The 288,358-nt window shown below is 40.7% G+C and overlaps 7 protein-coding genes and 1 long non-coding RNA gene across 24 annotated transcripts in view; 5 read left to right on the forward strand and 3 right to left on the reverse strand.

Moving 5' to 3' along the window:
* Positions 1–8,158: 8,158 nt before the first annotated feature.
* LOC131469912 (glutamine synthetase) lies at positions 8,159–11,817 on the reverse strand. Its single transcript, XM_058645338.1, has 7 exons — positions 11,671–11,817; positions 10,653–10,840; positions 10,371–10,532; positions 9,888–10,034; positions 9,675–9,802; positions 9,389–9,588; positions 8,159–9,259 (listed from the first exon to the last, which is right to left on the reverse strand). Exons 2-7 carry the CDS (start codon positions 10,816–10,818, stop codon positions 8,947–8,949), a joined length of 1,116 nt encoding a protein of 371 aa, XP_058501321.1. The 5' UTR covers positions 10,819–10,840; positions 11,671–11,817; the 3' UTR covers positions 8,159–8,946.
* Positions 11,818–36,247: 24,430 nt separating this feature from the next.
* LOC131463417 (uncharacterized) lies at positions 36,248–39,818 on the forward strand. Its single transcript, XM_058635111.1, has 9 exons — positions 36,248–36,835; positions 37,728–37,830; positions 37,909–38,137; positions 38,224–38,494; positions 38,586–38,764; positions 38,881–38,957; positions 39,047–39,142; positions 39,225–39,373; positions 39,584–39,818. Exons 1-7 carry the CDS (start codon positions 36,551–36,553, stop codon positions 39,052–39,054), a joined length of 1,152 nt encoding a protein of 383 aa, XP_058491094.1. The 5' UTR covers positions 36,248–36,550; the 3' UTR covers positions 39,055–39,142; positions 39,225–39,373; positions 39,584–39,818.
* A 271-nt stretch (positions 39,819–40,089) lies between these two features.
* Positions 40,090–41,602, reverse strand: LOC131465994 (uncharacterized). The gene is made up of 3 exons (XR_009241367.1): positions 40,898–41,602; positions 40,496–40,565; positions 40,090–40,206 (listed from the first exon to the last, which is right to left on the reverse strand). It is a non-coding gene; the product is annotated as an uncharacterized LOC131465994 (long non-coding RNA).
* A 7,047-nt stretch (positions 41,603–48,649) lies between these two features.
* pbx1a (pre-B-cell leukemia homeobox 1a) lies at positions 48,650–98,695 on the forward strand. 2 transcript variants are annotated; one of them, XM_058638900.1, is made up of 9 exons: positions 48,650–49,389; positions 50,650–50,723; positions 87,416–87,660; positions 89,784–89,974; positions 90,109–90,244; positions 91,226–91,385; positions 92,343–92,455; positions 94,032–94,121; positions 96,804–98,695. In XM_058638900.1, exons 1-9 carry the CDS (start codon positions 49,205–49,207, stop codon positions 96,894–96,896), a joined length of 1,287 nt encoding a protein of 428 aa, XP_058494883.1. In that variant the 5' UTR covers positions 48,650–49,204; the 3' UTR covers positions 96,897–98,695. The 2 variants fall into 2 exon arrangements, with proteins under 2 accessions (XP_058494883.1, XP_058494894.1); XM_058638911.1 differs by lacking the exon at positions 92,343–92,455 and having other exon boundaries at positions 48,651–49,389.
* A 2,595-nt stretch (positions 98,696–101,290) lies between these two features.
* On the forward strand, positions 101,291–110,745 carry prtfdc1b (phosphoribosyl transferase domain containing 1b). Its single transcript, XM_058643950.1, has 9 exons — positions 101,291–101,498; positions 101,726–101,832; positions 103,564–103,747; positions 104,648–104,713; positions 107,464–107,481; positions 108,669–108,751; positions 108,926–108,972; positions 109,117–109,193; positions 110,159–110,745. Exons 1-9 carry the CDS (start codon positions 101,451–101,453, stop codon positions 110,204–110,206), a joined length of 678 nt encoding a protein of 225 aa, XP_058499933.1. The 5' UTR covers positions 101,291–101,450; the 3' UTR covers positions 110,207–110,745.
* A 2,095-nt stretch (positions 110,746–112,840) lies between these two features.
* arhgap21b (Rho GTPase activating protein 21b) lies at positions 112,841–146,045 on the forward strand. 4 transcript variants are annotated; one of them, XM_058643680.1, is made up of 24 exons: positions 112,841–113,086; positions 114,679–114,874; positions 121,166–121,348; positions 121,486–121,504; positions 126,857–126,949; positions 127,152–127,230; positions 127,320–127,374; positions 130,596–132,165; positions 134,376–134,522; positions 134,733–134,835; positions 134,942–134,987; positions 135,276–135,401; positions 135,481–135,780; positions 136,876–136,937; positions 137,034–137,179; positions 137,262–137,404; positions 137,681–137,839; positions 137,961–138,039; positions 138,130–138,203; positions 138,307–138,396; positions 138,525–138,692; positions 139,522–139,627; positions 142,801–142,832; positions 142,948–146,045. In XM_058643680.1, the coding sequence occupies exons 2-24, from the start codon at positions 114,806–114,808 to the stop codon at positions 144,520–144,522; spliced, it is 5,424 nt and encodes a 1,807-aa protein (XP_058499663.1). In that variant the 5' UTR covers positions 112,841–113,086; positions 114,679–114,805; the 3' UTR covers positions 144,523–146,045. The 4 variants fall into 4 exon arrangements, with proteins under 4 accessions (XP_058499663.1, XP_058499653.1, XP_058499673.1 ...); XM_058643670.1 differs by having other exon boundaries at positions 112,842–113,086; positions 142,945–146,045; XM_058643690.1 differs by lacking the exon at positions 114,679–114,874 and having other exon boundaries at positions 112,842–113,086; positions 142,945–146,045.
* A 74-nt stretch (positions 146,046–146,119) lies between these two features.
* On the reverse strand, positions 146,120–236,637 carry LOC131468963 (dipeptidyl aminopeptidase-like protein 6). 5 transcript variants are annotated; one of them, XM_058643718.1, is made up of 28 exons: positions 236,376–236,637; positions 234,269–234,451; positions 233,949–234,027; positions 176,492–176,606; positions 174,412–174,510; positions 170,625–170,719; positions 170,444–170,518; positions 170,296–170,348; positions 169,821–169,902; positions 166,377–166,497; positions 156,822–156,976; positions 155,409–155,506; positions 155,158–155,284; positions 154,031–154,069; positions 153,833–153,940; positions 152,731–152,822; positions 152,610–152,657; positions 152,408–152,520; positions 151,669–151,716; positions 150,500–150,598; positions 150,335–150,404; positions 149,532–149,726; positions 149,406–149,460; positions 149,221–149,323; positions 149,068–149,123; positions 148,224–148,296; positions 148,049–148,122; positions 146,120–147,521 (listed from the first exon to the last, which is right to left on the reverse strand). In XM_058643718.1, the coding sequence occupies exons 3-28, from the start codon at positions 234,003–234,005 to the stop codon at positions 147,375–147,377; spliced, it is 2,397 nt and encodes a 798-aa protein (XP_058499701.1). In that variant the 5' UTR covers positions 234,006–234,027; positions 234,269–234,451; positions 236,376–236,637; the 3' UTR covers positions 146,120–147,374. The 5 variants fall into 5 exon arrangements, with proteins under 5 accessions (XP_058499701.1, XP_058499715.1, XP_058499698.1 ...); XM_058643732.1 differs by lacking the exons at positions 233,949–234,027; positions 234,269–234,451; positions 236,376–236,637 and adding an exon at positions 224,930–225,007; XM_058643715.1 differs by lacking the exons at positions 233,949–234,027; positions 234,269–234,451; positions 236,376–236,637 and adding an exon at positions 217,481–218,379.
* Positions 236,638–253,939: 17,302 nt separating this feature from the next.
* The window catches only part of kmt2cb (lysine (K)-specific methyltransferase 2Cb), a 63,942-nt gene continuing 29,523 nt past the window's right edge, over positions 253,940–288,358 (forward strand). For 6 of the 9 annotated variants that reach the window (XM_058637477.1, XM_058637495.1, XM_058637528.1 and 3 more), the window contains exons 1-19: positions 253,941–254,696; positions 260,607–260,795; positions 266,108–266,196; positions 268,226–268,373; positions 269,367–269,573; positions 271,116–271,231; positions 271,349–271,458; positions 272,606–272,768; positions 273,030–273,201; positions 274,421–274,535; positions 276,390–276,565; positions 277,266–277,618; positions 281,529–281,606; positions 282,032–282,759; positions 284,058–284,180; positions 286,888–287,007; positions 287,312–287,416; positions 288,129–288,233; positions 288,343–288,358. The exon at positions 288,343–288,358 is cut by the window's right edge and continues 166 nt beyond it. In XM_058637477.1, coding sequence (XP_058493460.1) covers positions 260,608–260,795; positions 266,108–266,196; positions 268,226–268,373; positions 269,367–269,573; positions 271,116–271,231; positions 271,349–271,458; positions 272,606–272,768; positions 273,030–273,201; positions 274,421–274,535; positions 276,390–276,565; positions 277,266–277,618; positions 281,529–281,606; positions 282,032–282,759; positions 284,058–284,180; positions 286,888–287,007; positions 287,312–287,416; positions 288,129–288,233; positions 288,343–288,358 — 3,112 coding nt within the window. In that variant the 5' untranslated portion in view covers positions 253,941–254,696; position 260,607. Of the gene's footprint in view, positions 254,697–260,606; positions 260,796–266,107; positions 266,197–268,225; positions 268,374–269,366; positions 269,574–271,115; positions 271,232–271,348; positions 271,459–272,605; positions 272,769–273,029; positions 273,202–274,420; positions 274,536–276,389; positions 276,566–277,265; positions 277,619–281,528; positions 281,607–282,031; positions 282,760–284,057; positions 284,181–286,887; positions 287,008–287,311; positions 287,417–288,128; positions 288,234–288,342 lie in introns of all 9 variants that reach the window. The other 3 variants (XM_058637487.1, XM_058637510.1, XM_058637535.1) reach the window with 2 other exon arrangements.

Below are 288,358 nucleotides of genomic sequence, written 5' to 3' on the forward strand. Positions count from 1 at the left end.
AAACTCCAAAAGCCAAAGACGTATTATGTGCTGCTGTTGCAATGTAAATGTTATGTAATCCTCGTGATCTTTCTCTGTTGTCTAAATCAACCTCACACAGAGTGGTTTACATGCCCAATCATGTGTGTACAGCATCTCTCTCTCAGATTACATAATCCCATTGTAGAGCACATCACTCATGGGGGGGAGGGCGGGGCAATAAATAAAAGCAGGCAATGTATCAGTTTATATCTGTAATCATTAATCTAACATCGCTGCTTTCATCTTATCACCTGTTTATATCACGGGCCATTGCAGGTTAAGGACTCTAAAATGTTACTCACTATGGGATGTCCTCAAACCACCTTTGTCTGTTCAGCCTTGCTGAGCTGGTTCCAATGACGCCAGACAGACTTGTGTATTTTGCAGAAATGTCCAGCCCAGCATGACTAAACGCAACGAAACCAAGGGCTTCTCTGTAACTCTCTCTGTTATGTTTATCAAAACATGCCTGACATGACAGCATGACAAAACGGAGGAGATTTCAGTGACACACTGGGTGTGTGTGTGTGTGTGTGTGTGTGTGTGTTACCCACAATTCCCTGACCAGGGTGTGTCACTGAATATGGAACACGAGTACATTCACACTCAAGTACCTTAAGTACCTGTATTTGACAGTGTCTTTGTGAGGAACTTTTCATACACAAATCATTTGTTTGAAAGACAACTGACGCCCCCCGTTCACCCTGGCATTAACATGTGTGATCACAATGGTCGTGTGGAAAATAAAGTGGTAGAAGATGAATGAATGAATCAATTTGCTCCCATTTTCTGGGAAATGAATCAAATGGTGATTATAGCAGAAACTGACCGGTTCTCTGTTCCTCATTTCATGCCCTAAGATGTTTTTATTTCGATAAACTGCACATTAAAGAGTGGTCTTTTATTGTGACTAGTCCAAAGCATATACCTGCGCTCTTCATGCAGCATCTTAATATGTCTCACTTGTATTTTATCAAGATTTTTGTCAAATTTGTCAAACAAATGCGCCTTTTGTTTGCATGTTAGAAATGTTAAGTTAAGAGTACACCTCTTTGGTGGAAATTTTAATAAACATTACACTTGTATTTCAATGAAATTTCCCTAGAAATCTCCAAAGCGTGCCCCATCTCTTCACCTCATGTTCACACTTTGTCATATCGCTGGATCTGCGTTAACAGCAGAATAAAATTGAATAGAGATTAAATTACTGTCATTGATAATCATTCTTGTTTTATAACTCCTACGTGCCTTATCAAGACATAAAGGAGAATGCTTATTGTTGTCTCCGTGATGAAGAAACAGACTGACATTGTAGTTTGAGCCCTGAAGCTGACGTTTATGCTTATGCGTGCAATTAAAGGGAGGTGGAAAAAAAAAGAAAGAAAAAGGGTCAACATGAATCCTGGAGGAATAAGCATTGTGTTTGTTCTGTTTAAAAAAAACAATAGTGAGAGGGGGTTCAATAGGGGAACAGACAGACGGGCCTCTCCTGTCTTAACTGGTCGGCACCAGAAACATGTGGATTTGTGAACAAAGAAAGACAAAGCATTGGTGCTTTTTACTCTCTGGACAATCATTGTCATTCTCTGGACATTAGGAGGTCATCCCCGTAAAGCAACAACGGACTTTACCCAGGGTGTTTGTCTTATGCTGAGCTCAGGTCTGTCTTACAGCTGTTTGTGTCGTGCGCTGTGATTGGATGGAGTTCAGCTGTGCGGAAGAGCGATGATCGTGCATCCAGTTCATGTGCAGGTTAATGAGATTTTTCAGAACTGTAAATGATTGGAGTAAATTCTCAAGAAGGAAAGAAAGAAAGAAAAAGCTCACAGTATCAATTGCGGAAAAAGCTTTTGTTTCTTGTGATAGTTTTCAGTAGAATCACGATAGACGTTACGAGGAAGCCGCCCAGAGATTATTCAAGTATGAGCTTAGAGCAAAACATCCAGATATCAGGATGTATTATTATGATTATTATTATGATTGTGATTATTATTATTATTATTATTACTATTATTATTATTATTATTATTATTACTATTATTATTATTATTATTGTTGTTATAATAGCTTGGCTGATACAACTGAACAGAGATACAGGACAATTATGTGCGGACTAGAAAACCCTTTAATTGATCTCAAACACCAAAGCTCAGTGTGACACCAATGTCCTTATGTCTGAGGTTTTAAGTATTTTGGCTTGTTTTTGGCATTTTAGCATTTACTTGACTGTGAAATGCAGAGAGGCCAGTAGGAGTTCAGTGTCGCTGCTGCGTTCGTTCACCACAAAGTGAATGAAAGGAATTGATGAACAGCAGACATTGCCTCAAAAAGTCAGGTATTCTTGTGTCTAATGCCGAAAATGTGGCTTATTATATCATTTGTTGTTCCACTATCACACAAAAAAGAATTGGCTTTTGCATTGATAAAATCTTTTTGCATATTATGTACGTCATCTGTTATATGTGTACATCATCCTGGTGTTCCTCACATACACAAGTTTCACATTCAAACAAAAACAATAAGGGAAGAAAAAATGCATTTACATTTAACTACAACATTTCGACATGCTTTAATTGTTAGTTTTTAATCACTGATGTCACAACCAATCAGAGAATGGAATAAGAGGGTGGAAATCTTTGCAGAGGCTGCTCAGTTTCTGTATCATCACCAAAATCTAATAGTTTCTTCTATTTGGGCCAAAAACGTCTTCCCCAGAGAACGTCATCAACATCCACCGGCAAACACATAAATGAGCAAAAACATAACGGTGTTAGCAGAGGCAATAAGACTATTAAAGCACCATGTGGCATGTTTGTGCCATATGCTGTTCCGTTCAGTGTGTGTAGTGATCCACATACAAACTTTGCCAAAGGACACAGCATGGATTTCTTCCTGTAGTTGAACTTGAAAATGAGCCGCAAATACGCTTATGCATTACACTCAACGCGATTATTTAACTTCTCAGGTTTGCTCTCATAACACAACTTCTCTTTACAACAGTGATTTACACTTGAATTACACGTACACACCTGCAGGGGGACCCAGAGCGTGGTTGAGAGCAATGATTGTGCATGGAAAACAAAAACAAACTGCATTGACCCAAACTCTCTCCAAGCTTTGGCTTAAAAAGAAATTATGACCCGTGTCAAAGAACTTTGCTTTGGAACAAAAAAGTAAACATGTTAATAACAACGCCAGAGACAGTAAATTGATTGTTATAAGTGTCGTTTCCGTTTGAGGAGCTTGTGTATCAGACTGTGTGTAATCATGAAGAGAGGAAGTGAAGCTGAGCAGGTACATGATTGGTCATTATTCCATAAAATATGAAAATAAGTCTGTATTCGATTCATAATTATAGGCAATCCCTCAGGGGGAGGTCATCAGTTTTAAGGCATATATTTCCTTTTTCATTTTAACATGCTCCCTACTTTGTCACTTGCTCTGATTATTTGCTCAGTATCACATTTAGTGACAGACAGCGTTAGCACAGCAGCAAAGCAAATATTCTGTGGTAAAATCTAAGTTGCTCCTTGAGAATTTTAATTAGATTAATGTCACATTTGATTAGATGGTGAACTGTAAACGAGTCAGAATGGGACACAGGTCACTTTTGGAGCCAAATGCGGCCGATTATTTCCTCTGCAAGAGCAGCATTTCTACATTTCCCTCCATGCAAACAATACATCTCATTATTATAGTCGTGCACTGTACTAGTTATTACGTACTAGGCTTTTCTCGTGACGGGAAAATAAGTGCATTTACTCAAGCATTTACTTTTATTTAGGTCAAGCACTTAAGCAAATATTGTTCTTGGGCTGCAAACGCTTTGCTGAGTCACCATAAGCGTGTCGTTGTTGTTGTTGCTTATCAAGTATCTACTTGGCACAAGTCTTCATTCACTGGCTAAAATGACCTGAAACACTAACGTGTTTGCGGGTCAGTGTTTGGCACGCACGATGACCGCCACGTGAGAGGCAGAGGCAGCGTCGCAGCAATAACACGACTGCTTTCGTTAAAATGTACTTTTTAATGACATGAATTCATGTCTGCCTGCACACGGTGTCCTATGAACCAGTGCGATTTTACATTGTTATGAGTCTAACTGGACAAAACATCACAAAGTTTCAGTTGGAACACAGCTTCTCTCCCCCCGCCCCCGCCCCCCCCCGCCCCCGCCCGCACCCCCCCCATCCTGGTGTTGCATCACATCATGGAAAACTACACAGAAAGTGGAAGTCTGGGGTTTGGGGGGGGGGGGCCTATGGGTCAGCTTTTGTTTTGTGTTCAAAAAAAGGGGACAACCCCCCGCAGATAAATCAGCAAGAGGCGAGGGGAGGGGGGGGTGCGTCTTGAGTGTTTGGTTGTGGAAGAGTACTGGCATCTGTCCAACGATTTAAGTCAATTGAAGTGTCTGAACAACAGGGAAACTGAGCAGGACTGTTGGTGACCGGAACAGGTTGTGAACTAAAGCTGTAAAAGCCACATTTGGTCAGTTATGATCCCATCGCTCAAGTAGTAGGCTAAAGTTTTAGGAAACAATTTGGGGGGGGCGGAGAATTTTAAAGCATCAGTGCAAGAGAAGTGTTTACTCAAGCGGCAAAATGATTTAAATTCAGATTCTGTGCTGCAGCCCACCTGTCCCACCTTTTATTTTTACTTGTACGATTATAACCTCAGCTCTCTTGCCTTTGCAGTAAGATGACCCAGGTTCGCGACCTGGTCGGAACAAGGGCCTTTCTGCATGCAGTTTGCATGTTCTCTCCGTATGTGCGTGGGTTTTCTCCAGGTTCTCCGGTTTCCTCCCACAGTCCAAAGACATGTTTTACTTATGGTTAGAAACCGATATGAAGAAGAGGAGGAAAGAGAAGAAAGATTGATAGCACAACAATAACCAAAAAATATAAAAACAGAGCTGCAGAATCATATTTTACGGAGTGCTCAGCAGTAAAGCTGTCAACAATCTGCTGTGTCTTCTTGTCCTGCAGACTGACTGTCGCTGTGCTGCAGAACTACAGGCAAAAATGTGTCACTGTGTCATACGGTACATAAAGGCATGACCAATCGGAATGCAGGTGAGGCTGAAGTGGCTGAATCAGCTCTAGCAACGGGCCAATCACACCACAGCACTCAGCCAGTCAGGATGCCTTCAGTCAGAGTCCTGCATCTGCCCGCATGTGTGTGTGTGTGGACATGCATCAGCTTGTTGTTCTCTGCCTCTGCACACAGAGCTGAGCGAGAACATGTGTTTCCCAGAATTCCTGTGACCATGTGTGATTATTTTGTCTCTTGTGCGGGAGGCTGAGTGGTGAGAGTGCGTGTGAGAGAAGGACCTGCTTTTCTCCGAAATTTTTTGAATTAGCTTCACGTAAACAACTCTATTTTGGTCACTGTGATCTCAAAGAAAAGCACACACACTAGTATTATTAGTAGTATCTCTTATTGCAAAGAAAATTAAGTCACGAGACAATATGTAGACCCCGTGTTATGAAGTAATTCTGCGCTGTTTTGCAAATGTCATCGTTCTCTCTCCATACCAAGTCATTAGTATGGAAAGGGGTAGTTTCCCTTCTTCTTCTTTCGCTCCAGAGCTTACACTGGCTTGAACTAGTATGATGTGTTACACAACAACACAGCACGAGGAAGGACATTTACGCAGTCCACTGACAGCAAAGCCCATCTATACGTCCATTGTCTGCCACTTTATCCTCCACACAAGCGTCGCAGTGGCTGCTGGTGCCAATCCCAGCTGACATAGGGTGAAAAAGGGCAGGGCACACGCTGGACAGGAGGCCAGTGCATCACAGGGCCAACACTAAAGAGAAAAAACAACCATTCACACTCACACCTATGGTCAATTAACCTCTGCATGTTTTGGGATAATATTTCTTTATTTATTTAGAAACATACACAGTTGTTGTGTATTTGCTCTCCCTGGTTCTATGGTGTGAGTGCTCGTGAACTGACAGCATCTTAAAGCTGAGTTTGGCCGGGGGAGGGGGCTTTGGTGCAGCCCCCATTTATGAGACCCCATTTTCATGCTTACATAAGATGGATATGTTTTTTTTTCTTTTTTTCCCACTCTCTCACTCCAGACGAAAGCCACCACGATCCAGCCTGAACGTTCTGGTGGTTGTCATAGCAACAAGCCAGCATCTCTCATCTCCCCCTCTTATTTTCTGTCCAGCACACCCCCCACCTATCGTTTGAGCTCGCCAGGCAGGAGGGAGTCTGGATTCCTCTCCACAAACTGATGTTTGTAATTAAGCCTTAAAGCGGTCAAGTGGAAGATGGTGACTGGATGTCAGCAAGTGGCTGTCACAGGTTACACTCCACACATCCTAAGGTGGCATCGCACGCATTAAATGTTAAAAAAAAAGCATCCCGATCCATAAGGTTTCTGACATATGTACATATATATATATATATATATATATATATACATACATGTATATGTTCTGCTTTTTTTATGTGTCTACGGGGGCGTAACAAATACTGGCAGGTGGGGTGGGTGGATGGGCTGGGGAAGAAGAACATAATGTCCCTGGCTGTGCCTGGGAATGTTGACTGGGAAAACCAGGAACTCACTTCCACTCAGTAATTTTCCATGAACGGTTAAGTCGAGTTGCAGTAGTATACTTGCCCCAGTATACAAGCACTATAGCAGGGAGTTGATTCATTGGCTAAAGTGTGGCCGTCTCCACTATGCTAGGTGGCGAAATTTGATTTATTATAGTTGCAGCTGATCTAATATGTTTACATGTATACAATCAATGTTATTTTTTTTATCTTTTATCTTTTTATTTCACTCTTTTTTATAGTGATTTTGTGTGACTTATTATTGTGTTTGTCATCTCTATGCTGTCAGGAAGACGCTACTGTTTTAAAACTGCATAACAAATCTACTCATGAGTACAAATAAGAGACAGTTACAATATATACAATATAAAGGCAGAGACGGAACTGATTTTCTGCTTAAAAAACAAACTGTGCACTCAGTGACTCTCACCAGCCTGAAAATGCATGCTCAGTGCAAAGTTTGAAGAGCAGCGAGATTCCAGATTTGGCGAAAAACAAACACCAAAACAACGTTTGAGCACACGTGCTGGCTGCAAGCCGAGCGACATCCTTTGTTATAGAACTGAACTTGCCCTCAGCGTTATGATTGGCTAACTTGTTCCCCACACAGCCACTCAGGGAGCTGACTAATGTTCTGTTGTGAGGGCAGCTGGGATGTAGGGGAAAGGTCTCAAAGCAAACTTTGTCGCCCTTCCCCCGAAGTAGGGAGTCCACACCAAAAGTAAATGTTTATGACCCATAAAAAGGAGAAGTGTTTCCTGCAAGTCATGTAGTGTGTAGGGAGTGAAATTAATTCTTCATAGTGTTTCTATCTGTAAAATTCCACCAATCTCGTGTGCTGCGACTTAAGACACGCACACACTAAATTCATAAAATGGAGAGAAAGACCTTGAAATCACACTGCATGAAGGTTGTTTTGTTCAAGTTTTTGTTCAAGACAAAAAAAGACAGGGTCACGGGGAGGCAAGTCCTCAGACACAATAATCTTTGTAGCTGTTTATGACACAGCACTTCTGGGTTGTCCGGCCTCGGGCTGTTGCAGTGGAGGAGTCTAATAAGTGTCTCGTGAGTACACCAGTTTCCAGTTACTTCCCACAAAATGCAGGCCTGAACAAAGCTGCTGTTGAGCTCCTGCCAGACTGGAACATCAGAACACTTATGAAAATAAAGTGCAGCCAGAGAAGCATAACCAGAATTCCCTTTCATGTTCACTTGTTTTGAATCTTCCTGATCGCTGCATCATGAGATGTTTAAAACAGCTTTTATTTTGGGCCCTGTTGACGTAGTGGCCACAAGATGACCAAGTGCAAAGAAATAAGCTGTATCATTATCACTTGAGCTTTGACCCCTACATGTGGAGCTTTATGAATGATCCAGTCTGCACTGGAAAAAGAAAACCAATAACAGACCTGATACCTTCTTAAAAGTCTATATTATTATAATAATAATATTCAAGGCTACAGATAATAGCAGGTTAGCTTCATGTAAAGTATAGACAGTACCAGACTCACTGTTTCCTCATCTAACTCAATTGCAAATAAAAGGAATATATCTCCCAAAATATTGACCTCATATTTTAATCTTTTTTTTTTTTATAAGTCATGAGTCAAGACAGTCATGTTGTGATAAAAATAAAAGTTTTAAATGCATCAATAAAAAACACCAGGTTCAGTAAACGTGACATTTTACCAAATCGGGTGCATTACAATATCGCAGTTAACAAAAGGATAAAACTCCTTGAGGAAATCTACAAATGGCATCATGGACAGATTTACCACATTTTAAACAACATACGTCTGGGTATAGACATCTACAGAGTGTACCACGAGTTCATCAAAATCAACAGTGTGTGCCAAGAAATCTGACGACAAACGTTGCCATTTAAAAATAGACACTTCATAAAAATCAATTAGTAACATCAAAGACTGGATAGTTGAGAAGGCAGGTCAACATATATTAACAACACATGTACTAGTCAAATTTATTACGTTTGACACGGTGTCCAGCCTTAGCAGCTCTACTTTTCAGTGTCCATGTGCTTTAGTTTTCTTTATCTCCAGTTACAGACAAAAGGAAATATGACATGTGGTTATAAAACAGTGTTACAAAAGCCAATCCCTTCAAAAGTAGAGGGGAAAGATATACCCTGCTATTAACCAGCTTATAACTACCAAGCATCTCAGTTACCTTATCATGTTTTAAGTTGACCAGCCAACTTTAAGCCATTAAATGCAGGTTAAACCCTCTCAAGTGGGAGAAGGGGGGGGGGGGGGGGGGGAGATACAGTACTAGTATAAAAGAAAAGATAAAGTGAGGAGGGCAGTGAGAGTCAGTCCATGAGTTGAGGATTTAGTAATCCGTAGGTTCGTCTCCCTCCTCGTTCAGCAAACAGGTACGGATGAGGGCCTCGGTCACTCCGTACGGGTCGCAGTTGGCCGACGGGCGCCGGTCCTCAAAGTAGCCTTTCTTGTCCTGGCCGACGTTGCGAGGAATGCGGATGCTGGCGCCGCGGTTGGCCACGCCTGCGGAGAATTCGTCGATATTTGAGGTTTCGTGGCGGCCAGTGAGGCGACGGGCATTGTCGAGCCCCCCCTTGGGATCATAGGCACGAATGTGATAGCGGTGCCTCTTCCCAAGCCTCTCAATGGACTCTTCAATGGCTCTGGAAGCAAAAAATAAATAAATAAATAAATAGTAAATTTGATACGACTCCTGCAACAATAGCAAAAGAGTCACTTTAGCAGTTAGCCTGCAACTAAAACAAAAAAAAAAAATGGGTTTTGACACTCACTTCAAGCCACCATCTTCCCTCATTTCTTTTGTGCTGAAGTTTGTATGGCAGCCTGCACCATTCCAGTTCCCAGGGATTGGCTTGGGGTCAAACGAGGCAACGACACCGAAATCTTCACAGACGCGGTGCAGGATGAAACGTGCTGCCCAGAGATGATCACCCATGTCGATCCCTTCACACGGTCCAACCTGGAACTCCCACTAAACACACACCACATTCTTTTTAAGTTACTCATTTCTAAGCCACTGTTTAAACCATCAAAAACAAACACTTTTACAGTCATTACCTGAGCAGGCATCACTTCCGCGTTAGTGCCGCAGATCTTGACCCCAGCATACAGACAAGCTCTGTAATGGGCCTCCACTACATCTCTGCCATAGGCTTTGTCAGCTCCCACGCCACAGTAGTACGGACCTGCAGATGTGTTCAAACAATCAGTCAGTGAGATTCATGTTCATACGGAGAATACACACAGAGACGATTCGACCAAGCTTCTTACCTTGTGGTCCGGGGAAACCATTGGATGGCCATCCAAATGGGTGCCCGTCTGTGCCCAGAATAGTGTACTCCTGCTCCATGCCGAACCATGGATGCTGGTCCTTCACCATGTCCATCACCTTATTACATCTAATTCTGAGGTTGGTTTCTGCAGAGAGGGGAAAAACTCTTCCCATTAGAAAATCACCAATGTGTCCAAATCACATTAAACTACCCAATAACTTTCATGGACTCATGTCTCAGATCAGATTGAGAAAGTCGATTGTACCAGAGCCAAAGTGCTGTGCTTTTATTTTTCTCCTCTTCCCATTAGAATCTATTTCAGTCCACTCATTTGCATTTATCTTGTGTCTATGCACCTAATGTTCCACCTACTTCGGGTCAAATTCTGTGGAAACCCACCTTTTGTTTCATGTCAAGATTATTCTTTTTACTCATATTGTTCATGTGGGCGGGAGAGAGAGAGAGCGAGAGAGTTGCTTACCTGCAGGATTGCGGTTGTACTTCATCACTTCACACAGGACAAGCTTGTTGGGATCTTTGCGGAATGGATCACGGAACATGGCAGCAGGAACCAGATACATGTCGCTGTTCGAGCCCTCAGCCTGGTAGGTACTGGAGCCATCGAAGTTCCACTCTGGGAGATCTATAAGAGGAAGGGGATGATGATGATGATGATGATGATGATGGTGATGGTGGTTAGCAGCAGCTGGAGCCATTAGACTTTATCCTTATCAGCTACAGGAGGATTGAAAGAGCTGCTTACCTTCGATGCTCTTGGGTTCTGAATCCAGAGTCCTGGTTTTGCACCTCAGCCCCTCTCCGGTGCCATCGACCCAGACATACATGGCTTGGACGTTGTCTCCTTGAGGAAGCTCCATGTACTGCTGCTTAACAGCTTTACTCAAGCTGGAGCTTTCAGACGTGGCCATCTTATTTCCTACTATAACACACCTGAGGAGAAGAAGAAGAAGAGAGCAGGCATGAGACTGCGCCAAATGTTGCGCCAAATGTTGCGTAACCGCGTTTGGGTGCGCAAAAACACCTCCTTTGTCTCTTATTCTAGAAACGAGGAGGGTAAAAAACACCCGCCGAGGAAGTGCGATGTGGCACATTTCCAGGTTTTTCCTCCACTCCATTTTCATCTCCAGCGCGTGACTACTGTGACTCAATTAACAAAAGACAGAGGTCCCCACACAGACGATGGCCCATGGAAAACCACCAAGCACATGTTCATTATCATTACAAATAAAAAAACAGCATCGAAGACAAGCGAGTATACACTGCGCGTCTCCGCTGTACATCCTGTTGCCTACACGCTCGTTGTCACGGTTACTACAGCACCGTAGTTTAACACAGACAAAGTGAGGCAACGTTACATCATGGAGCTTCCTCGTGGCAAATCATCACCCACTTTCCTATGTGGTATGTTAGTACCCGACCAGAAACACAACCAGGACCCGTAGGACGGACTCACAAGCTGCCGTCACTGCAGTGAAATGAATGCTTACCAAGAGAACAACTGCATAAACAAAGACTCAGCAAGGAGGCACTCGCTGCGTCAAACAGCACCAAGGACAATAGCTTTCCCACATCATCACAAAATCATCTTGCTGGAATAATAATCTAGATTCCCAGAAAAAACTTCACCAAAACTGTGTTCTACTTCTTGAGTCTATGCTGCTCACAATCAGACAGATAACCCACACACACACACACACACACACACACACACACACACACACACGGTACTTGTGGTGGATGCAAATAAGGCGCATATTTACCTGGAGAAACGAGGAAATTGAAATAAAAACTAAAGGACAGACAGGTCCAGTGTCTCGTCGTGTGATATTTTGCTTCTGTCTCTCTCATTCTACGGTACCGACTCTCTCGGTGCGGCGGCCGGCTTTATATGAGCAGAACTGGGACGGCGAGTCTCTGATTGGTCGCCAGTGCGTTTCTGCCAGGCTGAGTGAAGGCGCACGGAGGACGCTCATTGGACGCGGTGGAAACTGAGCTGGAACGCCTTCTAGCAGGAGCTCAACCGCGTGTGCGACACCCCCCGGGTCCCCCCCCCCCCCCCCCCACACACACACACAGTCGGTGTCCGCGTGCGTCCTCATCATCCTCACATGCATCTATGATGAAGAAGAATTAAAGAGTGAAAACATTCCAAACTGCAAACCGAGCGCATTTAAGAGGTGGGAAAAAACCCGACTTCTTTGTTGGAGATGGATCAAACTTATTGTTCACCATCACATTTTCCCCCGCACACACAAAGCCAACCCGATTACTCCTTTTGTCCAAGACGCCACCGTGTGGTGAAAGTTCGTTACTGCAACTGTATACAGGTTTCCATTCGAGGGATTATGTAATCCCACCAAATAGAACCCCTCTGGTTCATTCTGGTTTTGCACAGGATTGCACACGTGAGAATATTATGGGTACAATGCAACCGCGATAATGACTGATATTTTCTGTAAACATGTTGGTCTTGTAGTCAAGTTTCTGCATATTATCTCCTGTTTTACAGTGCATTTTCTTATTTAGGTGGAGGCTTTAAATTATTATTGTAAATCCAATGGACATTTTATTTCCAACTGCTTCCAGCTCCACGGTGAAACATGTTTGAGTTCAATGAGCAATTTACAAGTAAAACTATTATCTTTTGTGTGGGTGATCTCAAGAAAAGTAATATCCCTATGACTCTGTAAGTGCAAGATTTCTTAATTTATTTTAGCAAGTTTTGTGTCAGGGATTTGGAATTTGTAAAAATTACATTATATTTCTGTTTTAATCTTGTTTTTTTTCTGTCTCAAATGCTATTCATAATTTCTACATTTGAGAAGTTTTTGCAAATGTCCAGGTTTGACTTTTGCCATTTGATTTAATGGTTTAATTTTGCAACGGTGGTGATGTAAGAGATACTCACATTCTTAACTTGCAGCAAGAAACCCTTTTAAAATGGAGGTCAGCCCCCCCCCCCACAAAGGGTCATGGGTTCCATCTGAGAGGTCAGAAGATAAGTCATGAAGTAGGAACTAAGAAAATGTAGAGAAAGAACTCAACGTGCTACTTCTCTATCCTTTGACTCTTCTTCACCTTTTCTTTTGGTGCTTCCCATCTTGCTTTTATTACTTCATTTTTATTCCTTTATTTGCTCCAGTGTGACATTATCTATCCTCTTGGTTTTATTTCTCTTTCACTCTTATTTTCTCATTTATATTCAGTGTCTTGAATTGTGCGGCTTTGCCTTAGTGTGCATCTCGTTTCTGTTCCTGAGCGTCCCATTTCGGTAGTGGCCATCTAAGAAATATGTCAACCTATTGTAGAAGAGATATATAGAAGAATGATTACAGTAACATATATCCATATGGGGGACAATTACCTGTTTTCAAAGCAATACCGATAGGTTCATTGTTTTTTGTTTCTTTAGTAATCTATTAATTTCTTTGTTGGGCCAAAAATCTCATCACAATCTAATCTTACAACAATCCATGAGACAAGGTAACACAACTATTTAAATTCCAATCTTTGCATTTATGAAATATCATTGAGTTTTATATTTTGAAGATATGCTTAAAGTTTGGCTTGAGGTCTCTATAAAGTTTATATCCAGGCTGGCAAGGGATCTTAATAGTTCTTGAGAGTTACACCCTCCCTTATCTCTCCACAAAGGAAGTCCAACAAATCCGAAAACTAAAGGTAGGGAAAGTCTGCCGAGTCTGTTTTGTCCAACTTGTAGGTTCAAGGTTGTTGTTTTTTTCTGACACATGCAAATACAAAAACAGGTTGAGGTCAGTGAAGTGGTCTTTAATAAAAAAAAAACTGGCTTACTGGCAGGTTGGATGACAAGCAGGCAGGAACGCAGGGACACAATTCAGCGACAGGTACAAGGGATAACAGAGTGGACAAAAGTAAGAACATGGAAAAAGTCCAGGATCAGATCGGCTGAAGGAAAGCATCCACAGCCAAACTGACAAGGACTGTTGGGGCCATGGTATGTGCATGTGGCGACTGAGAACAGGTGAAACACATCAGGGCAGACAATCACAGGGGGAGGGGAAACATAAAGACAGGAAGTGAAAGAGACACCAGGTGGTGATTTCAAAGTAAAACAGAAAAATACCAAGAGTCCAAACAATCACTCAGGCAGGTGAATGCTGAAAACTGGCATTTAGATGAATTTAATGAAGATGCTACAAGAAAATGTCAAAGGTAAGACATGATTGACGTACCTCATTGTGTGATGTGCACGTTGTTGTTGCCATTCTGTGGCTGCTTGTTCAGTTAGTGTTGGAAAAGAAATCCACCGCTGTCGTCTGTGAACGCTGTGCTTTCATAAGAGGTGACTTTGCCAAATAAGTTTGAAGTTTTCTGACTGAGTGATGTGACACAGAAGTGTTTAAGTGGCAGTCATAATAAGAGCTGTTTAAAATCTCTAAAAATGCTAAATGCTAAGGAGTTAGCTTCACTGGAATAAATGTAAACATGGGGCCTTGTGTTGTTACCCTACAGACTTTGTAGTGGCATCACAGTGACCGATTGTCATTAGCTTCCACTGTTGCATGATTTCATTCTAGTGCAGTGGAATATTGTTAAAACTGTGGTTGTCAGTGTAGGTTCTCATTCATTCATTCATTCATTCATTCATTTATGTCACTGGGCTTCAATCTACAAGTTCAGTTGCTACAGATTCAATGGCTTTTGGAACACAATGCGTGTCTTTTCCTATTGATCCTTTATAAATTGTGACATTTTCCACTGAGGTCAAGAAAAAGTGGTCAGGAAAGGACTCCAGACATAGATTATTTGATTTTAGGAGTCAACTATGTTGTTGTCTTGTTGGCATGAAGATAAATTCTCCCTGGTGTGTGTGTGTGTGTGTGTGTGTGCGCACATGGTGAGACTTTGCAGAAAGGATGTAATTTTTCTTTGTATGCGTGGACACTGTGGCTGGTTTTATCCATTTGGGCTACTGTAGAAACATGGGAGTTCAAGACTGTAAAGTACCACTGTAAAGTAAGGCTATTGCCTTAAGTACAGTATAAATAGCTTTGCCTAAGTCCACAAAAAAGCAAACTGCCAAAAAGAAAACCTCTAAATTTTACACGCTGGACCTTTTTTAAAGGTTGATGAGAACCTGATATCAGCATGTGCGTGAAAACACGCTGCTCTTACAGAGCTGCTGAATGTCAACCTTACTGCACACTTCTACATCTGTTTTTTTTTTCCCACTTTCCCCCCTCAAACCTGATTTTGTTCAAGTACACTTTGAACATCTTTTCGAGCAGTAATCTGGTCACAATGGCTACAGGTGCTTATTAAGACTTATGGTCTCAGGGCATAAATACCAAACTGCACCACCTGGTTCCGTGGTGGCAGCTGCTGGACACTTCTTTAAACCTGTTTCCAATGACAGGGGGATCTCTTCAGCAAAGCTCCACAGCAGATTGTTGACACTAATGTCGTTGCAGTGTGTATCTTCCTACCACAGAACCTTATCAGCCTGTGGTTCTGTGGTAATGAGAGATCAGGAATTCAAGCCGGTGCACACAATGTGACACAATTTGGAAACAAAGCTGGTTCTCAATGTAACAGGTTCTTCTATCTTTGAGTAGATGTTGACATCCACATTTGTACAATATTACTTCAAGTGGTATTAGGAATTTATGGGATGAATTTATTCATCCATAATCCTCTTCTATTCAGTTTTGTGGATCAGTGAGCACACAGCACCCCCTGATGGACACAGTGAAACAGTGAGTATCCTATAATCTAGGTAACCTGTTTGTTTGTTTGTTTGTTTGTTTTTTACCTATGGGGAACAGTGAGGTTGGCAAGTTCACTCACTCACTCACTCATTAATTAGACCAAAATATGTGACATTGTTTTTAAATAGTCTTTGTTAGACATCTTTTAATTGCACTGTATGACGTAGAGGACGTAGAAGGAGTCCACGCATGTCAGATGACACCCTGCTGATTTCCCCCGGTGGTGTTGTGGGATGATCCTCGTACATCCTGTTCGTCTGTTAATCACTATCTCTATACTTATACTTTGATACCAGAATACATCAGTGCAGCACGTAGAAGACGAGTATGTCTTACTGTGACCTACAGTAGGTGACTTGAAGGTTTCCTGCTTTCACCACTTCTATCCTCATCTCACCATATCACACTGATTACATCGATACAGATAAACAGAGGGAATCTCTCTCTAAAGGCAAAGAACGCTGAGGCCTAATCATTAAGGCCAGTGATGATGCAACAGAACTGTTTTTAAATTGACCAAGAAAACAACCCCCAGCCTGAACTGTTGATACAAGACAGGATGAATCCAGTTGGACGGAGCAGTTGTGAGGTGAAGAGTAGATAGACACAACTGATTAGTGGCAGTAGTTGTTTTGTTTGTTTTTAATAGTAGATATGTTCAACTGTATGACTGAAGTCTATGATAAAACTCCACGTGTGACGATGCGTGCGTTCAGAGTGAAATTGAATGTGTCAAGGAAGAGGCTTGTGTCGTCTCATTTGCATTCATGTTGCATATCATATCACAGACACTGATGTATTCCACCGGCGTTTCTTTCTTCTCCTCACAGCTTCATATCATTATTTGATAAAGCTTACAAATAGCAATGAATACATTGACTGTATACTGAGAATGTCGACTGGTGTAAAAAAAATAAATAACACACCAACAAAACAAACAAACGCCGAGGTAGTGTTTTATTATTCCAGCAGAGGGCAGCAGAGACTAATACAGGACCTCCATGGTTTCTGTTTTGGCATATTTTTGTGTTCCAACAGTAACTCAATCACTTTAATATAAAAATACAAAACAAATGTTATATTGACAATGGTTGTCATTTGTAATATATAAATGACAACTAATAATAATATTAACGTGATCAGGGCATGGATGTGCACAGATTGACCCCAGGTGGTGCTCAAGCACCCGCTATTTGACCCTCTGACCCTTTATTCATTTGTTTACAATTTAAATCTTAATAAAAAAATTGTTTTTCATGTAGAGTTTGTTCTCAATTTAAAGGGTGTAGTAATGCAATGTCCAAATATTACATTACTGCAGACATTTCTTATTAAACAGCTGCAGGAGTGTATGGTCATTAAAATAGATAAACATATAAGCACGTACAAGTTTAATTTTCATTTAAAAATAACTACATAGGAGCCCCTGTCCTCTGGAATGGAATTGACAAAAGGAAAAGAAAAGAAAAAAAAGACAGCAGGGAACTGTATGTTGGAGAAATGGAAATGTTTAGTACAGGTATTTGTTTTCAGAGCTATTTTAAGTAAAGTGCACCAAAAAAAAAACCCCTTTCCTCTGCAGATTTAAAACTCACTCACCTCCCGGTCCGCGGGATCGTCAATCAGCGCAGAGGTTGATGAATAACCCTCCACACAACTTTCACACCTTCACCCCATTCAACCTTTTTAACAATTAGGCACTCGCCGCTCTCTCTGCAGTCCCTTGGACGTCATATATCATGATGTCCTCTACAAACCACAGGACAACACGCTGCCTTAAAAATTAATAAGGCTGACAACATACTTGTCACTATTTCAATGCCCAGCATGTCCTGTGTGACTCATCAGTTCAGCTGTAAATCAGGCCAGCAGGAGCCTCGAGGGACTGTGTTCCTCTAAAGCTCCTCCAAAACACTTTATATGGAACATAACCAAACACTTTGCAATAACACTTATTGGCACAGGAGCATGGAATAGTATTGATTGTTCAAATGGAAATCAGCAGGAGCACTAGCAGGGGCTGAGATTGTTGCATTTGCGTGTTTTGTTTTTTTTGTGTTTTTTTTTTTTTTTGGTCCATATTCTTTCCCCGAGCACCAGAGAGGATGAAGGCAGAGCAGCATGAGGCATCATGGGTTATATTTAATCCAGCCATGCTCTTCTTTGGGATAATAACTTTTTTGCTTCATTCCAGGACTTGTCTGTCATCTTGACATGGCAATATCTCCCAACTCCACTGTTTCATAGTCAGTTTCATTTATTTCCAAATACCATTTCACACCCTGCTGGCTTTAACTAGGTATTATACAGCTTGTGGGGAGTGTGCTGCAGATTGAATCGTGACAGAGACAACAACGTTTCTGGTGAAAAATAAGTGAATATTGTAAGTGGCAGACTATATAAAATGATTTCTTTTTGCTCCATCTTCCCTGCATGAGTCTATGTGTTTGTCATTCTAGTCGCTCAAGTTTGGTGTGGGATTTCAGCCGACAAAATGTGGCTATTCTCTTCTATTTTACACTTTTTAAATCTTAACCCTTATACCCTAAAGTGTGAACACATTTATGCTCCTATGAACCACATTAAATTAAAATGATTATGCTTAATTGAAAATGGTGTTATTGTAGTTTTTACCTGTTGACAATGAGTGACAGATTTTTGCAATCTTATTTCCACAAATATGTTTTTTTTTTTTTTAAAGAGTCAGTTTTGACATTGACATCCATCTTCAGCTTGTTTTTTTTTTTTTTTTATAAGTTGCCTAAAACTGAAGTCAGAAGAAAGGTTAAGTTGGATAGACACGTGTTTTGGCTTCAGCTTCATATTTTTTGTCAAAAAAACAACACATTACTTGTTTCATATGCAGAAAATCTGAAGGGCATATGTCAAATTGTAGTTTTGGCTGGTAGCAGTACTACGACTTCTAATTACTTCAATTCAACCTAACATTTCCACGTTGACCTTCAGTGAGAGAGTAAACAAGTTTTTTTTTAGTAAATTCTGAATTATTCTCTTAACTGTCACTGCATGTTTGGACATAACATGTCAGACCAGTCTCCCAGAAATATCATTGAACTGCAACACAAAATGAATGATGTAGGAAACTTAATGGCTGGATTTTACTGAGATATACATATTGTTTGCATGCACAATAGCCGCCGATGGTTGGAAAGTGTAGAAATGCCACACCAGAGACGGGGTTAGGACTCAGATCGGTAATGATAAACTTAGCACAAAAAGTAAAGAAATGTTGTTTTTGGTCGATTATTCTTTTGTTGTAAAAATGGAAAACCCTTTATTTCTCTGCATGACCACAGTGAGGAGGAGGTGACAAGCTGTAGTGACTGTGTGTGGACACTGTTTGTTAAATGAATAAATATTTAAATTGCCAGTACGTCTTGTTTCTTCAGACTTCAATCATCCAATCTAATAAACGACACCAAACGAAGCTGTTTGTCATTGGCAGATTTGGAAAGTTCTTCATGGGCACAACCCACATACTGAACTCTGCTCTTCATTTATAAGGGAAATAAACAGGCTTTCCAACAGACCACACACAAATAATGTCCTCACTTTTTGTGCTAAGTTTATTTGGAATACCCGCGTTACCAAATTATTAGGCATTGCAATCGCTGCAGTAAACATGTTATTCACAACTTTGCTCTTTTCAGTTAGTGAATTCTAATAAAGAGATTGAGAAAGAATTATTTTTTGTTTCTGAAACCTTAAGAAAAAGGTCATGCACTATATCATATTTTGACCGAATAATTGTTCTGAGTTTGATTAAATGGAATTGTTTGCAGAATGGAAGGAATAAATACTTTACACTAATTTTGGAACTTTGGAGAATCATTTTTTTTACATGTCAGAACCTTTTTTGATTACGTGCCATTACATGAAAACACATGTAATGGCCTAAGACTTTTGTATATTGTGTAACAAAATCAGATGGTTTTTAGTTAAATGCATTTAATTATCACATGCAAATGAATTGAGAATATTCTTGAGTATTAAGCTGGTTTGCCTCGACCCTCTTGCATAACAACAACAACAATTAAAAGACAGACGTGTCATTTATTTATTCCTCTCCAGTAATAACCCCTCTAACGCCCACAGGAGCCTCCCTGTGGAGACATTGTCCACAGGGAGTGTGTGCTGTGATGCCAGCAGGTGGTCCTGCCCATGGCTTGGTGGGTGAGCGTGGTGTAGTCTCTGCTGCCACTGCCACTGACATATCAGAGCTGTTTATTAAGAGGATGACAACTCTATCAAGCCCCATAAGCGGGCCCTCGTGCACAGGAGTTCTTTTGTTACTTTCAGGGAGAGTGTCATCAATCTTGCTGCCATGCTACTCTCTTGAGCTGTTGATGGCAAACACGATTCCTCCCTTTCTGCCTGGCCTCTCCCGCCTCGCAGTCTGGAATCAGGCGTGGTGAGGGGGATCGGGGAGATAGGAGGACTTTCCCCGAGAGTGCCTTTTCTTGACAGGCGACAGAGCGGACCATTTGGACACCAGGGGTGGATATATGGGACCATGTAATGAAAAGATGTTGACAAGACCTGCTCGCTCTGTAATGAAGGTCCTCTGGAGCTGTGAATGGATACACACATCTTTCATGCTTTTGTCTCCCTGCCTTTCCCACAGAATCTACCTCGTCCATTTTAACCAAAAAAGAAGAGGGGGGGGGGGAAGGTGTAAAAGAAGCATCACTGACAGTGTTAAACATTTACATGCACCGACGTGGTGTGAATTTTTAATGAAACAGCAACGAAGTTGATTTACACCCACGACTTGTGGCTGAATCCCTCCTGCATCGGGCTGTGAAGGTGCAGCTGAACATTCAGCCCTATTCCACTCTCTGTCAATGCTGCTCAAGACTCAGTGCGGCTCACAGAGATGGACTATGATGTATGTACTCCACTTTAGCATTGGCTGAGGTCACAGACTCCATAAATGTCTTAGACAAGTCTGATATTTTAATCTCTTTTTAGTGAGGGAATGTTGGGCCTTTGCCCAATCAATACACAGGGCAGCAGCCCTGCCAAGATATCTCGTGGTAGCTTTCCATTGTTCTGTGTGGAAGCTGAAATGCCAACCGCAATAGCACTGATCAAACTGAAGAAGAAATACTACGGTCTGAAGTTAAAGACATACGTCTGTGTGGCCCAGAAGAGTTGGTTGTGTGAGGAAGAGGAGGCAGCAGCAGCGTAACACCTGTAATTTCTTTCCCTTTTTTATTCGCTAATCCGGTCCAATCTGTTTAACGGGGGGCTTTGCTGCATGCCTTTGTGCGCACACGCAGCCAAAAATACCAAGACTCTCTCACATTATCGCTGCTAATTTGTTTGCCAATGGTTTCCAAGGTGCTGAATAATTGGCTGTGAGATATTGTTTGTTCAGGTGTTCCACATAATTGAATTCTGTATTGAAAATACCGTGGCTGAATGTTGGAAGAATACTGAAAAGAGTCATGTACTCCGTGTTCCATTCCTTTGCAATGGTGTAGATTAATTCCCATCCCAATAGTGACTAGTGATGATTGTGGCATTAATTATCTGGCTAATGTAAAGAGCACACATGTTCTGAATTTCAAAACACCCAAAGTCGCGTTCGCCCGTTTTCAATTAATGTCCTGTTGTTGAATCTCTTCTAAAGATGATCTGATTTTTCCTTTTGCGACGCGATGACCTTTTGAAACTCGCAGATTGATTTCATGCTCTCGTTTTTTTTGCCAAAACGCTGCTTTTGTCAGAGCCCCTCTGTGAGCTGTGTGCTGATGAGCCTGTTAATGTGTGTTGCCGTATAGCCAGGCCCAGATGCACATGTGGAAGTGATAAAGCGTCCAGCTGGACACATGTTGACAGAGCCGGGTGATGTATTTGATCATAGTTAGATGTGAGTAGGGTCTTGGTGCGGTTTGATTCAGCTGCCTGACGCTGACCTAATGCCTCCGCTCAATCAGTCACCTTGTCCTCCCCTTGACTCCTCACCCCGTGATCCTTCTCTCCCACCCCAAAGGACTCAAGAAAAACAACCCAAGTGCTCAAGACCCTCCCTTCACTCAGGCTGCTGTCTGGACAGAAATAAATTAGATACGAAGTCTGCTCGGGGTCCCTGCTTGTTTTCAAACCAGGAATTTGTGTTTAAATGAAGTTGTTAACAGTTTAACAAAAGCTGTAGTGATTAAGCATTTTAAGACAATGGGGAAATGCAATCATAAAGAAATAATACATGCATTTACTAATCCGTGACCCCTTATCAACCTTTGTCTTCCTCAGCGCTCTGAATCATCTCCCAGTTTACAGTAACATTAAACTCTCTCAATCCCCAGGCCATTTACTTCTATTGCTGCAGGAAAGCTGTTTTTTTCTTTTTGACTAATTCTGTTTAAGCCTTTGTTAACCATGGGTAGTGGGAGACACACTTTTCACCGTCACGGTAAATTTCCCATCAGATAATATCAAACTAACCTTTTTTATTACGATGACTGGAACTGTTTTTTTCTTTAGTGAGACGTCTGGTGACAGATGGTAGTTATGGTGTTACTTGCAGCATGGATTTTTAGATTTGACAAAACTGAATCTCTGTAGTTGAGAAGTCCTAGGTAAGAAAATGCTGTTCTTGTGAGAGAACACCATTGGCATTGCAATTTAACCTATAACTTGATACAACTGTTGTATATCTGCTCCTGGTCTCTTTCTTCTTCACATCCCTCTTTCACTTTCTCTCCCCCACCTCTCTCTGTGGAGTTTTTTTCTCTCATCTACTAACTACTAACGTCTAGTGTTTGCTCATTGCGTGAACTGTGTGGGTTTCTATTCTCTCTATAACGTTGTAAATGTTTCTCCCTTACGATACACAGAGCCTTGAGATAATGCATGTTGTGGTTTGGCGCTGTACAAATAAAATTGAATTGAATTAATTAGCACAAAATTGAGAATTACTTGCAGGAAGATTTTGAAGCATTCACATTAAGTATGATCGTATTATAAGAGAAACATCCTTGGAGAAACATGTGGAGTCGGTGACTAACAATAATGAGTGAGCTGGGGCTTTTACTTAAGACATTTTACTTCATAATTATCAAAATTAAAAATGGGTACAGCCGTTATTGAAGAGGAAAGGTGAACGTAACTGATTTATTTTATTTTTTTTCACAGCAGCCATTTTCAACATGAAATAGGACAAACACAGGTGTGATATTAATTAAAGTTTCACTCCAGTTAGCCAGAGCCAGGGTCCTGCTATTTGTATCATTTATTATTTCCTGTATTTTCTGCTTGTATTCTATTACAGAGATGGAGAAATAATTATATATGGTGATTATTGCGCTGCAAAAGCCACAAACTGGGTCTCACAGGACGCGTATATTGGTCATGAAAAAATGCACAACTGCAGAAAAACACAGGCTCTCTGAGGACCCAGAGGTCCAATTGTTGGATACTTATTTCCAATCTCTCACAGTGACGCTTTTGTCTCCTAAATAAATCCTATACTCATTTCCAAATCCATGTCGTCTGGATCCTTCAGCTCTTCCTCCTGCTTCTCTTCATTGCACTGACATTGTTTGTGTATGTGCGTGTGTGTGTGTGTGTGTGTGTGTGTGTGTGTGTTTGACTCTCCGGTCTGATAATCAGTGACAGAGATGTTATAGGAGTGTGACAGAGTTCTATTTGCCATAACTGACATCTTCATCCCATCACTTCTCTTGTTTTTTTTTTTTCCTGCAACTTACCAAGTGCTGGCATCTGTGGTGTTTCCAGGCGGATACACCGCAGTGGACTGGGAATTCAGAGGATTCAGACGAGGCCACAGCAGCTCAGGCAGGTGGAGAGAGAATGGAGTGCTGTTCAAATCAGCAATACAGAGAGGAGAGGAGAGGAGAGAGGAGAGGGAAAGAGGGGAAAACTGACTTGCTTCTCCGAGTCTTGTATATGAAGCATTTAGCAGACATGCTGTCAGATTCAGAGGTCAGAGGGGATGATTGTATCGACAGGTTTTATTCGCCCGGTCATAACTGAAAAAAAAAAAGACAGAATGCAGGCTCGAACAGGAAAAAGGCTTGTGATGCAGGAAAGCTACAGTATACCTACTGTAAATCACCACATGCATTATTGTGTTGAATGAAAACTGGATTAAAAAGTAATTGTGGCTGTAATTCACTGATTTGAATCAAGTGAAGCCATATCAACGTTCATGTTTGGACACTGGTGGAAAAACATGTCGACATTTCCTTGTTTGTATGAATGTACGCGCGCAGCTTCACGTCACAGATTTCCCTTTTTTCCCACTCGCCCTGCTCTCTCCACACTGGGCTAATTTGTGCCGTCACGGTTTATGTGTGAAATCACAAACACACTTGCACACTCTGAAGAGAAGTTTGTGGTCATTACAAAATGAGACCAGGTTGCAACATGAGCCGTTCGTCATTAATCAAATCATTAAACAAAAACAGCGCTTGTTGACAGATTAATGGGACAACCTGTATATTTTCAGAGTGCCAGCTTTTCCAGAAGTACAAAAAAAAAACACATTCTGTCTCAGAGGAGAATTTCCTTAACCTAGAAAAGAGAAATTCAACATATCTTTACACCTAGACCTTCATCATTTTTGAGCTTATGTGACTAACACGTCATTCATTTGCAGGTTTAAGTAATAAAGTAAAGTAAAGTAACACAAATATGAGAATATGTCTTGGTTTTCCATCATCAGCAAAGTAAGAAGATGACAAAGGCTCATACTTTACTCCATAACACTCACATATTTGTTGGGTTTCCCTCCGCCTGTTTTAATGCGCATTTTCAATTTGTGCATAAAAAAAAACCCCTCAATAGAGAGACACAATATAAATGTTTTTACTCTTTGCGGAGCTGCTTATCAATAAAAAGTTAATGTGAATAAGTGTAATGGAAACATATTCAGTAAATAAAGGATGACATTTAGAAATCACATGACTGAACCTTAACTCCAGATGCTAATTTGATGCTAATTCGGTTTGAATTTGCAATGCATTTTAATGTGAAACCTAGTTGCTGCTGAAGAATAGACTTACTTTAAAAATAGGCTTAAGTAGCAAATTAAGAGTTTTTTGTGTGCGTGTGTGTGTGTGTGTGTGGGTCTTGGTCTACATTGGACTAATTAAGATCCTGTGCATGGCGGACTTGTTCCTAATGTTATTCTCCACACATCACTGAATGGATGATTTAAGTTACAATGTTTGTGACGCAGAGTAAAAAGGGTGCAGTGTGCCTCCGGACAGTTTGTGGAGGCTTTTCAGTTGCCAGTGGCCCATGAGACCTGACCCCTCCCTTTCTTTGTCACCGCTGGCGGTGCACTGTGTTTTCTCCCATCTCCGTGGCAACCGGCGCTGCATGCTATTGTGCCGATGTTTGTCCACTGCTAAGGTGTCGCCTGTGTGTTTAATGGACCTCCCAGTCCGCTTCAGTGTCCGCTTCAGAGTCCCCCAGCAAAGCTGAGCGGCTGGGTCCTGTCACTGTTTGTCCCAGCGTGTCAGGCTGGAGATGAGATAGAGCTGATAATGGATGCTTTGTTTCTTTGCTATATGTGTCAAAGCTGTGCTCCTGTGGACCAGGAGACGCCTGGTCAAACAGAGACACACAAAGGCTCTGGAAATGACTGGTCGTGGCCCATTTTCCACAGTCTGCCGTATACTACCAGCATCTACCACCTCATGCAGCCGCAATGAATTACTACCCTCGCAACCTTTCACACATTTACTCTCTTTCACCCAGGAGTAACACTGACATTTGTCTTTTGTTGGATACAGAGAATTCTTTTACAACACCAAGTTTTCTTAGCCAATTATTTCCGAGGTCGTATGTGCCATTAGAGTCATTGTGGGTGCACTATTTTGAAGGACATTCCATTGACTCACTTGTAAAAAGCCACAGAGACATTATTTGATCCAGTCAGGCTTAAGTCGAGATTGATGCTTTAAATGTGTAAGTGGTGCATTCTGCTTTTAAGATATTTCCCTTGATTGACTGACAAAGCAGGTGCCAAGCAGCCCTTAATACCCACAATAGTCTTAGAAACGGCAGGGAAATTGCTCTCCATTGTGCTTTTAACATTTAAAGATAGGATACATGACTGCACAGAGAATAGCCCTGTGTTGTTGTTCTCGAGAGGTGGTTGTGAATTTAACTCTGAAATCCTTTGGAATGCCAGGAAATCTATAGAGCTAATGCACCACATATTCTCATCTACTGACTGCTGTTTTAACCTCTTTAGCATGGCCCCTAGAGGAAATGGGGGATATGATTAGGAATTCGTTAGCGGGCTTCTATTTTCATGCTGATGACACACTTTCTTCTCCCGGGCTCTTAATGTTGCTTGCTCTTGACTTTCTTACTGTCTTTTCTAAACTAGATCAGCTGTTTACCACCGTGTAGAAACTCGACATGAAGTTCACTGACTGAAGCAGCTGCAAGAACCGGGGGACTGAAAAGCAAGCAGGCAGTCAGAGAGAAGAAACTCATTTGAAATTCAGACACCGGCGTCTTTAAATCCATTCTTCTGGAGCACAAAAGGTGTGTGTGTGTGTGTGTGTGTGTGTGTCTGTCAGTGCGTTTCCATGAACAGTTAACCGTAGCTCAACCACACCGTTTAATTATACTACTGCCCTCATAGCGTACAAGCACTAGCTGGGAATTGATTTGATGAGTGGCGAGTGTTTGCCTCCGCTCTGCTAGTTTCAGCTTGTCAGTGACTTTAGCTGGTGGCTAGTCGTTTCCATGTCAAGCAACTTTCCGTGTCTTTCTGCTTTAAATGAACTTAAATTCTTTAAAATGAGTCCAAAGAGGCACTGCTCTGGAATTGGACATATTTCTCTTGCCGTTTGTCTTTTTCTTCTGTGAACTGGCTTCTTCTATTATTTCCAGGTCAAAGCCAGGAGTGGGACCTGTGCAGAGCATACTCCCATTTGCAATTTTGAGAAATTCATTTTGGAACAATTTCAGTTGGACTTACATGTTTGCATATATTTTTTCTAATGTCATGTAAATGTACACTTCTGTTTCCTATCCTGGAATACACAATGAACCAGGGAGACCAAAACCTTATTTCTGAGGATCTGGTTAAGTGTAGATGTTTGGTCAGGTTAAGGTTAGGTTCAGAAATTAACTGATTATGATTAAGGTTATGGCTAACACTTTTTGTTCAGGCTCTCCAATTGAATGGAAGTCCATGCAGTGTGTGTGTGTGTGTGTCATATCTCCACTTATGATTCGCCATGTTGGACCTGCTGTTGTGACACTCGCCTCAACTATTGACTGGAAAATACAAAAAAAGGGTGCAAAAACCATTAAAGGGTGCCATACAATTTTGTTGAAATGCGGCGTTTTTGTTCCTCTCATCATGTTTGGAGCAGATTACAGTGTGTCCACACATCCTCGCTCCCCGGGGTGCCTCTTCTGTAGTTCAGGTATTGTGACCACAGGCAGCCGGGCTGGTGGCCCTGGGCCCTGGGCGCGTTGGAGAAGAGAGGACAGTGGCTGCATTTGTTTCCCATTGAAAGGGATTACAGGTTCTGACGGCCGTGATTAATCACCCAGAGGAAGACATCTGAATGCGGCCAGGGAAAGGTTCAACTTTTTAATTCATCCCACACACAATCTATTCAAACCAGCTGTTGGTGCTCCTTTCCCTCATCTCCCTGCTCTTTCTTCTCAGTGACCATTGCCTTCTACTGTCTTTCTTTCCACATGTATGGCGCACATAATTATCTGGGGATGCACAGTTGTTGTAATTGTGAGGGTGCTTGGACGCCGCTCAGCGCTCTATTTTTTTATTGGCGATGGGTTCCTTTCTTCTTTGTCGGAGAATGGTTAATTGACTTTGTTAATGCATTTGGGGATCAGTGATTTCTCAACAACAAATGACCTTTATGGAGCTCGGCATCACATATTGTTTACTGTGTGTGTGTGTGTGTGGGGGGGGTGTTGCATCAGTGTGCTTGCACATGTGTGTGTGTTGATCCATTGTGACCTTTTCTTGTCTCAGGTGTGTTTGTGCAGAGACAGAGAAATATTCCTCTCCAAGCTGATTTTTTTTATTTTTTGTTTTTTCACCCAAAACACTTCAAATTCATAAACATTTTTTCCCGTGCCGCTACTACACTGACAGACAGCTGAATTCCTGTGTCTTGAATAAATTTCACATCTCACCATGTTCATATCCACTCATATGAGCAGGCCTACTCATTAAGACTCAGCAGGTTATATGATGGTATTGCTGGAATCCCTGGAGCAAAATGAACAGGGACAGCTACACTGCTTAATGCAAGGTAGCCTAGCAACAGATAGTGGGATGGCAGTGGAAACATACCCTCATATTTATGTTTACATGAGAGAATGATTTGTCTGTCAGGCTGATGGATCCTAATGTTCTCCTCTCCCCGGGGCTTTTCTTGTGCCGCACGCAGGCCTGACACTTACCCTGAAGGACAGGCACCACCTTCCCCAACATGCATGAATACTTAATACTGTTAGACTGCATTTATGCAAAGAATGGAAATGGCACTACATAAGGAGAGAGGAGGAGGAGGAGGAGGAGGTCTAAAATGCATCAAAAGCGAGGCACAGTATTCATCGGGAACATGGAGGAGGGCATAGCAAATAGCGGCAGATATAAGGAAAGATGAAGTTTGCGTGACGTTTCTTTTCCGCAGTTAATTCCCCATAATATCATGCAAATAATCCGACTGAAGTCCAAGTGAAAACCAGTAGTTTCGTGTGCATGGCGATTGTTGACAACTGTGATGCCATCAAGTAACACAAGTCACTCTCACTAAGTACAGTACATGAGCTATATGACTTGATAGAGTCTGTCTTTACTGTATGTCCAGCTCCTCCAGGGACAGACTACATCAACTCAATTAGCCTGGCACAGGCTGAGTATCAGCACCATAGATTAGATTTCACTCTGCCTTGTTTACCAGAGAGCAGCCCACAGAATAATATCTATACAATTTGTGCTTTCAGAAAAATGATGATGGTATCATAGCAGGGAGCAGCAGATATAAGCGGCTGCGTTGTGGCGCAGGGTGACTGGCTGGGAGAGATATAAAAAAGCCTTTTGTCAGGAGATAAGCATATCCCTGTTCATCGTGGGAACGTGTTGCCATAGTTACATCAATGTTGTTGAAGTGAGAAGATCAGGTATTCCAGTGAGTGATCTTTAACATGAGCTTTGCCTCTCTACTATTGATTTTTATCCCACGGTGAGAAAAAAAAAAAAATAAAAATAAATAAATAAATACACACACATAACTGCAAAGTGAGTCAGAAATATTGTGGAAGTGTGAAAGGGCAACATGTCTAGGAAATCTGCCGGACAAGAAAAGCAAAGCAAAACCTCTCTGAGAGATTTTAAGACATTGTGTCTGACTATTCTTTGAGGGCGTGTGTAGGGTAATGCTCTCAGAACTTAGGAAATAAAAAGAGAAAAAACCCAGAGCATGACAGGCTTAAAACTAATCGCTGTCTCTACCAGTCGATGATTGCTGTGTTGTTAGCCACATGCTTATGTGTTCATGTGAAATCTCCTCAACAGCGCGCTGCGTGCTGTAATGCTAATGGCTCTGAAAAGAGAGTTAATCACTGCTGTGCGGTTAGCCACATGCTCGCCTCTTGCAGCATGGCTGGTGTGTTCCAGGGGTTAGCAAAACACTGGCGTAACACATGATCGCTCTTTATGAGGCTGGGGCCTGCACGAGAGAGAGGGGGCCCACAGACGATGCTAAAAAGACGGTAATGACAGCCATTCACCGCAATCCAATTATGCAAAAGGGAGTCTAAACAATTCCATCATCCCCTAAATTAGATTGTCCTAACGAGATAAAGGCACCAATTAATCCTGAATTAATTTCTACAGCTCATTTTCCCCAGAAAACACTCTAATATGCAAATGCCAATGAGAGACAGAGAGGCATCTTTCTGCAGGGGTTTATACCATCTTAGCTGTTGGCTTCTCTCTCTCTCGCTCTCACTGAACTTATGAACTTGGACACATAGTGTGATGAGTTAATGCAGGAACAATAATAATAATGATAATAATAATAATAATAATAATAATGATAAAAGCACATGTTATAGCTCATGTGTTAATAGGTCGAGTAAAGGCTATCAGATTTAAGGTTATGAGTTCAATGAATGTCAATGTTTCATGGACGTCAGCGATTACAGAGCTTATAGAATAATGAAGCAAACGATTCAATACAGTTAAACTGGCAGCTGTTTTATTTTTAATTGTCAAATGCATTCAATTATCCAGATATACATGTCCTGAATATCTGTGTAGTAGTGATGACGGGTGTTATATTGTTTTGGTCATATCTGGTGCGCTGCATTAAAATGTCCCACTGTCCCACTTTATGGCAATTACTGATGACTCTGTATCCGATTGTGGTTGTTGTGTTTATTTAGCTCAAACTGTGGGCTAATGTCCTTAATCTATACTATGTCAATACTTAACCTTTGACCTAATCTCTTCATTGAAGAGTGATGATTTGATCAATGTTCAAATACATCAAGTCAATATCAGACATCTGAGCCACGGCTGAATTCCGTGCCAGCCCAGAGGCTGCACTCTGAAGCCCGGTAAATATCCGCGCGATTTGAAAACAAAGCAATTAAAAATTTTGTTCATCCCTATCATCATTATCATTTTCACACTCCTAATTGTCTCACTGCCAGCTGTCTCGAGCTGCTGTAATTGAGTGATCTGACACATTCTCTCAAAGGTGCCTGAGATCCAGCCTCCACCTCTGCAAAGCGAATGCCTCATGTTTACAGAACATGGCTGTTTAATTTATGAGTTTATGTAAAGCCGTCGCTCTCCTTGTTATAATTCACAAGGCATGATTGAATGAGTTTGTTTTTCTTCGCATAAATCTGAATCTTTTTCCAAATCAAAATGAATGAAAATTCCCGAAATGCTGGAAGAATGTGTTTGTGAACCCAGTACGGGGGCCTTGAAGTATTGTATTGATCAGCAGTGAGCTGCTACCACCTGTGCACCCCCCACTGATGACAGCAACAACCAGGCTGTCAGTTGCCAGGCAATATTCGCAACCACTGGCCCACATCAGCTAATTACCAGCAGAAATCACGTATTGACAGATGGGCCCATGCATATTGATCGGTCAGCACTGCCACGTTCTAAATCACCAAACGCTAATGAATCATTTCCCATTTGGGAGGGGGGGGGAAAAAAACAAAAAACATTAGTCTTCTGCTTGACATCATACCTGTACTGCACATAGCACATGGCGTGAGTACACACAAATCACAGCAAACTCTCCCAAGACCTCAGCTGCTCATTTACACGCCCCAACCTCTCTGTCTCACTCTCTCTCCTTCACGGTCTGTCTTATCTCTCTGCCGGCTTCTCTCACCGTCTTACTCACCACAGCCATCTTTCTCTTTGTGCTGTGTGGCAGTTATTTTTCATCGCCGCGATGCTGGCCGAGGCAGTAAATACGCTGCTCCTCAGACTGCGGACCCAGAGTGACCCTGCAACCTCCGTGTCTCTGATGCCTTTTCCAAGGTCTCTCATTCCAAGGCCCCTGTGATGCAGCGCTCTGGTTGCAGTGCAGACCCTGTAATTCACCGGCCTGCTAGATCGCCTGCCAGGAGCTATTGATTTTTGTTTCCCCAATCTCCAGGAGAGAGGGAAAGAAAAGATTAAAAACACTTTGTCAGTTTGGTAGGGAATAAGAATTCTGCGCGGGGGGATACCTAGAGGGGCACAGGGTCAGGGCTGAGGTACTGTACGTCTTTATGGCTTTAACTATTTCCACACCACGGACATCTCTGTCTGTGGCTCATGTCGTCACTTTGTTTTTGTGTAGAGAAAATTGAAGAGTGGAAGCAACACAAGGATTTTGCAGGTGCTGTTGCTCCACGGTGACCTTGCTGCTCACTTTGGTAAACACTAGGGCTGTCACTTTTTCCAAATAACAATTTCAAATGAATACTATGTGGCACATTGTTCCTTTGAAGATATACAGATACACACACCCGCCCCACACACACACACACACACAAACACACCAAACAGAAATGTGACAGCAGTATTTATTCTTGCTCTTATAATTAGTCGTGATGTTGAAAGTTTGTCACATTTCTTGTCTCCTCTCCTGTCTCATTTGGGTGGAGCTAAGCAGCTAAGCTAAGGGAAGAGATGCAGATTTGTTACTTTGCCATCTGTAGCTATTGTAGAATCTGGTCAAATGTATCTACGTGCCACTTTCCAGTTGCTTTGTCCATTCAGGACAGTTTAGTTTCATTGTGTCCTCCATTTTCAGTTGCGTTAAACAAGACGACATCACTGTCTTTTTTTTCTAATCAGACAAGAGGGCGTTCATAATGGATCACAGCGCCCTCTGCTTGAATACACACTAATTACTTCTGACAGTCTGAGGCGCTTCTAGGCTGTGAGTTTTGAACTCAATCGGGATTTTTGCGTTCGAGTTTGAACTTTCCTCCCAAGTTTGAATAGATATCCAAATTTCGGATAAGAAGTGACAGCCCTAGTATACATTGTGCAGAATGCCATGCATGTCAGTCACTGTTGCATGTTGCTATTGTGCTTTTTGCTCATTTATTTCCACGTTGCCAACATGTGCCAACAAACAACATCCTTTCACTTGCCAAGCGCAAGTCTCCAGTGGCAGAAAGCGTTGCCAATATTCTTGCTCTTGTTTTGCTCTTATTTCTATAATTTACTGCCTTCTTCTGAAGTTGGTATACGTACTGTATATGCTGTCCAGCTACTTTAGCCCCAGTCTGGCTGACCCGTCTCAAAACTTTACGAAAGCAAATCACTGCAGCATCCATTCTGCCCTGAAGAATTAGCACTGTGCAGAGGGAGTATTATAACCTCTTGTCTCATAAATCCAGTGATGGTGGAAGATCCTGGCAAGCAAACATCTTCTACCAGCACGGAAAACTTACATACAGCCCCTTTAAATTCTCACGGTTTAAGTCGCACAAATCGAGATTTACAAATGGATGAGCTAAAATCCTATGGCCTATAACGCATATACAACAACCATTTGTTTGATCCCATCCGATATGTCCTGTTCTGCAGAGGAGCACATTAAGCGAGCACTGTGGTACAAGATAAGCGCAGCTGTGGGTTATTCACGATTGTCATTTGTCGTTGCGGTGCCAGTTTATATTCTGTGGCACAAATCTAACCAACTCTGACCAAAGATCATCAAATTTGTCACTTCAGTTATCGACGGTAACGAGTGTCTCCAAGTTTTGGAGAAGTTGAAGTTTGTGTGTTGATTTTTCAATAAACCTTATCCTATTTTACACCTTTGATGGCATCAGAAAGCAATGATGTTTACAATGGACCTTTTGGTTTAAGGTTGTATTGCTCTCCACACAAATATTATCACTTATAATATCACTAATAGGAATCCAGGATTTTTCCAGCATACATATCACCAGCAAGCGACATTGTATTTATACATTTAGCTGAGTGTCAAATCAGATTGGCATAGTCTGAAATAAATGGAAAGACTTGGGCTTCAGGAATCGGATTACTAAGTAAAATTAGATTTTTGGGTAAATGTGTCAGATCAGCTCCGACTGTGTGTGTGTGTGTGTGTGTGTGTGTGTGTGTGTGTGTGTGTGTGTGTGTTAAACATTTTTGATTTCTGTTTCTTCTCTGCCAATGAAACAGATAATAAGATGATAAATTGAAAACCATTGTGCTAGAATTCTCCACTTCTCATTTTTGTCATTTGGGAAATCTCCCACACACACACACACACACACACACACACACACACACACACACACACACAGACAGGTTTGTACAACTATCCTTTTAAGGACTCTCATTGAATTCCATTCATATGGACAGCCTAAACAAAGCAGTATCCCATAACCTCTTAATGCCTAACCCTGACTTTAACCTAACCCACAAAGTTGGCCAGTTCCCCAGAAATGAGGTTCTGCCTCATTAGGGCCAGTTTTTGGTCTCCATTAGGAGTTCTGGTCCTGACAAGGTCAGTGTTTACGGCAGAAAAGGCCCCTAAAGAGGTAATAAATACACACACACACTCACCATCATGGAGCCAGACACAGTCATGCTAATGTGATGCCAATGCATTACCCCATCATCAGACTGTGTTACGCATGGACGGCTCTTATCATTCCACCCTAACTTTCAACTGAACGTGGAGAATGTTTTCCTCCTGACATTAGGATTTGGTAATGGTGCCTTTCAGAGCCACTCTATTTTCTGAAATGAAATATTCATTCATTGGCGAGGACAGTCTTAGAGAAAGTCTGTCTGAAATGTGAATTCACAGATCCAGCAGACATTTCTTCAATATTTGATGGGTCATCAGCGCTCTGTGTCTAATGCTGCAGAGTTATTCCAAATATTCATTCTCTCCCCCATTCTGTTTCTCTGCCTTCAGCTGGTTAGATCTACTCGTGGCAAATCAAATCGGGCTTAAAAAATATGCACGAAAAACACCTTCTAAGAGAATTTGGGTACATATTTTGAAGTGTTTTTTTCCTTTTGCTTTTTTTTTTTGACAGTGTTTTTTTCCCCCCTCTCTCTCTCTCTCTCTCTCTCTCTCTCTCTCTCTCTCTCTCTCAACAGGTTCACATTTCTTAAGTCAAATTCATTGTATGAAACCATCAGCCAGTGAAAACGGAATCAGCTTGATTGCATGCCAACAGGAAGATAAAAGGCTTGAAGGTGGGCTCAGTAATCCAAAAAGAGCGGGTGGTCTGCTTGAAGGCATATCATTTTATTCTCTCATGCATATTCACGCCTAAGCCCCTGAGTATGTAGATTAGTCTTGTCTGAACAGTGGACTCTCCAATCACATCCTACTTTTGCCTTTTCTCTTTTCTTTCTCTCCAACTGCACCCTGCTGTGCATGAGTGTGGGCACAATGAATGCAGTGTGCATGCGTGCGATTTCAAGTTTGTGTGTAGGGGGATTTCTTGCTTGTTTGCAAGTTGAGGGGCAGGCAGGTTTCAGTGTGCATGCATGAATAAGTGTGTGTGTGTGTGTGTGTGTAGGTACGTGTGTAGGTATGTGTTTGCCAGACACATGGCTTTGTCTTGTTCTGGCACCGAGCTGAGCTCACCAGATGTTCTCCTTTTTTATCTTCCTCCACTTGCACCATGTTCTTTGAGGTTTACAGAATCTGTGTTGCTCACATTCAACTTACTTTGTTGTTTTCCACTGTTTTGTGGGGGGGGGGGGGGGGGGGATGACAAGCTCTTTTTATTCTCTCTCTTTTTTTCTTTTTTCTTTTACATAACAATACATTGATTTAAAGTATCAGGTCATTCCAGTCCAGCAGCATTTGTGTTGCTGTTGTTGCTTAGTTATTTTTCTTTGTTGTGCTTTTTATAAAAGAATTGAGATGGATATAATGTCGGGTAATTGTATTTGTATTCTTCAGTCCTTATTGTTAATCATCACTTGTGTAGACTGGTACATTTTTGTTTACGTGGATAAACCCAGGTAGCCTGTTTTTGGGCATGAAATCTGCAAATGATGCTATATGCAGAACACAATATGGTTTACAAGACAAATCTAATACAAATTTACAGTATAGGTTAATTAAAGGTGCTAAATCTGGTTAGTCATGTTACGGTGTTGGGGAGGGGAGGTGCTCTGATGAGCGATGTTCTTGAAAACAGTAAGGGACGCTAAATTCTGCACCATGATTGGCTTGTGAGCAGAGAAGGTAAAGGAACATAAGGCAGCATGACTACGTTAAAATATACCCAAAAGTCTTGCTGTAGGCAAGCTGACTTGAATATCATTCAGGCAGCCATGGGTAGACAATTGAGGTCGATGAGCAGCGGGGTGACATGTGCCCTTTTAGGCTGATTAAAGACCAGACACGCCACCGTTTTCTGGATGATCTGTAGGCATTTCTCTGTGCATGATGGGAAGCTTGCCAGAAGGGCTTTGCAGTAGTCAAGGCAAGTAATAACCGTAGCCTGCACAAAGAGTTGGGCGGCATATTAAGCAAGGTCTGAGAGGGATAGCTGATCATCAAACATGAAATTCAGGTTTCTCGTGACCTTGCTCGGGGTGAGAGCTCCATGCCGAGACTGTGCAGGATCATCTGCGGCGGGAGTGACAGGGATAGGTGGGTGCCGTCTGCACAGCAGTGATATGAGAAGCTAAGTGAGCAAATCATTTGACAATTACTGCAGTGTGTACGATAAAGAAATAGTTGATTTGCACTTGACATGTCGTAGAATTGTCACATATTAGGCTTTTTTTAAGCTTTAGGAAGCTGGGGGAGTGCAGTGGTGACCTGTTGTCTAGAGGATGCAGAGGAGGACAGGAGAGCAGAGCAGGATTATTACGTGTCTGACTTGTTGGTTAGTGATTACAGACAATTAACTTGAAGAAACTGGTCGTCTCTAAATAGTGCAGAGAATCGGCTTCGGATGGTTGCCAACCTCTCAGTAAAATAGGAGACAAAGAAATCAGATGTGAGGTTATTGTTAGGTGGAGGTGCTGGAGGACTGTGATAGTGGTATTTTAAAGGCGACAAAGACCGGAAGCTCCAATTAACGCTGCGTTTGTGTGTGTATCTGCGTCATTACCTCGTTTATGAAACCCTGAAGTTTCAGAACAAACAGTTCAGCCACTGCTGAGAAAATAGTGTTGTATTGTTGTCCTGGGCTCTGCCAAGCGGATCTGCACTTCCCGAAGCTGATGATGTCATCAGAAATCCTCAACACTCCTCTCACCACCGTAGCTCCTCCTGGTGCGGGCACTACTCCGGGCACATCCGGTTGCGTAAATTCAACCGCAGAAGAAGAACTAGTCTCGTTGTAGCTGCTGAGCATATCGGTTGAGAACATGTCTTCGAAAAAAAGATCAGTTTGCTCTGTTCTGGGTTGTAGTAAACAAGGACAGACGCTCCACAAGCTCCCCACCAATGAGCAAACAAAAGCTCAGTGGATATTGTTCATTTTTGATGGGAATGTGCCTGCTACATTTCCCAAAATTCTCCATGTATGTGGCAACCACTTCACGGAGGATTGTTACACAAACTTCGCGCAATACAAAGCAGGGCACAGCACCACACTTCGCCTCAAAGAAGGAGCAGTACCTACAATACATGCTGGATTACCTGCAGCACAAGTAAGTATTTCAAACAGTAATACTGTCTTTGTGTGCTCGTTCTGCCGTTTAGCATTAGCGATAGCCGGCTACATGCTAAGCTACACGCGTTCGCTCGTGTTTCAATTGCGTGTATGGGTATGGTAAACACGGCTGTATTGTGGGTGACTAACCGGGGAGCACAGAGCTAAGCAGGCTTATCGCTGTAGAAGTTTGGGACCGTGTTCGCTCGTTTCAATTGCGTGTATGCGTCTCTCCATGCCGGTAACACGGCTGTATTGTGGGTGACTAACCGGGGAGCACAGAGCTAAGCAGGCTAATCGCTGTAGAAGTTTGGGACCGTGTTCGCTCGTTTCAGTTGCGTGTATGCGTCTCTCCATGCCGGTAAACACGGTTGTATTGTGGGTGACTAACCGGGGAGCACAGAGCTAAGCAGGCTAATCGCTGTAGAAGTTTGGGACCGTGTTCGCTCGTTTCAATTGCGTGTATGCGTCTCTCCATGCCGGTAAACACGGCTGTATTGTGGGTGACTAATCGGGGAGCACAGAGCTAAGCAGGCTAATCGCTGTAGAGGTTTGGGACCGTGTTCGCTCGTTTCAGTTGCGTGTATGCGTCTCTCCATGCCGATAAACACGGCTGTATTTTGGGTGACTATCCGGGGAGCACAGAGCTAAGCAGGCTAATCGCTGTAGAAGTTTGGGACCGTGTTCGCTCGTTTCAATTGCGTGCATGTGTCTCTCTCACTTGTAAACACAACGTTATTCAGGCGGTGTTGGAAACGTGTGTTTATGTTAAAGTAGGGAACAAGTTATAGTCGAATTGGGGCAGATTCAGGAAAGTTAATGAAGTAGAAAGCCAGTCTTTTGAGCATGATCTGTATTATTGTTTTAACCTTTACTATTTTCCATACCAGGATCGTTTTATCCACACGGGCACACAAACAGAAGCTCCAAGTGTGAGAACATGTGCCACTCAACTGTCAATTGGGACCTTGAAAGCACACGTGCACAGCCAAAGTAAGTAGAATTGAAATTTCATAAGAACCAAATTATTGGAAGAGCATGAAATGTTCACACGTTGTATCTACTCCATAGGGACCCAGACACCAGTGTTGTCACATGAGACTGCTGGCACACAAACCACACTGCCGGAGTACATGTTTTCATCCACACCTATAAAGGTGCCAGGGTTTGGACCACAAAAAAGAGCACGTGTTGAGTCAGAGGAGGAAGAGGGATTCACCTCACCAGAGTCACAAGTCGACCCAAATGACCCAACCTTTACTCCTGGCGGATCCCTAACAACACATGATTCAACAATGTTGTAAGTACTGACTTCAAGTTCACTAGGCATGTCACTTCAGATCAAAGAAGTGAGGCTAAATGCTTTTTGTCTTGTTACATTTGTAGGACAGAAAGTGCTGTATACATGGATAAAAAATACATTGTATTTGAGTCCTGCCTGAGGGAGCTTTTTGACACATGTCCAGTGTGCAAGAGAAATTGCGAAGTGCAGCAGCAACAGAAGGGCACGTATGTTGCATTTCATCAAACGTGTCCAAAATGCAACTACTCCAGGAAGTGGCAAAGTCAGCCCATGATTAAGAACACCCCAGTTGGCAATGTACAGTTATCTGCTGCTACATATTTCACTGGTGCATCCTTCATCCAGCTGGAAAAGGTATTACTATTAATGTTTTGTCGTCCAAATCATATGACACTTTCGACCAATAAACAATTACTAAACACTGTTTGTATTATTGTTATGTTAGCTATGCCGCGCCTTGCAGCTCCAGATTTCTCATTATGACACCTTCCGGAAACATGCAAGGAAATACCTGGAACCTGCAATCGTCCACAAGTGGAAGAGATACCAGCAGGTCCTTTTCTCCACATTGAAACCGGGGGGGGAAAGTTCAAGTTGCAGGAGACATGCGTGCAGATTCTCCAGGTAATGAAAAAAATCAGACCATCATCAAAATCATAAATACCACTTGTAAACATAAAAAAAATATCAATCACTAGTTTTTTTCAAGAAATGAATTCATATTGTTCTGTTTACTTCAGGGCACTCTGCAAAATTTGGGAGCTATTCCTTGATGCACATGGACAGCAACAAAATTTTGGACCTCCAGCTAGTTCAGGTGTGTAGGATTCTCGTGACATTTTACTTTGAAGAAAGATATGTTTTTAATTTGTTGCTTCTACTTTGTGTTTGCAATTCTCTCAACAGAGCAATGAAGTGGGTGGTAGCTACCACATGGAAAAGGAGGGACTACGACGAAGTCTGTACTACAGTGCAACGTCCTCAACATCGGGCCCAGAGAAGGTGGCAAAGTGGACGTCATAACCGTTGGAACTAAAAATCAAAACAAGACTGTCTCATTGATTGGAATCTTTATATTACATAGGTTGTACCTTGCATCCATGCATCACAACGAAAATTCCAGCTGTGAGCAGGCAACAACAGCTTTAGGCCAAGCTGTCTACAGAGTGTCGTATTCGAAGGCCAAGAAGGGAGAACCCACCGCAAAGCCGGTCAAAACAGACCCCACGTACAGTAAGTCACTAAAATGTTTTATTTACATTGAATAAAATGTTTTACAAATACTGACAAACTTTTTTTGGCTTTTTTTTCTTTCTTATTAACTTAAATTAACACCTAACACAACAAATAACACATTTAAATTTAAATAGCTGAAAATGTAATGACACAGTAAAGAAATTACTGTCTGAATGTAATGTCATGGTTCTCTGTTACATTTTAAAGACTATGTGGCTGAATTGATGAGGCTGGTGTTCGAGGAGGTGATGAAGGACCCAGAGTCTTTCGCTGAGGACATGAGGAAGATCGCCATCCCAGAGACCCTGTCAGCCCAGTATGACAGACCCTCAAAGGAGGAAGTCATTGCCTCACACGTGACCCGCTTCAGTCAAGGGGTGGGCGGAAGCCAACATATTGTCCAGCCAGATCAGGAAACTCCTGGCGTATCCGGCACACGACACACGACACACGACGAGATGACAACTCGTACACGTCGTCCCAAATATCCCCAGCACCAGCTGACAAAGCTGCGGTATGCTAAATGCCTGGTAGCGACTGGAAAGTGGATAGAAATGTAAAAAAAATTAAATGCTGCTCTTGCACTGTGCACATTTTGTGTAAAAAGTTTTTATTAAACATTTCTAAGACACAATTCTTTTATCACTTATGTGTGTTATGATTTAAATATGCCTCTTATTTGTATGTTACATACATACTCGTGTATTGTCTGCCCGGTAGATGTTGTTCATGTTCTGCAGTGTGTATGGGTTCAAGCAGTTAGGCTCCAGGCCTGGATGGTAGATCATGCATGTTGGTGTGTCCGGAAGTTCATTCATTCTTCGGATAACCTAAAAAGGGGCAGAGCAATACTGTTACAGTAATGGCATAGAGTAATTGGGTGAAAATAGCTGGATCACTCAAAAAAGTGATGGATTATTACTGTAAAAAGGTTGGTACAATCATAGTTACAGACAGGATTAAAGAAAATGGAGCTACATTATAGGGCACTGGCCTAATTACAGGATTGAAAATAGTTAAATTTGTACTACATTGCTTTATAAAAAAATAAATCTAAACTAACATTTACTAATCCATTATTTTACAACACTTAGTTATTGCTTATGGGCAAAATAATACCTTAAGTGTTTCTCTACAGCAGACGTTCTCCCCTTCTGTGGGCATCGTCATGCAGTTCCCACAAGTGCACCTTCCAGAGATACAGTATTGTGTATGAAAAGTACAGTAACACATTTCATAGATTCAAGAGTTCTATTCATCAGTTACTCATATTACGTACAGGGGAACAAAACTACTTTCATCACAGTCCCACCAGATATCTACACAAAATGTTAAAATGAGCGTTTCACCAAACAGCAAGTGATAAAATCTAAATAGAAAACAAAAAGACATGTACAGGTATTGCTGTAGCTTATACTTAGAAAAAATGGTGGGGGGAGGGGCGGGTTATCAAGCCTCAACCAGTGTCTCCCTACAATTAACCACATACAGTATTGGGAATATACACAGAGAAAACATTACCATTCTGAGGCGTCCTGCAGCAGTCTTTGTTGTGGAGGTGTTTCACTTGCGACAGTATCTTCTGTCTCTGGGTCAGACTCCGGGTCAAATGTGTAAGGGATTACGGCGCGGGGTCGTGACACAGCCATTTAACAATGTTTTGATAATGACGAGCAGAGCATCAATCGTGCCAGAGGGAGGGCTGCGTATCTGATTTATTTGATTTCTGGCTCTAATAACAAAAAAGCAATTAAGACTGTCAATGTTTGGTCTTCCTTTTCTTTCTCTTTTTAATAACTCATCAGCTACCCTGGCAAAGTTTTATTTCTCCTGTTTTTGCTCTGTTTGTTCACTAATGTAATATGTTTCTTTCTTCACTTTTGTAATGTAACCGTATTTCAATAAAGTTGTTTAAAAAAAAAAAAAAAAAAGAGCTGCGTATCTGAGAGCTGACGTTCTAAACACGTCACTTCCAGGTACCTGGCCAATCACAGGAAAGTGGGAAAGCTCTCGTTGGCTGGCCAATCACAACACAGTCCACGTTCTGGGGGGGTGGTTTTGGTCTGAAACAGCGCGGCTGACGAGAGCGTCAGTGAGGAGATATTTTGATCGGCTCGTTTGCAGCGATTAGAAGGTTTTGAACCATGAAAACAAGTTAATATATGTAAGTAGACCTCCATAACTAACATATATGTGTGATACAAGCATTCGATGTCGCCTTTAAAGGTGGAAGATGATTTCCAAGTGTCTTTGGTACTGCTGATTGTGTAGTGTGAAAAGCAGCCTTGGCAACGCTGATGCTGACTGAGAAGCAAGATATGAGCAACTGATAATCATTAACACTTGCACACCAGGTTCACTGGTTTTATGCAATCTTGTCTCGGCGAAGATCCTCTCACAGCTTTCAGACGGTGTCAGATATGGGTGCGGCACGTTAGTGGACGGAGAACACAAGGTATCCAGATTTTTAGCTCGGGGAGAATGCATGAGCGTTCTGCAGGGATAACAATGTTTTCGGTTTGATCTGAGTCTCTGAGAGTGCCAGAAGCCCAAGGGAGCTGGTTAGCAGAGGCAGGAAGAAATTCAGCTTTTAACTGGCAGACTGGCAGCTCCACAACCCAAAAGAGAAGGAGGCACATGCGGGGGCCATTTTGGCACAGTGATATATTTTTGCTCTTACCTTGTTGGCGGCATGATTCGGTGGACTTGTACAGTTAGACATGTGGTTTCTTTACCTGAGTCACCTGTCAGCTTTTAAGATTTTTAACTTATGCACGCATGCTTGTGTCGAGATCATCACTCGAAGGTGATTGTATAACACTGATGTGTTTACATTCTATTCCCAAAACAAAAATAAACTGTGTGTGAGATGCATATACAGAACCGTCTGCCACATAGTATAGTGATAGATTAACACGTGCATTAGATTAGATATTATATTTCTCTGCTCGGGAACTGACCCCTCTGGAATGCTTGTTGCTAGGGAGGTGAAAGGTGGTGACGACTCCAGGGAACCACAGCTGGAAAAGCACAACAAGTCTACTAGGATTAATTTACTGAGGAAGTTCGGACCTGGGGTAATATTCCATCAGGGGGCCCTTGTGACATCCCTGCCTGTCTTCTAGGAGAAGGTCAGAGTGCAGATCTGCATCGAGAGGAACCTCCTTCATGCAGTGGGTGAATGCAGCGTTTCGCTCCAGGACACTTCAGTCGAGCAGATGTGCGAGGAGGGAATTTGGATATTAATTGTGTTTAATTGCATGTTTACATCCACCTGCTATTCCAGGTGGAAAGTCGTGCTTGATTGAAAAGCCAGAACGGAGGCAACGTTTGAAAAGCACCACAATGCAGTTATGCTCGTGTCAAATTAAAGCAAGAAGTCACCTGGTCAGTGCAACCCCCCCACCAAACATACACAATCCCATCAACAGAGAAAGCTGTCAAATAAAGCGCCCCTTGTAATTATGGGAGGGGGTGAAATTCAGATTTATTTATTCAAAAATGAAGCCTGCCGATCGACGGAGGGACAGCTCTCCTCCATCTGTCATTGTTGAAGCCACACACGTCTGACACAGGGATTCATTCATCTTGTCGTCTTTGACAGTTGGATTTTCCAGGCGCACTCCCACCAGGAGTCGCACGGGATTTTTGGAGGCAGACTAAAAAAGAAAACACTCTGTGACAAGGAGTAGGCTCTTTATGAATGCAAATGAGTCTGGGAAAATTCACAGAGAAGCTAGCGGGCTCTGAGGCATCCGTCACATCTCCCCCTACCAGGCACAGCCCACGCTTCCATGAGGTCTTAGGGCTTACAGGGACCCTACAGCAAAAACACACATACTCACGGAAAAGGGCATGGAAATCCTGTGGCTGACACACATACACACACACACACACACACGCACACGCACGGCGAGTGCCACCAATATTGTTTTCATGAAAATGATAAGCTTACTGTTTTTACCTGCCATTCACAGAATCGCTGGCGGGTTTGAGGTTTGATTATAAAACATCCACCCCCCCATTCCTCGCCGTGCGGGTATGCATGTGTGAGGATGCGTCACATGTATCACTTGACATTTGGCTCCTCTTTTATCTTGTTCCAAGGATACTAAGTCAAATGCTATGTGACAGGTCAACCCCATCATATCAGTCATCCTTCACTTTGACCCAGTCTCCGCTGCACAGAGACCCATCCAGCTCCTCCACACTAAAACTGACCATGAGCTTTTGGATTTGGTTTTAGAAAAAAAAAAAAAAAAAAAAAGTACAGCCGTGAATCCTGCCACGTCAAAGGCAGGATGTTTATTCCAACCAACAAGAAAACACTGCATAAAATCTCCATCTTAAATAGGTGCTTCTTTTGCACTTCTTAAAAAAAAAAAAGCACCAAATACGGGGGCAGCACAAGTTCACCTGACATTTATATTTTGTAAAATATCAGTTTCAGTTAAAGATAAAGCAATTATTATTTCATTTTTTTTTAAATGATGACAGTTATTCCTAAAAAAGGAAAACAAGATACTGGAAAACTGAAGCTGCTCTGGGAACGAGCATTTAGTCCAAAAACTGTCACCATGTTCACTGCCAGTGCTAAATTAAAGGAGAACTAGACAAGGGCGTTGGCTGAGCCTAAATCTGTCCCGTGATCCCACCAAAAGATTTCAAAATCTCTTCCCATGCTTTTTTTTTTTTATTTCCATGTGAGGACTGGAAATTGCTTAATAATGTGAAAGTTGTTGAAGGAAGAAATGGGTTGGACTTGATTATAATCTGCATTTAAATATTCAAGCCACTCCACTTATACCAAACTGAGTTTGTGTATCAGACACAACCATAACAGCAAACTTCTTTGGCTGTTTAACAGAAGAATAAGTGTTCTGTTAGCTACACACACTCTGCAAAGAATGAATAAAACACATTCTTTTCTCTTGTGTCATGTTCTTTTACTGATGTGCGGTTACTTGGGTCTGAAAGGGATTTTCATACGGCTGTTTTTTTTAACATTATCAAAGATAAAATCCTTTCTCCCCAATTCCTATTTTTCATATTTAATAGGCTGTGTTGGCCATAAGACACCATCTTGATGTGTTACGGTTGGTTTAAAATGCTAAAACGAGACCAGATCAGGTTCCGCTTTGTTACTCGGGTTGCGGTTTTGCTCCCGTCTATGATTCTAGTCATTTGTTTCAACATAAAGTTCCAAAACGTTATGGAAATGCAATATTAAACCCACCAGAGCTGCCATATAATGAGTTGACCCATGTATAATATCTCAGTAATGACTGAGCTGCTCTTCAGGTTTTGCTTTCTACCTCTCGTTTATTTATTTAAAGCATTTTTGCCTGCAAGCGAATCTGAGGTGCAGAGAAACTGAGACTTGTGGGTATTTAATTTAGCAGGAGTTTAAGGGAGGATGGTCAACGGAGGCAGAGCAAGGACCTGGAAATGCTGACTCGGCTCCTGTCGCTTAATCTATTTGAGGCGTGATTAAAGTTTAATTTGCGCCCATCTCCTAATGCTAGCCAGTGTGTGTTCCTCAGCATCGAGTTGGTGAGTAGTTTCAAGCTGAGCCTAGGTCTTTTCTCTCTTTCTGGGCCTCACTTTATTCATGCCTGAGGGATGCCAGGAGCTGCAAACAACTGAATTTTTCATCAAGGTTACTTCCTGGAGAGATGTGCCATGCAGCTACTGCTCTCTCCCTTGGTGTGTTCCTAGCTCATACATAACTTACCCTGTTCTGACCTGCTGCTCTCTCTGGGAGGACTTGTTTGACCCTGCTCCAGATAGGAGAACATACTATAGTGTGCTGTGGAGTCAGCAAGTTATGGAAGCCTGAAATACTGAAGTTTGTTTGGCATATCTAACTCCCCAAAAACAACATGTTGGTGTTTTGACATTAAAATCCCACATTTTTTCAACCAGTGCACATTTCAGCATGCACATACATGGCCACAGTTCCCTTCATACCAATGCGTGTCCACATCAGTCTACATCAGTTTCACACACTCGATCTAACAAACCACAAAGTTGCCCCACGTCCTGGACTGAAAATATGACGCTACATGACGGCATTGGACACAAGTGGGTGGCTCATACTTTCCATGGTCCTCTTATCCACAGAGGTCCGTGTGACTTCTCCCAACTCAAAACGCCAATTAAAATCCAAGGCTGATCCCTCAAAGGTTGTCCCTATAGGCCCTGAACCATCAATAGCAGTTGTTGAAAAACACATATTTATTAATTAAAAGAAAGAAAGATATCCTTATGAGATTTGAACATGTGACAGTTAAATGACATGTGCTTATGTGAACAGTAAATACTGTGTGTGTGCATTTTGTAGTGACATTGATAATCGATTAACAGTTTAGTTTCACTAAAAACTAGTTGCAAAAATAATCTGATTCTTCAACAAACTATAATATTATAATAACTCAGATCCCATTCACAAATGCACTAATTATAATATTTAACGTTTGTGTTTCCTTGCATAATTATCAGAGCAGCCTCACTGGTAAACATGGCACAACTCAACAAATTCACCTAGTTCACGTGTCTGTTGGGAATACTGACATGTTTTGGCGTCAACATCTAAAGTCTCTGAAAAAAAACAAGGCTCGAAAATTCTGGAGGAAAACATTGACTGTTTATACAAATATATTTACACACCAAAGTTATTTTGCAATGATAATCAAATCCCACTTCGGATTATTTGTGGGATTATTAATGCCGCATTTTAGATTTTGTTTCCGTCTTTTATTTTGCTGCCTTTTTCCCCTCAGAAATACAGCAATCACAGCCACATTTATTCTATCCCGAGTTCACTTTCCAAAAACAACATGCGAGTAATAAGGTCATTTCTGCCAGTCGGTGCCAAACACTGGAATAAACGTGGATGTATAGGAAACAGAATTAACTCTTTTGGTCATGATTTCAAATCAGACTGAGGATGCTGATGGCAGAGGTCAGGATTTGGACCACAATTGGGTTTTATTTTCACTCGTGTGTAGACAAATGACAGGGTATAACAAAAAGAAAGAAAAACCCTAGCATGTCTACAGCTGAAACACCATCCTCTGCGTCGGGTCGACAACACAGAGATAATCCTCTGTCGTTATGACACGGTTAAAATGTAGAATTGAATTAAGCGGCGTGGCCGTTGAACTGCAGACTTCCATTGCGGGACTGTGCTGCGCCGTCTTGCAGCTCCTGAGTTTCAGACATTATCACCACCACTACCCTCAACCTCACCCTGCCCCTTGTGACAATTACTGCCCTACCTCCCTATTCAGCACGTAATGAGAAAACTGACTGATCGATTTCTGTCCGGCCAGTAAAAGGAGGAGGAAGCGTTTGGATACAGCGCAGAGCAGACTCGAAGGGACAGAACTGCAGCATATCCATAATGGTGTTTGAATCCTTAAGTGTTTATTGGAGATTAATTTGTGATTATTGCAATTTAGCTGCCGTGAACACTTATTTTAAACATCAATCAATGTGTGATTATTTTTTTTCGTGAATGGTATAACATTTGGTCTATAAACAAACAAACAAAAAAAAATTAAATGCACAAATGTTCTAAAGACTCATCACTTCAATGGTTCTTTATTATAATCACTCAACGTAAACCTGCAAATGTTCACAACTGGTGGAACCAGTGCAATTTTTGGCATTTGTGCAGTGGCCTCTGAAATGAAATGAAATGAAATTGTCAGACTAATTAGGATCCGTTGAAAAAGGATCAATATTGATGCAGCAGAGTGAGAGATATTGTCTTTTTTATGCCTCAAGCAGAAGGAGGGATTAGACTGCAGTGGACTGGCAAACTCTTTGTTACTCCAAAGGCCAGTTGTTTTGTTTTTTACCTTCAAATGTAACTATAACTGAATCAACTGGCACCGCATCAGGAATTTACCAGATTATACACGTTCACTATTTCTCCAATGTGTACGTAGCCATGCTTATACCGACATGTTCCACAGACTAAAATGAGTCAATAAAGATAAGGGTATAGGCACAGGCACATGAGAGCAATGCCCCACCAAATTAATTCTACTACAAAAAAAAAACGCTTTATTTTCTTTTCTTCTGTCTTTGCTGACTGAGGAGAAACAAAGATGCTCTTTAACACATGAGCTATAGCAACACATCCTTCCCCAAGTAGTGGGAGGTCCCAACCCAAACCCCCCGCCCACAAAAATGGCTACTATTATTTATACACTCACTTTATTAGGTACACCTGTTTAACTGCTTGTTAACGCAATTATCTATTCAGCCGACCACATGGCAGCAACTCAATACATTTGTAGGTGTGTAGACTGGTCAAGAAGACCAGCTGGAACTCAGAGCTAGCATCAGAATGAGGGAGAACGGTGATTTAAGTGACTTTGTGTGTGTCATGGTTGTCGGTGCCAGATCTAGTGGGATTTGTATGTTAAAAGAATGACTTGAAAAAGAGAAAATATCCAGTGAGCAGCAGTTCTGTGGGCAGAATGTCTTATTGATGCCAGAGGTCAGAGGTCAGAGGACAGTGAGCAGGCTGGTCATTGTATCATTTGTCAATAATATAAATAATCACCCATTTCCACGTGAGATATTCTGAACAGCCAGCACCAGACCACACTGTTGCCACGTGTGTACCTTATATAGTGGTCAGTGAGTGTCTTCTATATTATTAGACTCTGTGAGGGTTAGTTTTCGACACATAAACAGTGCCATATGAATCTGGCAGTTAGTGGCCAGTAAACATCTCAGCCACACGCTCTCCGACATCAAAGCAGACCCACAACCAGTCAAACCCTGCGTGTTTTGATGCCCAGGAGTGTCAGGAAGTTTAAATTCAAGGCTGGCTGTTTGTGTTACATCATCAAAGAATCTTCCTTCAAACTGCTGCATGCTCAAATAAATTCACCCTGATTTATTTATGCCTCTGACTGATTGCATGGATGTAAATATTCCGCGGGAAAATATATCGTCTCTGTGACAGAGTGTCTTTTCCAAGCACCACCATGCTGTCCTGTAGGGTTAGAGTTCCGCTGCCACTCACAATTATTTATTAGGCTACATATTCACTCTCTATCCATCACTGTATTGCCACCCGGCCCGGTCACATCTCTTTATGTTTATTATAGTGTCCCACCTTCCCGAGGAGGATGATTGACGTTTGCGGAGAGGACCGAGGTGGGACTTGCGCGCTCCTTCTTCTCCAATCGTGGCTCGAGGGGCGGAGGCTTTTTTTTCATCCATACTCTGATTATGAGTCAGTTAGCAGACATAAGCGAAACAATAACAGTTGGTGGTGACTTTGTATCCAAAAGCCTCCGCTGACAACTTAAGCCGGCGACTTAGGCGCGTTTTAGCGCACGAAGCTTTCGAGTGTATCGGAGGTTTTATATAAGAGGAGCGCAGCGGCGCGCTCCACTTTTAATCAGATTAGGAGCCTTTAATGTTCAATCCTGTTTTTTTCTTCCCTGCTGTAGCAGTGCACAGGAGTGGCCAGAGCCAAAAGCAGCGATTCAGATCAGATTTCACCTAAACCAGCTGAGAGAGAGAGACCGAGAGAGAGAGACCGAGAGAGCGAGAGCGAGAGAGAGAGCAGAGCAGAGACAGGGTTTGTCAGTCTCCCTCCTCCCAAATCCAGAAAAGCTTACCAAGGAAAAAAGGAGGAGTGCCGGGGCTGAGAGAGAGAGAGAGGCGCAGAGGAATCCACAGGAATTCCCGAGGATATTTTCTCTGCTTCGTACTCATCGTCGTGTCACAATCTAAAATCAAAGAAAAAGAAAAGAAAGAAAAAAGTTGGAGGCGAGGCAGCAGGGACCGTGGTCAAGGATGGACGAGCAGCCTCGGTTGATGCACTCCCACGGGGTAGGCATGGCCGGACACCCCGGCCTGGCGCAGCATATGCAGGATGGCACGGCGGGGACGGACGGAGAGGGAAGAAAGCAGGACATCGGAGACATATTACAGCAAATAATGACTATCACAGACCAAAGCTTAGACGAAGCACAGGCGAGGTGAGGCTGCTCACACACACACACACACACACACACGGAATAATAATAATAACAATAATAATAAAAAAAAAACACTTGTAAATCTGAGCGGAGGATTTAGAGTGGATCGATAATAATAATAATAATAATAATAATGATGATAATAATAACAACAGTGTGGTTGTGTCAAGAAATGAAAGCAGTTCACGTCCATTGAAGAGACAACAACACCGAACTTGTGTAGATTTAATTATTTTAAAACTACTACTTTCACTTACATTTGAATCAAAACTATTAATTACTGCATGGTGATTGAAGATTAGAATCTTTCCTCATGTGGAGCGGCAGTTTCTCTCTGACTCACAGAGATCAGATTGTAACCATGTATGAGAACATGTTGCAGATCCTCTCTCCTGCATAGTTGTAACCATTTGCACTATTAATAATAATAATAATAATAATAATAATAATAATAATAATAACAACCCAAATGTGATGCAAAGTACATTTGAGTCACGTTACAGTCACAAGTGTCACTGGATGGATTTTTATTGCACATTTATTCTGAGGAAACTCGGTTGTGCTCTCACATAGAGTGTTACGAGACCAGTTATCTTAAAATCAGTGGATTTGGTTCAAACACGATGAACAACTGTCTCTACTTTAGCTCAACTATAGTCACAGTTAGACCGATTAATCAGTGGAGCCAATCAATTAATGATTTATTTATTTTTTTGCCATTTTAAATAATCAACATCAGTGATGAATATTTAATGAATCGTCTCTTTATCACTTATTTATGTACATGTACACATTCCTGTTGTCTGTGGAATTTGATGGTGACCAAAACTTTGATTTTTTTTCACACATTCAAATATTTACTTTATAAATTATTTTCATGTAAAATACAAGACAGTGCAGATTGGACACACGCTATGAGTGTTGTTCAATAAATGTTGATTTAAGTTAAACCATTTCAACGTGTCATTTATGTTAAAGTGTTATTTTTATCAGATGGAGGGGAGAGAAAAAAAAAGGGAAATTGGCCAAATGTATCCAAAACATTGCCATCGGCTGCACTGATTTCTAAAGATCAGCATCTTCCACAGAATAATCGGTCGACCTCCACCTGTTTGTGACAGCAGAGAAAATAAGAGGCAGAAACAGCAGGGAAATCTGTGATGATGTTGTTGTGTGACTTCAGGATGCCCTGTACGATTATGACTGTTGCCACTTGTTAGAAGATTGATCTGGAAAGACCTGTGATGTCCTCTTTCTTAGGAAACATGCACTGAACTGCCACAGAATGAAACCTGCTCTCTTCAATGTCTTGTGTGAAATAAAGGAGAAAACAGGTGAGTTCTGTTTTTACAGTTTGTCTCTAACTGACGGGACCTTTCTTTTTTCTTTTTTCTTTTTTTTGGTCTCGCTTGTAACTGGTGTTTGATAAGAATATTTACTTATACATTGATAACTGTGCAAAGACTGAAACATGTCAGAGCAACAAAAAAACAAACAAACAAGTTTTTGTTTTGTTTATTTATAACATGTTCTTCCTGATTGTAGTCACACAGCATGCATGTGAAACGGTCTGGCTCTAGATGAAGTGCCGTCATTGGACAGGAGTGTTTTCATGCCGACGTTTGGGCCTTTCTGGGGCTGGGCTTTTCTAACCCCCTTCCCCACACTTCCCCACACACACACACACAGACTCACACAAACTCTCTGTGTCTGTTTTCTTTGGCCGAGTTCGCTGGTGTTTGCTAAGTGAGCTGTTTTACATGCAGAGGCAGGTCAGAGGGGTTTTCTGTTTATGTTTGCGACGGGGGTCAAAGTCATGAAAAGGAATGTGTGAAACTCGGTTAACAGCCGATTAAAAGGAGAGCGTCTCACATGATGAAAGGCTGCGAATATTCTCTGAGGGACGAGGGCAGAGCGCCGCTTCTCAAGGAGGAGGAAATAAAACAAAACAAAAAAATCTCCAATATAACCTTATCTGTGGGAACACAACTTTGAAGCAGGGCTTGAGATTATTGGGAGAGCCTCGTCGCTGTGTCTGGTGTTGTTGCATCGCGGCCGTGTCGACGGTTGAAAATAAACACGAGGTTCCTCGCGTTGAGGCAACACCGTTTTTACTTAATTCGACGTGAAATGTTATTCCCTGACATTTCATTCTCGTGAGTCAGAAATTGGCACCGGCTTTCACTGAAACAGAAGGAAGGAGCAGATACCTTGGGATTTTTAATCAGATTTATAAAGGTTAAAGAGTGTGGGTCTGCGAGGTGGGAGCTGTCGTAGGCTGGGGCCCTGTTTTTTAAATCGCGAGGCTCGGAAAGTGAAAAGTGAGAGAGTAATGCCTGGCTCTTTGTAAACTGTCTGGCGTCTCCCTGGGTTCAACCAGAGTTCGTTTCCAAAAAGAAGAACAAAGTGACTTGGACCTTTTCCTGGCTTTTCCCCCTGCCTCTCCTCTCTTCCCATCGTTCTTGGCAACCAGGTTTCCAGAGAGTGTCCCCCCCCCCGCCTGCCCCCTCCCACTGTCTGCAAATTCTCTTCCCCTCTGTTTAAGACCAAGTTTGGAAATGAACATATTTTATTTCATGCTATATTTCCCCCCCCCCCCCCCCTCCCTTTTTAATGTTTTGTATTTGTCACTTTAACTTAAACAGCGCACATCTCAGCACTCTATAAATAACCACATTATTTCTTCGAAGCCAGAAAAGTGTTTAAAAGTGGGGGGGGGGGGGGGGACCAAAACAACGCAATTTGTGAGAGAGGGCTTAATAGCAGTGTCCTCACTGTCTGCATGTGAAGAGCAGAGCTGCGGCTCATCTTCGCCCAGAGGAGGTTTGTGCAGACGAAAAAACTGAAAATCCTTTCACTGCAGTGACAGAGAAAATGACTCAAACCTTCACCATGGCATTTACAGCCAAATGTGCTGAGTGCAGTGTATATGCGAGTGGAGTACAGCCTGTAATTTGTCAGGTCTTTTTTTATATTCCTTATAAAGAGTCAGCTTCTCCGTGCTTCTTTTTTTTTTTTACATTGTTGCAGTCAGAGTGTCTTTGAGCAGAAGTGCAAGCAGGAGGATTGTGCGGTGCAGCAGCAGCAGCAGCAGAAGCAGCAGCAGCAGCTGCTCTCCCCTCAACCTTTTTACCGACGAGTGGAAACATCTCTTTAGATCATACATCATTTGTTGCATGTAGTTGTTCATGTGTCCTCTCCACTTGGTGTCGTATCGCTGGCGCGCGAGTGTTGACAGGGTTGACAGCAGCAATACGGGACACCGACGGTCCACTTGATAAGCAGCTGACAAACACGGCACATGCCAATGGCGGCTCGAGCAGGCCTTAACTGATGACCCCGGCCCACCCCGCTGCCTGTGTATGTGTGCTGGGGTTGGGTTTGTGTCACAGTGGGAGAGTATTTAGCAAGCTTAAACAAGCTCGGGTTCGCACGCTGGCTCATGGAAAACTCCGGGACGCAGGCTTGTGTTACCACTCGCAGACGTTCCTTTTGGCAGCCAGGGTAGTATTTCACGGTAACGTTTGCCCCGTCTCCTGGCCCCTCGCTAGCTTTTTTTAAACTATCATCACTGTTTCTACATTTCCTGAGAGCACTTGAGAATTTGTTTTCCTGTGCACTGATTCACATCCTGTGAGGGGAGTCGGACAGCGGCTTTGTTTGTGTGGAACCATTACGGCGAGGGAAGCTGGCACGTACAGGTTGACTAAGTAAGAGAAGCCAGACACCAAGTCAGAGTTTCTGGGTGTCAGATTTCAGACCCACTCTCTTCTCTCACTCTCTCTCTCTCTCTCTCTCTCTCTCTCTCTCTCTCTGGCCCTGGGACTGTTTCGTCAGGCCACTCTGTGTCAACAGCCTCACATTACCTCCATGCATGCTCGGGTCAGATGGAGAGCTCCTGCATGACTAATGTGATCAGTCGGCTAATGCATTGAACTTCATCAAAGCCGGAGACCTGCTGAATCAGTCAGGACTTAACATATTCACAGTTGTGCTCTGGTCACTTCCCGAGGTTCCTGCATGTACAGTAGTTGTCGCCAGTGGCACAAAAGCAGAAAAGGCAAGAAAGTACATGGACAAACAATTTCTATCGATGATTCGTCTGCTTGGTTTTTTTTTTCCCTTTAATTTAAGTTACCGCATTATGCAAGTGGAGCAGCAAATGTTTCTATTTGAGAACAAGTGTCCAGACATTTTTGCGTTCCATATGAAAATGCCTGAAGAGATCAAATTAAAGATGATCAAATTCGTCAGCTAAGGATTCAGTTAATATGCTGGAGCTGCAAAGGTGTGCGCCGTCAAATTACATCCGTGTTAATCGGCGCACTATTACCATTAAATGTTGATGGAGGAACGAGTTGAGTTCCCGTGAAGCAGAGCATGGACCGGTCACTATATGGCTCCCAGTGCTGCTGTTTTTCAGTATTTAATTGACATGGCTGTCCATGATGAGTTCAGGGGTTAGTGTTGCCTCTCTTTGTTACTCTCCTCTCATCTCCAGTGACAGATGGAGGCATTAGTCTCCAATGTGGCGCTGTCCTGAAACTAATGGCTATGTCCTTGGTTTCCCCGCACTAGCTGGGAGACTGTATATCTGTCCCCGGCCTGGAAGTGCAGAAGCAGCAGTTTATCCCCCCCACCGCCCCCCCCCCCCCCCCCCCCCATGTTTTTTAGTTTCCACGGAAATACGGCTGAACAGGACTCTGTCTGTTCCCTCATAAATAACTTCAAATAAATAACTTTGAAATGAGTGCAAAGTTTGAGAGAATGTTGCCAGGCTTTGATTTGCGGGCGTGTAGGAGAAGTCTACCTCCGCTGACCACAAATGTTCATCTAAGTGAAAAATAATAAACATGTAATATAGTTTTATTAGTAGTCTGGGTGGGGAAGTGCTGATTGTAAGTTTAGCTTTGCTTTTAAAGTGAGTTATGCCTTACATAAATAGACTGGATTCCCTTTTCATCCACTGACAGTTCCTCTATTCATATTTATTTTCTCTGCATTATCGGCGCACTTCTGAAGCAACAGTGAGTATTCTGTTTTTTGCTGTTCCCTGTCCGCTGATATAAACTCACTTGCAATTAGGACGGCTAATATATTATGCAAATGTTGACTGGCTTAATTGAGACATGTTAATCATGTTTTAAGAGGCTAATTACAGCCGTGTATATCTGAGGTGGGAGTAGTAATTAGCCGTGATATCATATCTGGCTGTAGAATGGTCATAGTCTGTGTGTTGTCATATGGTGAGGGTTTGTGTGTGTGTGTGTGTGTGTGTGTTGCATATGCATATATGTCTGTGTTTGTGTTTGTAGATTTTACACCCGTGCATTTCATATTTCACATTCCTGTGATATGATATGATAAGATATGACAAGATAGAGAACGACACAGAGATCAGGAGTCTGAGATCCGTCAGGCCCCCGCATTCAAATGCAGCGTAAATGCATTGTGTCTTTATCAATAGTTTCTTTTTCCTGCACGTTACAATATAGTTATCTGATGTAGCAGCACTGGCCGTTCTGCACGCCGGGCTTTTATACGAGGCTGTGTTCTTAGTTTTCTGACAGAGATCATATTCCGATCCATTAAGTTAAGAATGCCTTCCCACTTATCAAATATAAAATTGCTTTAGAGAGGAAATTTGCTCTATGGCAGAGTGGAGTTTCTTTTTTTTATCAGATGTTTGTCTCTGGAGCAGCTTTTACTGTCTACAAAACAGCTCCAGTGACATTATTGCAGTTGCGATTGCCCCAGCCATTGTTTTTCTTATTGGTGCTGTTTGGATTTGATTGGATTTTCCACGGTCTTGTGGAATTGCCTCACGCTGTAGGACCAGTGGACGCGTACATTCTCATATCGTCGGATTGAAACACCTGCAGATCTTATTACTGATATGTTCATGGGACTCCGACTGCACATGACTGCAACTACCTCGGAATATTACTGCTGTTCAGTTTATCACTTTTCACCGTGTTAAATCTCTTTGGGAGCATGCACACGTTCCATAAGAGACATCATTAATTATTTCAAATATATATCGTACACGTTTAACCGCGTTTGCGCCCTTTCATTGAGACGGCTGCCCCGACAGTTGATAGCCTTTAATTTGAGGTGTGGGATCTCATCTCTCTGGCAACCTGCCACTATGATGTAAGTGGCGTGTTGGCAGCGTGCTGGAGTTTTACAAAGGACAACCCCCCCCCCCCCCCCCACACACACACACACACACACACACCCAAACCACCACCACCACCTCTGCTCCGACTTCGATGAACAGTCAAACATAAAATGGCAAGCGCTCTTCCCCGGCTGACTTAGTAAAAATGACATAAATTAATACATGCTGCTTAAACGGGACCAAGATTAATGGTTGCCTTTCGCAGCAGCTTAGATCCACTGTCAGTCGCTGCTCGCTGCCCAGATGGAATCAACACCAATCAATGAGGCTGCTGCCTGACTCTCCATGGATATCTGCTCAGGATGTGGAGAGAGAGACGCATACACTTGCACACACGAATGTATATACTGTACACAGTCGTGTAAAAAAACAACAACAACAACAACATGAATCGCAGCCTTGTTGAAGTGGTGTTTGTGTTTTTATTTTATTCTCTCTCTCTCCTCTCCTCCGAACAAACTCATCTCCTGTTTTACTTCACATACAGTGGGGGTGTTCAATCAGGTGCCACAAAGTCAGATGGGGAAGAGCAGTGAGGCTGATGGCTCAGTCGTGATTGGATGTTTCAATTACTGATAGTAATGCCATGGTGTAGTGAGTCATGCAGTGCAGATAGCACCATTTATTTTAATCAGGACAGGGGAGAGATGGGTGTGGATGTGTCCCCCATCTCAGAGTAGTTTCACATTTAGATGCAAGGGAGTGTGCTCTCTCTCTCTCTCTCTTCCTCTCCCTTCTCTTCCCCCTCTCTTCCTCGCGCCCTTTACTCTTTCTTTATTTTGCAAGCACACACTTACACACACACACACACACACACACACACAATCAGGTAGATTTAGAGAGGAGGGGAGGTTGCTGTGGGTAACCCATAGCGACAAGGTACTCTCTTGGTGAGCTATTCTAATTTATGTTAATAAACCTTGCCGTTTGCGTGAGAGACAAAGGGGCCACAGATGAGCCTTGGTAACCTCGGCACCTTCGCTGGAAGGTAGAGACACAGACAAAGAACAATGCCGACAAAAACACACTCAAAGTGAAAGAGAGAGAAGAGATATTGAACTGCTGAGAAAGACACAAATACTGTCGCGGGGAGCGATGATAAATTTAGCCACACAAAGAGTTGTTTTTTTTGTGGCTGCAAAATCAAACAGCCTCACGCTGGCAGTCTTCAGTGCAGTGTGTGGTAGCTGCTGTGTGAGTGTGTTGGAGGGGCAGAAATAGGCAGACAGGCAGTCTCTCGGGATTGCAGCTGCTAATTCTGTGGGACCCATAGAGACGCGGGGTGCTGCAGTTTTGGATCACTTCCCAGGGCAGATGTGACACCACAGGTAGCATTTAACACAGTGGGCGAGAGCAGGAGTGTTAGCAGAGGTCAGCACTTGGCCTGGCTCTTGGCAGTGGAAAGACCATCTCAGGAAGGCTGATAAGAGCACTTAAAAATCGGCTTCTGAAGTAGTAGCTGGCTGCTCTCAGGCAGAAATGGAGTCCTCTGCACGTATGAGGCAAGGAAATATCAACAAAACGCACCCTGATGTTGATCAGAACGTGTGTTATTTGCTCCTTTTATTAAGAGGAACAATTAAGGAGTCGAACTTGCCACGGGGGTGAGATATTTTTACTTGCAAATGCAGATGACGTGTGGAGAAAAAAAAAACCAGATCGTTAAATCAAAATCACACTCAAGAACGTGTGTGCTTGCTCAATCCAAGCCGGGATACATTTGTAGTTGAATTGTACTTAAAAGCCTCATTTCTGGATTTTTTGGTTGATGGAAAAATGGCCCAATGTTGCAATTGTGACGTCAAACAAGATACAACATGTAAACACTTTTTCCTCAGTAACAGCGATGAGGATTGATAACACAGTGATGCCTCCTTGCTGGTTCACTGTACTGTAGCTATCCACATCCCATCTCAGAGAGTGAAAGCTGTGGGTTTCCTCTGTGCCTTCTGTCTGCCAGCTTGCCTTTGGTGGTGTTAGTTCTGGACAGTTAACTCCCACTGAAATTATGTTAATTGCTGTCATTTTCTTTTTTCTACTTGAGCATAATCAGCAAATTATATACTCTTCTTCATTTATTACCAAGCCACTTCTAACGAAGCTTTTACCCTTCAAAGACCAAAAGTTAGTAAATGTGTATACATGAGGGTGTATGTGCAGTATCGTTGATGTGTTGTGTTGTGTATTTCACACACAATGCAGTGTTAGTTTCTGTTGTATCGCGGCAAAATTCACTAATATCTTATAAGAAAAGGTTAACGCTCAATGATAAAGACAGAATTAAACTCATATCTCTGTGGCTTCTTAATTCGGAATGTTTTGTTTTGGAGATTACTGCAACTTCAATAATATTTTTGATTAACTGTGCAGAACTACCAAGGGTTGCACAATATGACATTAACACCTGAGACGATGCTGTTTTGCTTCACAAAAATAGAATAGTGATGATTTATTACTGGCCCAGTGTGAGATTAGGGTTTTCTTGTTTTACAAGCTGCGCCACAGAACATGATAACCCATATTTACTTCCCCTGTACATGCTTTTTCCAGTGTAGTTGCATGGCATTATGGGTCTTCTATAGAAGCTTTAGATATGAGGAACAGCTGTTACAAAAATAAAACCACATTTTCAACAAAGGTTTTATAAATGAAAAAGAAAATGCCAAAAACAAACGGAAACACGTTATTTTAAAGTCAGTTAGTCGGTGTCATTTTTTATAATTTAGTTTCTTGTAAAGCAGATGTTGTTTATGCAATTTTAATTTATGCAAGTGCAATCTCAGCATTTGGCAAATGCACCAGTTTAAACAAGACGACAATTTTCATTTTACATAAAAGGCCCCATATTGTAGAAAGGGACATTTCCATGTTTTTCTAAATTATAAACTACAAAGCTAAGTATCACAATCCACAGAGAAATCACACAGCCCATAATCAGCAGCAGTGTTTTTTGTTTTAAAAAGCCATCAGGATATCTGTCATTTCATGATGTCACAGCCATGCAGCCAGCACCACTAACATCACCACTATTATTGACTGACGATTTCTACTCCGCCACAGTTGTGGGCTACAATCCATTCACCATGTGTTTGGTGCGGCTGTGTGTCACTCAGTAGACTGTCAGTCAGACGGCCAATCTGAAGAGAGACTCGCACACACACACAAAATGTTTGCTCGAGCGTTAGAGAGAAGCTTCCTGAGGAATCCGCCAACCAATTTGTGTGTTCCGCCATCTACCGGAGCCGCCATTACCGCGATGGCAGGTCGCAGTGACTCACTGCCTGCTGCTGTCTGCTGACTGGGATTAGACAGTGGCTCCTTTTACTCATAGAGGTGCATTATACAATGCTTGTAAAGTAATTTAAGTTTTTTAGCTTAAAAAAAATAACCACATTTCATTAAATAAAGCACTTTATAATCTATTGATGTGACTGTAATTTACTAAGTTGCTATATAACCAATCGAGAGTGGAAGCTGATTTTACAACGCAGGCATATGAATTAAAAAAGGCGGAAATGTTGGTTCTGTGTTCACTTAGGGAACCTATGACAACATGTGTATTTTTACTGGCAGATGTTATTACAAAGGCGAATTTCAACACTATATCACAGCAGCAGGTTGCTCAACAAGCGGCACCACGTGACCTGATGACTGTAAAGTTCCACGCTTGCCTCCGAACAAAAGGCACCTTCACCGACGGAGTGCGCGTCGGTGCCGCGTTCAAGTTCACATTGAGCCTCGTTGTTGTTGTTGTTAAAGGAGGGCTTTGGCGCTTATTCATGCTTTCGCCGGCCGCTAACAAGATATGAATCGACGACCCCGCGACTCGGCGCGCACCTCTCACGCCTTGAGCCGAGTGTCTGTTCTTCTATTATATTTTATTTGGATTGCTGGCACCACCTTGTAGCCTGTTTTATTGGACATGTCCTTCAGCACCGTGTTTAGCAGTCTCCTCCCCTAAACACATAAAATTCCTTTATGTTCCTATTACTTGAGTTTATGAAGAGCGTCTTCTTCGCACACCACGCCCCCCCACCTCCCCCCCCCCACCCACACACACACCCCATCCACCCCCTTTCCCTGCCGATAAGATCATATTGATAGATTGATATTGGGAGAGCTGTAGTGTGATAAAGGCGCGAGGGTTAAGAGCTTCTTGGATAGTTTAACCTTGATAAAACAGTTGTTTCAGTGAGGCTGATTTTGCCCCATCCGTCTTCATCTGTCAGGGCCCCGCTGAAGTATGCAAATGAAGGCAGTAGAGGGAAGCGCCGTGTGTGGTTAAATGGGGCGTTGCGAATGTGCGGTGTACCGCGCCGACGGGGTGATACTACTTACTGTCCAAATTTAGTGTGTCTCTTCTGAACCCCCCTCTCCCCCCCTCCCCCTCAACCCCCCTTTTTCCTTTTTGTCTGCATTTCAGGAATATATACAGCCGTGAGAGGAACTGTGGCCTCTCGTAAAATTGTTACAGCCGTGGCAGCGGCAAAGCAGTTTATGCTTGTACATGTTTTATATCATTATAGATTTTAATGTTTTTTAATGTTTTAGAATGTAGTGCCTGCAGAACAGTGCGTTATCCCCTTTATTAGTGTCGTCGCGTGCTTCAGTGTCTGTATTTACATGTTGCAGCTGGTTTTATTGCATGCTCCAGCCATACATTTTGGAATATGGCTGTTTATTGCACTAATTAGTAAGTCTGGAGGTGTAAGGGTAATAATCTTTATGATAATAACTGTTTATGCTTAACACTGCTTGCCACCGTTAACGTTGCTTGGGCAGCTTCATTTGCCTGATTAGTTTTGTACCTACTCAGCAGCATTAGGGATGTTTTCTGTGTGTACTTGATTCTCTCATTTATCTCTCGCGTGTCGGCATATTGATTGATTCCCCTGCTCACTCATTATTTTGTTCTGTTCTTCACAACTCATTTTCAGAAAAGGGGGCCAGCAGTGAGGACACAAACAGATACCTTGTCTGCTCTCTGCTGTCTGACTATAGCCACCACACACATAAAGCTGTCAATCAGGAGCTTTCCTGCCTGCCCTTTGTTATGGAGCCCGAGCTCTGTGGGTGGGTCCTGTGGGTGATAGATGGCTCAGAGAGCCTATCGGACTGCGAGGAGCATCCATCTCTGTCTGAAGCCTGTTAAACAAGCTTGGGAAAGCAGCCATGTAGTCCTAACCACCACTGGCCTCCACTAAAAAAACTCATTAACATTAATGAAGGATAGCTTTAAAGGTTCTACAATAATAGGCTTGAATTGGATTTATGAGTCAGATAGTTTGCCAGGGAGAGTACGTCATGAAACGTGTCACTGGTAGATAAATGGAAATGAGCATTTGAAAGGTCCCAGGACACTGTCTCAACAAGGATTTCATCTCAACTTCAATGAGCATTTCTTTCTTTTTGCCCCTTTATCGTTTTCCCTCCAGCGCTCAAATCGAGTTGCATGTTCTAAGTAGCTGTGAAGGAAAGCAAGGTGTTTAATGTTTTAAGTGACTGCAGCGATAAAGCTGTTCCTCTCACACCTAGTGTTGCTGCTTCTGGAGAAAAAAAAAAAGTTTGTAATGCTTTAAAAAAAAAAAAGAAAAAAAAAAAGACCTTTCATCCTCGGCAGCACTGGCCATTTCAATATCTTGCAACTACCACTTTACCTGTCTGCAAGGTCCCTATAGATAGCCGATGTGAAACTGCCATTAGCCAGCCAATTCCTCAGCCACAGATTACTCTGCCCGTACGTAGTAATCACAGTGTTGAAAAAGGTCTGATTGCACTCCATCTAACCTCAAAAGTGCGGCACAAATGGGTTCTTCCAAGGTATGCCGTTGGTTGTTGGCATGTCATCATAGTGCATTAAGACTGTCAAAGGCAAAGTGGCAGTTTTTGCAACCACTTTCATTTGGTGTGAATGTTAAAAGGATGTAGAAATACACTCGGACTGCAGGCCAAACAAGGTCTTATTGAGATGGCGGGATTGTCTTTGTGTGCGTGAGCTGCACCTTGTCACACCGCTCGCCGTCTTTCGGCCCGCACTGAATTTCTATTTGAAATATTTATCATTTCATGCATCGCCCTGCTTTCATGGTTTCTTCCTCCCGTCTCTCCTCCTCGGGCTCGTCTCCTCCCATCTCTCAGCGAGTCCACTCTCTGCTAACCTCTGATGTCATTAGTGTTGGAGGGAGGTTGAGGGGAGAGAGGGTTTGCTATTCTTAATGAATTCCACTGTGTCTTTGCACTCCCCCACCTAGTTAACCCTGCCCCCCCCCCCCCCCCCCCCATGCTCAAGGTGTCAAATTAGTGCAGCTGGAAAAGAACAAGGAGATGAGCAAGGTACATCTCACCCCACCTCATTTCTTCACTCTCCTTCAAATCACCTAATACAACAAGATATTCATGAATAGTATCCATGTTAGATCTCTGCAAAAATTAGATGCACTCCACGTTTTCACTTTAATGATTAAGGGGTGGGTAGTGCAGTTAATAACATGATACTGGTGCTGTACACACCGCAGCCAAAGGTTGTATAAATGTGATTTTTAACATCAGACACCGACAGTTATTTTCCGTGTTAGGATATAGTGGAGTAATGGACTCCTGAGCAGAAAAGTCACACTTCATTTGTGTGTTTTGTTATTTGTTATGGTAGTCAGTCTGTGTTCTGCCTCCCCACATTTATAACGCGAGATGGCTGAGTCCAACGGCTGCTACACATTTCACATTACCAGGCTGAAGTGACTCATATTTAATCCGATTTTTTTTTTCTTTTCTTCCCTTGGTGTGGCTCAGATTTGATTTTTATTTTTTTTTTTTGACACAAATCCTTCATCAATTCTGATTTTTGAAATCAGACTTGTGTGACTTTGGTAGGTGGGCCTTGCACAGGTTGGTTATGTGGCCATGAGACACAAGTGAGAATGGTCATATGGAAATAGTTGTGGTAATAAACCTGCAGCACGGCAAAGAGAGAAAACACAGTGGAGGAGCGCGGACGTATATGCACTTTCACATAACAGTCGCGTTCACATGAAAGTCAAATGAAAGACTTTTAAGTGAACTGTCATATCTGATATGTACTGAATCACATGGTAATGCATCTGTAGCCCGTGATGATTACCTGCCCTGTTAAATAGCTGCTAGCCACCACACTAGCCCACTGCGATTTTTAAACAGCACACATTTACCAACATATCCCATGCAGACACATGACAGGAGCATACAACATCAACATAAAGACGAAACTTGACGTGTCCATTATTTTAAAGTCTGCGCCACAGTTGGATTGTTGGCCGTTCTGTCCACTGGGTGTCTTAATTCAGTTAACTTAATTTCTGGTTTTGTGTTTAAGGGTCACTTGCATTGGGGTTTACTGTATAAACTCCAATTCCCTTTCTACTCTCAGAAGAGCTTGTACCGTAGGAAAGGTGGTTCTAGTGCAGTGAATATTATTAGATGAAGACCAAGATATAGAAATCGTTGAATAATTGGAATCAGATGATTATTTTTATTATTTTTATTATTTTTTCGGCTTCTCCCTCTCTAAGATTTTTATACCAGATACCCTTCCTGATGCAACCCTCCCATTTATCAGGGCTTGGGACTGGCACATGGACTATACACTGGATGTGGCCCCCCCTGTGGCTGGGGTCAATTTAGAGTGTCCAATTAACAATGAGCAATGGTCAATGCTCAGGGGTACCCTTGACCTGGGGGGGATTTGAACCGTCAAGACACAAGCCAAGTTTCTGCTTGGCTACGGGCTGCCCTGGCATCAGATGATTATAAGTTGACTAAATATGATTATTATTATTATTATTGTTGTTATTATTATTATTGTTATTATTATTTTTTATTATTAATAATAATAATAATAATAATAATAATAATAATAATATTCAATAATTGATGCCAAATTTCAGTCTTTTTTTAAATTGGTTTTGATCATTGTATACATTATTACATTATGCAGTGCCCTGCAGTACAGACAAAAAATGAATTAAGTCAATGTTGTTTTATTATTTGTTAGCAAACTGTTTGATTATACAAGATTGCTGACCTCTTAATAGCTTATATGATCATCAAAGAGGGCAGTTATATACAGTATCAGTGATCTGCAGAGGTAGAAGTGGCTTCCAGATCCTTAACTTACTGCTGTACATAGGCAAAAATAGTTGATTGCAGGTTGGTAAAATACTCGTTTTCGGAACGCCACGTTCTGTCCCGAGCTCCTCTCATCAGATGAGCACAGACGAACACAAACACACATTTCATATGCGACAGTCAACCCCAAGGCAATCTCTCCTTGTGCTGAAACTCGGCTGATATTTACACATATTTTATTGTGTTTATTGTCCAACTCTATTTTAGATGCTTTCCTTAGGACGTTTTAGTCGATGCAGCAGCAGTGGAAAGGACCTGTATGCAGAGTGATTTTAGCGAGACATTCAATAGGAGCGGGCTGTTCTGTTGAATGTTCCACGAAGACCAGAGAAGGTGCAGAGGTGCAATTCCCTTTTATTCATTTAGGTTATAATGACATTATTGATCGGTAAAACCAAAACAATTCTGCCGACTGTACTTTTAAGATCATTCTGTAAAAAAAAAAAATCAAACTTTACCTTGAACTTGTTGCTTTCCTTGCATGTATTCAGGCAGATTAATAGTGAAAGTGATTGTGATAGCACACCAGACTCCTGCGTAGCTCTGCTGGAAACACTTCTGCATGAAGTCACAGCCTCTACACTTGGCTTCTGATCCACAGGAATGAGGAAAACACACCAAAAAGGCCAAATAGATGCAGAGAGACAAGCTACATAGCTGGTATCAGGTTTTTTTTTTTATAGGTTTAAGTGTTTCAGGGTGGATTTTTTTGCTGGGAGCATAGCAGAGTTGTTTTCATCTACTTCACCCTGCCGTTAACGGCTGATAGTCCTGACTCAACAGAGGGCTGGCATCCCCCTGTGGCTGTGCTTACTCACTTCTGAGCCCAGCGTTTAGTTTCCCTGGCAGAGCCAGGCCACAGCTCATTAGAGTAAGAGAATGTGCCTGCCTTAATTAATGATATGTAAATATCCTTGAATTGGCCACATTTGCATATTAAGAGAGATTTGTGGAATCTGTGCAGTAATATATTTTAATTAGGGATTAATTAAAAATAATGGGAATTTCATTTTGCCTGGCAGGTTGTGTTTGGTGTGAAGTGTGCGTTGAGGCCTGATCTCTGAATGTTGAGGCAACGGCCAACGTGTGAAGAAGGCTCCCGCTCTTCCACCCTCTATCTGTGCTGCATACAAACATGCCCTCACACACACACACACACACACACACACACACACATGCGCGTGCTCTGCCATCACATTCCTTGAGATGCCAGAGCCTTCCCAGGGGGTCTCCACAAAGCGCTGTAGCTTTGAGAAGCGGGTGAAGAGGAGGGTGGGGGGGGGGGGGGGGGGTGGGATCCAGCTTGAACACCCACAATATGTTTCTGGGGATGGTCCCAGTTTGGCTCAATTTCATCTCCTCTCATCTCTCTGTTTTTTTGGGTTGTTTTTTTTTTTACGTGTAGTGGGGGAATGGCTCTCAGACACGGAACACTAGTTATGTTGGCAATTATGTTAATGGAAAGCCATTAGGCCATGATTGTGTATGAGCGAATGGGGAGAGAGGGCATGTTTTCCAGAGACCCAAGTCAGTGTCTGTTTTGATCCACTTCTAGAGACGCTCAGCCAAAACACATTCTCCATTATTTTCACCCATAGATCTTCAGTACAGCAAACAGTTTGACCATCATGTCAGGGGTTGTTTCCTTTCAGGCTGTTTGTGCCGGGTAATGATGTGCTCTGTGTGCTTTTTTTTTTTTTCTCTCTCTGACAGCTGTGAAAATAAATCTGAATAGAGACAAAGAAGCCATCTGTCATCAGCATCACTAATAGCACTGATAGCACAGCCACTATCACAGCATCTCCTAGGTGGAAATATCCCTATTACCAAGCATCAAGGCTGCTTCCTGCTTCCTGATGCTCCCCTCTCTGCTGCCGCTGCTGCTGCTGCTGTAGCGTCACAAAGAGGCAAACTCTTCACTATTTTTCCTTGAGTAAAAGCTGATTTTTTTGATGCATTTGGTCACTTTATTGCTCATTTTCATTTGCAGTAAGTGGGTTTTGTTTTTTTTTCAAACTGGGCTCAAAGCGGAGAGCTCCTTTGGCATTTGTGATGTGTCGCCAGTGCGCTGATGTTATTGATCCAGGACCTTCCAAATTCATTAGGAGATCCAGCCCAACTGTGCCGCATCTTTATTTATGTTGCTGCCCCCTCCCTGGCCTGCCTCCATCAGCCTCACTCCCTGTCTGCCTCCCTCTTTCATCCTCCATGCATTATTCTTTTATTATTCTTTTACAGCTGCCTTATCACCCGCATTTTGGTGAGGATAAGACCTGTCATCTTTGGGTCTTGTCTGGGGAGATGATGGGAGACTTCAAGGGGGAGGAGGAGGTGGATGGGAGGGAGTGGGGTGGGTGTTAAGAATGCCTGCTGTCCCCCTCTTCTCCCATCTCAAACGGACATCCCTCTCTCTCTCTCTCTCTCTCTCTCTCTCTCTCTCTCTCTCTCTCTCTCTCTCTCACTCTCTCTCTCTGCTCCCTCTTGCCGTCTCTCTTTGTAATGAGAATCTCTCTCTAATTGAGGGAGCCGCAGCGAGCTGGCCGAGGGCGGCAGGGTTAGATTGTGATACTGGCTACGTGACCGTTATGCTGATAGAGGTGGCAGATCAATAATTTAGGCCCTGACCTTAATGGTGGTGTTAAAACGCTCATTCCTCTGGAGTCTGGAGGCCTTAAAGGTGCAGAGTTGGATAAAGCCACTGAGCTGGCTGGATGTGGAGGTGGAGTGGGGGATGGTGGGAGAAGCAGATAAGAGGAGAGGTGGAGGAAGACGGAGAGGGAGAGTGTATTTGCAGTCAGCGCCTCAGTCTGTGAAAGGCAGGATCATGAGTGATGTTTTTCCTACTTCTACATTCAGACACTCACATTGTCACCAACATTCATCCTCTTAGTATCTATATGAATGCTATAAGCTTTTTTTTTTTCTTCCCTGTGTTTGGTATCTGGTTGTAATCCTTTTTCATAAGAAATTCTCCACCCTTTGTCAGTGATGCACTGAATGCATCACCAGACAGCAGGAGTGAACATAGACTGCGGTAACGAGTGGGTTTAATCTGGTTCTGGGCTTGTCTTGTGCTCCTAGCTTAAGGCCATGCACATTGGAGATTCGGACAGCCATCGATTTGATTCTGAGGGACATTAACGTCACAGCCTCATGTGTCTCTCTGAATCTCTAAGACTGGACCCATTCCCTGCTGGCAGGATGCAACCATCTCAGCTCTCCCCTGCTCCTTCCCACCCTCCCACCCAGCCACCCTTAGGGGATGATATATTAGATATAACCAATTCAATTTTATGCAGCCAGGACAGACGCCCTGGAGACATAAACACACACATTTTTAATACACTCCTCACCAGGAAGCCCAATGCACCAGAGCCTGCGGCTGCCCTGGGTCTCCTCTCACACTCAATTATTAATGTAACGGCCATAGTGGCTTAATTAAATAATAAAGACAAGCTTGCTGCAAAGGAATGATCCAAGGACAAGTTGGTGAGAGAGGGGTAGCTTCTCTCGGTGTAAGTAATGACACGGATGAGAAAGCGCGGTAGTAAATATGCGATATTATAATAAAATTTGATGAGCAAAATGTCTTATAAACATACATTTAATATACTGTGTATTCGTAGCTTGTTGTCTCACCATTTTTTATGCCATCTGTTAAAAGAGCGTCCTTCCTTCCAGATATACTGTATGTCTTGTAAGAGAAAGCCCTTTTCTTTAAAGAAAAATGTATAAATGATGTGCGGGAAAGGTGTGGAGTCGAGATCTTCACATAAATCAATTGTCCTGAGAGTTGGGTCAAACAGGGGCTTATGATACCTCAACTACATAAAAAGACAGATTTCTTTAGATTATGGATTCCTGCCACCTCAAGGGCAAGCCAGAGGAAGCACTCTGTCTGGGATGTGATGAAATGTGGCGTTATCTTTTACTTTGTTTCATTAGATTCACTGGAGATTACACACTCTATCCTCAAAGAGTAGATTCCCCAGCTTTCTAAGATGAGAGATCTTCTGGCCTTGGGGCAAAAGATATATTTCCGAGCTCCCATCCTCAACCCATTTCTTGGGGTTCGTGTCTGCTTTAACTTGCAGTTAATTATTCAAATTCATTTTGAAACGCTGGGTTACATTTTGAGTGGCTTGTTCTATGGCAAAAGCCGCCCCCCCACCCCCACTAATGGCACGTAAGCTCCGCCATTAGATTGAAAAATAGGCCCATTGTGTGTGTTGACTTGGTGGCGTACTGCGATGAAGGATTGCGACAAACTGGAGTGTTTAAATCAGCGAATTGAAATTAATGCCCTCTCAAAGCCAAGCTTGCTGACGATACATTAAAGCTAATACTCCGGCGAGGTCGAGCAAATGTTTGTTTGTGGACGTGAAAAACACCGCGAGAGAATTAAATGATTGGATTTCACCCCAAGTAAACATGTTTATTAAAAAAAAAAAAAAAAAGGAAGAGAGAGACGCAATAAGAGAGTTTTCTATGATTATTGTTTCTTTTTCCGAGTATACTAATCTTTCCTGACGCGTCTCATTTGTGGATGTTTCTCCTCATTGTGGTTAGTACTCGCCACATCCTTTCGAGGACGTCCCTCTCTTTTCCATCAGCTGACACACGGAGACTCTTTCAAAGGTCATGCCTCAAGTCTGCCTTGTCACATCACTTATTCAGGCTGCTTTTATTTATTCATGCCACTTTTGGATTTTAATAATTGAATGCAGTGAAATGTTTCTTTCATACAGCTGTAAAGTGCTCACAAGGAGCGTCGGCGCTCGTGGAAATATGGCCGCGCGGCTTCCCTATGCGGCTCGGACAGCGCTCCACGTAGAGTGTGAGCGCTCGCTGTCAGTAGAAGCCGTAATGTGTATCGATCGAAATTATCCCTCCCATTCGCTGCAGCCAGAGGAGCCCTGAGATGCAGGGCAAAGAGGCAGAGCGCATGAGAGCCTCTTTTTGTACTTTTCTTTTTCCTTTTTAGAATTTACTGCCAGTGGCTGAGAGTGGTATTTATTTTCCTCAGACTCTCCTCCGCGATCCTGGACTTGGCAGAGTGATTTTGTAGAATAGAAACATTATAGACTGTTAGTGTCAAAGTGTTAAATGTGATGTATAGAGCTGGGGGTTTCAGAGGGAGGAGGGTGGATAGGGTTGAGGAGGAGGCGGTAAGGAGGTGAGCACTGCCAGCCATGACTGGAGCAAGGTGCTCATGGGAGAGAAGGGCCATCCACCATGTGAGGGATGGCAGGCTAATGTGGCAGGAGGTAATGGCTTTTCTCAGTCCACTGAAACAGAGGAGAGATCATTAGGGGCCACCGTGCCGCACCGCGCCGTCCCTTTACTCTGACTCTGATATGGATATGGAGACACTCATTGTGTTTGTCTGTCTGTTTCTCCTTTGGTGCGGCTGACCGAATTGCTCCAAATATGGAGGAGTGTTTGATTATTAGTTTTTTTTTTTATTGGGATGGATAGACGCTGACACTTTGGCTCACAGCTGAACTCTAATATGTCCTTAGAGAATGTTTCTCCAGTTGTGAAATCAAATCAAAGACCTGGCCTAGACCTGATAACACAAACAAACGTCTTCCCCTCTCTTTTGCTTTGGTACACAGAAGCAATTCATGGACGCGAAGGTGTTTCTTTTTATTCTTATTCACATTAATAACGTAAGATTTTTAGCGGGAATCAAAGTGACTGCCGCTGCGTGTCATCGAGGCATCGTTTGACTTTGATCGGTTAAAAAAGATCACAGTCATTGTCACGCGTTGTACGTGTAGCGAGCTACAAAGCAACACCCTTCTTTATAATTCAAAACTCAAGTGCTAATCAAAAAGCCTGCAGAACGGAGAAAATGGCCTTCAGTTTTCAAAGGGAAATAAAGACACTGCTTCATTGCCTTTGAGGTTATCAGTGTGTGGGTCTGTGTTAAAAAGAATTACATGATTTGACACCTGTGTCTTAAAGCAGCACATACAATGAAGCAAATTACAACTGCAGGCTTTTATCAAGACCAAACACTTTATTGTGACATATTTCACGCTTCAGCCACGGTATTGAGGAATCTTTTGGAATCCATGTTTTCTTTTTCTTTTCTCTTTTTTTCTATAAGAAGCCTGAGTGTCTAAACTTTAATTGTGGGGAAAGGCAAGGGTGGGCATGCTTTTTGCAACCTGGAATAAAGGTGTGCTTTGTGCATCAGAGAGGAGTCCTCAAAACCGGTTAACAGCACTTTGAGCTGTCGGTCGATTTTTGCCCCGGTGAGCCTCCAGCGCGGCGTGACAGAGAAGATTGGACGTCATTAAGCTCTACACTCTTTCCGCTGTCTGAGGGGCTGTGAAATGGGCTCTGCTGCTGCCAAAAGTGTGGACTGTTATTGTGCATCTCCATCGCTCATGTGAAGTCTCAAACAGGCATTTGCAGCACATGCAACCTGAGCTGCATATTCATCTTGTTTTCCTGCTCTGTGTTGCTTTTTCCAGATGTTTTTTTTTTCCTTCTTCTTCGTCTTCTTCTTCTTCTTCTAGTTCTTATATGCCCTTCTGTTTTAGGGGAAGGTTGGTAAAAAAAAGAAAAAAAAAAAGAAACGTTAGATCTCTAACAAGAACATTCTCCCTGTGTTGCTGTCAAGACTCATACATGTCGCGTAGGAAAAAGAGCTCGGGAGAAATATGATCGCTCCTGTAAAATGGACCAATTACTCCCCATTGACAACCTTCAAAGCCCATTTTTATTGGCCGATTCAGCCAAATAAAACTTTATGGTATGCGCGGAAAGGGACGGCATCATTTTTGCATAGCTTTCCCAAGCCCAGCGTTTATATGATCCCTGTTATTACACCTCTGTGACATTTAAACTTTATTGAACAAGACTTTAAAATCTGTACGCAGTATATAAAAGATTGAGGAATTTATTTCTTTCAGATGGGAGCTGAGTCCCCGCGACAGTTGAGACCTGGTTGGAACAGACTCGGACATTTTTAACAGTGTAAATGATATTTACGTAAAACACAGTAGCCGCAAAAAAGCTGTTATTTCGATTGGTGGAAAATTATTTCGCAATAGTCAGTTAATACCACAAACATATGGTCAGTGACCACTTATATGATAACATAATAAATAAACAACATGCATTCAAATAAAACATTATTATGTGACCAAAATGTAGAGATCCTGCAGCTTTATTATTGATCAATATGTTGGATATTTAATACGAATGAATTCCAGAAGATATTTTCCATTGAAGCCCGAACATGCATGTTCAAAATTCTGACAAATGTTGCTCTAACACTGGCAGAAAAACATTTGGCTTTCACCAAACAGTTCAATTAGCCAGCTTCATTCAACACTATTTGAATTATGAATGCGATACACGGTCACGACGGTTCGTGTCTCAGCTTTATTTGTTACTACAGATGAGCTTCTGTCCTTCTGGGGAGAGTAAATGTATTTCCTCGACAGCCAGACAGAGAGAAAACTACAGAGGAAAAGGGAAAAGCATGGGTAGAAAGGTCCTGCCCCCCTCCTCTGTGTAATTAAAAGGGGGTGTCTGTCAGGGGTGGCTGCTGCTTTGTGTGGCCCCATATGTTTGGGCGCTGATACAGAGAGGATTATTCTGTTTGGAAGCCTGATAACAGCCTGTTTATAACCTTGGCACAGACTGGAACCTAATCTGGCAGCAGCACATCTCTCACCACCACCCGCCCCCTCCTGAAATTTTCACTGAAAAACCATATTGGCTTTTTTTTTACCCCCCCCCCCCCCCAACCCACCCCTCCAACTGAGTGAGACAGTAATGACCCAGAAAGACTCAGGTATTCGACGATAACTCTCACACATTTAAATGTATGTTCCAGCTCAGCTTGGCGAATGGCTGCTATTTCACTGAGACTGTCTTAAGATTGTGAAAGTTAGACGTAAAATCATTCTACCACACCTCACCTTCTACCCGGAGAATGACTGAATCTCTGAGTTTTGTGTTACACTTCTCCGCCTTTTCTTCCCTTTTTGCGGACATTCAGTGAGTGCGCCCCCCCTTTGTCGCGAACTCCATTTTCATTTATTTTTTTTTTAATCTGCAGGCTGATTAGTTGAGTCTTTTGTTCTCGGTGTGTATTGCCACTGCACTGCCTCTCACAAAAGTGAGTGTGTCATTATTTTAATTCTGCTCCCAAACTGCTTTGTGCTTTTCAAATAACGGCTCCTTTCAAATGCTTTTCCTTCGCTAATTGCTACATGATTGATTTTCATGAAATTATTTGAACACTAGTTGTACAGGACAGATCGAGGTTCGGTCTATTCTTTGGAAAATATATAAAAAAAACTCCTGCTAGTATACGCTGTATCAGTGGTGACAGATTTCTAATGTGAGACGTTACTAAGTGCCTTTTTTCCAACAAGTATTGCACTTGTGTAATAAAATACATATACTGTACATAAAGTAATTTATTCTTCTATTCCACTTTTCAAAAAGAAATAGTGTACTTTTTATTCTATTATTTATACCATTTTATATACCATACATCTCGACCACAATGATATTTTAATTTATGTATATATAGGTGTGTGTTTTCAAATTCCCTATTTCAAACAGTGCATTTAGTCAATCGCAAAGGCTACAATTAAATTGTTCTGTTTTTTTGATTGTTCTATGTTCTATGCCACTTGGGGGAAAAAATGTAGCACATAAAATGTCACATCTTTAAGTTTCTATCCTCAGAAATCAAAAATGCTCACATATTATCACAAACGTTTGATATTTTTCCCCAAACGACTCAGCCCTGTAGATGAAAATGAATTTTTTTTGTTGCGCGAATCAGAGGGAGAAATACCGAAATACCAGCTCTCTGCTCACCACGTCATTCTCGGCGGTTCTCCCCTTAAATGTTCATGTTAATAAGATGGCTCCAGCCTCGCTGATGAGTTTCCTGCATGTTGAATAAAAGTCACTCTCTGTAATGCACTGTTCTATAGTGAGGACCCTTAACTGGCACACTGCGGGAAGAGGCAGTGCTCAGAGTGGCAGGCAAAGAGAACTGTCAACCTGTCACATTTCTCCCTCCTCTTCCCCCTGATAAATTAAAGTTACACAGTGTGCGTGTTGTAGCAGAGGAAGGCTGTGCAGAAAGCCTGGCTCCTCAGGTCTCAGGAGATAGCTGGCAACTAGGTCAGACTGATAATGTAATCCGCTGACTGGATCCTCAGCCCACTAAATCCAGAGAGAAAAGCATGACAGGAAAAAAAGCGGAAATGTGGGAGGAAAATAGGAACTTTTATGTGTTGTTGCTCTTTCTTTAGCGTTGCCTCTCCGACTCTGGTTAATCTCGTTTATAGAAAAGTAGTGTTCGTCTATTCCATTGTGAGAAAATGCAACGTGTCCAGCCGCTGAGTGTCAAGTGATTAATCAAAAAGTGTCAATGCACCTCACACTACCTTATAGAAGAAGAAGAAGAATCCCATTTGCACAGATTTCTTTCAATGCGCCACATACTGCATTACACATCTACGACTAAACAGTGCCATGCGGGTCTGTGGGGATTGAGTGACAAGAATAAGTTCCTGCATCAGCAAGGTGCATTTTCATTCCCATGCAGTATTCCGGAGAGGCTCTGTGGGTCCACTGTGACAACTCTGCCTCCCTGCAGGTGTGGAAATGAAACAGGCCCTATAAATAGCCCAGGCAGCTGGGAGTAGAGCATTGTAAAGAAGGGGGGAGGAGGGGAGGGAGGTGTGTGTGTGTGTGAGGGGGGGGATTAGAGGTCCAGCTGGGGATGCAGGTGTGTAGAGGCTGACCGCCAGAATACGACTGCTATCTCACCCAGGGGGCCTGGAGAGAGGAGAGGCTGTGTGGACTCGAGAAGTGGAGTGTGGACAGTATTATTTGCTTAAATTCAGATTCTCTTCATAGGATGCCACAGTTACAAGGAAAAGTAGCAAAAAAACACGCTTTACAACTTTATGTTCAAGGTTTCCGAAATGATATGTAGGTTACGGTTCAGTGTGAAACACAGTGTGCATGAATAAACCTCCGTCCTATGACCCAATATTAAACTGATGTGCTTTCATGTGATGAAATGACTACTAAGACTTGCGTGGAAGTAGTTTTTGGTATTTCGTCACACATATAATGAAAACTAATAGGAGCAAAAAACACGTTTTACATGACTGTTTCTACCACAGAGCAACTAAACAATATTTGCATCATGGATTCATCCATCTATTATTTCTGTTATTAATCAGTATTAGTCGATCAGTCGATCAGTTTTTCCCAAATCTCAAAATCATGATGTTCTCAAAGGTCTTATTTTTGAATTAATGACATTTAGATACTGTATGTGGGGCAAAGAAACCAGGAAATATTCACATTTAAGAAGCCGAGAGCTCAGAGAGTCTATTTTAATCATAAAAAAAAACAAGCCGATCAAATCAATTATCGAAATTGTTGACAATTAATGTAGTAACCGATTAATCTCTGCAGCCCTGTGTATATAGTAGCGGGTGTAACACAGTTGTTGATGAGAATAACTGACTCATCTATTCGCACCAATTAAAACGATATTTTTATGAGACCTTCTCTCTCAGGCACTCATATAACACCACAATAATAATAATATTATGATAACATACACAAATACAATACATTAGGCAACACATAAGACATTGTTGCATTTAATCCTTTCTCACATGATAGTGTAGACTTTCATTTTAATTGTGTAGATTAATTGAATTTAACTGAAGTGGATCCTGGAAAAAAAGAGAAAAATGTTTGATGCTGTTTCCATGGTTACCATGGCTGTCTGACTGCTGAGTGTTGAGCCGCAGACTGTGGCTTTTCTTACCCCTCCTCTAATTCCTGTCAGTGTCTCTGGGCTATTATGTACAAGTTCACCCTCTGGAATAGATATTTTAAAATTCCCGTAAAAAAAAACTCGACCGACGAGCTCATACTTTCACCAGTGTTAATTTGTTTGGTTGTTTTGTTGTCACAAGGATTATACACACAAAGGAACAGATTTGGGGCGTTTAGTGAGACATTTTCAGAATTTTATGGACCTTGTTCCTTGATTAAAAAAGACAATAAGTTTGTGCCAGATGAAAGACTTCTTCCTTTTTTCCTTTTATTCCTATTTTATAAGAGTTCGACAGACGCGTGTGATTGTTCAGCGGAGGTATGTGCTCTCCTGAGTGTCATCCCAGTTTAAAGTCTGTATTCAAATCAGCGTGCTGTGATACAGGGAACATGGGTTATTGTGACAGCACTCGCATGGGCCTGGTTATTATGACGGCGAGACAGTAACGTTAAACACAGCTCACAGCATATAGACCAGTGCATTTAAGGTGATTTCAACTGACGCTGTGGTTGGATTTTATTTGAGGGTTTGAGTCATTGATTTTTCAAAATAAAAAAACACGCTGAACTATTTTGACAGCGCTGACCGCAGCGTCAATGCAAGTGCTGCATCTCTGCGTGTTGGATCAGAAAAATGTCAACAATCTGCACAACAGCAGACAGATATACAATATAATTGTCCTAGGATTTATATATAAAAAAAAAAACGGTCAGTGCTGCTGATGGTTCAGCCGCGGTTGTTTTTCCTCCTGGTTTTCAATAATTCTCAAAATTCCTTGTTCATATATTAGATGTACTAGACTTTGTCCCTTTTCAGACTGACACCGCGTCCTTTACCGCACAGTTACACATTTCATTCATGAGGAATCGATTTGTTGAGCGAAGTGTGTCACCCTCCGCTACACTAGGTGGCGATACGCACCTGCTTTAGCTTATCGGTGGTTTCCAGTTGACCTATTATGTTACAGACAGTGACTAGTTGGTAGGGTGTTGTTTTCCTATCGTCGATGACCTTAAAAATATTGAGTTGGCAGAGCATGACCTTGGAGAAATTTGCTGGCCTGAATTTCACCCCGTTTCCTTCTATGTCTTCTTCTTCTGTGTATGGGCTTCTTCTTTTATTTCAAGGACACATCCAGGGGGTCAGGAACTGTGTAGCTTGCATAGAGCGCCCTAAGGCCCATTTATACTGTACGCAAAGACGAATCACGCATGCAAACAATGAAGAAGCAACCTACAGTTGCAGTGAAACAACAACAACAACAATGTAAAACGAGCTACCAGAGCCTGCTGGTTTATCTACAGCCAGAAAACAGAGAGTGACGGTTTCACTCACTAGTGCTGTGGTTGTATTAGAGGGGCTGTTGTCAAAAGTCGCCATGAGACCCGCTTGCGTTTCAGTCTGATTTCAGATCAAGCTCAATAAAATAACCTCTTAAATGGTCGCTATGGCTGTTGATGCCTGCAATCTGGCTCTCGGCACTGTTTGGGACGGATGTACGTGAAACGGTGGAGTATGGGTCCCGTTGAATGTATACGTGCCGTAGTAATCTGACTCCCAACCACATTATCTGAAATTTGATTCAGTAAAATTTCACTCAGACTAACATGTTTACATGTATCTTGAAAGTCTGCTTATTGTCGTCCCTAATCCAATAAGCAGATTTGTTTTTAACATCATTTAAAGCGACTGACTGACACATTAAACTCATGATGTGAACGGGTCAGCGTGTGCCATGTGCAGCATGAAGAAAAAAACAAAACTGGGTCAACGTGCATCCGGTAGATTCATGTGACACGCGCTTCTCTCATTTAAATATGATATTTGTGTGTCTGGTGTGTGCTGCTGATGCCACAGGGCGATCTGCATATTACATTGCTCCATTGCGGTGTTGTCTTTATATTTTACAATCAAACTTCTTGCTTTTAGGGCAGAAGACGTTGCTTTCATTTCCAGTGGATGACTCGATATGCTCTTCATGTAAATGAAGTCTAGCACTTGCACACTGGTGTTTGCGTTAATGCATTCATTCCTCGGCACTGTATGCTTCTTCTTCTTCTTTTTGTAGCTGGAGGCAAAAATGAAACATTCCCATCAACAAAAAAAAAACACACTCCCTCATTCACACAGTCCCACGCCACGTTTCAGCGTTGAGTGACAGCAGGAGCTCCCACTGACCCACTATTCTGCTACAGTGGGACAATTCCACAGGCTTGTGATTAATGACTAGGCTTTATACACTAGTGGCGTGCTAGTCCTGCCAGCCAGGCCACTTAGACTGCTTGGACCACTACCTCTGCTGTAAACACACAGACACACAGACACACAGACACACACACACGCACACACTCTCTCTGCCTACAGGCATTGCATCGTAATATTCATTGTTACAGCTCTAAACCTTTGTCCCAAGCTGACCTCCACAACACACGCACACACACACACACGTTGTGACTGCATCATGGTTTAAACTTTTTTATGTTGTTGTTTTTTTTTTGTTTCCTGTCTTCTTGTCCCTCTGCTTCCCATCCCAAACATTAGTCAAATAGGATTTGCATCATCGCTGCGTAGTAGTTCTGCTCGTGTCAGATGCGATATCACAAATAAAAAGAAAAGTAGTTCAATTTGTCTTTTTTTTAAAGTTTTTTACTGCTTAAATATCTGCCACTGTTCTTCAATCTGTTCCCTAGACAAACATTGATCTGGCACTGCACGCACGTTATAAGTAGACGTTAACAAAGACATGAGACGAGATATATCTCTGTATAAAACGGAGTTGCCCTCCTCTATCTTTAATGGACAGCGATCCCTCATGTTGTTTTCCTCTCCTGACAGCTCGGGGCAGACTAAGCATCACTAGTCTTTTGAACATCAGGCTTGACAAAACAGTAAATCCCACCGGGATTTCTAGTTATGACAGTGTCCAAACAAAGAGCACAAAGTGACAAAGCAAAGTCACTTGAATTATTCTGCCCTAATGGGAAGCTCCCTTGTAAATTCAGAAAGTTGCTGTAGTTTCCGTCTGGAGTAAATTCATTGAAGCACCTTAAAGTCTGTCAAATGTTTTAGTTCAAGCTTCTGTACATTAGTCATTTTATTTATAGATGGGAAATATGATGTAAAGTAAAAAATACTCAATTCTAATGCATGGTTGAGAAATGTAAGATATACAGTAGCATGAATTATTGCATTTTTATTACATTATTACATGTATTGTTTTTTTTAAGCGGCATAGAATGATAAATTTAAAAAAAAAAAACTGTGACATTGAAACTATATTGAAATTATAAAACTTTCCAATAAATCCCCCGTCCTTGTGATTTGCTAGTGTCGCTGTTGTGTCACAGTTTTTCTGCCCTAGTTTAGATAATGAATCAAGTAAAAATACTCAAATGTGCTGTATGTTATTACTTATTATTGTGTGTAAATGTGTATCTATAAACTGAACATTTCCTTTGGGTTTTTTTTATTTGTTAGTTCAACCAAATAAGCTTTTTTTTACAGATGTCGTTGGTCTGAGAAATTGTGGTGTTTTCCGAGACAACAGTAAACTTGAGATTATCTTGGATTTGTCGAAAATGAAAATCCATTTGAGTGAAGATTTGATGGATGACTTCTTCGTCGTATTTGCTGCTTTCAATTTTCTGGAGGATTTGCAGATTTTGTGTCCCATATGATATTAAACTAAATACACTTATTTAATTGTATAGCCACGGCATCAGTAGAGGGAATAGCGGTGCAGCTTGATTGACGACGGAAATGTCTCGGAGCATTTTGCAGAACTGCAGATAGTTTTCCTTTCTCCGTTTGTTGTGTCATGAGACAACAGAAGTGCCCTTTATAGTCTTGTGAGTGTGTGATATGAACTTATGCAGAGCCCGAGGCCTTTTGTTGTGCACAGACTGAGACATGCGAGAAGATTAAGAGGTTGATGGTGATGATGGTGGTGATGGTGATGGTGATGATGAATAATCAGGTCTTTCAGGATCAGCATTTATCACAGCGTACGTTTTCACACATGAATTCGATCCACGCGTTACTTTCGCGGCGTCGCGCTTCACAGATGCCGCGGAAGCGTAGATGCTCAGTTTTTGCATTTTATCTAAATATAGAGAAAAGACAATAGGATGATAGCGTGTTTAAACAGGCACTGGCACATTACTAACATTACTGACAGGCTGTTCAAAGGGACCACTTGTGCTTTATGAAGAGACGCATTGTCATCATGGAAGATATTGGTCCCAGTGGAGATGAAAGGCATCATGGGATAATCTATATACAGCGAGGACAGTGCTGACTGATCCGTGTGACAGTGTGCAGCAGTGTTTTAACCCCTTTTTATATTGTAAATTACTAACAAGAGCAAATTTGTCATTTCTGTGGAAGCTAATAATTATGTTGGTCAGGTGAACTTAGCAATGTCTAAGGTATATATGTTTGAAAAACATCCTGTTTATACACAATTCTTAAAGGTTCAATGTGTAACATTTAGCACACATTGAAAATAGAATGATGGGTTAATTGTTGTTTTTCATTAACCCCAGAATGGACCTTTAATACAAAAGTCAGGAGTCGGGCCAGCTCTTTAACAACAAGAGGACAAGCTAAACATCATCTGAGTGTTGCTGCAAACTGAAGGATCCCTCGTTTCTCCAGCTCACTTGTGGGGGAAGTGTTAAGTGGATTTTCAGCTGCAACATGCAAATTCGCCAAATGGCTGGCAAAAGAAAATGTCTTTGGCGACCCAGAAAAAATGATCTATCTCTGTGTCCCAACCCAGACTGCGGGTTGGGAATGACTGGTGTGCAGGATAATCACCATGTACGAGCACGGTGTGTTTCTGTTCTCTCAGTTTTAAATAGTGCGTGTATATTTACTCCTGCAGAGATGCAAACTACGAGCCAGCTTCACCCCGCAGTCGCAGTGTGTAAAATGCATGTTCAGATGTTGTCAAGTAAAGCTGAGCACAGCGAAGCGGAACCACAACCACTATTGTCTTATAGTGGCCATATGGTAGATATGTCCTTGCATGGCGGCTTAAGGGACTCTTTCTCCCTGAGATGAAACAATTGTGGTTTCAAAATGAATGTCCCCTCGCTCTCTGAAGTCTGCGTTCATCAGGGCCCTGCCCTATCAACCGCCTCTGAGATTGTATCACGGGTCCCAAAAGGAACCTGGCCATAACAGATAGACCTAAACAATTATGGTCACACGGTCCCTGCATCTCCCATCTTCACAAAATACCCCACCCCTACTTGTCGAGCCCTGCTCTGTGCCTCCAGATGTGGCTTAATTTACTGCGACTCTGCTAATTGCTGTAATTAAGGATTAATTACTGTTAATTACCTTCGCATAAACTCATCACCAGTCAAAGAGCGGAGCCTTATGAAATGTGCCATGCACAGGAATACACACCGTGGGGACTTAAGGAGGATTGTGTTACTGGACCTCTTGTTTCATTTCTTGTCCTGGTGCGTGGGGAGGGCTTGTAGGTTAACAGTTAGGGCAGGATGTTAACTGTCACGCACCGTCTCCTTGTGGCTCTGAAGGCTTAACACATCGTCACCTCAGCAACTGTTGCCTGGGACGGCATCGCTACACTCGCTGTTATTTGACGAGCGGCTGATATTTGGTTGTGGGGAAAGTAGAAAATTAATTTTGATACAGTAGGGAAGCAATTATTTCTGCATTTAATATTAATCATTTTGTGATGGGGCTGAGCAGTAATATAATATACAGTATATATATATATATGTACACTTATATATCACAATATAATTTTCCTCAATGTCAATATAACAAAGATTTAATAAATATCAATATAATGTGCAAAGACACTCTGGGTCTCTGTGCTGTGTCTTTCCAATGAAGAAGTTTTAAACCACAATTAACTTCAAATTTTACCCTTAGGACATTTGTGTCCTGAAAATGATCTATGTCAACTCATTTGAGGCCTTTTTATTGAGAGAATATTTTTTTCCCCAGCCTATCTTGTGAATTTTTGGACTGCAAATTGAATTCTCAACTTAAATCTTTTATTTAAGAAATGTTTGAAATGCTCTGACCTCTTGAGCAAAATGAATGGTTATGCTTCTGGTTCCTATGATGTATTGTACCATCAAACTATATTTTTATAAATGATGTATCAAGTCGGTGTAATTGTCAGACTTGTTAATTATATAAATGAACAGAAATTGCTGGGTGTGTTCTCTGAACTTTTCTTCAGGATTGGGATTCTGACCCCATGTAAATGTAACGGTTGTCTCGGGTTCAAATGACCTGTTGTGTGTCCAGTCCACTCTCAAATAAAGGTCAAATCAAAGGTAGACTTGTGAATATTAACGCAGTCCCTGATCAAAATGTGTGTGCAGATAGTGGGCTCAAAGTACAGTTTATATGACATAGTTTTTTTATGGCCTTTACGTGTTCTGTTTCTTTTTTTATATAATTATTATCGTTGTATGTCGTTTTAAGTAATGCAAAAGTTGAAACTCAACAGACGGAGATTCCTCGTTTCATGTTTAGACACAAAGCCCTGCCGGAACGCTATCCAGAAATTGGTGTTTGCTGTGATCGGTCATTTGTTTACTCTGTGTTTTCCAGTGCATGGTCCTCTCCCCACAGTGATGTCTTTGTCTCGCTGCTCGCAGGCTGACTGTGCAGCTCGCTGCTCCACAAGCTTGTGACTTCATCTTCTTCTTCTGCTCGGCTCCTTATAGTCCGCGCAGCCTGGAGCCGTCAGAAGAGCATGGACTGAGCATGAGTTTGATTCAGTCAAGAAGATATATATTTTAAGACACCTTAAGAAAGATTGACAGCCAGGGGGTAATGCATTGTCTATTTTGAATAATGAATTATTTTAATGAACACCCTTTAAATGGGAGCGCGCTGCACTGCATTGGTGGCAGGGCGGTGCTGGCAATGGTCTTCTCCTCTGGCGCTGGCTGCCTCATTATCAGGCCAAGCCCTCAGGCCTCAAACTGGCCTGCTTAAGCCTCAGATGATGACGATAATTACCGTTATTAGGAGTAGCTGCAGGGGGAACTTGTTCTGAAAAACACCAAGCTGAGTTTTTGCCTCGCTTGCCACTGCCACTGCTGCTGCTGCTGCTGCTGCAGAAGAAACTAGCGATCGCCAGTGGAGGAAGCCAGAGAGGGTGAAAGACAGGGAGAGGAGGGAGAGGGGAAAAAAAGGAGGGGATGAGGGGAGCGGCCACCAAATCCGCCTAATGTGACGCCTGTCAGCTCGTCTCCCACCAGCTGTCACCTCCCAAATGCACTGGGGTTCATTTTTTTAATTGACACCTCGCTTTCCTATTCCATTTCTATTTTTCGCCTTTCATTCTCCCTCCATCACTCTCTTCCCTCCTTTCCTGTATGATCCACATCTCCTTGTCTCTGCCTGTCCCTCCAGTGTTTCTCTAGTGTGTTTCCTTGTCCTTGGCACCCCCCCACCCCACCCCACACACACACACACACACACACACACCCCCGCCGCCTAGTGTCAGATACAACACTCCAAGCTCTGCCCCCTTTCTGCACATGATACTTAAGATGGCTGATAAAACATAAAGCTGTTTTAGAGGTACTTTATGACTATGCCCTTGTGTACTGAGGCTGTACAGCTTCCCATTATCTGGTGATGGAGGGAGCATTTTGGGCCCGAGAAAAGTTTCCCATGAGTTCATCGATAGACCACAAATCTAGCTTTCGTCTTAGCGCGCAGAGCATTTTAAGACAGTTTTAACAACGCGGCGGTGAAAATATAACGCGGCGCCGGCTCCGTCGTGAGCTCTGATTTGCACATTTTTTTGTATAATTATTGTGCTTTCTCTATTAAACCCCGGATTTAACTCAGTAGAAATTATCCTATGCCGTACACAGTAAACTGAATTTAATGAAACACAATAATCATTTGGTGTTCCCCGTAATGATAATAGTGTTGTTCTGCACTGTATTTTACTATATTATACTATATACTCTGTGGGCAGCATTAAATATGCCTGCGTTATGATAAATCCTTCATTGGTGTATATAAAGTTGGATTTTGAACCTACGGAAAAATGTACACATTCATGCTCATGTTTGAAGTGGAAATGACTCTTCAAATGCATATTATTTTACTAACAGTTGAGCAATATGATAATTATAATAAAAGAAAAAGGCAACGAGCTGATGCATAGCAATAATCCATTAAGACCACTCATTTACCTGGTTGTCAATACAATCAAAAGATGATCAGCCACCAAAATGTATTGTTATTGTTTCAACAACACACAACAGACTGATTTTTGTTTGAACTGTTGTCCGTTGATCAACTTTTGCATTGATTAATTGTCGATTTGGTTGAAGAAAAAGTCTGACAAATATATATATATATATATATATATATATATATACATATATATATATGTATATATGTATATGTGTGCTCACGCACAGTCAGAAAGAAGCGAGCTCATACCAGACATCTGTAGCTCCCTCCATATTCCTACTTAAGCTGCTAAAAGCATAATAAACCCAAACCTCTGACTGAACTATGGCGGTCAAGAAGTCATGTTTTGACTTCTCCTCTAACAGCTTCTGGTTATTTTGTTAGCACTCCACAAGTCCATGTGTAGACCACATATTTAGCTTTCAGCTACAGTTAAATATAAATACAGTAAACGCCGTTTAGGGCAGTTTTGATTAAGGCAATATTTAGACGTATGCAGTCGCTTTCATGGCACAGACTTTATTGTCATTTCACAGTGATTGCGCGTCCTTTATTGAAGCCCAGATTCAGTTCAGCAGAAATAACTAGATTATCAGTAAATGTGAAATAATGCAAACCTTGTGTTCATGTTCCCAGTATAATGATAATAGCGTTGCTGCTTAGCACTGTAGTAATGTAACACCACAGTGTGGGTCAGTGTGAAATATGGAGCAGTGCCGGCTCTTATGAAATCTGCTTTATTGGGTTTCGCATCAGATGCAGATGAGAGCAGGATGCTGAACTCCGTGCAGGGAGGAGCAGGGAGGGGAGGATTTGTATTAGTGATACTTGTCATGTCTGCTGTAAATCACGCCGCTTTCTCTTTTTTTTTTTTTCTCCGGTTTCCTGGTTGTTGTTGTTTTGTCTCAGAATGCTGTGTGGCAGGGATGAATGGTGGTGATGTTACATTATCATGTGGCTGTCGCTTTCACTCCTGCTGACTGGTCTGTGACAGGCCCACACACACACACACACACACGTGCGCACGCGCATACACAGACACACACACATACACGTATCCATGGTTGTGTCAGGAGCAGGCCTGATTTATTAACTGCTGAAACCTTAGATGACGTGTGCCCACACAATCGATAGACAGAACAGCCACTGCCTGGCTCTCTCTGGGGTCATGTGATGTGGAGGAGACACACACACACACACACACACATATATATATATATATATATATATATATATATACAGCACAGTGATGCTGCTGCTGCTGTTGTTGCTGCTGCTGCTGCTGCTGCTGCTGCTGCTGCTGTTGCTGCTGCGGAGTGTATTGCATTACTGTATTGATGGGAAATGGATCCAGTCCATTGTTGGCTGCTATAGCTGCCAGTCAGAGGCAGGCAGGGTAAACTTTCATCATGGCTGTCAGGGACATCACTGCTGCCTTGTTTGACCGTAAATCTTCCTAATTGTGACAGAATACTTCAACATCATTAATTAAACATGTTTTCATTTAAAAGCACTCACAGGGCGCCAGGCTGGGCGCTCAGGGTATCTGCCAATATGCATAGCTGTGTATTTTCCCCTTTGCGTGCTTGTGTGTGTGTGTGTGTGTGTGCGCGCCTATGTGTGAGTTTGTGCGGCATGTTTGTGTTTGTGTTTGTGTGCACCTTTATTCTCCCTGTATGAGTGGGTGGCTTAATCGTCATGTTTATTTACACTGCAGTTGTCTGCAAACAGCAGGCAGTTTGGCGATGGGCATGAGCCAGCTCTTAAGGAAGTAAAGCAGCAGAAATTAATTTTGTCAATAACCAAAACAAAGGCTTATTCTTGGAGACCCATTTATTATTCAGGAAACGGCGGGAGAATTGTTTATGATACGTATTCATTTTTTATGCCTTGCCTTTTTGGGTTTAGTGCCCCACATCTCAGCGAAGGAATTATACAAGAGAGTGCACAAAGGCAAAGGAGGAGAGGAGAGGAGAGGAGAGGAGGGGAGGGAGGGAGGGAGGAAGCATCAGAGAGGGGAATTGTGTCCCCTCATTGTTCAATTAAGTCTGTCGGTAATGATCAAGATGAGATGATGGCCATCTTCCTTTTGTAGATACTAATCTGTGACTGTCCACAGAAATAAGAAAATCCCAGCGCAGTATGGACTCCATGCCTTTGTTGCTACAATAGATTTGAAAGAGTGCATACATTTTTTTTTTTTTGCTGTTAAAGTGTTGGGAGTACGTGATGTATTGTAATAGAGGGCAATTCCCTCTGTCAGGTGATTATGTTAATGTATAGGCCACGGTTGTAGAGTTCACAACTAGCAGCCTGACTGGCATTGAGGTCTAATCGATTTCATTGCTATTACTGAACTGAAATAAATTAAGCTGATGGCCGTGGTTAGGGTAATTATGCCACAGCACAGTGAATTGTTTGATTTTCCTTATTAATTGTATTTATTTAATCCATTTCATGCTTTTAGTTGTGTACTCGGGGACTTGCAGGGAATGAATAAATCACTCTTAGGCTCATTAGATTCCCCCTCCGGTTGGGATGTGCCACTATTTTGTCAGAATCAAATTGGTGAGTGCTATAATTTCCCGCTGGTGTGATTCACATGAAAAATATCCACATATCCACTACCTGCACATGTGCGCGGACGCACACAGACACACACTCATATGCATCTGCTCCCCATCTGAACTCCTGACCTTTTCCAGCCGTCTGATGGCCATTGACATTTGCCTCTTGAGCTGAGCTTGCTCACGTGTTGGAGCTGATGGGAATGGATGATGTTATTGCTGGAGGAGAAAAAGAAAGGGACAGAAAAGCGGGGGGGGGGGGGGGGGGGAGTGGGGCGGCTGGGGAGAGTGGGTGGTTTGAAAAGAGGAGGACGACGGTAGACAAGCTCCCCAAGCTGCCCCGGGAATCCATCTGGACCCCCTGCTCGCTAGAAAGGTCACAGGGCGACTCAACCCTACATCCTCATTACAAAGGAGCCGTCGCTGTGACCGGAGTCTGTTGGGCTGCAATATGGCCTCACTGCTCTGACTGTCACGCTACCTGTCATTTACCTTCACTGTCTACAATAATCACAAAACATACCACATAGTGTATGGTGGTTGTTTCCAGAAATATTTCGTTCGATGCACGGATTGAAGTGTGTCTGGAAAATGTGGCGCCAGCTTCTTCTTTGTCCTTGAAGACAGTGGATGGAATGGAGGGCTGCACCTGGTCGGCTGTTTTCAGCACCTAGGGAGAAAAGCAGGACACTCAGCTGCTTTACAGAGGGAGCCTTCTGGTGGCAGAAAGAGGCAGGACAGCAGATGGTGTAACCTTGCCTGTTTTAGCTGAAATAATGAAATGGAAATGGAAATGGTCAGTAGTGCTAAGTTTGGAGTTAGTTGATCCTGTGTTCAGGAATCAGAACAGTGTGTGGACTTTGTGTTTTCCCAGTTGAAGAATATATAGAATATATATATTTATATATATACATATAGAATATGCTGCACACTTTAGTTTAAAACCCATAACAAACACACAAAGGTAAAAAGACTCTTTAGTCCTGTTTAATTAAACAGTACTTATATTTCACTGGGACTAAACGTGCAGCCAAAAGAAGCTGATGCAGTAGTTTGTTTATTTTTGAGACGTGAGTTTGGAGGTGTCTCTATTTATCCACCAGTGTTGATGATAACTCTTGTATTAAAAAAGTATGCACGTTAATGCAATGTCAGTAAAACACAGTGTCGTGTCAATAGTCGTGTACCTCGTGGACGTGATTTATTGGCGTCAGTGGGTGTTGTGTAGTTTTTTGAGTTTAATTCATTTTCCCAAAAAGAGACCAAAAGGAAAAAAAAAAATGGCAATAAACCAATCGTGATGACTTTGACTGATAGCTTTTTTTTATTACATCACTAAAATGAATTATTTTCGTCGTAACATTATGTCGTGAAAATCTGATGTAGTGACAGGCCTAATAAGAAATGATGAAATCCAATGAAAGTGAATGTTTAGCCTTCAAATGTTTCCTATTATTTCCTAGTTTTTAACAAAAAGCTTTTATATTTAAAATGCATCTTCGCGTAGTGTCTTTGGGTTTAGCCGAAACGCTCCAATCTCCTCGTCTGATTTATTTGAGACATGTATCCTCGCATTAATGTACAGTGTCACACTTGTGTCATTAGTTTGTTTTGCTTTGTAGGCAACATCTGACGAGATAATAAAGCCATCAGATAAACATAAAATAAAGCCAGGAACTAAACTTTGTCTGAGCATAAGGAGAGCAATGAAAGATGAACTGTGGTGGAAGGCTGTGTTAATTTTTTCCTCATGAAATGATAGTCAGAATCAATGAAATGATAGTTTTATGGCCTTCCTGAGCTGCCAGCCTCTGTGAGTCTGCAGGTTTTTATGGCACAGACTTGAACTATTAAAACGATGGCCATATTTCAGTGAGTTCACTTTGGTAGCCTGGAGCTTTAAAGAAAAAAAAAACACTACTGCATTTTAGTCACTGTAAAATTCCTCTGCCTCGTTATTATTTAGTTCCTCGTTTCACCTTAAAAGTTAATCACAAAGCGCACGGTGCAGACACTTATGTTGATGTCATCACCTTCCCGTTCCTTCCACAGTGCTCAGTATCCGAGGCGCCCAGGAGGAGGAGCCTCCGGATCCACAGCTGATGCGACTGGACAACATGCTGCTGGCGGAGGGTGTGGCTGGGCCAGAGAAAGGCGGCGGCTCAGCGGCTGCAGCAGCTGCGGCGGCGGCCACGGGCGCCATCGGTGCTGACAACTCAGCAGAACACTCAGACTACCGGGCCAAGCTGTCCCAGATCCGACAAATTTACCACACGGAGCTGGAGAAGTATGAACAGGTGGGATGATGAATATTGTAGCACTTTTTAAAGCTACACTAAACTTGAACACACAGAGTTTATTTTTGGAAACACATTACTTTACATTACAGTGTAGTAATAGCACAGTAATAAGGTGTAATATAGAGATACTGCAACTTCCACCTGGGCGATAACAATGGTATAATGTGAAGATAGTATTCCAGTAATACCATGTCATTTCCATAGTAATACCCAGGCAATAGCTTGATAATGAGAATGACTGCAGGCTCACATCAGTGTAATACCTTCACATTAAAATATCTCAGCATCAGAATTGGTAATTAGCATTGTATAATTGAAATCTATCCTCCCGTAAGTCCCACACCCTATTTTAATTGGTTTTACCAAGCTGTTAATTGGTCATTGTGAAAGGTATTACCACGATATTACACATATTAGTAATGCCACATTGTTACTGTGTTACCTTATTATCTGACCCTATTTGAAAAAATATTCCATTTCATAAGTGAAAATTAAAATGCATTCAGCCCACTGAACATTTTGTCCAGCGAGGAGATAAATCAGGTTTTTTCAAAGTGATAAAAACAGCCTTGGGTTTTTGTCAAGTTCTCCCCCTTTATGGCAATAATGTACTCCATTAAACAAGTGTAGGGCATTTTTATGCCTTTATTAAAAAAAGACACAGAAAAGAAATGACAGAAATCCATGGTAGAGAAAGACAAGGTATAGATGTGCAAACAAAGACTTTCTTTCTCTGCATCGTTGAACTTGATCCGTGTTAACTCAAAAACGTCAATCATAATCCTGCTGTTTTACATGTGCAGTAGTTAAATGGTTTCTTAAAAGTGTGTGCAATAGGTATGTACAGTGTGTTGAAATTTATTGCATGTTGCAAATGTTGCAGCGTCAGCATCAAAACTCAAAGGATGTTTTGTTTGTCCATTGTGGGCTCATGTAAGAGCATTTTGGTCTTTGTAGAGCTGACGCAGCTCCTGATATAAATATAAAAGGCTGATTCTGGCGTAATGAAAAAACAATAATTACTACTATCAGGTGATTGTACACTAATGAAGAATGAACTGCTATTATTTTACGTTCAATTTCTGCCAAATGAAAGTTTTACACACTGGACCTTTATAACATACATTATACAAATGTGCTGGATTTAGCCTTATGAGAATGAAAGGTGAAATAAATATTGAATATTCTGTGAATGTTCCACCTTTCATGTGGAGGTAACCTCCACTTGTGAACCTTACACAGGAATAAACAGGTATAAACGATGAATGAGATATTTTTAACCCGAGTCTAATCAGCTTTAACGGGCCAACTCGTGACAAGCCGAGCTTTGAGAGATGTTATCTCCAGCAGGCAAGCAGCCATTATATCAGTCACACGCCAGCTCTTTTCCAAAGACTGTAACTTCTTGTCATTCCCTTGGAAGTCAAAGCATTCTGGATTTGTCATCTTCTCCGAGGAAGGCGAGTCATCGCTAACTGTCACAGTCAATATACACCTGAGCATTTCGGTGTCACCGTGCCACGCACTCCTGCACGCACATAACAGTGAGCGGTGTCTGGCACATGTGTGCAACCGGCGCGGCGGCTCAGTGCATCACTTTGACTGACGTAACCCTGGTGTTGACAAGCAACAGACACCTTGACTCTGAATGCAGTCATATCCAGTGACTGATTCAGACAGAGAGAGAATGAGGTAGACTGAACGATGGAGTGAACAGAGAGGGAGACGGTTTAAACCTCTTCAATGTGAAAGGGACTGAAAGCCTGCTGTCATTTTAAATTTCTCTTCACTTGTCACATTTTCTCTCCCATTGAAGAGAGGGTCTTTTTAATATTCACAGTGGCGTACAGTCTGGCTGCCTCCCACTGTACGACGACACTGCCACATTTGTTTGACACCGCGACACCGCGACGCATCTGCTCTTTTAATTCAGACTGTTCTTACTGCATTCAACACTGATGCTGTTACACTGTCAGCGCTGCTTCTACAAGGTAAAGGTCCACGCGCGGAGTTGCAGCCCTCCCCGAGAATCCAATTTCATCCTTTTCGTTCTGTCTGAAGCTGTTGATCGCTCTGTGATGGTTCTTCTTTTTATGAATCCTGTCTGTCTGTGCATCCAGGCGTGCAATGAGTTCACCACCCATGTGATGAACCTGCTGAGGGAGCAGTCTCGAACACGACCCATCTCGCCCAAAGAGATCGAGCGCATGGTCAGCATCATTCACCGCAAGTTCAGCTCCATCCAGATGCAGCTGAAGCAGAGCACCTGCGAGGCTGTCATGATCCTGCGCTCACGCTTCCTCGATGCCAGGTGTGTGTGTGTGTGTGTGTCCACAGTGTGAATACCCTCTGTCTTGTAAATGGATTACTACGTATGTTTTAACAATTTTCCGTTCTTTTCTTTCCCTTTGCTGCTTTTTTTTTTTTTTTTTTCCTCCGATCCAGACGAAAGAGGAGGAACTTCAACAAACAGGCGACGGAGATCCTGAATGAGTATTTCTATTCCCATCTCAGTAACCCCTATCCCAGCGAGGAGGCCAAAGAAGAACTGGCCAAGAAATGTGCCATCACAGTGTCACAGGTAACCAGAATAAACACAGCTCAAAGGTCAAAAACTAAAAATAAATAGATAAGTCTCTGGCCTGAGGCCCAGTAGGATTTTATATTTGATTTTATCTGAAGGTTTTGCTGACAATGTCTAAACACTTGGCTGTGAAATGTTTGCATAAATAAATAAATAAACACCAAATGTATTATTATTATTATTATTATTATTATTATTATTATGAACAGTAGTAGTAGTTGTTACAGTGTTATATATTTGACTTAGGAGAACAAATAGAGCACAGTTTGCACATCTGACCAGCGTACTCTCTGCACTATCCTGTGAGAGTCAGCTGATACCCAGTATTAACAATGATCAAGTTCATAACATCACTGTGGCTCTTACATTCACTTGATCCACTTGAACTTTGTTAGTGTATTTTTGTCTCATTTAGTTAACACAGGCTGATCACTTTAAATCCTTGCTCTTTCCATTTATTATAGATTGTATCACACATATTATCCACGTTCTATACAGTATGTGGCGTTTTTATTGTCTCCACAGAAATGAATGATAATTCCAAGACACGGAGCATGTAAATCTGTACATTATCAGGAACATAATAAAACCGTTGCAGTATTGCATTTTTAGAATGTGCCTTAGCAAAAAAACTAATAATAATTATTCATGTGCACGAGGTTTGTTTGTTTGTTTTGTGCAGATTCATTTGTTTTGATTATTACTTTAGGACTGAAAGAACCATGTCAACATCTATCAGGCGCATTAATATACATCCTTACGTAGTTACCTATTTTTAGATAGTATTTAATCTCTGATTGAATTTATTTAATAGGTGACGCAATCTGAATACTGGAAAACACTGCAGATGGCATTTTGTGCGCCATGTGTTGGGTGGCGATGATATGATATATGTCGATGTGATGTGTATGACATGCACTGGCGCTTTTCATACAAATGAATTCAATCGCAAATTGTCTGTCCCCGCTAACTCGACAGGTATCAAACTGGTTTGGGAACAAGAGAATCCGATACAAGAAAAACATTGGCAAATTCCAAGAAGAGGCCAACATGTATGCAGCTCGGACCGCGGTCAACGCCACCAGTGTGTCTGCCCACGGCAGCCAGGCAAACTCCCCATCGACTCCCAATTCAGCAGGTGAGCTTTAAACCCTGCGTAATGAAACATGTGGGCAGATCTACTCAAGATGGAGGAATCAGTGGTGATGTGTTTTTTTTTATATATATACTATATACATAGCGAGCAAAATAAAATCACCGCAACTCAAGAATTCAGTCTCTGGCGCTGTTTCATTCCGACTAACAGCAACGGCCCTTCCTCTGCTTAACTCACCCTCACCCTTGCTTCTTACATTTCTTCTCTTTCTTCTCTGGCTTTTGTTGTCTGTTTCTCTCACTCATGTTCTTTCTCTCATTCTTTCCTCCCCCCCCCTCTCTCTTATTGACCTCTCGGTCTTGTGGACGTTAATTTTTTCCTGCCTCTTGTCCGGTTGACCTCGTGCATGCCATTAAGCTGCTCAAAGGGCAAGCGCAGTCTTTTGTCATATAGAGACTTCGCTACTGTATTGGATTAGGACCGGGTGTTGAAATCAAGTTACGAGATGGTCTCTTTACATCTGGGGAGCTGGGGTCCATTAAAGGACGACGACTATTCTTTGAGCCTTCCTGCAGATCAATTATTACTTCCTTAATGAAACACTAGCAGCATGGACATTTAACAACCATATAATCAATAAGACTAGCTTTAACTGGACCTAAACAGTTTTATGATGATTTTCTGTCTTATTGTTCTTGTTGCTTGTTTTTTTTTCCTTTTAAAATGATGGTTCGGTGATATGTCAGTGTGCACTGCCTTTGTACGTTTGTAGAAAGAGCCGTTTTTCATGATGCCTGCGACACTCCCAAACTAACCCACCTAATACACTTTTGCTGATGCATGATCATTTTAACTCCTTTTCTATCTCTGTTTTCTTCTCTCCTTCTCTTCTCTTCTCTTCTTTCCTTCTCTTCTCTCCTTCTCTTCTCTTCTCTTCTCTTCTCTCCTATCCTCTTCTCTCCTCCTCTCCTCCTCTCCTCTTCTCTTCTGTATTCTCAGGTTCTGCTGGCTCTTTTAACATGTCAAACTCCGGAGACTTGTTCATGAGTGTGCAGTCCCTCAATGGGGACTCATACCAAGGGGGGCAGGTTGGGGCCAACATTCAATCCCAGGTAGGCGCCTTTGTAAGTTTAGTGTCAGACAAGACGAGACTAAAAGCTCACACACCCTTGAGATCACTTGTGATGATGTTCAACCACTGACCAGTCTGCAGAGCAACTTGCCCTACACATTGAAACAGAGGTTATACTTAGCCTGAAGCCTGACATCAATGTAGAAGCTATTGTCAACCCAGAAATGACTGCAGACAGTTTTGGAAACGGTGCAACACTTGTCAGTGCTCCTGACAGGATTTCGCATAGCCACTGGTGCACTGTCGCTCCCTGACCTTGCCCCAGTGGACAGCAGTGACCAACAGTGACCAGCGCGAAGAACGCCATCCGTAGATTAAGGAATCAGCACCCGAAGTTATGTTTTCGTTTACTGTTTTGTGCTTTCAGCATCATTTCCTTCTCCTTCCATCCCACTTTTCTATTCAAATCAGCTCTCTAAAATGCTTTAGGTGGTTTATGAATATGCAAAAGAGATGACCACAACAGGGGGCGAAGTGGTCTTCTGGGTTGGCTTAAATTATTGAAACTCATGTTGCTTTAAAGGGATTATTTTTCCAATCATGTCAGAATGGCTTCTCAAGGGTGAACGATCAAAAAAATGCAAAAGAAAAAAGAAAAAGAAAAAAAAATGAAGCAGAAAGTTCAACTTTGAATAAATTGGCCTCCTGATTGGAGAAGTCTAATTTAAAATCTTAACGGTTCCCACTGAGTCTGTGAAGAACACCAACATGGCTGTGTGGCAGTTCAGCAGTTTCCACTTAAAGGGTGGAAGTTGCATGTTGTAGCTGAATATCCCTCAACTCGAGTGTGTTTGACAACCCAAGTAACTTTCAGTTAATATGAATTCTGAGCCATTTTAAAAACATGACTCCTAATATTAATACCAAAGGCTCATTCTGGGGTCATAAGACAACAACAATCCATCCAAAATCACAGTAATGCGATGTTATTTCCAAAGTAATATCCAGGTAATAGCTTGGCATTTGTGTTTTTTGAATCAAAATGAATAATTTCAGTATTATTAAGTTGCAATACACCCTTCACCTAATGCCCCACACATATTTTCCATTATTACAAAGCTATGAATTGGTGATTGCTATGGAAGTAAGATGGTTTGACCTTACCGTTTATTATGATTGCCTTATTGTAATGTAAAGTGTAGTAGTAGTAGTAGAGTTGTATTGTCATTGTTCAAGGAGCAAAGTGTTGCCAATTACATCAGTTACACCATATATTCATTTGTAGCCATGTCAGGTGCTTGAATCTAGTGTCACATTATGAGTAGTGTGCAGACACATTATGCTGAATGTCTAATTTTCACGTGTTCTTTCGCTACAATTACAAATGTTTCCGTAATTGGTCCTTGTCGCGTTTTCTTGTATTTGTGTCCCTTTGTGGTGTCTGTTATCAGACTCGTGGTAGCAGCCAAATCCTTCTGATTCACTGTTTGTAACCTTTTCTTGTTTACGGTACCCTTTTACTATCAGACTGACCTTTCCTTTGTTGCATGGCTGTCTTTGTTATCCCGAGCTTTTGTCTGACCGGGCCTTTTGTCTGTGTATCCCCACTGTTCCAGGTGGATACCCTTCGCCATGTTATCAGCCAGACCGGAGGATACAGTGACAGCCTCGCAGCCAGCCAGATGTACAGTCCACAGGGCATCAACGTAAGACCTGTAAACAGTCCCTTTCTGTCCTTCTCCACATTGTGTGCACTGTCTTACTTTGCCGTGATCTCTAGTCACAGGACGTGTGCGATATTGTGTCACCGTGTATGTCTGCACGCTGGGATGCCACTTAGCAGAGTTTTCTGGGGCTGGGCTCTTGTCCAGCCAGTTGTGCCCCCTGCTCCTGCATTGCCCTAGGTGGCAAGCAATGAGGCAGCTACCAGGCTGAGTAGCTGGACATGCTCCGAGTCTGTCAGAGGACATTAGTGTTAGCATGGCACCTGCAGTCGACAGAAGCAAGGGCACAGGTGTCATCGTCTCTCCCGGTGCTGCTCTCGTGTTGGCACCATAGGACAAGTTATACCTCTTTCCCCCTCCTCCAAAACTGGAGTTTGATCGAATAGAATAAGAATTATCGTCCTCTTGTTTCGTTTGGTTCCTCTGTGCGGTTGCAATTTACAGGGAGAGCTTTGGTGACAAAGAGTGAGGCAAATGGCAATGAGTCACTGAGAACGACAAAGAACAACACACTGGGATTACCGGACATTTCCTCCCCCCCTAAAGATATAGCAGAGACGTTTACTTGGATGACGTCATTAAAAGCAAACGAAATCAAAAGCTCTGTTCCCTGGACTTCTATGGATTTCGATGCTACGTATTACTGTATATCTCTAGCCTGTCAGCGGCTGGGTCCGGGTTTCTAAGTCTCTGTCGGGCAGGGCGTGGTGGGACAGGCCACACTGGAGGCGGCATGTTAGCATGTAGATCCACGGCGACAGGCTGTGCCAGGTTTAACAGAATCAATACGACAGTCACAGGGACAGAAAGAGCGGAGCTTTGGGCTAACAGTCCAAGCACATTGGTCAGATCATTCATCCACAGGAACAGCAGCACTGACAGCCAAGCCTGCAACACCCCCAGTGCTAAAATAAGAACGGATGTATGAAGCCAGTTACAGCATGCAACAGGCTCAACAGGAAATAAGGGTTTGATGCATTGTCCCAGTGTTTTAGAGTGGAAATATAATGAAAGTAGTAAAAAAAACAAAAACGAGACTAAACTCCAAATAAGGGGTGAGAGGGAATTTGATCTTATTAGTAAACCTAATGTATGGAATTACTATTAGTCCATTACAAACAGAATTAAGCATTTGATTTTAATACAATACACCCTGTAAAAAAAAAAAAGAAGCAAAGAACTCTTCTAACATCTGAATGTAAATGCTGTTCTGTTCCTACAAACAATAGATATATATGTATAATTCTCCTGGTTAGAAGACATAGAAGATGTAATGGTAATGAGGCTAATACATTTCCTACCAATCTGTTTCCATTAATGTGTAATTTCCCCCTAATAAATCATCAGAACTTATGTAATGAAACCAAAAATAGCAACAACAGCCAGTGGTATGAAGTGCACATACTGTACACTCCACACTGCCCGTCTAGTGTAAGCACTTTCGGTAAAAATATCAGATTTAAGCCACCGTGAAAAACTGAAACATCAGCCTTTGTCTTCCCTAATACACAGACGTGTGTTCTAAAAATACTTGGCCTCACACTTGCTGTTTTACAACAGCGTGTGACAGTTTATTCGGAAATAGATTTTAGGCCATATCATCTCGCCCTAGTAGGAACACTTAGTCATGAAGACTCACTTTTAATATAAACAATAAAAGGAGCAATAAAAACAACGGCAGAGAGTATTATTGTTGATTATACGAGGCTGTTGTGGTGCTTTTATAATAATAGCGTACTTTAAACAGGAATTGCATGGAGTTGTGAATTAAGTGTTGATGCTTGTATTCATTGAGCACAGATGATGTTTTTTTTTTTATTATTATTTATTTATTTCTGAGATCTACTGACTGAGCTATGATGGTTCACCTCTCGCTTTTTATCACCGAACAGCAATTACACCCCTTAAATTGCTAGTGGGTGTTGCCTCTCTCAGAGACTGGAAATGTTGAATAAGATGACAGACAGACAGTAAATAACAGGGTTTGGAAATAAGGGGCTGCCAAAGAACATTCCCTCTCTCTCTCCCTCTCCCCTCTCTCCCTCTCCCTCTCTCTCGCACACACACACTAATAGCGTGGAAATTGCAATTAATGTTTTTAATAGGTCTTTAGTTGAGCTTTTATCATGATTTGAGAAAGCTTCCATTTTAAAGAGCTAGTTTTTATTGTGATAATGTATTCTTTTATCAACCATCTCAGGGGTATATTCTGACGTATCCCGCGTCTCGTCTCGTCTCGTCTCGTCGCTTCTTTTCATCTCATCTTCTTTTGACATTACTCCTATTGTTTGGGGGAAGAAATGAAGGATGTAGCGCAAGCACATTTATTTAATGAACAGTCCATAGAAAAGAGTTTTGTCAGATTTTCGGTGTTGACTGTTGGGAGAGTCCATGGACATTTTGTGGGTGAAGGAGCCTGGTTAGCTTGCTTAGTTGTATTTCAATCTGGTTTTACATTTTTGTATTTATTTTGTTTTTTCACAGTGATGTTATTAGAGAGGAGAGAGGTTCTGGCTGAACATGTTAATTGCAAGCTTTTTAATAGAATGATTCCTAAAAAGAACTAAATAGGGATAATAATGGAAGATAATTTTATTAGAAATGAGTGTCTGACTGTACACGGTGTGACCATTAAGCTAATTATTTTCTGTCTTATTTTGACAGACAAATGGGGGCTGGCAAGACGCTCCGACTCCTTCGTCAGTGACATCGCCCACAGAAGGACCCGGGAGTGTTCATTCGGATACTTCCAACTGAATACATCCATCTCTACACCTCATCCACGGAAAAGTAAAGAAAAACATAGACTGACCTTGCTATTCACAGTATTAAACAAAGGAATTCACCGTTTCACAGTTTGGAGAGTTACTGTGAAATCTTAACAGAAAGAAAATAAATATAATTTCCTCTGGTTATAACGTTGGACATTTGGGATACAAATAAAAAGTTTGACAAGAAAAAAACAAAAACAATGCCGTAAATATTGGAGACCTTTGTACAGATTTCACATTATATTCGGAGGGCTGGGGTTCCGCATTCACTCGTAATGTTTTCACTCGTTATGGTGAAAACGACACGGTCAATTAATGAAAAATCAAATCGTTGATTTTATCTGAAAATACTTCATTCTACCTCTCAGCCACTAAAAAAAAGTAGAAAAAAATGTCAGTGACCATTATTTGTTTTGTAAAAATGAAACTTTTGTCTTTGCAAGCAAGGGGCACATCTTCTTACTTACATTTTGTTGTCTCTCCCCTACTCTATGGTACGCCATTTAGACTTAAATATTGCTCAGTTGTTTACAATGTGTGCTTGATAAAAGTATGTCCATCTTCCCCTCTGTCTCTGACGAGTCGAAACAAGAGTTCTGTCAGGAGATTTTACCTCTAAGGTAACCCTGTGAAGTATGCTATCTGTAAAACAATGAATAAATACGTGTCAATAAAATCGGACAAGCTTGACATCATTCATTAAGATGTAAAATCAAATCGGTTGACGCCCTGTTCGTTTTGGTCGCGCATCAAATTGGTGTGGCGAGGAAAATCGTCGATTTGCGCCATCGCCACTGCAGTGGAAGAGTTGTTAACGATGCCAAACTGCTGATGTAACCAAAACAAAACTGTCAAGAAAGTGTGTCAGCATGAAGCCAGTCCCAATACATTATTCCATCTTATACCCACAGCCTTCTTTCTTTTTTCCTGCTCATTTAAAATCACCATCTTCTGTCACTCACCTTTGGTGCTACCGTCAAGCGAACAACAACAACAGTAATGTCCCACGAAGAGAAATACGACAAAATAAGTCACTTTCTACTGAAAGCAAAGTTTGTCAAGGACACCTGTAACTGAGTTTGTTTTCAGTACCATGAACCGCAGTCCACTTCAACCCCGGGGAGTCGTTATGGTTTTCGGAGTTTTGCGTGCTTACACGGTGGATTCCTTGCTCCTGAAAGTCCAGAGATGCTTGTAGCTTGGAGCCACTGATCACCGCTGCAGAAGAAGCATCTGGATACACCCAAACTGCTGCTCAGCTGTGGACACTTTGATGTAAAGATAATGTTATGTTTCACATTCTGTTGAACTGAGTCCTATCCTGGGTGTCCATTTATACATAAATCAATATATTACTCCGCTGGTACTGCTTTAGTAACCCGAGAACTGACACCAAACAAATGTAGACTTTTCAATTAATGCTTGTCACTACTATCAACCTGATTCTTTTTTTTTTCTTTTCTTTTTTCCAGTATGAAACATTTATGAAGATTGTAAATGTTAACCATTAAGCACTAAAGAGGAGACAAGTCATTATGTCAAATAATGTGTTTTCTGAGCAGTCTAACATTGTTTATAGACACCTTTTATGTTGTGTGGCCTATTTGTTTTTTTGTCGTTTTTTTTTTTTTATTGTTATGCTAAATGTTGGCTATTATGTTTTGCTTTCCTACTCTCGTGAATTAGCTCATGAACTTTCAACATGTGTTTATGTGCACCATTGTGCTTGACTTGCTTTGTTGGAAAGGGTTTTCAACACATTAAAAACGATATGTCATACAGCGAGACCGTACATCAGTGGGGGTTTTTATTACGGAGTTTACGAGAGAGCAAAGACTCGGCCATTACACAAATGCATCAGTGGTGTGACGGTAATCACAGTCACTTAAGTGATAAGTAAAAGTCAACCAAGGTTAGTGACGGCCAGCAGACTTCCCCTCTTACAGCTGTGCATGCTCCTCTCTTCCATAGTGGCTGCTGTCCAGCAAGTTTGTGTATATGCACTCAGAAAGACACACACACACACACACACACACACAAGGACACTCTGTTAAATCCAAGCAAGAAAGAAAGAAAGCCACAGAAGCATAGAGCTATCATGGCAACTTTCATAACTGTGTAAAAACCCACAGTTAACTCCCTCATCTTACAAAGGACAATGATGGCGGGAACAAATCCCATAAAAAACACAAACAAAACAGTAAAAGTCTGCAACACTTATGACACAAGTCTGTTCTAAATAAAATATAAATCTTTTCTTTTTTTTAAATAATGAACATAAAGTTGGATTTCTTTTGTGGATAAAAACAGAAACACATGGTAGATTTTGAATCGCTTTTTGATTAATAGTGGATGTCTATAGTGCAGAAAGACAAATAAGGGAAGGAATCCTCCGCTTATTGGGGTCATTTTCACGATTTTTCTTTTTTTTGGGGGGGGGTAAATATCAAAATCTAATAAAAGATGGACGAGAAGAAGGCCATGTGTTGGGAGCTTCTTCCCGCAAACACGGCAAACACCGCCACTGACATTATCTGGTCGGACAGTTGCATGTCGGGCAGAATTACTTTCAAAACAACTGAATATTTATAATTGGGCAAACAACAGGGGTGAGGGTGTGAGGAAGCAGTTGGCAGTAAAGTCTGCGGATGGTCACAGGCCTTGACTGTTGAGTGAGTGTGAAATGCCAAAGCTGTGCTGCTCCTCTGCACCCTGAGGGCAGCGAAAGAACCAGTCTGCTCTCACCGACAGAGACGGCTTCAAAAACAATCTGACAAGACTTCATCTTCTGGCTTGTGCAACATTGTTCAGTGATTATCCCAACATCAAGTCTGCTGCACTCTCCTGTGGAGCACAAACTGCTTTTCTGGAAATACGTCGCACGGGGGGGGATTGTTGGCTGCTTTCGGGTGGCAGACAAAACAAAACATATACAGTAAACTTGAAGCACCGCCTCCTTCCTCGGAGGTGATGGCACTGTGTAGACTTATTGAAATCTAGTGTTGCTGTTGACATCTGCCTCCCCAGCTGTCTCTGCACCGCTGTTTGTAATTACAGCTGCCGTGTAAGAGCATGGGTGGGTGGCCCAGACACCTTGTCTCCCCCCCTCGATAGAGGCCAGCAGCCTGCTCTAATGTGCAGTGACATGACAGCCAAGACCCTGCTGCTGCTGCTGCTGCTGCTGCTGGACTCACTTGACCACACGAGTCCCTGGGTGGTTCATCCAGAATTCACTCATTCACACACTGTTCGACAGACAGATTATATTGTGCATGTGAAAAAAACAAAAAAAAAAAAACAGGGTGTGGTGTCTTTAGGTCTCTTAAATTACAGGCCCGTGAGTCTTTTTTATTTCTCTTGTTTTGGAAAACACGATGGGAAAATGTGTGAGAATGCATTTGGAGGGTGTACAATTTAAAAGTATGACATTACATGATGCACATAATGGTTTGGTTAGAACAAAAAGCAAAAGGCTGGTCCTACTGTTTGTCTCAATTCCACAAGGTGGCGATGTTCACACATTTTGTGAAAAGACTCCATATGCTCCACAGAAATTACACTATTATTATTATTATTTACAGCTGCATTTGATGTAATCCGGTGTGATGGCAGATGCTATAGATGAACAAGACTTGAACTGTTATTTCTGGATTGGGTGTAATCTTGGTGTGTTGCTTGCAGTTGTGATTATTCAAAGAAGGATAATGGTATGAAAACTGTTTGATAGTGTTAAAGATAATCATTTTTATAAGGATTTCTCCCTGCCACGAAAAACAACAAAAATTAAGTAGTAGGAGCATCATAAATATGGCTCAATTCAAAGGTCTCCATACATTTAAACTAAATTTAAAATGTGTTTTTAAAGAAAATACACTTTTATACAGTTTGTATATATATAATATGCAATACATTTTCCACCTCCTGCAAATGTAAAACATTGTCAAGATTCAAGATTCTCATTCAGATCTCAACACATTTCTGATATGTATGCAATAGTTCAAATGTTCTGCTTCCAGTCATATTTCTCTATTATTTATTTCACAAATTCAAACTAGGCACAGAGCCTAAAGTATTTGCTATTGAAACATCTTTCTTTCTTTCTTTCTTTCTTTCTTGCTATATATTACTTTAAACTCAAGGTCCAGCTTTGTAACATGTTGTCACAAAGTAGTGGTCATTTTTACACAATGTGGCCTCCTCCCAACATAATATTGGGTCCGCCTGAACAGTAGCATGTGTTGTGTTGCAGCGCCCCCAGTGGTAGATGGTGGTTGGTAGCATAGCACCGCCTGCCGCCTGTAGGGGGCGTGTCGTGAGCGCTACAGGCTGCAGCTTAATCTGGCTCTTCTTTTTCTCTTTCTCTTCTCACATCACATCACACGATGCCGACTCAGCCAGCGCGGGGGAAACACACTCCTCTCTGCCGCCTTTGCTCCTCCTCCTCCTCCTCCTCCTCCTGCTCCCCTCTCCTCTCCTGTGGAAACTCCTTTTCACCACTTTACTGTGAGACAAGAGCCTTTTTGTGTCGTTGGAAAACAACATGGCAGACGTTGCCGTCCTATCCAAGAGAGGAAGCGACAGGATCGTGGTAATTTAATAAAAAGACGCGCTGCACCATCGCGTGCAGCTGCACACCGAAAACTTTCCTTTCCACCGCTTGCGCAATCCTACAACTTCACTTATTAGATGTGTTGCCACGCGGCCGATTTGGTGCAGATAAAAAGTAGATTTAATGGAAAAAACTTTGTTATTGTTTTTTAACCGCATGTCGTCAACAGATTTTTTTTATTTATTTTTTTGACATTTCTTCCCCAGATCGACGATGACTGGCCGGGCTACAGTGTAGACCTCTTCAGCCATCCAGCTCACTACTCCGGAGATTTAGACAGTGTCATCGTTCCGCATGGCGTTATTATGGACAGGTACAAACACAGTAAAATAACTCAGATCTGATCTTTACTTCTGTGTGTGCGCGCACAAAACCATAAAACCACCAACCCCCATCAAAACGCCTCCCAGATGTTTCTGCTGTGCTGGGGTTTTAAGCACTGAACAGAGATCTAGGACAGATTTGTGGGGGATTGCGTAATTCCGACTCTGTGGTGTGATTACAAACCACTAACGTCTTTAAGATGATTTGTGTGAAGCTGAAACAATCTGACAATAAAACTAACAGCTCATTGACAGGCCAATATAAAGCAGTGTATGATGAGAGAGCTCTGACACACGCAGTCCCCTATGATGAGTGTCATCTTTAATACACCGTACATTTCAATGTGAATGTGAATCACTTCAGTGCATCCGTCAAATTACAATCTATGTTTACATGGTCACCAATAATCGGATTATTTACCTAATTCTATAGACATGTTTACATTCATTTCTATTTTCATGTTTACCAGTATTGTATAAAGATACTTGAATAAAAGTACAAGTATCTTACCAGAAAATGACTTTGGAAGAAGTTGAAATTACTTTTTTATAATTTTACTTAAGCAAAAGTATATGACATTTACTGTACTTAAGTGTCAAAAGCCTTATATAAAATGTAGTAAAAGTATTAAAACCATGATGTTTACGTTTTACGCAGTATAATCCAATTAATTTTCACATCTACAATATGTCCACTGCTGTGAAAACACACAAGGGTGTTATGATCTGATGATAATCTACATTACTGTGGTTTTAAAATCCTGAATCCATGTCCAAATCCACTGTCCTTGAGTTGTGCTGCACACAGCAAAACAGACACACACATTACCTCTTCATTGCTGAAATAATAATCCAGTATCCGTGTAACAGAGCAAAGTAATACTATAACCCTTATTATATCTACATTAAATCCACAACTCTGAAAATGTTATAATCTGATTACAGTGTTTTCATGTTTTACATAATGTGGTTTGGATTCTTTACGTGTCTGATTATAGCTGACACCAGTTATGACCTTACACTGTAATTAGAAAATGCTGTTAACATAGCAGTGGTTTATTCAGACTATTGTTTTAATCTGGTAATCTGGTCATGTAAACATAGTCAGTGACAGACAGTATTGTCAAATGCAGCAAGGGTTTTGGTGACAACACTGTAATAGATATGGAAATATCAATACCCTCAGTTGTAACCTGTCACTTTATTGTAAAAAAATCACTTGTAATCAACTGCTGTATTTACTTTAATTTCACAATGACTGTGTCTATTATTCTCCTGACTGAGTTTGTTGTTGTCAGAAAATGGTGGACACTGGCATGTGTAATTCCCCACACTCCAAAGTGACATTATTAAGTCAAGTTTGTCTGACAGAGATAAATATAAGATCTTAATATGTATATATATGTGTGTATATATATATATATACATACATATATATATATATATATATATATATATATATACATATCATATGTGATATGTGTGGCTTTTAGAATATGTGCTGCAAATATATAAAAAATATCAGTGACAGAGCATAATTTAGGTTATTTTGCTTGTGTTAGAAGGAGTTGCTGCTGCTTTTCTAAGCTACACTGTTACCAAAGTGACTATTCAACCTTTATTAGAACTGTGTCTGTGTTGTCCTGTCCTGAACAGACAGACCGCAGCTTTACTCTTGAGGACTACAGACATTACAGATTCACATTTTGCGTCGTTTGCAGGACAGAGCGCCTTGCTCGTAACATCATGGACGACCTGGGAGACCACGACATTGTGGTGCTGTGTGTGCTTAAAGGAGGCTACCAGTTCTGTGCTGACCTGGTGGACAAGATCAAGGCTCTCAGCCGCAACTCCAGTCGGACAATCCCCATGAGGGTCCACTTCATCCGTCTCAAGAGTTACATGGTAAGCATTTGTAGGTTGATTTGTTTGTAGGCAGTAACGTAACATAATACCACACAACACAATGTAACAATAACAGTACAATTTAAGTGCAGAATAAAAAGAGACCATGCTAAAGGAGATAATGTGGTGTGTGTTCTACACTACTCTCTCTAATATTCCACTTACCTTCTGTATAAGCCTGTGGGGGCAGTGTTATGAGCTGTGGTTGCTTTAGTCATTAGATTACAATGTTATGTGGCCAAAAAGAGGTCAGCTTTGGGCATATTCCAACATGACAAGACCAGCAATCATTGATTGGCTAAAACTGAGAAAGATTGGCTTAGGTTGCAAGAGTCATCATGTTCACACATTGATTGGCCACCACAGTCCAGACCTTAGTGCCACTGAGAATTTCCAGGAGTTTTGCAGTTGGTAGGTGGACTTGCTCGACTTAAAGTCTTGGAGATGTCTCACCTGTCATCCTAGTGGCTTCATCACTTCTGACTAACTCAAGATTTAAGTGTCTGGGTGTGCATCTGGCAGAGGAGCCGTCCTGGGGATTGAACACCTATAATACCTAGGATAACTACTCCAACCTTGTTCGGAGGAGAGCATAATCGAAGCTAAAGGTGGTCCTTGAGTGTGTGATTTGTCGGCCGGATAGTGCGTTTTATACATTATGACAGCGTGGGTGTAGTTTCAGATTACCTCGTGCTTTAAAGTACTTTGACGTGAAGTTAAATGTGAAATAAAACATTGGAATCTAATCAAATTACGGCCGACTCTGCATCAAAGTTGAAAAGACATCTCATTAAGTGAATCTTATTATGTCACTGATATTATTGTAACTTTGTCAAACACATTCAAACATTAAGTGGGAAAAAAAATCATTAAATGTTAAAATGATCATTATTCTTACAGAACGACCAATCGACAGAGGATCTACACATAGTTGGAGCGGAGGATTTGACTTTTTTAGCTGGAAAGGTAATAACCTTCTTCTTATCTGCATCATTTAAAACAGCTCTTTATACTAAGAGCATCATTATGAGCCATAAGAGGGTGATGATCAGTGGCAGCCTCAAGAGGGCAGCCTTTCCTCTATCTGTCATCTCTCTCTCTCTCTCTCCCTCTCCTTGCTGACGAAATGGTTCTGCACTTCCTCAAGGGAGATCAAATATGGCAGTGGTGATGATCAGATATCAAATGTCGCAATATGACGGCTAATCACATTTCCCACTTAATCTCGGCGGAGGGGAAAATGTAAAAAATGCATAAATGGGAGGATATACAGAGAGCTGCTATCAGATCAGAGTGGATCAGAACGGTGGTGACTGGGGTCTAGTTGTGACAGACTCATTCCTCATCTGCATGTCTTGTTATCGTACAATCAAACTCAGTGTATCACTGAAATGTGTGTATGTGCTGTTCTGTTAAAGGGACAGCCGACTTTACTGTGTTCTACTTCACTATAGTAATGTGTCACACTGACAAAGAAAACATTTGAACACACATTACTATGTGTTTTCTATCGTTAATCGATCTGTTCCTTGACTGATCTGCTGATGTATTTATAACTTTGCCAAAGAGGTTCCATTTTCCTGTGGTTAGCATCGGTTAGCAACTGGTTCGAGATGTGAACACTCTAAATTGACCGTAGACGTGAGAGTGGACGGCTGTTTGTCTCTGTGTGGCCCTGCGATAGACTGAATGAATGGAAGAATGAATGTCTGCGTGATTTTTGAGAATAATCTTTCTCGAGGAAGTAGGTTACAGTCCATCGCAGAAATGATGGAATTCTGGCAGTGATCCAGGTTCAGGTTTTTATAAAACAATTGTTAGTTCCTTGTGAGATAGGTGAGTGTAAGAGTTTGCCCTCTTCTCAGAGTGCTGTCTCTATGTGATTACATGTTCTATTAAATGTTAATTATAATATCCTAGAGCAGGCATGTCCAAAGTACGGCCTGCGGGCCACTCACGGCCCTCAGTCAGATTTTGTATGGCGTGCAGCTTCTCTTTTATAATGTATTATTTATCACTAGGAGTGACGGGAGTGGGACAGAAAATCAACCCCAGTTATGTGTCATCTCCATTAGCTCAGCTGGTTGGGAGTTAGGTCCAGGGTTTATAACCCAGCTGGGAGAGACAGATTCACCTCTGATTATGTTATTATGATATCTGACTCCAGATGTGAGTCATTTGTTCACTCCTGCGTGGCTTAGATTTGGTTACATTGCCATTTAAAATGATAATAGTATATAAAACAGTGCATTTGTATGTGGATTTTGCTGTTAAAAAAGGAACAAAGGGAACATTGGACCTGGGAATGTTATTCATCATAAATCTAGCCAACCCCCCCGTCCTAGAGATTCTAGATGAATACTTGAAATCGCTAAATAAACGTAAATGCTCAAAGGCCTGAGTTCATTTTAGTTTCCATTAGAGAAAGAAACATGCACAGAAAGCTTTCATTTATGGCATCGGAGTGGCACTACTGTTGGTAGGGACACAAATGGGACATTTGCCAGGTGTACTTTTCTGTTTCTCCACGTATCAGTTCATACCTGCTCGTACTGTTTATGTGTGTGTGTTTGGGTGTGTACGCACAGGGATGAACTACTTAGCCGCTACTACTACAGGAGTCATAAGTCGGTGAGTGAGAGTTCTGGGTATTATAAATCAGCACAACACATAGACAGACCGACACACTCACAAGTGCACACACACATGCACACACACACGCACACACACATATACGCCCTGTAGCTAGGCGTGGCATAGATGCCTGAAACATGAATAGGACATGAGGTAGTAAAGCCTGAGTCACTCTGTTGGCTGCTTTTCTCTCGGTATTTAAAGTGTACATGTGAATTCCCTGAGCTCCCTGTGATGTACAACTAAATTTAGTCGCCTGTTTGTGACTAAACTGTTAGAGTGTTCTTGCTGGAAGAGCTGAGGTCATTGTGGAAAAAAAGGAATATGTGACATAGTTCACATTATGCCTCTGCTTTCCTTCTGAGTAGAGGACGGGCAGTCACTTCCCCTTTTTTTGAAACGTACTCTGTGTGTGTGTGTGTGTGTGAGATGGGATGGGACAGACACAGCCAATTAGACTTAGATATTTCATTCTTGTATATTGTCGTATGGTTTAATCCACTGAATAAGTATGAATAATGAGGTTTAAATCAAAGCATGGCTGCGTGCTTGGATGAATCCCTGGTTTGAAAATGAGAGTAAACGTTGTACAGTTACGCAGAGGTTTGTTTAACGTGACCTATCTAAGCTTAAGCGGAGCTTAGACTGTGACTCCTCATATAAATAGTGCCCAGTTGTCTCCAGTCGATTAGACAAACATTTGCACAATTCCAGCTATTTTAGAGAGACATCCAATGCAGCACTGGCGGAAAACAGATTTCCAGGCTGGACGAGGCTGACATTTATCTGCCGTGTTCATTTCCTTGTGTAATCACTGATTTCATAAAGTGTAATAAACGCCTTACTGATGCAGCTCTTGCTTCAGTACATGTGGAGGATGTTTCAACACTCCTCCTTTTTACGTATTTTCAGTTGTTTTCATTTTCTTTTTGATCATGAAATGTGTCAAGTGTTGTTTTTTTTTTTTTTTTACTCAGCTTGAAAAGTGTGCATATTTGAAAACCCTCTAGCCTTTCTCTGTTGTTATCAAAGGGTAATTGTTTTCTTCTCTCCCTCTGTCCTCCCCGACATGCTCTCGTAAGAACGTACTGATCGTGGAGGTAAGTCGAAGTTTTCCTCCTCACCAACCTGAGTTCAATATGAAGACACGTTTGAACAGACCTATATTTGGGAAATAAAGGAGCGTTTTGTTTTTCCTTTCCTTGTATGACCATTAAATGTCCTGGTTAGCACAGTCATGTAGTGGGCAAATGACATTCACAGGAAATCAATTTGGTCATTTAATCTCTGTGCTCAGATATTAGAGGATTTTGAAACAGCCATTGCTCAACAACCATGCCATGAATCATCAATTGCCTATCGGCACAAAGTAATGGAAATTTGATCGTATTTTCAAATAAACCTTTTGAGTATTTGTTTGTTTATGACGTTGACTAAACAGTGGATGACATTTTAATGTAAAACTATTAACTATTTCATTTTTGAAAGTAGTCGGTCATATGAACCCACAGGTACGATGACTCAATATACTGTACCTGTGGCTCAAAACTCCTCACTTTATTATTGGAACACATTAAGAAAATACCGGAAATGTGTATGCAGTTTTAAAACAACACATTTTTCAGTGGGAAAAAAAACAGCCTCTACAGGTTAAAGTGTCAAATATTTAGTGTGACACTTGAACCGTAGCACAACTCTGGCTCTCGTAAACCTGGAGTGTGACCCTCATTAATGTCACTGGTAAAACCGGTGTTTGTCCTACTATTTAATGTCGACAAATATAGCTGTGAAAGTTTCCGTCACACTGTTCCAATCCAAATTCCAATGATCACATAATTTGACAGTCAAAGCTGGTGGTGGACTCTTACACAGTACTGCAAGTGTTTTTTATCACAATAAAATGACTTTGTAGATAGTAGAGCATATATCTACTGAATGAGTTTGTATAAATACTACAGTATATACAGTGTATGATGTTGACCTACATCTACATGACAAATATGTGACAAAGCCTACTTCCGCGGTTTCACTCCACCACTACATTTACCTCTTCCCAGTGCAAGAAGTCAATAGACTTACTGTAAAACATCACATGACAGTTTTTAGTTCCCATTTAGGGGTGAAGTGTATTTGGAGAATTCTCATAAATGGTTACATAATACACGTACACTGTGATCAACTTCTTCCTCCTTTTAACTCCAGCGTGCAGTGAATCTAATGTCTTCCTTTTCTGTATTAGCATTCTGCTGCTCTCTCCTTCCACTTTACTTTTGTCCTTTTTTTGCAGGCCATTGTAGGCACTGGAAAGACGATGAAAACTCTTCTGAAGCATGTTGAAGGCTTCAGGCCCAAAATGATCAAAGTAGCCGGGTAAGTTGAAGCTGACATGAGAATAAGTAAAACAAAAAAACAAAAACACTTATTTCCCCCCTGTCTAGTCTAGACAGAAATGCTATGGTTTTAAAAATAATACCACCCTTTGACATTCAGCACAACAGGTAGGAATGGTTATCATATGATAATGTCTGCTTTTATTTCCCCCAGCTTGCTTGTGAAGAGACTGCCACACAACACAGCATGCCTCCCTGACTGTATGTACCTTACCAAGCCTTTCATGTGATTATTAGTCAGTAGTTCTTTCACATTTAAAACAATTGTTGCTGCTTGGTAGACAATGAGTCAGTGGGCTGTGCAAATACTTGCAGTCACTATTCCTCTTTGTCCTTGTTTTCTAGACATCGGCTTTGAGATACCCAATCGTTTTGTGGTTGGCTATGCTTTAGACTACAATGAATATTTCAGAGACCTCAATGTAAGTCAGTGCCTGTTTTTTGATTTACGACAAGAGCTTCTCTGTTTTAAAGTAACACAATGTAGGATTTTACTCTCAGGTTCCCCCCCCCCGCAGTTGGTAAATATGTCTTCAGACCAGGTACGGGTACATCCTATTCTGTCACTCTCATCAACTCTCTTCAGGTTCTGTACTCCTTCTGCCATGACATCACCTCTAGTAGTTCCACCTCTGTAACTCTGTTGCTTCATTTGCAAGTAGAATGTAATTATTTTTGTGACACAGACCCAAAACCAGAAGGTACATATGACGCTTTTCCAGTATGAAGTTCCTGCACCACTCGGCATAGCACGGCTCAACTCTTCTCGGTTTGGTATAGTTTTCCATTACAGCATGACACTGCTGCGACGTCGTATTATATGCGTCACACCCAAACTACTGACTTGTAAAGCAGTTGTTCGGCAGTGCTGTCCCTAAATACACCAGACTCCTCTGTTAAATGTTGAGATTAACGCATGTCTTCAGGATTTTTTAAGTCTTTTTAACTGATCTACAGCTTTGATGCTTGTGTTGGACGTCGCGTCCATGACTCCTCCAGTGGAGGATCAGACTCACCAGAGTCAGGTACTAACAAAATCACCAGGTACTATCCCTTATGGAAAAGCAAAAAAAAAAAACGTGCTGAGACGTGCCGAGTCCAGTCGTGCTGGAACTGTGTAACGGAAAAGCGCCAATAGTGCCAGTACAGGCGATGCAACCTGCTCAGACTTTGACAGAGGTGCCATTCAGCCTGTTGTAAGTTGATGTAGCATAAAAATCATTTTGGAGACACTATTTTGAAGGTTGAAATCCCACATTGTGTTACTTTAAAGTCATTCAGAGCTACCTGATTGTCTCACATGCATCAAATGAAGTGTTTTTGTATTACATGTAGAATGTGTTCTGATTCTCCAATGTGATCCCCCCCCCCCCCCCCCAATTTGCAGCATATCTGCGTGATCAGCGAAAATGCGAAGATGAAATACAAGATTTAAAGGAGAGGGCTGCACACACAGAGGCAACTGTCACACAGATGTCATCTCACAGCAAGCCTGAGCATTTTCCTTCAGATGCCATGCACTCAAAGTTCAGCTGCTACTGTGATATCTGATCTTAGGCATGTTTTGTTTTTGAACCCAGTAAAACGTATCTGAAAAGTTTAACATGTAATTGATTTTAGTAAATTGAAGGTTTTACATGGTTTAAATATGCAACTTCATTTTTAAGTTTACTGACTCTCGTGTAAAATGTTTAACTCTCTCAAACTTTTACTGTGAGCCTGAGTGTGTAAAGAGCTTAATCTATAAGATACTAGGAATGTGATGGATTGTTTTAGGTCAACGTGTGATGAGGTAAAAGAGGAATCTTGGTGTTACTTTTTAAAACTAAAGGGAGCAGTTTTTTTTTTGTTTTTAAATACATCATATTGTCTTCATCTGTACATTCCTTTTTTTAATGTTTCATTAAGTGCATTAACTACCTCTTTGTTTGTTACCCAGTATTAGGTTTAACATAAAATAAAGTATTTTTAACATGTGTGTGTAACCTGATTTATTCACATATTCTCTACTGATCACAAAATTGTCTATAGAGTTATTGGAGTTTCATAGTGAAAGGTGTGTTTATGTCATTTATTTCTGTGATGATATGGTATAACAGAGAAGAATCAAAACTAATAGGACATGCAAAAGATGTGCTCCTGGTATGTTATAGTGTGTATGCACCATGTTACTGCTTTAAATGGTAAAGTATTGGGTAGTTTCATTTATAAAGCACAGCTTTTAATGATAGCTGATCATATGTTTTGTGACGTGGGAACGGTTCAAAGAAGAACAATAGTTGAGTGTACAATAGTTGAATGTACTTTTGTTTATTTCTTTTACTTTCAGTGGAAGTAGAACTGGCTGGACAGGACAGCTTTGTGAAAGTCTCCTCCCTGAAGTGACCTCTGCAACAAAAGCTGCCAATCCTAAGAACAGGTGGCCCCTTATGTTGGAGAGGAATAAAGGGGGACATTTGTCGCGGCCTTGAGAATCCCAGCATTTATTAGTCTGTGGCTTGCAATATGCTTCAGACTGCCGCTGTAGTACAGGTGTGTCGGCATTCAATTCAAATTATCTTCTTAAGGAGTATGATGGCTGCGTGATGAGAGCATAGATTATATTCCATGTGGTATGTGAGAGCTCACATTCCTCATCCAATGCCATCCACATGCCAGATCTGCTCAAACTCACTTTGAACTGGGTCATGTGACCCGTAGCCCAGCCTTGTTGTGAATGTGAACTGAGAAACTAACTTGGGTTAGGTTTGCATTATCTGGTGTGTTCATTTGTTTCTTACTGAGTATTCTAATTTAGAGTGTCCCAAACTGAAGTACAAGGTGGAATAAATATGGTTTGTCCCTTTTACCAATAATAAACATCCAAAATAATCATGATATTGATAGGTTGTGATTGGCCTCAACTGAGAAGCCATATGCTGTGTTTGCAAATATGAGAGCGCATCATTTGATTGAAATTGATAATTTTTTTGTCTTTTTATATGTATTTTAACTCACAGAATAAATAATATACTGTATGTTTTGATGAATTTGGTGAATGCAGACAGGCAGCATGAGTGGGCTTAAGGGGGATTTAAATGCTTTACCCCCTCTGTTAAAGCTTAATGCATTTGTAGAGAATGTGTGATTATAGGACCATGCTTGTTGTACCAAGCTGGCAAGGCGGTGATCTTGACAGGTGTTTTCGTGGAAGCGAATCTTAAAACATCTGGCCCTGATACATTTTCATCCCCAGTGAAGCGAAGCGATAATCAACAAGTCGCCTATAGCTAACTCCTTAAGATTGCAATGATCTGGTTGATTGAGAGCCTTCGCAAACATCAACAAAGACCAGAGAGAAGTAGATGTGAGCAGCAAACAGCTGTGTCTACATGCCTCCCCCTGCTGATTTTGACAGGGAATCATTCTTTTAGCATTTAATACTTTAGTGTTCTTTATGTGTAAATGTAGATGTGTATATGGTCCAGTGTTTAAGAATCCCTAACATAACTTATGGTAACTAACTGCAGACTGTAACAAACAGAGGACTTTCCAGGTGATTAAATTGAATCCAAGACGCTCCAGTTCAGAACCGAAGAAGCCTCTTGGTGTCGTGGGTTTTCCTTTTGTTTTGTTGAGTTTGCATTTGTTGTTCCTTTCTCGGTCACTGCAATAATGGGTTGTAAGAATAGAATATCACAGAAAGCATTTATTGTCATTGATCAAGACAACACAATTATTGGTGGATCTTCTGACAACTAGTGCAATAAAAAAATCCAACATAATGTAATGACATACCAGTAGTAATAATAGGTTACACACACAAACATAGGTTATTGCACACTGTGTTCTGTGTTGCCAGGCCTGGGGAAATGGGAGAAGTTTTATCGCGCAGGTTGAGACCCACCCGTTGGCCGCGGCCCACAATTTGGGAAACACTGCTCTAGGGACTCGTTGAACTCCGTTGGAACGGTTAAACAACGCCACCTTTTCAGAGAAGCTTCGACTTTTTGTAAGCGCGTACCCGATTGGTCGCGTCGAATGCAACTACGCTTCTGATTGGCTGAGAGGGCCCTGTTTTCCGAAGGTGGACTCCCAGAGAGTCGGGAACGCTGGAAGAAAAAAAAAAATTCCAGCCACCAAACTGCACCATGCGCCAACCCCGAGAGCGACTGGAATAATCACCGGGAAGCTGCTTGAACTCTTACTATATTGAATTACGACAACGCCCGCCCGTCCCGGAGCTCCCACCGTATGTTTTCACTTCGTCTAGTAACTTTCATGGAGAACCGTGGCCGCCGCTCCTCGCCTGTAATGACGCCTCTTAACCACACAGGTAACTTTGTTTAAACTCCACCAGTTAGCATGGATGCTAGCAGCCTGTTGCCACAGTTGCTTTGGTTGTTTCTTTGGTTCACTTTACGAGCTTCCCACGCGGCGTTCACAACATATGTGACGTTAAAAAGCCCCCGTGTTGTGTCGGAACGCCATTTCGAGTGCGGTGTTTTGTGTGAAATAACAAAAAGATAAGCCACTTTTGTTGGTCAGAGAACAACAGCTCGACAAACACGCTCTGTTCGTGCCTCCGTTGACCATCGATCTCAAACGTGAGGCATTTAAATTCACCTCAAAGTCACAAAACCTGTGGTTTTATTTTGGAAATTGATACGATACGCTTTATTTCAATGACTCGTACTTTACATTTGTAGTGTTATTTGGTCATAACAAGCACATTTCAAATGTGACTGGCATTTATTTCGCCCTGCCTCCTCTATGTAGTCCACTTGTTGCCCGGTCATTCATTAGGAGTGCAGTGTTGTCCAAGCACGACGTAGTTAAGAGCTGGTGAATTGTGGTGTAACGTACTCATTCACGTGTACTCCTAGATTAGATTGTTTTTATAACAGTTGGTATCTTTTGCCAACTTGTGCTTACATTCCACCAACTGTTGATACCTGTGTCTTAAAGACCTGACGGCAGAACAGAGTTGATATGCTGATTTTTAAATGAATATCTGTGTAGTTTTACTTAGTTATTTTACCTAATTCATTTTAGAGTAATCAATTAACAAGTTGAAACAATTAATCGATTAATCGTCAACTATTTTGATAATCGATTAATCGGTTTGTAGTTTTTTCATGATTAAAACAAGATTTCCGATTGTTTAAGCTTCTTAAATGTGAGTGTTTTCTTAATTTCTTTGCTCTGGATAACAAAGAAATCATTAAAAGTTCATCATTTTGGTTTTCGGACAAAACAAGACATTTGAGAACATCATCATTCCCAGGTTTGACGAACACAGAACCACATTTTTTACGGTTTTCTGATATTTTATGGATCAAACAATTAATCGATTATGAAAATAATCGTTAGTTGCACCTCTAATTTATTTGAATCACTCTAGATCTATTTATTTACCTTTTTGTAAGCATTCCCATGGCTCTTTTTTTGTGTGGTTTCCATTCTTAATGTATTATTCTGACCATACTATATGTGAATTAATGTGCATGTGATCTGTATTAATGTGTGTTCCTGTGTGGAGGTTGTGTTTGTGTTGTGATGTTCATTTTAAGTGTTTTAAAAGTACTATACAGATTGGTATTGTTGGATTTTGATTGATTCATATAACTCCAAAACAGCCTCTGTCACAGCATGCAGGTGTCCTGTTTTATATGTGTTTGTCACAAAAAAAAATCAGGTAGAAAAAGTATTTGATAAAGGCTTGTCACATAATATTGTTCAAGAATAAAGCCCAGACATTCTGCTGTTTTGTGTCTTAACAACTTTAGCACTAATTTATATGGTTCGGTGGACTTTTGAACAAGAGATGTCACGTAGATGTGTGGTTAATTCATAATTTGCCTGTAATTAACCCAATGTTGTAACCCAGTGACGTAAGAACATCTCTCTCTCCCCTCTTTTGAACAGATGGACTAAGAAGTCAGGCAAAAACAGAGGTGTAAATTGGACACAGGAACCCTATTGTCTTGTGTCCCACTGAAGCTGCATTTTCGATGTGGGCGTTTACGGAATACAGTGTTTTAAGCGAAGTTGAATGATGGCATCACGTTGGACTAAATCTTGTGAAGATGATGACAGATGTGCAAGATCTTCTTTCTGTGAGGTAAACACAATGATACCAAACTTCTTTTTTGTGTATTATCTGTGAAATAATATAATGTTTTTTTTCTGTAAATAGTGATCTTGAAAGAGGTTCTCAGGAATAACTCCTCTTTCAATTTGGTGTTGGGGCAGTAACATGTTTGGATATGGACACTTTGGTTCAGCAGCTTTTCACTGCCTGTGTTGAATTGTTTTGCCTTTTATCTCACCAGTGCTTCGCTATTTTGTTTGTTTTTATGATCGCCATCATTAGATTTATGACAGTTTAAGGGATTTTATTTCCTATCGGGGGCTGATAATTGCTGCTTTTAATTAGATTTAAATTTCAATTAAACTCATCACTGGTGTATGTGGTATTGACGTTCTTAGCTAGACCAAGAACTGTCTCTTGGATTTTTAACTGTGCTCACCACTCTACTACCAGACAGGACACCATCTTTTCTTCTCAAAGCTTGTGTGTCTGAGTCTACAACCACAATAATACATTCTCATTTTATAATAAAAAACTATCTGAAGCCCACAGGGTGTTTTAGCTTTGTGTTAGAAATAATCTCCATCTAACCTAACACCTCAAAACATATATCACATTACTTACACATACACTGGTCATGTTGGAGTAAACAGGAAGCAGACTGTGTTCTCTAGCATCATATGTACGTGCCCTGCCTGCCTGTCCAGAGTAAATCTCAACCTCAGAGTTATCAAAATAAAACGGTTTAGTTTGTTTCCATGTTTTAAATCATAATGTATTAGTGTTGATGTAACCACCCGAATGAAGACTATCTTGTTGAATGCAGTTCCCATTGAAATGAAAGGGCCCATTGCCATAGTATCTGTTGATTTCTTTTATTTCCAGCACCACCTTCAATGTAATATTGGTTCCCCACTTTAGTCTATATGTGCTAATTTGCAATTTGATTTTTAGATCAGCAATGCATAGGCAAGTTGAAGACCCTTTGGTAACTAACCTGTTAGTCAATCAGTTACCCTGCTTAACTCTACAAATAATATTTGTTTAGGTCTAGAAGAGAATAAAACACAACAATATTTATTTGATGCAAAGGATAGCGAAATGTAGGTATTTATTGGTTAACTTAAGGCTAACGATATGCTTCAGCCAATTCACTATTCTCACTGCTGTGACAGCTTGTGTTGCATCCCTGTATTTTTATTCTGGAATGAAATGATGTCCTTACCTTTGCCATAGCAGCCATCTGAATACACCCCCATACATGCACATTTCTAAACAAGTTTATTGACAACAACAATTGAGATTGATCCTTGATATGCAGCATGTTGACAAAAGAATTTGGCTTAAAGTGTTTGGGGGTGAGGAAAAGCCTTGGTTAAGTGCATTCAGTGGAGAGCCTTCTTTTAGCAGCTCTTATAATAATGCTACCATACAAACCAATTCATGTGCTAATTTGGTGCTGGAAACCCCCTGAAGTCTCTGGTCCTGGGTTGTGCTGGAAGTGATGACACTGTGGATTAATGACTGAATAAGTGGCTATTTCAAAATAACTTTCTAAATATGTCATATGCAAAAGAGCATGTGGTCTCAGCTGAGAGAGATCGGTCAAAAGTTGAGGATGAGGATAAATTGGTGTGACTTTTGTTTTTTTTTAGAGAATGCATGGTTCTGTTATTACTGCAAACAAGCAGTAGGGAGGATTCTAAAAAGACATAGGGTGGATTGCTGTCCCCTACAGGCACAGTGAGATCCTTTATATATTAACGTAGCTAAAATTTAAAACATGGATCTTTATAAATACATATTATTGTAAACAAACAATTTGTTGAAGAAGGGTTCACTTTATCAACTGAATAGAGTGGAGTATTTAAATGTAGCAGCTAAAACTAAATAGCTCAGTGAAGTAGCTCAGTGGTTAAGACCCGTACCCTGTGTGCGAAAGACATCATGGTCGCAAGTTCGACTCCACCCTTGGCTGATTGTACTCAATTCCACTGTAAGTCGCTTAGGATAAAAGCGTCTACTAAATGACATGTAATGTAATGTAAAAATACCAGGGACGGCTTAATTATTAATTATGTATATATTATTGTGATTCTGCATCAGCAAAACAAATGGAGAGTTGAGTAAAATGTATAATTTATGATGAAGCATGAGCCATACTTCGCACTGTAGGGGAGGTATTGACAAACAGACCCCCCTGTCCCCACAGTCTTCATTAAAGCTCAGTGTTTATCTCATTTAGGCCGCCTGCCTTTTACAGAACCCCACATGCAGGCATCATATGGCTAACTGATGGCAATCGGAAGGGAAAATTGACTTCAATTGGATAGAAGAAGCCTGTTACTTCCTGTTGCCTTATGGTTGTGTCTGCAGTGTCTCATGGAAAAACTCAAGAGATGGGCTGCAGATGTGTCCGTTTTTCTTTATTTCCCTCCAGTGCTTTGCATAAACATTCCTGTTATCCTTGATGCAGAAGCTGGTTTATATAGCTCATGTATTGGCATCAACCGAATCACTGAAGACTGTGATTTGTTTTTTTCAATCGGAGTTTATTGGTATTGATTCTTTTGTCAGAATCACAGAAAAACATTATTTCTTACAGTAAATGATATGGTAGATGTGTGTGGTTAAGGCTAAACAAAACTTAATGTATTGACAAAAGATGTGTAGGTGTACCCCTGATATTGAAATAGAGGAGATATAGGTGGACAGATTTAACATGTTGACTTCTCAGCATGATTGCTTTTTGTTTTGTAATAAATGAAACCCTCTGCCATAATTCCACAAGTATGGAGAGACAGTTCTGTTAAACTCCCCCACACACAGATGGTCAGAGAGATTTGAGTACTTTGGAGAAGATTGGACAACACTAGTGCAGAACATGACTTTATTAAGTGTCCGTTAAAATAGGTACTATCGAGGAGTGTGGCACTCACAAAATGTAGTTTTCATCGGCTGAGTATTGAATATCCTAACCATGTCCTGCACTAGGCTGAAATACCCAGAACTCACCATGTGTATCATTAAGGCTTTTCACAGTTAAGTGCTTGGTTTGAATGGGATGTGGTGTAGAATGTAGCAGCCCACAGAGAACTAGGTTTCCTCACATTTTTAAACTGTGTACTTGTCTGGTGTTTTTGGAGCTGATGTCATGCAGTGCTTGTAATGTGTCATTTAGAGATGTCAGCAGAGGTTTTTAAACACACAGACCATGCCGTGTGGTTTCATTGTAGTTGTTAAAAATGAGCAAAGTGGAAATCCCAGTTTTTATTTTTAGTTTGCAGCCAGCCTGTAAACACTAGCTGTTGTGGTGTGTAAACAGCTATGCAAGTACAGTGCTTTCCTAAAAATTTTTTGACGTTAGTGGGTGGCATTGCTTGACCAGCCCTGCAATCTCAGGGCTTGTTGAACCACTGATGTAGGTTGAATACACACTGTGTTGATCACATATGCACAGGTACCATTTTGCTAAAGCTTATGCCTAACTTCTGTTGCCCACTAAGGAATTTTGAGTAAGATGGACATTACCGGTGCCTCATGACATAATCCCAAATGTTCTCACACCACGCCCACGTTTCAGTTGATATAAATGTTTATACAGTCAAACTGCTTAAAGGAATACTTCACCGATTTGCATTTAGCTTTGTATTACTAGAATAGGGGTAGTATTTTTGAAAACTTTTGCTTCCCAACCTCAGTTTCACCTGAGTTGAGAAATATATATATAATTCTTTTCTTTGTTACGTGCCCACCAGTGACACTTGGTCCTGTTAGCGTAACTGTTAGCAAAGATGGCGGACACTGTTTACATTCTGGGAATGAGGTCCATCTAAAAAGTGCAGAATTAGCATTAACTGCACTGCAGTTTCAAGCCTCGGACCAAGGAAGGACAAGACCAAAACAACTGTGTGGTAGCTTTCAGAGTCTGCAGCTCCCTGTCATATTCTTATTTGTTGTTATAGTGACACAATAAACCATACAAAAAATATGTTTTTGTTTACCTCCATTTCCATATTATCAAGTCTTCTGTTGTGCTATTTGCAGTGCAATCTGAAGCTCTAATTGCCTCATGCTTGCTCACACTCCAGTTTACGCTTACGTAAGCTACGGCACGCACACTATTGCACGCTATCTTCCCAAGAATTTATACTGTTTACCTCAGCTGTGTGTGTACCTGTGACAATCGCAGTTCTCTCACAAGATAACTTAAATCACTCTCTAGTAAGCACATCTCAGTTTGGCTCTGTTGCTTGTTATTGTTATTTATTTGGCAAATTAAAAACTAAATTCACCTTTTTTATACCCACATTTGAGCTGGCTCACTGGGCTTCTCTGAGAAGTCACAAATTAATCAAGCATAACATTCAACCACTAAAACAGTTTTTATTCTGTTCAGGAATGCAAGTCAATAACTATAATTTGGTGTCCTAATCAAGAAATAATAATGGTCTTAACAATTTGTTCAGTTTTTTTGAAAATTTGAAAATTCATGAATAACAATAATAATTATTATATTTTATCATTAATCTGGTTAAAGAGCTCCTACATGCTGGTGTATTAACCATTACAGAAACATAAAAAAAAAGAGATTTTTGATAATGACCAATGCTGTACATTTAGGACAGTTGTGGCTTTAGGTGGTCTAATAAATTTCTTAAGCACAGTATATGGATATTTCTTTTTGTGAAAGGGGCAGATGCTAGATTCTGTATTCTTTCTGCTCCATTTCATTCAGAAAAAAGTATTCATGATTATGTTCTATTATTGTATTTTATTATGAAATTATTTATTTATGTATTTATATTTGTCTTAATTAACAGAAGTTGAAAACTGAGGGCAAATGGGGGTCTGGAATTTTACTGACCTAGAATGTCGGCAGTCTTAAGTATGCATGTGGCAATGATAAAACTCCTCGGCATGTGTCTGTCAGGGGTCCCACACCTCCTTCTGTTGTCCACATCCAAAGATCAGAGGCTTGGAAATTGCCCTGTGCACTGGCCGCTAAATCAGATCCAGTAGACTGGGATTGGCTTTCCCTGTAGACACGAAGGGAGCAATGCAGGCATGTCAAACATCTATTGTCATATCACCACAAGCTCATCTACGGGTAGAAATTGGCATGTGCATGTTTTGTAAAAGCCACTCAGGGTTCACAGACAGGGCTTAAACATGGAAATGCAGGCATTAGGGAACAACCAAAGCTTGGTTATACTCAGTAAAACCTGTTTTGCTGGTTTCATCAAAATACACACGTGTGTCAGCTGCACCTGCAGCTCCATTTCCCAGGCAATTAAAGCAGGACTATGGGTCTGTCCTTTTTTCCAGTAAATGTATACAACTTTCTGCACAGATTGGAAACACCCAACTCCCTGCAACAGCTGGATCAAGTCAGAGAGCTATTAGTGTTTATTTATTTATTTTTAGCTATAACAAATGTCAGATTTCTACCCTTACAAGTAAAAATAAAGTCTACTATAAACTTAATCACTGGTTGTTATGACATGCAGTTAATTCACTCAGATTTTCTGACATTTTCTAAACATATGTGCCCAGGCAGACCTGGTGCAAATGCCTGCTCATCACATTCCTCACATTGTGGGGGAATGTCTGTGCTACGGGGGGATGGTTGGTTGGCTTGTTTGAGACAGGGTGAGGGGGGAAAAAAGTAAATATAAGACTGTATAAAACATGTTTTCCTGAAATGAGTACTGAAACTGGGAATATGATACAGGGGGATCTGAGTTCAGGTGGGTGTTGCTGCACACATGATACCACAAAGGTGTGAGGTTATAAATAGCCAGTAAACACAGGCGTGGGTGTCCACAGCTCAGAGACCTGATGTGCTGTTCTCACCAGCTGTGAAAAGGGATACCACAACTTGATTGTAAACACTGGAAACCAGTGTGTTTGAGTTTGTGTGAAATAAAGAACACCAGAAGGTTGCTGTTAATGTGCAATGACTGCAAAAAAACAACCTAATTTGGATGTGGGTGAAACAACAGGTGATGTTTAAGTAAAATTGTTTTTGGATTCCATTGTCACTATTTTGTTTTGCTTTGTCACTTCAATTTCATTGTCCACCACTTTTTCCTGCACACGAGGTTTGCAAGGCCGCTCGAGCCAGTCCTAGCTGGCATGGGGCGAAAGGTGGGGTACCTCACAGGGCCAATTAACAAGCTAGTATAAATATCTGGCAAAGAAAATTGTTTTATAAATTGTCCTTAAATTCATGCAGGGTGGGGTAAAAAATACTGTGTGTAATAGTAAAATTAAGAAGGCTTACGTTATATCTCTTCCTCCACATGTGTTTTCTTGCAGAATGATTGCCCAGAGTGGAGAGGTGTGGCAGATTCTCCGACAATGCAAAACCCCACAGAGGAGGAGGTATTCTCATGGCCGAGACCCAAGACTGTGCTTTTACGTCGCACCTCCCAGGGCTTCGGCTTCACGCTACGGCACTTCATTGTGTACCCACCAGAGTCGACCATGCACAGCTTCCCGGTAAATTCAAAGATTTGTTTTTAATCTTCCCTGAAGTGTTTCATACACCTGAGTGTTGTTTGTCACGTAAAAGATAATGCATAATCAACAAATGGTTTGATACCTAATTCCTGTGACCATTTGTGTTCTTTTTACAGGAGGAAGTTTATGGCAGAGGTAAGCAGAAAAACTTGGTTGTTCTTCATGCCTGCACTTCAACACTGCTGAGTCAGAGCGGTGCTTTGACTTCTAATGACTTTTAATCCTTCCACTCTTTTGGCTCCATTTGCTTCCTTATGCAATGGAAACAATGTAGCGACTGTGTGTGACCAACCTTTGTGTAGGCATGAAAGGTTTGGTTAGCACCACCTGTTTCTGTCCAACACTGACCCACCTCTTCATATTGTTTCTCTTTGTTGCTATAGCTGGTTTTCACTCTCACCATAAAAAGCTGTCAGAAAAAGATGGCCTCAATTTACTTGTTGTAGTTGTATAGGTGTGACCCTGTTTCCCCTCATTTTTTTCTTCATGAATCAGACAAGATATGAACTGTATGGCACCGGTTAATGTTACTTGGTTTAATTTCAAAAATCGATAAGTAGGATTAACAATGATTTATTGTATCTTTTCTTATTCTAATCTACATATTGCAATGTCGACCAAAAGATGAACAAAGATGTTCCCCAGCATTCATGTTCTACAAACCTTGTTAGAGAGCAAACATACTTAATATGAAAGATTGATATTTTATTGAAATAACAAAATAAAAAAGCCCCATTCTTGGAGGAGCTTAAGTAAGCAAAGATCGAGAAAGATAGAAAGAAAAGATAGGATTTTATTTATTTTTATTAGTCCCACAATGGGGGAAATGTAAGTCGAGGTAAAGATAATAAGTAATTAACATGCATTTTAACAAAATTATTAAGATAATATTATATGCAGTGTAAACTGTAAATGGTGGCACGTGCAATATTGCACTCATGTAAATTGCAACGGTTATGTTGCACAATATAGGTTTAACGTCAGATGAGTTACATGTGATCTACTGAGAGCAGTGTTTGTTGTAAAGCTGTATAATAAGCTTAAGATGTTGTGCACATATTTGAAATTCCCCCATCTAGAGTATATTTCATTCATTTCCTGAAATACTTGGAATGCTCTTTCTGTGGCTGCCTGTCTCCTCTTGACATGGTCACTGTGATGTGTTTTCAGTGACAACAGCAGTTCTATTTGTTGATGTTTATATTCCTTGGGGAGGGTAGTTGCCTCTGAAAAGAGCCATTATAATTCATCTTATGTACTCTGTTGTCATTATGCACAGGGAAAGCCCATAAATAAAGTTATTTAACATTTGCCATAGCTTATCAGTTGTCACCCTGTGAAAGTGCTCTTACATCTGTATAACCTGATTTACTTTTTGGTTGCTCCTAGACACATATTCTTTTAAGTCATATATAGTATACATGACATGTAGGACCTAATAGGTTAAGACCTTCCTAAGTAATGTCTCATACACAATGCAACAGTCACACATCAGTGCAAAGCAGCTTTTAAAGGTCGCAGTTATTTTTTTTAGCTGTAATTATTCCTTCTCCTCACACCAGCCATTCATAGATGCCTTCTTTATGTTCTTCCAGTCAAAATTATCAAAAACAAAATCCAGTCATTGTTGCATTGGTTGTTTTTTTTTATGGTGAAAGTGCTTTCAAAGCTGACGAGCCCTAAAACACTGTGAAACGATCTCTTTTTTTTCAAGAAGAAATGCTCAGCTACTATTACAATAATATAATCCATGTTTACTGTGCGACCCAGCTACAGATGTGAGAAAATGAACTGTGTGGTGCATCTGATCATTCATGGAGACATGGAGACACCCTTCATTAGAAAGCAGAATACACAGTCACATGGTCATCTGCATATACTCTCCAACACATGCTTGAATTAGTTCACTGTCCTCTACTAATGGTTGCTTTCATCCAATTGAGATCTTGAATGGACTGTATGTGAGGCACTTGTACACTGATTCATTTGTATATATTTACATGCACACACTCACACAGCCGTTTGAGGATTGATAGAGCCTGCTCTAAATAGCACATGACTTAATGTATGTTTTATGCATTGTCATCCCATCACCACATTGCGTAATGTTATTGCCAAGGCTCAATCCCAGTTTTCCATTAGCATCTTTTTGTGAAACCGCATTGACACATGGAAGTACTGTAAAGCCCAGGGAGAGGTTTGTCCCTGCTAATGTTTACACTTAATATAAAAGTATAGAGTGAAAGTATAGGCGGGAGAAGCCGCGGCGAGTACATATGTCTGCTGCCCCGGGAAGTGGCGAGGCCCGGGTGGGGGTCGCTGTAAACCACCTTCGCCCCAAAGCCTTCCCAAGCCGACCTAGAGCTGGTCGCGGTTCACCACCCGCGGAGGAAATTTCAGTTTCACAACCTGTGTGACACTCTTGTATGATGAAGTAGGGCATCAATTCATGAAAAAAACAGTTGAAATATTTTGGAAAAAAAGTTATTAAAAAGAGATTAAAGGTTTCTGCCCAACAGCAATCTCCAATACTTATAGACCTAAATGAATTTGTTAAAAGACTATACTTTTTAACTAAAAGTAAACTAAAACCTTTTTGAGTTTTCTTCGACTAAAACTAGACTAAAACTATCACATATAGAAATGACTAAAATTTGACTGTAACTAATAAGCATTTTAAATCTAAAATGGCTGCGAAAAACAACACTGTTTGGAATACTATTTGACATATTAAATGCCGTTGAACATTGCCTTTTGTTTGAATTGCTAGTAAAATAATCAATGTTTTTCTTCAAACAAACAATGTTTTGCTACGAGATGTTGATGTGTAACAGAGGAGCAGTGTCTGTGTGCCGTCCTCTACTTTTACTGCTTGCGGGAGTAGGGGGTGTGCCGACAAGCTTTCATGGTGACAAAACAATGGCTGTAAGCTCAAGTACTCATGATGATAGTCCACAGCTTGTCAAAAAAGACAACACCTGAAGCAAAATATGGGACAGTCGAAACAAACCCATGCTCACTACATATCACACCTGTAATTAATGCTTGAAACCCTCTCAGACCAAAGTAGCCAACGTGTTCAACCTACCATAGAATCTTCCTGTAAAACATGTGATCCATAAATTCAATCATGCCAATGCTGTTTCATGGATATTTTGTATTATTTTCTTGACAAGACATGCTTACAAATAGTGGCATAGCATTTAATAATATATAGGTCCAACAATTACTGCTCTAAAATAGATCAAACACAAGTATCCTTTTTTCCATATCTTTATCAAAGGTCTGTGCTTTACTGAGTGTGTTTTCCAGTTTTGTACTTCATCAAATTAGATTTAATATGATTTTCAAAGTCCCATGTTCTGCCATTTATTATCCCATTGCTATTCCTGAACATTCTCTGATTTAGTGTCATCGTTGCGATGGAGATATTTAGACAGGTATCAAATCACAGACAGAAATTTAGTATCATGTCAACAATATGCTGGATACAAGAAGTTGAAGGCATGAGGTCAAAAGAAAGGAGAAGAAAAGACGACCTAGTATGACTTCAGGCTGGGATGGGTGAACCAAACAGCTTCACAATACCACACCAACAAAACGTCTGGCAGACATCCAAATATAGGAACACAGGTGCATTCTCATAATTCTGTTTTTGCCACTTAATGTCCTCTTCAGATTAAAAGTGGTGGGAACAAAATTTAGACCCTTACACTGGCCATCAATGTAAAAATAGTTTATTCTGTTGATTTCCCATCAACATATCTGATCATTCAGATGTGGTGAGGTTTTATTTTGAAGAACTATGGGCAAAACTATTATTTTTTTGAATCACTGTTGCTGGTGTGCAACTCTTGTCACACCACAGTGCCACGCCACCATCATTTTACTTTTTAAATTAGAGTCTGGTGCTTGTCAAGATAAAGCTCTTCTGTCTTAACACCGAGGTCATGTTTGGGTTCACTTGTGATAGCGCTCATCTTCTGATTTTTCCACATTTGGAAAGGCTCATTAACCCTAGTAAAAGTTGACATTTTTCTTTTGGTGCAAGTGCCCACTGTGGATATTTTCTGAGTTTAGTTTTTAGTGATGAGAAAGAATAAAAGCTAACTGTTGTTACGTGAGGCACTGTGTAGTCTTTACCTAGCCATTGTCTCTACATTTGCTAAGTGGTTTCAACACTAAATGATCATCATAATATAGTGATGTGTAAATTAAACATGGCAATGTTTTATTTTTCTGAGACAGGGTTTTCTGTGGTTTTAAAATAACACACATTTTTCTGTCGGTGTAATGAACAAAGTGTACCACTAGAGGGATTGTGTGTCATATGCTGTTTCGACTCCAGTTGCACTGTTGCATAATGTGATTTCTGTATGAGTAACCCTTAACATGAAGCAGAGAAAAACAGAGGCACACGTGTGTCCTTGTTAGGTTATTGACATTTTTGACTAATTGTCTAAAATTGTTTTGAACTTCCCTTTTTCCCCTGTGTTAATTTGCCAACACTTTACCAGAACAAAATATTTAATATAACCTTGTGATAATGTACATTGTCAAAGGTCCAGAGGTACACATTGGTGATGCTAAGAATATTTTATATTTTTCATTTAGTAAGTGGTTATTTCCACTTTGTTTAACATTTCTTGTGTGTCCTCATGCTGGCCACTGTCATTGTGAGCCCCTAGGTACTGACTTACTATTAGAATGTTAACTACAGGGCTGCTCTTTGGCTAGATCCAGAGCTATTTCTCAGTTTTTAAGGAAAGAGTGGGAGTTGTGCAGCTGAGCACACTGTCACTCTACCTTCACTTAGCCTTTTTTTCTCCCACACCCTCCCTCTTTCTTTTCTTTCCTTTTTTGCAGCCATGCAGCTGCTAGGAAACGGGAGCAGCATGAGCAAACAGGTTTTCTTCTATGGAGCTGCTTTTATCTGTTCTAAAACCACACAATTTCCCCCCACTGAGATTTTTTTTTTGTCTCTGAACCAATTAGTGACTATTCAAACTGTTGAAATGTGGGCACACATTGGTCAGAGCACAGGCGGTTGTGTTGTCATAATGTTGATTCACATGCCTCCAAATCTTGTGACAAACCTTCCAGTTTGTCCCTCATTCTCATTCACACAGTCTCTCCTCCCATATAAATGACGCGGATGTATTTTAACATTTGAAGTTCTTGTTTTTCCCTTTTTACCCTTGGTGCATATGAGAGATTACAAATGAACCTTCACTTTAGGAATGCTTGTTCTTTTACCTGCTTGTTTGCTTGTTGTTTATTTGTTTTGCTTTGTCTTTGCTATAACAAACAATGTCTAAAATGTTGCCTTAAGCTTTGACTTGGGAAATCTTTATCTGGTTGAAACCATAGAAACCAGATAAAAATGCACATTGCATAAAGCAAAATAAAACTGACCACCACTACACTGTGTGATTGTATGTGTCCATACTGATTTACTAATTTATAAACTTCTCTCTACATTATCAGGGAGACCACGAAATAGGCTTGATCCAATGGACACCATATTTGTAAAGCAGGTCAAAGAAGGTAGTCCTGCTCATGGAGCTGGGCTTTGCACAGGTAAAAAAAAAAATCATTTACTTGAAAAGACATTTACTTGAAGTGTAAGTGTTTTACAGCATTAAAACAACTGAATTGAATTGACAAAAGCAAACATTTACCCTAGGCCCATTACCTCTTGTAACCTATAGTATTATACTACTGTTGTCTATTATTGTTGTCATTCCTGTTTTTTATTTTATTTTATTTTTATTATTATTAGGTGATCGCATAGTGAAGGTGAATGGAGCAAGCATCATTGGAAAAGCCTATTGTGAAGTTATATCCTTAATTCAAGACAGGTGAGGTTTAATATACATTTGTATCATAGATTTTTGGTCAGTTTGTTTATTGTACTGATTTTTAAGACTACATTTTGTTCCCATAACAGTGGTGACTTTCTTGAACTTTGTGTGATGCCGAAAGATGAGGATATACTTCAGCTGGTAAGTTTCGTTTTACAATCGCATTTTATTAAGTGGATGAAATCAGTTCCCATCCATCTTAAAATGAAAACTGTCACTTTTTTGAATGTTTGTTTTTAGAATTGCTACTTATTTTGCCCAAAAATTGTCCATGATACAGAAATGCTTTACATGAATGCATTTTTATTAGGACAGTAGTCATAAGATGCAGGCAGACTGGCCCATCAAAGCTCTCTATCTAGGCCTCGTAATCAGGCCAGAGTAAGTTTTGCTGCTGCAAAACTGTGACTGACAGTGCTGCTGAAATGGACTGAGAGGACTGGAGGTGTAGAGGAAGAAAAAAACAAAATTCATCAAAAATACACAGTGTCATAGAGAGACTCAAATCCAGATTGGCAACTACAACTTGTGAAATGTTATTTACTTACTTGTGTGTTTTAAATTTTTTGGATGTGTAAATGAGTAAATTTCCTTATCCCAACAAGATATGTGGCTTATATCTAATCTAAATAAGCTTTGTTTATTGACTTTGGCCTGACAATAAATAAATTAAATGAATAAATTAATTACAAAGGGGAAATAATGTGAGTATTTAATTTCAGGTGTGGAAATGTGTGCTCTTCGGAGCTTGTCATTAACATTTAATGCATGCTGCCAGCGGCAAAGTGAAGTTGCACTCAACTGTTCAATTTCTATAGCAAATCACTCTTAAGTGCTTTGTCAGGATGCTGAGGAATCTTCTCCCAAGGGGGTTCCTGTTAACTGACAGCTTGTTTATGAATTATATAATGAAGAGCTGGACTGTTAGCTTTACCTGCAAATTTCCCCTGTGCATTCTTTATGGCTGCACTGAATATTCATAATCAACCTGATAGTTAATTCAATTAAACATTTGAGATGACTCCTGCAATTTCAATTCAAACATGTATTGTTAAAACAGTCACCTCTCTGTCTAAGCAGCATTCCCTTTAAAAATAAATAAATATCCAAGCATTTCTTTAATTACGAACATGGTCTTGATGCCTGTGTTAATGTTTAAATACAGCATTCTATTATGAGTCATATTTATTGAATTTATCATATTTATATATGAACCCTTACACCCTTACAACTGCTTACACCCAGTTAATTTCTCCTGTCTCCTAATCAAATAAGCCTTTCTTCCCGTGAAGGACCGCCCTCTCTCTCAGTTTTTCCCTCTGTACTAGTCCATTGCATCTTACACATGTGTTGTGATAATGCTGACACCACTGCACACTAAATGACCAGAAGCCACATCAAAATGTTTATTAATGTAGGCAGAGGGACTGGAGAGAGATGCCTATAAGAATAAGTGGGTTATCAGAGACGCAAGCAGGATGACTTATCACTGTAGGAGGCAGCACACACCAACTGCTTGGAGACAGGCAGCAGTTGCCTAGCAAAGAGATGGAGAGAGCAGAAAAGGGAGGTAACTGTGCACGAGGAAAGCAGAGGAAATATCAAGCAGAGAAAGGCTAGAGAACGGCATGAACGATGAAGTGAAACCAGTCGATGAAATCAGCTGACTGTGTTTGGAACAGGTTGATGTAGAGGGAAAAGGAGAGAGGAGGAAAGAGTAGGAGGGGGAGTTGTACCATCACAGATGAATGTATAATCAGCAGCTGCTGCTTCTGTCATGTGAGCAATAGCAGAGGGGGGGGGGAGAGAGAGAGAGAGACGTAGACTGGAGGCACCTTCTCTAGTTAGCGTAATATTCTGGCTGAAGATGGATAGAACCATGGAGATGTAACAGCAGAAAGAAAGGCAAGCTTTTGCTCTCTGCCACCTCATCCAGGACAAACTGGCACAGGCAGGTTGTAACATGGCAACTCCTATTACATCTCTGCTCCTTCATCTCTTAACTGCTACTGCAGGTCTCGTATATTTTTAGCATGTCAAGCATAGGCATTGCTATGGCTGGTAAACATTCTCTCCCCTGTGATCGTCTGTTTTTTAAGTGGCATCTTTATTTCTTCCATCCTCTCTCCCTTGGTGTCTTGACATTCTTGTTTTGACATGCTGTATCAGTAGCCTGTTTCTCTGGAAACCACAAATCCGGTAAGCAAACGGCAGATTGGACAGCCACTTCACTTTGACGTGCTGTGGTTCATGTCTCATTTTCAATGTGTCATGCATGTCAGCACCGTCATTTGTATCATTGCTGTTCAGTTGCCTCAGATGGTTGTGTAATGGTCAGCTCTGTGTTGGTGAATCAAATGTGCAGACTGTTGAAATGGCTGATGCACGGTGCCTGCAGTACCTGTTAGACTGAGCACTCGAGCTGGCATCCAGCTGGCTTCACACAAAAACCTCACCCTCTTTATCCTTGATGCCATATGTCATTATTGTGATAAAGGCCAGTGACCTCTGAACTCTCCTGTACACTCATGCTTTCAAAGGGAGGAACAGAGCATGGCACTGATTGCAGGTTCACACATAGTTTTATGTAAGATTGTAATTTGACACTAGCTTGTAGCAGGATCAAAGTCCTCATACACACCTTTGCTTGTTGCATGAAGAGTGTATTATGAGTAAAGCGGATAAATGCAGTGAACCTTACAAACTCGCATTTTTATGGATTGGAATGAGCACTTGCTTTAATTTGGTATTCATCACAAACAGTCTCATGACTACTCTACAGGGAAATGGTATGAGCTTCAGTCAGGTAGAGGCTGTCAATCTGAGGTGGGTAGATGGAGTTTTATATACCTTTGTATTTTATTAAGTTTGTTTAATACTGTCATTGTTAGCAACTTGCGTTCCTTAAGAAAAGTATGTCGTGACTGTTAAACAGTTTTTGCTAAAATGGTTACAGCACCTGTGATAGATTTTTTTACATAATTAACCATTATGGGTTTTTTCTTTTGATGAAAGATTTGTTCCTTCATATTGAAGATCACAGTTGTTGGCAGCACTATTGCTTCTTAAATCTATTGGTGTCTATTGGGTCTATTGGTTTATCTGTCATGCAGCAGTGAACATTACTGTGAGAACTCTAAATAAGGAGCAGATGAAGTCCACTGACACCCCTGAACTGCAAACGCCTCCACACACTCACACTGCAACACACCCTGCCCACACACATGTATCCAGTACTATTTGTAATATCACACTTGACTTCTCTGTAAGAATCTTGTAGCACACTGTTGAATTTTACACACACTAACGAATGGCATTTTTACTATATATATTGTAACACTGCTTTGTTTCTGTGTCTTTAGGCCTACTCACAGGATGCCTACATCCGTGGCCATAGCACCTACAGTGGAAATGCACGTCACATTCCTGAACCACCCCCAGTATGTTATCCCAGAATAGACTGTAAGCCTTCGGGCATGTCCCAGGTGACAGACCCGGCTGGGCCGGTCTGCCGAGGGCCAGCTGCACCTCTTGACCATGGATATCGCAAGGAGATCACCGTGCCGCCGCCGCCTCCTCCTCCTCAATCATTTCCAAAAAGCCAGATGGCAGTTTGCATACGTAGTGACGGTGTGAGAACTGTGGTGGTGCCTCCGGATGCAGCCCATGCAGCCCACGCAGGGCACATGGGTCCAGCTCATAGGATGGATTACATGGACCCTGTCTTTGTCAGGGGAAGGCCTGGGTCATTGGCTCAGTATCCTCACCCTCGAAAGGCTGATGTCTACCCCAATGTTCCAGGAATGATCCCATATGGAGCTCAGATGCCTCACTACCCCGGCAATCATCAAAATATTGACTGGCGCACTTACCAGACATACAGGGAGTACATTGACAACAAAGGAATTCATTCCCATGGTAGTCGGACTATCCAGGAGAGGCTTGACAGTTTGCGAGCTGCCGGTCAAATGAATGCTTCTCATCACATTCCCCGGGCAGACTGGGGTCCTAAGGGGATACGACGGAGAAGTACCTCCCATGAACGGTCATACCAGGGACCTCCACCCCACTTTCAGATTGCCCCACGCAGTGCCTCGCAGGATCGCATGAGCGGTGCAGAGAGGATAAGCAGGAACTGGCCCCCGAGAAGTGTATCCCAAGATGGCATTGTACACAAAGCCCGGGCACACTCCACAGACTATCTTGAACCTGCTGAGCTAGTTCTAGTCAGTGAGAGGAGAGGGTATGTACAAGCAGACCAAGGTACAAGGCCCAGCAGACAGTCTATACCTAGGCAAGCCATGCTTTTAAGGCCTAATGTTGGATACAGTGGTGGCATGAGGGGAGCACCCAACCCTTCTCTTTACTCTAAAGGACCAGACTCCCTTCAGACTCGCTCCTCACCCATGCTTTCAGACAGACCTTTACATTTTTCAAAAAGCACAAGTACTGATCATTCTTTTGCTGACCAAAGAGTTTCAGGCAAAGGAAACCATTCAGGCCACACAACTCGCCAACGTCAGGGCAGGATACCGGCGGACTCATTGCAGCCCATTGACACAGGCAGAGATGCCGCACTGGTGGGAAACAGGTCATCTTCATGCTCCACCCCAAAACGGGTGCCACAGAGACCTAGCATCCTCAAACCACCACACCCAAACACCCAGAGTCAGGTCAATGGGCGAAGTCCAACAGAGACAGGGGTGGTTCTAAGGGAGAAACCTTCTGCTGGAAAGAACCCCAGTCCTCTGCGTCACCCTTCCTACATCCTGGCTGTAAATGATGACGGCACAGATTCCACAGGAGAAGTGGTGGCATGCTGGCTTCCCAATGATGCACGGCGAGAAATGCACATACGTCGCCTTGTGGAACAATGTCACACCTCCTGTTCCAGCAACCTGGATGAGTCCCTGGACTCCATTCCATTCATTGGTAAGAGAATAATCAGTTGTAAGCCCTGACAGCCCATGTTGTCATGGCAACCACCACAGGCAGTAGTAACACGAGGCAGGCTGGCAGGGCCTATACTGTAGCTAATGAAAGGGCTTTTACCATAGATGCTTATAGAAGTCATTTAAAATAGGTTTAAAAGTGGCTAATAGCTTATTTGCCACTTTAATTTTATTGATAATCTAATTCATCGTATCATCTTGTGTGTGTGTGTGTGTGTGTGTGTGTGTGTGAGAGAACAGTAGCACAGGGACATTGATCAAAAATAAATCAATCTTCCTAGGTATTAATCTGTTTTTTTTTTTGCATTCAGAAAGGGTTTGTGTGATATTTGATGAGAGAAACGAGGTTTATGTTTTAGATCTACGTGTTACTTTGTGTGACCGTGTCATTTCTTCAGAGAAAAGGTCAATTCCAGACAGCATATTGTTGTGGTTCTAAATAGTAAACTTTTGGGAAGAACATAAAGAAAACATTTGTGCTTTGCAGGAAGTCCTTAAAGAGAAACTAGGTCACAAGCAGTGGCAGCACTGGAAGTTTTCAGTTTGACCCAAGGGAGAGAAGTTCTCCAGTTAAATCTGGGTCTTTTTATTAATGTTCAGTTAAGGTTGAGTGTTAAATAATTCTAACATATGTATGAAGCAAAAAAATAACTCTCTACACAACACCTCAAAGGTAGATTGCCATATGTCTGTTCATTTATATTAATTAGAACTACCTGCTTAGAGAATTAGGTAATCATTTAGCACTACCGGTGGAGCAAGCATAAAATTATTAGATGGTTTCTGTGTGTGACACAAACTTCACGTTCAGTAAATAAGACACAGGAGAACAAAACCTCAGTGGAAATCATTACAGTATAAAGGAACTCATACTATGGATATTTCAGCTGAGTTGATAAGCAGAGGATATTTTCACAATAACACACGAAAAATAGAACAAGATGTGCAGATGGCAATAGTTGGTAATATGTTCCCCCTCCTAGAGAAAATTGAACTGGACTACTTATTCATCTGTTCTCAAGCCTAAAAGACTGACTGCTTCCTGTGCATGTGCTGTGTAAAATCACCTCACATTATCTGATTGTGTGAACTGGTTTTGAAAGTCAAAGTTTATGGTCTTAAAGGTTGTAGAGGAGTACATTTATTATTAGTGAGGTCCACACACTTGTGGTTTAGCGATAGTTTATTCTGTTAGTTGGTAGTCTATCTGTAATGTTGGTTATTAATGAGGTTGTAGAGTCCAGGTGCAGAGAAAGCAGGCAGTGATGGTGACGATGCTGCAACACCACCATTCTGAGACTGGTGCCATGTCCCAGGAGAACAGTGCCCTGATTGACAAGATTGCTGGACCTCCATCAATGACCTGTTTGAAAACCCACTGTGGATTTGGGTCATTTGGTCCTATAACCCAAATCATCATTTTAGTTAGATTTTACAGACAGCGTTAATGTTTTTTTGATCTCTAACCTGGCCCTTGTTTCTAGTTGTGTTATTTTATATTGATGGTATGAAACCTCTTTTAGTAGCTGTCTGTATTTTTTGGATGAATATTAAATGTTGTACTCTTAATTCAGGTTTGATGTAGTAGCATACAGATAATTATATTGAGCTTCATTATATTGCGGAGTTAAAGTATCCAGGGCAGAATCACTTATGCTGGTGAAAGGCTTGGCACTAGAATCATCATCAAACCAAGATCTTAGGAAAATATGCATATTTTTGAATGTTGATTCTTTGGATTTGTGTGTGATTCGAAGTACAGACAACAATAAGAGAGATTGGTCATCTTGTGTTGTACAGAGATGGGAGGTCTTAAGTTTTAGAGTGTTGATGACGTCCCTTTCCCTTGCCCTGTTTCAAAGTTGGCTACAGGCAGGATCTAGGACGACTCCTTTTAAATTTAGCTCCAAAAGCCCCTCAGCTGCAGAGAGCAGCTTTGTTTTCTGAGCTGTTTCGGGCTTGAAGTGCCAGGAACGGGCAGTACTCAAGAGTAAAGAACTTCCTTCTCTCTCACAGAAAATCAAGGCTGAAGATGATCTGTTCCCACTTTCACTCAGCCCTTAGTGAGACACTGTTTATGCACAAAACGGCATATTCATAACACACCTTTCACAAATGTAATGTGGTTTAAACTTTGCCTTTTGCTGAATATCATCTCTATACACAGACTGTTTGCTTTATTGTCATTAGATGAGCCAGTCAGCCCCAGTGTCGACCGGGAGGCCACTCCTATTCCACCCTCTGCTGTGATATCTGTTGCACCATCCATAATTTCAGGCTCCTCCACCCCAGGCTCACCTTGTCCTACCATCCGACGTCAGCTGTCACATGACCAAGGTAAAAAAGGTTCTAGGTTGGCTGAGTCACACTTGATTAATAGAATTTTCTTTCCCCTATGAAATGACTTCACCATGACTGGTTTACCCTTTTTCAATCCACTTAGGATTTTACCTGGATCGTTTTAGTCTAAATATTATTTATTTTCTCAATGTTACCCAATTTTGTAATTTGAGTTTAAAATGAACATAATTTCAAATCCTTTTGCAGAGTCCCTGAGAAGTGCTTTGTTGGAATCTGAAACAGCCAGCAAAACAGAGCGATCTAAATCCTATGATGAAGGTCTAGATAACTACCAAGAGGAGGGAAGAGGGTGAGTGCATACCTGTACTTGGTTAAAAGGCTGTTGTTTTTTATTGTTTTTCATTTGTGCCTGGATTTTTCTCTGAATTAAAATCAGTTGTCTTCTTCTTCCTTAGGAGATCCGGCAGTAAACACATGCCGAGTTTTAAGGGCTTGAGAAAGGTAAGACTCTTGGATGCGCATTTGCGATAACCGCAAACACCTGAAGGATTTGAATAACATGTGACTTGTGCAACAACTTCAAACCAAACTTATCAGTTTAAATACAACATTTATAGCAAATGTTAATATTTTATCGTATTGCATTAACATTCTAAACCTTCTCAATTATTTGTGATCCCTTTTCAGTTTATCTTCACTGGCATCCTTGAGAAATGTTTTTTAACACAAATAGACAGTAGATAGTTATATTGCTTTTTGACGATGACAATCATGTATTTACACTTACAGGCCCTGGATGGACATAAATCCTCGGGAGATTCTGGTTCTCGAAGGGATTCTTCTTTAGATGTCTTTGCTGATTCCTCCAAAGAAGGGCCGCTAAACTTTAGGCAGTTTAGCACCGATAAAAATAAGGTATGCACACACGCACAGTCACACTTTCACTCAGTTGACATGCTTATCACTAATGTTGACGTGTCTCTTGTTTCTATAGCGCGTCAGTGGCGGAATGAAGTCATGGAAGCAGATGTATGCTGTTCTACAAGGTCACACACTCACTCTCTACAAAGACAGGAAGGATGCACTTTCTCATTCTTCGGCACAATCTGAGGAGGACCCTGTACGAATCTGTATCAAGGCCTGTCTGATCGACATCTCCTACAGCGAGACAAGACGAAAGAACGTGCTGCGACTCACCACCTCAGACTGCGAGTACTTGTTCCAGGCGGAAGGGAGGGATGACATGCTCACCTGGATCAGAGTCATACAGGAAAACAGTAACCCAGATGAAGAGGTAGGTTCTACTTAGACATGTGTTGCTTAACTGCATAGCTGCTTCAAGATTAAGCATGTCAGTTCTTTGTCACTTTTAGTCGGCTATTTAGTTACACAAAAACTATGTACATTTATATCCGACAAATGCAGTAGTTTTGAGAAGAAAAATGTCCTTCCCATCAAATTAACAACAATGAAAGTGTCTTTTAAATTAAAGCTTGTGTATGTGACTGCAAGGAAAAAAGTCTAACAAACCTGTAGGAGCCAGAGTTAAGTTAGTTTTAGTTCAGGGTTAGGCCGGGTGGTAGATGTGCAAGATGCAAGATTTGACACTTGTTACAATGTAATTTATTAACAGTTGAAGTAGTTAACTGTTGGCCTTAAGCCTTTGATTTAATTAAATATTCTCGCAAGGAAAGGAATGTGGCTTTATGGCCTTTCTGATTTCTGTTATTTATTTATTTATTTAGATAAAAGCTACCATGGACACTTTGATATCTTTGACGGCTATGATAGATAACGGAATTGGAAGATATGTCCTGAAAAATTATCTAGCAGTTGGATTGATGTGTCCGTTTTGGAAGCTGTACTTTAAGTTTAGGTGTAACAAGGTTTTTTGACCGTCTGGTCACTACATGACATTAGGTTGCGTTGTCTTACTGTTGGAATCTATAGATCGTCATTCACAAACTGAACATCAAGGGAATATTTCTATGTGTTGTTGACTTGAGAAGCTTGGATACATGTGGATAGAAATGTAACTTGGATGTACGGCAAGTGGAAATGAATGTGCAAACCCTGCACACAACTCTCTCTCACTTTCATGATTGATGAATTACAACAATACCTACGAGGCAAGCCAGTTGAAACCTGCTTACAGCTAACGACTTTTCAGTGGCTTTGGAATTAAGTGTACTTTCGCCACTACAAAACCCCAAAATAAGATGTTATTGTATACCAGGCATGTGAAAAGAAAATTGCTTTAGTTGATGTTGTTCTATACTGCAAGTCTGCCCTTTGCCTTCTCTACAAGAAATGTAAAATAGATCTAATGAAACACAGTTTTAATGTTTCATGTCTTTAACATTCCTAACGGCATTTTACGTAATTACAGAATGCAGCCGTTACAAACCAGGAATTGATCAGTCGGAAGATCAAAGAATACAACATGATGAGGTTTGAAGGACTCTACGTTGACCAGCTCGCTCATAATTATTTATACGCTGACCTAATGTTGACATTTGTCTGTATGTGTATCTTTTTGTGGATCAGTGCACCCAGCAGCAGGTCTGAACCTTCCCCCAAACCCTCCCGTCATTCCCTCAGCATCAAACAAGCCTTCATGGGAGGTAAAGGGGACGGCAAGATCTACAGCCCCCACTCACCTAAAACGGGAGAGGAGCGGAGGGCGCTGAAAGGTAGACACCAACTCCTTTTGGTGTGGTAAAATGTCATTTCTCAACTCACACATGGCTAAACTCGTATGTGCATTCTGTATAGATGATTCCAGCCCACCGAGGGACAGAGCAGCTTGGAAAATCGGTATTCCAGGAATCATGAGGAAACCCTTTGAGAAAAAGACACCTGCTGGAGTTACTTTCGGGGTGCGGCTTGATGACTGTCCACCTGCACTGTGCAACAGAGTGAGTCCCTGTCTCAAATTGTGTATTTTAGGGAAAATTGTCTGTAGTTGAGGATTAGTATGATGTGAGTAGCATAGGTCTCACAAACAGAAATATGTACTTCTGCCAGCTGATAACTCTTTTCGGAGTACCTCTTTTTGACTGTGGGATGCATTTATGTTAATGTCACTTAACTGCATATGTGTCACATCAGTGCTAATTCACACAATATGTAGATTTCTGTTCAGATTTGACATGGTGAATTACTTGTAATACTGTCTGCTGTGGTCTGTGTAGTTTGTCCCTCTGATCGTGGAGGTTTGCTGCAATGTGGTGGAGGAGCGAGGTCTGGAGTACACGGGGATCTACAGGGTTCCAGGGAACAACGCTGCCATCTCAAGCATGCAGGAAGAGCTCAACAGCAAAGGCATGAATGACATCGACATCCAGGAAGATGTGAGTGACTGACAGTTTTGTTGCCCAATACACTTTTCTACTCTCATGACTGACAGCAGCTTTTAAGTTAATGATTTGTACCGTAAACACTAAAGCTGTCTAAATGTCTTTACCTCTGCAGAAATGGCGAGACCTTAACGTCATCAGTAGTTTACTTAAGTCCTTTTTCAGAAAACTTCCAGAACCGCTGTTTACAAATGGTAGGATCTTATAATTTTGCAGAAAATTATAACAAACAAATTCCATTAAATCTCTGGATGTTTTATTAATATAATCTCTTTATTTGACAGAAAAGTATGCCGATTTTATTGAAGCCAACAGAACAGAAGACTCTGTGGAGAGGTTAAAGGAGCTTAAGAGGCTTGTAAGTAAAAGTCTGACACAATAAGTGTTTAGTTGGTTTAATAGCATTACTATTAGGCATGCAATTAACTCTCGGACTCTGTTCATATTTTCAATTCTTTTAGATCCATGAATTACCTGATCATCACTATGAAACTTTGAACTTCCTCTGTGCTCACCTCAAGAGGGTTTCTGATAACTGTGAAAAAAACAAGGTATGACAGTCAGCAGGACCTGGCAGAGTTATCGGGAGTTACACAACACTTTTCACTCTGCTGTAAACCCAGTGTCTTTGTGAGGATTATTTCCTAACATCTGATTTATTCTAACCTAATCTTTTTAGATGGAGCCTCGTAACCTGGCCATAGTGTTTGGCCCAACATTGGTCAGAACGTCAGAGGACAACATGGCCAACATGGTCAATCACATGCCGGACCAGTGCAAAATAGTTGAGAACCTTATCCAGCAATACGACTGGTTCTTCACTGAAGACGGCTACGAGGACCCTGTTGTATGTGTCAATCTAATGTCTTTATAATATTCAGTCTGTGCTTATTAGATGAATACATGTGTATTAAGGGCTGTCACTTTTTCCAACAATCAAATTGGGTTGAATATTAGTTTGGATATTCTCCAACCCCTGCCCCCACACATAAATGTGACAACATTATTTATTCTTACACTTCCTATCACTATGTGAGGATCGTTGTTCATTGCCTTGCTCACCTATGATGCTTCCTCCAATCTTTTACTTGTGGTGGAGCTTGGAGCTAAGAGCTAAACTTAACAGCAGATCTGCAGATTTGTTTCCTTACTTTATCGGTGGTGTAAAACCTGAAATACTTCCACATTCCACTTTCCAGATGTGTTGGTATTGTGATTGTCCACCCAGGGTAACCCTAGTTTGCTTACAGTATGTTCTCAATTTTCATGGGAAAACTTATGGCTAAGAAGTCAACCCAGTTTTGAGAACAGCATAACATCATGTTTTTTTTAAATATTTTTCTAAAGGATATAAAATAGATCTAAGACCTGTGTGAAGGGCTTCTAGTTAATGTATATCCTAATTTTGGATTAAAAAGTGACAGCCTACTATACTGTATGTATATTCTCTATTCTGGACATTTAAATTACGGAGTGTAAATTTATCTCATTGTGATTTTAGCAACAGTCGGCTTATTGTTTCAGCCACCAGACCCAAACAGCCACACATTTCTCTTTAAACAAGGTTAAATAATATGATCTTTTAGTTTCAATAACAGACAACTGATGCCCTATTTGTGGTCAGTCATTTGTCTTACTTTCGCTCTCTCTGTTTTTCCTTCCATGTGTGGCTCCAGACCACAACTGAGAAGGAAAGCACAGTGCAGTCTCAGCCTGTGCCCAATATCGACCACCTGCTGTCCAACATTGGACGGACCGCACCATCACCGGGTGAAGTCTCAGGTAACTCACTAGGTTTTTTCCCTCAGGGATCATTGCTTTACCATCACTACAGCAAATATTTTATCACACTTGTAATTCTGCATTTTATTAATATCCTTACAGAAAAAGATTTGTTGTATAGATGATTAAATGTTAGCTGTGTTTGAGTCCTTTATGTTAAGATGAGGATCATCATGCGTGTTTCCGTTAAGTTTTAATGCTTTGAGCAAAAACAAGCCTACCAAATTTACTTTTAAGGCATGCTTTTTCAGTAACATTTTCACTATTGGAAAATTGTTGCCAAAATTGTTGCCCGTTTGCCCTTTTTAAATTAATTTCCTCTTTTCTTTTGAAGAAAGCCCGTTTTGATTTAACATTGGCATTTTTTTGCCCAAAGAGAAAAATGTCCTCAAGTTTTATTTTGTTCATTTCTTTGCTTTATTTATTCTTTTCTTATGCTCATGTTATTCTTTTCTCCCTGTGCTTTATCTGTGTTGAGACGACGACTCCTTTTCTTTCAGTTCTTTTCTTCCCCTCCTCCTCGTCTCTCACATGATCCCGGCATGTTCTTTCCAAAAGAAAATCTAACAAACAAAAACAAACGATGGAAGTTTTAACCCTTCTGACCTCTGCCCTTCTGTTTGTAGTGTGTTGTTTTTCTCCCCTATCCCTGTCCAGCACTCACACATTACCCCAATCTTGACACAGGCCAAGTGAGCGGCGTCTATCACTCGATGATGTCACTGATGGACTCTGTTTTGTCAGTGATGGACAGCTGGGACTGTAGGAAGAAGGACGAGTGTTGTGCCCAGTGTAGCTGCCTAGTCTGCAGAAACCCGCAGCTCTTTTAAATTTGGGCGAAAGGAGGAAAAAAGATAAAAAAGAAAGAAAGAGAAGTCGATGTTTGTCATTTTTCCTGTGGTGTGCACGTCTCATATATACAATACCCTTAAATGAGGGGATACAGAGTGATGCTGCTGTACTTTCTCTGAAAGCCCTTCTGCTGTCTCTTGTTGTCTCTTAAGCTGATCGCACGGACAAGTAGCATGGTACGGTCAACCTCAGGTTTTCTTCCGGTCATGTGGCATAATGTGTCATGATGTCTCAGGGTGGGCTCGTAATGGTGGGACTGAGCTGGATGTTCCCCAGCACACATGCGTTTACACAACAGCAAACCCACACATGTGCAACCACATCTCAGGCCAGTGGGTTTTTAGCGACTAATGCAGATACACACATAGCAGTCGATGGCGATCCAAGCAGGCAACGGTATCAGTATTTGCAGTGACAGATTTTTTATTTATTTATCCCTGTGCCTCTTTTTTGTATCTGTTTTTGTTTTAAATTGTCGTGTGTGAGGTGTGTATTTCCGAAGCTTTGTTGTTATTCAGCACTCCAGACATCACACTGACAACTACAGACAAACACTGCCTCATCTCATGATGTTGCATAATGTACAACACCTACATCAATCACATGCACATTCCCTCACATTCTCCATTCCCAACCCATACACACCTATACAATGATGCGCACATTTTGAACCTAAAATAGGTCATCAATAGTCCATTTCCACTACAGGAACCATTTCAAGAACTTGCAACCTGCAATTTGACCCAAGAACTAAATTTAGTTTTCCTTTCACCAAGGAAGCCCTTGTTCCAAGACCAGCACTGTCTGGTGACCCTGAAACAATCTGAGTTTCCTGTGGCTACAGTGTTGGTGTGTTTCCATCAGCCTGTTTTTATGTGCATTTTTGAGACAGAAAACTCTAAAAGAAATCTTGAAATATCACGTTAAAATGTATGCTTGATGGAGCTGAAAAAGCAATTAAGTGAGTTGTTGTAGTGAGTGAAAGAGGACATTTAGAAACCACCTGACTGAAACGTTCCTCCCGTTGTATGTCAACAGCTATTGGCCGTCTTTGTTCGTGTAATCAAGTTGCTCCTTGTTATCCCTCTGTGGTGACGTGCACTTTTGTGCCACCTACTGCTTATCTAGGTGAACTAACTCCCAGTATTCACTATAGAGCAGCTGTTTATTGTCTTTGAGTAAAGCTTTGAAAATTCTGTTTAATTTGTTGAATTGTGTTCTTGGAAACCTAAGTAGTATGAGTGGTTTCTAAGGTTTCTTATCAAGTCTTAAGTTAAATCTCATCTGTTGCAGTCCCAAGTAAAACAGGGCTGATATGTTAGAATTACATTTTAATACATAAATGTCTCCATTAAACTAACTGGTCATCTACATTCAAAGCAGCCAAATTCGATTGTCTAGAGGTTTCAAGATTTTTTTTTAGTTGCTGCTGGACTCTTCATCTCATCATCATTAGTCACACGCCCCATTAAATATTAGAGCCTTGTTAAATAAATGGGAACAATGCAGAAAAGCAAACACAGGTGCTCTGAGGTTGTGTTGAGTTCCTGAATTAAGTTCCTGTGGTTCCATAAATCCATGGACCTTTGGTCTTGTTGTCAAAAAGGCAGATTAGGCTGCTTATTCTTATGCGCTGCAGTTTGCATGTTTTCTTCTGTTTTTTTTCTTTTTTGAACAGTGAGACGATAACATTCTGTGATTGCTTTGTTTTTTTTGTTGCTCAAAAGTGGTGCGCTACATTTTAAAGGGCACTGTAGGAGTTTATCTAGCATGGAAAAATGCTATATTAATAGTAGTGTGTGTGCCAGCTCTATCTACCATGACACGCGTACTGATCTATTCAGCTCAGGCCCCTCAGTCTCTCACTCACTCATCACTTCCTCCCGTCTGTGATGTTTTGAGTTGGGAAAGAATGCCCACAACTGGTTGGTGGCTACATTTGATGCCGTGTGACTGGCGTGTTTGTCCGTGATGTGCCGTCGTCTCATCGATACATGAGCATGAGCCGCTTTTTTGTGTCTTTGTGTATTGCCGGGTTTTCACCTCCTCTCCTCTCATCATTCATCTCAGGCCTCTTCTGCTACTTTGTTCACTGTCCTGTGTATTGCTAGTGTGGGTACTTGTAATCATGTCTCTGTTTCTCTCACCATCTCTGTGAGCCAAAAACGTGTCACCTGCTTTCATTAAGCTGCTCTCATCATATTCATCATGTCCGTCAGTTTCGATCCGAACGAACTTGTTACCTCTGTCTTTAGAATTGCTTTTCAGTACGTCACACAGTTGACAGACATTTATTAATACCTCTCTTTATTTTAATGCAGATTCAGCATGTAGTGACTCCTCTAAAGGAAAGGTAAGGTCCTCATTTTTATTTGGTTACATAAATTTACTCCATTCACTGTCTTTTCTGTTCTTACATTCTTGCACTGATGATTCCTTCTGAAGCTATTTGGGTTTTCTTCCAGCAGGGTCTGTGGGGGTCAGGGAAGGATCAGTGTAGCAAGGAGATGCTGCGCTCCTCCTTCTTTGCGAGCCGTAAACGCAAGAAGCCCAAGGACAAAGTTAATCCCAGCAGTTCAGATGACGACCTGGATGCTGCCTTCCCTAAGAAGGAGCTCCCAGTGGAAAATCAGCAGCAGCCTCTGTGGTCCCCAGACAGCCGCACTGAGGAGGAGGAGGAGGAGACGGATGAAACCAGTGAAAAAGAGAAGCTCAGAATCGGATCAGAGGAACAGGTGGACAAAACCGACAGGAAAGAGTCTCTCTCCAGCAGCCTCATGTCACAAACGTCTCCCTCCCTGCCTCCAGAACACACTTCGTCCAGCATTCACACCGGCTCACCCTACACCTCACCCTCACATTCCCCCAACCTCAGTTACCGCATGCCGATGGCTCACCAGTCCTCTCTGTCAGACCCACCCTCCAACTACGACGACACAGTGTCCGACCTTGGTACGATGAACAGCACCAGCTCTCAGGCTTCGGTGCCGAGGGTGAGACGTGGCAAGATGGTGGCTCTGGGCCCAGAAGCATGTCCCAGTGGACTGGGAGCAGAAGTTTGCTCCATCACCTCCGACTACTCCACCACCTCCTCCATGACGTTCCTAACTGGAGCCGAGCTCAACACCCTCAGTCCTGAAGTGCAGTCTGTGGCTGAAAGCCGGGGTGGAGACGATGCAGATGATGAGAGAAGCGAGCTCATCAGTGAGGGAAGGCCAATGGAGACAGACAGCGAGAGCGACCTGTCTGTGTTTACTGTAGGGAAAATTGATCTGAGAGAACTGCAGGAAGCCCCGCGACCTCTCGCCTCCCACAGACTAATCGAGTGTGATACACTCTCCAGAAAGAAAGCCCAGCAGAAAACCGACAGCGAGTCGTCCCTCGAGGGGTCAAGAAGCGATAAAGATTCCAACAGACTGTCTCACGTTATGGGGTCGGTTAAAGGCTGTTCGACCAGTAGCCTGAGCTCCTCGTCTCGTAATGAGCTGGATAAGACTGAGCCTGCATGGAAGCTGAAGATCACCGACAGACTGAAGGTTCGCCTGCGAACGTCTGTAGATGACATGTTTGGTGTGGGCAGCCAGAGGAGCCGGTCCCCGGAGCGCCGCAGTAAGAAGAAGAACATCAGACGCAGGCACACCATGGGCGGTCAGAGGGACTTTGCAGAGCTGTCTGTGTTGGGAGACTGGCCACAGCAGATTGGCATTGGTTCGGGCTCTCGGTCAGAGTTGTCCGCTGTGGACAGGCTAAAGCCAAAGTGTAGCTCTCAAGACTTCTCCATTGGCGACTGGATCGCCCGAGAACGCCACCGCACCAGCAATCCCGAGGTCAGCCTGGATTTCTCTGAACAACAGGGGGCGCTGTGCAGCCCCAACGCCCAAAACCTCAGATCCTCGTCCTCTTCTGAACTGCCACATCGCTCAGCTGACGTGGCAAACGGGGACGTGCCGCAGAGTAAAAATCTGAGCCTTTCTGCCACCGCTCACCCACATAAACTCACCAGTTCCCAGGTGGTTCATTCACGGTTCTATCAGTACCTGTGACGGGGCGTAAAAGTGTGACTGTGTGTGTTCTTAATCGTGTACTTAATTGGGAGTCAGTATAATGTCTGTGTGACCAATGTCAGTGAATGAGCATGTTGTGTAAACATTGTCTGTAAGTGGTAAGTGTGCTTGTGAAAAGAGAATTACTGTACACAGGGATTGTTGGCCTTGCTCATATATAAGGCATTGAACAAAATAATTTTTGTAACATTTTAATTTCTTGGTTTTTTTTGTTTTTTTTTTTTAATTAAAAAAAAACGACAAATGACTTTGGGGCGGGTAAGCAGGAGGATTCCCTCCCTCCTAATATACTTCCCTGTTATGCTGACGATTGAAAGGACCTGTTACTCATGAGAAAAATGAGCCTGAGAAATATGTGCCAGGGTGCGTGAACACTCTCTAGTCAAGTGTTTTAAAGGTTTAGTAAGTGGCTTTAAGGATGATCTGACTTCTAGGACGAGTAGGCAGTAGTGAAAAAGTACAGATTTTTAGAATTGCAGAGCAAATTATTTTTGTGTAAAGAAAGTTATGATGTTAAAAGTCAGTGAATCTCTCAGTAACCAAATGAAGAATGTATAGATATGCTTGCTGTAAAACTGACTAAAAGCTTTAGATGCTTGTGTTCACTCTGAAGTGTACATATCCCTATTTTCTGTGTACTTGAATTGTTTTTGGTACAGCCTGTGTGTAGACTGCTTACAAGCTCTCTGCTGACAAAACGGGGCCTTTTTAAAGGTACGGAGGTGACGAGGAGACACTGGAGTTATGCAAATGGTAAAGCAGGTGTCCTTCATCCCAGCTGTGTGGTTTACAGAGCAGCGAACAACATCTGTGTGATGCAAATGTTACGCTGTGTTTTAAAGTGTTTGTGGTTCACGTGTCATGTCAGTGACTGGCAGCAGGTTGCAAAGAGGAAGAAAAAGAGCACAGGATTGTGAAATAGAAAAAAAAAAAGAAATTATGTTTTTTTTTTTTCACATCAGGAAGTGCCTCACAATGAAATGTTATGGGTGCCATGATGTCTTTGTCCAGAACACAAAGATGTTACTGTTCATGACGCGTTTATTGTCAACTGTCATTCTACAGGTTATATAACAAATGCCGAGCTTCCATTCCTTAGGCATTCCACTCTGGTCTTAACATGTTTTATACTTTTTTTTTTCTTCCCCCCCCCCCCTCTCTTCTTCCCATTTTTTTTTTTTTTTTTGATTTTTAACAGAACTTGAATTTTAAATATTCCTTGTAAAAAATAAGTAACTTAAATGTACATATAAATGCCATGTTTTAGCTGCTTTACTTGACATTTCCATCAAATTTGCAGGATTAAGTACAGTATTGCGAGATGACGCTCATGAGGCTTGTGTGTGGGTAATGTGGGCAGTTACAGTAGGTACAAGAAGGAACAAGAGGTCCCTGTCGGAGGAAACACTTCATTGAGTTGGACCATTTTATACCAATGTTGTGTTTCTAACTGTGAGAGGTTGTGTCCTGAAACACTGGAAATAAATTTTGTCAATGGCAAATTCCCATGCATGTTTTTTTTTTTGCTGCCTCACTAACACAGTGTAAAATTGACAAAGCCCAAAAAAAACCCACAATCTTTCAAAATGCTTTATATACAAGTTGCACAATACAACATAAACATAAAGACTTAAACAATATAGGATTTATACACTTTGTACATTAGCTGACTGGAAACCACAGACAACACAAACAAGAACTGATATGGGAGAAAGATTCAAGCCATTGAACACACAAGAAATCAAGAGAAATCCACAAAACAATGAAGGTTCCGCATAGTTAACTCACCGTTATGCAGGTCTGGAAGGTAAATGGACAAACTGTCTCCAAATGGAATATTCTCAACGTTTGTTTCGGTATGATGCCATCGTTCAAGCAGTTATTTTGCACTCAAGTCTTTTCTATGTTCTAAGATTAAACGAGCAATACTCTTTTTTTTTCACCCAGCTATGCTTTCAGGAAAATAAAATCATGACAGAATGCACACTTCAGACAAAGCCAACCCATATTTACTATTTTCCAGTGTAACGTGGGCTGCTAACATGAACATTTCACCCACAGTAAGGCACAGTGACAAAGAGTTTCATTCAGATTTACACTATGTGAAGGGAAATGATTTCATCTTTGTATGGTCACTTTGTTAAATTGTTCTTGTTTTTTTTTGTTTTGTTTTATTTTAATATTCCCTAGTATTGTAAAGCAACTGATGCAGTCAGACATCAACTTGTAGACCGGTTACTATTTTGAAGAACACTGAACAGAGAAATTCTGACAAACAAGTAGCTGTAATCATACTCTCGTGTTGAACACAATAATCAGTAAGTCAGTTGGCAAAGGTGATCAGAAACTGGCAGCCTTTTAAAAGGTTGAATCTCAACATGATAAATTCATCTTCACTGGGGTTTTGTTTGTGTGTGTGTGTGTGTGTGTGTGCTGCAAAGCCCTCAGTTAAGGTGCCTGCTCTGGAATGGTGACATTTGCCCAATGGGCATCATGTTGGTCCTCTATTTGTCCACCAGAGGGAGCACTACTCCACTCATTCCAATGGCAGGGAGCTGATAATAAAATAACTGATCCCATCTGATATTTTTGACCGGTTTCCAGGCAGCACGGGGTGAGGTAAAGTGAGGTCCAGGTCTCCTTCTGCTCTTCAGCGTTGAGATCAAATCAGACGGGACAGCGGGTTGTCGGTTGACTGGGTTTGAAAGATCGGTTGCATATTGTGCTGTGTAGGTTAGCTGGCCGAGGAGTGAGTGAGGGGAGGGCAGGGGGACGGCAGGCGGCGGCCGGGGGGGGGGGGGGGGGGGCGGTGGTTGCTCAGAGGAGCAGGCTTAACTGTCATCCTCTTCCTCCTCCTGTTGTTCATCTTTGAGAACCTCTGGCACCCGGAAACACTCCTCAAAGAAGTTGACCAGCGACTGGCTCAGGTGCTGCTGTGTTCCATCGCTGTGCAGGAAGTGTCCTTCATCTGGGTAGATCTGAAGGTTTAAAAGCAACGACAATGCATATTAAGTTTATGTGAATATAAAAACACAACTTCAGTGCAAATGATTCTTGTGTTATTGATAAATAACTCCTTGTAAATCAAGTGACGTATACACTTATACAACCATTGATTTTGAATACACTAGTCAAGTACGTTTGTGTAAATAAAAATCACTCGGTTTCTGTAGCTTTTTAGTTCAACATCATTTCTGGTATGTGAAGGCCACCGTAGTTCAGAGTGTGTCAGGAACTGTGTCAGCCTCTCATCCGCTGAATGTGTAAACAAGCCAGTGATTGCTGCACATTTGCATTATTAATCTAAAAGGTCACTTTATTATTTATTACAACCAATCAGCTGCATGTGACTGCAAATATCTTATCAGCCAATCACATGGCAGCATATCAACAGATGGTTCTGCCCAGACGATGTGTCAAGAACAAGCTGCAAGAACTCCCAAATGAGGGCTACAGTACAAGAAGAGCATGTAGAGGCTTTTTGACTGACGTCAGAATCACTCACCTGCAGAGTGTAGTTTGCTTTCTTGTTGATTAAATGGTTGATAAATTTAGCCGTGTGCTGGAAGTGGACCTTTTCTGTTGACGGCGAGCAGAGAGATGAATTAGACACCATTAATATCTAGTTTCAAGCTTTGCACGGCCGCGAAAAAAAATTATATTGGACTCGTTTCTGTTACCGTCAGCAGTGGGGTGAATTATCAAGTACTGTTTTTCCAGCAGCTGACCCGCTCTGTGTGCTAAGTTTGCCATCTGAAGGAAAGAGGGAGTTCAAGATCAATCATGGTGTCGACATCTTAAAGGTTTTTGTTTTTTTGTTGTTGTATGAGTTGCAAAGTCTGTGTTTTCTGCAAACTGCTCTCTTCCTGCACAAAAGTCCCTGGAGAAAATCTGCAGTTTTACATCATTTAAAAAAAAAAATAAAAAATCCAACAGCTAATGTGCAGTAAGTACATAAAAGCTACCAGAAGTTTAATGATGTACATTATATATCTATTTATTTAGATGCAATCCAGGTTAAATTGTAATTTCTTTTTGCCAGCGCTTATTTTCAGATTGCCCTTAACATTTCCAACAATGATTAAATCTTCAATCATACAGGTGTCCTGTTATGATGCTGTCCTCTGGGACATCACTTCTAAAAGTTTTTATTGTTATTCAACTATAGAAACACAAACTCCAGACACTAGAAACAAACACTAGAATCTCGCGAGAACGAACGTCAATGATACTCTGTTTAGAAATACGCTAAACAGTAAATACCAAATAGTAAAATTAAGAAGTACCAGCCCACTTCAGGCACTGCTCATGTGCTAAAAGTCCTGATTTTCTCTCTGGAACTTGGTGCAGAAGAGTGAGCAGTTTACAGACTTCAGGATATTCTTAGGATATATTTTCAAGCAGGCCTCGATTTTATTGGATGAACCTTTTGTAACATGACAATGTCAGTGTCTCATCACGTCACACAACCACACTTAAATACACCTAAACCAGAACAACACTCTAATCTGAAAGGGACTTTACCGCATACACTCGAGAATCTGTCTTTAATCCGAGGTATCGCTCCGAAAACGCAGAGGCTGCAATTCAGAAGGGGGTGAGAAAAAAAAAAAACAAGTTTACAAAAGCTCAGTTGTAAAGACGTCCACTTATATGAAAGAGTCGGAAACTTTATACCGTATAGCTCGAAGTCTGTGATGGGCGAGACTGCCGCTCCACACTTAAGCTGGTTAAACTCTTCAGAGCTCAGAAGCATCGTGGATAAATATCCTCCATAGGCCTGGACAAAGGTGGAGAATAAACATCAACTGTGATTTCCATGCAATACAGTTGCTGTATAACAATCACAGGAGCCTCTTTACCTGTCCATAAACTCCCATCCGATTCTTATCAATGTAGGGCTCTTTAGATATGAACCTGAAAATAAAAGAATATGAATCAAAGTCAGGATCATTTGCCGCTCACAGGTCCGGCGAGAGAAGTCTGACCTGAGCGCCTCCTGCTGGTCCTGCTCCTCTAATTTTCCCAGCTTCCTCCTGACTTTGTGGAGGAGGTTGGTTCCCTGAAAACCGCTGCCGTGGCCGTCGAAGCGGATCACGATGGTGCTGAAGCTGCTGACCAGAACTGTGTCCCAGTCCACGTGGAACTGCTCCGTCACCATCTGCCCGCCGGGCGTACCATCACTGTGGGGAAATAGTCGGAGAAGGATGATTATGTTTAATCTGCACATTAAGCCATAGAAACAGGGCATTTCAGCTGCTTTATACAAGCGGCGATAAGAATGTGCAATATAAATATATTTTTTTCAGTATGTCCATATGGAATTGTATATTATTCCCATGTGCGGCACAGATCTGTGTCATGTGAGCGCTACGGGTTAAACTAGAAAATCCCTCTCATGATACTTTTCACACAGTCTATTTTCATGCAAATACTGATAATTGTTTGTATTCTTTAAAGTCCTGCATTTTATCCCATGTATACCATTTTAGGTTTACACAGCAGAGTAAAAAAAGAGAATAAAAAAAAGAGACAATTTCAACACGTTTTATATCCGTTGAAGAAATCAGAATGAGAAAAGGTAGAATGGACAGAGTGGACAACAGAGCACTTTTCAAATGAATGTTGTCTAAGACTAGATTATTTTCTAATATCCAATACTGACACATTCTGGTTTTTACTATATTCTGCAATAACGGTGAATAATGCACAAACTTTTTTTGAAATAACACCAGATTTAGATTTAGAGGAGACACGTGGAATCAGTGGAAGAGTGTGCAGTCATACGTACACGAGCAGCAGTAGAGGATAATGTGCGGTTTCTACAAATCCGGCCGGCTTCAGGATCTGCATCGTCAGGGCTACAACGCACAGGACAGAGGTGATTACACACGGTGACAGGCAGTAGGGTCAGTAGAACTGCCTCTGACCAGTCAACATGAAAATAAACACCCACTGTAGTCGTCTATGGTGATGGTCTTGTACTCCACTTTGGGCATTTGCATGATGTTGTACGTGTTGTTGACTCTTTCGTTTGTCTCCACGTCAAACACTTCTGCAGTCAAAGAGAGAAGACAGGCACTTTGTTATAATCTCTTAATCTCTCAATAGAAACATGTTCGCTGTGAATTCAGAGCAGGTGTTTTGTACGTGACGACGGTGACTTGACTTGTAGAAGCAGAATATACAGTAAAAGATTCGGAGGGATTATTATATGCTTGTATATAAGTGTATCATCACTTTAGAATAAGAAATAAGCTTGAACGGATAAACCAGACAGAGCATGGATTTCATGTTTAAAGGAGAAGCTCAGTATACAGACAAAGAAGAATAACATCATTTGTGGTATCTGAACGCCACTGTACTTCCCCTAGGTGCTTGGGAAGGGCTGGGATTGTACTGTATTATGTGCAATTTTATATATATATATATATATATATATATATATATATATACATATATATATATATATATGTATATATATATACATTGATATATATATATATATATACATATTTTCATTTTTTATGTTTCTGTCATGGTTAATACACCAGTAACATAGATGCTTATCAACCTAAATACATTTTTTATAGCTAAATTATAATTATTATTGTTATCCATTAATTTTAAAATGTACTGTTTTAAAAAAAAAACATATATATATATATATGTAAAAAAACAGAAAAAAAAGAAGTAAAGCACATTATTAGTTCTTGATTAAGATTAAGAAAAATTAGTTTAATTGAATTCAGTTTGTTATTTGCCAGATAAATAACAAGAACATTTTTAGTTTGAAACAAGTTTTTTTTTAAAGATTTTGAAAATATTTATGAAGGACAGGTGGTCTTATAAATGTGTTAAGCACTATATATATATGTATATATACATATATATATATATATATGTATATATATATATATATATATATGTATATATATATACATATATATATATATATACATATATGTATATATTTTTATATATATTCATATATATGTATATACATATATACGAATATATATATGTATATTTATATATATACACACACACATATACATAATTTTACATTTAAATGTGAATGTGAAACAAATAAAAATAATATTTCTGTACATGGACGTCACTCACTTATTTTGTCCTCCGTGCTGTAGAGAGCCACATGTGGGACATCTGGGCCTATAACAGCAATTTTGGGGGGGGGGGGGCGGAAACACAAACAACAATGGACTAATAGTAGTAAAAATCATCATGTAAAAAGAAAAAAAGCTCCAGCAAACCAGTGATGAAAAATAATAACGTATTCTGCGAGAGTCATCTTCGTCTTATCTCCCACAGACTTGAAAACAGGCCTCTCATTTCATCCTGCTTCTCTGTTAATTATCAACTTCTGTCCCATGAGGACGAAGCTTATCACTTCACAATGGAGCCACTCTCTATAGATCCAATTAATAAAGGAAGCCTCTGGCACTTTTCATCCCTGATGTGAGCCCCTTAAACAAGTCAGCCTCCATTATATGAATCTATTGTTGTGTCCCAGTGTTGTCGTGTCTCTGAAGAACACACAAAAAAACACATGTAGTAAACAGATGCTAATCTCTTACTCCTTTCTGTTTAAATTGTTTTTCAGGCTGACTCTGTCTGCTGCAGAGAGACTCACATGGCAGTCAAATTATTTAATCCCGTGGATAATCAGAAAAATCCAGCTCTAGGTGTGAGGTCGCTGCCACTGTCCAGTTCGATAAGTCGTCAGCGTGATGTGGAGCACTGCTAATTCAATTACACGTGTACCCCAGCAGACTTTCTCTCTCAGGAATTCTTTAATGAGGCTTGTAAAAAAAAAAAAAAAGATGGGGTGGATGACGCTCACCTTTACAGTTGAGTAGGAAGTACTGCATGCTGTGGCTGAACGAAACGTCCATGTAGCCGCACTTGAACTCACAAGACAGGCAGCGGCGGTTGAAAGGAGGGATTGTGTCGGCACTGTGGGATGAAACCCAGTGAGCAGCACGAACAATCAATATTAACTTAGCCAAACTCATTTTGTGAATGAATGAATGAATTAATCCTACCTGTACAAGTGCCGCCGTTTGGGGTCGTCCTCTGTGCTCAGAAAGTATCTGAAAAAAACAAAACAAAAACATCAGCAAATAACAAAGTCAACTCTGCAGCAGAAATATCACCGTGTCTTACATGAGGTTCCTTTCATGATTGTACGCCAAGATGTTAGTGATGTCCCAGTCTCCGGAGGTGAGCGACTGAAGGATGTCTGTGCTTGTGTTCGGCTGAGCGAGGACAAAAAAAAAGAAGAAACGTAAAAACCGTTTTAAAAGCGCTGCGAGATTATTTCTGTTATGATAAGGCCTTTAAAGCTGCAGTGTGTAACTCATTCTGCCTCTGTTTGGTCTTTGTGGTTATTTAAAAACCGGCTCTGTTATATAAAACCTTCCCATTTGACTCTCCATCTTGTGTTGTCAACTACAATTCATTGCTGTATAATCAGTAGTTCCTCTATGATGTAACTTGTTTCCATGATTGCACAATTATCATGCTTGGGAAAGTAAAAATGTGCAAAAGTGATAATCAACTTATATAAATATTAAATATTCTGAGCACTTCTCTGTGACATTCAAACTATGTTATGCTGTAACTAATCTTACAATTTTAAAACTTTGTTAAACTTGGGGTTCTGTCTGATCATTGGCGACCTTTTTCACTTAGCAGGCTCTGTCAGGCAAAACTATCACACCTGACTGAGGGAGCACTTGTATGTACACAGCAGCAGTGCAGGGGTAAAACTGCTAAATGAGCAGGTTTTGTGTTATCAGTCATACTCCAACTGGTTTGTATAAGCACCATCTTGCTGTTGCCTCTCTCTGTCTTGACACGACACAAATCACATCCTTTGTGCAGCAAAACGGAATTTGTCCATGCAACAAGTGTATCATCGCTTTAATAAATACTGCTATACTGAGACAGACAGATACACAGATGGATGCTAGTTTTTTTCCATGGACACAAATAATAAGAATAAAAGCGTGTCACGAATAAAAGTACTCTGTGTTAACACAGCAATCTGAATAATTTGGAATAATCATTCAAAAGCAACAACAGCGTTTTTACAGTGTAGGCAGACGTGAAGCTTCGCCTTCTACTTGATTTTTCATCCATTCAAACAGGGAAGTTGTCATTTTTTTAAAGTTCCATATGTACATACGTTTGTTTATATTCAAAAGTCCCACACTACAGTTTTAAATACATGAACGTTTGACTGGATAATTTGGCAAAGAACTACCATGGATGTGGACATAGAGATGTGGAAGAACTTTCCTCTCCCACCCTGAGGTATTGCCCGGGTGAAGAAGAACTTGTGTCCGTCGTGGGAAAAGAGTGGCAGTTCATTCTGCACAGACGAGAGAAGTAAAGACATTTTTTAAAAACGTAAACCAACTGCTAACAAAGCAGCGGGGGAGCAGTGTTTTTGATGACCTACCTGTCTGTGTAGCCAGCTCTCGCTCTCATCCTCAAGTTTCTGAAAAACAACAACAAGAAACTTAGCAGAGTTCAAAAGCTTTTCTGAGGCCAACAAAAAAACAACAACATCTAATTAAGCAAAGGAAATGATTAAACTGGGGGGGGAAAAAGGTAGCATTCAGTTCCTAATGTCACTCTAAGGACTAAGAGAGAAAAACAAATTATTGTTTTTAATTAATACATTCATTTTGTAAATGTCGTGGACATGACAGCACGGTAGAAAATGTAGTTAAAACTGACATTAGGGGGCAGCAGGGTATGGGGTTGGTTTGAATTAGACTTAATGAATTATCTCAGTTATCTATCTCTTCTGTGTCGTTGGTATATTGTCAAATGAAAATGAAAATCTAATTAAAAGACCTGCAACGAGCGTCTGCCCAGTTCTCACCGAAGACCTTAAAATAAAAGTTTGACATTTATAAATAGATTAGTAAATTAGAACATCTCAAGAACCTTATCATCGTCAGGTTCATTCTCGACCGAATGATATTAAAGAGAGAAGCCCAACAGGTCATTAAATAAAGACTTATCAAAAAACTTTAAACAAAAATACTATACTTTGATGAAATTGTTTTAAAGTCATTTTATAATGTCAACACTTTTTAACCCTTTATTTTTCATGTAGAAAATCAAGCTCCGTGACGGTACCACATATGTTTCCTTGCCCGTCCAAAAAGAGTAAAAATATACAAGAAAAACACAAATTAAGTGAAAGGAATATTATTTTAGAATATTAAAGAACATTTTAGAACAGCGTTTCCTGGTCCTGGTTCTCATGAGACACCTGTCCTGCACGTTTTAGATGTTTCCCTGCTCCTAAAAACACCGGAACTAAACATCAGTAGCTTTTTGAGATATCACCGTCACTGCAGGAAAAAGACCAAGCTGTATTTTTGCCATGTGGAACTGCACTGAAGTTTCTGAATTTCACAACAACGCTTTCTGTGACAAAGCTGGACTTTTGCAGGTCCTTAATATATAGCACAGATGCTTGTTGGTTCTCATTAGGTTCATTGACAGTAAGAAAACACAGGATGTCACCAGAACCATCCTTTTCCAAACATTTCACACACTGCAAAGTTTCACCTTGATGCAAACTCCAGTTGTGGCCTCACACAGTGTCAGGATGGAGTTGTTCTGGGCTCTACTGAGCCAGTTAACAGCCAGTTTGGTGTTGGTGGCCCACGTCACCATGGTGATATAATATTCCCTCCTGGAAAATCAGAAGATTGAAATCCATCACTGTTATCGTTAATCTGTTCCAACCGCCACCACAAGAAATTTGCTCCGGAGCTATTTTTGGTGCTTTAACAAGGCTCCATTGTGCTGTCACTCACCCTATACGAGGGTCATCAGGTTTCTTCATCACCACCGTGTGCAGGGGGCCGTTGAGACTCACCACGGACAAGTGCACTACAGGGTTTTCCTCGCCAGCCTGCAAACGGCCAAGAGGAAATTAGAGAGGTCGGACTGGATTTCAGTCAAAGACAATGAGAAGTTGTCTCGCTGTTGTCGTCAGGGGTAAATAAACTTTACGAAGGCTGTCAGTTTACAGCGTTCATCATTCATTCATTCATCTTCTACCACGTCATCCCCAAAGATGAATTAATGGATGTTATATCCATTTATTTACTCATTACATGTATTTATTATTGCTACTTCTTGTTTGCTTGTTTATTACTTTACGCTTTTAATTATTGCCAATCAATGTTTTTCACGTACATACTTATTTTCTAGAAAATAATTCCTGTTTATTGCATTATACGTGACTACCTGCCAAATAAAATAACTTGGACAGCACTTGTGCTTACGTGTACTAAATGTAACTAATATTTTAAACCATATATATATATATATGTATATATATATATATATATACCAAACCATATATAATATAAATTGAATTAAGTATAGTCTTTATATATATATATATATATAATAATTATTATTAAAATAATAATAATAATAATATAACATCAGACAGGAGGATATGTCAGTTGCATAAATTGCTGCATTTGCATTTTCCCAGGCTCCGACTACACAAAATAAAAAAATAAAAGTTTTTCTAAGATCTTCATTTGTTGAGGGTTAATATCCAGATTTCAACATACAGTACAGTCCATTATAACATAAAAAGAAACCATTTATGACCTCAAACATTGATGGAACCATTTTGCATAATGACTTTTGATAAGTTAAGTGCATTAATGTCTGTAAAAATATCGAAGTTTCAGTTTTTGTTAGTAGGTTTGCTCCTTTCATAAGAAAAATCTCACTACTGCCACCACTATTCAGTCAATCAGTCAATCGATCGATCTTCATTTGTATAGCACAAAGTGCTTCATATAAAACCCACATTAAAAATAGTAGCAATAATTACATTTAATATAGTTCATAAACTGGCCTTTCTGCCTGGAGTTTGCATGTTCTCCCCCGTGTGTGTGTGTGTGGGTTTTTCTCCCACAGAATGCAGAAACATGCAGAAATCTAAATTGACCGTACGTGTGAGTGTGAGAGTGAATGCTTGTTTGTCTCTATATGTGTCCCTGTGATGGACAGGTGACCCTGTGATGGACAGGTGACCCGTCCAGGGTGTACCGCGCCTTTCGCCATATGATCAGCTGGGATTGGTACCAGCACTCCCCGCCACCCTCATGGATGGATGGATGGATAATCGATAAACCAAATTACTGAGTCTAATTACTTTCACACTTTCCACCACTTTCTTATTTTTGATTTTAAAAACTCGCCTTCGGGTAGTGGTACTCTAGATTGGCAGGGTACGGCATTCCGGTGAAAAATGGGATTTCCATCTTCGGCACCAGGGAGTCGTTGATGGTCATGTAGGCCAACCGCAGCCCGTCTGGAGACCACCAATGGGTAACGTGGGTCTGCAGGATCTCCTCTGAAATAACAATAATAATAATAATAATGATAACAAAAAAATAATAATAATACGCAGACTTCTACCAAGGTCTCACAGTAACTAACACTAGCTGTAATCACAATGCAGTGCTTCACATAAAGAGTCTGCTCTGTCTGCTGTGTTTAAATTAGCTGGTGTTTCTGTGACACTGATAAAGATATTTACAATATGTCGGCATTCGCACAAAAAGACTTCAAAGTTTAATATTTACAGCCGCGGTGATTTATGACGCCCGATCACAAGCGGCGAATAAATCAATTACTCATTTGCAAATGTTTGACGGACATAGAATTCAAATACATGAAACCAGAGGCTGTTTGGTTTGTTTATTTATTTAAATAAACCGTGCTGATGAAGATGTAATGCTTGTGAAATGAATAATAACAATTAAGGCTCATAAATTATGGTTAGGGTGGATTTTTCTGGCACCATTAATCACAAACAGTCAAAGAACAATTCTCTGTTCATGTTCAGGTAACTAGAGTGTTTTCTTTCCTCCTAATCTCATTGTGTGTGTTTTTATTCACTGTGTATAAATAAAAGGTCACAGAAAAAGTCGAGCCTTATTTTGTTTGTGACAATAAAAATAAAGCCAGGACATATTCTCTGTAAGATTTGAAATTTTGTGAACAAACCAAGACAAAGAGACAAAGACGGCATAATAATTATTATTAAAAACTGGACTTATTTGCACCTGGTGAGCCACTTTACTCCAGAAGGGGGCAGAACAACGTAATGAAAAGCATCTCCTGTGTACAGTTACAGTAAATGCACAAATATTTATGTGGAGATCCAGATGAGACGGCTCAGCCGTGATAGCGTCACGCAATAATTATGTTTCCACTCTGCAGAGCACTCATAAAGTGAAGTTTGTTATCACAGGGTCGGAGAAGGCAGAGGAGACTATTCAGCGCTGGATTGTGAACAGACGTCCTCTCTTGAACTCGTTTGCCGCAGTTTCAAGGCCTTTGCAAATGAAACACCCCCACAGTTTCCTTGATAACTATTTTTCTTTTCTGCTCAACATTAAAAACATTTCATCCTTCATTTTTGTTAAGGTCGGGGGGATTTAATAAAATTCTTGGTGTGTTCTGCTTCATAACTCCAGGGTACGCTGAATCTAGAGCCACTCGTCCAAAACAGAGAGACTCGTTCATGTCCATAATACTGCACTGAAAACTTTGCCTATGCAGCAAAAAGACTCAGTATCTCACCACAAAAAAACTGTAAATAATGTCTTATGCTATATGATCTTTGTTTTGTATGCGACAGCCTGATATCTGCTGATAAGGGCGTGAAACAAAGTGGGAAAATATGACAAGGCCAATCTTTGTTTAGCCTTGAAAATGGATTACGTCTTTCATAATGTCGTGAGTCTACAACAAAGGAATAATCCTATGAAAAAGGAAACGCTGTTAAAACCAACCCTGAAGCGGTTCTTCTCTAATCATATCTTTTTTTTTGCAGTTACACCGTTTTCACAATTATTCCGCAATCATTATCCCAAACCATCCTCTGAATTAACCAAGCAGAAATACACAGAAACAGGTGTTTTCTCCTAATGGAGGAATGGAAATAACATACATCCATAAACCAAGCAAAATTCAAGTGGTACGTAATTGGAGCGTCTGTGTCAGGTATGCCGTGTTCAGAAAACGCCTCATATTTCATTACAAGCACATTGACTTTTGAACATCTGCTACGAGAGATTACACAACAGACAAGAACTAATTAAAATAGTCTGCACACAAAGATGGAATGCCTAGTGAAGGAGAGACGCTGAAAAAAGCCAGATGTGATCTTCTAAAATGAATAGCACACACTGACAATCATCGAAACTCTCTGGGAGGAGAATGCGGTCATTAACTTCTGGCTTGGTTTCATATTAAAGCTGCTTTAATCGATAATTTGATTCAATAGTGGCTCACGTGACCACTTTGAGGTGAAATCTACCGTTCTTTGTGGAGCACTGACTTAACATTCTTTCATTTCATTTTCACTTTGCTGTGAAAGCAAATGCTCACACCTAATTGATGAACCTAATGAGGCCATGTGCATTTTCTTGGTGTGCAAGTAGAGAGCAACATACTGTACTAAAAATAACTGGGTTTAATGAGACAATTAGGTTTAATGTTCAGTGTTTGTCATATTTAAATATGTGCGACAATGCATTCACCACATGAATGTAACAGTGACATTAACCCTCTGCAGCCATTTTTAAAATCAATATTAATACTGCACTGAATATTTAAATTATACTGTTTGGCGAAGACCCTTTGAACGCCTGTGTGAAAAGACCAAAGGTCAACTGGTTTTCCCAGTTTGGTGCGTGGGTCGAAACCTCATTCAACACCTTTGGGATTAATTAAAATACAGACTGTGTGCTTGTTGTCCAAGGGGGGAATCGGGAGAGGGAGGGGCTTGTAAGTGACCTGACATTTTTGTCAAATTTTGGACAACATACTAAACTATTATTTTTTTTCAAATTTTGGACGACATACTATACTATGACATTTTTGTCACATTTTGGACGACATACTATACTATGACATTTTTGTCACATTTTGGACGACATACTAAACTATGACTTTTTCGAGTGATTTTGGTCGACATACTTTACTGTGACTTTTTTGACTCATTTTGGACGACATACTGTACTATGACATTTTTGAGGGATTTTGGATGACATACTATACAAAGACTTTTTTGTAGTGATTTTGGACGACATACTATACTATGACTTTTTTGTCTCATTTTGGATGACATACTATACTATGACTTTTTTGACTCATTTTGGACGACATACTATATACTATGACTTTTTTGTCTCATTTTGGATGACATACTATACTATGACTTTTTTGACTCATTTTGGACGACATACTATACTATGACTTTTTTGAGTGATTTTGGACGAAATACTATACTATGACTTTTTTGTCTCATTTTGGACGACATACTGTACTATGACTATTTTGAGTGATTTTGGACGACATACTATACTATGACTTTTTTGTCTCATTTTGGAAGAAATACTATACTATGACTTTTTAGAGTGATTTTGGACGACATACTATACTATGACTTTTTTTGACTCATTTTGTATGACATACTATACTATGACTTTTTTGACTCATTTTGGACGACATACTATACTATGACCTTTTTGAGTGATTTTGGACGACATACTATACTATGACTTTTTTGACTCATTTTGGACAACATGCTATGCTATGACTTTTTTGAGTGATTTTGGACGACATACTATACTATGACTTTTTTGTCTCATTTTGGACGACATACTATACTATGACCTTTTTGAGTGATTTTGGACGACATACTATACTATGACTTTTTTGAGTGATTTTGGACGACATACTATACTATGACTTTTTTGTCTCATTTTGGACGACATACTATACTATGACCTTTTTGAGTGATTTTGGACGACATACTATACTATGACTTTTTTGAGTGATTTTGGATGACATACTATACTATGACATTTTTGTCTCATTTTGGACGACATACTATACTATGATCTTTTTGAGTGATTTTGGACGACATACTATACTATGACTTTTTTGACTCATTTTGGACGACATACTATATACTATGACTTTTTTGAGTGATTTTGGACGACATACTATACTATGACTTTTTTGAGTGATTTTGGACGACATACTATACTATGACTTTTTTGAGTGATTTTGGACGACATATTATACTATGACGTTTTTTTACTAATTTTGTCTCATGACTAATGTTGACTCATCAGCATGCAACATTAGTCTGTACTCTAAGTTTGGCTGAGTGGTCTAAAGCACCTCCTCTTGAACCTTGTCCCTTTGAGAGAGCCAGTTCAAATCTTACTCGCAACAGAATCTAAGAACATTTTGAGTTATTTTGGAAGACATGCTATACGACAACATCGTAAGCTTTGAATTTTTTGTCACATTTTGGACGACATACTATACTATGACTTTTTTGTCTCATTTTGGACAACATACTATGCTATGACTTTTTTGAGTGATTTTGGATGACATACTATACTATGACTTTTTTGTCACATTTTGGACGACATACTAAACTATGACTTTTTTTCTCTCATTTTGGAAGAAATACTATACTATGACTTTTTGACTCATCTTGTACGACATACTATACTATGACTTTTTTGACTCATTTTGGACGACATACTATACTAAGACTTTTTTGAGTGATTTTAGACGACATACTATACTATGACTTTTTCGACTCATTTTGGACGACATACTATACTATGACTTTTTTTGACTCATTTTGTATGACATACTATACTATGACTTTTTCGACTCATTTTGGACGACATACTATACTATGACTTTTTTTCTCTCATTTTGGATGACATACTATACTATGACTTTTTTGACTTATTTTGGACGACATACTATACTAATTTCTTTGTCTCATTTTGGATGACATACTATACTATGACCTTTTTGAGTGATTTTGGACGACATACTATACTATGACTTTTTTGAGTGATTTTGGACGACATACTATACTATGACTTTTTTGTCTCATTTTGGACGACATACTATACTATGACCTTTTTGAGTGATTTTGGACGACATACTATACTATGACGGGCCACACGGTGGTGTAGTGGTTAGCACTCTCGCCTTGCAGCGAGAAGACCCGGGTTCGAGCCCCAGTTGGAACAAGGGCCTTTCTGCATGGAGTTTGCATGTTCTCCCCGTGTGTGCGTGGGTTCTCTCCGGGTACTCCGGCTTCCTCCCACAGTCCAAAAACATGCAATGTGGGGATAGGTAAATTGGACACTCCAAATTGACCATAGGAGTGAGTGTGAGAGTGAATGGTTGTTTGTCTCTATCTGTGTGTGGCCCTGCGATGGACTGGCGAACTGTCCAGGGTGTACCCCGCCTATCGCCCGATGTAGCTGAGATTGGCACAGCACCCCCCGCGACCCTCTGGCAGAGGATAAAGCGGTAGATGATGACTGACTGACTGACTATACTATGACTTTTTTGAGTGATTTTGGACGACATAGTATACTATGACTTTTTAGAGTGATTTTGGACGACAAACTATACTATGACTTTTTTGACTCATTTTGGACAACATACTATACTATGACCTTTTTGAGTGATTTTGGACGACATACTATACTATGACTTTTTTGAGTGATTTTGGACGACATACTATATACTATGACTTTTTTGACTCATTTTGGACGACATATTATACTACGACTTTTTTTTACTAATTTTGTCTCATGACTAATGTTGACTCATCAGCATGCAACGTTAGTCTGTCCTCTAAGTTTGGCTGAGTGGTCTAAAGCACCTCCTCTTAAACCAGTGTCCCTTAGAGAGAGCCAGTTCAAATCTTACTCGCAACAGAATCTAAGAACATTTTGGGTTATTTTGGAAGACATGCTATACGACAACATCGTAAGCTTTGAATTTTTTGTCACATTTTGGACGACATACTATACTATGACTTTTTTGTCTCATTTTGGACGACATACTATACTATGACTTTTTAGAGTGATTTTGGACGACATAGTATACTATGACTTTTTAGAGTGATTTTGGACGACAAACTATACTATGACTTTTTTGACTCATTTTGGACAACATACTATACTATGACCTTTTTGAGTGATTTTGGACGACATACTATACTATGACTTTTTAGAGTGATTTTGGACGACATACTATACTATGACTTTTTTGAGTGATTTTGGACAACATACTATACTATGACTTTTTTGACTCATTTTGGACGACATTATACTATGACGTTTTTTTTTACTAATTTTGTCTCATGACTAATGTTGACTCATCAGCATGCAACTTTAGTCTGTATTCTAAGTTTGGCTGAGTGGTCTAAAGCACCTCCTCTTGAACCAGTGTCTCTTACAGGGAGCTAGTTCAAATCCTACTCGCAACAGAATCTAAGAACATTTTGGAAGACATGCTATACGACAACATCGTAAGCTTTGACTTTTTTGTCACATTTTGGACGACATACTATACTATGACTTTTTTGAGTGATTTTGGACCACATACTATACTATGACTTTTTTGACTCATTTTGGACAACTTACTATGCTATGACTTTTTTGAGTGATTTTGGACGACATACTTTACTATGACTTTTTTGTCACATTTTGGACGACATACTAAACTATGACTTTTTTCTCTCATTTTGGAAGAAATACTATACTATGACTTTTTGACTCATCTTGTACGACATACTATACTATGACTTTTTTGACTCATCTTGTACGACATACTATACTATGACTTTTTTGAGTGCTTTGGACGACATACTATACTAAGACTTTTTTGAGTGATTTTGGACGACATACTATACTGTGACTTTTTTGTCTAATTTTGGAAGAAATACTATACTATGACTTTTTAGAGTGATTTTGGACGACATACTATACTATGACTTTTTCGACTCATTTTGGACGACATACTATACTATGACTTTTTTCTCTCATTTTGGATGACATACTATACTATGACTTTTTTTGACTCATTTTGTATGACATACTATACTATGACTTTTTCGACTCATTTTGGACGACATACTATACTATGACTTTTTTTCTCTCATTTTGGATGACATACTATACTATGACTTTTTTGACTTATTTCGGACAACATACTATGCTATGACTTTTTTGAGTGATTTTGGACGACATACTATACTATGACTTTTTTGTCAAATTTTGGACGACATACTAAACTATGACTTTTTTTCTCTCATTTTGGACAACATACTGTACTATGACATTTTTGAGTGATTTTGGACGACATACTATACTAAGACTTTTTTGAGTGATTTTGGACGACATACTATACTGTGACTTTTTTGTCTCATTTTGGAAGAAATACTATACTATGACTTTTTAGAGTGATTTTGGACGACATACTATACTATGACTTTTTCGACTCATTTTGGACGACATACTATACTATGACTTTTTTCTCTCATTTTGGATGACATACTATACTATGACTTTTTCGACTCATTTTGGACGACATACTATACTATGACTTTTTTTCTCTCATTTTGGATGACATACTATACTATGACTTTTTTGACTTATTTTGGACGACATACTATACTAATTTCTTTGTCTCATTTTGGACGACATACTATACTATGACCTTTTTGAGTGATTTTGGACGACATACTATACTATGACTTTTTTGACTCATTTTGGACAACATACCATGCTATGACTTTTTTGAGTGATTTTGGACGACATACTATACGATGACTTTTTTGTCTCATTTTGGAGGAAATACTATACTATGACTTTTTAGAGTGATTTTGGACGACATACTATACTATGACCTTTTTGAGTGATTTTGGACGACATACTATACTATGACTTTTTTGACTCATTTTGGACAACATGCTATGCTATGACTTTTTTGAGTGATTTTGGACGACATACTATACTATGACTTTTTTGTCTCATTTTGGACGACATACTATACTATGACCTTTTTGAGTGATTTTGGACGACATACTATACTATGACTTTTTTGAGTGATTTTGGACGACATACTATACTATGACCTTTTTGAGTGATTTTGGACGACATACTATACTATGACTTTTTTGAGTGATTTTGGACGACATACTATACTATGACTTTTTTGTCTCATTTTGGACGACATACTATACTATGACCTTTTTGAGTGATTTTGGACGACATACTATACTATGACCTTTTTGAGTGATTTTGGACAACATACTATACTATGACTTTTTTGAGTGATTTTGGACGACATAGTATACTATGACTTTTTAGAGTGATTTTGGACGACAAACTATACTATGACTTTTTTGACTCATTTTGGACAACATACTATACTATGACCTTTTTGAGTGATTTTGGACGACATACTATACTGTGACTTTTTTGAGTGATTTTGGATGACATACTATACTGTGACTTTTTCGAGTCATTTTGGATGACATACTATAGTATACCTTTTTTTAGTGATTTTGGACAACATATTATACTATGACTTTTTTAGTGATTTTGGACGACATACTATACTATGACTTTTTGGAGTGAGTTTGGATGACATACTATACTAGGACTTTTTTGTCTCAATTTGGGCGACATACTATACTATGACATTTTTGCGTGATTTTGGACAACATACTATACTATGACTTTTTTGAGGGATTTTGGACGACACACTATACAATGACTTTTTTGTGTGATTTTGGACGACATACTATACTATGACTTTTTTGGACTCATTTTGGACGACATACTATACTATGACTTTACGAGTGATTTTGGACGATATACTTTACTATGACTTTTTTGAGTGATTTTGGAGAACATTCTATACTATGACTTTTTTGACTCATTTTGGACAACATATTATACTATGACTTTTTTTTACTAATTTTGTCTCATGACTAATGTTGACTCATCATCATCTAAGTTTGGCTGAGTGGTCTAAAGCACCTCCTCTTGAACCAGTGTCCCTTAGAGAGAGCCAGTTCAAATCTTACTTGCAACAGAATCTAAGAACATTTTGGGTTATTTTGGAAGACATGCTATACGACAACATCGTAAGCTTTAACTTTTTTGTCACATTTTGGACGACATACTATACTATGACTTTTTTGAGTGATTTTGGACGACATACAATACTATGACTTTTTTGTCTCATTTTGGACGACATACTATACTATGACTTTTTTTTCTCTCATTATGGATGACATACTATACTATGACTTTTTTTAGTGATTTTGGACAACATATTATACTATGACTTTTTTTGTGATTTTGGACGACATACTGTACTATGACTTTTTTGTCCCATTTTGGACATTTTGGACATGTCATAGTTAAGTATATAGTTTAAAATTTGACAAAATGTCATAGTTTAGTATGTGGTCCAAAATGTGACAAAAATGTCATAGTTTAGTATATGGTCCAAAATTTGACAAAAATGTCATAGTTTAGTATATGGTCCAAAATTGGACAAAAATGTCATAGTTCCGTATGTCGTCCAAAATTTGACAAAAATGTCATAGTTCAGTATGTCGTCCAAAATTTGACAAAAATGTCATAGTTCAGTATGTCGTCCAAAATTTGACAAAAAAGTCATAGTACAGTATGTCATCCAAAATGTGGCAAAAATGTATTAATTAAATACTGTTTAATTAAACAGTTCATTTGTATGTAAAAGTTACTGTTAAAAAAAGGGGTGTCCATTGGCCCCCAAACATCTTCACATTAAAGGGTCAATCCACCCAAAATCGGCAGCAAGAAGCAGGCGCGATCAGAATTTTGCCACAGAATTTTCTAGTCTATACTTACCCTCATACAGCCAGTCAGCAAGGCCATTGAAGATGACTCCCTCTTGTCCAGTGGAAACCAGGCGGATTGCTCGGCTCTCTATTGTTGTTTTGTAGTAGATGTTGTTCTCAAATATGAAGATCTGGACAGGGAAAGGCAGAGCAGATTTCAATCATTATTCTCTTCTATCAATGCAATTCTAATTTCCTGCAGTGGCAAGCATTGCGAGTTTTGTTTCAGCCTCTGCATCTCACATTTTGTTTATCTGTGCCTTAAGCCGTTTGAAGTTGAAAGAACCAGACAAAAAAAGTCCTCACAAAGATAGGTTTGAATCACAATTTGCCCTCACAGCCTCCTACAGACGTGTGCACACACAAACACACATTACTGGAGGCAAACATGTTTTATTCTCCAGGTTTTATTGAGACGTTATGCTGTGTCCCCTGGGTGGACGACGATTTAAGCCCCCGGCATCAACATCGTGAATGGTAATGCATGCCGGAATTAAGACGAAACGCTGGCAGATGAGTGTGAGGATTTTAAAGTCCCAGTGTGTAACATAAGTGTATAATCCCTGTTTGTTTTAGCCTTAGAATAAGGCTTTTACATGAACTTTTTGGCCCTGCTTTACAGGGGCCACCATGACGTTTACGAGTGGAGGAGTCCTGTGTTTGTTACAATCTACAGTCTCACTATCAGATGTCACTTATTCTCACACACTGGACCTTGAAATCCCGTTGTCAGTCCACTGTCACTTTCACTGCTTCATCTGGTGCATTGTATGGGAGATGAATGTGGAATTGACTGGCATCAGAAGCCCTCTCTGTGACAGCACTGTCAGCTAAAAAAAAAACTTCAGTTAAATCGAAGCCTCAATTCACAGACGAATGAAAAAGAAAAGAAAGACGTTTGGCTAACCCTTTTACTCAGATCTGTGGCTGCTGTTAAGAAATAAAAAGGTTTTATATTTTGGGATCAACGTCTAAGAAACACAGATCAATAAAGGGCGGAGAAAAGCAGAGGAACTGGTGGGTGGTAAATGTTGTAGAAGTGCCATGGCAGCTTTCAAAGAGTAAAACTGAAAAATGTAATGTTATTTTTTACAAAAACATTCTATTTAGTATTTTTATTTGCCAACACGAGAATCCTTAAAATTCAACCTAAGAAAGCTTGATTCACCAGCACAATATTAACTCCAAATGAATGATGATGTCTCCAGTCTCAAACATTCATCATAGGCAGAAAACCTATTATAGCATATATTTAGTCACAGCCGATCCTGAACGGCCTCTGAAAACTAGAATAATCTGTCAAGAAGTTGGTAATCTCTTGACTTTTAAATCTTTTCAATTTAGAAAAGGGAGAATAAGCGAGAGAAAGCTGAAAAGGAAGGAGGAGAGGAGCTATTTTAAGTGTAGAGCGATGAGAGAAGCAGTAACGTCAAAGAAGTGCTACCTGTGGATCTCAAAAAGCAGGATTTGTCATTCATGTTCGCAAGTGCATGCATTTTATATGAATATAACCTCTTTCTCAGGTGCGTGTTTGTGTGCGTGCATCTGTCGACACAGTCTCACTGATTGCTCTGTCATAGCAGAGTAATTGCCTGCAATTTAGTGAGGGGAGTGCGGTACAATTCATCTCCATGCTCCTCTCACTATACATCTGATGCCTTACCGCACCCACACACCTTTCATTTTTACATGCTGATGAAACAGTGTTGTATAAGGTTCATATTTCCTCACGGCAATGTATCTCTAATTGACATAATAAATTCATAAAAGCAATCATGGAGGAGGGGGATGCTTTTAAGTAATAGCTCTTGAAATGTCTGTCGTGTAAAAAACTAATTCAGCCAAGTCAACAAGGAGAAAAATGAAAGAAACTGGATTGTTTAGATGAGAGAAGAAACCACAAGATTATCAGGTGCTTGAATCAAAAATTTCAAAAGTTCATTAAGGGGTAAGGGATTATTTGATACTTTTCTTACTGTCAACAAATCCTAATCCTAATCCAAATAGTACTATTTGTATCCAAATGGTTCACAAATATATGGCTCTGTAATGTCCTTAAAACAACAGGACACAGCTGTTCCTTAGGCAAACAACAGTGAAAAAGTACTTGTGTGGTGATGGTTGGATAGACAGACACAAAACAAACTGAAGTGCCCATGTTAACGGACACAGAGCAACTCTCGCTGATGTGCTTTCACAACAGTTCTTTCTGAGCTCTCTCTGCTGGCACAGAGTGAATAAATGAGGACTCGACCTCCTGTTCCACTTTGTTTCCTGCCAGCCTTGCCTCGTCAGTGGAAACCCGGCGAGTGTTTTATTCCTTTTCGTCAAAAACAACCTGTTTGGAGTGCTAGTTTGGAACGTGGGACATATTCTAATGTAATAATCCACACACCTTGTGGAGGGAGAAAAGCCATTTGTTTTACTTGTGTTGAATCCAAGGACGTCAGTTAACCCACAGATCTGTGCCACAGCTGCACCCATCGTAATTTGCCGTGGGAATAATACACAACTCCTTATATGGACATCCTGGAGGTGTGTATGTTTATAAGTCACATATTCAGGCTTTAAAACAGCTGCAGGTTTTTTCGTCTTCTTATGTGTTGTTGAGTCAAAGTTATGATTCATTTTATATCGCATTTTTAGTAGTGATATAAAGTAGCAATAATTGTGCAGAAGTCACAAAAAAAGAGCGTTTTTTTTATTCTTTTCTTTTTGTTAAACTTTAAACTGTGACGTTTTTCCCATTTTTTGTGTGCTGTGATGTTAAAATCACTGATTTTCTCTATGGACTTTGGTGTGGGAGAGTGAGAAGTTTTACAAACTTCAGTTTCCTGTTGGAAAAGTCTGTCTAACAGTGAGATAAAGACGTGAACATGTTCGTAAAGATATCGTAGACCAAGTTTTTCGCCAGTTTGACACCTCTGGTCAAAACATTATCTTTAACCTAACCCCAATTCAAATCCTGGCCCTAAACTTAACCAGTTCCTCAGAAATGAGGTTCCACCTAAGGAACATGTGTTGGTCTCCATGAGGACTACTGGTCCTGACAAGGTCAGTATTTATGCCAGAAAAGGTCCTAAAGACACATACAGTGCAAGTACACACACACACACACACACAGAGAAACACACACACGCACCCTTGAGGACACCCCAGAATGTCCAGACCAGGGGTTTTGCCACTAAGACGCCATCTGCCACTGTGGCTCTCACTAGCTCATGTGTTGTTGTGAAATTAAAAACTATTTTGGTCAAGGGCAAAGCAAAGAAAGCTCACCTCAGGTACTTTAAAGCAGTCATGACATTATTCAGAAACCTCCTGTCTGTTCCACTGTGACAAACCCATAAATCCCAAGTGAGTCTCATCTGCCATGACAAGCTGCTTCTGAGAGATACCCAGTATTTGATGTGCGCCGGTTTAATGTGTAACATCAAGGGTGTGGCCTTCTTACCAGCTGCTGGCCACGAGGTCCCCATCCGGCAAACTTCAGGGCAGCTTCATGCACCTCAGGGGGATTCAGAGGCCAAGTTTCCCTGTAGAGACGACACATTCCAGAATGAATTTACTAGTCGCCCGTACGTACACCGCATGCACAATGCGTGCCGTGTAACAGGAATACAGATGCAAAGTAAGAGCTTACTCCCTCACTTTGGGCCTCATCAATCATACACAAACTTTTTTTAGCACAACCTGACTTTGCTTGGTGTGCTGTAAATACAGAAGAGTGGGGGAAATAAGCAGACATAGATGGATGAAAGGGCGAAAAAAACAGGCCAGGCTTAATGTGATGCAGCAATTGAACTTAAACACGCTCCCACAGAGTGGCCCTGAAAGCAGGGTAAGAGTGGCTGACATGAGGTCAGAGATCTGGACACACAAGGGGCAAAACAACAACAATAACAGAAGACATATGAGGGGATTCTTACTGTGTCACAAGGCTGTAAATAATGTACTTGGCCTCATAGGAGTGTTGGTAGATCTGTGGAACCAAAGAGTCACAGTTTTATTGATAAAAAAAAATCAAAAAGTCTTAAAAAGTTCTACGCTGTGAGGTCATACACTGAGTTTTCTCACCGGTTTTACGTCAAAGGCAAATAACACATGTTTCATGTCTGGAGATACTTGGTACTTGGCGGCTCTGGATCTCTCCTGAATGTGATAGAAAACACACACACACACTCATAGTAGTAACACACTCTTAACATAAACAACAGTATATATATATTTACTGCGTTGGAAGTAAGATGATACTCACAAACAACTGGTTGGGCACGATAACTGTTCTCTCCTCCATGTCCACGTTAAACCTGACAACATCCCCGTCCCTTGCGCGATACAGAAGCTCATAATCTGTAAATGGCAAATAAAAAAATAATCATCGAGAGAGTGTGGGGAGGAAGAAGAAGAAGCTGCACCGGCTACTCACAGTTCACATTTTATAGCATCTCTATACTGTCTTTTTCTCCTCCTTGACCTCCTCCTCCTTGAGCATTTTTAATAAGCCAGGATGCTATTCTGCTTGCTCAAGCTCCTTTTGGGGGCAATAGAATCAAGCTATACACACATAACACAACCTTATCATTGTGTGTGGATTTGGAGTTGTTAGTAGGACAGAAGGGGGAAATAAAAAGTGCAAATCTTCTGCCAGATATAAATAAACATTACCTACTGTGCATTGTATTGCAAGGATGAGAACTTAAAGATATGAATTGTTTTCACCATGTATGGGTTCTTTTTTTATTTGCAAGATTTAACGATAACACGAACTAAATTGCAGCCTTAGCAACTCGCTGGTTGCATTATTTCAAATTGTGGTTTAGGTTTGAAAACGATAAATTGTTAAGCCCTCGGTATTAGCGAACATTTGTAGTGACGTCCATCCATCCATTGTTAAATATCTGACTCTGAAAAACTGTGAGATGTTCCAGTCAGATACTTGGACTGTCTGCAGGTAACATAGATTGTGTTTCTCGTCACCTTATCTAAACCACCTCATCGTTTAAATGTGTTTGAAAATGAAGGTGCATTTTTCTCCCCTCTAATTCAAAGCCTGTCTCGGGAGGTTTTAAACTAAACTTTGGGGAACGGAAAATTGGGTCTCAAAGAGTGGAATGGCAAATTACTCAGGTGAAGATATATGTTAGCCCGACCACGGAGGTCTGGGGATAGAAAGTGAATTTAAGCCAAATACACTTAATACGTAGATCTGAGCTGAGATAATAAATGGGGGGGGGATTATAAATTCAGCCGACACAGTTGGAAGAGCATTTTGGCTGCATTTCTTCCATTACTATGTTTAAACATACAGTATATACAGAGGCTATAAGAATGTGCAATATAGAGTTTCTCATGCCCTTTTTTTCAGCACAACCTATAGGCAATATGACGAAACATTTATTTCATTTGCACCAACTACTGTATATAAACACACCTGAGCAAAAAGTCCTCGAAATGCTTAAAATCCATTGAATTGGTGACATTTGGAAAAATGTCACAGTTCAAAGTTCACGCGGCTCGTTTACATGAACAAAAAGAAAAGAAAAAAGTTTTGTGACTTCTGCACAATTATTGCTACTTTATAGCACGACTAAAAATCATAACCTTGACTCAGGATTTTTTAAAGCCTGAATATGTGACCTATAAACACACACACACCTCCAGGATGCCCATATAAGGAGTTGTGTATTATTCCCACGGCAAATTACCATGGGTGCACCTACGGCACAGATCCGTGCCACATGAGTCTGCAGGCCAACCCCTTTGTCTTTGGACCTGTTTCTGTAACTAACTGAGCGAGAGGTGAGTCCAGCGACTGCAGAGGCCAACGGTGATCAAAGAGCAACAGGGATCAATTACACTCTGCTGGGAATATTGATGAGCACTACTGAACTGTGAAGTTGTTCCATTGGGCATCTTATCAGATGGTCATTAGCACCAAATGGAGAGCTGATTGTATGTAAGTTAACTGACAAGACACAAGGCCACACACCACACCACCGACTGCCAAGGGATCTGTCAGGTGCTGTGGACGTTTTCATCCAGGGCAACCTAATCAACTGTCGATGAATAAGCAGATTTTAAGTGAGTCATAATGTGTTTCTGTATACATATATATATATATACATATATATATATATATGTATGTATATATACATATATGTATATATATACGGGTTACACCTGATCACATTGTGTATGATCTGACTTGAGTTTTTATTATCATGCACAAAAAAGTGCCTGACCCTCATTGGGTTTATTGGGTTCTTTTACATTACATAGCTCTTCTTAAAAAATTGTAAATAAAAGGATCTAATAAAGGAATATCTTATCTTATCTTATCTTATCTTATCTTAAGATACAAGCTCTTATATTTCTGGATCTGATTCAGTTGAAAGTGCAAATAATATTCAAATCAAGAAACAACTTGTTTTGAAATAAAATAAAGACGTTGTTTTCAGAGAGACAGTAGGGATATAGTGTAAGAGGGAAACTAAATTTAAAAATGCAGTGTGCCAGGAGGAGCAAATAATAGCAGAGTAAAAAGATAAATCAGGTTAAAAGAACATACAAGATCTAGTATTTTGTTTTGACAAATCCTTTTAAATATCCATCTTTTAAATAAATATAAGGATGACGAACGGCAGTTTAATCCAGGACGGTGATGAAATGGTCGTGTTTAAAGCCAGACTTTGTGTTCATTAAGAACAATGTATAAAATGGTGTAAATATGGAAATATTTGCACAATATATGATAATGCATTAGATGTGTTTGAAACTATACTTGAACATGTTTTTGTTATTTTGTTATCACAATAAATCCTCCCTCTTTTTCCACTCTTTTCTAACAACACTTGGTCTTTCTTCCTCTTGCAGAAGCTGGAGACGACGCTGAGTACTTTTGCAGTGGAACAGCAGAGGGCACTGAGTGACCTGCTCTAACATTTGAGCTTCCTGCTGGAGACATGTCAAGGTTACAGAGGCCATCCATCCATCCATCCATTTATCCATTTATCTCTGTCTATCTATCTATTCAGCTCACACCATCTTACCCTTCGCGTGTGCACACCATGCTGAATTAGTAGTACCGATTAATAAAGTGTAGGCAGAAGGAAATCATGTTTCATCCCAGCAGAATGTGCATCTTGAAGAAAGACGATCATAGTCACTTCCAGAAATAATCTCCACAGAGTAACATCTTTAACATCTTTGTGTACACGGTTCATACATCCAACACCATCATTAGCTTGCTGCTACGTGATTCAAAATAAGGTGAACCCAAAGCGACTTTCACATGCAAATGTGTGGTGCTAACCCAACGACTATGTGAAAAAAACAAGAAAATACTCAGATTTTAACATTGTAGTTACAACATTTGAGTGCATCCCTCGTTTATTGCTCATGCAGCAGCTTTTGCACCACATTTGCAGTTTGGTTCCATGTAAACCTTGGACAGCTGAACAGTAGATCACCTTGACTGCATTAGCAGAAACTTGTTACAGCTCCTCTGCAGTCACAAAGGTTTTTTTTTTTCCACGTCAATTTCATCTGCCCAGCAGACATAGGAGTTTCGTCTGAAAGGTTTCTTGGTCTTTATTTTTTTTCGTCTAATTTCAGATTGCACAGTGGACAATTTCAACCTGGAAGCTACTCTACGTCTTCTGCTTTGTAGCCATTAATTACCTTCACTTCAGATCCTCAGCCATTTGCTTGGTGGAGCCCATGAGGTTTACTATGAGGTTTACTATGAGGTTTACTATGAGGTTTACCGAATTTATCATTAGAAAATGTGCTTTACACTTTCCCAATGAGTCAATTAAAGAGTTGCCAAATTTAAAGTTCTATATAATTAGACAGATGTCTCTCTTTTTCAAATGCCGCGATTTCCAAATGTTTATAACAACAACTTCAGGGCTTATATTTACTTCCTTTCACCAAATAAATCAACAAAATAAGGATTTTCTTTTTTTTATGGACACACTCAATCCCCACATTTTTGGCATAAGAGACATATGAAACATTTAAAAGACAAAGTGGTCACTCACCACTGAGCCATTTTGCTTCGGGGTCATGGATGTGAAGGTCTGGACCAAAAACATCCTCGATAGTCACTTTCTTTTTGAGGGCAAGGCTGTCGTCTTCACCTGTCCAGTGCGACACCAAAGGAAACATGAACATGTGTTTAATGAACGTGATTACATCCGCTCACATTCAGTACAGCAGAGTTTCCTAAATATTTTATTTAGGGACCCACCTTTTTAAAAATGAGTATCACAACACAGTGGACAAAATAAATAGTGAAAAGAGCAAATGTGTGCATACAATCACGTTTCTGGCTCTTTCAGAAGTATTTCTGTAACACCTAATGTTTTGAATCGGTTGAATATATATGTTCAACTTCGTTCTTGTGTAATTTGATAGATGATGCATAAAAGCAAAAGACAATCCAGAACATTTCTCACATTTTGACTTTTGGCTGTGCTTCAAACGCATGTCAGGCTTGAATTTCATTTTATTTCAATACTCTGAAACAAGAAAAATAACCAATTTTTTTTTTTAACTTTTTTTGGCAGTAAATTTGCATTGCTCAGGGGATCCAGCCTCATACCACACACTGTCAATGTTTCTCTATGACAGACGTACTTAGAATGGCTGGATATAACACCTATTTCCCACTATAGGTGCAAAGATTTGGAGCAGGCCCAATCATTAGAGGGACCAGCACTATTGATCTATTGCTGAAAGAGCATAAAGTCCCAACTGCCTCCTTTATTATGCAGCAGCAGTCGAGCGACTCCTTCCATACTTAAAACCAAGAACGAAATCTTAATCTGCCAACTGAACTGCAGTCACGAGGCGAAACACAAATGAGTTAGTCAATGTGATTTACCACACTAACTGTGTTTGCCACGGCGGTACTCAGGAAAGTCGAGTTGTCACGATGTCTGACAGCTCGACCGTACTGTGCAACACAGTGAGCAGACTCACACTGTGACTGAGTGGAGAAATCCGAGTGACTAAATACCTTGTCAGACATTATGAAGCGTTTTCTGACTTAAGAAATCTGTCTGCTGCAATGTACAGGCGGAAACATTGTTTACCCCCCTGTTCCACCGTGACAAACAGCCGTTCGCGCATAATCATAAAACACATCTGATAACCAGACATTAAAAAAAAAAATAAAAAATGACTCAGCCATACAACAAAGCAAAGACTTGACACGTGGTAAAAAAGGTGCAGCATAAAGACGAGTGACTACATCTATAATCTGACTGTTAACCTTATTCAAATACATTTTCCTCTTGTGGGACTAATTAAGTGATGCCTTATTCTAAGACATCACTTGAACACGATATTTGAGTTGAATATTTATATTCCTGTTTACACGTTACCAGAGGTGGAAAGATTCCTGAAATATTATGCTCAAGTCAAAGTACCACTATTTTGAAGTACAAGGAAAAGTACTGGTCTAAAAATGTACTCAAGTTTGTAAAAAAAGTACCTTGTTTAAAATGTACTTGTAATGTTTCATGAATTCATTGTTTTTTAATTAAATGCAAACCTTTACAAATTTACTATAAGTGCTGACAAAATGAAGAATACTCCACATGTCCCATTTTGATTATATGCTAATTTTGTGTTAATATTGTAAAATTGGTAAACATAGTGTGAGAGGCAGGGCCAAAGGGGGCGGGATCACTGAAACAAAAGTCAGTGGCACCAAGCTAAAACGGGAACTATTGCTACCAAAGTAAGTGAAAGGTTTTGACCAATGATGCACAGTGAGACATGACAGAAAATCTCTATTTTGAGTGTCATTTCACCTAAATAGTGACAATGCCTCAAGAAATCATGTCACCTGTCAAACTGGGCCCCACTGAAACAAATGAAGTAGCTTCTTCCTGTACACATTATTAATACAGGGACACTGCACATCTAAAAAGCTGCACGTTGAAATTGAAATAGTGTATGTGCAGCTGTTTTTGGTGCGTTTGCCCCTGTCGGCCACTGTACATATGGCCATTTAACCATTTAAACACCTGGGACATGTTGAGGGAAAGATAATCAAACACAATGGCTCATGTCTAGCGTAGCTGTTAATGAGTGTGTGTTTCGTGAACTTACGCGGTGTCAGCAGGATGACGGAGGTGACGATCAGGGAACAGATGATGAGGATGACCAGCAGGGCAATGGCTATTCCCTTCCAGTTCCTCTGAGGCGGAGCACTGCCCACAAGGTCCTGAGAAGCATACACATAACATACATCACACCGAATGCAAACACAAAAACATCATCATTGTACGTTGGCGGAATCCTGCATATGCAGTGTCGTTGGCTCTTGTCCCGTTATAGATATGATAGATGCATTTTGTTCTGCCACAGTTGGAGGCTGGAGCACAGTTCACTCTCTGTCAGACAGATGCTGTAGAGTCAGCTACTTATGTGTAGAAACACTCCATCCTCCCGTGAACTCCTGCTGCTCGTATGTGGGAAAAGTCCCTGAAGCTTTGTCTGATAACTGGAGAGGAGCTGTGGCTTCCATGCAGATGCGAGAGGGAGAATAACGAGCGGAACAGCAGATGGTAGATGGTCCTATTTGAGTCAAGTCAACTTTATTTGTAGAGCACATTTGACAACAACCAAGGTATCACCTTTACAGCATTAAAGGCATAGCATCATAAAAGGTATAAAACATAAAATCAACTGAAAACCTATCCTGAAGTGAAGGCCAAAGAGAAAACACATGAACAAAAACACAGGACATTAAAACACATGTGTAGGTGTAGGAGGCAGCAGTCAGGTGCTGATCTTGTTTTTTTTACTTTTATTGTGTGAATTCTCTGACTTTAAAGACAGAGAATTCATTCAAACATGCAGAGGTTAATTGGACACTCTAACTTGCCTGTAGGTGTGAGTGTGAGATTGGACGGTTGTTTGTCTCTATATCGCCCCTTCACCACCTATGGTCTCAGTTTAGGTTGGTTTTCCATTACAAAATAGTACCAATAAAACTGCCATAACTTTTAACTGATCTACAGTTAAAAAGACAAGACAAGGCATTGTTTAGCTTGATTCTTGTGTCAAACGTCTGAAGGCACTCTGATGACCAATAGTGCCCGGCAGTCTGGTGACGTCAGGCCTCAGCTCACCAGAGCAGGTACTAAGGTACTATCACTAATGGAAACACAAAATAACCATGCCGTACCATGCCAGCCCTGCGACCCTCATGTGGAGGATAAAGCGGTAGACATGGATGGATATTGGATCCGTTCAACATCAAATTTGACACAATACTTTTACCTCAGCCCTCGATTCACATTTTTCAAACTTCAATCCAACCTTTCATTTTCTAAACCTTTCACAAATTCCCCTTCAAAGTCTCAAATGTATCCATTATTTCAATTCCACCACCGCCACTACAGCGAGCTATCACAGCTTGACCTGATGCTGAGTTTCCTCATAGACAGTGAGTGTGAGTGACTAAATATTAGTACGTTGAAAATGATAACTTATTCAACATTTATCTGTTGTTTTCCCAGAATGTCTGCAGTGAGATTAATTAGGTCCAATAAATAATGAATAGTTGTCAGTGAGAATTCTGAAGATTTCTCTCCTCTCCAAGAATGCATGACAAGGTTTTTCATTAGACAATGGCACAACGTTATTTTATTGTCTATAACAATAGTGTGTGCCAACCATTATTATAATGCAAATGTATGTTCTTGCAGAGGCACGGTAGACATGCCGATTGCTGTATGTACTGGATGTACTTTGACTACAAGCAATTTGCTTTGGTGGCTTAATCAGTGTGTGGATTTTGGAAATGTGTTTCTCTTAAATGAGTTGGATATGGTGCAAATGTTTCCACATCCTGACATTACATATTAAAAGAAAACACAACCACGCCAGTAGTTATAAATCTTGCATCATTGGCTTCACTAAATCCATTTATGTGATTGCTGCCCCAGCAAGCGAGACCAAGTGAAGACGGCGGGTGTTTATGTCAGAAACTGAGTCAGGATGTTGGTCTAAATGTCTGAAAATACATTTGTCACAGAGGGCCACACAGTTGGTGTAGTGGTTAGCAAATTGCATCGCATATGGTGTGAAAGCATCATAAGAATGAAGCACTGACAGTGGAGCGACAGAGCTGCCTCCCCCAGCCTCCATGTGACGTTTTTTAAAAAGGTGCTACTGTGTTATTTTAACCATAAAGCATCTTTGGAAATATTTTAAATTGATTTACAAATATGCACGTTATCATTATTATTATTTATTTTTTTATTATAATATCAGATGTCATTCTGTCTAACTAATCCTCTCAGGCAGACACACACACGCACACACACTTATCTCTCTGGTCACAGTCAGTGAGGAAACTGAGCAGATCCAGCCACCCGTATCGCTCCAGCTGTTGATATCCTTGTAACCAATTAGACCTGGTCTACACAGTATGCAGCAGCTCACTGAACCATCTACAAGCTAATGAGGTTGTGTGTGTGTGTGTGTGTGTGTCTGCATGTGCATGTCCATGTGAGAGTGAAACAGACGTCACACTTGGGCTGATGCAGGCCTTTTATATCCTTGAAGACTCTTAATTGCTACATCGCGAGTTACTTTCCGTTTAAATTTTTAAAATGTACCTGTGTGTGTGTGTGTGTGTGTGTGTGTGTGCATTTATGTTACCTGGGCACTTAGTGTCTCGGCATAGTTTGTCTCACAACAAAGCTAATCAATACTGTGGGCAGTGAGTACACATAGAAAAACAACAGGCACATCAATACGCTGATTTATGGCTGCAGAGGTAAGGATTTTCACCATAAGGTGCCCAGACTTGTGTCCTGGATTCATAAGATATTAATCTCTCAGCGGTATCACACTCTAATCGGAAAGGCGTGCTGCTGAAGGCGCCGTTGATATCAGCAATCGCTCCCGGACCTCTGACCGAGGGAAAAATAAAATAATCAGATGCTTAGACAGGCATAGAGATAACACACTCATTTCTGCATCTGCCTGCTTGTTTTCCTGTGTATATCCTGGGTGCAAATGGCAAACGATGAGGTGTTGGGAGGTGATTTAAATCATCCCAGTCCTGCAGCCTGCAGCTCAGTTCAGCCAGTACCTGCGAGGTACAGATCTGTAAATGTGACAGCTGGACTTGTGCCACGTAACGGGGGGAGAAGTATCTCTCAGCCAGAGAGGCGATGAAAATAAAATGTAGACATTTTTCCACTAATGAGAAATCCAACATAAGGCAAAAGGTGAAATTATATCAGACAGCTTTCTTCTTGGAGTTTATTCTGTGGAAATGCTGGATATAGACAGATGTGACTGGTAGCTTCCCTTCTGCACTTTCGGCATTTCTGTAAACAGACACCCACTTATTCAAACTGAGGTTTTTCACATTTCAGATCAATAGACAGTCAAATACTGTGTCAGATGTTTGCCTTTCCACTCTGCAAAAACCTCAATAGAAGAGCATTTAGCTGAAAAAGGATACGACTATTAACCTTCACTGTCAATACGCAACAATAACCAAACACTAAGTTGAGAGAGAGGTGGTCGATGCTTATCATACTTCCTGTGGTCAATGCGGGCATCAAGACGCGTTGTCAAATGAGTTCAAACAATGCTGATTAAAGCCTATCAGCGCCACAGGAGTCCCCCTGGTTTTGTCAGTATAGCAGTGTTTAGAACTTGTAGTGATGTGTTTCAGGCAACAACAACATTGCGCTATAGTGAAAGCAAGGAAGGTGCGAGCACTCTGGACTATGACTGAAAACACAAAGAAGTGTCCCCCAAAAAAAAGTCTCAGTATTGAATTCTACTCCTCAATAAACCCCGCCCCGGCGCCGCTGCTGTATACACACAAATGCTCCCTCAGTCAGATCAGATAGTAGTCCATGCCAGAGCCTGTTTTTAAACAAAGGACGCAGCATATACAGATCATATTACACCATTTCGGTTCACAAAGACAAACAAAGGCAGAATAATAACATCAACAACAGCAAAAATCACCAAAATTATGCACTGAAGCTTGATATATATGACTTTTTTGTATTATTTTGGAAAATGACACACTGTTACGCACTGTTGCCTCACAGCAAGAAGGTTGCTGGTTTGTGTCGGGACCTTTTCTGTGTGCAGTTTGCATGCTCTCTCTGTGCGCGTGGGTTTTCTCCTTGTAGTTTCCTCCCACATATCCAAAAACATGCCAAGGTTAACTGAGTGTGTGTGTGTGTGTGTGTGTGTGTGTGTGAATGATTGTTTGTCTCTATGTGGCCCTGTGATGGACCTGTGCCTTTTGCAGCTGGGATTGTCACCAGGAGCCTTGCGGCCCTCATGTGGAGGACAAAGCGCTAGAAGATGAATGAATGGATGGATGTTTGCCTACATTTCATCTTTAGTGTTTTACACGCACATGTTAATGTTATGTCTTGATTTCTCTCCGTGTCTCTGACAAGCAAGCCTGAACTGTGATAATCCTTTTAATTTATATTTTAATGAATGAGATTAAAAACAACTCTTATGGTATTTATTGCCCTTGTGTAAAAGAGACCGAGAGAATATTGTATAGGTCTGTGTTTTACGAAATATAATATAATTTCTATCTATCTATCAATCCAAATGGAGTCACAGTTAAAACTGTAGGAAGAAAATTGTTGTGCGATATTTTCTGGGGGTCAGAAGAAGTGTAGGGAAAAAAAATGATTGATCTAAAATAAAATAGAATTGTAAAGACTGGAAATTGTTTAGTTTTTTTAACAATACACTGTCAGTGGCAGTAATGAGATCTGCCTTTGAATTGATGTGTGTTTGTTCAGATCTGTGTGAGCTGGAGTTTGCACAAGCCAAGACAACAAAATACTTTTATTTAGTGAAACTGCCTTCTGATTGGAATGGTACTGTAATTTTGCGACTCAGAGATGGTTGAGAATAAAATGCTGAATCGCCAGGTGAGTTCAAATTTCCATGTTCTTGAAGAAAGAATTTCCCTTTCGCTGCTGAATGTGACAGTGGTTGTATAGAACATCCAATTTAAGAGCGGGCAGTGTGGAGATTTGGAAAAGTTTGTGTTTTGAAAAATAATCCAAAATCATACACCGAAGACTGAAAATACTGTCAGTTTCTTTTCAATATATACTACATTTATAAGTATATAGATAATGACTTGTTTAAAAAACCCACTATTCTCTCTTACAGTCCACTGTTGTGCGGGTGAGGGTTAGTGCCTCAGCTCTGACTGCTTTCTCTCTACAGACTACTGTTTTTTCTTGTGTGAAATGTTTGAAACAAATGAAACAGAGAGATTCACACTCAGGATGGGGTCGCTTTCATGAAGAGTATAAAAACCATCAGTTTCCAGCTATCAAAAACCCTAAAGAGACATATTGCACACAAATAAACAGCTGCTTTGATTTCCCTGATGTTCAGACTGTGTAAGAGTTTAACAAACCCCGTCGTAAACACGAGCACTCTCGAGATGACCTTTCTGAACAGCTCTGAAAAAGTGCAAGAGGAAATCTTGACCTCCAGCGATGTTTTCAGACATCTGCGAGAGACTGAGGCGACCTCCTTTTAGTCTCTGTGAGGAGCGGGCGTGCATATCTCACAGCCGATAACAATAAAAGCAGCATCAGTAAATGAGAGCTGCGGCTATTTCCACCGTCTATACAGATGCCACATCTAAACAAAACCCTGTGCATTCTGGTCTTGACAACTACAAGGGTAGAAAATCCTCAGAGAGGAAGCAACAGCATTGCATTTGATACCATTTTCTCTCTATTTTGAGTGCAGGGAGCAATGAGAATGAAGCATCTTTTAAGATCAAGCTTCCCTGACACCCACGACCCCCCAACACCCCTCTCTCCTTCTCTAATCCTCCCTCGCTCTTACTTTCTTTTTGTCTAACCATCTCTTAGTCGCTCTGCTCGCAGCTCAAGTGTGAAATGGATCTTTCCTGATCTCTGAGCACCTGGTTTCCAAGGGAACCAAGAGAGCTATTTGAGTTAAATTTGCAGTGAAAATGGTGCTGGCTGGTGCACAGAACAGTGGGGACTAATATTACTGCTGCCTGTCATGTGGGAAATGCATCCTGGGAGTCCAAAGATACCAAGCCAGGAAGGAAGGGGACGGGACATACTGTATAGACATTTGAAACAAAAGCAAACGTCACCCGTCTGCAGACATCCGACACTTGACATGTGATATATCACTCAGCTGAAATGCAGTCAAACTACAGAGAGAAGCAGTAGACTTGGACATGGGGGTAAACTTTTTTCCTCTGGAAGAGCATCAATAAATCATGAGCATTCATGAGTGAGATTAAGAATTCATGCCAACTGGCTTTAGGTTTATAGATAACAGGACACAAGCATGTTTCTGTCCACTTCAGATTAAAAACCGACGATGCTCTTTAGATGAGACTGAGTTCTTTGTTGGTGAACTCTGATATGGAGAGGGAATCTAATCCATGTGACATTGGGGAAAAGTGCTGGAACACAATCATGAAACTGTAGGATCTATTTTCTCTCAAATATACCTCAAAGCCTTCTCGCCTGGGGAAGTTGGGGGGGAAAAAAGAAGTAAATAAGAGAGAGAAAACAGTCAGTAATTCCTACATAAGATGTATGTTGAGAATAAATAAAGTTAAATGAAAGCTTTAATTCGCCCTCCAAGGTATTCTGCAGTCAAGAGGTCATTCCATGTTCTCATTACCCATTACAATCACACGCTCATGAATTGCTCGTACCATGCTCTACCGTGATAATGACTAAATCTGCAATTACCTTTCAAGATCTGATTATCTAGAGCAGGGTTCCTTAATCCTTGTCCTTGGGATGAGCTTGAATGGTCAACAAGCTCTGCACATTTGAATCAGGTGTGTAAGAGCAGGGAAACATCTAAAAAGAAATGTATGGCAGTGGAATTCTCTGAATTCTTGAGATGAATTATCTCAAAATCATGATTCTTTGGGTACTGAACTCATCAACTGAATAATGTTGGTACAACTGAGCCCCGAGGTGCATTAAATCAATCTGTGCCGCGTTTTGAGAGACATTCATTCTGAGCGAGACGGAGCGAAGCAGCTGCGCCGCAGAGTTCCATCGCTCTGCCTCCGACTTTGAGCTGGAGCGGAACTCGGGTCCAAGCGAGTAGAAACAGAGCCCGACCTGAAACTGACAGCCTTTCTGTCTTTAGAATCCGACTCAAGCTCAATTAAGTCAATTTAAGCTTCACGACCCTGTCTCGTCCAGTGACGTTGAGAGGTTTTGTCTTATTTATCACAACTTAAACTACATGTTGCTATTACAGTGTAAAAGTACAAAGTAAATTACTGAAAAAAGTGGCGGTGCTGGGATTGATTCATATGTGAGCGGCTGCATTTGACCCACACTTAATGTTACGTTGGGAAATTTAAAATCAGGCTAAAGAGGTGACATTAAGGAGGCAAATTGATTGATTTCCAATTATTCCTTAGAAATGTATACCTTTTACCTTCAGTCGTCTCTATGACATAGTGCTCTTGTTGAGAATCTACTTATGAACTTAATATTTCTTTCTCTCACACATTCACTAGCTAACAGCTTTATCTTTGATAAAATCATAGGTTCATTAGCCAAAAAAAGCAACTGGAATTGGGTTCAAATGTAAACAAAATGAATCAAGTTATGGCCATAAAACAACAACAACCAAAAGACTTAAAATGTTGTTGTTATTTTTGGGCAAAACCTTTTGTATTGCACATATTCACTTGACTTTGGCTTCTCTAAAACTACTAAGTGTTTATAGGTGTTATAGCGGTGACCGTGCTGGCAACTTTGGTGGTTTCACTACTAATGTCACGTTTCATGTATTCCTGAAGTAAGTGAGTGGAAGACAAGTGCATTGCGTTGTTCTTTCATAACGAGTCAAAATAAAAGTAAATGATTTAAACCACTGCCTTTCATGCCGCTATCCCATTTCACCTGCGAATAAATTATTAAACGTGTGATCAGAAGCTTCTTTTCTCTTCCATGGCTCAGAGCCCGACGTTCTTCCAGTCAACTTTTGTATTGTCAATATTGACAAATTTAGCTTAAATTACACACAGTTGGTGGATATTCATTTTAAAAATAGCCCAGCAGCCACTGTCTTAGTCATATATTCAGTATGGATACATTACTGGCTCCTCTCTGTGAGTGTAACGAGGTGCTTAGATTGTAAAAATATGAAAATAAGAACACACTAGAAACAAAATACAACATTCACACAGTGTGGAAGCCACTAACTTACAGCAAAAGTGAACGTATTGTTCAGTTTGCTGTTTTCTGAAATAGAAAACAGCAAAGTGAACAATAAAGAGTGATAATAATAAAAACAAATAGTCCCCTTTAAGCCTCGCTTTCATGACTGTGCTCTCTTTGGCATCGGGATGGGTTTTCAAGAAAATGAACTTCATGTCACAAAGGAACTATTCCATGTCCAAACACAAGGACACAACACCAGCTTCTTTATCGTCATCTTGCCACTGCTACGTTTTTACATTATTGACCAAACAGGAAATAAACATTTAAAAAAAAGCTCTCAGAAACATTACTTATCTTTTTGTTTTTTAATCCAGCACTGACCGATTTTATTGGATGTTTATCAAACAGGAAATAGTCATTTGAGAGCTTGCAGCTCTGTGTGGCTATACTTGCTAATGTGGGCCTGCTAACATGCTAACATGCTAACATGCTCAGGTTCAGCAGGATATTGTGTTTGCATATCTATTCCACTCTTACGCAACTCCAGCAAAATTCCACATTGCTGTTCTCTTCCGGACACACAGACACACACTATTCATCGCCTAAATCCCTCTCCATCTGTTATTCCCAATGTGCTAAAGAGTAACTAGCGTAACTTAGCAGGGTGTTGTGATTGAAAGTGTGTAGATTTCCTCTGTGACCCTTCCTGAAGTTAATTGTTTGGAAAAAATTCCACAAAGCAGATGGGGAGGCAATCCAACTCAATCTCTGCAAACAAATATTTGCACATCTGCCTCAGAGAGGTGAGGAGATGTAGGAAGGGAGATGTTTAAAGGTCGGAAACGTGAGTGATTGAGACATAAATAGGCAAAACCATAGGATATCTGAGTTGCTATTCTGCGGCGGTTCATTCATCTTTGTGAGAAGAAGATGTACAATGTGAAACAACGTTAAAACAGAATGTGCCCCTGTTGACTCTTTTCTTCAGAGGATATGGATTACCACCTGCCTTTGGACAAAAATGGCACAGTATCGGCTGAAATAGTAATCTATTCCAAGGAACGATAAGAGACATATTATTATCCTTATGACTAATTATGTGGCAACCAATCAGATGAAAGTGAAAATAAACCCCTTCAACGTTGAAACACAATTTATTTCGTTGAAATTTATTTCTGCGAATCTGGTATTCGCTTTAATAACAGGTCTTTTTATAAATGCATTAGTGACCCTTGTTCCATCCAGGCTGGATGTTTAAAAAAAAACACACAGTACTTCTCCCCTGCTGTGGAAGATGAGCTATTCTAGTGAGGACAGTGACGGTGAGGGCACAATTATATTATACCACCAACTGGGAGCGAATCTCTACATCTCTACTGTATATGTGTCCTTACAGAATCCTGAGTGATCAGCAGCCATGAGCGCGCTGTTTGCAGACAAGCAGTTCCTGAGCCTGTAATGGCTCTCTGTGCTGGAGTTACATCTCAAACTGATATTTACCAGTGAACAAGGTCATTGTTGACGCTATTATGTCAGTGATGGGGGAGTATATATTTTCCATGCTCCTCGTCCAACAGGAAATGGTATTCTTTGTACAATCTGTGCCAAATGGAAAAAAAAAAGGGGAAAGGAAGTCGAGCCTCGGTCATGAATGAAAAATCTTAACGCATACGTATAACTTTGTTCAGTAATGGAGACGAAATGAGGGGTTGAAGTTCATATTGAAGGAAATTAATTATGCTGTACCTATTCTGTGTTTGACATCTGATTTTCTCTCTATTCTCTCCCCATATTTGTTCGATGTGAACGTAGTTCAAGATCAACCGCACTGTTCTCTATGCGCTGCACTTAAGATATTCAAAGGTTCTAGCTGCACACAAGACATGGGAAGTAGATATAGTAGTTCCTCCTCCTAATTGGGCAAATATCAATTTACCTCAAATATTGTAGCATTTTGCCTTGATATTTCTTCAGTTCAGCCGTGGTGCTGTTGTGCCGGTGTCCGTGAGGACATGCAGCAGACTCCATAATCATTCAATTAATTTGTCTGATAATCATTACAGATTATTAATTCTTCCTGTTTGCATCTTAATTTGCATCTTTTGGTGATTAAGACGTCCTAAGAGGGATCCAATCATGGGAAGATAGCACTGAATACAGGTCTGAATGCTCCGAGTCCGTCCTCAGATCTGATCACATTTGTAGGTGGTTTGAAGATCAATGCGTCCACATTCTTGAGATGTATGAAAACCATCCAAGCACAGGATGAATGAATGAATCAGGGACCGCCTCCTGAGCTGATGTTGTCTGATCTCATTATTGTATTTGCAGCCACCACCGTGGTATGCACAATGACCACCACACAATCTCTTTTATAGCACACACATCTGTACACTCAGACCTAAGAATAAAACACAACAAGTGACAGGAAACGCATCCAGAAGACATTTTAACAGTCCTACTTAAGGTCTTCCACATAATCTGATCACTGAAAACAAATATTAATACCAAGTCTGAATGGGGCCCTTGATACCGATGATGAAGTGAACTTTTAGCAGCGTTGCTACATGATCTAGCAGTTAGGATGTACAGCTGCTTGATGAATGAATGAATGTAAAGGAAAAACCTTTCTGGATTTTCACATTTTCAACAAAGTCTTTAGCCCTCTTATGACCATCATGATATTTGGGATTTATTTTGATTTTATGGCTGTAGAGCAGTCAACAAATGTTCAACGAGTGAGTGTTTTTTCTGCCCCCCCCCCCCAAGATAACTTTCACTTTCGATATCTGGCAGTTATTCAACTGTTTAGGAATCTAAATCGAAGAAGCTGACGTCACAAACGTGCGTCACGCTGGTGAATCGCGTCCTTGTTATTGAACGGTCGTTCCGCGGATGTCCCGATCAGTAATCTCTGCTTTCCGGTTGTTTTTGAATTTTCTAGATATCACAATCGGTCTAGGGGTTATGGTAATGAGAAGCATGCGTGCCAAATCCTGCCATAAAAGACTCTGCTAGAACCAAATGCTCGACAATCAACAGCTGTTATGCAACATGTATTTTCAAGTACTTTTTATAACAACAACAGTTTACTCTAGTAAAGGAGGACCTTTCAACATGAATTGTAATGTCAGTGCCAGGAGCTGAGTTACGTAAACCCAGGAGTGGAGAGTGTGTCTACTGTATATGTTGTTACATGTTGTTACCTACAGAACACAATTTAAGTCACTTGACAGAAAAGTGCAGAGCAAGTAACGGCCACTCCTTCCGTACACATGCGTCCTTCTAGTTCACCCTGGCAAACACAAACACACCGATGCTTTTTGGCTCTGTTAACCTTTGTCTTTGGCGCACAAACAAAGTGAAGTTGTTGATGAAAACAAGACACCACACACACGCACACGGGCTGTTGTGGTAAAGGCAACACGTGTGAGGTTACAATGGGATTCATTCAATATTTAGGTAGAAGAGTAGAAGTTGTGTCGTGTTGTTGCACATGATGAATATAAATGGTTGTTGTTTTGTTTTAGCTTTTTTTTTTTTAAAAAGGAAGAAACATTTGGTTTTATTTCCTCCTATTGGTTATTTGTTTGGGTGTGTTTGTGTGTGTCGGTCTCCTTCCTTGAAGCTAACAAATGTTAAACAATTAACAGCGAAATGAGTGAAACAAAGAGGATCAAATGTGGATCCATTGCCACTCAGGCAGACAAACCAATCACAGTGTTTGCTGTCTGCAAATCCACAACTTCTATATCTCTATGGAGGTGAGCACCAGGCTGAGCCATAACAGCCATATATACTGTGCAGTACGTTTCAGTGCAGAAAAAGGCTATAATTGTCCCAGCAGTGACAACAGCAGCTCTCATCTTCTCCCGGCCTCTCTGCCTGTGCCTGCTGCCAGCCATAAATGAAAGCATTACAACCACAAATAGTGTTAAAATGAAACCTTCGCAGTTTCACTTTAGCAATGGAGACGGTGACATACTCTCTTCTCGGGGTTTACCACAGCTTTATGCACGTATTCGGCTGAAAGCAGACGCTGCGAGAAATGAATAAATAAAACCCGAGCCAAAGTTTTCAACACATCTATACACACACCGAGCTGCAGACAGTGACAGAGCTGACGACACACGAGTGGAGTATGTATCACGTACCAGACTCAGACACGTGACTGTGGATTTTAGATAGCAACGGCCCTTTTTTTCTGGACTTAATGCTTCAGTTAAATTATAAAACTTTCAGTGCATGTTAATGTAACCCTGATTTCTGGATAGGTAGCATTATATGTGGGTTACAGCTTCTCTAATTCACCTCGCCCCTGCAAATACTGGCAGATAAGAACCAACGGAGTCCTAATAAGAACCAACACACACAGTAACATTAATAATTGTTTTTGATTTTGATTCTATCTTTATTTTACCTTGCTACTAGGCTACACTAATATATGTTTAAACAAGGTGGCAACAGCTCTGTCTATTTGGGCTGCCATAGAAATGTTATAATTGCAAATGCAACAAATTAAGTAAAAGGTCAACTGTGTAAGACTGAGCAGGGCTTCAAGGCAAAATGTGAATACACTTGTTTATCGCTTAAATCCCTTTAAAAATAGTTTTTTTTGTAGCCTTACAATATGCACTTCAGGCAAGGACCTTACTCTGCGTTTAATTTTGTTTTAAGCTTAATCGTACTGTACAAACACAGAAGAATGACATCCACTCAAGCCACCTCAGCTCCCTGATGTACTTGGGAATAGGAGGAGTCGTCTGTTATATGCAGTCTGCAGTCTCACCTATAGATGGCACTAATTCTTACAGACTGGACCTTTAGAATGATAGAGTCATCTTTAACGCTTTCCCACGCAAAAAAAACTGTCAGGTGGAAACCAAAAAGCACACAATTAATAATGCTCTATAGAGACGGGAGTAAGTCACAAGCAAGTCCAAAGTCAACTTGAGACCCTGCTTTAAATCAAGGACATTACAATTTAAGTAAATATAGAAGATGAGGCTGATTTCCCAGATATTCCACATTTAAAAATGTAAAAAAAAAGAAAAAAGAAGGCAGTCATCTTGTCATAGAAACACTGTTTTACTCATACAATATAAGGACTGCTTCATGGCCCCATACAACTCAAAACAATAAATAAAGCTATATAGCCTGAAATGTAAATTGTAAATTACATTAAACCATGGCAATGTATTTTAAATATTGGGCTAAAACAATGGCATCTTTCGAGCACTTATGACCAACTTATGACCCACCAAGATGTTAATGTTTAATAGCACCCGAATGACTCCCTTTGTGGGATTTGTGGGAAGTGTCGAATGAAATGTCACATAAACGCGTTGGTGTCGCTCGGTTGCCAGGTTCGTACGCACGAAAGCCACAAAAGCAGGAGGAGCCAAGTGTTTTCCTGTGTTTCAGAAACAATTCTTAACGTAAAACAAGAAGTCATTTTACTCAAGTCTGAGTCGAGTCTGAGTCGCGAAGTCTTTAACCAGCGTTAAAAATTTGTGACTTAAGTCAGACCCCACCTCTGGTACTCTGTGTTTATAATAAAGTAAAGTAAAATAATAACGATAATATACATATTTACACACACACATACATACCATATTTAACCATGTCTTTAACATACATATTCAACTTACAGAATTTAAAACTATATATACTTTAACTAATAACTAACTAATAATCATTGTTATTCATATATATAAATACAATTTTAACAGTGGTATACATATACAGTAAATATTGTTGCTGTAAAAACATAAAAGCAAATGCAGCATACACAAATAAAAGTGTCATACAGCTTTGTGCAGCCTGTTGATTTAGACATGGCACATCATAATCTCTGACGAACTGGCCCGAAATGTGAAACACGCGTCACTCAAAACACGTGGAGATCTCCATCCGGTAGTGAGGGAAACACTCAAGGGTGGAAGGTATTCGGAAACATCAATAAGTCTTACCGTATCCTGCTGCTGAGACGCTTTCGCCGGCCCGTTCGCGTCTTTAACAGAAGTCATGGTAAAGGTAAATCAAGAGGAGGAGAGGAGGAGAGGAGAGGAGAGGAGAGAAGAGCGCGCGCACCAGCGTCCGCTGCTGACAGGTGCAGACTCTGAGTATAATGAAGCGAGGAGAGGGAGAGACAGAGGTACAGAGAGAGAGAGACAGAGAGAGAGAGAGAGAGAGAGAGAGAGAGGGGGAGAGAGAGAGAGAGAGAGAGGCGTAGTTCCAGAGTATCTGGTGATTTGGAAAGAATAAGGCAGAGGCAGCGCGCGCGGTGTTCAGAGGCTGATGTGCACCGAACTGTGGACCAACGTGGGAGGTCCAGATCACCTTTCACAGTGACGGTGTCATCATCATCATCATCATCATCATCATCACCACCTGCTCCCACACGTAATCGCACACCTGGATTTTATCTGATGTCTGTCGTTCAGCAGTTGAAATGGTTTTGTTCTATTTGCGTCATGCACTTGGAGATTATTTCTTCTCCTGCAGGAGGACAAGCGAATGCCAGATAAATGCCAGACTGCAATCACTTTCTTTCCAGCAAAGTGAAATGTCTAGAAAACTCACAACAGAATGAAACAGGAAATCGATACTGGTAGATTATGTCACATCACATGAACAGAAAACAAGAGCAGTTTAGATCACACAGTGACTTTCTTACTTTGCTGGTCTCACTTTACTCACAATTAAACACACAATTAAACACAATTAATTGTAGAGGAAAAACAATCAAAATTGTGAATAGAATTATAAGTGCGGGAGAAGAAACTGGGTTTAATAACCTCATTTTAAAAAAAAAAGAGAGAGGAAAAGTGCAAATGTGTGTCAGCCACAATGCCTTCTTGCTTAATTGGCCAAAAAGAAAGGAAAAGCTGAAAATAAAAAAGATAATAACACCAGAACTGTGAGTAACTGCAAAGACGGCTTTATTGCTGAATTTATACAGTTTTCCAATCACCCATCACTATATATACGGCATCTAAATTGTTCTTTCACCTGAGTCTATATTTAAGCTGGCTTCACTGCTCAGCACTGCGCTCACAGCAGCTGATAATATGGAGACCTGTCAGTTGGGATCATATCATTTGAGAGCGCTCATTACTGGCAAATCCATTACACAGGAAATGGAACCGGAACAGGAATCAATGTAAGAAGAACAAAAATACTTTCAGTTCTTTTCAGATGTGATTGTTTTCACCTCGTTGGAGCTCGACTATACATTCACGACTGACGGTGTGTTCTGAGCACTGCAGGTCAGGCAGGAGGAGAGAAAACATTTGCATAGTGTGTCTATACCCATAAAAATCACATTCACTCCACTGTACTGTATCCCAGTGCTGCCGTATTGTCTGCCAATAAAATAAAAAGGGTTTGCGCTGGCCTGGCTCGAGAGCAGCAGTGCTTCCGTCCTCCCACATAGAGCAGAAATAGTTCCAGTTCCCAACAAAAACATTGTTTGTGCTGGAGCTTTTCAACTGCTGTGTGTCACATCTCTGTGCACACAGAATCCACATTCTTGTTAACACAGCTTGTCTGCCTATTTTGTGTCTCACACACACACACACTCTCTCTCTCTCTCGCTCTCACACACACACGCGTGCGCACACTTTCATCAGGAACCATGCTCAGTTTCTGCCCTTTTGAACCAATCATCATCTGTTGGAGGCAAAGGAACAGAGCAATCTCAGAGAAGAGCCAAAGACAAAAAGCGTGAGTCACAGAGCGAGAGAGGAAGATATGTTTGGCGCCTGTGATGAAAGATGATCTTGTTGCAATACAGTAATATCTTCACTGCCTATCATCATCCACAGGAGTTTTATATTCTCTCCGCAAGTGGATCTACAAATCCAGAAAAATGCATGGAGCAAACTCTAGAAGCAATTTATCCTGGAACCATAGAATTGCTATGCAATTATAATATAATAATATAGAGTGACTCATGAAATGTGTTGAATGCACCAGGAAATTAAAAAGGTGCAATCTGGCTTAATCTCAGATGCCATCTTTGTTCTTAACGCGCTGATATGAAATTAAATGCTGCAAGATCATTCGATTAGGAGAAGAAAGGAAATGCTGTCAACTGAGATCGTACTTGCGGGTGATGTTTTCTGAATGTGAGACTAAAAAGGGGTTCATTTGTTCGACTGTGTCTGTGCTCTCTCATGTTCTGATCAACATCATCACCGTTGTCATGTTGGCACCACGAATGTGACAACAATGTGGCCCTGCATCAATCACAGTCTCTCTTAAATCTGAACTCCCATTTTTAAAGCCACCTGTGACGATACCAGCTCTCAATTATATCGGTTTATCATCCGTCCGTCCATTTATCCATTTTCTACCACTTTATCCTCCACATGAGGGTCGCGGGGGGCGCTGTGCCAATCTCAGTTCACGTAGGGTGACAGACGGGGTTCACCGTGGACAGGTTGCTAGTCCTATTTTCCTCTAAAACCATTTAGAAAATTGACATCACGTTCTGTTGAAGAATATCTAAATCTAGAAATTCAGACCATTAACTCCTAAGGAAAAAGTTTATAAACGTATAAACATTTTCTTACTTCCTAGTTAGCTTTAACTGGCAAACAGGACATGGTCCATGGTCTAAAGCCGGGGTCTCGAACTTGTGCCTGTGGGCCATTTGCGGCCCCAAAAATCTATTTCACGCAGCCCGCCACTTCAAACCAAGTTTGTATTATTTACAGATTCTTTTAGCACAATCAATTAGTTTTTTTTATTGTGAACTATATATTATTCCACTTTTATTTTGAAACTCTGTAATGGAAAATGTATGGAAAATGTCACAAGTGACCCCCAGTCAGTTCAGGTCTCTTTAGACCCCCTATTTAATGGCAGATACACTTATCCAGTCAATATTGGCACTGACATTTTATAGCAATGACATTGATGTTAATGATCTACATTAATTTCATTTCCTCACCCATTAAAACACAACATAAATTCCCTGTCCTCACGTTAACATGACATTTTACATAAAACCTCACCCTATGTCACTGTGCACAGAGTGCTGCTATTGTAAAAGCCCAGAATAAAAAGTCTACACATTCAATCACCACTCCAGCAAACAACAACTCTTATTACAAGGGACGTACACCTGAAAAGGGGAGAAATAATGAAAGATGCATTGACACAATCTTTCCTCAGGTCATGGGTGTAATGACTGAGGGGAGGAAAGCCGAGTGCAGTGGCAGGCAGCTCGACAGCTATACGCTCCTCCAGATGGAGCCCTCCAGCAGTTACAACTAGTGTTACCACGTCTGGTGATATGATGTCTTAAATGTAAAAGCATAAAAACATACAAAAAATACTGTACTGGAACTGCTGTAACAGACAGTGGACATTTAACTCTCATACAAAATGTGATTATACAGATTACATCCGTCATTTGGAAACCATAACTATAGAAATGAGTCAGACCAAAGTAATGAAGGACCAGTCCTCCCATTCTCTCCATTTCCTTCTTCTTCTTTGTTGGTTTATATATCAGCGGAGGCGTTCTTCTTTGTTTGCGCCGTAAGCTCCCGCTTCAATATTCGTACAGGCTGCTGGAGAGACATGACAACACAAGATGACCGCCTCCAATAAGCGATGCCCTTTTCGACAAACATATAAAAACGGAACAATTTGAAAGTGGTAGTGCACCTATACGCATTATACTTAGCGTGTTTTGCCAAGAATATTTGAATGAATGGATGAATGAATGAATGAATAAATGAATCAGTTATTCCCCAAGAGTCAGGACCCACAGATGAGTCACAAATACATTTGCTTTTGGTTTTTTCCCCCCCAGCCTTAAACTGAATGAAGATTTACATCTGCAGAAGGCTACGTCTCTAAAGGATAACTGCTTTATCAAAGTAATATTATTTCAGAAATGGCATACATATCAGTCACAGACGTTAAATTATGCACATATTTGCTCTTGATTCATGACTCATGGGTTACATTGTGAATTGGGTCACAGTTTGGGACACACACACACACACACACACACACACATTCTGGTGGAAGTGTAATTGAGGCAGTCACTTCAGTCAACTTAAAAAGGTCATGCATCATACCAAACACAACATTTGGCAGTGCTGTCACTGTGCAGCTTCACACATGGCCTGAGGGAACTGTACGGACCAGCTCAGTGCAAAGACAGATTTCAGCACCTCGTCTGTGGACAGCTCCAGTGAGACAAGCCTAAAGAGGCTGGTTTCCCCCTTGTTAACTTTTAACCAACACACATTCACATCATCCAATTCAAGTACAACATCTTGTCTCGTCGTGTCTGTTTTGCACAGACAATCCTCAAATGTGTGACATCCTCAGTTACTCAGTGAAAGATTCAATTCATCTTGCTGTCTCCACACAAGCTTCTGACAATGAGCGGACAATGAAAGCCAAACAGGACAGTATTTACAAAACAAGCGCTGCATTTAATCCAAAGCAAACATAGGGAGTGCTTTAGTGACCTGCGGCCAAGTCTAATATCCACGACAAGGGACTCAAACACAGCGAGGGGCACAAAGACTGATTATCACTGGAAAATACTCGTATAGGTTCTGGCAACAATATGAATTACCATCCAAGGGAACAAAAGACCATTAGGTTTAATGTGGAGAAGCAAAATAAAATGAAGCCAGATGAGGTCGGAGTGTGCCATCAGCCGGTGCCTATGGTTTTTTTTAACAGAACACACTCTCCTTTAAGTAAAATTTTATCAGCTAATTAAAATCCTTGTAAATTCATTTATATGCTGCCTCAGACAGCATCTCCGTGTGGCATCTGTCAGATTAATTCTGTCTTCCAAAGCTTCTATACAAGTGGTTTGCATGGACGTGGAGTGTTGGGAGCAACAATTGCTCATTTATCTAACTGTCAGTGAAAAAAACTTGGACTGCATGCTAGCTCCCTCCAGTGATCACTGTGTTGTCTGACATCTGGATGCTGGTGAAAGCTTAATAAATATATGATTTTTTTTCTCTCTCTCACAAGACAGCTCCTGTTTTTAGAGGTTTTTTTTCCCCTTGACTTTTTATTATTTCATTTTCAATAATACAGGCATAAATCGGGTTTTAATATGCAGGTCAGCAGGGTCATAGAGTTATTACATATGCACATAATTTCTCTTGATGAATGGGAGACAAGGTGTTCTGAGGGAGACTGTGAACGGTGGATGTAAAAGTCTAAAAACCCTGAGCCTTCAATCAAGGCCATTAGTGTGCCATTTTAACCCAGAGACAGAGGGAGAGAGAGAGAAGAATACCTTTTACTTAAAAACCAAATAATTATCAGCTGTGCTCTCTCCAAACACCGAACAGCGCACACAGCCACAGTCACTACAAACGAACAATGCCAGGTAGGGAGCCATTATATGCCGTGGTTCTCTGTAGCACAAATGCACAGCTGGTCATTCTGACAGCACAGTACTACTACAGTGATGACTATGGCAGGAATATTATAGTGTACTATTACCGTCAATACCCTAGCTTTGTATTAAATTGTACATTTGCAAACCCGGTCATATTCACATTAAGTAAAAACAGTGTCACAGAACTGCCAAGGCTAATTTTGCTCATGTTAATGTGTCATTCATTGTTAATGAACAAGTCATGTTCTAGGACTTTACCCACGGGCACTAAATATGTTAATACGTGATGTTTTATTATGTGCAGCATTTTATACCTTGAGAGTTTTAGCTGTTTACGGAGGGGAGGGGAATTCTTGTTGTTTCCCTCCCTTTCTTCAAGAAAACTAGATCCAGATTCAGGCAAAAGATGGTACAAAAATGCGTCTGACAGTCCTCACAACAATAGCAGCTGGAGAGTTCACCAAAAAACGGAGAAGGTTCCTGTATTCTGGAGTAAAAATTCGGATTTTAGGATAGAAAGTTACATTTCTTCAAACCCATCGAGGGCAGTGGTTTCAGCCACCCAGGGCTCTCTGTTGGTCTGAGGGATTGGATTTAAACAATGAGCAATAGATGGTTGTGTAGAGGGAGTGTGATTCTTTAGGGAGGGTGATTCAGCCAATGAGATTATGTGGGGGAGATTTGGATGGAACAATGGATGTATATTTCAGTAGTGCCTGTCTGGGGGAGGTTTGGGGTGTGAATCAGATGACGTGAAAGGAAAGAGGTAGTGGTGGCTTTGGAAATGTTAATCTGAAGGGGTAGCATGTTAATGTGTGATTGCGATTGTGCTGCAAACCTAATTGCCCCACAGGGATAATAAAGTTATCGACTGCTACTATATAAACAATATTAAAGGAGCCTGAATATGCAATGGTATTACCAAGATCTCAAAAGTAGTTCACTAAAAATTCACAGAGTCATTGCAAAGATGCAAGAATGAGGATGAAGTGATTTGAGCTGAGGAACAAGAAAAAAAGCAAAAAAAAAAAAAGCAGACGACTTTCTCTGGAGCGACTCCACTTTTTGCTTCTACTCTACTGTTTTTGAAAGTGACGCCAATGAAAATGAAGCCCTGGCATGCGTTCAGTGAGGAACTACTACTCTGTTGCATGTGTGGATCATAGTCTAAGGCACAAACAGTACTTCCAGCTTTCATCTCCCCTTCTTCATGTACACTCATGTCACTCATGTCAGCTGGTCACTTCTGCACATGAGCCTAATCATCGTGTTGCTGTGCATTAGTTATCTTACTCCACCTCACAATTTTTACTAACTCTTCACAGTGTCATGTGACCAATCATTCTTTATCCTTCATCACCATCATCAAATGGTAAATAGTCTATATTTATATAGAGCCTCTCTAGTCTTGATGACTAGATCACACGCTGCCAGCACAGCCATCTGGAGCAACGTGTGTCTTGCCCAAGGACACAACGACATGTCGACTAGCGCAGCTGGGAATTGAACCCACGACCTTTGAGTTGAAAGATGACTCGCTCTATCACTGAGCTACCATCACCACCAGTGTCTGGACTTCATGGGTTTTTCAAGTCACTGCTCAAAGGCGAATTTCCTTGGCTCCCTACTGCAGACAATTTGTATAAACTTTAAATTTTCTTTTTATTATTATTTCACCAGGTTAATCTTACTGAGAACAAGAATTTATTTCACAAGTGTGACCCGGCCATAAAGCAGCGGCACAGATACATTGAAAGTCAGAACACATAAATTAAAAACATTAAAATTAGCTCACATAAAACCACAAACAAGCTGGACTCCAAACTCTTCACCAAAATCGTAAACTCCCTCTGGGCTTTGAAGCTGGAGATCAGACCGTAGATTATTCCACGTGTCAGGCTTCTGCTTTCTTTCCCAAATCACTTCAAACCTTAGGAACAACAAACTGCAGGCTGTCCAAAGAACAAGGACGGTGGCTTCCATGTTTCCATAAAAAGGTAAGAAGGACTTACTAAGAAGTGAATGAGGCAACAAATACACAGTGACGACCGCTTCACTTCAGGGGAAAATATAACAAACAAGCAAATACATGAAACAAGCAAACAACAAAAACTGAACCAGTGTGGCAGTAATCCAATCAATCAACAGTAGCAGTTGATTTAGGAACAAGCTGTTTCCATTCAGCCACGCTGCCTGCTGTCAGCCCAGGCCAAGTCAATCATCACTCATGTCCCCTTCACCCTGTGGCCTGCTGCGACTCTTTCAGCTATCCAACTGGCATCGCACCTGCCTGAACCTGAGTGTAAATACTCCTGCTTGTAACTCCACTCCCCTCTGCTGAGCTGCAGCTGCAACTCACAGGTTTAAGATAAAAGCCTCCTCCACTTTGTAGTTTATCACCGATCATTACTTAAAGGTCGTCAATTTGCCCCAGAGGGAAGACAAAAGAAAGTTTTCAGACTGCAGCGAGAGGCAGTTCTTCACGGCTTGGACATTAACAGATTACACAGAGGTAATTAACAAACTTACACAAGACTTTAATCAGACTCATTATTGGTCTTTTACCAAGAGAGGACTTTCCAGGGGAAACAATTAATCTACCATTGTCTCATCGGGACTGTTTGTGCACACACACACACACACACGCACGGGTTTGTGCCGCAATTTTTTTCAGGACACTGCACTGACTTCCTTCTATTTGGACAACATAAACAGAGCATTATCCCCAACATGAACTATCACCAGTTCATGCCGAACTGTAACATTAACTGAACGACAATTCAAGGCTTAGACCTAAACTTAACCAGTCCCTCAGAAATTATCTTCTGCCTAATCAGGACCAGGTTTTGACTACTGACACACACATGTTTGTACAGCATATGTAGTGAGGACATTCATAAACATAATGCCCTAACCTTAGCCATCACAACTAAACACCTATAGCCCTTAACCTAAACCCCATTCTAGCCTTAACACTAAAGCCGTCTTAACACTCAAATAGTAATTTTGAGCAGTGACAGAACGTGAGGAGCAGCCAAAACCTCTTCACTAGGCTTATACATACGTTTTGGTCCTCACAAAGATACCCATACAAGAACACACACACACACACACACACAACTATAAAAAAAGAATCACTTTAACCTTTTATCATTCCTTTTCCTCTGGGTCTTTATTTGACCCTCATCAATTCTTAACAGCTGCCCCATTGGTCACCTGACTTGTTAAGATATAACAACAGTAACAGTCCCATTACTCACTGTCACTGAACCTGTGGGTTTGTGTTATATAATAGTAATAGTAGATTGTACTAGGAGTAAAAATTAAGTCCACGATCAACCGATTGATAATGTTATTTTAATCAGTTGATGCACAGTAGTTTGAAACAAAACTGGATTTCTGGCATAACGTGTACTGTTAAGTGTATTATTGTATTCTCGTCCTTAGGCTGATGAGTCTTTTCCCCCTATGATTACTGACATATACACACAATCCAATATAGTGTGACTGAAGCAATGACATCCTCACACCTTTTCAGTTTAATTACGAGGACCTGTCAGTGGATGCTTTTAAATTCTCTATTTAGCACAACGTTCAGTCACTGCTTTAAACACTAATTGGACTGCATTTTATACCGCACAGTATGTCAGTTTGCCTTATTAAACAATGCTCACATCTGACAGAAGTTTCTTTTGTGTTTCACACTCTACTATGTCGCTCCTTAAAAATAATCCTAATCCTATGCAGAAACCCAACCTCACTCCTGGGAACCGGAAACACGCTCAAGCAGCACAACCTGCGCAGCACAAGGGAACTTTCAGCACAAGACTTTCATCTCGTCTGCACAACAGACCGCAGAGTTTTTCAGTAAATGCTAGAAAAAAGAAAAAAATAAGATCCACACAGCTCGGAGTCTGACAAAAGCATTGGCCCCCGGAGATCGGAAAGGTACGCTGCCAAAGGAAAACTGCACCCTTGGAGAGGGTGAGTGAGAGGGAAACAAACAGTATTACAGTACGAAGGTTGTCAATAATGGAGGCTCACACTGTCTTCTCAATTTGGCCTCCATGGTAGATCTCAGCAGACCAGGACACCCAGACACTCAAGGGTTCATTTACTGCCAGGGTTAGACTTTCATCTGATGGCTGCTGCTCCGTCCTTAATTTACCAGACACTTTTAAAAAGCGTGGCCTCAATATCTCCAGGGTTCGGGAGTCTGCTCTGAAAAATCAAACTTAAAAGAAGGAATCTCAGAGCACTCAGGGCCACTGCAGACCTGAGCAGAAACTCCAGTATTTGTATTTGAGAAAAATCTTCATTTTACTACAAAAAAAAAAGGTTTAATGCACCAGCTCACTAGTGCTGAATATCCATCCATCCATTATCCACATGAGGGTCACGGGGGGCCGCTGTGCCAATCTCTGCTGACATAGGGCGATAGGCGGGGTCACACCCTGGACAGTTCACCAGTGCATCGCAGGGACACATATAGAGACAAACAACCATTCACTTTCACACATATGGTCAATTCAGAGTGTCTAATTTACCTAAACCCCAATTTTTTTTCCCCCGATGTCTTAAGGATGAAGATGTAAAAACATGATTTTATGTTTTTACATTTATGCATAAAAGATAGAACAATCAAAATAATGGAAACAAAAAAAAATAAAAATCAATTCAATGAAAATAAATGACAGCTTTTTTAATACACCAACTATGTCAATTTGATTTGATTTAGAGTTAATTTTGATTTGAATACGATTAATTGTTCAGCCCTGAAGCTCACACATTATTCCTTCTTTATATTAATTATCATTAATTAGTTTAATTTACATGAATGTTAGAGGAGTTTTTGACAAGAAAGTTCAGTTACCTCACTAAAGATTCTTAAAATGTTATGACATAAAAAAAAAAGACTTCGATATGAATGTGCAAATACTTTTCTTTTACAATGTTAAACTACTAAAGGAAATGTTGTCTGTTCAGAGGAGTCCATTTACAGCGTTTATTAGCCTTTGACTGGCTTCCAAACTTTGATGTCACAAAATCCTGGATTTGGAGGCGAGAGGGATGTTTTCACATCAGTGTGAAAAGTACAAAGACGCTTCTTTGTTGCTCATTTTAAACCAAACACACACACGGGATGAAGATTTCGTGACATCAAAGTTTACAGTCTTTGTCGACCACAAATGACTTCAAACTTCACGAGACACTTTGATGACATGAACTGATGAAAAACACCTAACGTTTTTGGTTTTTTTTCTCAGCGCTGCTGCAACTTCACAAACACATCCAGAGGCACCTTTATGGAACTGAGCAAACAGATTATCCAGGTATATGTGAATCTGATTGTAAAACACAACAGCGGGGAAATTCTGTCAACAAGGAAACAGTAAAGCATAGTTCATTAAGTTTAACGTGTGGGCAGCTGGTGTATAGACAGAAAGACATGAACAGGAGGAGTCAGCATGCATTTGCAGGGCATTAACCCATCTGCTGATCCCGTCCTTGTAAAACAGACTTACTAGCCTCATGAACTTTCATGGGCTCATCAAGGACTTACAAGAGGGTTGTAAAATGAAAAGAGAAGGAAAAAGTTAACTCTGCATTTTGGCAAGTGCAGTACTTATGTAAATGTGTCAGACATAAAGTGCGGTCATAAGAGCAATAAAGGAGGAATTAACAGCAACTCATGCTGTACATTCACATTACGGGAGTAGCAAATCAATCGAATAAACAAGAGTCACGGTTGTAAAAAATAAAGTCAGGTATTTAAAGGGACACTGCATGTGTTCTGACTGTCGTTGTACGAGGTATTGACATATAATCAATTGTGTCTCTATCGGCCTCGCACATGCGACCATTTTCATGAACCCTCCTGGAAGATGGACACTCTTTCTTACTGATAACATGGTTTCCATCATGTACAAAAGGAAAAGGAAAGTTTTTAGAATCGTAGCAAAATCTACGATATCCACTTTCTTTGATTGTTAAATGGTGTTTCATGCTAGAAATGGAAGTTTGCTGGTCTAATGCTGCCCTGTTTGGTAAGTTTGTGCCACTCATGTTGCCTCTGTCGCACGGTCATGTCGCTTTGCGCTAATATAAGAAAAATCAGGCCGTACCTAACCCAACAGGCTGCCCAGCTCCTATAGTACAGGCTTTGGTCATCTCACGCCTCGACTACTGCAGCGCCCTGCTAACAGCACGTCTGGTCTTCAATCAGCCTAAAAGGGCACATGTCACCCCTCTGTTCATTGAGCTCCCCTGGTGGAATGAGCTACCAGGCGCTACCAGAACAGGGGCGTCCTTGTCTATCTTCAAGAAGCTCTTGAAGACCCAGCTCCTCCAAGAGCATCTTCTGTCCTAGCACTTACCTTACCCCCCTCTCCTTCTGCACTTGGATCCACCTCTGTACTCTCACCTTCTTTCAGTACACTGCTACTATCCAGTTAATTTCTTTTCAGGACTACTTCTATTTTGCTTATTCCTCTTTTGGATAAAAGCGTCTGCTAGATGTTTAAATGTGAATGTAAATCCCAAATGAGGGATTACATCAGTTGCGAGATATCATGTTTGAAGTCACTGATGAAGCAGTGGATTAAAAACTCCTATGCGCCCGGATGTAAAATTGCTGACTGTCTCGGTGGACTTTGGCACAGAGAAGTGAGTGGTTAACAAAATGTAGGCCGTGTAATGGCAGGCTATAGTGACAAATTAGTTCCTAAGATATCACAGACTTGAGTAGGTATGGGTTTTATTCGTAATTTGTCTTGACAGCAGCAATGTTATTAGTGAGAGTCCGTGTTCCCATTTGTCATCACCTCATACGACCACACTTCTAAAAGGCTGAACTATCCCTCTGAAAGAGCACAGTTGCTCTTCTATTCTTCTTCAGAATGCAGATGGAGATGCATAGAGGAGCGGATAAATACAAATTAGAAACATCTGAATGAATAGCACATCATTCATTGTACATCAAGGTTTTCATCATCAGGCTAAAGCACATCTCACTCAAGGACTCACTGCCAACTAACTGACAATTTCCCATTTAGTTTATGTTTAATTATTCTCTTTATCTCTTCCTTTTAGCGTTTCAGGCGTAAATGAGGCATTTCGCACACAAACACAAAAACAGAGATGAAGATTTAATAAATGTCCCCCCAGATAAAAGCCAACTATACAACTGTGCTTAAAGCCACTTTTCTCTGTCACCAATAGTGAAGGGTAAAATAATCTTACATACCTTTTTTTGGATTTTCACAAAAAGCCGATTTTCAAATTTACTTTCATTGCCAAATGGCAGATAGACAATTAAACGGACCTTTGTGGCTCTGTCAGAGAGACACATTTGATCATCACAGAATGTAATGAAAAGATACAGCCTTAACACTTAGGGTTAGGGTTACCTAAGCCTCAAAAAGTCTGTCTGGAGTTTTGTGCTTATTTTAACCATAAAAGGAGCAAAAAAAGGTCCTTTTTCCCAGAATAACTTTCAATAGCTGGCAGTTATTGGCCAAGGACAGACTAAGGAGTGGAGGGAGAACTCCTTAAGACCCTCTATGACTCAGTAGTGGTATCTTTTTTGGAATGGTTGGTGCTGGGGCAGACCACTATCACAGCTGCGGACAGGAAGAGGCTGGACTGACTGATTAAAAAAGCCAGCTCTGTCCTTGGATGTCCCTTTGACCCAGTGGAGGTGGTGGGAGAGAAGAGAATGACTTCCAAGCTATCATCTCTGATGGACAATCTCTCCCACCCCCTGAAGGACACCATCTCAGCACTGGGCAGCTCCTTCAGTAACAGACTGCAACATCCTAAATGTCTGAAGGAGCGCTATCGCAAGTCGTTCCTCCCTGCAGCTGTTAGACCGTACAACAAGCACTGCTCTCAGTAGACCATAACCAATCCTCACTCCTCCCTACCATGCCCAATATACTGTAAATTTAAAGTACAATATACTAATAATATAATTTCCCATGTTCAATCTTTGTTTATAATGGAAATATCAAGCCCATACTGTGTATATTCTGCAAACAGTCTATGATGTACATTCTACATTCTTTTTTATATAGTCTTAGTGTTAATATCTTTATATATTGTACTTTTTTTTGGTAATGCATATTTATTATTTATTATCTTTATCTTTACTGTCTTTGCTGATGTAACAATGTAAATTTCCCCACTGCGGGACAAATGACGGACTATCTTCTATTGAGGTTTTATTGAGAAAAAACACTGTAGTTGTACATTTTTTTACAGGTCTTACTTGTTAATTTGAAATTTGAACAATATAAAACATATTTAAATGAACATTTGCTTGAGTCTCAAAATAATGGAAACTATGTACAGGCGTTTTTTCCAACTCTCTCCTCTCTGGTGAAAAAGACGCTGTTTCTCTGGCTTTCTGCAACAGCGCGAGTGAAATGACCATAATAACCACCGTTGGATTTTTTTTTCCGATAGCACAAACCGTTGCGTAATTACACTTTGCATGGTGCTCGGTATTAAAGGCTTAATATTGGCTGTTGTTTTGAAAAATAATGTTAACGTCAAAACGGCAAGACTTGTTAAATTGTTGAAATACTGATGTCAACTTGTACTGTGTTCCCTGTGTTGACCATTTCAGTTCGGTGTGATCATTAGCACTAAACATAATGTAGCTTATTTTCAGTGTGCGGTTAGCTCATCCCATCAACTGTTACCAGCTCACTGTTTGTGCTGCGGAGGTCCAGCTTTGTCTAATGGGGTGCATATTAAATATGTAGCCAAGTAAAAAAGCTGATAATGCACGATAAGAATGAGGAAGCACTCTATGCATTACACTGCAATCTTTGCTTAACCACAGTTAATGCCTGGAAGTCGAATGCATTAAAGTATTTCGGTGCTGGATCCTGCTTGTCTGGTTTACTTGTCAGCACAGTCGAGAAAAAAAGATTCAGGAGAAAATGTTAGAAGAAAAGAAAAATACATGTTATATTTTATTTATATACAGGTTAAGGTGCAGCTGGAGTAAAAAAAAAAAAAAAAAAAAGAAGTATGAGTGATACCACACTGGATTTTACTCCATAAAACTCTGTTGTGGTGGTACTTAATATGTATTTACAACAACAAATTGCCCTTCAGCACGTCCCTGGAGTCTGGTGATGAAGTTTACCAGCTGTCAAGTTCATATATATGTAATGACCACAATTTTCGCAGCAAAATAACAACAGCTTACTGCATTGGCTGTCAACTACAAGTGCTCATTATATCATCACACAGCTTGAAAGCTAAATTAATAAATAAAGTGCTCTCACTGACACTTGCTCAAGCCTGACAACAACAGCAGCGTGTAATTTCTTTGGAGAATCTACTTCAAATGCTTAGCAACGCATTGATGAAAAGCACAATTAGAGAGAGAGAGAGAGAAAGAGAGAAGTGGACAGCAACGATCCTCACACACGGCAAATAAGTGAACAAATGCAAACACGCGTTAACACATGTCCCTGTTCAGGTTGCCAACGCACTCACCTTCCAGAGTCTCTCCACCCGGGACAACTTGCGTGTTTTCATTGTGATGGAGCAGCTGCATGTGAGTGTCAGTGCGAGGAAGAGAGTGAGGAGTGATGTGGACGCAGGGAGAGACAGAGAATAATGACCCGTTCATAAACGAGACACACCTCAACTCTCAGCACAAATAATCCCGACGTCAGCATCTCAGCACTAAGTTCCACACTTGAAGCATGAGGTCTGTGGTGTGTGTGTGTGTGTGTGTGTGTGTGTGCGTGGGCGCGTGTGTGTGTGTGCTGGCAGAGACACTTTTCAATCCGAAACGCTGCCCCTGCTTCCTCGGGTGAAAACAACATCGTCATAAAGAGCCCAGAATTATCCAACGGGAACGGGTCGCACTGGGGGAAGGTCACGTTAATGTCACTGAGGAAGAATTGGACAGAACAGTGTCTCTCCTCCGTTGACCACCCACAGGAACCTCTGACACACAACTCTGGTGGAGGAGATGGAGGCGATTGGCCCCCTTCACAACAATCAGCACCGAACCACTTACCTGGGCCATTAGCTGCATCTTGCCGTTCAGCTCAGATCAGCATTACACACCACACACAGAGCCACTTTATGGTGCTTTTTAACCAGGGTTGTTTATCCTGCCTCTCTGCTTCTGTTCTCCCTGGAGCCATTTACCCACAACACTGTCTTTCTGGACTGATAACAGAGCTTCTTTCACAGCTACAGGCCGATGCAGGTTAGAATTTCTTTGAAGTCTTAGCTCAGAAGAACCTAAGAGTCCGTGACCCCCGTGACCCTTAAGGTGTCAGCAAGTGCACATACTATCTGTGCCCTAAGGAATACTAAATGAAGTGTCAGATGTGACAGTGACTGTGCTCTCTGTGCGTGAAGCCTCTTTAACTTGTAAATGATTTAAAACCACTCAGAAAACACAGACTTACAGAAGTTAGGCTTATACTTCAAGCCGCGCCTATCAATATTTTGCACAACATGAAAGAAAGTAGATTATCGCTCAACTCAGGCCTAAGGAAGTACTTCCTTCAAATGATTGTTTTTTTCTAGCCACACTAGCACCAAGTCAGAGATTAAGTTTGTGGGTAGAAGGTGAACATAGAGGAGCATTCAGAGGCAAAAGAGTCACACGTTTGTTTTAAATGTTGGTTGACCACTTACATTTACCAGGTGAGCAGAAACATGTGTAAATATTCTGTTCTACTGCCCCCCAAATGGCAAAAAACAACAACTAAGTGTAGACAACTTTTACTTCACCCGAAAAACATACAACATAACCTAAAAGACATTTTCTGATTCAGAATCAGATGCCAACCCACATTTCTACAGGTAGAAACTTAAAGTGCATATTTTTGGCTCAATCCACTATGAGGCCTTCCTATACATTCGCCTATAAAGTGTATTCCCGTGATGCGTCAGCCAACTGGGGAGTAACAACAATCATCACATTTTGACTTTCCGTTCTTTGGCAAAGTACAATTTGACAGGCTGCCAGCTTCAGAATAGCAAATCACTCAGTAGTTCTCCAGCTCTCTGCACCTCCACCACACAAAAAACAATCGTTATCTCCCCTATTTCTGTTCTGCTCCACGGGCGCCGCGCGGAACAATCATCACAAACGTCTGCGCTTGACTCCCAGCTTGGGGAAAAGCAACCTGACTACCAGCTTAGAGGACGAGGAGGGGGATATTGGCTGACGATGATGAAATACATACGCAGCTGTGCGGTAGCGACAGAAAAAAGCCCTCCACACACTGACAATTACCAACAAGTGCCTGTAAAGAAGTGAGCAAGTATACATACTCATTGTCACAACACACACTACTACTTTAGAGCCAGGATGCAGCAAACAAATACTTGCTCTGATGTCGAATCTGACTAATGATGAGCGTCCTAAGAAATAGAAAATAAAAAAGGCACCAGCCTTCAAACCCACCTTCATGGCTGGAGCGACAAAACTTTTCTCTCCCCTCACTCACGGCCAAACCAGAAAGCACACAGGAGGTCTGACGAAGGACGCAACATGAAAACCTCCCTCATGTGTTATTCATCAGAAGACTACACCAGAGCCTGGAGGCAGGAGAGGCCCTGCTTAGTCGTGGCATCATTTTGTGAGAGCACCAATAACAGCCGAAGCTTGTTGCAGGCCCTCACACGGGTTGAGCTCACGGCTTTCATCATGGCTGTCTTTCTTTGTTTAAAAATCCCTGCTAACACCTCTGCTTTTCATGCTGCAACAAGTGTCTGATGTGGAAAAGGTCTATCAACATGCAGCATCTGCATGCTCCACCACAAAATGTACACTATTTGTTAGAAAGCCCACACTATTACAGTGTGTCCAGCTTCTTGGGTGTTTTGGCCCCATCGAGATTCAGACCTGGTATTTAGATCCATCCTCAAGGATCAAGTCACACGTAGATAGCGTTAAGTACGACTGTTCACACCTGGATCCGTCTCCTGTGACCAAATGGGATCAGAGCTATCTAGCCTCACCTGCCCTGTATTCAAATAGGTCCTGACGTAATCGGCGCTTTAAACAAGTCTGACTGAACAGATGTGTCTGATGTCAATGTGTGTGTCTGTGTCAGACAGAGAGCGAGGGGAAAGAGTCTGAAGGAGCGATTTAAACCCTACTTATGCTGCTGTAACATGAAATACACAAATAAATACAAATACGGAGTAAATAAACGTTCAGTTCACACTGAAACAGACTATATTCCTGCTGCTCAGTAATGCGTCCACATCAGTCCCCAAACCACCTCTAAATGTGGTTTTTGGGAGGATCACATTTTGGTGATGCTCTAATAAGACAATGTTGACTATGCAGCATTGACTATCCTTTCATGTGTGCATGAGAGTGCGTCCCCCAGGGGTGCGTCGGTGCTGTATCATGGCCGGGTCGATAAAAGAACCCGCCTGTGTGACACAACATATTACTGCAGCCTGGTCTCAGCCCAGAAAACATCTGTGAGAGAAGCCAGAAGAAATGGTAGCAACGCTGCTGCTCTAATTCCCGCCAGCAGACATGGTGTAAAAGAGAATTTCCTTCACTCGCTTTAGGGTCGCCGTCATTATCGCAGTCACAGAGGATGAGAGTCTCAGTTTTAGCATAAAGAAAAGCAGGGGAGATGATCTGGTGTGCATCCTCTGGTTTCTCCTGCATAACCCCCACGCATCTGTTATGATCTTTACCCCCGCTTCAATTACACGTTCCAATTAAGCAAATGGCTTTGATGATTCTTTGTCTTCCTCAGTCAGAAAAAAGGTCTCTGTCTGTGTCTCCAGGTCAGACCAATCCCTCAGCCCGGCTGATGTTGCCAGGGCGACCATGCAACCTTCCCAAATGAAATGCAGAGGTGACATCATGTGTCTCTTACATTTTGGTTAAAACCAATGTAAGCTGTCAGCTTTTTAGTTTCAAAATTGAATTTCCATTTCTTTGTTGATGTTTTATTTATTTATTCATCTACCTACTGAAGGATTTTTGACCTAATTTTCACAGATGGCATCCTACATTAAGATAGCAGCGGTGAGTAATGTGCCTGAGGCAATGTTTCACAGGAACCAAGCCTGAGCTCACCTGCAGCTGTACTGTATGTCCAAAAATATAGGACAGTGTTTCGTTGGCACAATGGTTGGACCACAACAGTCTCTAGTGGCGGAACAGACAAAGTGCACGGAAAATCCATGAAAATGTCCCAGTGCTTGTTGTTTTAGATAATGAAATGAGACTGCGTTGTCGACGAAACAGAACTAATATTAACCCTTGGAACACAGAGCATTTCGGCTGCTCTGTGTGCAACATACAGTGTCTTATTTTCCAGCACAACCTAGGCAATCTGATTTTTCTCATTTTCACCAACTACATAAAGATAAAGTACTAAAAATGTTTGATTTTGATGATTGAATTCGTGAAATTTGGAAATACGTCACACTTCAAAGTTCACTAGATAAAAAGGATATAAAAGGATTCATAACTTTGACTCAACAACAAAAACATTTTTAAAGCCTGAATATGTGACCTATAAACATCCCCCCCCCAGGATGTCCATATAAGGAGTTGTGTATTATTATTCCCACGGCAATTTACCATGGGTGCGCCAGCGGCACAGATCCGCGCCGCGTGAGCACTAAGGGTTAACAAACAGCAGACAGTGAAGTAAATGAACGGTTCAACTAACAAAGACGTTCCCTCATCATCTCTTAAGACGTGCTGCACTGCTGTTATCCAACCAGTCACAGAGAAAATAATCCTGGACTTGTCGGAAGTTAAAAAAAAAAGACAATCAAATGGGAGAATACATTTATATTAAGAAATGATGGATGAAATTCTTAAAAGCAGCGGAAATCTGAATGATACGCAGTTACATCACATCAGTAGAATGAGCTTTTGATTTACTGGAGATGTGACTGACACCAACAATGAAGGCGTTTTGTTTGTTTTGTTTGTTTGTTTGTTTGCTTGCATGTACGTTTAATGGGCTATATTTTGCCCAGAAAGATTACAGTTATAAATGTGTCAGCGAGACGTGAAAAGGAATAAAAGTTTGACACCTGATGGTGATGCGTTTCTTTCTTCACATCATCTCCGCGAGCAAAAAGTTCTGACGCTCAACAACAGCCGCCTGACAGGATCCTGGTCTCATCATGGATTATTATGGACTGTCTGCATTTAAACCCTGACTGATAGCACTGTCAGCTTGTGTAATAATACAGTAAATTATCGAGAGGAAGAGGAGCCATGTCTCAGAGCCCGGTGCTGTTGACAGTTCTGCTGGGGTGGGTGGGGAGACGGTGAGAGGGATGATGAGTGTTGACGTGCCGTGCGGGGGATGAATGACCTGTTGAGATGCCCATTGGGGGAAAAAAAAGAGTTAAAGAATAAAAAAAAATGGTCAATAGTGAATAAGTCACTCAGCAGCAGCCTACACAGCGAAACAGTGAAACAGGAGTAGAGGCTCAGGCCGAAAGAGGCCGACTATTTTCAGATTGAAGAGGAGAAAAAAATGTCATAGTTACAGTGGACAGTGTGTTGCGTGACAGAAGCAAAGGACACTCAGAGTGTGCAACGTGGGACCTGAGTCATCTCCAGATGGCAGTCAAAGCCACCAAGAAGCAGCAGAATGTCTGTGTGTGTGCGCGCGCGCATGTGTGTTCCTCGAGCTCGCAGCCTCACCCTCTCCACCTTTGCAACCATGGCAACGCTGAGCAAGAGGTCCTGCTGAGGATGCTTTGTTGTCCTTAGGGGAGAAGCAGCACTGGGTGACAGCACATTGGCTTTGTGTGCCTTTTGCTGCGCACTGGCTCATACGGTCAATCACAAAATTGTATTTTCTTACGCCGTGTGACCCGACGTCCTGCGTTTTAATGCCAGTTCCTTACATTTTGAGATCAGCTTTAACATCCAGGGTTCAGCATGTTTTATAACAGTGGATCAGGTGACCATGCACAGGGAAGGAACTGCTCAGTGAGTTATCCCTCTGCAGTCCCCTGTGGCACAGTGAAGCAATTCACCATCTTTCAGCTGATTGTTTTGGATTTATGGCCTGCAGCTGCACTGTTTTGGTTCACTCTCATAGCTCTCATCATCCTTTGCAGGTGGCTCTACAGATGGGTTAGAAAATAAAGCCAGATCAGTGAAGACCAAAACAGACAGTTCAAGAGAATGAATAGGCCTTGGACTTGAATGCAGCATATGGACACAAATATTACTCAAAATAAATTACAAATACACCAACAGACAGACACAGATCTATAATAACTGGCAGAGGTGCTATTGCTATCATGCTATTGATACTATTATTTGCATCCTTCATCTGAAAACAGGCTCTGTCAGTAAATACTGATCAGATCTGACTGAAGAATTCACTTCTGAAACTTCTCGTGGCCACTTCTTTGTGATTTCACTCATCCTCCAACCCGCCTGCAGCCGTCTCGCTTTACTAGCACAATGTTGCCTTTGCCTTCATTTCCCACTTCCTGTGTGCAGGGTGGCGTGTTTATATTTAAAAGTTAACTCACACACACACACAACTGATTGACAGCGGAACAAAAAGCGTGTCCTCAAATAAAGTCCTTTTCTGTGGCAAGTGCTCCACATGCCTCTACCACTTTTTGTACTTTGTATTCAGCCGGCTTTACACCTTCAAAAGGAAAAAGGTATTGTGCCTCCATCGATACTCATATATTTAACTCATTACTCATTACAGTTATAAGTAAAAACTCAATAATGTAAAGCAATGGGGCAGAGGGTGGCCAGGTCTGTGAGGCACTAACCTTTGATTTTTACACTGGGTTTAAAGCAAACCAAATACCCTTTTTTTTCTTTACACATCATTCCTCATCTCTCTCCTCTGTCGCCTTATTTCTGTGTAATATCTCAACTGGTAAGTCTAAAAAAGAGACAGATAAGTGGACTGAACACAGCACACAGACACACAACCACACACACACACACACACACACACAGGGAAAATGAAAATGTGGCTTTTTGCACCACCTATGCAAATGTAAAAGGATTTTCTGGGGATTCACCATCATTTTGGAGGATTGCAGCGGGTCATAAAAGCAGCAGCAGTCTTCACAGAGAGAGCGAAGACAGCGCTGCTCTCCTTCTTATCTTGTTGTGCTCCATCTGCCTGATTTATCAGAGCTCCAGGCCTCAATGGCAGCGCAGCGCTAAACTAAGACTTGGGACGCGGGCCAAAGTGTCTAACTCACATCTGGAGTATGTCTCAGTTGAAGGCACAAATAAGTGCATATAGGAGGACAGACAGCATCATATGTGTCCTGCTGACGATATACAGTTTTATCAACGACTCCACTTCTTGCAAAAAAAAGAACTCACCTCGGGGGCACCTCAAGTTCTCGACCTGTGCCAGAATTTGAACGGGCAACCTTCCAGTTACAAGCCCAGTTCCCTTCCTCTTCCTAATTCAATTTATACAGATTTTCTTTATTGTCATTGAACATTCTGTTGAGGATGGAAGGCTTTCGATTATTATTTCATTATCGGGTCTTCTTCCGTAGCACAGAATGTAGAGAAGCGGATGATAAAGCACATTTGAGTGGACGCCATTGTGATTGACAGCTCTTATCATCCAATAAGTGCCTGGACGCAGGTGACGGCTGCCAATTTCTGGTTTCATAAACTGACATGGCCACTGAAAAAAAAATAATCTCAAGCCTTTGTGTTGTGGAAAAATTTGCGTATCACTGCTTATCTTGCTTATCTTGTGCAGAGCACAGGCACACGTTGTTTTGTGGGGGGGGGGGGGCAGAGACGAGACCTGTGGCCCTGAAAGGTCAAGGTACCAGACAAAGAGTAAATCAATGGCGCCCAGAGAATTCCAGGTCACCAACGGAAAGTAAGTCAGGATCATGAGAAGGAGTTAGTGGAGCAGTGTTAGAATAAATGTTATTTCTCCATTACACTATATGTTGTGAGAGTTCGTCATGTCTACTGATTGAACTTAGTTTTTTGGTTCTACTTTTTTACAGCTGGAAGTCACACGCCAAAACTGGTTAATAAGTTAAAGAAAACTTCCTTTTGTCTAAAAAAACAAACCAAAAAAATTCCAATGCCCTTTGTTTTGCATCCAGAGGCCAAAGTCCAGTCTATGGTTGGATGGTTGGAGCTCTCTTATGCCATAACACTGAAGCTCCCAAACTACCTCACTAATCTCACTTTAATCTACAAGGTACTGTTTAAATGGAAAGAACTGTCCTTGAACATCTCCAATGGAGAATCTCAGGCGTTATAATCTGATGTGTGTTATGATTCTTGTAAGTGTCTGTTCTTGTATTGTCCTTAAATGTGTTTCATAATTGTTCCTGTCTTTAAAAGGAGATCATGACCGCACTGAGGCTGCCCGACTAAATAAAGCTTAAATAAAAACTCCTCCTTCACCACCAGCAGCTCCACTTTCTCGACATTACGGAGGCTTTGTTTTGCAAATTTAAGGAGCATCTGATCAAAAGTCAAATTAGAATAATTTTCCATTACATTTTCATAAATCTGCAGCCACTGAGGCAAACTAATGACCATGCATTAGAGCACAGCATGCATGTTTCTGCGGAATATGAGTTTATCGCTGACGACTGGAGCTTTATGAACACGGATTCAAAGCTCGTATCACACACATCATAATTACAAAGCAGCGTGTTTCAGCTATTTCGAGTTAAACTGATGTTGGCTTACAATGTACAAATGTTGGTGGTGATTAACAGGATAAATTGATATTATAACTAATTCAGCTACTGACATAAGCCCACAGTAGTACAGAGCATGATAAAAGCTTTTAGATGTGGCTCAGCGGCATGAATCTGGGATTTGTCTTAATTACATCACCATAAATAGTTTTTTTTTTTAAATTATATGAAATGATATTACAGCCGCACTCAGCAGAGGCTTTTTACATCAGAACTCAATAAAGGACAATGAGGAATCTCTCTTTGAGACAGTAATGGCGCATTTCCACTGGCTCTACTCACCACGCCACGCCACGATTTAAGTAGCGTTTCCACTAGCCTAGTACCTGGTACCAGGTACTAAAAAACATGGGTTAATCTCCAACAACTACAGACGTCTGGTGTAAAGTCACTCGTGTGTGTGTGTGTGTGTGTCGTGTATAAAACAAAGTCACCGCAGTTTCACTCAGCCGTGCAGTGATGACTCCGCCCACGTTAAGTAGGTACTTTTTTGGAGATGCAACCTAATCGCGCCGTGTCGTGCCGAGGCAAGTAGAGCCGGTGGAAATACGCCATGAATGTTTTCTTGTCACAGTGTTTCTTAGCTAAAGAGAATTTAGATAATAGATAATAATTAACTGTTGAAGTTCTTATTTTCATGGAAATCTCCATGAAGTTAAATGAAAAGTTAAACATTTTTCACTCAAATAAAGAAATGCTAACGAAGCTAATGTTCCCAATTATGTTATTGTAAATTTGTCGTGGCATTTTGTTGGACTTTAACCCTTTAACGCCGAGCGTATCACCGACGACACGTTTGTGCAATTTGCATTACCATAATTACGCAACAATTTGTGAAGTTTGTGCTGAAAGCTGAGAAGTGACACGTCAAAGTCAATGTGTGGTTATTACGGTAAAATTCACTCGCACTGATGCAGGAAGCCACTGAATCAGCTTCTTTGTTGCCAGAGAAGAGAGAGTTGGAAAAAAAACGCCTATGCATAGTTCTTTTTTGTTTGTTTTGGCCTGTTTTTGCATATTCTTCGACATTTTCTCCGACTTTATTAACTCCTGAGAGAAATTTCTTTCTTTCTCTGCATTTAACCCATCCTCTACTAGGAATTAGGAGCTGAGCAGCGCCCGGGGAGCAATGGGGGTTGGGTACCTTGCTCAGGGGTACCTCAGCCCTTTGACCTGGTGGGGACTCAAATCTGCAACTGTCCAGTTACAAGCCAAGTTCTGTTTCCACCTGGCCATGGCAGCCCCAAACCAAGACTCAAATGTTTTTTTTTGTAAATGTGTTGTAAATTGAAAACACAAAACCTGTACAACTCTAGTGTTTTGGGGTTTTTTTCATTTTAAATTGTTGATACGCTATTTTAACATGCAGTAAATTGTAAATAACTGCCAGATAGTGAAAGAAAAAATGGGCAAAAGCACTTACATTTTCTGGCCATTTTTATGGTTTAAATAAGCAAAAGAAATAAAAATGTAAGGCTTAGGTGTTCAAGGGTTAAATTGCGATGCATATGTGTATTGGTCTTACTGCATTCATTTAAGCTTCTGTTATACAGCTGGCTTTGCTGTGTGCTTTTCCACAATTTTATTGTATAGTGTTTTCTTGTGTTGGAAAAGGCAGGTAAAACCTCACGAGGAAGCATTCAACTGCCTCGTGTTTGTATTGTTTTGCATCCGACATCCACAACAGTTTGCTGAATGTCTTTGTTATCGTTCAGCATCACACTGTGAAACACAAACAAAGACAGAATGGTCACGTTTCCTAACGTAATTGCCCCATAAAGAAAAAAAAGTATATTATTATATAGAAATATTTCACCTTCACATTAGGAAACAATCAATCAAAAGAACACGCAGGTTTCTGTTTGCAGTAAACAGTGGCGAGGAGGAGAAACAACTGCTCCTGTTATTTCCCTGTCGGTGACTCAAAACCACAAAACACTCGTGTTTGCACACAGAGCACAGCAACAATTAATCAATTCAATAAAAATGCTACAAAGACACGGGGTTTGTGTTGTGAAAGCTCAGGAGCTCGAAACACCCCAGTGAACAAATTACCAAATTATTCACTTGTGTTTTTTTGACAGTTTTGAGCAAACAGCAAAGCGTGTGTCTGGCTCTGCAAGATTTGAGAAGCGGGCTGAACAGCCGTAAATATCTGGACAAATGAAAATAAACTACGCCATTTCAGAGTCCATTTTTACCCTTTACCTTATGAAAAATAAACGGAAACAACATGAGCTAATCCAAACTTTTACACTAGAAGGCAGGGTTGGAAATAACACTCTTTGAAATCCTCCGCTCTTCTCCCGAGGCAAGAGGCAATTTCATGCTTCAGCACAACTCAGGGGGAACATCAGTACTAGAGGTGACTTCAAGGTTAACAGTGCAAACCTTATACATATGCTAAAAAATCCACTAATAGCTCCTGACCACACTTCTAGAACCATTAGGAAAAAAGAAAAATCATTATTTTGAATCTTCCTCTTAAAAGTGCCCATCGGGAGCATAAAATGAACACGGGGGGGGATTTTGAATGAAACATGAGAATGTGGCGATCAGTGAGAAGTTGCAGTTTACCCTCCTGACAGCAGATGCGTCGTCAGCACTGAGCCTGTTGCCACCATTATCTCTTGACTCTCGGTGTGACAGACATCAATAATTCAGAGGAACATCCAAGTGTTGGCAGCAGCCAGTTAACAATGAAAGGCCAGTGAAGCACATTTGTGTTTGAGCTGTGTCCTGTGTCCAACAAGCCACACATTGTATACTAACAAATGCACATGACACGGGTCCAGGCCATTAAATCTGGCACTGACGTCTTTGTTTAGAGAGAACCTGAGAACAAAGTGGAGAGACATGATTTCATACTGATAAACCTTTATAAATATATGTATTATTTAATACGTGGCAAACTCATACAAATCTGAACTCCTGTACTGAAAAGCTGTCAATCACACGGGGGTCTCGCTCGTCTATCTTCCTGTAAACAGTAACGTAATCATGTGCTATTAAAGAAGACCTGAAACTAGCAGCGTTCTCCACATATAAGTCAAAAGAAAATCTCCAGTGATAATTACAGTCGTAACAACTATCTCTCAAAAAACCACAGAACCAAAACTAAGCCAACTCTTCTCATTGTACTGAGTAGAAAATCAACTCGGTTACTTTCAGTTCTTCCCCCCAAAAAACAACTGCTTTCAGAGTTGCAGTTTGTTGTGGAACACACGCCTCTGCCTCCATTTTCCAATCAAAATAATGTTGATTTCCCAGCTCCACATGACAAATACCACTCTATAGGGGACTGTGAGTGATGTGGCTGAAGCCACGTCTATGGTTTTTTTTTCCAAAGCGTGTGGCAATTTCAGCACCACAGACAGCGACAAAGGAAAAGCACTGTGTCTGTGTCTCTTTGCGTCAACAACTGCACAAAACCATGTGGCATTTGCACATGTCGAATCCAAATATGTCCAAATGCACACATGTGTCAGGCCCCCTGTAAGTGTGTGCACACATGAATCATTCAAAAACATGATGACAAAGGGGAAGAAAAAAAAACACGCTCATGTGTGGAGGCCATTGCATAAAAATCCTTATTTTAAAACTTTTGAAACAGCCTGTAAACATTAAGCCAATGACAGAGCATCTAAGCGTGTGTGTGTGGTATAGTGTAGTAGTATAGTTGTGAATCATCTATCTGCAAACCTTGCGTATGGATTGAGAGCTACAGTGTGTCGACAAGTGAAGCATAATGTGTCTTACATGCTCATCCTCCCGCAAGCATTTTTTGCGGTACGGCACGTGCGGTCTGCCATCGCTGAGCTGCTGCGGGCTCTTCACTGCGTTTTCTTCGTCTGCCACCTGTCCGCCCAGGAGACGGCTGGCCTCAGGTGGGTGCGGGAACGAATTGGCCGTGTTGATCTTCCCGGTGAATCTTTGATACAGCGAAGACATCATTTAAAGGTCCAGTCCAAAGCAAATAAGTCACAGCATGTCAGAGCCACAGATGGATCTTGACCGGGTTTCTGTGCGCTTCGAGGAGACCCAATAAGGCGGTCAATTTTCACGGAGCAATAATAAAAGAAAGAAGGGGGAAAAAAAGATAAGCTGAGGGTATTTAACGAGATTCTGTGGACAGTGGATGACTCACAGTTCAAAGTGGCAGAGCGATGAAGCTGAAACCTTGGCGGTGATGACCTTTTTTCTTTATCCAGGCGCACAGCAGACTGCTGGGTTGTAGGTGTCAATAGTTACTCTCTTCTGTATTCACAACACGTTGTCTCCCCCTCTTCAATATCCCAATGTCTCCATCCATCGGCGAGATAGCAGACGGATGCGCCGAGTTCCCGACCAGATTTTGGATCCCGTCCAGACTCGACAAAAACAAAAGCGCAAAAGATAATGTCTCCACACTTTGGGCTGTGTGGTTTCTTCTTCTTCTTCTTCTTCTTCTTTTTTTTGGCGGACAGCCTTGGAGTAGTGTCAGAGACGCAGGGAGCACCGGCGGTGTTTACTCTCCTCCGCGGACGCGCTCTGCATGAGAAGTGACCAAGACTGAGAGCAGCTCCACCGTTACACCAACTGTCATAAACGAGCTACTGCGCACAACATGTGCCATAAATGCACTCGTGGCACCTCAGTTCACCCTCATGTACATCCTTTGACAATGAAGTCTCACCTGAATATGATTTCTTGAATTAAGAGTTTAACAAAAGCCCATAAATGGCTGCACATGGTACCAGGACAGAGCGCGAGTGCCTCCCTGTGGCGCAGTGCGTTACAGCAGGCTGAACCTCCCCCCCCCCCCCCCCCCCCCCCCAACACGTATAATGTGTAACATAAATCTTGTTTAATGAGAATAAAGTTATAATAACCTCAGATGCAACACATATGTCATCCGTGCAACAGAGTAAAAATAAAACGAATATGTTATGACAGATATGTGTCGTAATGACATAAATGTGAGGAGTCATCCCCAATACAACCGCTGTGGTAATCGTTTATTTACTTAGTAAGTATTAAGAGTTGTTATACTGGCACAAATGAGTTCTTAAATTGACTAGATTTTGCAGTATGACTAACAGTAAGAGCTCAATATTGTTTTTTTAAGTAGTTAAAGACAGACTTGAAGTTAAAGCTGCAGTGCGTCGTTTTGGTGATTTTTGGTACAGTCGCTGATTAATATTCTCCCTCTGTGCGTGCTGCACCCTTCGTCTGTCTAACAAAACAATCACACCTGACTGAGGGGGAGCATTTGTGTATGTATGTGTTATTATTATTTATTTACCTGTCAAACTGCCGAACGGTCAGGCTTTTCTGAGCAGAATAATTATCTGTGAAACCTTTTGGAGGGCACTTCTTTGTGCTTTCTATACTCCAGCTGTCTCACTTTACTCGCGTTACATTGCTGTTGTCTCCGTCTTAAGCTGGGGACACACTGCAAGACTTTTGAGTCACAGTTGGGCAGATGGCAGTTCGGTACGGCTGGTTCGGCACAGAAATCTGTTAGTGTGTGAGAGGTACAGACTCGAATTGGCTCCGTGTGTGAGGGTAACAGACCAGACCCAACGTCAGTCGCAATCAATCAAACAAGTTGGAATATGTTTTGAGGTCGTCTGGAGTAGTGTGTGATTACTGATCCAACTGCAAACACATGTTGCGACAGGAACAGGAAGGAATATAACAACTGTCGCTCCCGTAAGAGTTTGATGCGTTCAGTTGGCTTCACAAAGTGGTGTGGTCTGTGATCCCTCACCAGACACAGCCGTTAAATGTGTGATCCCGTCTTTCAGTCGTCATAAAAAAACTCATTTGATAATGGTTTGAACGCAACAGACATTTGTTGATGCCTTACAACATGAACTAATATGTTTTTCTTTAAATCCCAAGACTCCGAAAACATCAGTGTTTGTTCGCACCCTTAATTTGCACAGTTGCCCTCCCTCTAAAGTCAGTTTACTCACACGTGCTATTCAGCTTACATTGCAGGCAGATTTCAAGGTTGAAGGGCTCACAGACAGCTTCACAGCAAATGCTAAATATTGGCTTATTGCGTGATATAGAGGAGGTAAAGGTCTCGAGTCAAACTGTTGCCATCGCTGTCATAAATGCCTCAGACGAACAACGCCTCAGCCTCCCACCGTGTCAGCTCCAACGATCACTCCACCGGGCCGAGCCGTATTTCAGAGAAATAGGTCATCTTAACAGGAGTACGGCTTCAAAGCAGCCCTCAAGCTCAGCTCAGCTCAAAACAGCCCCTCGATATTCTGTGCCACCGCTCTGCATCTTCCATTCACTGAAGCCAAGTTAATTCTGTAATTGTATCATGGTGCAACAAAGACGACAGCAAAAGAAGAAAACATTCCTATTCAGTTCTGAATGAAAGTATTAATTATTCTTTTCCAAATGGTGACTCATCTCTGCTGGAGACTCAAAGAACGATGGCTTGCATTATGATAGAATATGCATCTGGAATAAAAGATATGGATTTCAAAGGTTTGGTCATTCATTCAAAAACAAGGACATTACTGCCTCTGACTAATTAAAGCGATTCTCTGTTCCTTCCTTCCTCTCCATTTTAAAATCAATTTCCCTTTGATTGTTAATGTTGTTCATGAAGTAATTGAAGCACAACTTTTTGATGTTTGATGTTTATGAATGCAGCAGGTTCCCCCTCTTCCACAGTGGCTTCCAATTCGGTTCCGGTCATCATTTGTTTCTGTTGGTTCATAAATGCCTTTGCTGGGTGTGCACACCCCTGGGAGATAGGTCTTAAGTCACTTGTCGTCCATCCCAGCTGCACTGATAGATGTCTTCCAGTCACCTTCACCATGTTGGAGAGCCATTGTGCCTGGCTGCTTTAACACTCCCCTCAGGACCATGGCAGACAGCCTGGGCTCAGCTCGCTCCCCCATATCGCCGCCTCACAGATACAGCAGGTGACTGGAGCGATGCCTTTCCCCAGTCTCTGTCACATCGCTGCAGTCAAGCTCTGCGGTACGGGCGGTAAAAGACAACTGTAATGATGACGTTAGTTGAGGCCTACAGGTAACACCTTTGGGGGTGGTTGATGAAGCCGGTGGAGAGAATATAAGTTAGAGCTGCAGTGCGTAACGTTTTGTGCTATTTGTTGTTAATGACATTATCATTCTGCCTCTCTTTAGTCTTCTTGAACAGGAACGACTGTATGCTGTGTCCTCCATTTGTGAAGTAATACTATCAGAGCGGACTAAGGGAGTGTTTGTGTGTATACAGCAGCAGTGCAGGGGCAGGAGGGGCAAGAGGCATTAACCCTTTAACATCTAAATGTCAATCTGGACTTTCTGCTTATTTTAAAGAATATGTCAGTATGCTTTTGTCCATTTTTCCATGTATTACTATTAATATCTAATTTAATGCATGTTAAAATAGTGTATTAACAATTTTAATTGAAGAAAAACAAAAAGTTTTATTTAAAAAAAAAAAAAAAACACTGTAGTTGAACACCAGATTTTGCGTGTTAAATTTTTAACATATTTAACGTAACATTTGCGCTTTTTTCTCAATGTCCAAAAACAGTTTTTCCAACTCTCTCCTCTCTGGTGACAAAGACGCTCATTCTCCGGTTTCCTGCAACAGTGCGAGTGAAATTACCACAATAACCACATGTTGGCTTTGACTTGCTTTCAGAAACCGTTGGATTTTTTTCCTATAGCACAAACCATTATGTAATTACAGTAATGCATGTCTGCGATACGCTCGGTGTTAAAGGGTTTATCCCCTTAAATGACTTGGTTTATGTGAGCAGATTATTTCATTACTGAATCTTTCCAACAGCCACCTCGTTTTACTCGTGCAATGTTGCTGTTGCCGTCATCTGTCTTGGTATAACATGTATCACATCCTGTGTGCAGCGCGGGAACGTCACTGGACAACACGAGATCTAAACGCCACAATACTGAGAAACGCACGGAGAGTTGTGTGGCATGTTTTGATTTCAAAGATGCACACTACAGTTTTTTTTTTTTTTCAGAAATCCCATATGCAGTTTTTTGTTTTTTTTTTAAATACGTCTCAGCCTGATTACTTCTACTTTTTTGTGAAACAGACATGAATGTGATGAATAGCTTGAGGTGCAGTGTCACGCTACATTCATATATGATTCATGGACCCATGTGTAGGGCAATGCACGTTAAAATCTACAAAATAATGCATTGGCAGTAGCTGAAACACGGCAACTTGTTCACTTCGGCGCACACAACATGACACACAAATTAATTGGATGGAAGAGCAAACAGATCAATCATTGTAGCACTGTGAGATCCAATTTCCTCCAAACACTACTCGGCAAAGACTTTCCACATGTATGTATCTGAATGGGCTTAGTCACAGCCCACTGTAATCACATTTCTGCACAATTTTCCATTTGGTATTAGCCAGACACTAATGATTTCCCTTGATGCTTTGCTTTGCCAATCCAACCAAGGCAACAGGTTACTTCATCACTGCGCTGCATTACATGCTCAGCTTTGCTGGACACATGCATTCTATCTCAAAGTCGCCCTCAAGTTACTTTAACACTGTGATGTGTGTTAAGTGGTTTGCTCTCATATTTAAAACAAATTATCATAATCCACTTAAAACTAGCGGTGTACATTAAATCCAAAAACTAGTCTTCAAGCGGAAATTACACAATTAAGCGGTTCAGAGCAGAGGTTTTCATCCAGAGGGAAAGAGTTCACATGAGGACATGGAGGGAGAGTGATAATAAGGCGTAAAGATGCAGCATGAGGTGAAAGTACACTCACACTCAGAGTGACTGGTGTGACTGACATTTTTGGGTAATACGTCATTTTTTTTTTTTTTTTTTTAAGATGACAAACAAATATGACCTAATTCACAATATGAATCATGACAAGAGCTGATGTGTGCATAATACAATACAAGGACTATGTGATACATGATTATTTTGACCAGAGAAACCAGATATTTCCAGATGTACAATTGGTAAATGAATCAAAACATAATTGAAAACACATGAATTTTAAGTGAAAGACTGCGCAAACAAAATCTGCAAAATCTTTAGCAACTCAAAAGTAATCTGTCATAATGATCCAAACACTGTATATACAGTATATGCACTCACTGGCCACTTTATTAGGTACCCCTGCTTCAACACAAATATCTCATCATCATTGCCCAGTTTTGCCATTCACCCATTCACACCCACTCATACAACGCATCTATGTGCAGCACATTTTCTATCACTCATCTTTCATACCCATTCACACGCTGCCGGCACAGCAGTCAGGAGCAACAGGGGGTTAAGTGTCTGGTCCAAGGACACATCAGCACAGAGCCAGGAATTGAACCCTCTTCGAGTTGAAAGACGACCCGTTCTACCACTGAGCTACCGTCGCCCACAGTTCCAATAAGTATATGCAGAAGACCAGCTCTCAACACACAACACATCAAACCTCAAAGCAGATGGACTACAGACGTAAATCTCATCAGGTCCCACTGCTGCCACCTTATTGGGAGTCATGTGTACCTAATAAAGTGGCCAGAATAAGTACATATACACACACACACTAGATGGAAAGAAACAAATATAGACAGAATGTCAGGGTGAAAAAGTGTGTGTATTACTAACCCCTTTCCATTGGGTTCACGGTGGTGTATTGAACGCATTGAGATTTACCTCCCACCGCTCTCAGGGTGGAAATATGTTCCTCTGTCAGTGTTTATCAAAATTTAATTATGCGTCACTGTTGGCCAAAGTCAATAGGACTGTGGAAAAAAAAATATATATATATTTATCACTCACATATACCTTATAACTCTGCATTACAACACTTAGTTCACTCTGAGCCATGTAACAAAGGTAAATTCAATTACTGTGTGCTGCTAGTCACAGCACTTTATTACAATTGTGGTCTGCTGCACAAATCACCAAGGCAGATGCATTCAGTTCAGTCTGTATTAAGCTGATCATATGTTAACACAGGCAGCATAAACACAAACTGAGCCTTGTGTAACTTTACACATTTAATGCACTGGGGTTTTTTTAATAAAGAAAATCTAAATAAATGATAATATTCCATTACGCTCTCATCTTTAACTTGCTTGTAAAATTCAATTGTGTTAACAGCTCTCCGTGACAGAAGTTCGCCGAGTGTGTTGCCTCTTCTGTGGAGAATAAATACGGAATCCTCTAAGACATTACAGATGAAGGGTAGTTATGTGGTGAGCTGAAATTGAAATGGCAGCCGATAAGTCACTGAGGAAATGGAGTTTAATGCCGGCTGATGTGACAGAAAAGACTGAGACTGTGTTTGAGGGGAGCAGCAGACTCTAAATGTGGCTGCAGCAGATGAGGAGGAGAAGGAGGAATGATGGAGGGAGACACTGTTCAGTGCGTGTCACTTGAAATGTTGCGCTGCATGCGTGTTTGTGTTTGTGGCAGAACAAGGTGTGAACAGGGGTCGTAATGAAATCAAAATCTCACGAGCTCACGAGAGGCAATCAAAACATGCGTCTCTGCCTCGTCAAAAAGTAGATCATTTACAACCATATACTACATTATTCACATGCACTCTTAAGATTTCAACTGCAGCACTGAAATGTCAGATAATTAAAAGTATGACAATAGATGTAGCCGTTCTAGTTTGTCTAAATAAGAAACCTTCGGATGTGACTTAAAACCAAACCCCAAGCTCCCCCTCGACAATCTCCCTCACACCACATTTGCATGCAAGCGTGCAAACAATGTAAATTCAGCCTTTTAGACAAAGCTGAGCAATTAGCCGTCACGTCAACAAGTAAACACAATTCACAACACGCAGGCAAAGAATGTAAAACAGTCATTTATTTAAAAAAAACTCAAATACTCTCTCATGAAAACACACACAGACTTCAAGCCAACTTTACTCCTCACACTGACTAGTTCTCTGTAACAGACAACAGACGGCAACGCATCAAAGAGAATTAACAATTAGGGCGCAGAGAGTTCTCCACCACAGCATGTTACCAACCACACATTAGATGAAAATGAAACAGGAAACATTTGTCCATTAAGTTCCTCAGAAGGGACACCGGGAACTGCCGCTCCCTTCCTGCCAGTCCAGCTGCTATCAGAAAGAGCCAGCAGCCTTTTCTGTCAGAAGCAGGAGACTCACCCATAAACACAGACATTCCCCACAACGTGCCATGCATGCTAACAAGGGCCCTTACCCTTCTGGAGGAAGTGCTGGTGTCTATCCTTAGCTGGGTGGCTATGAGGACAGACATGATGCAAAGTGCCACTTGCTTTTCCACCCACTGCTCTGCTCACACCTTTGTGCTGTGAAGTTGGGGCTGCTCGAGGTGTCCGAGAAGTTCTCTCCCCCGCCCCCCCACCACCCCCTCTTTTCTCTCCTCTTCTCCCTCCCTCCCTCCCTATCCTCCAACGAAGGGAGAGGATGACCCAGGGCTCCAGGAGCCCAACCAGAACACCTCCCTCTCTCCTGGCAGGGTGAATCAATCACACACACAGACACTGGCTTTGCCTCCACGGGGGAGACGTGGTGGGACGAGAGGGAGGGGGTGTCGCCTCTGCTCGAGCTGCTCCAAAAGCTCCGGTTCTCCCTCCATCCCTGATTCGCTTCTTTGCTTACTCCCTCTCTCTCACACACACACACACACACACACACACACACACACACACTCTCTCAAGATGACTCTAACAAGAGTTGAGTACATCAGAGACACACACACACACGTTCCGTAACCCTTACCCTATAACCTTAACAACTAAATGCCTAACCCTAACCCTGAACCAGGTCTAAAGCCCGAAAAAGCCCTTTTATAGAACGTGAGGACCAGCCAAAAATGTCCTTTAATTTCCAAAATGTCCTACAAACACACACAGTTGTGCAACCGTCTTAGTGGGGACGAAGAAGAAGATAATGTGGACACTCACAGTCCCTAGCCCCTTAAATGCCTAACCCTGCCCTCAAAAAGCCCTTTAAAGTTGCGAGGATCAGCCAAAATGTCCTCACAAGGTCAAAATGTCCTGAATACTACTACTACTACTACACACACACACACACACACAAATTGCTCCTGAGCAAAATCAGTTCCAATACTGCCTGTTAGGCATTTTTCCCTCCCAGTGTGTGTGTCTATGTGTAAGTAGGTGTGTGTTTACCCAACCTGCACATATTATAGAGAAATTGATCACTTCAAGTCTGCTTTGCAGCTGGGTTGTGATTAAGCACAAGGAATATTTATGCTGCCTGTCACCCACATCATAAAATACAACACCTCAGCCACTCTCTTTCATGCACACACACGCCCATCAAACCATATGCTAATAAGACAGAAACCTGGCACAGGCACTACTTTATTAACTTTATTTATGTACAGTTTGCGACGTGTGTATCGAATCCCACAGCTGAGACTGTGCAGCAAACATGGGTGTCATGGGAGAGCGCGAATGCAAGGGCTTCCTGCAAAACTATACGACAAATCATATTTATCTTGGCTTATCTACTGAGCGTGACAAAAAGGCAGAGGAAGGGAGCGTCATATCTTGAGAAGAGCGGCACAGGCAGCACAAATAGCAAAGGATTCATAAGTCGCTCTATAAAAATGGCGCAAAAAAAGAATCGCAACAACTTAATCCCCAATCAGAGTCAGGAGTTAAATCACGGCTGGTGTTAATGCCACTTGTGTGTGGAATTAAATACAGATGTGGTGTGAGTTACACACATTATATCATATCATATTGCAAAAGAGTGCCGCAAGTTTTAAACCTTACAGCTCTGGAGGCTGAGATTTAATTTAACATTCATGAAAAAAAAAAAAAAAAAGTGCACTATTTCAATTTGACCTTGGCAATTATTCATGGGGAAATAAATTAAAATGAAGTTGAGATGCCCACACTCTTATTTCATGGACCATGGCATGTTTTATACCCTGTGGTAGGAACTGATTTGAAGTTTCACAGAGCTTCATAAATACTTACATTTAAAGTCGGATGAATTTCTTTTCAACCATGACTCATGGACCCATTTAAAGTGAGAGTTCCCCCCCCCCCTGCGGCTGCAGCAGTTTATCACCAGCGGCTTCCAGGCTTCGGTGCATATTTTACATGTTTGATTTGCAACAAACACTCAGTGACAGCAACAGTTGATGAAAAGCCACAAATGTGGGCACACAACACAAGAACAAAAAAAGAAGGAACAACTGCAAGTTTCTTTTTTTTTGCAGTCCAACATTTAAAGGCGACATAGAATGCTTGTATCACACATATATGTTAGTTATGGAGGTCTACTTACATATATTAACTTGTTTTCATGATTAAAAACCTCCTAATCGCTGCAAACGAGCCGATCAAAATATCTCCTCACTGACGCTCTCGTCAGCCGCGCTGTTTCAGACCAAACAGTTGCTGTGATTGGCCAGCCAACGAGAGCTTTCCTACTGTCCTGTGATTGGCCAGGTACCTGGAAGTGACGTAATAGATAGGTCAGCTCTCAGATACACAGCTCCCCCTCTGGCACGGTGGATGCTCTGCATCTCAGCAGCTACAACGAGACTAGTTCTTCTTCTTCTTCTGCGGTTGAATGTACGCAACCGGATGTGCCCGGACTAGTGCCCGCACCGGGAGGCGCTACGGTGGTGAGGATTTCTGATGACGACATCAAATTAAGGAAGTGTCGATCTGCTTCGCAGAGCCCAGTAAACAATACAACACTATTTTCTCAGCAGTGGCTGAACTGTTTGTTCTGAAACTTTAGGGTTTCATAAACGAGGTAATGACGCAGATACACACACAAACGCAGCGTTAATTGGAGCTTCCGGTCTATGTCACCTTTAAAGCTTAACTCTGAGACGAGGAGCAAGATGAACTCAAAGTTCATATTTGCATGTACACCACAGGAGATAAGGTTTCATCTGACAGAATAATCGCGCCAGTGCCTGTACCAGGGAATAATAAAGTCATTTGAGCCAATGCAAGACGTGCTGGTTGTCATTATGGCCACTGCTGTTAACAAGCTGATTTTGTGCCATGACAGTTCCCATGGGTCCGTTAAACAGGTCCCTGATTGGTCATCTTCCACATTCATTTATGTCACAATTACAGCCTTGACATATAAACTCCCATGATTATGGACACTGTGGTTCACAGTAAGTCACTTTAATTGCAATTAGTGTAAAAGGTCAGCGCTTATTGCTGCGGGGCAGGTGATGTGGACCTGTATCAATGGGACAGAAGATTAACAATGGGCTGTCTTTAATCGTCTTTACTTATTTACTTTTCTGTTCAGCTCATTTGCTAATTTCCTCCATTAGTCACCGGCCGCCTGCTGATTTGGCCGAACCTGAGCTGCCATTAAAGTATTTTAAGAGCCGATGTCAAAACACAACCTGTAATAAAGCCTATGATATAAAGATAAAGCAAGGACAAATTGAAGGAGACACTTCAGCTTATATGAGTCATTTAAGCATTTACAAGGTAAATGCCCATAAAGCACATATGGCTCTTGACACCGATAGAGAAAGCTGGATTTATTGCTCAATACTGGTGATAGCAATTGCATTAGCTTCAGTTTTGGTACGTCTAAGAGTGTGCGCCGTCTACTGGTGTCTCTATCTGCAGAATTAACTTGATCAATCATAAACTGATCAGCAAATAAAGCTCATAAATAAAAAGTTAACATGAACTGCAAGGAGCAAATCATCCATAGTAGTGCATTACTGCTGCAATGCTCCTCACACACACACACACACACACACACACACACACACACACACTGGGTTTGCCAATACACAAGGGTGACAACACGCTAATGCTACGTACCAAACCTGCAAACCGAGACCATGAACATTGTGCCTGGATGTGCTGCTCTGTATGCACAGACATTTATTACAACACCCCCTGCTGTGGAAAAAAAAAGTAAAATACACATAAACCTATAGTAATTAGTAATATCTGGCGAGTTGTCTGAAACTTTCAAATCAACGGGATGAGCCGATACAGTAGTCAGTATCAGCATTGGTCCGATACTGCTCAATATCACTGGATTGGGTATCGGACAGATAAAAATGTAAAAGACGATACAATCCGAAAATCTTCTATAATATCGCTCGCTTCACGATGCACGGACAGCACTTTAGCGGAGTCATGTTTTGGGCTGTTTGTTTGATTGTTAGTTAGTCGGAGAGCTATGTTTGAAATGACTCAGCACAAATGTGTTGGCTCCGTAGTTTAAAAGGTCCAAAATGACTGTAGTGGACACTCCATATGTATCATATGGAGTTTGTGATATCAGTATCGGACAAACAAAGTGGTATTGTGCCATCCCTGCTTACAACGTCCACTAAAATATAAGACAGCCAGTTCATTTCTGGCCAGTTGTCCATAAAAGGTAAACTTGGACTTGGTCAGGTAACTTCTAATATCGACCGAAAAACATTTACATTGTGTTTTGGTAGTTGTTTTCATAGTTAGCCCTATATTCGACATAAATGTCAGCATCATTAGTGATTAGCTGTGAGCACAGCTTCTGCTAAATTCTACAATACACTAAATACTCTTAACCACAGTGTACTGGCGTCGCTATCTGGTGAATTAACTTGATCAATCAATAAACTGATCTGATCTGAAGGACATACATTCCAAAAAGAAATAAAAGTCCACATGAACTGCAAGGAGACACAGACTGTAGAACATCTATGCAGACATGCAGGTGGGCTGACTCATTGAAAACCCAGAAGTGACCGTGCATATAGTCAATTACCAGGGGAGCAATGTTAGCATCAGACTTCCATCTTGTAGCTGCAGCAGAGCTTTTTTTTTTTTTTATGCGGACACATTGTTTACACCCATTCAGTTTTTATCTAAATTCATCGATTTATTTCCCGAGATGCCACTAAATCATTACGAAACTTGACCTCCAGCCAGATCACGCCACCTATCCCCCGGTGGCTCCAAGGTCTCAAGCACACTCCTCCCTGCATTTACGCCTCCCCCTGAATCCCACAGATGCACAATGCTGTATACTTTGTATGTCAGACCAGCTCCAGATATTGTCAGAATAGGAATGAGCGCCTGCACATCGGGCAGTGACGTGTTTTTATCAGCAAGATGCCACAGACAGACCTCGATCAGGTCATCTGTTACAGGTGACAGGTATACAGATGGACCCTGCCCCCCAGGGAGCAATGCAAGAGCGTGATTGGGTCCAGGATGAAGAGCTTTAGGTGCTCAACGGTGGCCAGGAGCTGCACAACCCTCTCCAGCTTTCATAAATGTGGTTCTCATCTACAACAAACCTTCCCTGGAGAGATAAACTGCAGCACAGCAGTTAGCGGTGACAAATGACTGCTGTTGAATGGTGTTGTCCCTGGCTGCTGGGCGTCCCTCGTTGTTTCTCTCTCTGAATTTCATTTCGGTAAACAATATACCATTGTCTGCCCCCAGCATTACCGCTCTCAGTATGGTCATTTGGTAAAATATAGCGATTGCAAAAAATGTGCGGCGAGTCCGCGTGTGCGTGTGCAGATCAGGAATATGAGAGTTGTTCTGTAACAGTTAATAGTGGCTGTGGGCAGCAATATAGGCATTTAAGCAGGGGATTCAACGTGTAATGGTTCAATGCAGACAAACAGAGAGCTCGCTAGATGAATACAGAATCATTTTGGAAGTCATTTGATCTGTACAAATTCCTGCAGCATACAAATCACTCTAGTCAATGTTTGCCTCTGCGATTCCAGACCAGGGAACCTTTACATTCCGCTCAAACTACCAGTCAATCTTTGTCACACACTTTCCAACAGCTCTGATAAAAGATTCACTCGAAAACAAATCAAACAGATTAAGGTTAACACACACACACACACACACACACACACACACACTTTTCACTTATCAGCAAACATGATCAAAACAAGTTCTTCAAACTGTGTTTTACCCGGTATGGCAATTTGAATGTTTCTGAAAGGAGTGACTTTATGTCAAGGTTGTGATTCACTCACAACATATACTGTGACATCATGTTCTTTAACATCAATATTACAAAGGTTAAATATACCATATACTATATAATGTCAATTTGACACACTTTACACACACAGCAATTATCATTAATCAACCGGTTTGATTTGATGCATGTTCTCCTGTTTCCCCCCACAGTAACAAAAACATGCCGAGAATGGGAATTGGACACTCTAAACTGACCATAGGTATGAGTGCAAGAGTGGATGGTTGTTTGTCTCTATGTGGTCCTGTGATGTCCCCCACTTTTTACCCTATGTCAGCTGGGATTGGCACCAGCGCTTCCCACAACCCTCATGTGGAGGATAAAGCAGTATATGAATGATTTCATTTTGAAACCTTTTCAATGTCATAATCTTTTTGCTCATATCCACTAGTCCTATGCCTGTGTATTTTACTAAAATTATAGGTACAGTACATTTGCACCATATTCTATATGCCACACCAAGGTTTTTTTTTTTTTTTTGTCACGACAGACAATAAAGCAAGACAATATGAAGCAAAGAGCATCATAAGCGTCTGACTGACTGCCTCTCAGTCGCTCAGTAAATGCAAATAATGGAATTCTAGACTCTGCAGGAAGGTAGTGGCCTCGAAAATGTTAGGCATCAGGCGGCAGCCGAGGCAGTCGGCAAAACAAATGAGACAAGAGACCGCAAAGGCATAATATAAAGTGTGTTTTCAACTTTGCGGCACAGAAATACAAATACGAATGAACGCCACTGATTTAATCAGGCTGAGCCCCAACAACTTTCTTCCTGATTTGAAATCATTTCAATAGTGACTCCAAATTGCACTTCAAATTCTGTGTGAAAATGGGGGATGTGGGACAGATACAGGATACAAGAATCTGCCAATACACAGATGTGACAGGCTAGTTTCCACGGGGGAGTTTTTTTTTTTTTTATTGTTTGGATTTGTGCATCCTTGTGGGAGATATTTCATTACATGAAAGCAGTCATGGACATCGTCTCCAGAGAGAGAATATATCAAAAACACTTTGGCACACTTTGGCACAGCAGCTTCCAAACTGACATCAAACACTGCAAAAAAAAAAAAAAAAAGCTTAAGGCAATGTCATCATAAACAACAGTGATCTATATGCCAGTGTGATGAAAGCACAATGATGATTTGCATGTAAAACACATCAGAGCACATTACAAGGTGCCATTCAATTATTATTATTATATCAAATGAAGCTTGTTTGTCCATTTTCACCAACAGCTACATGGTATTTTATCTTCTTTTTGAAGTAAATATTAACATTTTAACAATTACGACAACATGAAATAGCATTAAATGTGTCAAAAGACAAATGTGATACTCACTGTTGTGCAATAACTCAACCTACATACTCTACTTATCCAAAAAAGAAAAGGAAAAAGAAGGAAAACGGAATAGGGTGTTTGTTAGTTTAGATTCAAACTGTGCTCTCTCTCTCTCATTCTCAGGGCTGGACCATAACAACCCAAAATAAGTCATTTACGTGAAGATTTATCTGCATTTCCTCTGTCCTTACAGAAGAGCGGGCAGCTCATCCTCAACCTCGTTTTCAGACTTAATCATTTCTATGCAAATTGGCCGTGGATTACGACAGAGTTTAATAGGCTGTGCCTGCGAGTCCTTAAAGAGTCAAAATTTGGTCACAGAAACTTAACTTCATGAGTTCAGAATGAGGGATTTTGCAATCTCCAACCATACATTATATGGCATCGTCGGAAATGTCATATCCAGGAGAAGTGAAAGGCATAATTTAAATGAAACTGAGTGGAGTAAAGCCTAAAGCAATAAGAAACAAATCTGTGGAAACTCTTGACAAATTGGAAAATGCTTGGCAAGGAGTCCTGATCCGGAGTGTGTGACTTTGTGCCTCCAGCAGAGGGCAAACTCACTCCAGCGTCCAGCATCGATCTGGACACACAGGATGTTTGTCAGTCAGTCAAAGACAAGTCCAAATGTAATCTGTGGCACAGCAGCACTGAGGGAAACAGCCAACGATCGTAAGGTGTTAATGAAACTGTGTAGAAATGTGATTAAATGAATACTCCATTTGACTAAAGTGGATGTGGAACATGTGGGTAAAAGGCATCCGTCTAAAAGTTTGTAAAATATTATGTTTCCAAACACATAAACTCTGGTTGGCGTGTGCCACCTTTTTGGAAATATCTATAAAAAGATAAAGAGCCTCTGATGTGCAAACATTTTGGGGGATAACGTGCCCCTCAGAGAGGGAAATGGATTCAATTTAACACTGATCTTCAGATTAACTCGTGCAGAGAAAGTGATTCATGCCTTGATGTATTTTTGTCCCTTATTGAAACCACAATCAATACACACACACACACAGCCTCTCTGTGTAATACTGGATCTTTTGTGTTGAGTGTTGATCAGAAATAGCATTATGGGAACGATATTGCAGGGGGGGGTATTAGTGAGCACTGTGTTGTTGACGTGCAATGTTTTTGTTGTGAAAACGCCAAAAAAAATGGAGCAGTCAGGCAAAAACAAAGTAACACAATCTGTCAGACTGAGCAGAAAATGTTGACCAGGACACGAGTCAGGACAACCTTGTTAGTTTGGAGATGGAGGGCAGACACGCTGTTTACTGTACGTCTAGGAACTTTAAAAAACAACAATGTCAAATTGTGTGGTGGCAACAGGGCTTCGCTTATAAGTCAATAAACAAGTCTTCGAAAGCAATATAACCCATGTTAAACATACAGTGCATGCTAACTCACTGTGAGACAATTAAAGACACAATTAATATGCATATTTCAGCACAGATATTGTTGTGTTTGTGATGTTCTACTGATAAAGACGTTTGAATAATGAACTGATGTTTGCTCCTTGCTATAAGTGAAATAAACCATTCTTTAATTTATTGTGCAAATGATCAATATTAGCTGGTTTGACAGTCTTTCATTGTGGTGGTGTCATAGAGGACAAATTAAAAATAAATGAAAAACAAATGAAAGCAAGGATCCCTCACCAGGGGACACATGGTAAGTGTAATATGTGGTGAAATTGTTCAGCAACATCAACACAACGATAACTGTGACACGTAACTGTGATAGTTACTTGTAGCGCAGTGAGGCAAATCCACAGGAAAATGAATCGCCTCCTAACAGCTCTGGGTTATCTTCTTGATTTAAAGCCAAAGAAAACACAAAACACCGACTGAACCCGTATAAGATTAGGGTTTTTACCTACCTTCTCTCCTTTAACGGATCCGCGACGATAGTTTCCTGCACCTGCTGATGAGTTCATGGTCCCCAGTTGCAAAAATGGTCTGCAGTAGAAAAATATTCACCTGTCAACTGAGAGTCAACTTTGCTCACACACACACACACACAGACGCGCGCGCACACACGCACGCAGCCAATAACCACTTTCTTTCTTCTTCTTTTTAACCCTGTATCTTGAACAACGTTGAAAAGCCTTTTGTGACGACCGTCCCTCACTTAGAGCGCGCGCGGCTGGGCTGAGGTCCAGCTATTCCAGCTGTAGCAGCGACATTGAACGTGGCTCACCTGTAGTGGTGCTCTTTGAAAGTGTTGTCACATGGTAGATCATCAAGACGCTATAGGAGGCGAGTTCTCTCTGCAGAGACAGAGGCTGTATGTGTATGTGCGGGCTGTGCACGGAGTCTGCAGCAGCAGCAGCAGCAACAGCAGCAACAGTGAGGCAGGAATGAGCAGTTAACTCTGTGACAACTCAAGACAAAAAATAAATTAAATATTTAAACATAAATTTGGTTTATATCGTACGGGAGAGTATTGGGGCCACATGAAAGGAAAAAAATAAAATAGCATGAATTCTGACTTTAATCTCAGAATTTTAAATTTAATCTCAGAATTCATGCTGTTTACCTTTTTTCAATCTCAGAATTCTTTATTCAATCTCAGATTACGTTAATCTCAGAATTCATGCTGTTTTTTTTCAATCTCGGAATTCTGACTTTTGTCTCAGAATATTACTTTACTCTCAGAATTCTATTTTACTCTCAGAATTTTGACTTTACTCTCAGAATTCTGACTTTAATCTCAGAATTCATGCAGTTTAACTTTTTTGATCAATCTCAGAATTTTGACTTTTTTCTCAGAATTCTGACATTTGTCTCAGAATTCTGACTTTTGTCTCAGAATTCTACTTTACTCTCAGAATTCTGACTTTACTCTCAGAATTTTGACTTTACTCTCAGAATTCTGACTTTAATCTCAGAATTCATGCAGTTTAACTTTTTTCAATCTCAGAATTCTGACTTTAACCTCAGAATTATGAGGTCAAAATCATTATTCTGAAATTATGAGAGTTTAGGACCTGAAATATAAAATAAAAAAAATACAGAATCTATATGTAAATCATCCATATATGTTGCCATGGACTTACAAAAATGCCAAAAATAAAATTATTGAAAATAAAATATGAGAAACAAAATAATTTTGCATTGGTTTAAAATCATTGGATGACATTTTATGAAAGCAACGCAATTATTTCCTTTCAAATGGGAATTTATTGCTGGTTTCTGAATGAGAAGTGGGTGACAAACACACACCACATGGAGAGTATTACTGCCTACATGATGTACTATACGTCTACTGACTGGCGGATCCAATTTAAGACCCAGCTCCAGACCGTAATCCGTGGCATAATATTTCACTGCTTACTATGCATTATTTTCACCTATAGAAGAAGCTGCACAATTCACATGCACCCTGCTTGCTACTGTAACAATTGCTGCAAACAGACAAAAGGGAAGGACCAAAGAGTAGAGATCCAGGCAGAGATAATTCAGTTTTTAGTGATTTAATAAAAGAACAACGGACACGGCTTATATGGCACAAACAGCCAAAACACAGGTGGAGCACGTAGCGATCGAAAACCCAGAGAGAAGTGTCCAAACACGTGTGAGTAGACAATACACATGGAGCTCATTCAGATACACTCGTGGACAAACATGGTAAGTACTCTGGCAAGTAAAGAACATGCGAGTTCACAAGAGGAGCAGATCATGAAAACAGGGACACACAGAAATGATGACATATTAGCATCAACATAATCCATATTTTGTATTCCCACCCCCATTTCAGGGCATAAACTTGCACAGCAAGCCAGTGAACGGAGGCTTTCAGTGGTGGGTGGTGATCAAAAGTGAAAACATGTCACCGTCTATCCCCTCAGCAGTCAATATTTTTGCCACGAGCCTAATGAGGAGGGGAGATGCAAAAGAGTTCATTATAGAGAGTAAAGTGTGAATTTAGTGAAACCACAGGGAGCAAAGAGGTGGAGCACTGCAAATACTAATGATCTGGAGCTGGGGATTTGCCTCCAACTTAAGCTGGAGCTAATTAGAAGGAACAAAGAAGAGTTTTGTTCAAGCTACAGTGTGTAACTTCTGTTGTTATTATTCTGCCTCTGTTTGATCTTTGTGAACAGAAAAATTCTTCATCTAAAGTCCTTCATCTAAAACCAGGCTCTGTCAAGCAATACTATCAGACCTGTGTGTACACCAGCAGTGCAAGAAGCATTTATCCTGTTTAACATCCGGGGTTTTTGAGCCGTATAATTCACTTCTAAATTGATTTGTGTTGTCAGTCATGCTGCAAGATTTGTTTTTAAATCCCTTAATGGCCGTACCTCTCTGAGCTGCCACACCTTCACACTCGCTGTTCAGCTGCTCCTGACTTTGCCGAAAAGTAAACACAAGCTCAGATGAGACCGTACGGTCACTGTTGTGGCCCCTAAACAGTGGTAAGATCTGCCTGTGCACTGTCTGTTTTTACACCTCTTTTTAAAACTCATGTATTTTCATTGGCCTTTGACACCATTTTTGTTGACGTTGTTTCATTCTATTTTTTTGTTTTATTGAATTTTATTGTATGGCTGTTACTTTTATCTTTTCCTATATTTTAGTTGCTTTGTAGATGTATTTTATTGCCTCGTCTGAGCTTTAATGTCTTTTGTTTATTCTGTGTCTTTGATTTATTATTCTGTACAGCACTTTTGCCCGCTGTGTTTGTTTTAAAGTGCTTTACAAATAAAGTTGGATTGCATAGTCATCTCCCTTTATTAGCACGAGTTGCTGTTGCCTCCTTCTGTCTTGACGAAAAAGAAAAAGGATCCCTTGCGACTCAACATCTAAACACAGCTGTACTGAGAATGAACCCAGGGAGTCATGTGGAGCTGACGTTGTGAGAACTAATTTCACATGGTTTAAATGTAACATTTGAAAGTTACGCACTACGGTTTTAACACGAAAAAACATGATTGATATTTAGTTTAAGATAGTTGTATTAATCCAGCAGGGCTTAGTCCTGCTATTTTCTGCACAGTCATTGGATGCCAATTGCCAATTCCACAATAGTTCACTGCTGAGGTGCATGAGTGACTATAGTGAGTGGCCAGTAGAGATAAATACTGCTCTGTGGCGACGCAAAGAAGTGCAGAGAGGGAAAAAACCTGAACTGTAACTCTCAGCTTTCTTGTCCTTGTTATTTTTTGCCACATAGCACAAGTTTTGGACCATAAATGAATAAAGTCTAGTATACAATATCCAAAAACACATTCCCCAAATTGGTGTTGGTGTAATAGCAACAAGGGAACACACAAAAGGCTGCATGTTTTTGTCCACTTTAAGGCAGATTGTGTGATCTAGGTGGTCATAATATTAATGATTTTCTGCCCATGTGTCATTTGCAAATAATTGGGAAACAAATTTCATATTAAAATAATTCAAATGGTCCTTTTTTTTTCATAAAAAGGACCATAAAAAGCTCCATAAAAAACCCTGATGCTTGATGACATTAAAGTGCAATTCTGTGTATTCCAGAGGAAACAACATGATCATGCATGAGATAAATGTGTGTGAGGCACAGGGCTGACCAGCGTGGAGACATCCTCCATCACGAAACCATCATTTACAGATCACCATCACAGACAGCAGCCCGCCAGCTCTGTGGTGGCGTTAATGGAAGAATAGGCAGGGATTCTAAAAAACCACAGGAGGCCACTTACAGTTGTTACACTGTGGAGGAAATGTTCGAGTGGAGTGGTTTTAGGAAGACTGTGTAGGAACTGCGTTACACCCTCAACCCTGATAAATTGAAACCACGGCAGATGAAATGGAGTGGGGGAGATTGAATGAAGGAAATCTGCATAAGAAACAAACCTTATGGTGCGCCTCTCTGTATGTCATTCCCTGTATTTAAGAATTTTTGAAAACGGAAGACATTTACAAAAGTCCAGCACTGAAACCTGTGCTTTATTTGCTTGCTAAGTAGAGATGAAACAATTAATCAATTAATCAATTACCAAATGAATCGACAACTATTTTGGTAATCGATTAATGGATTTGAAGCTTTTTTCATGATTAAAACAAGATTTCCGATTGTTTTAACTTCTTAAATGTGTACTTTTTCTTCATTTCTTTGCTCTGGATTATAAAGAAATCATTAAAAGTTAATCATTTTGGTTTGTGGACAAAACAAGACATTTGAGAACATCATCATTTCCAGGTTTAACGAACACTGATCAACATTTTAAGGTTTTCTGATATTTTATGGACCAAATGATTAATCAAGGAAATAATCAACAGATAATCATTTATGAAAATAATCGTTTGTTGCAGCTCTATTTTAAAGCTTTATTATTTTTCTACTCCTGTTTGGTCTTGCTGCATTCATAATCTGAAAACATGGTCTGCAAGCAAAACTATCAGACCTGACTGAGGGAGTGCTTGCGAGTATACAGCAGCAGCACAGGGGTGAGTGGGGCTAAGAGGCATTTATACCATCAAACTGTAGGTATGACTGGGTTTTTTGAATTCACATCTGAAACTGAAACAAGCATGTCTCTGTAGTTTTGAGTCATGTTGCTTTTGCTTCCTTTTGTCTCAAAAAGAAAATAATCACTTCCATATGTGCAGCTTGGGAAAGTCACCACGTGACACGAGAGCCAAACGTCTAACGGGTCTGTGAGGACCAAATTGCAGTAATCCGGACCATCGGATAGTTTGAAAATGAGCCTTTAATGTCTTCTTCAATAGTCTTTTCAGCTAACAGGGAATAATAAATGCAGCTCAAAAACAGGCGTAAACCCTCTTGGGGCTGAGATATGTCCAACTTCTCATACAAGTCCAGCAAGTTGAGGAAATCAAGCAGTGTAGCAGCAGGATGCCACACCAGCAGGCAAACACCAGGAAGGGTTACGACAGAGATCGTGGAGAGTCTTGCATGAAGGATAAGAACAATCTGGCAGTGAGTGTGTGAACCAGAGAGGATTAAATAGTGGCTTGATTACTGATGAGGAGCACCTGAGTGCACAGGTGAACAGAGTTGGCTGATGAGGTGGGAGTGGCCTGCAGGGAGAGGGGAGGAGAGTCGAAATTTACTGGCAGCGCAGCAGAGGAATGGAAGTGACAAAATGTATACTAGACATCAAATCAAACCCTTCAAAAAAAAAAAAAAAAAGGCCAAAATGAGGGCAGAGCCATTAGAAGACTTCATTTATTATTGCTCTGCCTCCTCAGGTTCCTGTGCCATCATGTCATCTGAATGATAATCTGGACTGAATTTCGTCTCTTTCGCAAGAAACCCGCTGACTATTACAAAGTATCCGTGTTCCCAAGATCCTGTTATCAATAAGACATTTCCTGTCAGATGGTGTGTGTGAGAGCGCTGTGAATTCTTTGCCGCATCTTCTGATCTTGTTTCAGTCCCTGTGGTCTACAAGCCCTTTATTGTGACGAAGCTAAATATGGCTCATAGTACAACGGGATGTAGGTGACATGGTTTTATTCATTTATGTAGTTATTTATTTATTTATGTAATTTGATATTACACATTTTAAATGTGTTATTTACAAAGAATATTTGGGGATTTCTTTATTTGGTTGAATGAATGAATCATTTATGGTTCCCATAGTTTTATGGCTGGTAAGACAAGAAATCAAATGTCATAGTAAAGCATTTTTACTTTAAAATGGGTTCTATGGATTTGAAAATATACATATATATATATATAAATATGTATATATATATATATATATATACATATAATGTATATATGTTATTATTATTATTATTATTATTATTAGATATTTCCATGATCACCTGTGAATCAGTGATTGGCTTAAACCATACAAATATGTCTTAAATGAATGAAATACCCTGGCAAACAAAACATCCATATTTCTCCCAGTAGGTAGTAAGTCGACCACACAAGACGTGGGAGCAATATAATTCTGTTCTCAGCATCACTGATTTAATAGACCAGAGGGTCTCAGGAGTTGGAAGAATAAGATCTGGGGATTAACACTGAGAGCATGTGTGAAGCTGAGCTGGGTTGCAATAATGACCTGAACAACCAGGGGAAGCAACACAATCGGCATGGAAAAAAAAAACTCCCTCACCTAATGATGTGTGGGATGCCAAAGAGCTGAAGAGGCATCGCCCTCATATTAAGTCTTATGTCAGTCCAAGTCACATAACACTCTATACAGAGCGGATAACCCTTGCCTTTGATATTAATTTCCACACCTCCACATTGTCTGGAAAGTACTTAGTAATGCAGTTGCCTGCAGGAACATAATATAATGCTTCTACATCCATCTGACTGTAAGGAGCAATTTAGAAGGTGAGCCACTTTCCAAATGCCTGCTTTTAACAGAAGATCTGAACAACATCGCAGAAAAGAAATGTGCAAATCATTTTTCTTGAGAGGAGAGAGTGAGAGAGAGAGAGTAAGAGAGAGAGAGAGAGAGAGAGAGAGAGTCCAGTCTCTGTTCCAAGGCTGATGTTTCTGAAAATCAAGAAGTACTCTTTTAATCAAATATAATAATAATTATAATACATCAAACAATTGGAATTATTGATCACCACTCTCTAAACTCATGCCACATTTAAATGACTAATTATGAAGCAAAAACAGTCATTTTCAGAACTCACACACACACACACACACACACACACACACACACACTCCGCAATACAAAGACTTTAAGTCTGCATCAGCTTTCAGGGCCAAGGCTCAAACTTCCAACAGCTCTATCTCAGGTTGTGGTCAAGAAGGACAACATGTAGACTTCCTGTCGTATTGCCTTACAGCCATGTGGTTCCACACAGCTCCTATTTACCAATCCACTGACATCCACTCAGTAATTACAACTGACCCTATAAGACATTTATATGGAAATGATGTTTACAGACTCCATACAGGCTGTGCAGGAGCCTGTCCTCCAGGTATATTACATTTCTAGTGTGTAAGAAGGGTTTACTGGCAGAAATGTTATTTTTTACCCATACATTTGTTCGTATTAGTGTATAATCACCTTAAAATTAACATTGTCTACACGTTTGTAGCCATATAATTATGTGTATACCTTTAATATATATATAAGGTATACATGCCCTATATATATGTAGGGCAGCCCGTGGCCAAGTGGATAGGGAACTTGACTTGTCGCCAGTTCAAATCCCCACCCGGCCAAAAAGGGCTGGGGTACCCCTGAGCAAGGTACCCAACTCCCAATGCTGGCAGCCCTCTGCTCCTAATTCTAGGATGGGTCAAATGCAGAGGAATACTTTCCCTAAGGGAATTAATAAAACTTTAGGCAAGGGCCTAGCTTTACACAGGCTGCCATCTTGCAGTGGCACGTTTCTATAGCAGCTCAAAGACAGTCTGGGTTTTGAAGCAGGGGCTTTACATACACCGCAAACAAAAAAGGGCATCCTTTCTGGGAAGGTTGTCTGACACGCTTGGGAAAGGGAAACGTTTTCTGTTTGTTGCAATCTGTAGTCTCACCACTGGATGTCACTAATTCTTACACACTGGAACTTTGAATTAAAAAATGTCATATTTCTCTGGTGCCTTTGGCGGATAGTGGATAATCAGCTGTGGTGTTTGGCGTTGATGATTACAAACTGAGATCATGTGTGACTGTAATAAAATAAGAACTTGTCAGATATGCTATACAAAGAGTCTGCACCGAAGCAGGAAAAACAAAAGTTTTTGTGGAAGTGTGACTGTGTCACCTGGGGATAATGCTGAATTGCACGCAGTCAAAATTTCTTTATGGGATTATGCCAGCGCTGTAATGTATGCCCTGTGTGGTAAACATTAATCAAACACCGTCTAATATGACAATCTTCCATCGGTTTGAGGAATTCTCAAAACCAAAGTCAATGTTGTGGTTTTATTAGAGGGATAAATCATACCATTAGTGGCTATGCTCTTTCTCAGCGCCACAAGGAATATGTTGCCTCAGATTAATCTTCAAAATGAGCCAACAATTCAATGAGCGCCGTGGTCTATGTGCGAACTGTCATATTTTATTATGGAATTTGTCAATGCGAGGGCGCGAGGAGAAAGACAGTACACAAACAGAGCCTGCAAGAGATGTGACTTGGGAACGTTCATTTGGGATCGCAGCACTGCGTCCGAAGAGGTAAGCAAACAACATTACGGGCGCACACTCTGAGTAAGTGGCTGTCAATTAAGGTACATGCAGCATTTACCGGAGCGACAGTGCCTATGAAATGCTCCCACTGGCAGCCGGCTATGAGGTCAAGATGTTTGTTGGACTGCAATCAGATCCTCGCACAAAGCACAGCACCTCTCTGTAACTGTAGCGCCATCGCATTCAGCTGTGGAAACCCTCCTTCATGCATCACCTTTAAAGGGCTTCATGAAGCAGGATTATGAAGCCAAATATCTCCCAATGACAGAAAAATATGCTGCGAAAACAATTACTATTGTTGGGGAGACACTTTAGCACTGTGCATAGAGGAACATGCTGTGATCTTTGGCTTTGAGGCAGATCTGTGATCTGTGTTATGATGTATGATACATGGGATTATTTCATATTGGTACTCTGTAACTCAGTTAACGAGCCACTTGAACCACAATACCTCTGCAGCTATTCACGCTCAAGAATTCCTTCACAGTTACTGCAAGACAAATCTGTGCATTCTTAATATACAAAAATGATGTAATACGTTACATTTCAAATATTTAATCAAATCAAACATTTCTGGAAGACTATCTTGTGCTTATAAGTTCCACACATTGCTCTAATACTTGCTTCCTATTGGAACTACTAAATAATCTTACTTTATAAGGACAGTAATAAGACTAGAATCTGTAGCCATGCGATATTCTTTAGTGGATGGTTAAATATTTTCAAAAAATATTTATGTTTGACTGTTCAAACTAAATCATGGTTTGTTTTTTGCCTCTCTCTCACTGTGTTGGTGTGATAACCACTCTGACCGTCATTATTTTTTATAGGAGATTATATTTCACATTTCAAAGAGTTAACGATCTCCCAAACCGTACTCTCTTGTTTTTGACATTATTATTATCATGGTTAATAATTAGGGCTAAAAAAGAAGCGTCACACTTTTACTCAGCAATCACGAAACCTGGTTCAAAACCTGAAAACACTTTGTCAGGTTTTGTAGCGTGTGTAGTCTCATTGCCTGCCTCATCAAACTTTGAAGTGATCCCTCGGTAGCCAGCAAAGCAAATTCTTGGCAATTCCCTAATGGACCTGGACACCATGACTTATTCAGCAGCAGCACCACCCATTTAGCTCAGCACCTGAATTTGGAATAGTTTGAACCCAATTTGTGTTAGTTACCCACATGCTCCTTTGAACTGTCAAAGAGAATGGTCTTAAAAATGAAAACATGACATATGAAGGCTGAAGCAGGGCAGCTAAAGCAAACAGCTGAGTATCACAAAGTGTCACAATGCTGCACTGACATGTGTCCCATAAAGGCACTGAGAAAAATGACTCTTTAGCCCACTAAATGATACTTTAATCACATGTGTACATTTTACAAGAAATTGCTATTTTTACCTTAAAAATTTAATCTATTTATTTGGTATTTATAGGTATTTTTGAATCCTTGTTTTAGTATGTAAATTTTAACCTTAACACCAAGTAATATTAACTAGACTAACCTGATCAAACTGAGTACAATGTACTTGGGTGACAGAAGTTAACCTTTGCTGATGTCACAGAGAATTTGCGCTCTTTACCTTGAGAGTCAGAGCGACACAGAACAGCGGGCTGCGGGGGGACATGCGGCTTACTCGCTTATTCATTTTGAATTTTCCTGGATTTGGGCATCGATACATGCGGAGTTACAAAAAAATAACACACTGGGCCTTTAAACCAGATTGTAAAAACTGAAAATGTGACCATACACCCATAACCTAAATGATCCTATTATCAGTTTGGAGGTGAAAGTTTCCCTGTAGAGGTGAGTGCTGTGATAGACCAGAGACGAGGTACTGTACATGACTTTGGTCATCCTTTATTTTTTATGCTGTAGTTTCCTTATTTACATATTTTATTATGGTTTATCGTCATATGGAAACTTATGTTATTTATATAGGGGCTTCATGTGTGTCCAACTGGTTGTTGTATGCACTTTTTACATGTGTTTTACATTGTATTGCCATGCCACTGTTTCTGCTCTGATACACAAAGGAAAGGAGGACTCCCCACCGATTACATTGCCATCCATACTGTAGTTGCTCGTTTATTTTGGTCTGGTGCAAAGTGGCGATCAAAAGAAAAGCTTCCAGCCATATTGCATACATGGCTGAATGTGCCAGTTGGATATATATATATACATACTTGGAACATTCAGCCAGAGTTAATTACAATTTAATAATCCAAGAAAACCACTGAGAGAATGAAACCAAAGCTGTGTGGACAATTGCAGATTATCCAAATGAAAAAGGAATATTTAAAACTCTTAGTGGAGCTTTGGAGAACCACTGAAAACACAGCATTTAATTGGCTCTACTGGGGTCTGTGTTCACCCTGTGGTACACTGGAAACCTGCCCAGCATGTACCCCATCTCTCACCCTGTGTCTGCTGCACTCGGCTGCATACTGTAGGCAGATGGCTGAATGGATGATGTTGGATTTAATTTCCCAATACTTCCAACCCTTCCAACAAAGTTTCCACTCCCTCTCTCTTTGCACAGTATCTAAATCTGTTTAAAAATGTGTTAAAACACCTCCAGGTTTTCTTCTGCCCGGGCTTTGCTTTAACAGTTATTAATCTTAATCTAATCACCACTCGCAGTTTAGACGAGCCATCGGGAGAAACATGAACGTCAGTAAATCACTTCCTCCTCAAGAATACGTGCACTTCATCGTGGCTCATTTGGATGTAAACAAACAACTACTTAATAATAAAGACAGCGTGATACCACAAAGCATGAATAGCCGTGTTTCGGTAATATTCATTATCACACCTGCAGCACGTTGTCATAAATTCATCACCCCCAGAACAAGTCTGCTATACCACAATTCATATTTCAGGGGAGACGGGGAAAATCAACATCACAGAAACAAATTGAGGGATGGTTTGTTATTGTCTTGGCACGCGGATATTGATGTAAGTGTGATCTGCAATCTCACAGCATTTTCCAAAAGGTTTGTCAAGCGTCTGTGCAGTGAATAGACAAGAGACTCTGATCACCATTGGTAAACACAAATGCATTAAATATTTCTTTGATGTACTTCATTATTCATGAAAACATCTCAGGTGGCTGTCATAACAAGCTAAATGGAGGGAAGTCATCTAGATTTCCACCGTATGGGACGTTGAATAGGAATATAAATTCGTAAAAACAACCCGGAGGAGCACAGATGTTCGTTCTTTGATTACGAATATGTGCGACAAAATGTGAACGCTCAACTCTGAAAAAAACAAAATAGAAGAAGAACACTTTTTGTTTTATTTAAATATGCAAATGGTTGCATAACAAGAGTCATTTCAAACCCCCAACACATTAATTTCTGAATTTGTTGAGGTTCATCATCCAAGGACTGTGTATACCTGGCATTATTATTGTTTTAAAAGAATATTTTAAGTCATCTGTTTTCTCATAACGGAGGATAATCTGAATCACATCTTCCTATTTAGGGCACAATGGAGTCATGCTGTGAAGGACTGAGCTGGAAGGAATGAGGAGTCACAGTTGGATTTCAAAAATATGGATTTTATTTACCGAGAAAAATTACATGAATTTTTTACATGAAAGTATTAAACAACAAAGTTCTGGGTCAGATGAACAGAAAAACGTGGGTAGTTATAGTAAAAAAAAAAACAAATAAACAATCATTTTTATATGTGCATGACCACAGGTCTAAATGCCAAGTGCAGCTTTGTATTGCCATTTTTTGGGAAATGCTTGTACAGTGTTTTGAACTGGGATTGCAGTAACTGTTTAAATGGTAAATGTGGCTTTTGTGCACATTTTACTTAATATATACGGTAAATGGTTTGTATTTATATAGCACTTTTCTAGTATTGATGACACTTTTGCCATTGCAGTGCATTTGTCTATCACACTTGCCCAAGGACACATACTATTAATTAAGGCAAGCCAAACTGTTAATGCTAAACGTAAAGCAAAAATGAAATCCAAATTAACTTTACTAAACACCCCAACCCCTCTTGATGTGGTAGGTGCTTGGTGGTATGGTGTGATGAGGCATTTCCCGTATGAATCTCCACAATCTCTCATCCTTTTGGCTCGTGACTTAGGCGGTGGTGACGAGGCTACACCTGTGGTACATCTGTGGTAAAAACAAGAGAAAATGAGTCTGACTGGATTCACATCCACGTAATAGACAAAGTTAACTGAATGCGTGAGACATGTAGAACAGTGTTGTCTCCTTTCCTGCAGGTAGAAGGAAAAAGGCAGCAAATCAGGCCAAAAAATGTACTATTTGCTCCTCTAATGCTCACTGGTCATCAAACTGTTCACTGTACACAGAGAAGAAATGATGATTGTGCTGTGTGTTTACCCTTAAAAAAAAAAATATATATATTGCATTATAAGATACCGTGTGGTTTCTAAGACAACATCCACCATCACCCCTCAGGTGTGAGAGTGAGAGCTCTACTGTACCGTCAGGCCTGGGATCTCACAGAAAAGCCCACCTCAATATTCCCTGTCACATTCACTTCACTCCCTCACACGGCCGGAGGACATGCATCACTCCTGGTGTCTCACAGACCACTACCCCTTTCTCTCAGGTTTATATGGGAATTAGAGTCCTGTGAATTCATCACATATCCTGCAGCAAGCCTGAGCAAATCCATAAGGTATTACCTTATACCTTACAGACAACTGACCTGTGCAGCAGAGGGGGGCTGCTTCACGGAGCTGTGCGACATACTGAATCTTTCTGAGCTACGTATATGCAAGGTGATGCTGCAACACATCATGTCACATGGGACACATGCAGTTGTTGTTTTTTTTTGGAAAACTGGAACAATTTAAGAACACATAATACATGATACTCAAGTAAATAATCAAACCAGAGAATCTAAAACTGGCTTTTTCCTCAGGGTATAACACCTCACCCTGGCTCATTGTAACACCACCAGGATTACTGTACAGGTCTGTACAATTCTGTACAGTGCTCTGTGTCTCTGAGGAGTTCAAGTACAGGCTGCAGTGAATCCAGAATATTAGAGAGGGTTCTGGTATGGAAGAGCAGAGTGGGATTCAACCTGGGCTTTAATAAGCCCTCTTGAGTGGGACTGCAAAGGAAGCAGCCCCCTCTTTCCAAAAAGAGACAAGTGGGCAGGGGCAGAGTCTGTCCTCACTGGAGTACTTTTCTATTAGGAAAGAGAAAAGATGACGAAATGGAAACGATGACTTCAGGCAACAGTAGTGAGTGAGAATTAGGACTCTTGAGGCCACAGTGCATATTACGGTGCCTGTTAATGCACAATGGTGCTTGTGTTTATCAATGAAACTGTGTGACTTATATACGTCCATTAAGATAGAGGTTTTAAGACATACATTCCTTTTCGGGCTATGAAAACCACACGGTTAATGACTTTTATGGTAAGTTATTTAACTTTTTCCAGCCATAATTAAAACATAATAGCTGCAATAGATTCTGAAATGAAACAAGGATGTGAAGACGCTGGGTTAATACGTTCTCAACTTGAGCAAAATTATTACATTTAAGAACAGTGTGTGAAAATGTCTTTATTTTACCCAAAGCAGTAGTGGTTAGCACTGTTTCCACACAGCAAGAAGGTGCTGGGTTCGATTCCTGGCCCTGCTCGTCTATATGTGTCCTTGAGCAAGACACTTAACCCCATTGAAGTGTGTAAATGTGTGAATGGCAAAGCTATGGTGTAAAGCAGCTCATCAAGACTAGAAAAGCTCTATATAATAAATACAGACCGTTTCCAACTCTTCTTCTTCTGATTTTAGTAACATCGACTGACATCGATGTATGAATATGTTATGTACAACATGTTAATAGGTTCTTGTACTAATTCCTCTTTTCCTCAGTTGTCGTTTCAGTGTGTGGTATAATGGTATTTTATTGAATCCAACATACAAGAAAAATCACCAAGGCTTCACTTCCCTTCAGTCGCAATCATTCAAAGAGTGCATGGGACATGTTTTGATGATCGCACGCAGAAATCCACCAGCCGTAAATAAAACTATATTTTTATTACATGTCATTTTATTCAAGTCCATGTTTTGTACCCTCTCCACTGATGCCTGTCAATAACTGAAAACACTACTTGAATTATTTTGTTGTTGTCTGCCGAGAAACTGTGTGAGAGCCCCTTAATGCAGCACTTTCACACTGATCGAAAATGTTGCAAAGTTACTGTAAATAAAACGTGGTTCTTGTATTCGCTGATGAATAGACGGACTCCGGGGGCTTTTTTCCATCCGCGCTAATGTGTCATAAACAACTCGGAGTGTATTGACCTGTCTGATTAGGTTCGTGTCCCGCTTTGACTGTGCACGTGTGATTGGGTGTTTTAGTGATTCACATGTTCAGTCAGACTCTTAATGCCTCCATGTAAGTGGATGATGGTTGGGTCACATTGTACTCACTTGTTTTCATCTGCTCTGGGTCACATTGATGCATTAGTGGCTGGCTGCAGAGAGAGACGGCATGCTCGTGTTTTTTTGTTGTTGTTGTTTTTTTTGCACAGCGTGGGCCTGGTCGGATGAAAGGGAGAGAGATGCACAGGACACACCTGCGATAGTTCATGTTAAATGTATGTTAGAGGATGTCGTTTTAATGAAATAATATTGAGTGGTTGTGTAAGTTTGATATTGAGATATCTTCTCTTTCTTAGACTGATCCTAGACTGAAGTGATTCCTCTTCATCGCTGCACATGTGCTCTTGTGTTACCCACCACTGTCCTGTAAACTGCTGCTCCAGACTCTAATGTGAAAGAGTGAGAGAGAGAGAGGGAGAGACAGAGAGAAACTCTGTCTTATCTGAAGAAACTTGTTAATTCACTTCTGCCTGGTGTCTTGCGAACTTCTTGGTTTCAGATACCACGGCATGCGGACACCCTCTCCCCCCCATTGGCTCATTCACTCTTTCTCCATCCTCTCTCTCTCTTAGCTCTTTGGATATATATTCCCCTGTGATTATAAATAGATTTTAATTAGCTCCTCCAGCAATGGGCAATAGCATTGTTCATCAAGTAGGGACTTCACTCAGAAGTCTTTTTTTTTCATATTGAAAGCCAGAATAATACCAAATCTACTGCCAAGCTGGAATTAATTTTCCCATGTAGTGTATTATCAGTTCAAAAATAATACTGGGGTGCATTCAATTTCAGTCGCGGTACAAAAGAACTAAGTGTGGTCGTCCTCAAAGTCACACAAGGGGACACTGTTAATAAAATGCAAAATGCGTAGGTACACATGTGAAAGCAAATACAATCAATTGATTTTAAAGAAAAAAAAGAGTGCTGCTTTACTCAGCTGGACAAACTGCTTTCTCTCTATCATTTGCTGATAATGAATACATTTCCTTTTTAATCCCCTTTTTATCTAATGCCTGTACAGTTTATTGATATCTATTCCTAATATCTGATACATGATACATGCTTTCACCAAGGTTCATACTTCACTCTCTGTATGCTTTGCACAAAGCTTGTCTGGACAGACTTTTAGGACCGTTACGTCAACTTCCACATACAGTTTTTACCCATGTACCGTTCTTCAGTCACACTTTGGTGCTTTCCTAAGACTGCAATGAAAACCCTTCTCTGTGTAAAGGTAAGTAAAACGGTCTTTCCACACACAAGTTAAAACTCCCATACATCAAACGAAATGATGATGCAAATGTATCTCTGGGAAATATTTCAACATTTCATCCCTTTGAAATTAAACATGAAAACAGATTCTCTATATGCCACGGATTTTTGAAGATTGTGTACTGGGCTGTTGTTTTCACGGATAATAAAGCCTTGTTCCGCATGTAATTATGGGTAATATTTAGCTTGCTGTGCAAATATAATTCATGTAAGCCGGATTCTACAATACCTGTTCTTGTGGAGACAAAGAGTCCAGACAGCGTCTGGTTTCGGGTTTCTCGTGCGTCCGATTATATTCATATGATCCATCTGCTCACCTGGCAACTGTCTGTCCTCTTATTCTGCAGCTGCCTTTTGCCTTTCTTTAAACAACATGCATGCTCTGCATCTAAATGCCTCCTTCATGCATACAGTCCATACATATAGAGGGAACAAACAAAATGGGTAAATGTGGGTGATCTTGAAACACATGACACATGACATGACCTTGCTGACATCGATCATGTGGCGTGAAATCAAATGGGAACGACCACCAGCATCAACAGAAGGTGGTTGTTTTATTAGAAACACAGAGCACACCCGCTGCATTTCGAGACTTAACACCCACAGGATGACTTGCATGGCTAGTAAAGTGCAGGTCATTAGCCTTGAAAAAGCCCATTTTATCTCCCAGTTACAGCGCCTGATTATTCTCTTGAAAATTAGTCCTTAATGCTGATAGCCAAAGGGCATCAATTAAGCTCAACAACCAGAAAAGAGCTCCTTGAGCATTTATCCATTCGGCATGTAATTATGTTTTATTTTGCCTTAAATGACTTTACTGTATTAAAACACATTTATGTGCTCTTAATTAAGAAAGCCTATATACATTTACATGGGGATTTATATGACAAGGTGAGCGTCTCATACAGAAATGGGTTCAGATGGGCTGTCCCTGCATGTACTAAATGCAAAAGGTCAGGTTTTTTTGTGAGAAGCAAGGTTTATTGGGTAACCAGGACACGAGACGGCTCATTTTATACGTGGACAGCAAATATCCCACAAAGATCTGACACCTGACAAGAACATGTATGTTAACACAGGCAGAAAAGACAATGAAATGGTTTTATGTTGAATTGAAACTGAAGGTTTGATCGAACCATTGCTCCAATGAAACAGGGTCTTGCTGCCCTCTGTCTGTAATTTACCAAAAATGCATCTCCAACACTGAAAAAAGGGACATTATTTTAGAAGAATCATCTACTTTATATAATAATATATTATATAGTTTTCACAATTAAGTTGTGGCTAAGTCCTGCAGTGTTTCTCTTTTTCCATTTTGTGCTGTGTTGAACAAAATTAATGCGATTTAATAAAAAAGGGCTGACTGGCAGCCATCGGTAAATTCAAAATGGAAACACAAACACAGGCAGCACCTTGTTGCTGTTTTAAAACAAATATTTCAAGGCCTGTTTCTCTCTCTCTCTTCATCAGCTTTGCACATGCAGGAAATAGGTCCGCAAAGGTATCACTGATACGTCACTGAACCACGCCTTGTGTGTGTGTGTGTGTGTGTCAAGGTAATTAGGTCAATGGTGGTTGATGGTGTAAAGATACACCAACCCTGAAGGTTATAATGTAGAGAGTGACTCCATACATGCTGTCACACACTTTGGTGTCGTCAGGCAACACTACTGACCTAGAATTAAGACTGTTGAGGGTACAGTGCATGTGGTCACCTCGTCCCATCAATTCAACTGTGACATATGACTTGGGTACATCCATGAATTTGTTTTTAATTCAACACAATCAAACAATTTTGCATTAAAATACCCAACAGAGGTTTAATTCATCCCAAGCACAGGCAAAATAAACAGCATATATGGTTAATATTTGCCCTTTACCTTTGTTAGATCACATTTATGAACTAAAATGCTACTCGTTCTTTGTTGTTGTTGTTGTTGTTTTTCAATTCCAAATCAGATAGTTGTCTGGACACTTGCCTGCTGTAAAAAGTCATTGAAAAAGTCATTGTTTCTGGAACATGAAAGATGAGCCTCATCAAGTATTCCCTCATTCAGAGGTGATGAAGAAGAGAGCAAAAGAGAGAGAGAGAGAGCGGAAGCACCTTCACAGTCCAAAATGGTTTCATTAGTGTTTCATTGAGATCTGGTGGACGTCGAGGCCATAATATTTGATTCACATCATTCTCACACATGTCAAACCATTCAGTGACCTCTCCTGGCCTGTTGATGGAGCCACTGTTGTCCTGTTTATCCCTTCATCTTTCAAGGTTGCCCTTTAATTTGTCACATATCAGTTGTTTAGGTTTCAAATTCCTTATCATGCCTTTTATTCTGTGTTGTTTACTTGTTACTACCCACAGTCTACATTCATCTGCATGTCCGGGGATAAAGGGGTAAAGATACATTATTGTCCAATGTAAAACATTATTGGATTTTAGTGATGATACAGATACAAATGCAGGGGAGGAAAAAAATGCTTTTATTGTAATTAATAAACTTAGAAAACAAGATAAGAAATGAAAGAGAGGTCCAGAAGAAAAGCGTTGGATGTCTTGTCTTGTTTTCCAATTTGTAATAAAAAAGAAGGACCATGCGATTGGTGTAGTGGTTAGCACTCTTGCCTTTGCAGCAAGAAGACCCGGATTTGACCCCCGGTTGGAACAAGGGCCTTTCTGCATGTTCTCCCTGTGTGTGCGTGTGTTTTCCCCGGGTTCACCGGCTTCCTCCCACAGTCCAAAAACATGCAATATGGGGATTAGGTCAATTGGACACTCTAGTCTAAATTGACTGTGAGAGTGAGTGAATGGTTGTTTGTCTCTGTGTGTGTCTGGCCCTGTGATGGACTGGTGAACTGTACCCCGCCTATCACCCTATGTCTGGATGGAATAAAAAATAATTATCAAGAAAGAATTATTAACCTTTTGAGATAGGAGCGTGCACTGATACTGTGGAAAAACTGTGAAATCTTTGCTATATTTTGAATGCTTTGTCTAATAAAATATATTATATCAAAACAAAACCTGTTAAAATTGTGTTTCTATACTGGTGCTGAGTACTGGCTGGTGCAACCTGAGGACTAGGACTCGGTTTCCCTTTAAATTGTCCTGATATTTGATTGGAAGGGGTTGTCTCCAAATGATCATTAATTAAAAGATGATTAGCGCATACACGTTGAGTGTCCTGCGTTACATTCACCAGCAGGGGGAGCTCATAGTCTAGGAAAGTGGCACCAAGGTTCACTGGGTTTCACATTTAAAGGAGAAGGGACTGTGTTTAATTCTACACATTGATTTTCTGCGGGCTTTACTCGACCAAACTCGGGAAGTTGTGAGGAAAGGCAGTCAAAAGAAGCGAAATGCACGTAGATACGTAACATCCACGGGCTCCATAACATATTATATCCAGCCACAGGAAGCCGACCCCTGGGGGCTTTTCTGAAATTTAACCCCTGCGTGTACAGAACGACTGCCTGTTTACATGCAACATCTACATGTTCACGCAAGGCCTGCACTGGTGCACCGGAGGGTGAGAATTTGACTGAGAAAGGCAGCGGGAAAGGAGATGGGGGAGACTGTTGAGGTACAGCCCAGTCTTGGTCTATGTGTCTGGGTGGTGTCCATAGTTTATATGCGCCATGCCGTGTGTACTTTAAATCAACTATTTTTGTGTCTCCCCTTGTCTAATAAAGGCTGGTAACAGTTGAAGTCACTACAGCTGCTGTTGTTGTTGATTTGCATGAGCTGGGGCGCTCATGGTTGACAATCCTCCTCCACCCACGCTTAAATCCAGACTCCGTCTATTCGATGTCGCTCTAGCCATTATTTTATTTACTAAATGCCCATATCCCTCCGCAGGGTCAGAGAGTATTTTGAAGAAATTATCAAATGGTTTGCGCGGTGTTGTTTTTTTAAACGTATGTTCTCATCGATGTTATTGAACACTTAACAGACCCGCGACACATCTCTTTCTCGACAAGTCACTTCGAATGGGCGCAAGATTCTGTGCGCCGTAGTTGTGGCAGGGGTAGGTGGGTCTATTTTTTGGGGGAGACTAGAAGGGGCTGTGCTCCGGTGCCACTTATCATTAGATATGGCCACCGTTACAGAGTATGCCGAAGCGTCGTCTTCAACTTGATTTTGTGATTTTAACGTAGTGAATTCTGCTACCGTGGCAGGCGGAATGTTGTTTTCTGACAAGCAAATGTTTGTTTTTTCATGTCACGGGAAGCGGTTGTTACTGCGTGGCAGGCTGGCTGCGAGAGTCTCCTAACTGGCCGCTGCTTGGTCCCGCAGCTTGTCGCAGCTGAAGAAAATAGAACCAGTTGCCAACCAAGCGGTCGTCACCCAGTGTTCGCTCTGCGCAGATCCGCGTTTGAAGTTTGGTTTACGGGGTGTTGACTTTTGCAGCTGCCTGGATTTTTGGCTCTGAGTTTGCTCGTACGTTAATGCTAAAACTGTTGGCCATAGACTTGGGTGGCTAACACCAACTAGCTACATTACCCCAACTCGTGCGACGACAGCTGTCATTGGAGAAAGGAAAGTGATCCCCCTCCCTCCTCCAAATGCAAGCGAAGCGGGTTTCTGTTGGATTTACATGATCTGTCTTTCCATCAAATGGGCAAAGTTGGGAATAACATTGCAGCGTTGGAATCTAATGCTATGCGTTGTACATTTCTGAGAACTGCGGTGTTGCTTCATTGGAGAGAGGCTAGCTAGCTTGTTAGCTTGCTAGCTAGCTAGCTTGCTTGGTGATAAAAGTGCGACGTTTCATCTCCCAGTATTTCGGACATGAAGAGGATAATTCGCTATTCATAGGGCTGGAAGGTAAGTGCGAAGCCGTATCGTCTGTTTTCGTGCATGCTGTAATTGTTTGGTATTCATCTTTCTGAAGTGAAGCTGAGCCAACATTATCCATCTCCAGGCTGATGGGGGTTTGTCGCCGCCTTGGCTTTCATGACTCAGACTATTACACGGAAGGCAACATCCAGTGGAGCATTCCGCAGATGCTATACAACAAGAAACACATTCGTATTCACATTTTTAAAGGTTTTATGTGAAGTGTGAGATCCTTGGTCGCACCGAAATGTCCTTATTCCATAACAATTGGCACAGATGTACGCTTACGTCATTTTTACATCGTATCGTTTTCACTTTGTACGTAGCATTGTAGTTCCCCAGAACAGTTCCATTTCGTTCTATAGACCGAGCCTTTGTGTGTTGGGCACGACTGCTCATCAATACCTTCTATCCATTTGGAAATTGCCGAATGGACAGCGTGGAAGAGATTAACAAGTCATATTGCCACCACTAAAAAGACTGTGATATTAGTAGTGTCATAACAAAAGACTAAAGGTGTAATGTTTGGTGTTTTTGTGTTGGTGTTACAAGATGGTGCGACGACTTAGCCAACTAACTGCAAACATAGGTAACCTGTTTGCTGTGTGAACCCTTTTCAAAGTTAGTTGGGTAATGCCCTTTTCTAATCTACCTCCGGTTTCATTGTGATGTGAGGTCGATTAATGTCTTTATGCGTTTCCTTTCTTATAAAGACGATGTCAATTATACTTTTGTCTTGATCGCCAAAAGAAAAGGAAACATAGTTGTACAACAACAGGCTAGCTGTCGTTAGCTGTATGCAACTGCTGCTTTGTGCCCCAGCTTGAGTTAACAAAAGCTAACGTTAGCAATTGTGCCCGGTGGTCGTGACTGCCTAGGAGTCACCACATTCAAACCTCGAGCCCTTATTTTCACCACATTCAATTGAGCCTGACCAGGGTTTGAATCTAATTACGAATATAACTTTTTTCCACAAAAATACGTGTACTGCTCCAGGACCACTTCTGTCTCTGATCTCAAATTGAGGATTTACGCACACATTCACATTATCTGCATAATTGTGCTGACAGTTTTGCTGCTGTAAAGACAATTTCCTGTGGAGTTTGGTGTTGATGGTCCACCATCTGTCCACAGAGCCTGGAGGCTGTTGAAGCCGAATATAGACACAAGGAGAGAATTGCCACATAGCAGCAACAAAAGATGCAGACCAACAACAATTGAACCCTCTCTTGAGTAGGGCTGAACAATTAATCCTTTTTAAATTGAAATTGCTATTTGAAACAAGACCATTAGGAAATTTCAATGTCTGCAATTTAGGATGTGCCTTATTCAAAACCCATGGTCAATACTTATTGCTGTTTATGAAAGATTCTAAAATATTGTGAATGGACCATTGGAGATAACTCATACCTTTGATATTCGTAATGGCATTGGGCATGAAAGGTGTTGTTGAGCAATTTCTACTAATTGTAATTGTAAAAAAACTGGCAGAAGAAAATTAGAGCCTGGTTGATATTCTTAAATAATTATTTATTTATTTATTTATTTATTTATTGAGCAAATACAAATCGTTTGGTTACTAAATACAAAGCCAATACAAACATATATACATACAGACCTGGTTTTGCTCTGTGCAATTTTGTTAACCTTACCTAGGAGGTAAGTTTGGTCTATATTATCTTTTCTTTGTTGAGGTTATTGTAATTTGTTCATAGACTCTGATGCATATATCTTGAAATGGTACCATAAATGTGTTTATTAACAAACATATTTAGATGAGGAAGATTTTTTTCTTACAGGTTAAAAATGTAGTCCATGAAGATAGTTTCAGGCATTATACAAACAGTTGTATTTATGTATTTTGGTAGGGTCACTTATTTATGAACTTTTAAGAATTTTGCTTCTCCAATTAGTCAGAAACGTATTGCGTAGACTGCTTGACGCCACCATTGGACAGTTTTGAGATTAATCAATGAAGTTGACGCACACCCTGCTGGAAAATAATGCAGTGGCAATTTCTAAATCATTGTGGAGCATTTTCTGTATTGTGGTCTGTGAAAAGTATTCATATTGGAATCTGAGCTGACCAATGTGCTGTACAAAATTCCACTCTAACATACAAAATAGCTCAGGTTATACATTGACCTTCTAAGTCTCACACACACACACACACAACCAACAGTAAAATACATGTTGGAGCCCCAAGAATGTATGAAGGTACGTTAACAGACTCGCATAACTCTGCCGCTCCCTCTCCCTTTCTCGACCACTCATTCAATACAAGTACACGCATACTCAACTTGACCACTCCCTCTCTCTTGCTTGACCACTCACTCATTACGAGCACACACACACACTCACCTGCGCCTCTCTCGCTTTAGCACTCACTCGTGCTCATGCATAAAAAATACTGCTGTATGCTGCAAAACTGTTGAAATAGAAAAATACGCTGGAATAAAAATGTTTTCATACCCCCAGCACTACTGCAAAGATAACATCTAGTCTTTGGCTTGCTGTCAGCTGAAATGTCTTCAACCAACTGTGAACTTTGTCTGCTGAACTCAGTCATCACCAGCATCTACATTGTATTAGGTTTTGCTGCAGTTCTGATGAGAATGCATTAACTTAAGTACTTGCTGTCCAATAAGTGATCAAAGTCAGAATAACACAGACTTATAGACTTAAAATATCACTTTCCTACAGCTCTGGGCATTCATGAGAAGATATGTTGACAATCAGTTTCATCATATGCACTTGTAATGGTCTACTGAAAAATACTTGAATCATCACCGATAGGGTGGTCGTCCTTTGTTGCCATGGGATAGCCAGTTCCGTCTTTGCTTCTGTGCTTGTTTACTGGAAATACCCACTCACTAATTAAGGGCTTATCTGACTCTAAACTAAAATTGGTGTTAATCTAGTTTCATAGTGTACTGTGTGTCTTACACTTTCTATCCAAATGAATATGTGAAAGTACAATGTCCCTCAGGTTCCTTAGAGCCAGTGTTTGATTTCTCCATTCTTGGCACTTGTACTAAAAACATGATGCTACAACATGGTTTACTCTGAGGTAGAGGACACGTTCCCTGTGTGGTCTAACGGGCTCTTGTGAGGTAACGTGAAGTCAGCACCTTTTTTAATTTCAGGTCATAATAAATAAAAACACAGTTTTAAGTATTGTATTCAATCTTAATGGACCCCTCCCTTCAAAAAAGGACCATAGATCTCTCAGGGATGAACTGAAAACTTGCCGTGCTGCATCACTTGCCTGCAGCAGAGTCAAAGTTTTAGCTGCAGTGTGTTGTTGAGAGAGGGCTTATGTTCAAAGATGCAGGCGGCACATTTCAAAGCAACTTGCACATCACCTCAGATGACATCAGACAGGTGACAAATTAAAAGAAAATTGAAAAAAAAGTGTGAAAACTTTCCATTTGTTTTCATACTGGGCATGAGGGTTGCCAAATGGCCCAAGGACAAAGCTGTGTGCAGTTATTCCTCGCACATCTCACACAATTTGAATGTCATCACAGAAATGCCACATAAAAAAGAGAATAATTTCTGAAGAGTCACTCTAACAAAGTTCCAAGCTTTTGTAGAATCTATGCTGAGAATTTCTGATACTGTTATGGCAGCTCTTGGAGGCTACTGTGTTAAGATGATTAATGACATTATTTTATTTTTAATTGGAATTGGGAATAATCACCTCTAACAGGATTTAAAGAGTCAGTGAGTGGGTTGACCACCAGACATGCCATTGTTATCAAGGGTCAAAGCTAGTGAGGTTTGGTTTCTTCAGTTATAGAACCAGTGGCTGGAAAAAATACAAAGATACACAAATGTGTAGATAAAGGGTTTTGTTACTTATCTGTTGATCACAAGAACTGACCAATTTGGTCAATAACAAAACTTAATTACATAATTACCATAATTATCAATCGCAATTTAGTCCTTTGCAAGAATTTCAATGGATTCCCTTTAAAAATTTTAAGAATGAAATGCCTGCCATTATTTATAAATCTGATTAAATTAAGGCTTGTGAGAGGTGCATAATTTGTAGTGTAAATTGGGTAAATTAGCCTTCTATTAACAAGCTGAACTCCCACACATTGACTATATGTAGAAATTTTTTTGACTGGCTGTGTTTGTGTAAATTTGACTGCTCTAGTTTTGCCTAGTCGTAATACTAACAACCCACAATTGCCTAAATATACAATATAAATGATGGCGTAAAAAGATCTTAAGCATTTCCAGTATCCAAACATGGTTTCCACATCGCAGAGAATACGCTTTCTTTTAGTCAGAGCAGTTTTGACCAACCTTTTTTTTTTTTTGTTTGGTTTCACTTAAAATGCATCTTAATGGTAGCATCCATGGTAATTACCTTTTGAGTGGTTTGTATTGGGTCGGTTTTGGTTTAATAGAAAACCTGGAGTGGCTGGATATGGAGTGATTGCAGAATGCCTGGTAAAGGAAGTGAATTTCCGCTCTGGACGTCATGTGACTCAGTTTATTTACGTTGCCGTGGTGACATGAAAAGGTTATGTAAAAATGAACAGAACCAGTACCGGCTTCAATCTGTCAGAGTTCACTTCACGCTTGAAATATCCACTCACTTTTTATGAATACAGCCACGTTGGTTTGGTTTTGAATAGTTTGACAGATAAGGGTTTTCTAGGGGTTCTATCTGATTTTTAGAAAGCAGGACAGACGATGGCTGATATATTGATGCAGATTTTTTTTGGCCATTTTTTTTTGTTTAATGATAACAAATGATACAAAACTCACTTAACTTAAGTAACCAGATATTGAACACTAATGGTTTCATTTATTTCAATAAAAATAATGTATGAACTAATTATAAACATGAAATGGCTAATGAAGTGAATCATTTGTAATAATTTACAGATAAATAAATGATAATTGGCCAGTGCCAATTATTTAAAAATGACAAGTATTGGTATTCCTTTAGTTTCGAGTGTTGCATGAGGGGATTGTGCGATGACAGCTACTGGAGCTCGATTGGACAGAAGCTAGACTGATAATCGTTTACGTCATTTGATGATCATTTTGTTGTTTCAGCTTTAGTGTCTTTTCTTGAAGAAGGAAAGGAATCTTGATGAGGATGAAAAGAATACACCCCAAACATTTTGTATAAACCACATCCAAGATACTTAAAACCCACTGAATATGACCAGAGCTAGGTGTGCATCACTGTTAAGAGGGATTGCCCAAGGACTTAGATACAGAATCAAATGGATCATCAGAAACGATTGCCTATCATCACATATAAGCTGCTGAAGGCGCCTCATCTGCCTTCATTTAGTTTGTTTGCTTTAGAAATGGCTAAATAATATCAGCTTAAAATATGTGAAGACTGAAGGAAGCACACAGTGGTGCATTGTTGCCTCACAGCAAGAAGTTTGCTGGTTCAGATCCTGGTTTGACCAAGGGCCATTCTGTTTGGAATTTGCATGGTCTCCCTGTGTGTGGATAGGTTCTCTCTGGGTAATGCAGCTTCCTACCACAGTCCCAAAACATGCAGATGAGGCAAATTGGACACACTAAATTGACTTTAAGTGTGAATGGTTGTTTGCCATGGTATGTTGGCCCTGCGATGGACTGGTGACCTGTCTAGGGTGTACCCCAACGACCCAATAGAAAGGATAAAGCAGTAGATGGCAAATGTGAAATCTGAAAATCTCAGTTAATTCACCTGCAGTGTTCAGAATTTGCCTATGATCTGACATCACACTGAGTCTTCTTTTAAGAATATGAAATCCAATTAGGTGGAAAAGGTGTTGCCATGTTTTTCTCTACCTTGTGTTTGAAAACGTGAGATCATTTTCCAAACCATTTAATGCTTTTCTTGATCTCATCTTTCTTATAATCGTTTTCCAGAATGTCATCAGAGGATAAAACTGTGGAGCCCTCTGACCAGGGACCCTTACCGCCCTCCAGCAGTGTAGGGGCCACATCCACAGGAAGTCCTGCCCACGCAGACAAGCGACCACGTGGCAGGCCACGCAAAGATGCTGCTGTCATCCTACCCCAGGCACCATCCTCATCCCTGCCCAAGAACAGAAAGAAGTAGGTTTTTACCCATACATGCAAAAACATACCATGGTATTTTTAACAACCAAGTGTTTCATTTTCATTCATGGTATAATATGGGATTTAAAGGGGTTGGGGTTGTCCACTTGATAGCACTCATCATGGCCATATCTGTGGTGTATGCGACCTGGTTGTCTGTGGATGGTAAAACATATATGTTTGGTATGTGACAATTGCAACTGCAAATAGAGCTGCTCACTGCAAAACTTATATGATATTTTGTGGGTTTTTTTTACCGAGAATTGTAACCCATATGACATATTTTATATGACAGTTTTCTGTCAATTTTCATAGCATAATATCATAGCTCATTAAATACTAGATTAATTTAAACATAGCAACATTATCTTAATGACATTATAACCTTAGAGTTTTCTATAAAGTAACTCTATAGCTTTTTGTATTGTAACTGTCAAAATCAAGCCATCAAATTCTAAGGCTGACTGTCTGGCTGAGTGAGTAGTTGACCATACACAGTAATATTGGGGAAAAAGTAAAATTGTGATTTAATATGTTAAAATAATAAGTTGAATTCATACTATTTTAGTATGTCTGGATTGCAGAAATTTAGTTGTTCAAAATGGGTCCTTTTATAACCATTTAGTTGAATAAAATGTCCTTGCAAGAATTGTATTTAAAAGCCCGTATTATTATTTAGATGTTTCAAACTGTTCCACCGCTGCTTGATTTTCATTAATTGTGCCACAGAAATGTCTTTGTGGGTATTGTACAAGATGTCTAGCTTGTCTGTGACTCCCATAGCAATATTCAGAATAATACAGCTTACAGCTTCTCTGTAATATAATGCTTGCCATGTTCTTAACTCTCTCCTTATTCTGTCCTCTCAATCAGTCTTAATACCCTGCGCCCAGTGGATCGTTTAATCTGCAAACATCCAGATGATGTGTTAATGCCATGTTGAAAGAGTGACCTGTGGTAGATTTAAATTGTTTCATGTTGATAGGTCCAGAACAAACCTGCAGAAATGGGCTGCACGTAATCAGCCATCTATTTTTCCGATCACTCGATTTATAGGGCATGCATCGCTGCCGATTTCCTGTATCAATCCTATCCAGATTCACATGGTCCCAAATTGATTCAAGAGAGGAGACATTCTTTCATTCTTCTAGCTCAAAGATGTAGTTGTATTCTACTGCTCCATGGCCAAAGTGGTGTAAAACCATAGTCACCTTAACACACACAAACATGGCTTTTGGTTGGTATTGACTTACAGACAAATCGGTAACAACAGCTTCACAGTGAACATATGCTGCTCTGCTGCCACTGTTAGGTCTCATTTATATCCACCCCGAATGTCTGAGTGTTGATATAAAGGGTTGCTAGCGTGACTTAGCTTCAAGGTTAGCTTTATATCCGAGCACTATTGTTCTCACAGTTTACCTTTACTGACTTTTTATTCCACCTCCTCGCATCAGTACATTATATTCCCGATGCCCCCCGCAGTGTAAATAAATAACAATTTACTAGGATGATTTACTAGGAAACTACTAGGATTTACTAACAATGTTAGTTAGTTGAAACCTTATGTAAGCTAACTGACTATTTTACTACAAATAAATATTAATACAATGTTTTTGAGATAAATATTTTGTTTATAAATGGAAAAACATGCAGTGAGGCGATCATTGTGACCCCCCCCTTTTTTCTTTGTTGGTTCAGAAAAGCAGGACATTACTGCCCTACCATAGCACTTCCTGTAGTGCATCACAGTTATTGGTGGTGGTTTGCCAGAGGCGTGGTTTAATTGAACATTTTCAGCAATAAAATTGCGCATCGACAAATTTTGGTAATTGACACCGTTGATTATGTTGACTAATTGTTGCAGCCCTGACTAAGATTGTAATTGCTTGAGAAATAAACATGTTTTTGTTGGGGTGGCAGATTACCACTAGAGCTGTTATCGCAGTAATCAAGATCAGTATTGATACCCCAATTTGCTTTCATTGAATTAGAACCTTTTGAACTTTAAAAAATAGTGATAGTACTTTCCCACCAACGCTCATCAGTGATCAGAGCTGTACTATGACTGTGCTCTTACCACAGCACACTCTCAAAGTCGTAGTCAGACACAACTGTCTGGTTCGTCTGATATATTAATATATAAAAATAAATCTGAAAGTAAAAATATAAATTTGTACCTTTTTAAAAAAAACCTTGTGACAATGGAGGATATGTCAGAAATCGGTCTTGCGGACGTAATTGTTGGAATTTACTCTATTTGCCCACGCTCCATCTGCCAGTCAGTCCATTTCAGAATGGCAATCTGTGTCAGGTTTTCCAGGCTGCAGTGTGCGAGCTGGGACTACTTTCCATGGCATTATTTTCACCTTTTCTCTTTTTTTCTCCCTCTCCTTCTGGTGGAAGTGTGTGTGTGTGTGTGTGTGTGTGGGGGGGGGGGGGCATGGTGCATGGTAAGGGTTTTGAATATTGTCTTGAGCATTTTCTTTTTCAGTGAAAAAACTGGCTGTGTTTTGAGTTGATATTTGATTTAATATATTTTTATAATTACAGTAACATCTTATGTAGCAGGCTCTGGAAACGTGTCATCACAAATTAGTGTGTTGGTATACATTATATTGTGGTCAGTAATAAAAATGTTGCACAGTTGGATTTGTTTTCTGCAATCAAAACTTGCCTACGTGCTTGTGAGCATTTGAAGGAAGGCATGTGATAGAGAATGTGTTCGGCATAAGTGGTTTGTTATTCTACACATTTTTCTTGTTTTGGTTATCTGCAGTATGCCTCTAAACTCTTGTGCAGGTAAGGCAATGTGTATTTTGGCAATGGTGTAATCTCACGTGATGTTTTTTACGGCCACATGCTCAAGATTCATGTCTAATGCACAGCTTTACAGTGAACAAGACCCTATGAATGAGCAATTAAGTGAAAGTTAATTTTCGCTGCTGTTGTATCCAAGATTTGCGTAACTGTTGCATTTGATTTTATTGCAAAAGCTACATTACACTTAATTTTGTAAGATTGTTTAAAATGGTTCAACAGTTACTTTGTGCAGCTTTACATGGAAAGTGCTTTCTGTTATTTGGTAATATCTGCCGTTTAAAGATAATTATGTTTAACTCAGTCTTACTGATAAGTGTATATATAGGATTGCCAGTGGTCTCCTCTGTCATTCTTGGTCTTCTGGTTTCTTCTTATCTTGACATGGAAGTCATTTAGAGGGAGGAGTTGATTTGGCATTCAGCCATTTGTGATTTTTCTCTCCACTTCAATTGAAAATGTAGCCCCACCTCCTCCAAAGCCCTTCAAGAGGGGTATGTGCTGGTGCTTGTATATATCCTAATTTGCATATAGGCATATGGTTTGAACTGTCAGTGTGGTTGTCAGATATGCTGACTGGGCATTTTCACTAAAATAATCATACAATGGCAACATATTTGTCTGTCTTTAAGACAGTAGTGACATCTCCCGTGAAGATAACGGTGTGGATTGGAGGAAAAAGGCAGAGATTATTTTTAGCTTGGCAATTTTCTGAGTGGATTTTGATAGTAGTAATTAAACTTGAAGGGTCTTATGATTCCGGGTTTTTTCTAATGGCTGTTGTTGTTCTCTAATTGGTATAATTTGTCGAAGGACAAATTAATAAAAACAAATTTCCTAGAAATCAATTTTCATTTTACAAAAGGTAATAAGTACTCAATTGGTAATGGTTAAAACCCAATCACCTGCCCTGAAAAAAACGTTGTCTAATTGAGTTCTGACGCTTCTTGAATAAATGAACATTTGGGTAATTATGATGAATAAGTCGAAGAAATCACAAATCTGGAAAAAAAAAAGTAATATAGCCTATTGCTGATTACACAGCGTAGCTCCAAACATCAACAACATGGGCATCTTTTTTCATGGCAGGGTCTATTAGGTAACATTGTCATTAAGCACCAAGAATAACTGATTATGTTAAGAACGACACTACAAGAAATGTTGAATTTAATGGTCTAGGTTTTGCCGCCAACACGTTATTTTCCACAGTGGAAAATTAACTAGAGCATTGACCTTTTCACAAACTGAGAGCGTAACCAACACCTTATTACAAATGTACATACATCAAAACGATTTCTGTTTTTAGAGGTTCAAAGTGCCTTGTTCTATACACACTGGCTGCAGTGGCTATTGGTTAAATGATGGAGTGGATGCTGATTACTAACAATAATCAAAGGTCATAGTTGTTGTTTTCTTAATTTGCTGGTTGGTATTAGGACTGGGAAAGATCTTATCACGATATACGTTTTTTAAGTATCATTTGATATCGATATATATCATGGTTTAAATCAAATCACTTTCTGTCAGGCTTAGGCTGTGCAATATGATTTATAAACAATATTTCAATATTTTTAGGCTATATCCCAATGTATGAGACATACAGGTTGTTTCTCTGGGCTCATGAAATGTTTTCTCTTGAGATGTTTGTGCATCTCATAGGAGAGTGTCAATACACTGTGAATAGACACATGTATTACATGCCTAATATACAATTATTACCTTTCATTTCAGTATATACCTGGTTTCTTTCTTTGGCTTTTTAATGTTAAATGAAGGATATTCACATTTGTTAGAAACAATGGCGGTGCCTAAAAATATGGTTCAATTCTGCTATAACACTAATAAATAGGCTTAAAATCAAATCATTTAAATGTAATTTGTATTGATTTAAATTGATTTTAGTAGAACATTTTCAGTATATATATATATATTTTTTTTTTTGTAATATTAAGTGTATTTCTGTAATTTATTCAATATGGTGATTATCAGTGCAACAGCCTTTAAGACCAGGAAAAGTCATGACGATATCCAAACTCTAAGATGATACGTGAGGAATCATGTACATTCATGGTTCACTGTTTGTGTTGTCTTTAATCACAGTGTTTTTATGTCGTAATAACATGTGGTGTTTAGATCTAGATTTGAATCTTAACAAGAAAATGTGTTTAGATAATGGAATTTGTTCTAAGTTGCACTGAACACACGCGTCACAATTCTGATACTTGATGTGTGGATGGTGTTGCATTATATTGCCACACTTGAGTTATTCAGATTGACCGTTTTTTTTTTAAATTCAACATATTACCAGTGACCCCGACCCCCAATCTACCACCATTTTTGCAATGCTTGGTGGGTTTTTTGCACCATTAAAAATTAGTGATAGCTATGACTTTATTACACTAATTTATTAATGCATCGCCAACCCCGTGTTGAGGCGAAACACAGTCACACTTCCATGTCTAATTGTTTGTGTATTTTTCTCACCGTAGGGGTCGCACCAGAGGAAGGGTTGTTGTAGATGAGGAGGACAGCATGGATGGAAGTGAGATAACGGAGTCCGTCGGCACTCAGGACACAGGTGGGACTTTGCACTTCTCTATTTTTGATTCATTATGTACACATTGGCTCTGCTGAAACTGACACAAGACTGGGGCTTGCGTCATACAGCGTGCTTATTTCAGTTAAGGCAGAGGAGTCTTCCTCACTTGGAGAAAGATGGATGAGAGTTTTTTCCTGGCACCTCATGCTTCTACTTCAGTGCTATAATTGAAAGGGTTTAGCTTGAGCTGTGAAGCTGCAGTGGGTGTTCATTTTTTTTTTTTCCTCCCCTTACTGCTTCTATCTCTCCTCCCGCTCCGAGATTGGCATTGAGGTGCAGTGGGAAAGAGCCCAAGGCTAATGCCCTCTAAAAGCTTTTTAAAATCCCATCAGTCTCTCCAGACCCATTTGTGCATTTTTTTAACGCATGTACATCACATCATGTGACCACGCCATCCATTCTTATGCATCTCAGTGCAGCCCTGCTGGACATATTAGGGGATTCACATTCTACCTAAGGCTAGGCAACCCTAATGTTTTTAGTTTTAGTTTACCTTACACAAAAACAAGGGTTAGGGTTAAATGTATGCACCTAGGGTTTGCCTATCAGTCTATTACTTGGTCCACTTATTGCATTTTTTCATTATACAGTTCTAGCACTACTCGGCTCAACTCTATTCATTTTCTTGCGTTTCCATTATGGAGAGTACCCGGGAACCTGACCTGGTGCTTCTTTTGATACTTGCTCTGACGAGGTTCCAAGTGAGCTGGGCCGATACTAAAATGTGACGTCAACAGACTGCTGTCCACTGATTGGCAGAGAGTGTCGTCACTGCAAGAGTCATGAACGTGACATCTGACACAAGAATCAAACCAAACCATGCCAAACTGCATATCAGTGTATTTAGTGACAATCATGAGTTGAATCACAACTCGTTCGGCCATATTTCAGTTCAGTGACCGTGTCAGACGGAGTCTGTGCTCGATCATGCAGGAAGTACTGAACGATACAGTGAACAAATCGTTTTAATTATGCAGATTCTAATGATTCAGTAAACTGAAAACGACGACCCCACCCACATCGAGGAGGTACTATGAAGTAATGGAAAATGACGTGTCTGATACCAACCTGAGTTGAACCGAGTCGAGTAGTGCTAGAACTGTATAATGACAAAGGGCCATCAAAGGCCGGCAGTTACCTCACCAATTATATGTAAAGTCATCTCTAAACATGTGTGCAGCTCTGAAAAAAGTAAGAATTAGCTTTTATATCTTAATTGTCTTAAACAACTGATTTTTGTCACTTGGTCAATGTATAGAAACTCAATTATATTTGAGACTGTTCCAAACTACATTCGTTAACATTTTTACTGTTAACGATCTTCGTTGCATAGTGACACTTCAAGTGCTTATTGGGAATAAAGGGGTTGTTTAACTATAGTTAATAGAAAACAAATTTATTCCACATTCATATCTCCAGATTATAAGTCTCACGCAGGTACATGGGGTTATTAGAAGGTAATGAGCTTTAACTTGTCCTTGTGTAATTCCACTGGATGACACTCAATGATTGTGGTATAAGTCTAATTACATTACGTTAATAACATTTTTTGTCTCAGTGAGAAGTGCTTTTGGGAGTTGCATTATATATTGTAGCACAGTTTTTTTAGTAATTTAGTTTACTAGGACTGATGAAATTAAACTCCACTTTTTGAAACATTTGGCAGCGATTATTCATATTTTACTCTGCCTCTGTTATCGATATTCTGCACAGGAGCCTGATGTTCCCATTGGGTTTACAGTAATCAGTGCTTGAGCATATGGTTTCCATATTTTACCATCCATCTCACTGATAAGGGCAGAGTTTTGACCTGGAGGAAACTGTCTGGATTGGAGGCATTTTTCTCCATGGCAGCTTGTGTCAGTTGGACACTGCATGCTGATTTTACAGTCATTTGGAATTCAGTAAAGAGCAACTGATAGGAAGTGAATTACCAAGAGTGCACTGTAGTTCCACTTACTTTATTATTTCTTTACTGACTGACGTGATCATTTCCTTTTTTTGTTAGAAACCCAAATCCTGCCAGCAGAGACCGTGGAAGAGATGGCCAGTGAAGTGCCAGAGAAGGACGAGCCCTCCTGCCCTCTGGCCCAGAGCCCTCCAGCTGAGAATTCAGCAGGACCATCTGTCCCAGGGAGTAGAGAAGTGAAAAGCAGGTTAGAAATGCTAAACTTGCCACAGTTGTTTGAGAAACTTTTTTTTAATGCATGTTTTTCCAAAGTTGGACAGAAAAAATCAAACAGTTTGGCTATGTATTGGACTAGAAAAATTATGTTGTATGGTTGTAGCACTACAGTTATGATGTAAAAATTGCACATAGCCTCTCAGCCACAGCTGTCACAGCCACATTCAACACAGACATGTAGGCCCTTCTGCAAGTGAAGACTGGGACCTTTGTTAGTGCTGCTAATGGCGAAGATACTGTCTGCTGAAGCTCTGTCACCGATATTGACTGTGTTCTTAGAAGTATACATTTCTGTTAAATTAATGGGGAAATGAGTTGATTGGGAAATTCATATGCTGCTCTACCTGCTGAGGCGCTTGTAAGCAGTCATGCATTTCTATTTTGCAATGTGACCAAGTGCGTTTGCCATATCTGTGCCTTGTGTGCACATACATGAGTGGATTGAAAATGACAAATCTGCTGGTTAAGGCAACACTCTCTTGCCTGGTGCCACTCTGATAAAGGTTATAATCACTCTTCTGACCTGTCCCTGCCATTGATGTTAGTGATGGAGGGCAGTCTAGCAGCATCTCAGGGGATCTTATTAGCAAGGCCAGCTAATTGCTTTACAATTAAATAAATATTTACTACAATTTTTTTAAATTTCCTAACTTTTCATCTCTTGACCAGTAATCTTTATGTATCTAAATGTTGTACTTTCCAAAACCAGTCGTAAATATAAGGTGAATGCATTTGTCTTCCCACAGTATGACAAAATCATGCGGAATTAACAGTTTTATTTTGTTAAAGTTAAACGCAAGCCTTAAAAACATCCGCATTTTGTGTTTATATGTCTGTTGTGTTCAGACAATCTCGTTGCCAGGAAAGGAAGGGCTTAATTAATGGTGACATGCATGCCACTGTCTTAAGCCACAGCAGGTATATATAATTAACTACCCTCTGCCACCCATTTTCTTTGTTTCAGTAAGCGTCTCTGTGCCTTCTGTTACTGCGGTGGCCGTAGCCTGCTGGGTCAGGGGGATCTGCAACTCTTCTGCACCATGCCTCAGCTTGAAGCATTATTCAGTCAGAAGGATGGAGGAGGCTCGACGAGTGATGGGAGTGATGGTGATAAAACTACTCAGCCTAAAATGGCTGAAGAGACCACCTCAGGACAGAAGGAAAAGACGAAGTAAGTAGACCTGGCTTACAGTGGTATTACAAAGTCGGCAATTTGATCTGTGCTGTCTCCCTTTAGGAAGTAAATGAGCTACATGAAATCAGAATTTTGGTTATGGTGTAATTTCACTCATTGTTTTGGTGTCCTACATTTTTGTACAAGCTAAATGCTGAACAGGAAATAACCAATTCTGTGAGAAGGCATATGTATGCACTTAATGTTATTGCACTAATTGTTAGTCGCTTTGGATAAAAGCGTCTGCTAAATGACATGTAATGTAATGTAATGTGTAGAAAGAAATCTACTTTGGCCTTATGTAAATCTTTGTTGAATTCATGTTGTGTGAAATTCTTATTGAAACGGGTTTAGAGGTTTTATTTACACATTTGCCGATAAACACAAGGGACCATGTACATAACACCTACTCAGACCTGAGAAGCCAAAGGGCATCCCTCAGTTAGCACGTTGTGTTGTCAGTCTACATTTGAAGGCTAAATCAATTTGCCTCAGCAGGAATAGTATCTGTTAGTGCCCTGAGGCTGAGGTTGCCACATCAGGTGTGTGTTTGTTTGTGTGTGTGTGTGTGTGTGTGTGTGTGTGTGCGCCAGAGAGAGAGAGAGTGAGAGAGAGAGAGAGAGAGAGCACACGCAAGTGTTCAGATGAGTGCACACCATGCCAACAAAGGCCCCTCCCCGGACACTTTCGTCAGCTGCCTAATTTGTTTTGGTCCTTTGGAACCAATTGGGTGTCTCTGTGGGTTCCCTGTGAAATAATGTGAGCAGTATGGGTCTGGCATCACGCCAAGCCCAACCAGTAGCTGTTGTATTGTTGCTGTGTGATTGGTCATTGGGGCCAGTCCCTGGTTCTGCCACACAGAGGCAGAGTGGGGAGCCCAGGGCAGGAGGATAAATTAAATATTGATTTGTCAGAGAACCAGTGATAGTGGAAAAGGGCGGGGGACTGAGGAAATATGAGGTGGTGGGAGAAGATCGTTTCATAATATTTGATTAAACTTTGGCTCTAATCAAGAAGCGGTCAAGGCTCTTTGTCATCTTTACACCATCATGCTTCCAGAAGCGAGTCTCTGGATTTTGGCCGTTGGCTTGTTTACTGGAGCTTGGGTCCTTTTTAAATGCAAATGCACCCTCTCCACATTTTCTGCCTGCTATGTGGCTCACTAGTTCAAGCCAGGGACTCGGAGAAACGCATCCTTTTCAACAGATTTTATGAGACTGAACAGCCAGCCTCTTGTGCACACACCAAACAAGATGGCCCTCTTCCTCCTCCTCCTCCTCCTTTCCCTCTCTCCTCCCCCACAGCTTTTTATTTGCTCTCTAACATTTTCCCCCAGCTCATTCTCCCCGTCTACAGCTCTCTGCCTTTGTAAAAACTGCACAACATCCTTTATTTTTTATCTCGCTCTTTTTGATTCATTTTTAAATTGAATCAGGCCGTCCCTCTCTTGTGTACCAAATCTTTTAGCTCTCCTCCTTTTTAAAAAAATTTTTTTTTGCTGGTGTGCTTTCTTTGTAAACTTTTCCCTTTTTGTTTCAGTGAGTCTGAAAGCTGCGAGGAAGAACCAGAACCAGACCCAGCCAGTCGATTTTGGGATGAACTTTCTCATGTCGGCCTTCCACAAGATTTTAAAGTCCAGTCTCTGTTTGAGTCAGGTAAAAACAGATTTAATTTTTCTCTCCTTTTTCCCCCCAACATCATCTCTTAATACTGTATGTTGAAGTGAGTTATTTGATTCTGACTCTTGTCTTTGGCGCTGACTGAAATTTCAGGGCAATGCTGGGCACATCAGAGTTGTGCCTTGTGGTCTGAAGGTGTTTGTGAGGGCGAGGGACAATCTCTGCTTAATGTGGACAGAGCCATTGACTCAGGGAGCACAAAGGTAAGTCAGGAAAGAACATCCATAGACTAATGGGTGTTAACACCATCTTAATGTGTTGAGGCAGCAGGGAGGGTCTGCTTCAGTGAGGCACAGCAAAGCTGAAGGATCAGACTGGCTGGTAAAGGTCGGCCCGGCAGCGTGGATCTCTCAACTGTGAAATGGAAAAGGTCATGCCACTCAACAGGGCTGAGCTCTCATGGCAGCTTAGCTCGTAGCATTAGCAGTGGCACACCTAACAGCACTCAATTTGCATGTGCAAAGTCTTCCACTCAATCTCAAGAGCGGTTGTGTAAACACTTGTGAACTTGGATTTGTAATAACGTGTATGATCTAAATTTACCCTTTGAAAGTGTCTAGTCTTAAAAGTCTACAGCTCAGGTTAGGAATGTTATTCAAGTGCTTGGGATTAAATAATGTATGTTTCGGTCTGCCACTTTTTTTTGACCGTTTTGTTGTTTTTGCAATTTACATTATTCTGTAAAATTAAATAAAAATGTCACTGAAAGGCGCATTATAAACTTAAATTTGAACTATGTAGGAGTGGTGACCTTACTCATACTTTTTATTTATGACATCCCTGATAATCACCTCTTCCTTTGATTGTGAACTCTGTGGTCAGTTTCATTAATAGATCAGATGTTTATGCAGCTTTAAAAATTGCATTTACATTTTTGTTCCTCTTTGACCTATATGGTGCAGGTATAACTTTTCTTCTTGGTCACACTTTGCAAGGCTGCTTAGCCCAAGAGTCCTTTTTGCTTCATGGTATACTTGAATCAACTCTTGAGCATGAACATATTATACATGTTATTTTAAGTACTCTGTAGAACCACATAGCCAGGTAATGATTTGCATGTATGTCTGCAAAATCAAATGAGGTTTTAGACCAGCAACATTTTCGTGGTCTAAAACCACAAAAAAGTCAAGCCCTTTATAATTTCTGGTTTGGAGTGTGATTGTCATGGGCTAAAACAGGTGCCTTCATCCTGAACTGAGAAACTAGATGACAGTAAATTAAAAAGGTCTAAACATAAGAGAAACTCATCCTTGCTTATTTGTTTTGAGGACCAAGACATTTCTGACACATTGGGATCTCTCTCTCTCTGTCTCTGTCTCTCTCTCTCTCTCTCTCTGTCTCTCTCTGCAGCACTGTGCATACTGTAAGCGCCTTGGAGCATCCATTAAGTGCTGTGCTGAAGGATGTGCTCAACATTACCATTACCCCTGTGCAGGGGCAGCTGGGACATTTCAGGATATCAGGAGTATCTCGCTCCTCTGCCCAGAACACATCGAATTGGCCATTCACAAATGTAAGTTTGACTCCAGTGCTGTCACTTTTTTCTATCCAAAATGTATATATCCGTTATAATTTGGGGTGGAGGAGGGGGTTCAAACCAAATATCTGTGATCTGTAATTTTTGTCATTTAATATTTGTTTTTTGCACATTTTGTTTTAAAAATGGAAGCCCGATTGGGTACAGTACAAAAATGAAATGTACAGTTGAGTTTTTAATACTCAATAAGACACCCACTTCACTCCGTGCCTATTTCTTTAATTTTCTTTCCCATAGTTGTAGATGATGTAAATTGCGCACTCTGCGATAGCCCGGGGGACCTACTGGACCAGCTCTTCTGCACCAGCTGTGGTCAGCATTACCATGGAATTTGCCTGGACATGGCCGTGACCCCTCTTAGAAGGGCAGGTTGGCAGTGCCCCGAGTGCAAGGTCTGCCAGACATGCAAGTAAGTCAACCTTCAAACCCCCCCCCCCCCCCCCCATATTATGCATCGTGAATGTTTTCGTCCTTTCTATTCTCGTTGCTCTCGTCTAATTTTCTCTTAAGCTACCAGGCATGATTACCGTGACTGGTTTGTATACTTCTGAGGACTTAACTGAATGTTGTACCCTGAAGCACAGTTTTATAACCTCTGAACCCATTAAAGCAGGACAGGGGATGTGTTGGCAAGAAGGGCTGTTAGCTTCAGGTGAACATAGTCCATTGAGCTTCCAGTTTCTTGCTGCACAGAAACTCCGGCACTGCATAGTGGTTTTTTTCAAGCATGGTATTTTGTTAGATTGAGTTGGGTTTTATGATTATGCTGTCACAAACTGTAATTTATGGGATGGGAATTGAGACTAGTTTTTAAAAATTGAAAGATCTGACACAAATGCGAAAGATGACTTGTATTGCAGTGACATCAATATTGAATCTTGCCTTTTATTTATAGGCCATAAACATATAGTGCTTCAGTGTTGGCCAGGGAAAAAACACATTTGCGTGTTTACAGTTTAGCTCTCGTTTTTTCCCAACTGATTCCTCAGTATTACTCATTTCCAAACCTGCAATTAAAGAAGCAGCACCCACACATCATGACGCACAGCTACATGCCCTGAGCTACTGTATATCAGCTAGACTAATATTTAAGCATACTAACATCTCTGCAGGAGCAAACATTACCCATGGTACCCACATTTCCATTTAGGCTTCTTTTAAAAAACCAAAGTAATAAAAAATAAAAATCAAAGGAGCAAAATCTCCTAACTTAGCTGTGTTTACTATTTAAAATTAAAAATGTAATGTTGTAATAGAACAGCAGAGGGATAGATTAGTTCATTGTTCAATTGTAAAACTACTGTTAAAGGACAAAATTATTAACTTTTAATGATTTCTTTGTTATCCAGAGCAAAGAAATTAAGAAAATACTCACATTTAAGAAGACAAACAATCGGAAAATCTTGTTTTAATCATGAAAAAAGCTTTAAACCGATTAATCGATTATCAAAATAGTTGTCGATTAATTTAGTAATGGATTAATAATCGATTAATTGTTTCAGCTCTAATAACCCAACCATGACAACTGTAAATTGCATAATACATTTACATGTACAATTAATGTGTAGATAGTCAATGTGCAACATCTTCTGGTTTCTGTTTTTTGTTCAACCCTATTCTTTCTGCAGGAATCCAGGAGAGGACACGAAAATGCTGGTGTGTGACATGTGTGACAAAGGCTACCATACATTTTGTCTGCAACCTGCTATAGACTCTCTTCCCACCAATGGATGGAGGTGCAAGGTAGGAAGCTACTCATGTGAGATGCTTAGAACCTGCCTGACGCAGATATCATTTTGTATCTGTGTCGATTTCCAATATGCAATGATATGAAACATGATGCAGGGATTCTTGATGTAATCTAAATACGTATACATGAATGTATGCTCTATAACCAAATGTACCCACTAGCTAATTTTCGTTCTTAGTCATTGGGGATGCAAAAATAACCGTGTCACATTATGATCATAAGTAGGTCTGCCCTGTTTACCACCTGTGTAAATGTCATTTTGCTGGTTTAAATGTTTTCTTCCTGTGGTTAAGAAACAATTCACACACTGGCTCATCTTTTAGCCTCAGTGCTCTAAGATGTACATGTGTGTGCATGTTAATCACCCACATCCCTTGGTTCAGTCCCACTTTTCATACCCCGGCAGTGTAAATGGCGTGCTTGTGAATCATGCAGCTGGCTAACCCACCACACAATTTTCTGCGGTGGTCAGAGGAAGCTGCTGCAGTAGAAGCGAGGCAGCAGGTGACAAAGGGCCTTTGCTTCTTTGACTCGGTGCAGGAGGAGTCTTTGCTGTTGTTTCTGCTGAGAACCAACCTTCAACCTCTTTCTGAAATTGAGATTAGTGAAACCATCTGTCACTGTTCCAATTTCAAAGCACTTTCATCTATATGTTGTTCACCTTGTATAGGCTTCAGAATGCCAAGTAGCGTATTGCTGACAGAAATTGGCAGTACACTTCTAGTGGACAATTTAAAAATAATCATCACTATGAAAACCTCATCAATATTATGTAAGGTCAAACATGATTAACTCACCCAATTAGAGATATCCACTAACCTCTGCACTTCACAGCAGTGTGACTGTTTCAGCATTGAGATCAAATTTAACCTTAAGTAGCCCTGCTTTAAAAACAAAAACCTATAACCTAAATGTTTCATATGTAAACAATGTCAATAAAAGCTTTATGATATATGTTGTGTCTGAACACCTTTGGCTTACCAGTAGCCTCTTTGTTTCCATTCCCAGTATGTGCCAAACACAAGAACCAAGTGCCATTTCAAATGAACAGTGGCACTTAAGAGGCATGCTGCCGAGACAAATGCCAAATTACAGCAGATTTTACCCAAAGCAGCACTGATTGCTGGCACTCGCTATTAGTGTGGATATACTGTCAAAAATGCTGGCTGCCATTTATTTCCTTGTGCCGCTCTGTGGTCCTGTTACTCGCAACACTCTGCTCAGGGAAGCTGTTCAGAGACTTTTGAGAAGCTGTTGGATGTATTCAAGTTGCTTAAATCCCCCAGAAAATCAAATTGGGATGGCTAAAGGAGCAGAAAGACAAAAACATGACATGCTCTATTTTTTTTTACTAGGGGCAACTTGCTTAGTTTTAAAGTGATGACCATTTGTAGCTTTGTAACACCCTCTTCCAGTGTTACCTGTTTCACATTTCACATTCACCCAGGGATGAGCATTACATACAGCAATATATTGATATAGCGATCAAGTGATAAAGAGTCTTTATTCAGAATGTCAAACTGCAACCTTCAACGTCACTGTGATCACGGTCATTATTCAATATACTTTTTTAGGAACAGAAGTGCAGATTATGCCCGTATTTCATACAATTTTACTGACTATAATTCTGAAGTGGTGTTATTCAGCTTTGCCTCAAATTTAATTGCAAAGATTCACGATCTGAATCGTACCAAAACTTGCTGTGGGCCTGGACAGGTTTCATGCTTTGGTTTCCCGTTGTGACTCAGGTGCCAAAACTGTATTGCAGCAACACTGTTATTTATACTACATTGAGTGTGAAAGACTCTGAATGACATCGTAGTGAGAATGCCTTCTTTGCTCCTCAGAGCTGCAGAGTTTGCCTCCAATGTGGAACACGAACCAGCGGGCAATGGCACCACACCAGCCTGCTGTGTGAGAACTGCGTCCAAAACCAGGACCCCGCTCTGAGTTGTCCTACGTGTACTTGCATCCTGGACCCTGAACATCATAAAGATTTACTATTCTGCCACACTTGTAAAAGGTAATGCACATTTATTAAGAAACACAATAGCCAGTGATTAATTCAATGTTTTACTCCTGTTGCAAATTGGTGTTCTGTAATAAGTAGTGATGCGTGGGTCTGGGATTTTTATGACCTGCGCCCACCCACCTGACTCGTATGAAAGCCTGGCCACGGGTGTTGGAAAAGGTTAACTAAATAGAAAAAATAAACAGACAATCCATTGCAAACTATGTTTTTTTTTAATTGTGTGAGGGGAAAAAAAACCTTTATCAATCAACTTTCACAAAAGAAATGATCACAAACAAATACATTAACCTCAAACAAAAAACAATTCCCCACATACAAACTACATTTTTGTCTTTGCATTGTGTTGTTTGGCTAAACTGTGTAAGAAAAAAAAAATAATTCAGTCTACAGTTACAGGATTTAGCTTGTTTCTATATGTGATTTCAGCTTAGCTGAATGTGTGCTTGCTTGAGGTGCTGGTAGCTGGAAATGCACAACACTGCTCTGGCCAGCATGAGAGGAGAGTATATAGAGCAGTGATCCTTCCAGAAGGATTTCTGGAAGACTTTAACCTACTATAATTAAAGTCCACCTGAACCTGCCATATCTGGGTTGACCCAAGTGTCACTATTAGTCACATAAGAAAACCCACAAAAATTAATATGTCACAATTTGTCAAACATGTCCTCAAATTCCTTTACACTCCTTTCAGATGGCTACACCTTGAGTGTGAGCGTCAAAACTCAGGCCAAGCAGAAATCCACCCCAGAGAGGACTATGTCTGTTCCAGCTGCAAGTCCCCTGCTGCAGAGCAGGCACCACAGGCAGAAGATATGGATACTGGCCCAGAGCTCAGCCCCCAGCCTGTCTCCATGCACACAGACTCTGAGTCCAGCCTACAGCTGGCTCAAAAGCACACGGACCTAGAACCTGGCACCCAGCAGCCTCCTGAAATGCACAATGACCCCAAACCGGAATTACTTGCTGTTCCATTGCACTCAGATCCAGAGCCTGCTCAGGCTACTGTCCAGGAGGAGAAGCTGGCCACATCAGCCCAGATGCCTGGTAAGTCTTTGTCCCAAAAAGGTTGGCTCATTCACAGGAAGACACCTGCCCTGACCTTCTTCCTCTTTTACTTTTTTATTTGCACATAACCCACCTGGAAGTCTAATCTGTTTTCTTTGCATATTTATCCTGTCTTGGTATTGCAAGTACAAGGAAGGAATCTTAACCTTTTTATATTTATGAATCTACAGAAGTACCCGGTGATGACTAAAAGTCTTTGTAGCTCAGGATATATTGACCCAGCCCCCAGCCGTGTAGAAGCAGTTAAAGGTTTTGGCTATAAACTGGGCTGTAGTTAAACTCTGAATTTCTGAAAGTTGCAGTTGCTGTAGATAAAAGGATAAAGTTGTTTGAATGAGAGCCAGAGAAAAGTGCCAGGTCTTTTATTTGAATCATTTTCAAAGTACTCCTCAATAAGCAGATGGTGTCCAACTAGTGGCAGATAAATGACCTCTTTGTCTTTGTAGTTTTATATTTTTGAAAACCAAGAGTGCCTTTTCTCCCACCTTGAATGAGACACGGACTTGAGAAATCAAGAATCAAATTGAAACCTTAATGGCTATGCTAACCTTGGTTATTGAAACGGATAGCTTTTTTAGTTAATGTACGTGTGTGTGTGTGTCAGACAGTTAGTGAAGACATTAATTAAAGTTAATTTCTAGTAGGGCTGGGCGATATACTGGTAGTAAGAGTTATACAGGTGTATTATATATTATTTGTATGTCGCCTTGCGAACGGTATTTAATAAAGCTTCTCTCTGAGCCTACAAGCCTAGTTCAGCTGCTCAATCACGCCCCTTACATGTACGTGCTACGTAGTGTTCTCCCACCCACGCTACGCATCACAACAGACATTTGAACGAAAATGTAGCGGACACGGTGCAGAGTGAGCAGTTGGTGGCTAAGAAAAAGAATAATGGTGCTATTTTCCTATAAATAAAATGTGTACTTCAGCACCAGCTGTTAGCCACTCCGCTGTTAGCCGCAGATTTTGGCTCCAAGTGGACTCAAAACACATCAGACATGTTTACCGTGTCTGACACGAGGCTCTGGTCTCCGGGTTTCTGGTCTCCTGTCTCCGGGTTTCTGTTGTACACTCCGGATGCCGGGTTTCAGCCATCAGCTGTTTCAGGTCTCAGCTGTCAGCTGAGCGGCTAACCGGTGAGCTAGCAAGCTAACCTGTTTTGTTCCAAATATCGCATATCGTCATTTGAACAAAAAATATCGCGATATCAGTTTTGGTCCATATCACCCAGCCCTAATTTCTAGGAATGTCTGTTTTTTCCATTCAGAGCCTTTTCTCACTTTAATTCAGAAGATTTAGACTTATTGTGGATATCGGTTTTTGAGTTGATATTTGATATAGTATAAGATTATGGGACCCCTAGCTTTTAGTAGTAAAACCACTGTCCCCATAGTAAATGGCATCCTTCAGATCCATCCTTTTTTTCCTCCGGTTGCAGTGTTTATGATGAGTTGTGGTGTAAAAACTTTTTTTTTTCTTGCTGCACAATGCTGCTATTTGCTGCCCTGAAGTGGAGTTAAATATTGTAGAAGTAAGCTGTGAGCTGCACATGTTGGTGGTAGCTAGGCTACCCACGCTTGTCTAGACAGCAGACTCCAGTGGCAGGAGAAATTGAGTTGGGTTAGCATGGTGGTTATGATATCCGATCCCCCATCTACAAACCTGCCTTTAAGCTGCGTTGCTCATCCATGACTGCTCACACAGCTTGCTTGCTTGCTTGTTTGTCCTGTGCACCATACACATAAATGGCTGCATTATTAGAAGTAGCTTACAAGCCAATGTGATCTGATCATGTTTTTGATTTAAAATTAAAATAACCAAAAATGAGATTCAGTCAGATAGAGGTATGAAATACATTGTCAACATACACACTGGAACAGTAAAATATAATTTAATCATGATCACATTTGACATCAACACATCAAAAAAGAATGTACCAACAAAAATGTACCATTCCCACACATCATGTGTTCACACCATTGGACAAACCCGTTGGAATCTTTACTATACCCATCCGCTGTGCTGTTCATCTTAAAACCACAGTTTTAAAGTAATTATGAATTAAAACGTGAAAATTTCATCTTTCAGCTTGGAGACTGCTAGCTTTTATGGCCATATGTCTTCAAATTTGCATTTTTTGTAAAATTAAAGCTCCAGGCAAAGGCAGCAGTGTGACCTGCAGGGAATGAATCCACATCAGCAACAGAGAGTCAGGCGGATTGTCCATCCTCATTCACTGTTGAATGTCAGAATTTTTTTAGTTTGTTTTCATTGTAGTTGACTGTAAAATATGGGTCATACATTTACAACAAGCCCGAGCTTCTCATTAGCTGCCCTCAGACTACTTGATGCCAATTTGATTGTGACTGTGAGGTTGGACAGTACAGTGGCTGAGGAAGATGTAGGAATTTCATATGCACCTCAATATTTGTTAATCTATCACTAAAGTTATAATCAAGGCAATGCTAAACAAAATTATTGTACATAATTACCTCATGTTGTGGAGGCTTGAATCTGCGTTAATCAGACCAAGCATTTATCTAAACCATCATTTTATTATCACTGTCGGAAATATAGGAAGCATGGTGTTAATATGAATGAGAACGTGTGTTCAGCTTGGTCAGTAGTTGAAGGCCTCCAGCCCATGGTTGGAAGCCCATCTCCTAATTGACTTTCTGGCATCAGCACCGGATGAGCACCTGCAAGCTGCACAGTCATGAGCCTAGAGCACACAGACCCGGGGATGTTGGTTGTCATGGTTACTCCCTTCCCTGGCAGAGATGCTTAGCAGGTGCATGTGTGTGTCAGGATCACTGTGACATGGGAACTTGTGGATTGAAATGGTGGGTGCCTCGTTAATACTGGGCTATCTGTACTGTCTGGCAGAATATTGGCTCCAAGTGTGGATGCCTGATAGCCAGGAATGACTAGTTCTATTCATACCAGACTAGTCAAATGCAGTGATGTCTATAACACAAAACCAAATAAAGAGAGGGGTTATGAGATAAAAACAGAGTGAGCCGGATTCAATAGATTAATACCAAATGCCCCATGTCTCTTTGCAAAATAATAACTGCTTTTAACTTGAAAGCCACCTCTACTAGTAATGCTACTAGTAAAAAGGCAGCTTTCATTTCAAAGCTCATGCAATGCTTCATTAAGTTTAAGTATTAAAAATTAATGTTACATACCTATATAGGATCTAATCTTTTTCCTTGCACTGATAAAAAAAAATCCATAAAAATTCATGTTTCTATTTATTGGCTCGAGAGATAACTGGTGATCTGCAACAAATGGTTTTATGAGTTAAATCAGATGATTTGCCTTTTACAGAAAAAAATACTCAGCAGTTTTATTACAGAGGACATTAACATTTTGTGACGTGAGGCACATCACATTAGCTGTAGTGAATTTAGAGCTAAAATGATGAGTCGGTGAATCAATTAGTGGATGAGCTTTAAAGAATCTACTGCGTTTATAACTAATCTTTGTTTTTATTCACTTCAAGTAGAAAGATTTGTAATGCCAATCAAATCAGATGATTTCCTGCTTCTCTCTTCCACTAAGAAAGGCTAAACTAATATTTTCAGGCATTGGGGCAAAGAAATAAAAACATTTGGAGATGTTATATTCAGATATGTGTTAACATACCATTTCCCTTTTTTGTATTTTCATGCAACAGCAATGAAAATCTGCCTATTAATAAACAAAAAGAATATTCTCTTCTTTTAACAATTTATTTTGAAGAGTTGCCTGCTAGTTATCCAAACCGGACATTTTTATGTAGTCCAATTTCTTTATTTCCTCACCTTTTTATAAAAAAAAAAAAGTTTCTTTACTATATTTTGATATTTACTGTAATATATATTTATTTTATCTCTTTCAGAAGTCTCAGTGGTAGCAGACGTTGAAAGGCAGGTGACTGAACCATCCGTCAACAAAGTCCTCACAGAATTCAAATCAGGTTTGTAGCCACAACTTCTTTATTTAGACTTGATCGACATTGTCAAACCCCCTTTTTGATTTACATTGATTAAACAATTATTGCTGTTGTAGAAGTGACGTTAAATATAATGCTCACAGTTTAATGACATGATTGAAATACTGTGCAGATATTGTATGGCCTCTGTGCATGCTGCACTAATACCATATTTTCACACTGAGTTGATGTTCTTTCATTTTGGTGCCAGATCTTGGTGGCATCTGTTCATGTGCATAGACATTTGCCAAATCCATATTTCATTTACAATAATGACACCATTTAGTAATGCAGATTATTTGAAATTCATTAGGTGAACATTATATATGTTTAATCTTTTCCATTTTCTAATCATGGCACTGATGTAATAAAAAAAATCCACATTTGTTGTTGTGTATTTGCACTAACAGAAACAAAACCAGCAGCAAGAACCCAGCTGACATCTACAGAGAGTCCTGCATCTTCAACGACACCCTGTCAGGAGCTGGAGACTTTTCCAGCCCAGGTCTCTGCAGAGGCACTACAGTCGCAGGACACCACATTAAAAATCAAACCAGCAATCACGGAGGTCTGCTCTGAACAGGGTATGGCTAACCCCAGCACAAAGGATTTTAAGGCCATCATCTCAGCCACCAAAGAACCAAGTACTGCACCAGTACCTTTCATGGACCAACCAGTGGAAGTCTCATTACTCCAGCCTCCAATTGTGGATGTTGTCAGGACTTCTTTTCTGGAAACTGCTCCAGAAGACCTTGAGGAGATGAAGGATGGTATTTTTCACAGGAACCTGGCAGAGACTGTTAACCCTTCAGCTTCTAGTACATCTGAAGAGATGGACACTACACTGGAGAACACACCTAATCTGTCATTTCCCAGCCTGTTTTCGGAGGAGGGACCCCTCAAGACGTCAGTGGAAAGGCTGGTTGAAATGGTTTCCGCTTCCTCCTCCCACTCCTCATCTCTTCTACGCGGGACATGTCCCAGAGAACTTCCACAGATCCAGATCCTACCTTCACTGGGTGACCACAGCAGTATCACACCCACCACCACTCTCATACCACTCACCCCAAAGATTGGAATGGGAAAGCCAGCTATCACCAAGAGGAAGTTTTCTCCTGGGAGGCCAAGAGTGAAACAGGTAGGAACCTGAATATCATGTTACAAGGGGACCAGTAATGCGTTTTGTCACTGTCTCGCTGGTCTGTTTTTCTCTCCCTGACCAAATATCACTGCACCCGATATCGCCGAATTGTAGTCAATAATCAGTGCATTCATTGTGTCTCATGGGCTCTGCTCTATGAAGGGGAATGTTCTCAGTGACACTGTGTTGGTTGAAACAGCTTCTGCAGTTCAGGATATCTTTTCAGTTTTTTTATTCAGTCAAGTTGTGCTCTGCAGCACTATATTCTAACACAGCAGGAGAACTGTTTGGCAAATGATGCTCTCTCATCCCCCTCCGCTTTCCTCAATTTGTGCACCACATGACTAGTTAGACACAGTTTTCATACTGAACTCAGCTGAGATATTAATTATCTCTGAAAGACTTATGTCATATTTATGGCTGCAACACATGTTGCCGACAGTCCCCCAACATGTTTAACCTCGGCAGCATTTTCATCACCGTGTTCACCTCATGTCCACCTCAGCCACTTTATTGTTCACATCACAAATTACAGTGGTCATTGCCATATTCTACTTCTCTCCATATTACAACAGCAGTGGGTCACATGTAGCTATGTCTCTCAAAAACAAGTTAATTACAATCGACTATCACTGATGGTAAATGTCGAATCACACCCATGGCAATAATATATTATGAGTGATGCTGGTGAGGGTTGACTAATTTAAATTTTTTTTTTTTTTAATCATTAAGTTAACATTTTATGTCTCAAGCTCAACTCAAGGCCTAAGGACATTTTTTTCAACAAATTCAAATGTTTCCCCTCCTCTGTCCAGCATGCTTTTTTCTAATGTGTTCATGTGCTGCCATGCTGACGCAATCCCGCTGTCTGGTCAACGTGCTAGCCACACACTCTTGACATGGCGAGAGGTTACATGACCTCTTTTTCTGCAGTATGGTTCTGTGATGCCCTGTCAGATTCTCCTGTGTTAAATGCAACTAACACAATTGTGCTCTCAATTTTTTCTTTACAATGACTCTTTTACCAACATGCCTGTCTGACTTGTAAGCATGAAAAGCCTAATGATTAAGTTTAATACAGAATGTAATAACCTGATTCTCAAACCAAAAGGCTGCATATGTGGGTGTGTATTGGATTGTTCCCAAAAAGCTACAGTAGACGCTCACTGCATCTGTCTAACATCTTTCTCCGTATGTTTTGTTTTTCGCTGGCTTTGTTTTTAAGTTGCTGCGTTTTGTCGCCCTCCTCTCTCCCTCCCTCTCTCTCACTCTCTCACCCACCCCCCTTACCTTAGGGTGCATGGAGCCCCCATAGCAGTGTGAGCTCCCCTTTGTCCTGGTCACCAGACCAGTCAGAGGGGTGGGACGTCCCAAAGACCAGGCAGTCCTCTGGCAGCCCCGGCTGGAGCATCAGAGTGGTAAATACTGTGGCTCACCAGAGATGGCAGGGCAGCAGCTGCCCTCTGTTAGCCCTCTGTTTACCCGAGTGACACACACTCCCCAAGTGCTCTTGAGTGTCACTCTATTTTAAAGTCCACAATAACAATAAGCCCTAGCATTTGTAAGAGGAGACTCAGAAAGCCATGGCTAAACTATCAACCTGAACATGAATAAATTAAATATTTGGCAGAGATGAAAATAAGTTGTTCTGACTTTGGAGTTTTCTCCAAACAATCCAACTGTAAGTTGTGTGGCAGCCATTACTTGTCTTTTGGTGTATTTCCACCGGCTCTACTAATCTCGCCTCGGCATGGCACGACACGGCACGACACGGCACGGCACGATTAGGTTGCATCTCCACTACAAAAAAGTACCTACTTGGACGGAGTCATCACTGCACGGCTGAGTGAAACGGCGGTGACTTCGTTTTATACACGACACACACACGAGTGACTAGAGACTTTACACCAGACTTCTGTAGTTGTTGGACATTAACCCACATTTTTAGGATCGTTAAGTAGTTTTAACTTATCTACAATTCGGCACTGTTCGGCTTGAGTTCTGTCCACACGTCTCCAGAGTACAGCCTCCTGCTCCACAGACTACAGCGGCAGCGGTCTGTGATGCCACTCGCGATCGCCGGCACTGTGATCTACAGTTCGGCGCTGTTCGGCTGTTGTATGTGGGAAGTCTCTTCCTGTGTCGGGACTCTGACCAATCATTGCATAGCACCTACTTAGCACGCTTGGAACCTTACCGGAGCAGGTACTAAAAATAGTACCAGGTACTATGCTAGTGGAAAGTTTCCACTAGCATAGTACCTGGTTTAGTACACTATTTTGGAAACTGTACTTAAACTGTGCCGTGGCGAGGCGAGTAGAGACGGTGTACATGCGCCATTTGTCTTCCGTTTTTTCCATTTCCGTTCCTCACACTTCAATATAGAAACTATTTCTAATTTGGAATATTTCCCCCTATTAAAATGAATTAAAAACTTCTTCAGACACACATTTTCAGCTTCTTACTAGTTTCACATATTTTAACACAGAAGTGTCATTCGAACTTTAAAATGCCAGCTCAGTCAGGACATTGTTCAGCCCCCAGTGGATGACATCACATGCTAGAATGGAGAGAACTTTATCTCCAAGTCACAAATTTCACTCTTCATTTTCTACCAGAACATAGACAAATTTGTCCAGTTTCATAAGATGTGACTACCAAAATACAGTAACCTACACGATTTTAACTGTACCTCCCTGAGTGAAAGAAGTACCTCTGCTGGGCAAAAACACAGTCCCCATTTTTAAAACTGCCATTTCCCAGCCATCTTTACAAAACTAATATCAGGATATTTGGCCAGGCCTTGTGACACTCACCGTTCAGCTACATGAAACGATGGTCTTGAAAACTTGAATTCATCATGTCAACTTTTCATTCATACCAAGTCAATGCAGTATACCAGGTTGGGCAGAAGGCAACAGTCCTGCTGCAATTTCCTCAGAAATTGCCTTCACTAGCTTTAAATAATCATGTTTCCTCTTCATCAACCATGTCCCGCTTTGCTCTTTTCTCTTATTTGAACATTTTTTGGTTTAATAATTTTACTTCTTAAATTTTTTTACTTGGTTTAATGTCTGTGGCAGTTGGTTGCCATGGTGACACTAAGCAAGGCTTGAGGAGGTTAATTTGTATACTGTTAGCTGGGGCCCAGTTATTGTTGTGCACCATTATACAGTGTTTCTGACGGTGCAGTAGATGGGAGGAGCCCCAGGCTGGGATCCGAGCCAACTGTGGAAGGGATTAGATTTTGGGCTACTGGAAGTTTCTGTTAAACTAGTTCACACCACAGTTTTCAGCCTGAATTTTCCATCACTGGCAAGTTTTGCTACTTGTCGATAAAAGCCCCCAAACGCGGCTCATACAGATTCACCAGTCGCAATGCGTGAACCATTAAAAGACCTAACTTGCATGGGTGTTACTGACGGAAACGTGTATCACGGACACGGACTACAACAAAAGTTCATCAGTCAACACTGAGACCAAAAACAAGCAAAATTAAATTGGCACGATATTTCCTGTTTCACTTCTCACGTGTGTTCTCATGACCACACATGGTCTGGAGAATAACCCCACGTTTTAAGGCTCAGTCTGGTAAAAGAGTGGATAGTATTTTCCTGTTGAGCATTTGTTCTAATTAGTGCTGTGATTGCGGATTACCTGCTTTATTGATTAGTCTGCTGATCATTTCTAGATTTATTTTATCATGTGTTAAAGATAGTGAGATTGGTTATAATCTCACCTGAGGGAAGACCCACATTCGATCAATACATTGTGTCCTCTAAAACATTTTTTTGTGGCAATGGAGTTAAGTGTATGGGCTCCACCTTCTCAACTCAATGAGAGTCAACTGTTAACTTACTATCAATTATTCATTGCAGCACTAGTTCAGATGTTGCAATTTTCTAATAAGTTGAGTTTATCTTTACTCCCTCTCTTCAAAGCTGTAGCAGTGCTAAAATACTTGTATGTATTAAGTCCCTCACTTGGCACAAGAGCAAAAAAAAAGTTTGCAAACAAAGCTTTCACCTAGCTTAGATTCTAGTGTTTTAGATGACTAGTAGTTGCTGTCAGGCCTGACTGTTCCTTTCTGTTGTCCGTTTTTTTGTTTTGCTTCCTGTATCACAGGGTCGAGGCTCAGGCTTCCCTGGGAGGAGGAGGCCCAGAGGGGCTGGTCTATCAGGTAGAGCTGGACGCGGCAGAGCCAGAGGCAAGAATGGAGTCCCATGTCCCAGCATCAACCCGGGGGTATGAGTTGGATTACATGTTGACATCTTCTGCAATTATTGCACTATATGCAAATCAGCATTCGCTTTCCCTTCAGCTAACAACGCAGATAATATATAAATGTTAATGACAATTGTAGAGGCTGCCAGTTTTATTTTATGGTAAACATTGCATTCATCTTCCTGATAGAAACTTCAATAGTAATGTCACATTGCAACTAATTGGTCATATTAAAATTTGAATGTGGTAAAAAAAAAAATATTCTGCTTGTGCCATCACACCATATTACATTTGTTAATTTTGTGTATTCTTCTCTGACATGCAGATCACCACAATAGAGACTCCATACCAAGTCAAGGAGGAAGAGGAGAATGCCATGCACAACACAGTGGTGATATTCTCCAGCAACGACAATTTCACTCTAAAACAGGTGACTTGGCCATATTTTCCTTTAAGTATGAGTATGAGGCTGATGAATTTCATTTTAAATCCTGAGCCATGCCTTTCTCCTTGCTCTGTGATCACCTGAAATTAAATCTTTGGTTAAAGACCTTTCCTACTGGAGATAATTAATGCCTGTGGAGTTTTTCCGGCAGGAAATTGAGTGGATTATATAACCCAAGATCATAATCAACCTCTGTTCGTTTTTTTTTCTTCTTTTTTTAAACTTTATGCCTTCAAAGTAATGCTCCTGTACCTGCAGAAAATAAGTGACTTTTGACTATTGTCAAATATTAAGTTTTAACATTTTAGAGCTGGCTGGGGCTTCATAAAGGAAAGGACAACTTAAATACTCAATTAAACAATAGAGTTGTGGTGCTCCTTACCAAATCCCGTTAGTGTTTATCATTAAAAATCATGTTCAGATATAAGGTCATAAATAATGGCCGTTATGGTTTGTTTTTGAAGCTGCTTTGTGCACATTGAAATTTGAGACTGTAGGGTTTACAGGTAACATAAATTAACTTAAATTAAAACTTATTATGCTGTCATTGGCAATAAATATGAGTCGTGAGCCAATTTTTGAGCAGTTGTGTTATTATATTTTTTCCAGAGGACTGCAATTTGAGCTCAAGGAAAAAAAAAAAAATGGAACTCGCAGCGACAGAAGAAATAACTCATGATGTGTTTCTTTGTTTTAGGACATGTGCGTGGTGTGTGGGAGTTTTGGCCTTGGTGCAGAAGGCCGTCTTCTGGCTTGTGCTCAGTGTGGCCAGTGCTATCACCCTTTCTGTGTTGGCATAAAGGTACAATTTCATACTGTGTTCACCACACACTGGGAATGCATGACGGAAATACCTAATCCATCTTTGACACATAGACCTACATATAAATCTCTCATTCTTACTTTAACAGATCACCAAGGTGGTGC

This window comes from Solea solea, chromosome 1, assembly GCF_958295425.1.
Source record: "Solea solea chromosome 1, fSolSol10.1, whole genome shotgun sequence".
Classification (NCBI taxonomy): Eukaryota; Metazoa; Chordata; class Actinopteri; order Pleuronectiformes; family Soleidae; genus Solea; species Solea solea.

Coding starts and splice junctions, on each gene's coding strand:
- LOC131469912 (XM_058645338.1), bottom strand. CDS start 10,818: ATGGCCACGTCTGAAAGCTCCAGCTTGAGTAAAGCTGTTAAGCAGCAG. Junction 10,533..10,652: donor AGAACCCAAGAGCATCGAAG/GTAAGCAGCTCT, acceptor TTCCTCTTATAG/ATCTCCCAGAGTGGAACTTC. Junction 10,035..10,370: donor GTACAACCGCAATCCTGCAG/GTAAGCAACTCT, acceptor CCCTCTCTGCAG/AAACCAACCTCAGAATTAGA.
- LOC131463417 (XM_058635111.1), top strand. CDS start 36,551: ATGTCTTCGAAAAAAAGATCAGTTTGCTCTGTTCTGGGTTGTAGTAAA. Junction 38,495..38,585: donor CCTTCATCCAGCTGGAAAAG/GTATTACTATTA, acceptor TTGTTATGTTAG/CTATGCCGCGCCTTGCAGCT. Junction 38,765..38,880: donor CATGCGTGCAGATTCTCCAG/GTAATGAAAAAA, acceptor TGTTTACTTCAG/GGCACTCTGCAAAATTTGGG.
- pbx1a (XM_058638900.1), top strand. CDS start 49,205: ATGGACGAGCAGCCTCGGTTGATGCACTCCCACGGGGTAGGCATGGCC. Junction 89,975..90,108: donor TCACGCTTCCTCGATGCCAG/GTGTGTGTGTGT, acceptor CCTCCGATCCAG/ACGAAAGAGGAGGAACTTCA. Junction 94,122..96,803: donor ACAGTCCACAGGGCATCAAC/GTAAGACCTGTA, acceptor TTATTTTGACAG/ACAAATGGGGGCTGGCAAGA.
- prtfdc1b (XM_058643950.1), top strand. CDS start 101,451: ATGGCAGACGTTGCCGTCCTATCCAAGAGAGGAAGCGACAGGATCGTG. Junction 101,833..103,563: donor CATGGCGTTATTATGGACAG/GTACAAACACAG, acceptor CGTCGTTTGCAG/GACAGAGCGCCTTGCTCGTA. Junction 109,194..110,158: donor AATATTTCAGAGACCTCAAT/GTAAGTCAGTGC, acceptor CCCAATTTGCAG/CATATCTGCGTGATCAGCGA.
- arhgap21b (XM_058643670.1), top strand. CDS start 114,806: ATGATGGCATCACGTTGGACTAAATCTTGTGAAGATGATGACAGATGT. Junction 126,950..127,151: donor TGGAGCTGGGCTTTGCACAG/GTAAAAAAAAAA, acceptor TATTATTATTAG/GTGATCGCATAGTGAAGGTG. Junction 135,402..135,480: donor TTAGCACCGATAAAAATAAG/GTATGCACACAC, acceptor TTGTTTCTATAG/CGCGTCAGTGGCGGAATGAA.
- LOC131468963 (XM_058643715.1), bottom strand. CDS start 217,675: ATGATGTCTTCGCTGTATCAAAGATTCACCGGGAAGATCAACACGGCC. Junction 176,607..217,480: donor GCTTGCGGGAGGATGAGCAT/GTAAGACACATT, acceptor TATGCTTCTCAG/GACCTTGTGGGCAGTGCTCC. Junction 150,405..150,499: donor CATCACCATAGACGACTACA/GTGGGTGTTTAT, acceptor TGTGCGTTGTAG/CCCTGACGATGCAGATCCTG.